This window comes from Uranotaenia lowii, chromosome 1 (genome assembly GCF_029784155.1).
Source record: "Uranotaenia lowii strain MFRU-FL chromosome 1, ASM2978415v1, whole genome shotgun sequence".
In the NCBI taxonomy this organism is placed as follows: domain Eukaryota; kingdom Metazoa; phylum Arthropoda; class Insecta; order Diptera; family Culicidae; genus Uranotaenia; species Uranotaenia lowii.
The window spans coordinates 155,094,576-155,376,661 of record NC_073691.1 but is presented as its reverse complement, the minus strand read 5'-3'; the positions used below and the strand labels follow the sequence as shown (position 1 = coordinate 155,376,661).

The 282,086-nt window shown below is 38.5% G+C and overlaps 7 protein-coding genes and 2 long non-coding RNA genes across 12 annotated transcripts; 5 read left to right on the top strand and 4 right to left on the bottom strand.

Moving 5' to 3' along the window:
* The first annotated feature begins 6,074 nt into the window (after positions 1-6,074).
* LOC129739168 (facilitated trehalose transporter Tret1-2 homolog) lies at positions 6,075-7,960 on the top strand. The gene is made up of 7 exons (XM_055730581.1): positions 6,075-6,212; positions 6,278-6,510; positions 6,579-6,902; positions 6,969-7,125; positions 7,192-7,607; positions 7,664-7,729; positions 7,796-7,960. The coding sequence occupies exons 1-7, from the start codon at positions 6,164-6,166 to the stop codon at positions 7,943-7,945; spliced, it is 1,395 nt and encodes a 464-aa protein (XP_055586556.1). The 5' UTR covers positions 6,075-6,163; the 3' UTR covers positions 7,946-7,960.
* Positions 7,961-13,663: 5,703 nt separating this feature from the next.
* LOC129739872 (uncharacterized) lies at positions 13,664-14,648 on the top strand. Its single transcript, XM_055731416.1, has 3 exons — positions 13,664-14,128; positions 14,192-14,472; positions 14,530-14,648. The coding sequence occupies exons 1-3, from the start codon at positions 13,802-13,804 to the stop codon at positions 14,618-14,620; spliced, it is 699 nt and encodes a 232-aa protein (XP_055587391.1). The 5' UTR covers positions 13,664-13,801; the 3' UTR covers positions 14,621-14,648.
* A 16,947-nt stretch (positions 14,649-31,595) lies between these two features.
* LOC129738859 (uncharacterized) lies at positions 31,596-33,002 on the bottom strand. Its single transcript, XM_055730175.1, has 2 exons — positions 32,639-33,002; positions 31,596-32,580 (listed from the first exon to the last, which is right to left on the bottom strand). Exons 1-2 carry the CDS (start codon positions 32,984-32,986, stop codon positions 32,212-32,214), a joined length of 717 nt encoding a protein of 238 aa, XP_055586150.1. The 5' UTR covers positions 32,987-33,002; the 3' UTR covers positions 31,596-32,211.
* Positions 33,003-44,071: 11,069 nt separating this feature from the next.
* On the top strand, positions 44,072-45,188 carry LOC129738858 (uncharacterized). Its single transcript, XM_055730173.1, has 3 exons — positions 44,072-44,636; positions 44,699-44,976; positions 45,053-45,188. The coding sequence occupies exons 1-3, from the start codon at positions 44,280-44,282 to the stop codon at positions 45,141-45,143; spliced, it is 726 nt and encodes a 241-aa protein (XP_055586148.1). The 5' UTR covers positions 44,072-44,279; the 3' UTR covers positions 45,144-45,188.
* Positions 45,189-55,853: 10,665 nt separating this feature from the next.
* On the bottom strand, positions 55,854-57,825 carry LOC129743792 (uncharacterized). The gene is made up of 4 exons (XR_008736681.1): positions 57,558-57,825; positions 57,421-57,489; positions 57,058-57,361; positions 55,854-55,980 (listed from the first exon to the last, which is right to left on the bottom strand). It is a non-coding gene; the product is annotated as an uncharacterized LOC129743792 (long non-coding RNA).
* Positions 57,826-83,203: 25,378 nt separating this feature from the next.
* Positions 83,204-258,867, top strand: LOC129740620 (leucine zipper putative tumor suppressor 1). 4 transcript variants are annotated; one of them, XM_055732335.1, is made up of 10 exons: positions 83,204-83,773; positions 99,115-99,491; positions 174,238-174,289; positions 228,951-229,004; positions 252,844-253,439; positions 253,499-253,947; positions 254,013-254,166; positions 256,845-257,246; positions 257,314-257,406; positions 257,475-258,867. In XM_055732335.1, the coding sequence occupies exons 5-10, from the start codon at positions 252,855-252,857 to the stop codon at positions 258,405-258,407; spliced, it is 2,616 nt and encodes an 871-aa protein (XP_055588310.1). In that variant the 5' UTR covers positions 83,204-83,773; positions 99,115-99,491; positions 174,238-174,289; positions 228,951-229,004; positions 252,844-252,854; the 3' UTR covers positions 258,408-258,867. The 4 variants fall into 4 exon arrangements, with proteins under 4 accessions (XP_055588310.1, XP_055588307.1, XP_055588308.1 ...); XM_055732332.1 differs by having other exon boundaries at positions 254,013-254,187; XM_055732333.1 differs by lacking the exon at positions 83,204-83,773 and adding an exon at positions 84,029-84,403 and having other exon boundaries at positions 254,013-254,187.
* Positions 245,180-246,171, top strand: LOC129740621 (cathepsin B-like). Its single transcript, XM_055732336.1, has one exon. The coding sequence runs from the start codon at positions 245,187-245,189 to the stop codon at positions 246,024-246,026; it is 840 nt and encodes a 279-aa protein (XP_055588311.1). The 5' UTR covers positions 245,180-245,186; the 3' UTR covers positions 246,027-246,171.
* Positions 258,868-264,762: 5,895 nt separating the features above from the next.
* On the bottom strand, positions 264,763-266,187 carry LOC129738051 (uncharacterized). The gene has a single exon (XM_055729229.1). The coding sequence runs from the start codon at positions 266,185-266,187 to the stop codon at positions 264,763-264,765; it is 1,425 nt and encodes a 474-aa protein (XP_055585204.1).
* A 3,798-nt stretch (positions 266,188-269,985) lies between these two features.
* LOC129740227 (uncharacterized) lies at positions 269,986-276,746 on the bottom strand. The gene is made up of 4 exons (XR_008736157.1): positions 276,527-276,746; positions 275,807-276,229; positions 272,655-272,779; positions 269,986-270,401 (listed from the first exon to the last, which is right to left on the bottom strand). It is a non-coding gene; the product is annotated as an uncharacterized LOC129740227 (long non-coding RNA).
* Between the last annotated feature and the right edge of the window lie 5,340 nt (positions 276,747-282,086).

Here is a 282,086-nt window from a genome sequence, read left to right as displayed (position 1 = left end):
TTTAGAAGCATCCTCTATACGTTAGAATAGAGGAATATCAATTTTAGTGAAAAAACAACGCGTTATCGTAGATAGAACCTAGCTCACGTAATATTTTGTCTCCTTTGTTTATACACCCTTTGCTATTTTCTCATTTCTAGCATTAGTTTTAAGCTTGCGTTCATTTGTAACTATGTTTTTATGTTGAATAAAGTGTCAAATCTTTACCAACACATAAAAAGCATCTATCACCATATATGGCGTATCAAATAAAACGCGTTTGAAAAAAATACAACCTATTTTAAATCCCTAATTAAAAATCACTTCAAATTTTTGGTTTTTATGAAAGACAAACGATTTTTAAGAAGCATCCCATGTTAGAATAGAGGAATATTAATTTTCATGAGAAAAACAACGCGCTATCGTAGATAGAACCTAGCTCACGTAATATTTTGTCTAACCTGTTTATACACCCTTTGCTATTTTCTTATTTTTAGCTTTAGTTTTAAGCTCGCATACATTTGCAATTATGTTTTTATGTTGAATAAAGAGTCGAATTGTTTATTTTGAGTTTGTTTGCGGAGTAGTAGCGAAAAATTGTTCCGGAGTAAAGGGTGTATATCCATGTGATGGCAGTTCCGGTTTAAGAATGTTTATAGATCCTTTACTCAAATTGAGTTTTCAATGTAACGGAATATTATTTTCTCAAAAGGGTTTTACCGTTAAGTAGAGCAACTGTTGGCCTATCATGAGGTACTGAAAATTGTTTTTGTTTACTTTTGGAGATAGGATCCTTTTCACGTGTTGGTACAGATATACTTGAAATTTTTTAGAGATTTTTTTTTATTAAGTCTACATTTAGGCGTTTAAAGAACCATTTATCGAATTTAGATTTTAAATTACTCATTCAACTATTCTTTGAAAATATTTTTAAATTTTTTATTTTTAAACTGTGACCCAAATTTTATGCTTTTTCTACGACAGTCTAGAAATCAAGCTGTGATATGATATGAAGAGTCTTCCTCGTCTTTCTTAGTAATGATGCCTCTTTCTTAAAACGAATTTTGTTAATGACGGATCATCTACCTGAATAAAATCGTTCACTTTTGTTCGCTTTGTTTAAGCATAATATTATTATTGCATGGCGTTGAGTTAAAATTGAATTTTAAATTATTAGAAATTTTAACCTTTTAAACCATTGTTAATATAATATGCTGATATGCTGATGGCTTTCAGTTCGGTCTGGTCGAATCCCGACCATATGTTATGCGCCTTCTACTTCAGGGATGGAATCATAGAGAGTGCTCTTAGCCAGCGAAATATTTCACCAAGTTCGAAATATTTCCCGCGATTGCTCCTGCAAAGCCCGTGCTACCAGATTTTAATTCTGAATCAAAAGAAGCAAATTTCCTGAACGGTAGAAGAAATGATGAAATATCAGATTTATTGTTTGGGATGCTGACTGACAGAAGCTGAATTGTATCGTTGAAATGCAATCAATCAAACTTATCTTAGCCTTTAGGCCGAGAAGCCATATTTTCAAACGCATTTAAGTTCTTTTGCTCAATCCTTTTTTGCTGATTGCTAGATATGCGCCTGGAAAATATGCAATAGTTAGTTTTTCATGTACAGAAGAACCGATTTTGCATGTCATCAGGGCGCATATCTCGGGTTATATGCATGCATAGCGTTTTTTTTTGCTGAAAACCAGCCAAATTTTGCTGGTTTTTGTGCCGCTGACTTCCCAGCAAAATTACCAGCTATAAAAATTGGTTTAAAAATCAGCAAACATAAATGCTGGTTTCCAGCAGTTCAAATTGCTGGAAATCAGCTATCCAGATTGCTGGAAACCAGCTATTTCGTTCGGCTGTTATTTGGTATTAAATTTATAATCCAATTCAAAATTAAATGTTACATAAATACTAGCTGTGCATATAATAAGCAATCAAAAAAATAATTATTTTCTCCCATTTTTCCATAGGGGATTTGTTTATTTGAACACGTTTTTTTTTTCAATATTCCAACACCGCAGCTGGCAGCTTTGTACCAAATTTTTGATCATACGCCACCTGAAAAAAGAGTTTTTTATTAGTATCTTTTATGGAAAATCTACTTGTCAAAAAAAATCACCCTTTACTTGATGTCTGGTTGCTAGAATATAGAGGAAAATTAAAATAATAGTATGAATCTAATCAAAATTCGTAAAATAGAGTCTCACCTTGCTTCAGCTTACGAAAGTAAACAGACTCTGATTTGACAACGCGATTGCTGATTTTCCAGCAAATTAGATCAATGGGCGATGGAATCGAAAAGTTATTCTTTCTCTCCTAAAGAAAAACCCGTAAGATCTGTCAAAAGTTGGGTGAAATTTTAGTTGCATCCCACTTGCACTAGTGCAAAACCATCACCCAAATTCGGCAGCGCTTCCATCGCCTATTGCTGGAAAGCTGGAAAGCGCAGCAATTTGAAAACCGATTGCTGATTTTTCAGCAAAAATGACAAGAACACAACCGAATGCTGAAAAATCCAGCAATTTGATGGTTTCCATCAAAAATTTTGATTGCTGAACGTTTCCAGCAACTTTTTTGCTGGAAATGGAGGCAAAAGTTTACTGTGTAGGGCAGCGAAGTTTTATTACCTGCACTGAACAAAATCGGGCTATAAGGTTTATCGAGAATTCTAGTGATTTCGCACTAAAGGAAAATCCAATACTTTTTATCATTAGACGTATGATTTAATTTAAAGGAAAATCCAATGAATATTATAGAGAGCAAAATTAATAAATTTTATTGTTTAACCTTGTGTAATGAATCGTTCTATCATTGTAATAAAATATGCCTGGTATTTCAAATTATTTTATTCTAATATTTCATCATTAATAAATTCACAAATTTTTCTCGATGTTTGACATTTATTGCAGCAAATCTAACTTAAAAAAATACTTCCAAAAATGGATAATTAAATCTGCACTGCACTTTAACACTTTTTGTTGTAGAAATCCATAATGGGATGTAGTTCCTTTGCGTGATGCATGTTCATCTGGCGCAAAATCCTTATTCATTCCGGGGTGCTGATGACAAACAAACTTGTCAAAAACTTTCCTGTTCTAGATTTATGACTCCGTTATATCCACTCCACTCGGCATATTCGGATCATTAAACGCATTGATTTTTAAACACGGTACATACAATTTTACGTTCTTCCAGCGAGGTTATGTTTTCTGAAAAAAAAATCCGCATATAGAATTTCAAAAGAAATCTTTCAAAAATATGAATTACCTATGCATGTTAAAGACAGAACTGGGCTCGTACTCGCTGAAATCCGAAGCTGTTTTTCTGCGCTGCTGTCCGGCATTCCAAGACCAACAATGATTTACCTGTTGGGATAAATTCCAAAATATTAACAACTAAGCCGTTCAGCCATTAAATATTTTCGTCGTTCCACTCACCTCCATAAATTTTTGGCTAATGTCGCGGCGATGAGGTTCAGCTGGTTAAATCCTTTGACGAAACATTACTGGTACCGAAGTACTCATAAAATCGTGCTTCTCAGTTTATGTTTCCCGAACAATAATGAAACCTGTTTCTTTTTAACCAACGATTCAGGCACGCTGATATGTATATTAACTTCAAAATGATTAAATGTATAGGAATTTTCTATAAATTTTTCTAGGTATAACGAGTTACTGAAATTCATTGGATTTTTCTATATTTTGTATTGGATTTATTGTTAGCTTCTATCACACACTGAACGTTAAAATTCATTGAATTGACCCTATAAACCTTATAGCCCGATTTTGTTCAGTGTGGATTTTGGGGGCTGACCAAGAAGATCTTCGGGTTCACAGCACGGATTCTTCAAAGTGTAGCCGATTCGTTGTTTACAGTCGAATGGGTTCTACAGGGGTGGGATCCGTATCAACCTCCAGGAACGTTCAATCACTGACCACACTGACATGACACTTAGAACAAAAATTCAACCATTTTCTGTCTAATTTTTTCTAATTATCCAGAAAACGAAATCGAGTGTCCAGTCAGTATGGTCAGTGGTTCAATGGTGGTTGATACTGTCCGGTAGCTCTACCACGTGGGTTGGTTTCGAGTGGTGTGTGTAGGGTTGAAGCTTTCTACAAGGGAAGTCGTGTTGGCAGACTTTTTTCGAGTGTGGCCGGGTTCCAAAACCCGACAAAGCGCCTGGAAGCAGCGGAGCGCTTTCTGGAGAAGTTGGGGATGCTTCAAAGTCATCAGGCCAGATCTACACATTACGGCAAATCCTCCAAAAACGCCGTGAACACCAAGTTCCTACGCACCATCTATTCATCGACTTCAAAGCCGCATACGACATGATCCACCGTAACGAGCTATGGAAAATCATGGACGAGAACGGCTTTTCCGGGAAGCTGACCAGACTGATCAAGGCGACGATGGATGGAAGTGCTGTGTGCGGATTTCGGGTGAATTGGCGATTCCATTCGAATCGCGCAGGGGGCTTCGACAAGGCGATGGTCTATCCTGCATGATGTTCAAAGTGGCGCTAGAAAGTGTCATTCGACGAGTGGTGGGTAAAATGCGGGGCAAGATTTTCAACAGATCCAGTCAACTTATCTGCTTTGCCGACGATATTGATTTAGTCGGCAGGTCAACTGCGGCGGTGGAGGAGATCTGTCGCAAACTGAAACACGAATCAAGAAGGATTGGGTTGATGACTAATACGTCCAATACGAAGTACATGCTGGCCTGCGGATTCGGGACCGACCGAGCTCGCTTGTCCAGTAATAACAAGGTCACGATCGACGGTGTCGAGCTGGTGATAGTCGAAGACTTTCTATATCGTGGCTTTCTGATGACCGCAGACAATGAAACCATCCGTGAGATCCAGCGACGAATGATCAGCGGAAGTCGTGCCTACTCCACAGACAACTACGGTGAGAAGACTTATCCCTCGTACGAAGTGTAACCATTACATGTCATAAGACCAGTTGTTCTCTTCGGGCTCGAGACATGGATATTGTTCAGGGAGGACCTACGTACACTCGGAGTATTCGAGCAATGAGTGTTAAGAACCATCTTTGGCGGCATACAGGAGAACGGAGTTTGAAGTCGAACCGCGACTCTACGGAAAATCCAGTATCCAGTATCCAGAAGGTGGTGAGGGCTGGCCGGATATGTTGGGCAGGACATGTTGCGAGAATGCCGGACGACTGTCCTCCAAAACAGGTGCTCGCTACGAATCCGGTAGGAACGAGAGGAGGCTGGGTCCAACGAGCGAGGTGGTTAGATCTAGTGGAGCGTGATCTGACGAATGTGAGAAGTCCGAGAAATTGGAGAACGGTTACCATGGATCGAGTGCATTTTAGGAATTACGTTCATCCAGTTATGTCGTGCGAGGGAATACTATGAAAATAAAAATAAATAAATAAATAAGCTGCTTGAATAATGTGAGTGAGTCAAAACTCGGAGTGAGTGAACTCCAAGTGACAGAAGAAGGATTTCTAATTTGTTCTTCCCTAATTAGCATCAATTGACTCATCAGGTTGAAAAATTCATTATTGCATCTGAATCCTTTCGAGTCGTTGACGACTACCAATTCGTATATGATAAGACTACCATTCTACGCTACGTGCATCCTATCGCCATAATATCTCGGACAATGCGAATTTATTTTATGCCTTGCATTATCATGTATGCAAATCAAAAAGCAAACATCGGCCATACGTTTGAAAACTCTCTCCAGGTAAACATCGTCACGTTGTTACCAAACTTAGCATCCCGTATTTGTGGCTAGCAGAATGATAACAACTGCACTGTTGAGCTCCACTAACTTGTTATTAAAGTAAGTTAATGGAAAATCAAAGTTAAAATAAACATTGGTGAAGAAACAAATGCAGGGAAGTAGATAGGTAGAAATTTACAATAAATGAAACAATTCTTCGCCAGACAAATTTTCCAAATAAACGGAAGCCTACTGTGGTGCCTTTTAACGTGCGATCTATTAGCTCGGTGAATGCCCCCACAAATCAATCGAGATTAACTGATGAATCCGGATTGTGGCTGGATTGCTGCATTTCCTACATGCCAAATGCAAACAAGTTGAACCAAAGCTTGGCGTACGGTTCGATGTCTCCTAGTTTTCCGTTGTCCATCTCGTTGTGCGGTCATTTCGTTCGTCTGAGCTCGACAAAACCATGAAGGGTGTTGGAAGCGTACGGAATCAGTACCTGGCCACGTTCTGCGGTTGTTGATGAAATATTCTAGTTCTAGGTGAAATTGAGTCGAAAATGATCTTGTGTCGCTTACAGTGAACCTTCTGACGGTCAGCTATGGATTCGCCTGTTCCTGGACATCGCCTTCGTTTCCGATACTGATGTCTGAAGATACTCCGCTGGCCAGTGGACCGATCACGTCGGAGGATGGTTCTTGGATTGCTGCTCAGTTATGTGTAGGAGGCTTGATTGGGAATCTACTTGCCGGCTGGACGGCGGAAAGGTTCGGACGAAAACTTACAGCTTGTATGGCTGCAGTGCCTCAGATTGTATGGACATTGTGCGAATTTTTGGCGCTTCAGCCGTCGATACAGCTTAGTGGTCCCTTTTTTTGTAGATGATGTGGCTGATGGTAATTCTGGCGGACAACGTTTACTACCTGATGGCAGTTCGCTTCTTCGGGGGATTCTCCGGTGGAATGTGCTTCATGGTTGTGCCGACATTCATTGCGGAGATTTCCGAAGACCGTATCAGAGGCCTGCTAGGTTCGACGCTCGTGTTATCAAGCAACTTGGGTATTCTGATCATGTACATCGTAGGCGCCGTGTTTGACTATGGGACTGTGCCCTATGTGCTGCTTCCTGTGCCGTTGATCTTTCTGGTGTGTTTCTGGTGCATGCCTGAGTCACCATTCTACCTTATGAAGAAAAATGATTACGTTGTAAGAACTTTCATCCTGAATTCGTACCTGAACTTCTCATTTCTAATGAAAACCAAAACTCTACAGAGCTCCGAGCGTTCACTTCGATTCTACCGCGGCTTCAACAAAGGATCATCACAACAGCTATCGGAAGAGTTCCACATCGAGCTCGTAAAGCTAAAAGACACCTTCAACGACGACAAACGTCAATCCGAGAGTGACAAAATAACCTGGTCCGATCTTAGTAAGTCCTCTAGAAACCCTCGGAAACATACAAACGTTTGCATTTATCCGACCTTTACTTTTTCAGCTACTCGGCATGCTCGGAAGGCCTTCCTTATCGGAATCTGTTTGATGGCGCTGAACCAGTACTGCGGCTGCTTTGTCATGCTCAACTACACGGCTACCATATTTGAAGAGTCCGGATCGAGTATGGCTCCCAATACGGCTGCCATGATCATCGGTACCATCCAGATGTTCGGCTCGTATCTTTCGACAATGCTAGTGGAAAGAGCTGGACGGAAACTGTTACTTATAATTTCGTCCATAGGGATCGCTGTCGGAATGAGCATTTTCTCAGCCTACTCTTACGTGCAGCTACTGGGCTACGATGTCTCGCTGTTTGATTGGTTGCCTTTGGTGTGTTTTTCGTGGGTCATTTTCATCGGATCCTTCGGAGTGTTGACAGTACCGTTTGTGGTGCTTGCCGAATTGGTACCTCAAAAGGTAAGTGAGAAGTTTTGAACACAAAACAATTTTTAATGTAACAATTTTGCCTACAGATAAAGTCATTTGCGTTGTCTTTCTGTATGAACTCCTTGTGGGTGTTTGCATTTCTCGCTATGAAGGTAAGTTGACGTTACATTGTTCAATTAAAATAGACCTATAATACACGTTACAACTTCTATTCGCAGTACTTCTCACCGCTGTCCGAAGCGCTAGGCATGCACGGGATTCTGCTGCTGTTCGCAATCTTTTCACTAGCGGGAGCGATTTTTGTTGCTATCATGGTACCGGAAACGAAAGGAAAAAGCTTCGAAACAATCGCTAGGCTTATGAACTAAACTTTTAAAGAATATCAAAATCTAAGTTTTTTTTTATTTATTTTTTAAGAATGCGTTTTCTGCTTGTCCGTGAATCCAGGACCTAGTTTTCTTCCGACTTCTGATGTCCTCCTGCTTGACGTTCTGTGATGTGGGAATGGGAGTAGTGAAGCTTTCGACCAGGCGTTTCGCAAACTCCTACCGTCCTTGTTCTCTAACAGCCTTTCCCAATAAACATTTTGGCTGCTTAAGAACGGCAATTCGCTGAACAAAAGCTGAGCTAAAGCGTAATTGCTGCTTCAGCTTAATGGTTGAATAAAGACAAACTATAACCATGTTTCAGCGTTTAAAGAAGTCACAGTGCAGCCAATAGGAGGAGTTGAAGAGTTGCTTCCATAACACTATTTCAGCCTTTGTTCAACCATTCGCTACCATTGGAATTTGACAGACTGTGAACTGTGGTAAAATAGCCCTGCATGATGGCGGCTTGATTGGAATGAGAGGGGAATTTTTCTTTTCTTTATGCAATGAGATTTTTTTATGATTTCTCATTTAGCTTAATTTTGAAATAAAGAATAAATTTTCTCAAAATTTTATTTTTGGTGCCCAAAACTGAAAAAAAAGATCATTTCTCTCACACTTATTTTAAAAAAATATTCGGTTGAGAGGCATGTTGGTCGCTTAAGAACGACAAATTTTCATCGCGCCGCAGATTTCATGATTGGTTCTGCGTACTGCGGCATGCGACCAACAAGCCGGAGGTTTAAAAGTCGGGGCAGTTGAAACGAAAAAAAAAACAACACAGAGGGGAAAAAGTGGGTGCGAAACATCTGACAGACAGACATTTAACTTTTTTTTTTATTTTTTATTTTTTTTTTTGATGATCCGTCAATTCACGTTTAATGACGTTTGCTGAATAACTTCTCCAGATCAAGATGATTAAAGGCTGAAGACACGTGAATTAGTGAATTTTTGATACCTTCTTTCAGCCAGATTGCTGATTAAAAATTGAACCACGATATTTTTTCAGCGTTTATTCAGCAAAAAGTGTTTGTTGGGTTTCTACTTTTCAACCATGATCTTCGCCGGAAGGTCACTATTGGTCGTTCGCTCGACATTCCCAGCAGAGTGGCCAAAAAATACATATGTATGCTATTTCATGTAGCTTTCAGATGAAGAAATTTTTAAGTGTTCCATTTGCCCTGGTATAGTGTTCGTGGTTCAGATTTCAGATTTCAGATTCAGATTACAGATTCAGATTTCAGATTCAGATTTCAGATTCAGATTTCAGATTCAGATTTCAGATTCAGATTTCAGATTCAGATTTCAGATTCAGATTTCAGATTCAGATTTCAGATTCAGATTTCAGATTCAGATTTCAGATTTCAGATTCAGATTTCAGATTCAGATTTCAGATTCAGATTTCAGATTCAGATTTCAGATTCAGATTTCAGATTCAGATTTCAGATTCAGATTCAGATTTCAGATTCAGATTTCAGATTCAGATTTAGATTTCAGATTCAGATTTCAGATTCAGATTTCAGATTCAGATTTCAGATTCAGATTTCAGATTCAGATTTCAGATTCAGATTTCAGATTCAGATTTCAGATTCAGATTTCAGATTCAGATTTCAGATTCAGATTTCAGATTCAGATTTCAGATTCAGATTTCAGATTCAGATTTCAGATTCAGATTTCAGATTTAGATTTCAGATTCAGATTTCAGATTCAGATTTCAGATTCAGATTTCAGATTCAGATTTCAGATTCAGATTTCAGATTCAGATTTCAGATTTCAGATTCAGATTTCAGATTCAGATTTCAGATTCAGATTTCAGATTCAGATTTCAGATTCAGATTTAGATTTCAGATTCAGATTTCAGATTCAGATTTCAGATTCAGATTTCAGATTCAGATTTCAGATTCAGATTTCAGATTCAGATTTCAGATTTCAGATTTCAGATTCAGATTTCAGATTCAGATTTCAGATTTCAGATTCAGATTTCAGATTCAGATTTCAGATTCAGATTTCAGATTCAGATTTCAGATTCAGATTTCAGATTCAGATTTCAGATTCAGATTTCAGATTCAGATTTCAGATTCAGATTTCAGATTCAGATTTCAGATTCAGATTTCAGATTCAGATTTCAGATTCAGATTTGAGATTCAGATTTCAGATTTCAGATTTCAGATTCAGATTTCAGATTCAGATTTCAGATTCAGATTTCAGATTCAGATTTCAGATTCAGATTTCAGATTCAGATTTCAGATTCAGATTTCAGATTCAGATTTCAGATTCAGATTTCAGATTCAGATTTCAGATTCAGATTTCAGATTCAGATTTCAGATTCAGATTTCAGATTTCAGATTCAGATTTCAGATTCAGATTTCAGATTCAGATTCAGATTTCAGATTCAGATTTCAGATTCAGATTTCAGATTCAGATTTCAGATTCAGATTTCAGATTCAGATTTCAGATTCAGATTTCAGATTCAGATTTCAGATTCAGATTTCAGATTCAGATTTCAGATTCAGATTTCAGATTCAGATTTCAGATTCAGATTTCAGATTTCAGATTCAGATTTCAGATTCAGATTTCAGATTCAGATTTCAGATTCAGATTTCAGATTTCAGATTCAGATTTCAGATTCATATTTCAGATTCAGATTTCAGATTCAGATTTCAGATTCAGATTTCAGATTCAGATTTCAGATTCAGATTTCAGATTCAGATTTCAGATTCAGATTTCAGATTCAGATTTCAGATTTCAGATTCAGTTTCGGATTCAGATTTCAGATTCAGATTTCAGATTCAGATTTCAGATTTCAGATTCAGATTTCAGATTTCAGATTCAGATTTCAGATTCAGATTTCAGATTTAGATTTCAGATTTAGATTTCAGATTCAGATTTCAGATTCAGATTTCAGATTCAGATTTCAGATTCAGATTTCAGATTCAGATTTCAGATTCAGATTTCAGATTTCAGATTCCGCAATTTAGTTGTCCGCAATTTAGTATTTTCAACAATGATTTAGTATAACCTGTTAAAAATCTGGGCTACAATACAACTGCTTAGTATATTTCGAGGCTGGGTCTTTCGGCCGAAAGTCATGAAGCCGAAAACCATTCGGCCGATGGACGTTAGGCCGAATGGGTTATCTGGCAGAATAGGCCACTAGGCCGAATGGGTTATTCGGCAGCCGGTTAACCAGCCGAAGGCTGTTAGGCCGAAAGGACGCAAGGCCGAAATGATGTTCGGACCAATGGTCACTAGGCCGAATGGTCATTGGGCCGAAAAGACATAGGGCCGAATGGTTATTAGGCCGAATGGTCATTAGGCCGAATGATCGCAAAGCCGAATGGTCGAATCCGGCCTTGCATTTATTCGGCCTGATGACTATTCGGCCCAATGACCATTCGACCATACGAACATTCGGCCTATCGTCCATTCGGCCTAACAACCATTCGCTCCAAAATGCAAACAAGCGTTAATATCTCTTATCGGCCTGGCAAACATTCGGCCTTACGACCATCCGGCCTAGTGACCATTCGCCCTTACTACCTTTCGGCTTAGCATCCATTCGGCCTTGCGACCATTCGGCCTTACGACCATTCGGCCTTACGATCATTTGGCCTTACGATCATTTGGCCTTACGACTATTCGGCCAAATGACCATTCGGCCTAGTGACCATTCGGCCTTATGGCCATTCGGCCTTATGGCCATTCGGCCTTATGGCCATTCGGCCTTATGGCCATTCGGCCTAGCGACCATTCGGCCTATCGTCCATTCGGTCTGATGACCATTCCGCCTTATAATATTCGGACAAATAACCTTCGGCCTAATGTCCCATTCAGCCTACTATTGCCCTATTCGGCCGAACATCCTTCGGCCTTTTAACCCATTCGGCCTAACATCTTTCGGCCTATCGGGCTTCGGCCGAATTTTCGGGCCCCGTATTTTTCTATGCGAACTTTGACAGCTCATAGTATTATCCGCTTTTTTTAATTACCATGCGTATGATTCTTTGACATTGCTCGATTCGTGGTCTTAAAATAAATATGATCATAGTTATTTTGACACATCGTCACATCGACATTTTTTCATTCTCCCTTTACAAATAGCATCCATACAGTTATTTTAGCATTGAACATTCATTATAATCAAAAAAATTGACCATTTATTTTCAAATTTAGTAATTTTACAATGCTCTTCTCATTTCAGTGTCTTTTATTGTTTTTCCGCCAGGTCTGTTGATTGAAATCGAACGCGAATAAAGAAATTGTTTTGTTTTTTTTTTTTTTTAAATTATTAGTGTTTCGATCTACGATCGGTTGGTGGTGGTAGTTTTGACATCTTAGATATGCCTCTGGCTCTCAACCTTCTCATCATCAGCGATAGCAATCGCTTGTACAACTGACCCTCTAAGTAGCTAGGCTTGGGAGATGTTAATGGTGCCCCAGTCTCTAGAGAATCCTGAAAATGGGCCCTTCGCGATTACACAGATAGATTAAAGTTTGCTTAAATTAATTTAAAGCCTTTAAAATAAACATTTTAAAATTTGATTGGGCATTGTCTGAGTAAGTGACTAGTATTATTTGGTATTGTTTGTGAAACGAGTCGGAAGAGTTGGGCTAAAGCAACGCGCGCTTAGGATCATTCCCGGGCGGCGCGAATCACTGCCATCATCTCTCCACCAAAGCCGCACAATGATGCGTTGCTGTAAACAAGATTCGAAGGAGTTGGGCTCAAAAAATGCAGCGTCTAGGATTATTTCCGGCGGCGCGATTCATCATTATTTTCGAACACAAGGGCAAAATTGAGATTGTTAGCTGTTATCGTATTACTGTTGATTTCCTGAGAGCCGAGCGGAGTGGCGCTCCCATTTCGTGTACCTGGGTTATAGGTTCCCGGTTACGCGATCACCCACGAAATTGTTAATCGGCTGTAGGAACCGAAAAGAGAAGCCGGCCTGATGACTTCCCACGAATCAGATTGCTTGTGGCGTTAGATGGCGTAGTAGGATTCGGAACAACACTTTGTAGGCGGCATTGAGGACAGTGATCGCTCGTTAGTTTTCACAGTCCGATTTGTCGCCCTTTTTGTAGATCAGGCATATTACCCCTTGCTTCTGTTCTGTGTCCCAGATCCGGACCATCAACTGGTGTAGCCAATCGGCCAACTTGTCTGGACCCATGAGTTCAGCTGCGATGCGGCGATCTTTCCTAGCCGATTTGTTGCTAGTGAATCGCTTCCTTAACTTCACTCATCGTTGGAAGTGGCTTCTCTACATCGTTGGCTACGCCGGTAATGTATCTTCCCCGACCATCTTGGGGGATGCATGTGTGCCGTTCAGGTGTTCATCGAAGTGCTGATTCCATCTTTTGATTACCTCATGATTGACCGACAGATGCCTCCGTCATCGTCACTCCCGCAATCAATCAATAGAAAATGATTCGGTAATAGTTGAATGCAAACTTTGAAAAAGGATTATTTTTTGAAGGCTAACAAATAGAATAGCCATTGCAATGCATCGGTTCTCCTTGCATGAATGCATAACTGTTGTTTTTGTTTTGTTTCTGCATTTTTTAAATGTACAGCTCTCAAATCACCCGTTATCAACAGAAATTTGAAGGATGAACCGAAGCCGGTGTAAACATCTTCGATAACCCACTTCTCTGGTTATTATGCTGACTGAGTTCAACTATGTATTTAGTCTCACTTTCTGTTCAACATTACACACAGGGTGCTTCCATTCCGCTTATCAACGCAGCGCTTTTCGAGCCTCTTGGAGCAGCTTATCGCTTTCAAAAGTTCACAGACACTCCCCTGGAACGGACGTGGGATTATTCAATCTCGGAAACAGTTGAGGAACCAACATGCCTTGGACACGTCCCCTTAGTGTTCCCATTCCGATGGTTTGGCATCGATTCCAAGGGCCGGATCCGAACCGACAGCTGGTGGAATATCGGATTGAAGATGTGACCCCTGATCGGTACGAGGAGATAATTCAGCTGCTTCGAGATCACTTCATGTCCAGGCAGATCGTTGCGGATCAAAGTGAACTGCGGAAGCAGGAAAGCTACTGGAGGCAGTGTTTGGAGCAAAAACTGTCCGTGGTTTGCTATCAGCAAGGCCTGGATCGGATTGTTGGTATAAACCTGTTGCTAGTGAAGCAATCCAACGAGCCCTGTTTCTTTGAAAGTGTGAGTTGAATGAACTTTTAAGATCCAAGGAGCAACTTTAATTGCGAAGATTATCATTCTCAGCCAACAACGGGACGTCCGGTCAAAAAAACGCCTTATTCCGAGGGATGCCTTGTTGATCGTTACGATGTGTTTACGAACTACCGCACCAACCGTTATTTGACGGCCGCGGAAGTGTTTGTCGATCGGGATTATCGTGGATTGGAGGTTGCCATAGAAATGCTGAACTCTTGGGTGCCGATCTGTCGGAGATTTGGAATTCGTGTGATATCGACAGATTTTAAGAGCCAGTCTGCGCAAGAAACCGCTCGCAAGGTTGGCTTCCGGACGGATTGTGAAATTACGTACGTATCGTTGTTGTTTTTTTTTTGGGATACAAATATTGAATCATATTTTTACAGATATGAGGAATGTGAAAAGATTGGTATCACACTTCCGGATTCTAATGCTTCCAATGGATGTCTCAAACTCATGAGTATGACTGTGAATTGATGTTGTTAATAAATTATAAGTATTGCATTGTAATATAGAAATTGCTATTCTGTACACCTTTATTGTAACAATGGTCAATGATAACATATAGTCCACTCAGGTCACTTTCGATTTTTTGTGTGTTTTTTTTTAGTATAGCAGGGAAAAACCCTCGAGAGTTGGTCACCATTGAAGACCATCCTCCCAAAGGCATAGAACTTCCTCACATTTTATTAAATTTTTTAAATTTTATGTTCCGAATTACTTTTTCCGTATAAGGACTACAGATACAGATTGCGGAATCCGATTCCAAATCGGAAGTTGAACCCGCGAGTACAGAAGTTATGCTCATAAAGTAGAAAAAGTGTCGTTTAGAAACTTTTTTCGAATTTTATGAACCATGTAGTTTAAAAAGTTTGCTTCCCGGTCTGAACAAATAACAGAATTTTTGCAGATTTTCAAAACGAGTTTTAGGTACCCAGGTTTTTGATTTAAAATTTTGTAAGGAAAAACGCTTAAAACACTTACTGGAAAATTCTCTGTCTACAACTTTGCCGAAACGACACAGCGGTACACAGCAATTATTTTTTCTGAAAACCAGCAAAATTTCCCACCGACTTTCCAGTAAAATTTCCAGGCATTTGAATGGCTGAAAACGATCAGCAAACTCAATTGCTGGAAATCCAGCGAGCTCGTTTGCTTTAAACCAGTTATCACAATTGCTGGAAATCAGTATTTTTTTTTTTTCAAAAAACAACCGGAAATTTTGGATACTAAATAAGAGTTTAAATTTAAATATCAATATCAAACCCTCCTGGCAGTCATATTTATAATATGAAATTGGTTTGTTCATTTTTCTTGAGATTCATTTATTTAATTTTTTAAAACCGAATAAAATGATATCTGCCAGTGTTTTGGCCACTTTTGACTGAGTTTTGGTCACCATGCTCCATCTGAAATAAAAATAACCTTATTAGTTTGTAGATTTAATTTATCGGCCTAGCGGTGAAAAGTGATGTCCTTTTTAGTAGGGACATCTAAAGAATATGAAATTTTATTTTTTTATAAACAGACCCCGTTCGTTTTTGGCAACATTCGATTTTGGCAACATCCGATTTTGGCACATGTGCCAAAATCGAACGGTTTTTAGAAACAACATTACCTTTTAGTTTTCGTTATAAAAGGACCAAGTTAATTTAGACAAACACCATAAATACGTTTTTATGTTCTGATATGGTGATAAAATGCAACAATAAAACAAAAATTTTCAAAAAAATTATAAAGTACTCAAAAATGACAAAAAGATGAAAAATTCAAAAAGTTTAAAAACAAATTCAAGCAAAAGACTGAAAATGATAAAAAAAACAACTGAAAAATGATGAAGAATGACAAAAACAGCAAATATGACAAATGAAAACAAACATTCTAAACAAAATAAGAAAAGTGCAAAATGCATCAAAAACATGATGGAAAAAATTAGAAATGACTTCAAATGGTCGGAAATTGACTGAAAATATCGTTGTTGATAATAATAATAGCTATTTTGTAAAAATAACTGAAAAAAAAGTTGAGAAAAAAATTCGTCCGATTTTGGCAACATTCGATTTTGGCAACACGAAATGTACGGGCGTGTTGCCAAAATCGAACGGAATCTGTATTGCGTATTCAGAGAAAAAATGGATTTTTGCAACGGTAGTTAGACCCGAAATTTGACAACCGTAATTTGACAGCTCTTCTGATAGGTGGCATTTTCGTCAGTGTAGCCGAGAAACACTAAAGCAAATCATCATGTCATATGTATTTCGTTTTTTTTAAGATGCACTAAATTATTATTTGAATGAATAAATCGACTTTTCGGCGAGTTTTGTAAATTATTAGATATCGATAAGAGTCGGTTACTTTAAAACATCTATGACTTATTTGAAACATTCTTTGTACTGTATATTATGTTTTTTTTTTAATCATAGGTTTGTTAATTAAGGCTCTGTATATTATGTGATAACGTTGAAAGTTTGTGTTAACTCAATTCATTCAAATTTAGGATTTCAAGCAGTGTTCCGAAAATCACTCTTTTTCAATGAATGTTTCTGATAGCACTTCGCAACTGAACGTACAGCGATCGGGTTTTGTTATTGATTGCTACTGGACTTATCCGATCATCGTTCGTTCTATTCATCGCTAAAATACAGATCACCTCGCACGCACTGAGCAAAATCGGGCTATAAACAGTATTGGGAATTTTAGTATTTTTGCACTACTAGAAAATCCAATACTTTTTATAGATGAGCGCAAAATTTTGCGCATATAGTTTAGCGTTCCGATAAATTTTATAGGAATTTCCAGTGAAAGTAATTTAATCGTAATTTGATAAAAATGATTATTCTAGACAATGAAATGAATGTATTTAATTCTACTTTCGATTTGTAAATGGATTTGTTATGAAAAATAAAACATCTTGGCTTGAAGCATTATAATATTTTATTTATAACTCCTATCCACTTCCACCGTGGGAGAAGAAAAAAAGACAACTTACAGCAGGTGGGGTGATGCGATGCGAGAAACGTTTCCGGCGGATATCTGCTTTTGGATTTGGTGGTGCTGCTGTTGCCGCTGGTGGTGGCGATGGTGATACGATCAGAGACGGCTTAGTGCACTTCCGCCGTCGGTGAAAAAAATGGCTCCTGGTAGCTGCTTCTGTGGTGTTGATCTCTTCCTCCAGCCTTCGGAATGTTGTGATTGGTTATGTTTTCGCAATCATGATTGAGGAACTGGACGAGTGATGTTTTTTCCGCCAAGTATCGCTCCTGCTGTTCATGATGTGAATGCATGGTCGTTTCTGCCCAGTTTTCACCTCGTTCGGCGCTGGAACTGTTCCGGCGTTTGTCCGGCCGGATGGTAGAGTTTTTTTCGCATCTAATGCTAGCTGTATGGGGGGTAGAAAAAATTAAAATTATCGCTAAATAAAACAGTTTTTCCACTTACCTTCATCGCTAGCGATGTTTTCGCCCTCGGTGCGTACAGTTTTCAGTACTTTTTTGGCCATTTTACAGGTTTTCTTACCAAACCAAATCTTACAAATCAGTCGATGCGAAATGTTAGTAAATTTATCAGATATGCAAAATATAAATTCTATATAAATATAAACATTTGAAAATTAATGGATTTTCTAATACATTTGATTAAGATTATTAGACTCATAGTATTCATTAGATTTTCCTATACTTTTTAGTATGTTTTTCATCGATAAAATAGACTTGCAGAATTTATTGATTTTTCCAATAACTTGTACAGGATAAATCATTACTTTGTATATGAGCGATTAACTTTAAAAATTATTGGAATGACCTAGTAGATTTTATTTCCAGATTTGGTTCAGTGCGATGTTTGCTGTCAAAACAGTGCAGCACTATCATCAAATTGGAATCTCACCATTGAGCGATGCATACGGCGAATCATGTTCGTCTAGGATCAGGAGTGAATGGTTCAGGCAGTGAGTGAGTGATACATTCAACCGATCATTAGCAAATATTATTTGATTTTAAACATAGCCAATTAATAAATTTATTTGATTTTACAGCGTGTTTTTACACCAGTGAGAAAAAAATCCAATTGTAGTTGTGTTTGTGAGGGAAAGATGGTCACTTCCGCTGTGTTTTCAATTTCAAATAAGCTAGGCGGATACTGAGTGAGTGACATTCAGAATGGATCAGTTGGCATCTCACTCATCTTCGATATGCGATGTTTGCAAACCCGATGATTCTGAATGATGGGACTCGGTTGGCATTGCTGAGTAGAGCGCTGATCGAGATTGCATACCAGTCGGGCGAAGCAGTTGCGAGAGGCGTTATCCCATCATACAATCAGAATGTATCCAACAGGAAACGCATCCTGAGTGTTTATTTTGTTTGATTTTCGGAACATTGATTTCAAGTTTAGTTTCTATTGAATATTTCTATCGCGCCAGCACTAAATTTAACTTCAGAAGTCGCACTTCCAACTTCCGATAAAGAAAAATTATGTTTGTACTAGATTGTCGGAAGTTCCCAAACGACACAATATTTGTTTGATTGGGTCGGCGATTTGCAACAAAACTGTTTGACACGTTTTTGGTACTTAATACTTGAATATTTAAATAATTATTTTCACGGTTTCAGGATTTTTTTCATTAAACAATTTTTTAATCTTCTAATAAACATGTAAAATTAAATCGTTATTAAAATAACGATTGAAAAATCTTAAGAAATATTATCTCTTTCATTGAAAATTGGATTTCGTGGAATGTTTTACCGTCTCAGTTATCCGTACAAAGGTTGACATTCTTAATTAGCTCTGCATTCTTTCTTCTTCTTTCTTCTGATTGAAGTTTAAATCAAGTTTACTAAATTTCTTTAGGTAAACAATGCTCCAATCAGAACGTTACCATGTGCAGTAATCATTTTAAATGGTTTAAAACAGTGGTTTTCAAACTTTTTTCCTTCACAGCCCCCTTTTGAAAAATTTTCGAGCTCAACGCCCCCCTGGGCAAATTTTAGAAAATCTTGAAAACAAAACAATCTTGATCGTTGAAAAACCATTAGCTTTTGACTATATGTTGTTGTAAAACTTAATTCAAAATTCATTCAAATTTATTTGAGGGATAACATATGCGTTGTTTTATGATGTATGATGTATGATGTAATCTTCCATCCTATGTAGCGTGGCACAGCCCGTTTGCAGCGAACTATCACACATCAAAACTTGATCCGAATTTCCTAATTATGAGCTCTAAACAGCCTTTGAGTGGACTATTTCAAGGGAGTGAAGGTACAAATAGAGTAACCTGTACGATTCGTTGGGGAAGAGGATAATTCGTCTCCACCGAAAGAACAATTTATTACTAATAAATAAGAAGATCAGCCATTGTGATGTGGAATGTTCCATAGGAGGTGTTTAGACGAACCCGCCTTATCTTGACGACATGTTAAGAAGGTAACTGCCCAGTGCACTCTACCTTCCATGTCGCTTCGATATGGTGTCCGGATGGCCCTCCCTCACCCTCAAAACAGAGTTCATATATAGGAAAATACAAAAATAATATTATTTATTATAATGTAATAGGGTGATTTGCCAATCGTTGCACAGCTAAGCACATGATTTTGGTTTTTATGCTGTATTTCAGTCATTTCAACCAAATTCACTCGATTTTTTTTTGTCGAAGCACTCATACAGGATTGGTCAACATGATCCAAAGGTTCAAGTGTTCGAAAATAGTGACATTAAAATTTAAAAAATCATTTAAAACAGCTTATCAGTGCCCAATAGTTGCACAGGCAAATTTTATGTCGTGCATAATGTTGTACGGTTTTTTCCAATGGTTGCACATTTTAAAAGTCTTCTTAAGGCCCAGCCACCATGCGGTCGAAAAAGCTGATATTTGTTACGGAAGCTTAGTATGAGAACTTCTAGTTCAAATGCAATCTAATTTGGTGAAAAATTAGGATCCAAAATAAAGAAAAACACAAAGCCGCCGGGTTTGAGTGTCTAGAATAGCATTTATCACACGTGAAGTTTTCTCAGAAACTCAAATCTACCCTTTAATTTAACCGAAGCCATTTGAGTAAAGTGTTATTTGACCTTATTTGCCCAGTGCTGAGCTTATTTCTTTATATGTCCTACCAACATAAAATTGTATGTCATTAAAATTCCATAGAAAGAACTAAAAGGTATTTAATGCTTAATTTTTAAGTGCCTATTTACAGGTGAAAAGATAAAAGAACGTAATCTGTTTTGCCCCTCTTTACCCCTATGAAGAAGATGTGATTTTATAAAACATTGCTCTAGGACTGACTTGGAAGTCGATCGATTTTTAAATAATGAATATCAATTTAAAACTTAAAAATGGGCACAACCACGCCCAAAGCTTCAGATTGTTTGACTGATTTATGCTCATGATAAACAATTTTTTATAAGAATTTATCTTTTCAAAATGTTAATTAATTCAAATATCTTTTTCATGTAAGTGGGTGTATTTGTAATTAATGTAACCTCAGTAGCATTTCATCAATCTTCAGCAGACAATCACAACAATCACAGAAATGTTTCTCAAGAGTTTTCCGGCTGAAAAATTTTTTTGGATCAAATTATTTTTCACAAAGCTATGACTGTTTATTTCTCTGGATGATCAGGACCAAATAAAGCTTCACTTAGATGTCTTCAATGAAGGCAATTCGAAGGCAGATTCGAATTTCTAAGAAAATTGCACATCAGATAATTAATATTACGGGTCTTCCAACCTTTCACTTGGATTTTTTGGGATTAAGGATCATATTTTTCCTACTATACAATATTTTGACAATATTATTAACATTATAAAGGGGTTCGCTGTTGACATGGAATACAATTCTTAAAGATTTGTCGTCTCGCAATTTGAGAAACAGGTTTTTCCAGAAAATTTTTTATATTCTTTGCATAAAATGTTGAGTAAATGATCGCGATAAAAGATTTCAAAATAAATCTGATAAAAAAGTAGTCTCTCAAAGCCAATGCAGTTGATGTGACTTTGACACTTTTCAGACAATGCAAGTTGCCTTACTTTCATTTATACATATGTTTTTTCAACGAGTTTAATAATTTTAAAACTTCAAGTTTTAGATTTAACGGTAGAAAAAATAAACTTATGGAAATTTCAAATGTTTTTGAATTATTGAATTAATTATTAAAAATCAACACTGAGTGCGAAAAATATGAAAATTCTGAATGGAAAATAATAAACTGGAGTACAGAAATTACTAAAACTACTAGTTAAACGTAATTATCTACTTATTCAGAAAAAAACATTTCATATCAATAGACAATTCGAGTTGTTTTAGTTGCATGTAGTCAATGAACGTGTTCAATTTTGTATGACAATTTGTATGGAAGAAGAAATTTTCGCATATCCAAAAAATTCAAATAAGTTTTAAATTAAGTTTGTTTTTAATGATTGGTTTTGCCCATTCTTAAGCTTAATTTTTTGCAAACATGAGAGAAAGCAAAGAATTTCATGAAAAAAATTATAATAATTTCAAAATAAAAAATCGGAATCAATTGAAAAGTATTGTAAAATTGCAAGATTTGCTTCCTGGAGCCTTCAATAATTTCATGACAAGTTTTTGCGAAAGTTTTAAATCAACATCATCCTACGGTTAACCAGCTTTCAAATTAGCTGCCAAAATAATAAAATTAAAAAATATTTACCTTTTTTGAATTTTTTGTATGACAACGTATATCATTTCTGAGAAACAAATTAGGTTTAGTTTTTGTTCACATGAAATGTATTGTAAGAACCAAGAAATATTTAAAAAATCCAAAATTATGTTTTTTGAACTTTCAGTACATCTCTGATGGTTTTTGAATGGAAATTTGGATTTTCCGTACGAGCCTCCTTTCTAATTCCAAACACGTTGTTATAATTCACGGCTTAATCAATCGCTTCCAAAATTTTTATTGCTATTTTTGGCTGTTAAAACAACTAAATAGAGTTTTTGGAGGCAAACGAATTTATAAATTTGAAATTTCCAAACAAATTTTGCAGAGGAATTATGTACAACAATGGGGCAGGAGGAGATTGAGTGGACCAATTGTTGCACGACCCGACATTTTTTCAGGTTAATTATGGATCATAATTTTTTTTTAAAATCATGGTGTTAAAATTTTCCAACAAACGTTTCGTATAGAAAACTGATACTAAAATTGTTTTTCTCTAACGTAAAACCTTATTTGCCGTAGAAGGAATGTTAAGGTTTTTGTTAACAATCAGCACAAAAACCGCGCGAAAAAAACAAGAAAAATTAAAACTGTCATAAGATACACATTTAACAGCAGAAAATATCTCAAAAGCCTCATTTCATCAGAAAACATTCCGAATTAAATGATTCAGTATTATTTTTGAGGAAAAGTTGAAAAACAGCTGAAATATTGACAATTTAAGTCATGCTGTGCAACGATGGGTTAGGGGACAACGATTGGCAAATCACCCTATAATATATTTATTATAAAAAAAACACCTACTTCAAAAATTGGGTCATTACTTTAAAATAAGGATAACCTGAAGGCGATTCCAATACCTGAAATTAGAAGATACGTTAAAGTTTCATATATTTAAAAGAAAAGTGAATTTCTTGATTGATGCCTTTAGTTTATGATGAGTATTTGTAATTGGTAATCTATTTTTTTGTTCGCCAACTTTTCATCAGATAGCCACCCCTCTGTTTTAGCATACCACTGTCATTATGTTCCTCAGATGATTAGAAATGTGCACACATATGGAATCATAGAGGATATATCACTATACTATAAACTATCTACCTTTTAAAACTACGTGTGCGTGAAAAATCAAAGTTCTCTCTCTCTCTCTCTCTCTCTCCTCGGCATAAAATTTCCCACACTGAGGAAACAAATTGTCAAAAAGAATTTCATTTGATTTCTTCAATGATCTCACAAATTAGCATTTCCATCAGTAAACTCGTCCCACTCATGCATCTAAAAATATTCCCATTCAATCTGTCGTCAGTTCCTGTAAATTAATTATTTAATTCGAGCGCAACGAATAGTAAACACAATAAAAAAGCAACCACCTACAAGCAAAGATCATCTGTCAATCTAACATTCTTAAGTGATTATCAATTGATAAACATAAAGGGCTGGGAACAATTGATTATGCTGGGCATTTGTGTTAATTCTAAATTCCAGTTTCCATTGACACAAAGCTCAACAATTCTGAAACATCCTATACATCGATCTCGAGTTTTAAAGGGAAATTTTACTCTTTATATAACCAAGTTTGCAAAATTGACCAACAATGGCCCTAGCTTAATCCCAATCGTAAAATTTATCTAAATTCTAAATCTAAAATTTATGATCAACACAATGTTCCAAATGTTTAAAAAAAAGCTCAACTACCCTAATTAATTGTAAACCAGGATCTCACACGTCGTAAACCACAAAAGCAAAACTTTTCTTTGGTTAATGCAAATCTTCCACTTCCTCATAAATGAATAAACCGAGAGATCCTGAAAAAAGTTTATACTCACACATCACTATTCTCTCAAAATATCTATCTTTCGAGAAAACATTCAACCGGGGGGGCCTAACGAATATAAACACTTACGATTTTACACTTTTATTCAAGAAAATACTCGATAAGAAACATTTGAAAGCCTTAAAAATATTTATCATTACAACTTAATTTTAATTTTTATAACTACATTTTATAATTTGCATGAAAAAAAAAGTACAATGTAAATGTTTCCAGATGTTTGTGTTTTTAGTTTCCACTTACCTGTACTCCCCCCTGAAATGTGAATCGAAATTAGTAAATAAAACATCAAAAATAAATACACTGTAGGTGTACGATTGTCGCACATATCTGCTTTCGTCGACATCTGAACACGATATTACTTTTGGGAACCCTATTATGGATATCCAAAAAGGGAACTTCGATTCCACCCACACTTTTACTAGGGAATGAATGAACTCCGAATAACAAAATATCACTAATACAGGGGTGATCCCTCAGCCTCTCTTACTTCTCACTTTCGTAAACCGACGCACACATTTAACGAAAAGCTACATCGGAGGCGCAGATTTGGTATTCGAATGAAATACCTCTCGGAAATGCAATATCAGACTGCCTGGACCGCCTCTTCGAAAAAAAAAAAGCTATGCCAGAACTAGACGCCATATTTTCACAATCATAAATTTTCACTTTTCACTATCCAGTCCCTCTTGTCATCCCGCATTAAATGTTTGTTTAATAATAATGATAATAATTTCGATACTCGTAAACCGTTCGGACGCGCTCAAAAATACATTTCTATTGAAACCGCAAAAAAACGCCATCGGAGCGAACAAAATCAACGACTGCCCCGCACGAGCACACGACGACCAATGGATAACATATGCGTTGTTTTATGCACTTATACCCTTTGGCTCCAAGGGCCTCATATTACTTGCAACTTCCAGTAAACAGTTAATTCTATGTAAAGTTTCCTCGACAAAATTCTATAGTCAACATTGATTTGCATTATTATTATAAGGTACTAATAATAACTAATTACTGTCAAGCTGGCAAAACAACGTAAAAAAAGTATTATTTCTAAATATCTGAATTTCAATCCTGTTCAAAGTTAAGCATTCACGGGTCTTCAAGTTTAAATAAGATTTTAGTTACTGAATTCCAGCAATGTAAGTGATAACCGAACAGATTAAAACATTTAATTTAAATTCAAAAGATTATCCATGGCAAATGGCACAATAGATTTTTTTAAATCGATTGAAATAAGAACTTAAAATAAAAATTTTCTTTCCTGAACCAATTTTTTTCATTTTTTCTTTCTAAAAATTCTATTACTAAATCATAAATAACGCCTTTTTACACAGATCTTTTCGAAGGTTAAGCAGATTTTTTTAAAATAATAAATTTTAAAGATTATGAAGCATTCTAAAATCAATTAAAAATCAAGCCATTAATCCTTCTAAGCATAACCCAAAATAATCTTACAAAACCAGATCATCATGTGGAGCGTATACAAAATCTGTGACAATTAAAAAAAATGTAGAAACATTTTAAGAAAAAAAATATTGAGATAACGGAACAAAAAATTGCTTGCAGCTTCGAGAAATTATAGATATTTAAGTCTTGAACTTGATGTTTAGTTATGTAACGTGATTCGTTGTTTTGCATCGAATTAACTCGTTGTTATTTCAAATCAACATTGTTTCGTGATTTGTGAAAATGGTAATTACGACCTTACCGCCCCCTGGAGCCCTTACAACGCCCCCGAAATTCAAAATTGAGGTCACCGCCCCCCTAGAAGCTCTCAACGCCCCCAAGGGGGCGGTAGGGACCACTTTGAAAACCACTGCACTGGTTTAAAATGTTGCTGAAATATCATGATTGATTCTGAAACATGATGTTTGTCTTGGTAAAACACGCATGAAAGTGTTCTGAAGATTTATTTCAGTTTCAAAGTTCAGTTTCCATGTTTGACGTTTGACGACCTAAACAACAGAGTTACATGACTCGCTACACGAAACTGATCATCTAAAGTTAAAATTTGAACGATTACAAATCTTTTCAACAATTGCTGGCTTTTTGCCGAACAGTAAAAAAACGATACAGAAAACGATACAGCAAATTTCAGTCTTCCTCCCCCAGGTTTGCGGTAGTGCTTCTTCTTCTTCAGGAACAAGGTGTGTATATATTCAGGAGGTGTTACCGAATATCGAATTCCCGATTCAGCCATTTTGGCTATGTAGGCTATGCAACTATGCGGAACTCATGAAGTTTGTTTACCAACAAACCAACGAAAAGCTGAGCAAAAAATAAACAAACTCATTGAGAGCCCCGCTCACTCCTCGCCTACTTACTGTGAAAGTCGGAGAACCTAGTGTATCAGCAGGACCTTGTTCAGGAAGAGTTGAGAAAATCCATAAGAAGTCTGAACGAGCAATATATATAGGTGGATAGAAGGTTAGATGAAATGAGGCCCTTAGAGCCAAAGGGGTATAAGTGCATAAAACCTGATTTCGAGAAAAAAGAACTTGAACTTCGTTGTGTTCCAGTAAATTCCATAGATATTTTTTATGATTTTTTTTTCATGTGAATGATTTTTCTAAATAAAAACAAAGCATTTTACAACATTTTCCCAAAAAACAACGTTTATTTGACGTTTATTGAGGCGATCCATATTTTTTAACTTTGGTACTTACACCCCTTTGGCTCCAAACACATGCACTTATACCCCTTTGCCACCAAATAAATTCACTTATACCCCTTTGCCACCAACAAATTTTCACATCCAGGATTTTTGATCTTATTGATATGGGTAATAAACCATAAATATTCATTGCTACAAGAGTCAATTAGTTTTCGCATAAATATATTTTTTGTTGTTTTGATGAGAAATATACTCTGGTACAGTAGGTTAAGAGATTTTTTGGCTGAAGATCGATCTGGTCTTGGCAACTTCTACTAAATCTCTCCAAACAACGTTTTTTCATCAAGATTAATTTATAATAGAGATGTACCGAATAGTGGTATTCGGCGAACGGCCGAATACCGAATATTTACCTTTTCAACTATTCGGCCAAACGAATATTCGGCCGAATATTCGGTCGAATGCTCTATTGAGTTTTCAATGAAATAACCTTTGCGTTTATTCTAATGATTTCTATTTCTTCCATATTAATTCCCCTCATGTTTTTTAGCCGATTATTGTCAACCAGATGATATTATCGGATGATGTACAAGATATTTTTGAGTAGGGGTCTTTCTGAAATTAAAATGTCACCAATAACTGAAAAGACATCAGATGACTAGTCGCTTCTAAGGCGTTTATCATCAAAGAGCTTTCGTTCCTGCGAAATCTGGAAAAAAAGATGTCAAAACAAGCCAAGCTATTTGAAATTGTTTCTATGATATTGAATTAGATGAAGGTCGAATTTTAGCAAGATATCTTTAAAATAGTTGTTGAAAAGATAGATGATCTTTAATCTTAAGCATACAATACTTTCAATCACACGTATCCAGACGGTCAGGCATTCAAAACGATTTTCAAAAAAAAAAAAATAAAAAAGGGCAAAATTTATGTATGCATATTTTGAAATTTTTGAAAAATTGAACACAAAATATAAAAATTTTTGAAGAGGAATTTGAGTTTTTTTATTTGGTTTAGCAAATAATCTGAATAAACCCGAGCAAAACTCGGGATTTATTGAACAATATCCGGATATCCCGGCCAGATTTGACTTATCTGGATTCTTTACTAGATTTATGGGCAAGCCTGAATATATCCAGAAAATCTGGAATAAAGTATAATCAAAGTATAAATCGATACCGTTCAGCATTCTCCTGTACGATCTGCAATGAAAGATACGCGCATACACCTCAGATGTTTTGCTGAAACCATAATTTTTTAATGATTGTGTAGCTTTTACAACATTACTTTTGGATATTTTATAAATTATCCAAAATTATTTGAAAAATTTTCAAGTCTGTAGTAGATATTCGGCCTATTCGGCCTATTCGGCCGAATACTTAGCTCAACTATTCGGTGAGCCGAATATTCGGCTTAACGGTTTTTCGGCGATATTCGGCGCCAATATTCGGCCGACCGAATATTCGGTACATCTCTAATTTATAATGATTCGTGAAAGGTATTTTCCACTAAATTCCAATCACCACGTGTTTTGTACGTCTTTGCCTAATCAATTGGGTATTGGAATGGGACTTGCGGTCACTCTGAGTTGGTTTTTTACAGTAAATTAACGAGAGGCGCTTCAATACTAACCCAATTATCTCGTACAAATACATTTTTTTTGTACTTTATAAGCCTTTAATCCGTGACACACTTCATATATCCAGAAATCAGGAATTTGTGATCCGCTAATTTGTTATTGAAATAGAAAAAATAATTAAATATATAAATTTTTTTTCTACTAGAATTATCACTAAATGCAATCAGATGAATTATAGTTGATGGTAAATTTTTAAACATCATCAGCTATTCAAAAGAAAAGTGAATTACATTAATTTTAAATTTTTTTGGTCCCGATGAAAAAACATTACTTTCATGAAATCAAGTTAGGGTTGGTGGCAAAGGGGTATAAGTACTACAGTTTAATGGACTTTGGAGGCAAAGGGGTATAAGTGCAGCACTTATACCCCTTTGGCTCCAAACAAAAAGGAAATTTCAGTAAGCACGATTTTTTCAACAAGATCTAAACATAACAAAAAAGTGAAATAAAATTATGATTAAAATAGCATATGATGATTGACAGTCAAGGATTCGTTCTAGATGGTTATCTCGATTTTTTCCATTTTGTCACTTATACCCCTTTGGCTCCAAGGGCCTCAAATGAAAGATGTTGAAAATGAGCGGGTAGGGTTTATTTAGAAGCATATCATCACATACGAAAATTTCATTTTTTGTTCCTCATGTTGTGTTAGTTATTTTAATTTTATGAAGGATTCATCACCGTAATCTACAAATATATATTACGGTGATTAATCCTTCATATTAATCCTTGGTATGCTTCTAAATAAATTCTACCCGCTCATTTACAACATCTTTCATTTCATCGAACCTGCTATCCACCTATATATATATATATATATATATATATATATATATATATATATATATATATATATATATATATATATATATATATATATATATATATATATATATATATATATATATATATATATATATATATATATATATATATATATATATATATATATATATATATATATATATATATATATATATATATATATATATATATATATATATATATATATATATATATATATATATATATATATATATATATATATATATATATATATATATATATATATATAAATTTCATAATCTTTAGATGTCCCTACTAAAAAGGACATCACTTTTCACCGCTAGGCCGATAAATAAAATCTACAAATATAAATTACGGTGATTAACTCTTCATAAAATTTTCAGTTTCTTCATGAAGTTCTATATCTCTTCATAAAATTTTCAGTTTCTTCATGAAGTTCTATATCTCTTCAAAAAATTTACCTTTGGTTTAAATTAGGGTTACCATATCCTTCAACTTCAAAAAGAATACATTGAAATAATATTCCAAAATATTTAGAAGAAACCAAGAATAGAGACTATTAGTTGTTAGATGTGTGACTTACCTGGCAAATATGATTTTTAAAAACATACTATATCTAATTGGAAATTATCGTTTTCAGATTTGTTTATTTTCTTGCAGATTTTAAGATTTGAATTTTGTCAATTTTGTTGGATTATTCGCAAGCAGGGATGAGAATGTCATCCAAAAGACAGTCGGGATCGTGACAGTCGCATAACATTTTCCAATGACATTCGAAAATGTCGCAATGACATTGACGGTCATCCAAAAAAAAAGTTAAACGACAGGAAAAAATGTCATTCAGTTTTGCAATGACAGTCGATCAGAAAAATGTCATCGAATTATTCATCGATATTTTTCGATTATGATTTTTCGGAATTCGGAACCGGCCAAATTGGCCGTGGCCAGGACCAGATGGCCCCGAACCTTTTCCGATCAATTCCCATCATGTACAGGCCAAGAGCTTTCTAATGATGTGTCGCAAGTTAAAATCTGATCATTTTGATTTTCCGGATTTCGGAACCGGCCAGATTGGCCAGCCCACATGGCAAAGTCAGCAAGGAACCGTTTTGACTGTCGTGACATTCATTTAATGACATTTCATCAAGATTCCTATGAATGTCACGATTATATTCTGTGACATTCAAAATGTTAAATGTCGCCATAACATTTGCCAATATGAATGTCATCGAAGCAACGACCGACTGTCATCAGCTTAGCGTAACATTTTTTTTCCATGACTATCACAATCTCGATGCAAGTTGTGACATTCATCCCAAATGTTATTTGACATTTTCTTGAGGGAATTTCTTAGCGATGACATTCACAAAATCCAAAAAGGACATGACTGCGACAGTCGTTTTCGTACTGATGAATGTCGCTCTAGGCTTCAGAAAAATGTCAAATGACATTCGGACAGTTATCACCCCTGTTCGCAAGGATAAAGATTAGAACATCGCAAACATGAGAAAATGTTGCATTTCTAGAAGAGTTTTTTTTATATAGAAGCGTATCATTATTCTCGATTCGTTCACTTTCGATTTGTGTATGTGTCTTTTAAGCAAAATTCTGTTGTGCTCATTGCCAAATGTTTGAACTCTAATTGCATATTCAAAGGCGCTGATTGCCTGCATAGTTTATTTCGACGCCTGGAAGAAGCCTTTCTTAAAAGCGGTTTTAAAACTTCCGAAGTTGTTGTATTTTTCTTATAAAAAAGTACTGCTAGTGAAATATTAAACTTGTTTTGAACGAAAAAAAAAAATAGATTTTAATCGATTGGTGAAGCATTCCATTTCAATTCATGGTATCCTTAACCTACGGCCCCTCCCGGCCAATGGCATGATGGTTGCACTTTGTGATTGGTTCGAGATTATCAATATTGCACAATGAACCAAATGAAAGATTGCTGGGAACAAGCAAAACAATCTCACTGTGCAGTTTTGAGAATCTCAATCTTTAGCATGAACCAATAACGACGCCGGCCAAGTCCGTGCAGTCGATAGAGGAAGGGGAGTGCAGCACATGTGATGATTTGTTTTGCGGAAACCGGCTGTTCGCCATCCCTCCACAAATCTCACGCTGATTGTTTGAGTGTAAGGGAAATGTAGCATGGAAATAATTTTGGTAAATGATGTGGCCACTTGTAGCCTATTCTCCTGATCTCCTGATTTTCTTAGTTTACCAATTGAAACTTCTGGTTAGGAAGTATCTGATTGTGAACTAAACTGAATGCTTCAACGGACCGTAAAACTTGTAAACTCAAATCCCTATTCCGATAAAAAGCTTCTCTCAGAATTTATTCCTCTTTAAGCTGTATGTAAATAAGAAATTTGAAAGACATCATCAAATGTCTATAATCGATAATAAGAATTTTTTTTGGTTATTTATCATTTGATCAACAGTTTTATGAAAAATGGTACATTATTTTAAAATCTGATAATCGTACATGGTTAAAGTAATGGAATATTCGAACCTGAAATTTGGAAAAGATTCCCTAATCACAAAATTTGAAGTTTTTGTCCTTTCTCACTTTTCTCCAATTTTCATTTTTATTGACTTTCTAAACTCAAACGATGTTTAAAACTCACATTAAGATAAATCAGTTTTTTCAATTTTTCTAACACCTAATTTTGATCAGGTTGAAATTTTGATATTTTTTAAAGCGTATTTAAGTTTTCCTGGTACAACATATGATTTTTAATATGATTGCTATTCCATAAATCAATTTCCTTATGTTCTGGATAGTTAAACTTATAAAAATAAAAAAAATTTCAATTGAAAATTAGCTGTTATTTACGTTAAAAAATGGAAATCTAATAGAAATTGGCAAGAAAGTGAAGTATTAAAGAAACTAAAAAAAGCCATGTCAAAAATGACAAAAAATAAGGATGATGTTATTAAACTTGCGCCGTAAAGTTAGCATAGAATTTCTACAGTTCTCTGTACACTATTGAAACTGGTCAATGAAGGATCATTTTCGTTAATTTCAACATGTGACATTATCTACCCATGCAACATAATCCGACCGTGTGACATAATCTGACCAGTGACTATGCATCACAATCGGACAATGCAACAAAACTCATTCGAGCTCACGTTTCTCGAGTGAAGCACCTGCAGTAGTGAAGCCAACTGGGTTACACTTGGCGAATCACGTCATTTGGCGCCTATTTTTAACATCTTGAATCTTTTGCCTTAGATTGCTCTGGTTCTGGAAAGAGTTTGAGTTCGTTAATAACTGTATTTTTCTCTTTTTAACAAACGATTGAGATCCGCTGAACTAGTTACTCTGTTCTTTCTTTAAATGACCATTTTTTTTTTACTTCTTAAATCAAAAGATGTCTCTTTTGGATTTCCAATGCATGACTTATTCACGTGTTCTGACATCTATTATAATATCTTTAAAGTGCCAATAAATTTGTGAAGTTTATGGGAATCTCGGAACGATCTTAATCGATGCTCAAACTCATATAACTGCACCGTTCCTGTTCGATTCCCGGAAACACAAACCGCTTGTCAATTTCAGCAAGGGCTCCATATTCTACAGAGAAGTCTTCGACGAAGCCTGCCTTTCGAGCCGCATGCTGAGAAGCTGGTCCGGTAAAGCAGGTCGACGTCAGCCGGAGGCCTACAGCTCGACAAAGTGGAACCCGTGCCCTGAGTATCTCGGTTGCAATTCCTCGACCTCGGTATTCCGGCTCTACGGAAAGTCCCATCGCGCTAAGGTATTCGTTGACTCCGTATTTGTCGAAAACGTTCGCCGATTTACAGACGTACCCGATGACGTCGAAGATCGTTTGAAATATGGCACTGGGGAACTGAAAACTGTCGTCGGATTCATTCGATGACTTGCTAGTCGAATTAAGAGTAACTTACTTTCTCATCAGCGGCATCGGCTTTGCCGGAAACTGCCAGGATATTAAGACCGACAATTTTGCTGGAACCTTCTTCGAAGCACACTAGGGACAACCTTTGGCTAACCATCTCGCGCCACAGGCTGATGACCGTGTCCATCGCCAGTTTGTCCTGTCCCAAGCCCAATGTGCGATTCATAAGTTCATCCCGGGAAAATGGACCGGTCATATGTTGGACGGCCGCCTCGAAAAGATCCTCCGGTAGATCTTGAACAACGTACCATGCCTGTCGATCGCTAGTTCCGGATTTGGCCTGAAATCGGTGCCAAACGGAAGGGAATGGAATATCAGACGAACGCCTCCAAACCATGATGTAATGAGGGCAAAATCTAAATCAAAACTACCGAATTGATGTCCAGGTTGGTTTCCTGATAGGGAGGCGCGATGTTTTCGATTCAAATCATTTGCCTCACCTCTGGGCTTGAAATCTTATCGCTGTTCAAATCATACCGACTAAAACTTTTTTTCTATGGTTCAAACATTTGCTTCGAGCAGTTTCCAACGGCTTTTCGAGCAACTTTTGAGAAATCTTTCTTTTTGAAAAAAACCAGCTCCTAGTCTGGCCTAGGCAATGGGGGGGAAGGTTTTTAATTCAAACAACAGGTGAATAAGAAACCGTTATCAATGTTTTCAAAAAATGCTGATAAGTGTGAATGGCCCTTGATTAGATTGGTTGGAAGTGAAACTATCAGCTGATCCAGCAGTACCTGATAACATTATTTTTACCTATCGATATTGAAATGCCATACTTTCAGCGAAAAGCTGTTGAAAGCAGCTGACATGCTTGGCGGTTCTCAGCTGACATGTAGATGAATTTTGGATCCATTCGTTCCGCCTTTAACTAATTACTAGTAGAGTGTCCATTTCCCGGCTATTTTTACGTTCCGTTACGTTTTATTCGGGAAATCAGATCATCCTATTCCCGGGAAAAATTGAAATAGAAGATTATAACCCCTTTCTACAGCATATGTACAAAATCATAGATACCTCTATGGTATTCTGTCCTTACTTTCCTAGCCTTATTCTTTATTGTAAAACTTATAAGACTATTTAAATATCTCAAAAATTCAATAAGCAATTATATAACCAAAAATAAGAACATATTTATAAAATTGTTACTATTTTTTAAACTTTAATTTTTTTTAATCATTTAAAGTTATTTCCACCAACAAACAAACTGTTTTACTTCTTTCATTATTCATGCAGCAGACGATTAGACCTTTAATGCATGACTTTTTTAAAATGAGAATTGCAGTTATTGATTAAGTGGAATAATAACATTTTAATTCGAACAACAAAACTCAACTGATTTAATGTCGTTATTTTGAGTATTATAAAAGTTATGGCCCATCGAAGTTGAAAAATAATTTTTGCAATTCTTAGTTCATTTCAATGCGATTTTGCTAATTTCTCCAAAACCTTGTTAATTTTGTGTAGGAAGGTGTTTGTGATTGATTGAGATTAAAAAATTTGTGAGAATTTGCAAATATGAAGAAATATCAGCGATTTTCTAAAAACTACTTTTTACAAAAAAATAAATAAATTGGATTTTAGCAATTTTTCCGCATACTTTGTTTGATATCTCACACATACATTGAAATATCGTAATAAAAATACCATGAGCTAATTTTATTCAATCTCTAGAGTATTTTTTGCGAATACATCACACAAAAATATCCACGCGTTTTTGAGATATTTGGATTATTATCAGTATTGTTTTAAAACAACGCTATGCATTAAAGGGTTAAAACAATAATGATTTAATATAAATCACTTTATTCTAAAAATTTACATGAAGTTAATCATAATAATTGCATGAAATCTATTTCTTAACAAAATTATGGTAGTTTTAAGTTAAACTTATATAATTCAGCCAATCTAATAAACCCACTATTGATGTACGAAATAAATAAATGTAATCTAAAAAAAAATTAATGCGTTTGTAATATTTAACATTGATTTTGATTAATTTAAAATCTATATATATAAAAATGAATGTTTGTCTGTCTGTCTGTTCCCTATAGACTCGGAAACTACTGAACCGATCATCGTCACAACTGGCATCTGAGGGTTTTTGAGGCCGGGGATGGTTTCTGTAATAGTCAAAACTCCATCCGACTTAAGGAAGGAAAGGCTTCCATACAAAGTTTGTAGTTTTTCGAAACAAATTAAAGTCATGACATCCATTTTCTTGAGATTTTTTTTTCATTTGGGCTGTTTGTTTTTCGTCTCTATCGTCGAGGCGTCGCGAGCCAACGTCGCAAAAGGAAAGTAACCCAGGCATAGCATACTGATCAGTAGGAATATTTTGGCGCGTATTTCTCAACCAAGCTTATTTTCTTTGAGGGGTTTGTTTTTCGTCTCCATGGGCGAGCAAACGTCGTCGCAAGAGGATAGTAACCAAAGCACACTGTTCATTGATAGCTGGAAATGTTAACAATAAGGCGCCTGTTTCTCAAACACGTGGGGCGATATGCAACCTAGATGTGTTTTTTTCTTGCTTATTTGATTTGTACACATCACGTGGTAATAAATGACGTCTAGATGTGACACGGATTGGTATTTTATCAATCGAATAAAACCAATTGAAAGATTTGCAAAAATACTTCCATATTTAGTTCGTGTTAATGTAGGTAGCATTCGACTTTTCATTCAAGGAACATAAGAACATGTTCAAACGTTCAACTTTTTCTGTTAAAAAAAAAAATTAAAAATTATGTTTTCTTCTAGAAATTGTTACTTCGGCCCAAATACACAACTGAAACGAATTTAGAAATGAAAATGGGAACTTTTTATCTAATATATAAAGATAAGTTGGGCTATATATGTTTGTATATATATATGCACCTTATACAAATCCACACCGCTTAACCGATCAGCTTGAAATTTGGTACAGTGGTGTAAACGGACATGAGAAAGGTCGAGGTAATAGTTTTGAGCCCCTCCCACCTAAGAAAAGGGACCCTCCCATACAACTTAAGTTTTTATTCCCACGAACCAAAAGTCATGGCACCCATTTGTCAACCGATTTTCGTTTGCATTGGCGGGATTGTTTTCACCATCACCATGGGCCAGGCATTAGAAACGACCATCAAAAGTTCACGTGTACTGGAAAGCAAATCAAAGCTTGCTGAGCATAAAAAATTTGGAAGGAGAAATTTTGGCGGGTGTTTTTTCCTTCTACTGTTCAAAGCACGTGCTACCGGTGCGAGGCATTTGATTGCAATAATGAGCCTTCATTTAGGATAGAAAAAACTACTCGCCTGTTGGAAATATACATAGAAGAACAGTGGTTTAGAATCTACTAGAATATGCAGTGTGTAAAGGATGGATACATTAGTTCATGTTCATTATGAATTGACTTCTTCAGTTGAGTAACTATTTGGACTGAAAACTAATTTTCCAGCTTTTAGGAACCATCCATTTTCATACATTCGGAACTCCTCATAGGGAAACAATTAATAAAACTGAGGGTTGTAAGTTCAAGGCTGGTTTCTCAACACTTTGATTGCCGTTTATGAATTTAAAATACAATAGGAACTAGACAATTAAACGTCCATTTTATGAAAAAAAAATTAAAACCAAATCCAACGCACGAGACTTTTAGTAATTTTTTTCTGAAGTTTTTAGTTTTGTAGAATTCAATTTCGTTTGTAATTTTTTTAATTTTAAGCTATTCAATATTGACCATCGATGTGTTCAATTCTACCATCCAATTATAAGAAAACTCTAAAAGCAAATTGAAAAAATGCAGAAGAAGTCTTTCATAAGGTTTCAGCGGATATCTATTTAGAAATTTCTAAGTACAAAATAAAACTTAAATGGGTGTTCCATTCTACGGAGGGATCTTGAAAAGAGGTCGTTAACATTTGTTTACAAGCTTAATCCATGGGATTTTAACTAGATAACCCATGGAAAAGATAAAAAAAATGTTATTATTTGATTAGAAAAATCGCAATTCAATTCAAGCTTACTTAAAAATGGGGGGGTGTAAAATAAGGTTGCCAGAATTGCGGTATCGGGACCGGACAAATCCAGCCTAATTTATCGTAAAACCTGGCCAAATCCAGCATTTGATTTCAAAATGTTCAAAATATCCGGGAAATCTTGGTCAAAACCGGGAAACCGGGCCAGACCGGACTTATCTCAAATTTTGATTCAAATGTTCTAGCAAATGCGGATAAATCCGGGCAACCTGGCAAACCTTAGATTGAAATGTTTTTCGTGATAGAATGGATAAGCATTCATGGGAAATTATTTCAAATTTCTATTAGCAAACCTTAAAACTATTAGTTATTCAATAATATGAAAATGATAAACATTGCTAATAATCCCAATTAAAACTTTAAGAAGACTAACAAAACTTACAAAGCTCACATGGCCAAACATGGTCCAATTTGTTATGATGATGAACGAAAGCTTTCAAAATTTCAAAAAGTCAAACGGCTCATTTCGATTCAGATTTTTTGTGAACCCGAGCAAGGCCGGGTAAAATCAGCTAGTATAAAATAAATAAAAATGTGATTAAAAAGCTATTTTAATCATACACACACAGCCTTCGGATGGGCGTGTTTTTGGCAAGGCGTTGTGCTGTGGTATTCGGGTTATTTTCGAGTTGAGAACTATAGGGGAGAATTGTGGAACATCAAATTCGCGACACACCAGTTGAACGGGAGACAATCAACCTGCCTCGCTGAATATCGTTAACTAACTGCCGTGGCTCACGACACGACAAGACAAGCTAAGCTGTCGTGACTTGTGTGTATGCGTGTAGTGATGTCGACGAAGAGAATACCGACGGGAAAAGGCCTAGCGACCGAGAGAGAGAGTGTCGCTCGCAATTATCGGCTACACAAGAATGAGGATACTTTGATCCCTGGGGATACTTGGTTCCTTAGCTATATCTCGAAACTGGAATGTCTTACAAAGATCAAATGTTCTAGAAAAATGTGCCAAAGTGAGCAAAATGACAATGCTTGTTGTTTAAAAAATTTTAACAAAATAATTGTTTGAGTAATTGAACTTTGTTTGAAAAATTTCACAAAATGTAACTTGAAGATATTTTTCCATCACTTTAAAATGTTCCTTACATGGGAAAATTATGAAAAAAATGTTTGTTCCAATGTATCAATCGTTCGAGCGTAAAATGAACTTCTTAATGCCATATTTTCAAAGTAATAGAAAACTCTCAACTTTTTTCAGAAAAAGTTTTCTAAAATGTTGATTATGGGTACAATTGATCCCCTAGAGTTGGGTACAATTGATCCCCCTTCCAAATGGCATATTCTTCTTCTGAATTGATCGTTATGATTGCTGATTACGAGATTACTAATATTTATCCAAAATCTAATATTTAACAAACAATTGTCTGAAGTAAAGAGCAAAAATAATTAATTTTCTCTTAATTATAAAAAATAGCGCCTTTAAGTATGCAATGTTATAAGCGTTGAGACAAAGTTATAGAATTTTCTTCTTATGTCTGCTATAAATTGTGAAATGAGAACAAACAGGATCAAAATAGTCAATTAACATTCTATCTTGAGGTTTTGTTTGATTTTTAATACAAGGATTAGGGTTTCCTGAATAAAAGATCAAGTCTCCTTCAATAGGGGATCAAGTCTCCCCTAACTTCAGAAAAATCGCAATTTTTTTACTCCCCAATGCTTCTAGTTCATCAACGGGTGCAAGTATCGTTCTAATTTTTGGAGCATAGAAACTTGAAGTTACAAGCTGTCAGAAAATGTCAAAGACGGCGAGTCGCTAAATTTTTCCAGAAAGATATGGTGAAAATAAGAAAAGGGGATCAAGTATCCCCACTCTCCCCTACATCAAACACTGTTTCCTTCCACGTGCCGATCTTAATTTAAAAAAAAAATTAATGAATGATTGGTCAAATACCAACAAATACAAGCGATATTTCATTCAAACTTACGGATCAAATCCGATACATGAGTATTAGAGTACCCCAAATGACCCGACTTTTGAAAAAGTTATGCGCTACAGGCTAAAATTGATCCTTGGCCTTGTACAAGATCTCATACCAAATTTTGGCGTGATCGAATCACGGGAATGAACAAAATTGACATGCCACTGAATTTTTCAACAATTGTGATAAATCAAATGAATTCGGAAAATTCCAATACTCAAACTAAATATGTCAATGTCCAAATGGGTCATTAGGAAAAATTGGTGAATGAACATTTCTCTAAAGAAATAACAAGTATCAAAAGGGGGATCCTGGTGGTGCAACCGTATTCTTGAGTAAGTTCATGCGTTTGATTTTAAATCATTGTCAAACAAGAACATGATAAATTTTGAGATTCATGTTTGTTGCAAAAACAAATCCTATTCTCGCAAATTTATAATTTTATTTAGCTTAACAACTCATTTGGTTTGATGTTCAAGTTTTTTTTATCTACCAAATATAAAAACAGAATATAAATTCCAGATCTTGAATAACAAATTTAAAGCGTTTCAACAAGTAAGATTAAATCATCTTTGAAATGATAATTGAAACTCCAGTTACAGATCTCATTTTAAAGTGATTGCCTACAAAAAATTAAAATTAAAAATTAAAAAAAAATCATTTATTTTCATAAGATGTTGCAAAGCACACCGCGTCAGTTAGCTTCACCTATAAATCTCCTCCTAAGGTTTAGCTGAGCATTAGTAGGATAAAAGAGTATACCGTCAAAGGGGGCATCATGCAACAGCGGGGTTCGATGCAACATTTATAGAACACTACATTGAATCAATTTTTAATGTAATGTATTGTAATAAAGTTATCTTTTAATGATATCAAAATGATGATGACATAATTTCTCACATCTTAAGCTAGTTGTCTTAAGTTTTTTATTTTTATGTAAAATTTGAAAAATCGAGCAATAAATGTACAAATTTTAACATTTTTTGATGCCGAAAAAAACTTTACCCAGTATGACGGATTGGCTTGATAAAATTACCTACAAACTTTTTACAGGTTTCCTCATATTATACCAACATTGTTTGTGTAAAAATATTTTTCGAACAATCACCCAATTTTCTTAAATGAATATTTTTAATATTCAGTTAGGTGTCTGGGGTTAAATGCAACAAAATGCAAATCAAAGAAATACCTTGTAAATTTCGTTTCCAAGTGTTGGAATATGAATGTTTTGAATCACGCGTTTGTAAATATTTAAATTTCATTCATCCAAACATTTATTTTTATGATTTCAGCTTTTAGAATTTTTCGTAGTAATATTTAACCCCTAAATGTATGCAGCATCCTTAATTTCAGAAAAAATGTGAAAATTTGTTTTTACAGACCCAAAAACTACTGCAATTGGTGTTGTCATGCGTAATGGTCTTTAAGACATCGCAAATATATTAAAAATTTTGAATTTTCGTACGTGTTCATAAGATTTTTCATTAAAAACAAAGTTTGTTGCAAGTTACCCCATTTTCTAAGAAGGGTGAAAATCGCATGTTTTTAGAAAATTAAAAATAACTGAAGAAACCAATAATTTTTTTAACTACGCCAATTTGATGTCCCAGCATCCTTAAAACTTTTGATGCATAAAGGATACGATTAACTGTGAACATAAGTTTTTTAGAAGCTATTGAAGTTGAAAATTGTTGCATGTTGCCCCAGTTGACGGTATGGAATTATTTCTTCTGCATCAATCACTTGAATCCTGAACCTTTACCAGAAATCACAGAAGCGTAAGAGAGATTATCGGTATTACAGCAGTCAAAAGTATCCGCTGAACAAATCCTTACATTCATCTTTGCTGAGATGCAGATTAAGTTTCGGTCCTAAAGTATACAATTTCTTTTTCATTTTTTTTAACATTGGCACAAAAACATTGTTTTCCTGTGAAATTAATTTTTTTTTCAAGTATTATATATGATATACCGACAATTGTTTATTTGAGAATTCATAAATCTTTTTAAATTTTATATTTAAAACACCTCGTAGATATTATAAGGAGTTTCCTTAGGAAATGTCTAGGAGCATAGGAGGTGTAGGTCAACCAAAGATCGCACCATTTTCCAATAATGGCTCCTGATCCAAACCTCTGCCATACTAAAACAACCCTTCCTGAGATACCTGAATATAGATTCGCAGACGTATAGACGGTTTCTATAGCTGGTGATACTGACTTATCATTGTACAATGTTTCAGAGTTTTTCAAAACCAGCTTTTGAAGAAAACTGGAATAACAGATTTATGGTTGATCCTAAAAAGTATCTTACTAACAATTCTTCCTTCATCCCTCTTTGACTACTAGGACGTGGCCGGCGCCGTTGTTGATCATTTTTTAAAGGGAGAGCATGAGTTTTGTGCATTCAGAATGAGTTGCTAATCCCAAGCTGCATTCTTTTGGCCTTTGTACAAAATTGATGGCCTCGAGCAATCACGGAGTAGCAACCATTGGCGATGTGGAACTCGTTCTATTTAGCCACGCCAGCGATCATAAAATTCGAAATGCATTGAATGATTTGATACAATATATTATTATATTTTTATTGAAACCATGAGAAAATGGTGGTAGTTTCGAAGACTAATTAGAGCATTTCGGGCTTAATGATTTAAGGTGAATATGAATAGTCAAACAAGCTAAGCTAAGCTAATTTTGGTTCCCGTCGGCTGATTTCTTTCAAAAACGGGTTTTCTTAAAGCCTGAATTATGAAAAATATTTCATCCTAAGACTGAATTTCGATAAGAGTTCAGATAAAAAAGTTATTAGGCTTCAAAAATGAGTTAACTTTTTTAACGGTGGTATTCAGCACTGTTAATGAGGCGTCAATATGTTCGACCGCCTCGACTCATTAACAGTGACGAATACCATCCTTAAAAAAGTTAGCCAATTTTAGAAGCCTAATAACTTTCTTACCTTAACTCTTATTGAAATGCAGTTTTCAAATGAAATATTTTTCATAATTTAAACTTTAAGAAAAACCCTTTTTGAAAGAAATCGGCTGACGGGAACCAAAGTTATTTCTGTAAAATCTGGGCAAAATTTGTGTCTGACCAATATCTGGACGAAGGGTCAAAAGTCTTGGTTTTACAGACAAATCTGGGCACCTGGCAACTCAGGTCGCAGTCATGTCCTTTTTGGATTTTGTGAATGTCATCGGTAAGAAATTCCCTCGAGAAAATGTCAAATAACATTTGGGATGAATGCCACAGCTTGCCTCGAGAGTCATGGAAAAAAAAAATGTTACGCTAAGCTGATGACAGTCGGTCGTGTCGAGTCCGGAGGATTCATTTCGGAAATGCATTCCTCGGTCACTTTTGTTCGAACTTTTCGTCAACGCAATACTCTATCAACTGAATTCTATCATCGATTTCGTTCGGGCGCAAGAATATTTTTCCGCTACGATTGCACACACACAGTACACGTTATGTTATGTTTCGTTTGTTCGATTTCATTTATATAAACGCTCTCGTCTCTCACGTCGCATTTGAGCGATTTTTTTTTCATTGAGATAATGTTAGTGGGGACACTGGTCCAGTATCAGAAAGCTCTACTGTCTAGATTAGCTTCTGATTTCACAGACAACATACGTCTGCGCTGTGAATTATATGAATTATTATTAATCACATAAGTATGATTGTTCCCGAATAAAGGTACAACAATACCAAATTTTGCGGCTCATTTTTTATATAAAGATAGCATAGTTCAGCCAAATTTTGGTTTCACTGAAAGTATTTTGATAACTCCTGTAGCTATCCGTTTCAAAAAGAATTTTGAAAGCACAACGATACCAAATTTTGGCATTACATCATACCTAAAAGTAGTATCGTTATGCCCTCTAAACTCGTTTTACAACGTTGGCTAAACTAGGTATCATTAAGGTTTCAGTGAAACCTCCAGTTGGCATAATCGAGGTATCTATATATGAAAAGTGAGACCCAAATTTTGGCATTGTACCACCTTTATTCGGGCGAAATGATACCAAATTTTGCTTTCAAGGCATGATAGCAAAATTAGGTATAATTTTGCCATAAAAGTCTGCACGGGAATTCTTCAAACCCTTTTTTCAATTCAGTTTTGTTTTGTTGATGTCCATGTTTAAACAATCTTTAAAAAAATATCGGCCAAACCATATATCAAGATAAAACATTAATTTTCCTAACTGACTATGACCTATTTTCCAAATTCAGGTGGTGTAATTTTTCGAAAATTTAGCTCGATTTATTATTTTCGCGAATTCCCGGGATTTTTCAATCGTTTCCGGGATTCGAGAATTCCCGAAATTGTTTGATTCCCTGGAATGAAAAAACTATGAATACTGTTTGTTAAACGGGTCTGAAAATTTAACAACGGTTTTAACAACTTAATTTCGACAATTTAGTGAAAATCGAATAACTTTTTTTTGTTTTATCATGAACACTTGCTGAATTTCACTTTTTTTATCGATTGAATTAAAGATCAACAAATCAGAACTGAAGAAAAAAAATTCTTTGGTTTGTTAGCATTCTCCTTTTCATTTCGAAAATCTACAGCGAAATGTTTGACGCCTTTTAACCCAAATTCTTTTTTTTTGTCTTTTTTAGAAAAATACATTTGAAAGATTCTCATGGATTGCCATAAAAAATTACAAAATAAACTTACAAAACCAGATCAATATACAGATCGTATACGATATCTATCACAATTTAATAAAAAGTCTTTTTAACAGAGATAAAAACTTGCTTAACAACTCTATGAATTTACAGATATTTGTCCTTGACAAGGCTACCATTTGGTTTTCAAAGTTTTTCAAAGTCGTTTCATTGCTGGGCATTGGACGTACTTGTTGTCATTTCAATTCTAAGTTGTTTCTTAATTTGTGAAATTGTGAATTTTAAAATGACACCACCGCCCCCCTGTGCCCTTCCAACGCCCCCCAAATTTCAAAGTTGAGCTCACCGCCCCTCTAAAAGCTCTCAACGCCCCTAAGGGGGCGGTAGGGATCACTTTGAAAACCACTGATTTAAATGAACAACAATAAGTAGGTAGGTAGATAATTAAAAATCCAGGAAAACAATGACGAACATTCAATAAAATTTGATTTGAAAGTATACAAAGAAGTTTCAAATGATTCATATCCTTATGTTTCAAAATATTCGAATTTTTTGATCGAGAAAAAAGATTTTATACAGATAATTTTAAGTCACCGCCTGTTTAAGAAAGAAGGGAGAGGTTTTCAAACAAAAATTAATTAAAAACGAACGGCTACAGCATGACGTGAGCGCATGCGCAATTCCATGCGTTGACACATTCAGTGTGGTAGCCCTAATAGATCGTAACACAAATCATGCGTGTACAATGTATCGTTTAACGATTAGCGTTATCGTCGAACAATGACAAGAAAATAACCTTTGTGGTTAAGCATGAATTGTCGTGCTTAGTTAATGCGGGAGAGATTACCTTTTTAAAAATAGACTTACTTCATCAACCGTCCGGCTTCCTCAGCATGCGGACTCAGTAGCGTGAACTGCAACAAACAAACAGTGTTCATTTGATGAATCGAGGCGTATGTGTTGTGTAAATGTTGATAAGCTAAGCGGAACAACTTAAAGTGTTTGACTGGAACGGATTATTCATACCGTTTGCTTGAGGCGTGCCAAATGCCTGCGGAAAATTGGATCCGACCGGAACAGCCTGCGATTCCTACCGTTTGGCATCGGTTTCAGGCGAAAGATTTGAGCGGCGGCGATCAGCTGGTTACGTATCGGGTAGAAGATTTGACCGAGGACCGGTACGAGGATGCCATTCAACATTACTTGAACCATTTCATCAAAGATGAGCCTCTCTGTCGGCAGCGTAAAATGGCTCAAGATACGGTATCTTACGGTGAGATACAAGGCTTTTGGAGATGGTGCTTCTCCCGGCGGATGACCATTGTTTGTTACCGGGAAGGATCCAACGAAATTGTCGGAGCAAACCTGCTGGATGTTGTAACCCCGGTCAAAAGTCCAACTGAGGTAAGTTTGTTCACGTCTACAGTTGTTAGTCTTATCAATCTTTAAATGCATTCATGATTCAGCTCAAAAGTCAACACATACGGGACATCGTTGGCCTGATGGATTACGTTGGGGAGCAGTGTAACGTTTTCGAAAAGTACGGCGTAGATCGATACATGACCGCGTATGGATTGGCCATCGATAGCCGATATCGGGGGCGAGGAATCGCTACCGAAATGCTGAAGGCCCGGGTCCCCATGTGCAAAGCGTTAGGAATTTCACTGACTTCGACCAACTTTACCGCGATTGGATCACAACTAGCGGCTGCCAAAGCTGGCTTCCAATTGGACTATGAAAAGACGTATGAACCTATCAATCAAGTATTGATGTATGGTGTTCTTAACCATTTAATCCCATTTCAAATTTCTCAATTGCAGATATGACGATTTTGCAAAACTAGGACCTTCGTATGATTTTCGAGGTATCGAATCGAAAAGTCTGCAGCTGATGAGCTTAAAAATTGTGTAGATTAGTTATAATAAAAAGTACTAGTCATTCTTCCGATGGAGTGGTATAACGAATACTTTCATCATCTTATAAAGAGTTAACAAACATGACAATTATCCGAAACTTGTATCCGACATAACTCTAGTTGATTCTATCAATACACAAATCTTATTGAAACATAAATTTCATGGAATATCGAAATAAAATTAAGATAAGTTGGTCTTATTCCACTGATAAGCTGATATAACTCCGCCTGCGTAGGAGAAAATTTTTGATCACCCAGAGCTCCTGGCGCCAACTAGCTCATCATTCCCGAAGTTTCGTTTCCCGATCATGCAATGATACCAATAACTAAATTTCGATTTTTTCGTAAATGAATTAATTTTCAATTGATTGATTTCAATTAATTTAATTGAGGAGTTTGAAATTTTAGCACTGACCATACTGACTGGACACTCGATTTCGTTTCCTGGATAATTTTTACAACAATGTCGATTCCAGAGTGCGCATCAATCGATTTGAAATAATGCTATTCCAGTTAGGAAATGCCATCCAACTTTAAAAAAAAACAGGCAATTTCTACGATAAAATCGGGCTAAACAGGTACATTTTTCCTTCAGGGCATTTTTTGTCAAATTTTTTAGGTTCGCAACCTGCGGTATTGCGAACCTGCAAAATCTGACAACAAAAAATTAGACAGAAAATGGTTGAATTTTTGTTCTAAGTGTCATGTCATTGTGATCAGTGATTTTAGTTTCCATCTAGTACCTACATTTAAAACATCGGGACCTCTTTCGCTCGAAAGAAAACAAAACACAAATTGAACACCATAGCAACTTATACTTTTGCACACACAAAAATTGAAGCAGGCTGAAAATGCTTGGTAGAAAATGAAATTTCTACATATTTTTCTAAGTGTCATTAGAACACGTGGAGTTATTTTTGAATGCTAGCGCCATCACAACCAGTGGTTTATTAATCACTTACTAAGCAGTTAAGATACGAACCTTAGGTTTATGGAAAAATGGTTCAGAGTTCTATCAGTTTATCAGTGCTTATTCTACGAGACACGTGACCTCCCAATTAATGCGGATCATTGTTGAACGAGAAATTTCGCGCGTAGGGTTGCGTTAGGAGTCAAAAATTGAGGTCTAAAATATCAACGTGCATAAGCCAAATCAGCTGATTGCACCGGTTGCCCACATACAAATGCAATCATGAGTATACTATACAAAAAAACAAATGAGTGAACATTTTAACGACTTTTCGCTCGCATGTATTGGTGATCCAAGCAGGCCAGACAAAAAATATTTTCGCAACGGCCATTTTGACTCCAGCCTTCTTTACGAGAGCCATGAATTGCAAAATGGCAAGTTTTAATTATTAACGCGCAATAATGGGGTAAATTCTTATTGAATTTTTCAATTTATTTGCAGCTCAACATTTTCGGGAGGAGTACCTGCTGCTGGAAATCACCCGCCAGAGCCCATTGGTCAAAACATCAAACTGGGAAAGGACTATCGTTTGCAGCCAGCCAGTAAGTTTTTAAGATAAGATTATTTCTTGTTTGATATTCATACTAGCGAATTAATTTTTCAGATGTTCTCCGGCCCACCTTACGTACTTCGCCGTACTCGGAAACTCCATTCATCAAGTGCCGGTTCTCAAACGAATGTTAGCTCCACTTCATCGTTGCCATAAAGTGCCAAAATTTGATTTGTGAAATGTGCCTTCCCTTAAAGGCTGTAATAATGAATAAAGAGATATTTTGAAAAATAAAATGTTTTTTCGACAATTTATTTCAATTTGAAAAACTTCCTGAAATGACTCACCCATACATGCGCACATTTCCAGTATGCACGCACACATGAACACGAACCGAACACACCAATACCATCAAACCATGCCATATGTCAGCGAGAGCTGTCATTCTGAACCGGGAATGTCATTTCTACTGTATCGGTTGGGCCATTTTCCACTAGAAAACAATGGGACGGCTAGTAGGCGGCTAGTAGGATTCCTACTAATCTTTCTAGTGGTCCTACTACTCTTTTCCGTCAAAGGGCTGACACGCCGAAGTTGTGCTCTTATTACTGACTTCTGTCAGCACTCCATTATTTTTTTTCTCGAGATTGTCATCCCGTAGGATGTTTCATCCCTGCGTGTCAGCTCTTCAGACTAGAAAATGTCAGGCTAGATTCAGATAAGCTTCGATTAGTGTTCGGAACTTCTTTGAACGGACAATTGCCGTGCCTGAAGCGTTCGCAGAAGTTAGCAATACGAATTGAAAATTGCGAGTCACATCACATTTTTATTTAAATTCCACGCATGCATTTTCAGTTCTGTACATCGGTATATCTTCTGAGTTAAAATGGAAAACATTTTCAAGTTTTAAGAATGAATATCAAAATCTTCATTCTGAAAACTGTTGGAAAATATTTGTTATGTTTTGGCCTGGGGGAAGAAGACTGAATAAAAAAAGAGAAAAAAAAACTTTCAAACGTCAAATTTCTCTCATCAATCTACCGACCAGTGCGAAGGTTCAAAATTTTACTTTCTTATCTCAAGATTTTCAATAAAACTTTTTTGATGCTGAAAAGCACTTGTTTTGCATTGAACAATTAATTATTTAGGTTTTGTTTCACTCTGGCAAATTCTTGCATGTTCAGGCGTATTAAGTCGCTCATATTTCGTTGAATTTTTGAAGCTGATAAAAAAAATTGTTTGATCAATGGTTGTTCTTAAAAAAAACCTTAAAAAACAGATTTAGATTTTGGGTAGTTCCCATAGACCGAACAACATTTTAATATAGTTCAAAGTTTATACATATTTACGACTGAGTAGACAGTTAGTATTGGATAATCTAGCTGGTGTATTCGACTTCGATGTTTTCTTTTGAATCTGCAGCAATTAACTCAGAAGACATAAATGTAGCACCTAAACAACTGAGTTACATGAATCGCTACACAAAACTGATCATCTAAAGTTAAAATTTGAACGATTACAAATCTTTTCAACAATTGCTGTTTTTTGCCGAACAGTAAAAAAACGATACAGAAAACGATACAACGAATTCCAGTCTTCCTCCTCTAGGTTTTGGCGAGCAGAAAACAAAGTAAACATCTTTTAAAACGATAAGTAAAATTATCCATTATCATTTTTCTTTCTGTCTTCTAAATGGCGTTTATACGAATCGGTAATGATTTATTCGGACATGCCCGGGTTTTCAATGTAAAGGTGACATATCAATCTCAATTGCTTGAAACCAGCTTTTTATAATTATTGCTGGAAATCAGCTTTTTTTTTAAAAAACAACTGGAAATTTTTGGTTTCTAAATTAGATTTGAATTTTCAATATAATACCCTCATAGTGGTCATATTTATACACAGAAATAGGTTTGTTCATTTTTCTTGAACGACATTTATTTAAATTTTAATTACAAAATCAAATAATACCTGTTGGCCGGTTTTCGCCAAGCCTTGGACATCATCTGAAATAAAAATAATAATTATAAATTTCTCTAACGAAATATGTATATACTTGATCGTTAAAAAAAATTGCCTTTGGTCGAAATGGTACATTGCTGGAATAGGGAAGAAAATAAAATTCGGTAACCGTTGCTGAAACGAAAAACAAGCTGACACTTTCCGCGCGCAACTGGAAATAACCAGCAAAAACAAAAACAAATTCGAGTTTGATAGACCGATTGCTGGTTTTTCAGCAACGCAGTTCAAGTGCTGGAAAAATCAGCAAGGCGAAGAATGTTGAAAATAATCGTTAAAATAATTAAAAATATGGAAGTTTGGTTTGTTATTTCCAACGGGCTGAAAGAGAAGAAAATTTCCGAACTGACATTTCAGTACCGCACTGACGTTTTGGTTCCAAAATTCCATTGAAATCAAAGGAGAACTGACGTTCTGGTTCCGAAAAGCCAGTACGGTCGGTTTGTATGTGATTTGACAGTTGCTTCAGTCCTTTGGTTATTTCTACATTTGACAACAATCGAAATTTATCCCCCTAGTTTCACAACATTGCAATGAGCGTTTAGAACTTTACCGACATACGATGTTTCGTACTATCTCGCTTTCGTGTGCACTCTGTAGCCGTCGGGATCCCAATCCTTTTTGTCTGCTTCGCTCGATCAGCCTGATCACTCTGGTGTTGCCCTCAAAGACTGCCATTGGACTCACCAAAAATCTGATCGCCGAATCCGCTACGAATGCCATCGTTGCTGCTGCTGCTATCGGCTCAAGAGCATTTCTAATGCCCCAGTCGATCTCGATGTTCGCATAGATGGTAGCCCAAAGCTTGCAGTGCACCCCTTGAAGTACGACTATTTTGTTGCTGGAACTTTGGGTGCGGCCAATACCCCAGTTGATTGCGATCCGAGGCGATCCTTATTGCCAAATGCCATGGGCCAAGCACCACACTTTATTCTTTTCTTTGGCGGAAACTGAAGTGACGCCACTTTTTGCACGCTTAACGTAGTTTCCCCCTAAATGGGTTTTTACCTTGCACATATCTCCATTGAGTTTCAAATTTGGTTTAAAACCAACACGCTCGTATTGTTTTATGGAACGGGTGGGTAATTGAATAAAACTTGTTGCCTAAATTGCTCTATAATATCTTGCTCAAACTAATCGAAATTCAAATGTAACTGTAGGAGAAAGAGCTAAAATAGAGGAGAAGAAAACTGAATTATAACTATTTGATTTTACCACTTACCTTGTTCTCAATATAATCCATATTTATAGACGTGTTGAATCATTCTTTTCCAATCAAAGTAATCGGAAGAAAGTTCATAGAGAAGAACCTAAAAAAAAAACAAAAAAAAGTTAAGAAATTCAAACTACTTACCTCCTTGCCAATCGTAAACTTGTTTTGCTTGTTGTTGTTGGAATCACGGCCAAATGGATATCTGTCAAATGGTATCAACGCACTTTATAATGACGAAATAGACCGGCAATTATGTACCTAAACAAAAATCATTAAAATCTCAATCAACTGTGGTAAAGAAATGCCACTGAAAAAAAATTATCCTTCAAGTTTGTGTGACGATTAGTTTAGTTTGCTTGTATTAGTGCGGTCGAAAAATATTCCATATCTGAACACACCAATACTTGCACAAAGAATCGAAGTAGTATGAAGACAAAAAAAATAGCTTCAATCTTACAACGACTTTTGGTGCGGACGGACGTTTCTAGCGAGTCGGGATTACAGTAATTTAAACGGTTGTTTTGAAGATTGACCAATTTCGGAAAATCATGGACTACGACAATGGCGCAACGGCTCCCAAAGGGGATAGGTAAGTATATAAGTGAAAGGGATAGATCGAGGTAGATCTAATAATTGTGAATCAAATAAAATACATCGGGGAAAATAAAAGCAAGATGGCAATGGCTTGGTAGAGAATAAATCGTTATTTTTCATTTTAACCACTAACAATAATCTTAAAGTGAGCTCCACACGGAAAGAAATGGAGTGAGCTTATATCTGAATAGTAATTCAGTTAAAGAGAAGCTAAATCGAGAAGTTGTTCTTGTTTGGACCGGTCGATCTCTAAACAAAATGGTGGATCATCACATTTCAAATCTATTAAATAATTGGTGCGGAAGGTCACAAAATGATTTAAAAATGGCGGAAGGCCACCAAATAGTTTTTAAAAATGTGCGGAAGGTCACAGATTGAATTTAAAGAAAAAATGTGCGGAAGGTCACAAAATGAGTTTAAAAAAAAAAAAAAAATGCGGAAGGTCACAAAATGCGTTTTGCAAAAAAAAAAATGTGCGGAAGGTCACAAAATGAGATAAAAATGAGTTGAATATATTTTGCGGACGGTCACGATACAAAATGGTGGATGACCATATTCCAAATCAATAACATAATGTCTGCGGAAGGAAAAAAAAAAGAAAAGAAAAGACTTACGGGTCACAAAATGAGTTAAGAAAAATGTGCGGAAGGTCACAAAATGAGTTTTAAAGTGTGCTTGAGGTCACAATACATGAAAAATATTGAACAATAAAAAAAAATAAATAAATAAATGAATATTGGAAAAAATTGCTGGACACGTTAAAAAAAAAAACTAACTCAAAAAAAATGGATAGTCTATTACAAAAAAAAAATCTTTTTTCGTAGTAACAAATTTAAGCTATAAGTGCTGCACAAAAAAAAATTTTTTTTTGTTCGTTTATTTGTAGCCAAAAGGGAAAACCAAAGAAATCGAAAGGAACAAAGAAAAATCTGGCTAAGGAACTGAAAGCCGAAAAGGCTAAAACGATGGAACTGATGGAAAGACTTCAAAAGCTCGAGGAAGAAAATAAATCACTGCAAAGTCTTCATAAAAACCGCCAGCCGCCAGTAGTGTAGAGTTTGATAAGGAGCCAGGAGCATCAAGCACGAAGCATACAGATAATCCTACGGGCGAAGTAGTACATCTTTCTACAGCTATGGTCCCAGAGGAAACAAGGTTCGCGTCGCTTGTGAAGGTACCCGGAGCAATAAATACACAGAGCGTTGATCGACCAATTACATCTACAACTCAGGAGGAAACAAGGTTTGCATCTTCGATAAATCAATTGGCACTTTCAACAATAGCTATACCAGAGTGCAAATCTCTATCCGAGGGCGACGAAATTGATAGGCCAACGTTTGAAATGTGGCTAGAAATGCTTAAAAATTGTATGTAATTGGCGGGTATATCTGATGAGTTGACTCAATTCACTGTTTTCAAAGTGAAAGCGGGACCTCGTCTGTTACAAATTTATAATAACACGCGATCAGATGGTAATGCACCGGATATGTCGCTCCAGCCTTTTTCTAACGCTGTGCATAGATTAAAATGTTATTTCGGATCAGTTTCGGACGTCATGTTGCAGCGGCGTAAATTAGCCGGCATGATACAAAAAGTTGAAGAGTCAGACTTAGCTTTTGTGAACAGAGTAGCGACAACGGCTAGATTATGCGATTTCGAAGGAAATAAGGAGTTTGAAGAGATTATTAGAGCTGTAGCGGAACATGCGACCTACAAGTAGGTGAGGATTAATCTTTACATTACTTTAATAAGATACATTTTTTTAAAATAAATTATGGCTATTCATGAAACAGGTCAGGGTTGCAGCCCTAAAAATTCAGAATAGAGGAGGTACCTATGCAGAGTTTATTGACAAAGTTCGTGAAATAGAGTCTATAAGACTCAATGAAGAGATTTTCGCGGCGTCTCACAGAAATACTGAGCCCGCTGTGGTTGCTCCTGTACGGGCAGGAACATCGGCGGAAACACGTAGAAGCTTTGAACAACCTCGTACCAGCTACCCTAAACCATTTTATGGCGGAGTCAAGCAAAATAGAGGACGATACAATCCTAGAAATAATTTTCAACCTCATGGTTACGAACGTCAACAACCAGCAGCTTTCTATAACAACAGACGATACCAACCATACGATGGTCAACGATGGAAAATGAGTAAACCTGAAATCCGTTCTAAATTTGACCCAAGTAACGACCCTCGTGAAAACTGGAGATGCCGCGGTTGCAATAGCCCGTACCACGATATTAAAAATTGCACGAATTCTAACTTGGATTGTTGGAATTGCGGAGCACATGGCCACATCCAAAGAGCTTGCCCGTTTCCAACGCATAACAAAAACAGAACTCATCAAGTCACTCAAAATCCAGAAACATCATCCAATGAGGTGGCTTTACTGGAGGGAGAACCATGCATCGCGAAATCAGACCCACAAGTGAGTGAAGAAAATGATTCTCTTAATGCTAAATAGTATGACACATTGAAATATTTTTTGGTTGTTTTAATTTGAATTTTATTTTATTTTTAAAACGTATTTGAATTATTTCTTACTATTACGTAATGTTGAGGTTCTAAATATCAAAAGGAAACTGATAAATAAAGAAATATACTTTAGAGAGAAACAGAATGTGTCTTACTACATAACTGAAATGGAATTATCAAAATATTAATGTATATTTATGTCTACAGATATCAGAATACCAAAATTATCAATTTGCCTCAATGGATCCATTGGGTTTTGCTACAATAGGTATCATAGCGGACGAAGGCATAATATTGGCTAAGGTAGCTGGTCTAGACTGCAACTTTTTAGTCGACTCTGGTGCACAAGTCAACACTTTTACTGCGGATTTGTTTAGAATTCTGAGCACCGATGAGAAATACCGGCATGAAGTAGTTAATTATAAAAAAGGAACCGATCGCCCTTTGACTGCTTATGCAACCAAGGATTGCATACAGGTAATTGCAACATTTGAAGCCCCACTCTTTATAACTAATGACCGGCCAATACTCCTGGAAAAGTTTTACGTGGTAAATGAAGCAAGATCCTTGCTTGGAAGGACCACCGCTTTAAGGCACAGCGTTCTTATGCTGGGGTTGAAAGTTCCACTCCCGACAAATGTGATCGATCGTGAGAATCATCAGATCGGTTGTCACGTGGCCTCGATTGAGAAAACAGAACCGTTTCCAAAGTTTAATATTCCACCAGTTAAGATCAGTTATGATACGGCAAAAGCTCCCTGTCGTAATATTTTTACAAACATCCCTCATGCACTGATGCCCTTGGTAGAAGAGCGCTTGAAGCACTTAGTGGCCACGGACATCATCGAACCAGTTTGCGAAGGCATGGATACACAATTCTGCTCGTCTATGCTTGTGATCCCAAAGGGCACGGATGACATTCGACTTGTAATCGACCTACGGGGCCCAAATCGTTACATCCACAGAACTCCATTTTCGATGCCAACCATGGAATCTATTCTAGCGGATTTAAGTGGTTCAATTTGGTTTTCAACGGTTGACCTCTCAAACGCTTACTTCCATGTTGAACTGGATGTCACATGTCGTCACTTAACGAATTTCTTCACGGAATTCGGAATGTTCCGTTACGTCCGACTTCCCTTTGGTCTGTGCAACGCACCAGATCTGTTTCAGGAGATCTTGCAAAGGCAGATCCTGGGTGATTGTGAGGGCTGCAGGAATTATCTGGACGATTTAATAATCTACGGAAAAGCTAAAGAAGAACATGACAAAAGATTAAGAGTCGTTTTAGCAAGATTACAGCAACACAATGTAAAGCTCAACAATTCCAAATGTGTATTTGGGAGTCGCTCAGTAATGTTCTTGGGATTTAAACTGACGTCTAATGGTTGGGAAGTATCAGAGGAGAAGATGAGTGCGATTCAGAACTTCAGGCGACCTAGTAACTGCAGCGAGGTAAAGAGCTTTTTAGGTCTCATCACGTTTATGGACAAGTTTATACAAGGCAGAGCTGATTTGACTAGATATCTAAGAGCCTTATCTAATGCAGAGACCTTTCAATGGACTGACAATGAAGAACGCGAATTCAACAATTTGCGTAATAAGGCTTTGAAAGCAATTAAAACTCTCGGATACTACAATTCCACAGATAGGACGGAACTATATGTTGATGCTAGTCCTTTCGGTCTCGGAGCAGTCCTTGTACAGTTCGACCAAAAGGGATCTCCGAGGGTCATCGCATGTGCATCTAAAACGCTTACGACTGCAGAACACAACTATCCGCAAATTCAAAGAGAGGCTCTAGCCATAGTCTGGGGAGTAGAGCGATTCCGGTTCTATCTCCTCGGGCGGTCTTTCGTTATCCGGTCAGATGCGGAAGCTAATGAGTACATATTCAATACAAACCACAGACTCGGCAAACGAGCCGTAACTCGCGCTGAAACATGGGCACTACGCCTTCAGCCATTTGATTTCGTAGTTAAAAGAGTACCCGGCAAGGAAAATATTGCGGATGCTCTTTCACGGCTAATCAAAGAATCGCAAAATGCAATTCCCTTTGATGATAACGACGATGCTCATCTGATTTTCTCCCTTGATGCCGCAATAATGCAGATTACCTGCACACTATTAATTTTTTGGTGTAAATTTATGTCAAATTGGATGCACAAAATTGAAGCATCACTTTTGACCTAAAATTACATCATGAAAAACAGAAACGCTTGAAGCCATAAATTCTTTGACATAAATTAAATGTCATATTTGATATAATATTATATCAACGATGATGTAAATTTCTGTCTAAGGGGACGCACAAAAGGAAAGCATCTTTTTTGACATAAATTTAGATTTTCTCGGAAATAACGTAGCGTTCTGTTAAATTTTGATGACAGAAGCTTTCGGAACCATAAATTTTTAGAGAAAAACATTTGCATGGACATAAATTTTGGTTATGTTTCAGTTTGCAAAAATACTAGTTATTAAACGTTATTAATGTTTAAAATTATTGAAATGAAATGACATAAAGCTTTAATGCGATTTCAATAATGTGAAGATAATATTTAATAAAAAGTATTTTTACAAAATTCTTACTAAATATTTATGACCATGAAAATATATTTCTCTAAAAATTTGTGCTACCGGAAGCTTAATGCATGAAGTAAGTAAGTAAATTTACCTAAAACATTAGCCTTATGATTTTTTACGAAGTTTATTTACATTAATGTAACATTAGATGTACGAAATTAAAACATCGCATGGGGCATGAAATACATTGAGTTTATCATAAAATTTAATTTACTTGTCATTTGATAGTTTTAGCTATATATTTGCAAAGACGTAAATATTGAGAGATATATATATATTGAACCATTGTGATATTTCATAAGAGAAGATTAATTTCTATGTATATGTATAACACAGACCGAATTTTCGTTTATTGATTGTTTATTTGGAAGAAAATAATAACTTACAATCTTTTAAAAATATTTTACATTATAAATCACACTTCGTCAGGATAATAAAGTGCACTAGCGATGAATATGCCCCTATAGTGAATTCATGTCGTAATTGAACTGTTGGAGAAAAAAATCAACAAACACGGAAATTAAAAAAATACATTTAAAAAAATTGAAATTGTTTTGACTAACAATATTAATACTTATAATGTTTCACAAGTGTATTTTTTATTTTAATTCCTGTACCAAATTTTAATTCTTTATTGCATTCCGTGAATTGAAAATGAGGTAGCTAGTTTTGCCAATTAAAATTTTCAATTTCACTTTCAGTTTAAAAAAAAAATAAGTATAAGAATTAGAAACAGTATTCTATTTGAGTGATTGAGAGTAAAAATCAAAATAATCATCAAAATTCAGTATAGTCATGATCGCAATCAGATTTTTAAAGAAGGATTCAAATGAACAACATCAAAAAACTTGAAGCAACATATGTTGAGGTTACCATTAAAAAATACAGAATGAGATCAAATAAAAAAGAAGATGAAGTTCAATCACAATATTCGTAAAAAATTCAAAGATTACAATTGGTTTTTTTTATATGATCTTATTCTTAGTCATGAATATCTACATGCTCTACACGTGAAAAATATTCATACTACGTACGGTGTTAATAAAATCACCTTCACTTATACAACTACTGAAATTCATATATGACATGTATCGTGCATTGAAACGCCTGAAGGTATACGACTCCTATGAAATCTATAAATGCTTTTATCTGTGCTAATTTTCCAAGCAGTTTCACCAGGCTAGGCGTTAGTTAAACCTCGATAAGCGCTTATATTTAAACATTGTTCGGACAACACAGATAATGGAAAGGAAAAGTCTCGTTTGTTTGACATATAAAACTGCTGCTAACTGCTCGGAAAATTAGCTCAGATAAAAGCATTTATAGAATTCATAAGAGTCGTCAATGCAGGCGTTTCCATGCACGATACATGCCATTGCCTAAATGAATTTCAGTAGTTGCATAAGTGAAGATGATATTATTAACATCGTAAGTAGTATGAAGTTCTTTGTGGTATGAATATGTTTCAGGTGTAGAGATTTAAAAATACCAATTGCATGTGAACCACCAATATTCCTTTCATCGTAAGTGTGTGTTCCAAAATAAATTTACTTAGTTTGTATTACCTTTTTATCCCGCCACCTGATCAGTCTGGTAAACCAACGAGTTTTCATCTGAAGCCGACGAATCCACAAGTGATAGTAACGTCACGGAAATGGTTTGCTCATGTTGTATCATGAGTCGCTAACCCATGCTTTGCCACCGGTGCCGTTCTGCGACAATCGGCTAGGGAGGGAGGGGGGATCTGAAGAGTATCTGAAGCACTTTCCGCATCGAGCGAGATACTTCGGCCAAGTACGTTGTCATCCGTTCGACTAGATCCCGATAGAGCCCGGTCAGTTGATGCCAAACGCTCGTGCCCACTGGAATCTGAAATAAGGAATTGAACAGATAAACTGTTCTAATTTATGAAATTTAAAAAGAGTTACCTTTGGCTGGAGAAATTTTTTTCATCGATATCACAGCTTCCAATACAAAAAAACTTTGACAACCGATACCTGTAATAAGATAAGATTGATTAAAACAAAAATTGACAAGACATATTTTGAATAGTTACGTTACAAACCTTGGTAGATAAATATTTATGCAGTTGCTCATCATCATTGAACTTCTCTTAAACTCCCTCGAAGCGATGCAGCGGAATCTTGGTAGCCAGCTGTTCCGCGATGCCTTTAAGAAATCCATCGATCCCGGTCTTTGCAACAATCCCACTTCCGTTGTTCAGATTATTGCTTACCTTAGTTGCTGGCACCGGTGCTACCGATCAATCCGGTTCCCACAAAGCGTTTCAAATCAGCTAGAAAATAAAGCAGATTCCGCGGAATAATGGATGTTTTTGTTGACATGCAAAATTTTACTTTTGACAATTTTCACTTTTCACACTTATTCCGTTTAGTTACAGCGGTTGCCACTGCACTGCAAAACAAACACCGTTCAATTTTAGAGCAATCGAGCAGCCAGTCATGGTGATTGAACCCAATATGGAACAAATTATAAACTTGCGAATTTGATTACCGCCATCTTTGTCAATTTGGTCCGATTGACAAAACGCATCGAACGGATTAAATTTTATTCGATGTAAAATTATTTGCATTCTAGATTAGGTAAGCTCAAAAATAGGTCTTCTAATCCATAAAGATCGTATAAATTTATGAATTGGTGATTTGTGTTTGTGTGTGTGTTGTTTATATTCGAATTGATGTAAAATTATAGCTTTTCATGATTAGGATAAAAAAAATAGGTGATCAAGCGTTTCTGGCACGTTTAATTTTATAAAATTTTTGGTGTGTGGGAAGATATAGAAAAGTGTTCGGAAATGGATCAGGAAATTCAGATGGTTCACGAAGCGTTGATTTCAAATTATTGGCCAAAAGAGCTCAGAAAGTTTGAAGCTCAGCGGAAAACCATTTATTCGCTAGGATCCTCGCTTTTCAAAGGGGACAGAGTTATTTTACCGCAAAATCTTCGGCTACAAGCTTTAAAATATGCACATGAGGGTCACGTGGGCGAAACCGCCATGAAAAAAATAATGCGGGAATATTTTTGGTGGCCGGGGATGTCCCTGGACACAGTGCGTTTTGTAAAGGACTGTGAAACTTGTGCTCTATTGTCAAAAAAGAACCCACCATTGCCATTATCACCGAGAGAGATGCCAGAAGGTCCTTGGGAAATCGTGCAAATTGATTTCCTGGCAGTTCCCAAGTGTGGTTCTGGGGAGTTCCTCGTTGCTGTTGATACGCACTCACGATTTTTGTCTGTTGTTGAGATGAAAAACACCGATGCAGGGAGCACCAATGCAGCTCTCTGCGAGATATTCAAGCTCTGGGGATGCCCTCTAGTATTGCAGAGTGATAACGGTCCACCTTTTCAGGGGTCTGGCTTTGTAAACTTTTGGGAGGCCAGGGGTGTAAAAGTGCGTAAATCTATACCACTAAATCCGCAAACGAATGGTCTAGTGGAAAGACAGAACCAAGGTCTGATAAAAGCCTTAGCTGCAGCACAATTAGAAGGCTCGAACTGGAGGAAAGCCCTCCAAGAGTATGTACATAGGCACAATACACTAGTACCCCACTCACGTCTCGGTGTAACCCCATTTGAACTGATGGTGGGGTGGAAATTCCGCGGAACGTTTCCCAGCCTATGGAATCATAACGGTTCTAAATGAATTGATGTTGAAGACATTCGCGAACGCGACGCGGAAACCAAACTTACTGATAAAAAGTATGCAGATTCTTCTCGCGGTGCATCAGATTCTGATATAAAAATTGGTGACACGGTACTAATGGCTCAACCTCGTAAATTGAAAACTGATCCAACATTCTCCAAAGAAAGATTTAAGGTTGTAGCTCGACAAGGGGCAAAAATCGTAATCGCGAGTCGGGGCGGTATCCAGTACTGCCGAAAGGTGGATGATGTAAAAAAAGCACCAATAAACGACTCTCGTGAATTGACCGATGAATTGACAAACGAAATCGCAGATAATCCGGATCCAGGTTTCACAGAGCTACCATTTCTTGACAATCCCAATCTCGGGACGTCAGCTTCTTTGCCGGGAGAAATGCATCACGATTTGGAGACAAATACAAGAAAAGTTGTTACACGGCGTCAACAAGGATGCACAGTTCAGCGGCCGTCTAGATTCAACGATGATTTCATCTACTTAATTTACAACTAGTGTAGAGGCAAGAGCGAATGTAGGAGAAAGAGCTAAAATAGAGGAGAAGAAAACTGAATTATAACTATTTGATTTTACCACTTACCTTGTTCTCAATATAATCCATATTTCTAGACGTGTTGAATCATTCTTTTCCAATCAAAGTAATCGGAAGAAAGTCCATAGAGAAGAACCTAAAAGAAAAACAAAAAAAAGTTAAGAAATTCAAACTACCCAATAAACATTTTGGTTGCTTAAGAAAGGCAATTCGCTGAACAAAAGCTGAGCTAAAGCGTAATTGCTGCTTCAGCTTAATGGTTGAATAAAGACAAACTATAACCATGTTTCAGCGTTTAAAGAAGTCTCAGTGCAGCCAATGAAAGGAGTTGAAGAGTTGCTTCCATAACACTATTTCAGCCTTTGTTCAACCATTCGCTACCATTGGAATTTGACAGACTGTGAACTGTGGTAAAATTGCCTTGCATGATGGCGGCTTGATTGGAATAAGAGGGGAGTTTTTGTTTTCTTTATGCAATGAGATTTTTTTTATAATTTCTCATTTAGCTTAATTTTGAAATAAAGAATAAATTTTCTCACAAATTTTATTTTTGGTGCCCAAAACTGAAAAAAAGATCATTTCTCTCACACTTATTTTTAAAAAAATATTCGGTTGAGAGGCATGTTGGTCGCTTAAGATCGACAAATTTTCATCGCGCCGCAGACTTCATGATTGGTTCTGCGTACTGCGGCATGCGACTAACAAGCCGGAGGTTTAAAAGTCGGGGCAGTTGAAACGAAAAAAAAACAACACAGAGGGGAAAAAGTGAGTGCTAAACATCTGACAGACAGACAGACATTTGACTTTTTTTTTATTTTTATTTTTTTGAAGATCCGTCAATTGACGTTTAATGACGTTTGCTGAATAACTTCTCCAGATCAAGATGATTAAAGGCTGAAGACACGTGAATTAGTGAATTTTTGAGACCTTCTTTCAGCCAGATTGCTGATTAAAAATTGAACCACGATATTTGTTCACCGTTTATTCAGCAAAAAGTGTTTGTTGGGTACTTACCTCTTGCCAATCGTAAACTTGTTTTGCTTGTTGTTGTTGGAATCACGGCCAAATGGATATCTGTCAAATGGTATCAACGCACTTTATAATGACGAAATAGACCGGCAATTATGTACCTAAACAAAAATCATTAAAATCAAAGGACTGAAGCAACTGTCAAATCACATACAAACGGACCGTACCGACTTTTTGGAACCAGAACGTCAGTTCCCCTTTGCTTTCAATGGCATTTTGGAACCAAAACGTCAGTGCGGTACTGAAATGTCAGTTCGGCAATTTCCTTCTCTTTCAGCCCCTTGATTAAAATCTCAATCAACTGTGGTAAAGAAATGCCACTGAAAAAAAATTATCCTTCAAGTTTGTGTGACGATTAGTTTAGTTTGCTTGTATTAGTGCGGTCGAAAAATATTCCATATCTGAACACACCAATACTTGCACAAAGAATCGAAGTAGTATGAAGACAAAAAAAATAGCTTCAATCTTACAACGACTTTTGGTGCGGACGGACGTTTCTAGCGAGTCGGGATTACAGTAATTTAAACGGTTGTTTTGAAGATTGACCAATTTCGGAAAATCATGGACTACGACAGTAACAATGAAATTTTTTTTGCTGGAAATCGAGGCAAAAATTCACTGTGTACACAGTAAATTTATTTTTGCTGGTTTTTGTCCCACTGACTTTCCAGCAAAAACTTGCTATGCTGGTTTTCAGCAATACAAATTGCTGGAAACCAGCTATTTCTTTCAAAACAACCGGCTGTATTTAGTACCGAATTTATATTTTAATTCAAAATTAAATATTGAATACTGACTGTACATATAATGAGCAATGAAAAACTATTATTTTCTTTCATTTTTAAATTATATTTGTATTTATTTCCAACAGCTTTTTTTTTAATTTTCCAACACCGGCTCTGGAGTGGCAGCTTTGTGCCAAAGTGTTGATCATTCGCCACCAGAGAAAAGAGTTCTGATCAGTATCTTTTATGAAATCTGTCCAATAAAAACTCACCCTTGACCTATGTCTGGTTGCTAGGAGGAAAATAAAAATAATGTGACAACTCGATTGCTGATTTTCCAGCAAACAAGATCATTTGCTGGAAAGAACAGCAATTTGAAAACCGATTGCTGATTTTTCGGCAAGTATGACAAGAACACAACCGATTACTGAAAAATCCAGCAATAAGAAAATCGATTGCTGGTTTCCCGCAAAAAATTGGATTGCTGAACGTTTCCAGCAATTTTTTTTGCTGGAAATCGAGGCAAAAGTTTACTGTGTAGTTTTCTAAAACTTAAAGCAGTATGCCTGATGGGGGTCAATTGTTGCGTTCAGGGATGAAAATTTTTCTAACTGTCTAGACACTGAATCCAGTTTCCGCAAACAGAGCGAAACAAGATCATCCCAAACATGATCTACGATCGGTTGGTTCTGTCTAGTGATTGATGAGAAGAGGAAAATACCTTTATCCAGCCCGAATCAAAAGTCATCGATTTTTTTTCTCCGAAAAACACATTCTCTTTCAGCAAATCGACCGGCGTGCGGTCTCAACTACACGATTAACTTTATCCTCTTCATTGGAGACCCAAAATTGAACTCTATCATGGGATTGTCGCCATCATACAACGCAGACTGCGACATACTAAAAACAACCCTGTCACCGGACCCCTCGAGATGATTGATGATTACCCGCTGCGTGTGCTCATGTGACCAAGTCGATTCCTATTTTTTTCTTAAATTATTATAGAAGACTCAAAAAAAAAATCAAATCTTTACATTGCTCCTATTGGGACTGTATAGAATCCAACATCGACTTCGACACGATCTAATGTTCCTCGAGTGTACCTTTATGAAAAGATTCACTTTCAAGTCATTAGGTTCACTTTTGCTCAACTTCGACCAACTCCGCCTTTTTCGCGGGATCTGCCAGATTGTGTGCAATTAACTATCGATTCGATCTCAGACCATGTTTTCGCCTTTCGATGTTGAAATAAATGGATTAGAAAAATTGAAAGACAATAAAGTTACGTCTAAGCTGAGGGATACTTTACTCTTGTGCGTTGCTCATTAACCTTATTGTTCGGGTCAGTAGATGCTGCTCTGACAAATAAAATATTTCGCGAAGGAGGACTTTTTGAATGTAACAAGTCGCTCGTTAATATCTATGGACAATCGGAGCTGATACAGAATCTCGTCTATTTATTGTCGTTATAAATTGTTCTTTGTTCGTCAACCGATTCCCGACCGACGAACGGTTTCAGATTCTTCCCTTCGAATATATGATTGAGCAATGATCCCCTCAACGATTGCTCAAATGATCACGACACACCGACACCGGTACGGAACAAAACAATATATGTAGGTCCTGCTGGGAACGCTAACCTCAAAAAGGTGATTCATTTGTTTCCGCTCCGTCAACCAGAACCTAAGTGGGCGGTGTATGGCTTCAAGAATCAAGTGTACAGAAGCACGCAAAAAAAATACTTCGAACCCACTTGTTTGTTATGACCCTAAGAAGTTGGTTCGCAACGATCTGTGAAAAGAGAGAAAGGGATCAGATCGGTCAACCAGAAAGTTCCTCTTTTTTCCATTCCAACAAGTGCATCATTCTTTTTCCGGTATCGTAGATCAGTAGAGAAGAATCAACTTGAATGAAAACTGAAACCTAAGGGCTGTCCCAACGGTAGATGCAAAACACGGTTTTCGACCACGCTAAAACAGTCCGGCTGGCACCGGCGCGGTGGCGTAAATCGCTGTTTTAGCACAGTTATCGATTTCAAAATTCCCAACAGTTATACGCCTTTGTTCCAAATTCATGCAAATTTGGAACAGGATTTCAAAATATACGACAGACCGATTTAGTTCACGGTGAGAAAATTTTAGCCAACAATGATTTCTTTCACACATGTTTGGGTAACATTGGGTGTGATAATAGTTTCTTTTTGAGATATTATTTAAATGTTTTTTTCGCTTCAACCAGCCTACACGTAACATAAATTGAGAATAGATGTTAATAAAAACCATATCAAGTATAAATAATAGATGTCACATTATTCTAGATTTATTATAATTAAATAAAAAGCTTTTCATTTGGGCTCGACGAGTTAGTGAATCCAGTCAGCGTTCTAAAATTTGAAAAAAAAAAATAAACGAAAAGAAAATTTTAATACTTTTTCGATGAGATACCTACTTATGTAGAAAAATGGACTTCTCATTATGCCTCGGGTGCTCGTTATGCCCTCATCTCCCCTAAATTAAATATTTAATTGTTTATGTCAAGCTTCCGAGATTCGCTCAGGATAGCTGATCTCTGAACGCTGTTTCCAAAGCTCTCTCAGGTAGTGAGAAGAACCGCCTTCAATTACTTTGTGAGCAGAGAACATGTTGCACGACACTTATTCCTGTATTATCGGAGAGCATACGTTGCTTGTCTTGTTCGCGGCGGAGTGGAATTCTATATCGTCAGCACCCATTGGAGGTTCGCTAACAAGATAATTCCCCGTTCCTTGTATAGCTGCAGAACAATTCGACAGGAGGAAAATTTTAGTTTGTCGCACTCGCTTGCGATAGGTTCGTAGCCGTTGGGATGAATAAACCCATTGGGCTTAAAATCCCGGAAAAAAAGAAAAAAAAAAAAAAAAAAGGTTCGTAGCATTTATCAGCAGTGGCAAACTCGGCTCTGAGTTGGATCACATGGATCGCTCGTACGTTTATCGCATACGTCGGGTGGTGGCAGAATAATGTATAACATAAACTAAAATCAAAATATCTCGAAAACGCGTGGATATTTTTGAGTCATGTTTTGACAAAAAATATTCTAAGAATTAAAAGGAACTTACTTATGACATTTTCGTTACTATTTGTTCCGCAAAGTGTGAGAAACTGGTGAGGATATTGAAAAAAATGCTTAATTAGTTATCATAATTTCTAAGAAAAAAAAGTAATTTTCCATCGAAAGGTTTGAGGATTCAAACAACTTTTAAATCTTAATCGATCACAAACATTATCCTACACTTAATGAACATTTTATATTAATTTTTATTAGTTTCGTTATTCACAATTCATTCTCAGTTTGATGCATTGTTAATAATGGTAAGTTATCTGAGAAGGAGTTAATTTGAGTTGCGGGCTTGCGAGAAACTCGAAGCATTCTTCAGTTTTTTTTTTCAGTTTTTCAGAGTGACATTCAAACATTTTCAATACTTTTGATAAAGTGTACAAAAAATACTGCAGACCCCATTCGTTTTTGGAAACATTCGATTTTGGCACATGTTCCAAAATTGAACGGTTTTTAGAAGCGACATTACCAATTAGTTTCCTCTATAACAGAACCAATATAATTTAGACAAACACCGAAAATACGTTTTTACGTTCAGAAATGGTGACATAATACAATAACAAAATAAAAAAAAAATTTAAAATTTTTTTTAAGTACTCAAACATTGCAAAAAGATGATAAATTCAAAAAAAAATCAAAAATAAATACAAGCACTAGACTAAAAATGACTAAATCTACTTAAAAATGATGAAAAATGACGAAAACAGCAAAAATGACAAAAAAAACAATGATTATCAACAAAACAATTAGTGCAAAATGTATCGAAAACATAAGAAATAAAAATATAAAAATTCTTAAAATGGTCGGAAATCGACTTAAAATAACGTGATTGATAATAAAAATTATAAATTTGTTAAAATAAAAGAAAAAAACCTCAGAAAAAAACCTTTAGATTTTTGCAACACAAAATGTGTGTGCATGTTGCCAAAAACGAACGGGATCTGCACTTCCAAATTTAGATTCCAGATCAGATTTCCAATACCAGCATAGATTTTTTTGATGCGATTATAGTCGTTTTACCATCTTTATGGCATTCGCGACTTTACTGCACAGAATAGAAATTTCTTTCAGTGCCCTCAATCGTCAATTTAATAGTATTTTAATTTAAATGTTTTTTTATTCAATCTGAATTATTTATTTTTTTTTAATTTTCAATCCAACTTGCGAATCTAAATTAAAATATGAATTCCAAAGGATGAATCTTACATAATCACTAAATAATTATCCACCTTTCCCTGAAGTTTCAACTCATATGCATAAAATATGAGTTGAAGAAAAAATTCATGGAAATTTTTTTGAATGAAATACAAAACCAAATTTGGATAACGATTTCAAAACACCATTTCATTTCTATTTTCTATTGACGATGTGAATCGAATACCAAGAATCCTAAACTAGATACGGAATTTGAAATATGAAAACAGAAATACAATTTCCATTTTGATAATAGGGATCCTCTGGAATAAGTTTAATCTGATTTCAAATTCAATATTCAGATATGAATTTCTATCATTTTTAAAATTTGTAGCAGGATTAGGAAGCCCACCCCATTCTGAGGATTCGGATTAGATTTCGGGGTTTTTTCATCAGCTTTGACTCAGGATTGTCACTCTTGTATAACCTCATTCAATTATCAAAATTCAATTAATAATTAAACTTGTTTTGTTTAGAGTAAAGCATCCGCTCACTTTTCCTAGACCCTTATGGGAGGGGGGGGGGGGTATATAGCCAACCCCCCCCCCTTCCCCCCATTCCACGGCAATGCCCAAAATGACAAATTCCCTAAATCAAACCCCAGAATTAACTATTCATCAGAACATTTTTTCCAGAAGGCATCATTTATCATTTTATTTAAAAAAATACATTGCATAACCAAATATCTGGGGTGAGTTTTAATTTTCAAATTTAACATCAAAGCAAAATTTATTTCTATTCAACCATGAAAAGTGCAGAAAAGTATTTATTTGGATGGGAAATGTATATTTTTGAGTCAAATCAATTCGACTGGAACGATACCACCAGGAGCAAGCTAATGTTTTCCATTAAGTAAAAACAAGTAATTCAAAAATTATCTAGGTGGATATTAAAAATTCAAGAACAATTTCGAATTCCAAATAAGTCAAAATACGTGTAGGCATACGATTTGTATAGGGGAAAAGTTCATATAACGCCCCATGTGGCTAATACGCGCCACTCTTGTTTTGAAGAATCTGAAACATTTTAAGCCTGAAAAATATTACCAATTTATTTTAAATGCTGTGATTCGTCATGGCACGTATGAATTATTCCTTAAAATGCCCCTGTGTCGTGATAATTTCACAATTTAGGTTTTTCTTCATTTCGATCTAAATTTTAAAAGACTTTCAATAAGGTGTCACCAAGCAGAGAAAAACGAATTAGACAATATTTTCTGACACATCGATAGAAGAGAATCTAAATTATGGTTTTATGCTAAAAAATCATACTGAACTCGCTAAGGTATGCTTTTCATGGGTATGTTCTATCATGCGCCCATGCGCTCTTTATAACGCGCCAATCGTAGTAGGCTGAAAATAGCATTAATTTTTCAAAAAGGCCAATTTTTATTGAAAATGAACAAAAAGTCTAAAACCATATTTTGAGCGTTAATTCAGCCCAAAAACTCTATTTTTAATTTTTCGTTAAATTTCTATTAGTCCATTTTGATTTTCTTTTCAGTCAAAGTGTCTGTAAGTATTGGTGTGTTTTCGGTCTTCGGCTGCTCTCGGGTGTGTTCGGCTGCTAGGCGCGTATTGAATACACAGCGGCGCGTATTCGCAACACAGTTTTGTTCTGTGGCTTGAATATGGGTTAAAAAATCATGTTTTTGAAGAAACTATAGCAATTTAAGGAATGAAAAATCATAGGAATTTGTAGAAAACACTTTTCTTCAAAGATTACACCCATTTTTAACACAATTTGTACATGGAATACATAGAAAATCAGCGAATCGCTTAGGTGGCGCATAATAGGGCATGTTTCCCTACGCCGATTCTCCTGTTAGGAAAGGGGCCGTTCACTAATTACGTAAGCATGATTTTGGAAATTTTCAACCCTCCCTCCCCCCCTGGTAAGAAAAAGTAAGATTTTTCAAAACCCCCCCTCCCCCCATGTAAGATCTTACGTTTTTTATTGTTTGAAAAATTGACACGTTTTTTTTTTTTAAAAAAGAATGAAAATATTAAAAATGTGACATCCACGCTTCTAGGCATAGCACTTTTTAAGTAAAACTTAATAACTGCATTTGAAAAGCACAATTTATACAAAACAACAGATGAAATTTCATAAACGATTTTGAAAACCATCATTTTAGATATAGTATGTTCGGGGTAACAATAAACTTTAATAAATTTCCACAATCGAATAAACAATATAAAATCTAAATTACGATTAAAAAAGAGACCTAAAGATCAGGTTAGCACAAGGTACCATAAAAATTGTAATGTTTTCGACCTGAAAATCAGAAAAATCTATAAAAAAAATCATTCTAAACTACAAAAATAGTTGCAAAAATGTTTAAAGACAATTACGCTGTCAACTAAACTTAAAGCTCAGACTCATTTCAGTGGTGAGCGATAAAGTTTAAGGATTTTTTTTGGTTAATCGTTTGTAAAATTTAGAGTTAGTAGTGACTATTACTGAAAAAACTGCCTAGAAATTAATTATCTTAAACGCCTTATATTGACTTTTGGAGATTTTTTGTTGATGAAGTCGTTTTCGAAATACGATGGATTCAAATAGTGGTGTCACAACGCGCCACTTTCCTTTTTGTTTCTATAAATTTCTCAATTGAAAAGATTGTTATGATGATACGCAAAAAGTGACGATCTGTTTTATTAATGCGATTTAGTGTTTTGGTGGCATAAGGGTTTGACTTGGATCTCTATAAGTTTTATACATTAAAAGACATTAAAAGATAAATAACATAACGTCACAAATAACCAATAAATAGGCAGTGAGAAAAAAACTGAGTAATACGGTTTTGAATGGCTGTGACGAATTATCAATGTAACATTTCTTACGTAAGATTTTTGGAAACCCCCCCTACCCCCCTCGTAAGAGATCGTAAGAAAATGTGAAACCCCCCCCACCCCCCCTATGTGCTTACGTAATTAGTGAACGGCCCCAAAACTGCTCCATCCTTCTGCTGAACGCTACAACCAAACCAGCTCGGAAACAAACGAAGGATAATACATCGCTCAGAGTTGTCTCTTGAGTCGCTCTTCGCAGATAGCATTCATAGGTGATAAGCGACAACTTGTATTTTCAATGTCGCTTATCATCGTTGAGTTGATTCATCATAGATAGGTGATCTGTTGCATTCGTCTGCCCGTAGGATACAATGAAATGAACTATTCCCCATTCTCTGGCCCTGTGATATCTGTTAATTGAATAAAAATACGTGTGCTGTCGTTCGTGTGTCACTTAAGACTAATCTATTTGCTACTTTCTTTACAGTGCTGCGTGCGGTGACCGACCGAACATAGTACAGTCCGAAAGTGCGGAGTCAGCGTCTTGCGCTGAGCCCTCACATTGGACTTTGTTCGATATACAGTTTGTTTATGCTTTGCATGCATAAACGAACTGTAATATTGATAAATACAATGTTGCGGGTCCACCACACGCCCTTCCTTAATAAATTTAAAAATTAGTTTATAGATTTAATTTTTAAATTATACGTATGATTCGTATTTAATAAAATGTAAAATAGTGTTGTTATGTTATGTTTATGATGTTTATAATGTTAAGTCCTTATTCTATCCACCACACGCTCTGGTTTTATTCCCTAAATATCTTTATCCTAGATTTATGAACTATTTCTTCCTTATTTTTGATTATTATTTTCAAATTTGAATTTAAATCTTCAACTACTTGGTATGGTCCTACATATATATTTTCCATCTTGGACCCAGTTTCATTTTTTAATAACACTAAGTCTCCTTTGTTAAAATTCATTTGTTTCGCCAAGTTGTTGAATTTTTCAACTCGTTTTATTTTTTCTTGTATTATTCTGTCCCTGATTGCTTGTTGCGAAGATTTCAATTTAATTTTTAAAATTTTTGAATAATCCTCAATGTCATATATTGGGTCAACTGTCTCGGCGTCAGATAGGTTTGATGGCAAATTACAGATTTTACCGAAAACTAGCTCAAATGGTGTTTTGTTTGTCGTTGTGTGGACTGTAGTATTGAACGCAAACTGGTAGTATTTTAACCAACTGTCCCAATACAAGGGTGATTTCTCACTATATATACGTAAGAAATTTCCCAAGTTTTTATGAGAATTTTCTAGTCCACCGATTGTTTCGTGGTGATATGCTGTTGAATTCAGTTTTTCTATTTCGAGTAATTTGCATATATCCGAAAATAGATTCGACATGAATTCTTTGCCTCTATCTGTTACGATTCTTTTTGGAATCCCATAGTTTAAAACAATGGTTTCTACAAAAGCTTTCGCTACCGTTTCTGTCTCTTTGTTTTTAATGGCTGTTGCCGTAATAAACTTTGTCAGGTCGCATTGCGTTGTTAATATATATCGGTTACCTTCTGCACTAGGCAGTAAAGGACCAACAAGATCTAAGTAAATTATTTCAAACGCAGTTTCAGCTGTTGTTGTGATTATCATTGGTGTTTTGGGTTTATTTATGATTCTGTTTTTCTGGCATAACTGGCACGAATCAATGAAAACTTTGATATCTTTTTTCATATTCTTCCAATAGAATCTTTGCTGGATAGTGTGCAGAGTTCTATTGATGCCTGCATGGCCTGCCGTTGGTAGTACATGATAATCGTTCATTATTATCTTTTTCTGTATGTCTTCTTTTATCACTTTTATGTGCTCCCCTATAATAATTATATCCGGTATATCCTTCATTTTTATTTCATGGATATTTTCCATAAGATGTTGAGCGCTCTTTTTTCTTTTTAATAGTATGCATACGTTCATTTTTAAATTTTTTATATAATCCGCTACCTTTTTCATTACTCCCCGTAGGTGAGTTAACGTTTGAGTTTGCGGTATTCTTATTTTTTGTGGGGTTATTTCAATTTCTTTTATATTTGGACATACTTCCATTTCCATATATTCCACATTTGACTCTTGAGGCTGATCAGTTCCTTCCGTGTCAGTGGTTTCTTTGATTTGTTTTGATTTTGACCGTGTTATCATTGTCATTGTTGTTTCTGTCATAGTTTTTAGATCGGAAATCGAAATGCGTGATAACGCGTCCGCTATCACATTATTTCTTCCGGGAATATAATTAATTTGAAAATCGTACTCCTCAAGTGCCAACCGGAATTTGGTTAGTCTACTTGAAGGATCCGTTAAAGAAAACAGGTAAACTAACGGCCTGTGATCAGTATGAACAATAAACTTTCTTCCGTAAAGGTACGGTCGGAAATGTCTAATTGCCCACACCAAAGCCAACAGTTCCTTCTCTATAGTTGGATATCTAGTCTCAGCCTGGTTTAAGGATTTACTAGCATATGCAACCGGTCTGCCATTTCCATTGGAAAGAACTGCACCAATTGCATACCCAGATGCATCCGTATGTAACGTAAAGGTATTATTTTTACCAAAATCAGGAAAATCAAGTACAGGTGGATTTATAAATTTTTCTCTTAAAGTATTGAAGGCTTCATTGCATTCAATGCTCCAATTGAATTGTGTATTCTTCCTTGTTAGAAGATTTAGTGGTGCGCATATTGCTGCAAAATTTCTAACATGTTTGCGATAATAATTCGCAAACGCTACGAAACGCTTCACCTCGTCCGCATTTTTCGGAATAGGCCATTTTTTCACTGCTTCTATTTTAGCAGGATCGGGCTTTATTCCTTCAGCGGATATAAAGTGTCCTAAGTAGATTAACTCTGTTTTAAAGAAATTACATTTCTTAGGATTCAATTTTAGATTGACTTTTCGAAGTTTTTCAAAAACTGCGATGAGGTTCCTATTGTGTTCCTCAATTGACTTACCAAAGACAATAATGTCATCTAAATAGACAAGACATTTTGTCATATCTAACCCTGACATCGCTATCGTCATAAGACGGGAAAATGATGAGGGGCTTATTTTGAGACCCATCGGCAGTCTCGTCATTTGATACTGTCCGGATGGTGTCGAAAAAGCTGTCACTGGTCTATCTTCTGGACGTAGGGTGCATTGATAGTATCCTTGTGACAAGTCTAAATGCGAAAAATAACGAGCACCTGAAAGTGTATCGATTATGTCTTCAATATTAGGCAAAGGGAATTTATCATCCTCAATTACCGTATTTAGCTTCCTGTAATCTATAACAAGTCTCCACTTTTTCTTGTCATTTGAAGATTTTTTGGGCACTAGCAATATTGGACTATTCCATGCGGAAGTGGCTTTTTCAATAATTTGGTTCTTTACCATCTTTTGAATTTGCTTTTCTACTTCCGACTTTTGCATTTGCGGCAATTTATAGGGTTTACTATAAATTGGCTGGGCTTCTTTATTTATTTTAACCACTGGACTGTAGATATCTGTTACAGTCAGATTGTCGTTTTCAAGACAAAATATATCAGCATATTTTGTGCAAATTTGTTCCATATGCTGTTTCTCTGTTTTTGGCAAAAGACTCAAATCCAATTCTTTGAAAAGCTGTTGGATTCTGTCTGACTTATCATTCTTATAATCCATCGCTAGTATCAAATACTCAGGGCTGTCCCAACGGTAGGTGCAAAACACGGTTTTCGACCACGCTAAAACATTTCGGCTGGCACCGGTGTCGTAAATTGCTGTTTTAGCACAGTTATCGATTTCAAAATTCCCAACAGTTATACGCCTTTGTTCCAAATTCAAGCAAATTTGGAACAGGATTTCAAAATATACGACAGACCGATTTAGACGTTTGGAGCTCACGGTGAGAAAATTTTAGCCAATGAAGATTATTTTCACACATGTTTGGGTAGCATTGGGTGTAATAATTGTTTCTTTTTGAGAAGTTATTTGAATGTTTTTTCTCGCCAAAATCGGTCAATACGTAACACAAATTGAGAAAACATGTTAACAAAAACCATGTATCATGTATAAATAATTTATGTCAAACTATTCTTGACTTCATATTTCAATAAATAGCTTTTAGCCTCAACGAATTAGTGAGCCCAGTCAGCGTTTCTCGAGTTCAAACATTATATGAACTTTCATTTTCAATAACAGAAACATTCTAATGAAATTAATGCAAAACAACAATAAACTTTAAAAAAAATTAAAAAATTTGAATATCCGTGTAATGACCGGTTTTTGTCAAAAGTTGTTAACAATATTTATAATCCATAATATTTCACCATTTTAATATAAAAACCATGAAATATGATATATTGTTCGATAACATTGACTAAACTGACATGATTCTTAGAAAAAATTCCTTTCAATTTCTGGCTAAAAAGCCGTCTGCTACATTACAAACTACTGATAATTATGAAAATTCTACTTAAGAATACATAAAAGGAGCATGTTTGTCAATCTGTTTAGTTTGCCCAAACAAAAGCACAAATATGTTTAATGAATTTTTACCTATAAAAAAGAACTGGTAAACTAAATTAATATTTGGAATCAACACCCCAAAATGAGTCAATTTTTAAAAGAAAAAGGTTTTTTTTTGTTTCAATTAAGCTTTTTTTCTCGCTGCGTATAGGCATTTTGGCTTTTTAAGCTTCGTTCAATCATAGATAAAAATCGGTTTCAACTGGTTTCTGCCAACTGGTAGTTGTTCAATGAGCCAAAGTTTTGGTCGAAACTAGTCAGGTCGTTGTCAATGAAGCAAGCTGAAACTAGTCAAAATAGTCAAAATAGACAAAGCTCGACATGGGGGTTCGTTACGGCCTGGAAGAAATCGGTCGAAGTCAATTGGAAAAAGAAAGGTATTCAATCGTCAATCCATTTCTACTTGTTCCAAACAAACTTTATTAAAAAGACTTTAAGTTAATGAAACCCTGATACAATTAAGACGGTGTGAAACTCAAAACTTAGCAATTTTTCAATTAAAATGAGTTTTTTCTTTTCAATTATTGAGTGTCTGCAATAAAAGTGTACCTGTTTTAAATTTGCTATCACACCGGTGGGGAGCGCGTGTTTTAGCCGATTCCAAAATTTAAAATTTTGCTAAAACTGGTATACCTAAAACCAATATTTAGACCTGAACCGTTGCAGGTGCTCTCACTGGCTGGCTTGATTGTTGGTTTCAGATTTGAAATTCGAACTGGTTTGTTTTTAACATTGACCATTCGGATGGGTATTTTTCCGTTTGACGGTTGTACAATAGTATTTGCAACAAATACTTGTGGTTGTATTTCCTCATTCAATACAACACACGTTTCAAAAAAATTAGTTTCGATGTATCTAACAATTTCCGTTCTAGCCGGTATTGTAAAATACTCGTGATTTGGGTTTTTGAGTTCCATCTTCATTCTTGCGAAATCAATGTTTGCTCCGAACTCCTTAAGGAAATTTGTACCAATTAAACCATTAACTGTATCCGGTAAACTCTCTATTATATTAAACTTAATGGGATATTCTACAGAATTGTATCCTACAAAAGTTTCAACGTATCCCAGCGTGCTGGTAACTCCGTTTACACCACTTATTTCCAATGTTTGTGAATTATTTATATTGAAAATTTCAGGGAGACATCTTTTGTCCAAAATACAACAAGATGCTCCACTGTCAATTATTAGTTCTACTTCCTTACCAAATAATAAAAATTTTATTCTGAGAGCCTTTTTCGCATTAAAATTAGCGAAAAAGATCAATTAGATTGGCTTCTTCCCTTTCTCGTTCTTGTCTTTGGGGTTGTGGTTGTTGTTGTTGAATTTGTTGTTGTTGTCCTTCGGCAATGTTTGCCATGTGTGGACCGTTTCGACCTCTTCGATTATTCCCTCTTTGGTTTTGGTTGCTATGGTTATTACCATAGTTGTTATTGTTGTAACCACGGTTGTAGTTGGTATAATGGTTACCTCTTCCACGGTATCCATTATTCCCTCTGTAGGAACCATGTCCTCTAGGGTGGCCTCTGCCTCTCCATTGATTTTGTCCATTGCCTCTATATGACGGTTTTCCGGTTGTGCACCAGAGTGCCATTAGAGTGTCAACACAGTTTTCCTGATGGGGTGTTGCTTGACACTCCAGAGCATCTGAAACCGCTTTGTTTAAAGTTGTCGGGTTTCGTGCTCTTAATAAAAATTTTACTGATGGATCTTTAAGCCCATCAACAAATGCGCGCACAGCAACCGTTTCTACCAGGTTGCTGGCGGCTGACTCGCTGGCAAACGTTCCTTGCGAAACGTAAGCAGCGGCCAATTTGGACGATAATTTTGTGATTTCGTCTCCGAAATCAGTTAGTGTCTTGTTGCTTTGGCGTTTGGAAAGCATCTCACTTTCCACCGCCTTCGGAGTGAGCTTGACTCCGAATTTTTGTTTCAATGCCTCAATGGCGGCATCGACGGTTGCAACACTGTCGAATGCCCCACGGGCAGTTCCGGTCAATGTAATTTTCAGAAATTTTATCAGCTCTGCGGGAGGTACTCCTTCCGCATAGTCTTTTAAAAGTTCTATACTTTCGATGTAGCTCTGCAGGTTAACTGCGGAACCATCGAAAGGTTTTACTACCTTTAAAGCTATGTTTAAGTCTAGCTTAGCCATTTTGGATGGTATACCACTTAAAACATTTTTTTTCCGAAGTTCCATGAAATAGTACTTATACTTGTTCCTGAACAATGTTTTAATAACGTGCATATATATACATCAATGTTTATATAACCTATCTATAGCTTTACCGTTTGTCATAGCAGATGTTCAATTGAAGTTCAGACACAATTAATTTGAGTCAAGTAATCCTTTTGATAAGCTAAAATATCCATTAAACCTCAATAACGACAAAAAAAAAATTGAGTTCGCTCTAGTTTCGGTGAAGTTTCTTTTCCCTTAATAGTGCACATCAGTTTCTTGAGACTATTTTTAAAGTTAAATATTTGTTAGAAATTGTTAAATTTACTCACATTACTCATTATTCCGTTTCTTTTCCTGGTTTGTAGCGGTTCCTAAAAATTTTTGAACTCTAGGTTACTAACTTGTTTTGTATAACTATTTATTTTAGATACTTAGCTTATATGTTTCATAGATGTAGGTAATGGTTTCCCAACGTTCCATGTGAGGATCATTTCCAGTTCATCTTTCAGGTTGGTCAGGACGTTCCTCTGCTTCCTAGCGTGGTGGTTCTCTACAGATGCTCCTGTGGCCATATCGAAAATGTTATTCACCAGCCTGATGTACGCATTTACTTCCTGTTGAGTGAACGGATCTTCCTTCAGCCGTAGCATTAGTTGTTCCCTTATCGCTTCCAGTTGTTGCTTGCATATTTTAATCAGAATTTCGTTCTGTTCGTAGTTTGTTGTTGTACTCATTGTTCATTGATTGTCTTTTGTTTCTGACTCACTAGATTAGCACACTTCTTTTCCCCGTTAACATTTTTTTTTTTTTTTTTTTTTTTTACTTTTTAAGGTGTTGCCGATAAGTTGTTCATTTGGATCGCACGAGTGGCTACTCGTTCCGTTTGTTGGCGGTGTAGTTTTATTATCACCTTAACTGAAATATATCCGATAGCGGCTGCCGCAATCGCACACAGTGCCACTGTTTGGGCTACTTGATTTTGCTCGCACGCACTGTTCGTCACCGGCGCGACGATTTCGTCCGCGCTGAACCATCCCATTGTAAAGTGCTAGTTAAGTTTTTTTTTTTTACTTTTTAAGGGAATATTCTTGACACTTGCACTTTTAACTAGTTTTACTTTTCCGAACGTCGCGTGTCACCAAGTAATAAAAACCGGGCAGGATCGCCATGAACTATTCCCCATTCTCTGGCCCTGTGATATCTGTTAATTGAATAAAAATACGTGTGCTGTCGTTCGTGTGTCACTTAAGACTAATCTATTTGCTACTTTCTTTACAGTGCTGCGTGCGGTGACCGACCGAACATAGTACAGTCCGAAAGTGCGGAGTCAGCGTCTTGCGCTGAGCCCTCACATTGGACTTTGTTCGATATACAGTTTGTTTATGCTTTGCATGCATAAACGAACTGTAATATTGATAAATACAATGTTGCGGGTCCACCACAGAAACAAGATTCTTTGCAGGAACTCTCTCTAGGCTGACAAAATGTCACGCGGGATTGTAGCAGAGAGAAAATACAACATGTTTGTTTCGGCGGAGAATTCTCTCGCTTGACGATAAGGAGAAATGATCCAAATTCGGAACCTTGGTTTATGTTTATTGTTTGTTCTATAATTTTTGTTTTATTCGAGATATTGAGAGATTTTTAGTTTCGTATAGATTGCTCGGAGTTTTCGTCAATAGCAGCATATTTTTCTGTATCCATACATAAATTTACAAAGTGAAACAAGTTTCTGTCGAACAAAAATGTCGACAAATCAAAGGAAAATTTCCTTTGACTTTGGGATTAACATTTCTCATTTCCTTTATCAATGTCAGCAATAACTTGAAAAAAAATGCTTTTTCATTTCATTTTAACAAAATTTTATTCCATTGATTCAAAGCAATTTGATTGAATAAATTGAAGAATTGTTTCAATTGACCTTTTTTCCTCGTTGTGTAGTCATTTTTGCTTTTAAATTAATGTAATCCTGGTAGAATAGTTGAAATCATTGTTCTGTCAAAAAGAATATTCGTAGAATTAATTTTAAGACAATTAACCGTGAAACTAAAAACTTATGCAATTTTTCCAATAAAATGCGTTTTTTCTTCTCAATTATTGAGTGTCTGCAATGAAAGTGTTTCCGTTTTAAATTTGCTACTACACCGGTGGGGAGTGGGTGTTTTAGCCGATTCTAAAATTTCAAATTGTGCTTAAACTGGTATACTTAAAACCAATATTTACGCCTGAACCGTTGCAGGTGCCCTAAGGGTTTGAACAAAAAGATTTTTGATTCGATTTATGTTTCAGAATTTTATGTGCATTCAAGCATTAGAAAATATATTTTTTTTACCAATTATCGAAATCATGGTTTAAGACAACTGCAATTTACACAATAACTAGCTGACCCGGTGTGCTTTGCTACACCTTCTAAAAATCAATAAATTGCGTGAACATAATTTAATTATAAATTAATTTTCGATATTGTAAAATGAGAGCTTTCACTTCAAATAATTATTGGAATAAATTGGATTCTCTGAAATGTTTTTTTTAAAACTGGATCCAAAATTTATTTTAAATAATGGTTTAAAATTTGATGTTAAGAACTCGTTTTTATTTTCGTTTCCCCCATGCCGGACTGCTGTATATAGGAGGAAGGGTTCACGAACGGCTTTAACAAAAAAAATTATAACCAAATAACATTAAATTTCACATATGGCTCCAATTGCTTGATCAGTTTTCGTGGTATACTTATTTTTCTTCTTTCCGTTTCTGCTCTGGTCTTGAATCATAAAAAACCTCTCATTTGAAATATGGTTTCTTTAGCTTGAAAAGTTTTAAAAACTATGCAATAAAGCCTCCCCTTTTCCGGCTCAGTACTGTATGGAATCTCTCCTTTAAAGACAGTAGAAACAATCTTCGTAATCTAATACTTTTTCTTTCAAATTTGGTTCCATTTTTTGGATAAGTTCCCAAGTTATACAAAAAACTGTGCGGAACTCCTTTTATCCTCTCTTATCCCCCCCCCCCCCTCTTATTGGAAGGTGGAAAGGAGTTTTTAATAACCATAGAATCATTTCCCGTACCATAATTCTCTCCCCTGTAAAATTTTATTAAATATATTTGATGAGCTCTTGATTTTATTAAAACTCACGTATGGCATCTAGCTTCTCTTCCCTATCCCATGAAGGGAACCAAATCTTCTTAGAAATATTTCTTGTGTTGAAATACTTTTCCCAATTTGTTACCACATTTGATTAGCACTCGAGTTATAAAAAAAATGTATGGGAGCTCCCCTTCCCCATTCCTACCGAATCAGTGAAAGCAGTAAGAAGCCTTTAACAATCATAGAAGAAAAATCTACTCAAATACCCTCTGCTAAATTATTTAAAAAATAAATTCTCAAGTGATCCAAAAATATTGTATGACAACATCCCTCCTCCTTCCCCTCTTCCCGTTGGAGGGAGGGAAAGGTCTCGAAACATTAAAAAAAAAACATTTCTAGTACTCTAATACACTTCCATGATAAATTTGGTTTTTTTTATTCGATTAGTTCTCGAGTAGAGCAATAAAGGGAGACCCCTCTTTCCTTCTTATCCTCCCAGTGAAAGGGCAGATGAGTCTCAAACATCGTAGAAACTTGACTCGTAAACTTATATCTTCCTATGTGAAATTTGAATTCATTTACGGGAGTAGATAGACCAACCAATATTTTTCGAACAATCACTAATTTTTTTTAAATAAATATTTTTACAATTCAGCTACCTGTCTGGGGTAAAATTCAACAAAATGCAAATTATACTAACACCTTGTAAATCTCGTTTCCATATGCTGAAATATGACTGTTTTGCATCACGCGATTGTCAATATTGAAATTTCTTTCATTAAAACATTTATTTTCATGATTTCCACTACTATAATTTTTTGTAGTACAGACCCCTTTCAATTTTGGCAACATTCCAGAACATTTTGTGTTGCCAAAATCAAACGGGTTTTTTCCTAAATTTTTATTTCTTAATTTCACAAAATAACTATTTTCATCATCATAAACGTTATTTTTAGTCAATTTCCGATCATTTTTAAGTCATTTTTTTTAATTTTTTTTCTCATGTTTTACATGCATTTTGCACTGTTCTTGTTTTGTTTAAAATCTTTATTTTTTTGTCATATTTGCTGTTTTGGCTATTCTTCATCATTTTTCAGTTGTTTTTTGTCATTATTAGTCTTTTATTTGTATTTGTCTTTTAAGGAAGGAATAGGGTCTAACGGGTAAAAAAACACCATTTTCACGAATTTTTTTAGAGCTATCGTTCAAACAAATGTATTCAAATTTTTTACATTATACAAAGCATTGTTAAAAGAACATTTAGTATTTTTTTCGTAGAAATATATTGAAAAATGAGCCGGTGATGGATGCCTTTTAGAAAACAGGATTTGCGGTGGACACTGTATCTCAGCACAGAATCATCTGAAGTCAAAAAATCAGAGCAAAATATTTTTAATAGATGTTTTTCTGAACCCCAACGACATTTTTAACTTAAAAAAAAATTATGAAATTTTTGTGGCTGTTTGAAGTAAAAACTACGATTTTTTACGAAAAAATCCGCCTTTTTTTGTACGGATAAAAATCTCCCCTAATTAAAAAAAACAGAAAATCGTTGGGGTTTGGTATTTTAGATGTAGAAAATATGTTCCAAATTTGTAATGAATCGGTGGAGTAGTTTTCAAATGACGATGTCCACTGACTTTTAAAATGTGCTTTCGAGAAAAACGCGTTTGAAGTTTCTGCTCTGCTCTGCTGCAGTATTAGATAAGAGGAGAAAAAGGCCTATAATTTCTACAGTTTAGCTTCGATTGACTTGAAAATTTGACGCAACATTCTTGAAATGTTTTACAATAAGAAAATAAAAAAAAAATAAAAAAAAATTTGAAAGTGTTAGACCCTACTCCCCCTTTAATATCTTAATTTTTCATCTTTTTGTAATTTCGGAGCACTTTAATTTTAAATTTTTTTTGTAGGTTTTTCGGTTGTCTTGGTAAAATTTTTTTACGTTCTTAAATGGTGATATTTTAGAACGTAAAAACGTATTTATGATGTTTTTCCAAATTACATTGGTTCTTTTATAGAGAAAACTAAAAGGTAAATTCGCTTCAAAAAACGTTCGATTTTGGCAAAATCGAATATTGCCAAAAACGAACGAGGTCTGCATTGTTTTACCCCTCAATGTATGCAGCATCCTTATTTACTGAAACAAATCTGAAACAATTACAGTAGGGGAGAGTGGGGATACTTGATCCCCTTTTCTTATTTGCACCATATCTTTTTCGAAAAATTTAGCAACTCGCCGTCCTTGACATTTTCCGACAGCTTGTAACTTCAAGTTCCTATGCTCCAAAAATTAGAATGATACTTGAACCCGTTGATGAACTAGAAGCATTTTCGTGGGAGTAAAAAAATTGCGATTTTTCTGAAGTTAGGGGGGACTTGATCCCCTATTTAAGGAGACTTGATATTTTATTCAGGAAGCTCTAATCCTTGTATAAAAATCAAACAAAACCCCAAGATAGAATGTTAATTGACTATTTTGGTCATGTTTGTTCTCATTTCACAACTTATAGCAGACATAAGAAGAAAATTCTATAACTTTGTCTCAACGCTAATACCATTGCATACTTAAAGGCGCTATTTTTTATAATTAAGAGAAAATTAATTATTTTTGCTCTTTTCTTCAGACAATTGTTAGATAAATATTAGTATTTGGATAAATATAAGTAATTTCGTGATCAGCAATCATAACGCTCAATTTAGAAGAAGAATATGCCGTTTTTAAGGGGGATCATTTGTACCCAACTCTAGGGGATCAATTATACCCATAATCAACATTTTAGAAAACTTTTTCTGAAAAAAGTTGAGAGTTTTCGATTGCTTTGTAAATATGGCATTATAAAGTTCATTTTACGCTCGAACGATTGATACATTGGAACAAATATTTTTTTCATAATTTTCCCATGTAACGAACATTTTAAAGTGATGAAAAAAGATCTTCACGTTACATTTTGTGAAATTTTTCAAACAAAGTTCAATTACTCAAACAATTATTTTGTTAAAATTTTTTAAACTACAAGTATTGTTATTTTGCTCATTTTGGCACATTTTTCTAGAACATTTGATATTTGTAAGACATTCCAGTTTCGAGATATAGCTAAGGAATCAAGTATCCCCAGGGATCAAGTATCCTCATTCTCCCCTACAGTTATAATTTAGTACTCCTAGTTTTCGATTTTAAGTTTCTTCACTCTGAATTATATCAGAATTATAACAGACTTTAATGGGATTGAGCTCAGTTTTAACAATAATTCAGTCAGTCAGTCAGTCAGTCAGTCAGTCAGTCAGTCAGTCAGTCAGTCAGTCAGTCAGTCAGTCAGTCAGTCAGTCAGTCAGTCAGTCAGTCAGTCAGTCAGTCAGTCAGTCAGTCAGTCAGTCAGTCAGTCAGTCAGTCAGTCAGTCAGTCAGTCAGTCAGTCAGTCAGTCAGTCAGTCAGTCAGTCAGTCAGTCAGTCAGTCAGTCAGTCAGTCAGTCAGTCAGTCAGTCAGTCAGTCAGTCAGTCAGTCAGTCAGTCAGTCAGTCAGTCAGTCAGTCAGTCAGTCAGTCAGTCAGTCAGTCAGTCAGTCAGTCAGTCAGTCAGTCAGTCAGTCAGTCAGTCAGTCAGTCAGTCAGTCAGTCAGTCAGTCAGTCAGTCAGTCAGTCAGTCAGTCAGTCAGTCAGTCAGTCAGTCAGTCAGTCAGTCAGTCAGTCAGTCAGTCAGTCAGTCAGTCAGTCAGTCAGTCAGTCAGTCAGTCAGTCAGTCAGTCAGTCAGTCAGTCAGTCAGTCAGTCAGTCAGTCAGTCAGTCAGTCAGTCAGTCAGTCAGTCAGTCAGTCAGTCAGTCAGTCAGTCAGTCAGTCAGTCAGTCAGTCAGTCAGTCAGTCAGTCAGTCAGTCAGTCAGTCAGTCAGTCAGTCAGTCAGTCAGTCAGTCAGTCAGTCAGTCAGTCAGTCAGTCAGTCAGTCAGTCAGTCAGTCAGTCAGTCAGTAAGTAAGTAAGTTATTAAATTAGTAAGTGAGCAAGTAAGTAAGCAAGTAAATAAGTGAGTAAGTAAGTAAGTAAATAAGTAAGTAAGTAAGTAAGTAAGTAAGTAAGTAAGTAAGTAAGTAAGTAAGTAAGTAAGTAAGTAAGTAAGTAAGTAAGTAAGTAAGTAAGTAAGTAAGTAAGTAAGTAAGTAAGTAAGTAAGTAAGTAAGTAAGTAAGTAAGTAAGTAAGTAAGTAAGTAAGTAAGTAAGTAAGTAAGTAAGTAAGTAAGTAAGTAAGTAAGTAAGTAAGTAAGTAAGTAAGTAAGTAAGTAAGTAAGTAAGTAAGTAAGTAAGTAAGTAAGTAAGTAAGTAAGTAAGTAAGTAAGTAAGTAAGTAAGTAAGTAAGTAAGTAAGTAAGTAAGTAAGTAAGTAAGTAAGTAAGTAAGTAAGTAAGTAAGTAAGTAAGTAAGTAAGTAAGTAAGTAAGTAAGTAAGTAAGTAAGTAAGTAAGTAAGTAAGTAAGTAAGTAAGTAAGTAAGTAAGTAAGTAAGTAAGTAAGTAAGTAAGTAAGTAAGTAAGTAAGTAAGTAAGTAAGTAAGTTAGAAAATATAGATATTCACTAAAGGAAGTTAAGTAACTAAATGTATTTTAACCAAAATAGACCCAGCCAAATAAAAATAAACTTCCGAACAAAAAGCTCTCTCGAGCTCTGCTCAGGTTTCTCACATGATCGGAGAAAAGAGAGTGAGAATGTTCAAAACAAAAACAAGTCCGCGAATCAAGGCGGGCGAACGGTGGCAGTTGAAGCGTTTGTCCAGACAAACGCTTGCGCAAGTCAAAGCCAACGGAATCGATTGGTAAACCGCGCGCGCACGCTCAGATCGACGAACGGCTGAGTTCAGTCTTGCCGCAGTTCTTGCCGTCTATGGGCGTTCGTGTCTCTTTGGGGTCTCCTAAAGTGGTAACATTCGTGGAGTATAATTTCGGGTGCTAGGACATCTCGACGTGCTTGTGTGAGTGGTGTACATGGCAAACGGGACAAGTTGTCGCGTCGCGAAATTGACCTTTTCCCAATCCCTATGAACGATCATCAATCTCGCGCGGGAATTCAATGCTGGGTCCTAGCTACTGGTACTAGCGGTGGTGTTTTGTGAGAAGAAACAAAAATTTGTTCCTATTTTAGTCGTGGTTCCACATTGGGATTCGGAAAGACTCGCCGCCGTGTCGTCGCGAGTTGGGTCGTGGAGGGCAAATTCATGCATACCGCGGGTATGGAGAATGTGATCGATCAAGTGGAACCGAAAACTTCGCGCAGCAACTCGGCGTGGCTGGTGCGGTGACTCGCCAACTAATCTGTAGAACAGCTGAGAAGGCAGCCAGTGAAGAGATCTCAACCCGAATATCCGGTGTTTCGCGGGTAGTCTTGGCTTGCTTCGATTTGGCCAACTTCTGTGGAAAAAGGTGGTGTTTCCGAAAACGATTTGGTAGGTTTTTTCGGTGAGAAATCTTCCTCTTTAAACCGTGAAGTTCGATTACAGTTGAGTTGCCGGATGATACGGTTTAGAAGTTTCGATATCGAGAGGTTGACGTGCTGGGGCCCCGAACGGGGACATCTTCATCCATCCGTGGCAATGTGCAAGTGAACGTTGATGGGGTATATCTCTCCCTAGCTGGTGGGTTTACCATTGGACGCGTAACTTGGCTTTTTGAATTTTGTTTCATACCTCGAAGAAGCAATCGCACCACCGCCGTTGATGGAGGACGATGAAAGAGCAAAAAAAAAGCTAAATTCGTACATTCGTTCAACTGACCGTGGAAATGCGATGAAGAACTGGCATGTTTGTGATTGGGTGAACCTGAAGGTGTCCAAATGTGAAGCTATTTGAATCTCGAGTAAAGTGATGGTATCTTGAAAACGTATCTAAGTACCCGAAAACCCCCCGAGAGTGCTTGATGGTGTTCGTAACCTTAACGTTGAGATTCTTTTATTGAACTGAATGTTTTGCATCACATGATAGATGGGAGAGTTCGTCGTCTGTCAGCCTTTGAGGGCATCGAAGTTTCTTTTCCTCAAACGGGTACACGATTAGCCCTGATTATGATTGATGTTTTTGGTAATGTTTTTAAAATATTTTTTTCTCTATTGTTACATTTCAATTCTCTTGAAGAGGTAAAGAATCAATTCTGGCTCTCGATTACTATTGGCAACTGAGAGCAAGTTCACTCGTGTTGGGAAAGAGTGGTAGAAATTTCGACACTTGTAGTTCATTTTGAAAATTTTACCATGCCAAAATGTTTTCAAGATCTTTGGGCGTTGTATTTTTTTACAGCACTGTTTCTATTTCAGCCGTATGTGATAGAAACATTGCTATTTTTGCATCACAGTATGCGTAAATAGAACACGTGTTGTAAAAAAATTGATGGCCGCAGACCTTTAAAATGTTTTTGCATGGTAAAGTTATCAAAATGTGCCACAAGCAAGGCCGTGCGAATTGCGAAAATTACTCTTCAATCACTTAAGGCTAGAGACTAATTCTTAATTGTAAATTTAGATTTGAAATTCAATCAACCTTTTGCATATAAACTCTAAACTTGACATACAAAAACCCTACCTCGCCTTTAGAATAGCTTTTTATTCAGAAGTGTAACCAAGCAAATTCATAAATAAACCATTTTAATTTCAAAATTAATTCATCGTATACTAATTTTATACATCAATATCTAAAATCTAGTATCCTTTAGATTATTTCAGTCTCAACTTTCTTCTTGTTCTTCTAAATGCTAAATGCACAAAAGTAATATCCTTCGAGGTGCGAAGAATTTAAAAGCTAATTTTGACTGATTTGGGAGCCCTGGATCTAAAAATACAATTTTTCTTTCAGCTTTTGTTTTTTGAATGACTTTTGCAAATATTTCATAATCATATAAAAAAATTCTGCATTTTTTTTACAAAACTTCATAAAAATACAACATTTAAAAATTAGGGTATAAATCAATTATCAACTTTCCTCTAGACTTCAAGTTATTTTGAGTTCTACAAAAAAAGTTATAGAGGTATTCAATTTGTGTACTTTTTCCTATTTTTAATGAAGTTTCAAACCAAATTGAATTTCAGATATTTTTAAAGTAAAAATCCAATCATTTTGCAAATTTGAACAATTTTTTTAAATAAATTTCTTTTTTATACTTTATTCAGTAATGTAAGAAATACTTACAATAATATCGTTCCAAAATTTTAAAAACTGTAGAAGTTTTTAACTTACTTACTTAATGATCCCGCGCCGATCCTCCGGGGCAAAGACTTCAACTGTTGATGATCGCAGCCTGTAGAATTGAACTTTTTTAATTCATGCATCATCATCTTTGAAATATTATTCCTTAATTGAATTAAATGGATATATTAAACAAATTCAGAATCAGTTTTTTTTTCTGTAACCGTAAATTTGTTACTTCATCAGTTATCAATGATTGATTTCACTTTAAACTGCTACATTTTAAAGCTTATAAACTCCATATCATCAAAACGCAAGGTCATAAACAAAATTTGACAAAAGATTCGAGTTCAGAACGCATAAATCTACCAAATCAATTATTCAATCATAGGCACTAAAATGCTGTTCCTTTAAATTATCAATTTAATTTCTTTTTTCTATTTTTTTTAATAATGAGACGAGTTTATTGAAAAAAAAACCTTCTAAAATATTAAAAAACTTATCTTTTTCATCGATATATTTCGTTTTAATTTTCAAATAAATTTACCGAATTTCAAAGTAAAACTATTTAAATTATTTGAAATACTTGTCTTTGTTTTTCAATTCTGAATTTTTGTGTTTTGAAAACATAATCTTCTGCCTTTGAAACTCAATTTTTCATAATAAAAACAAAGTTTCCACCTTCTGTCTTTTTCAGGATCTAATATTCCAATAGATTGCGACAAAGTATTCAGATCTTGAAATTTTAAACTTTCAAATTTTCGATTGAAAAATTTATAAACGTTTCTCTAATTTTCAGCTTAACTTGTTAGACTACTCATATCCACCTTAAAATGCTTCAATAAGTCTTCAACAATACCACCATTTTCTCATGGTTTTAATAAAAATATAAAACTATATTGTGTCAAATCATTCAATGCATTTCGAATTTCATGATCGCTGGCGTGGCTAAGTAGAACGAGTTCCACATCGCCAATGGTTGCTACTCCGTGATTGATCGAGGCCATCAATTTTGTACAAGGGCCAAAAGAAGGGCCGCTTGGGATAAGCAACTCATTCTCAATGTGCAAAACTCATGCTCTCCCTTTCAAAAATGATCAATAACGGCGCCGGTCACGTCCTTGTAGTCAAAGGGGAATGAAGGCAGGATTGTTAGTAAGATACATTTTATTCCAATTCTCTTCAAAAGCTTGTTTGAAAAACTCTGAAACAATGATAAGTCAGTATCACCAGCTATAGAAACCGTCTAAACATCTGCGACTCTATATTCAAGTATCTCAGGAAGGGTTGTGTTTGTAAGGGAGAGGTTTGGATCAGGAGCCATTTTTGGAAAATGGTGCGATCTTCGTATTACCTACACCTCCTATGCTCCTAGACATTTCCTGAGGAAACTCCTATTCACATCTACGAGGCGTTATTAGTTTTAAAATTTTGAATGAACCCTGAACACTCAAATAATTTGAAAATAATCTCTAACACATCACTGATTTTCAATACGACTCTTGGACCAAAAATGAGTTTGTATTAGTTGGCGAAAGGTAAACATCCATTTTGGTATGGTGCGATATTTGGTAAGTGATCTTCATTGAAAAGTGTATTCTAAATTTCTAGCTTTTTTCCCTTTCTGTTATCCCTGAGCAATTCTCTAATTTATAGAACGGCTTTTGAGATTTTATTTAACTCACCAACTATTTCAATATCCTAAATCTTCACGAACAGTTTTGTATTCAAGAATTATATAACACTTTTATATGATAAACATGATTTAAAGCTTTTATATAAACTTAAAAAAATTTGAAAATTCTGAATATTTTCTTTTGTGTTAAGGATAGAACCGTTCTATAAATTGTTGAATTTGTTTCTAATCTTTGCCTCACAGCAATCAAATTCTATTATTATGCATGCAGAAAAAATCCAAAATATGAGCGCTAATAATCATAGCAGCTTAGCCTACTAGCGACACGTCGCATACGTCGCGACGTTGAAAATAATAACGACGCATCGCAAGTTTCCTAGGATACCTGGAGCATGCGATTGATGGCCTAAGGAAAATGTACAGTTAATAACATAAACAATGTTTGAGTACTCCATCGAAATCGCCTACTGGACTGAAAAAAGAAAAACAAACCTGCGAATGACAGAATTTTCGCTAGTAAAAAAGCGTCGCTAGTCCTACTGTCGCTATTCGGTTTGGTGCTATACACATAATATTATTCCAGAAAAACAATCATCAAAAATGAAATCACAGTAAACGTTGAAATACCGTACTTGAGAGGAGGATTATTATTATTAACATTGTAAATATTTCAATAAATCGTTTTCAATTTGGAACTAATTCTCGTGTAAATTTTTTTTCGATTGCTTAGTAGCTCGATAGTTCTACTTTTGCATGTTTGATTGATTTATTTATTGATTGACTAAATGAACCATCGAAACATCGCAAACTTTGCTAAATGTTTGCTGAAAAATATTTTTTTATTATTTTGATAAAGTTATATCGAATACTAAATACTGAAATTAAAATTGTACACCAAATCTTGCAAATTAATGAAAAATTTTCGCTATTTAAATTCCAATCAAAATAAATTTTAAAAAATATTTTGATGCAGCTTGAATGAACTAACGACAGAACATTAATGAAACAAATAATGTCACATTTTCTGCAAAGCAAAAATGACACTTTGCATATAAATAACCTGTTGTTGTAACTGAATTAAAAAAAACCTTCTGCAAAATGCATTTCGCGGAATCGATGAATTTTGATACGCATGATGAGTTCAAAATAATCCATTGCGTTCGTTAACTTACATAATCCAAATACTAGGTTAAATAAAAAAAAGTCTTTTTGATACGAAATATTCTGTTAAGTATTATTGAATTATGTTGTCTAAATATACTTTTTCTAACTAAAATTTCTATCAGAATAATATGAGGTACTTGAACTGATCACATATGTTAATTGACTGGAATAGTTGGTCTGTTTTGTAAAAAATAAATCGATAAATAAAAAAATCGATAATAGCAACTCTAAGTCAAGATAAAAGTTAGTTTATAAAAATAAGAAAACCCCCAAAGGAACGGACTCACCAACGAATTATCAAACGTCGATCTCAGCCGATGTACAAGGCATCTGGGGAACTCCATCGCTGTCCTGTGATAGGCAACCAGGAATCGATGCTTCTACAACTTTTGGGGAAGGTTAACGAAGGTATCCTGTTCAAACTGCAGTTACTTAATCACTTCCTGTGAAACAATTTTTTAGCACTAACTACACAAAATTGATAAAATAATTTACATTTTGAAACATTTTACATTCTACAGTTTTCCGCTGTCAGAAAAAACGTGTTAGCTCTGATCGCTCACAGCCTACCAAGTCCTATAAACGTTTCTTTAATTTTCATTATATTAAGTCATATATTTTAATTGATAATGATTTTTAATTTATCTTATCTATAATTCATAGTAGCAACTTTAAATTTAAATTTTAATGCACATTGTTAACTAAATTTGTATTATCTTTGTGCTTTCAATATTTACAATTAAACTTGTAATTCATCACACTACAGCGCTTTTTTGACAATTAATCCTCTCATTGAAAATGAAGAAAAGAAATTTAAAATAAGACGAATAATAAATAACAACCATTACCATTTTTCTAACAATTTTTAATCATGGATAATTTTTAACGTGATCTGACATTTATTTGAGAATTCAGATTTTTTTCTAAATCTGACGATTTATTATATGTAATCTATTTCTGTGCATTAATTCTTATGTCCGAAATATATTCAAAATTTTGATTTGCGCTCTTTTTCTGGTGCTTCGGAAATATGGATTTCAAATTTGAAAACAAAACTGCTTAGAATTTATTTTTAAGCAAATTTCTAGCTCAGAACTAGAAACATAATTTTGAATAATTTATCAATGGCCTACCGTAAATAGAATTGATTTTTAACATTCATTCTGATTCATTTTAAAAATGGTGTTTAAATTTTTTCGGTAAATTGCATTATTTTCTGAGTTTGTTTTTATTTTTGGCTAAATTTGAATTAGAATTTTTTTTAACATACTTTACGCTTGGGAGAGAAATACGAATTTTAGATAAGTATATGAAAAATGGCAAAACACATCAAATTAAAAATGTGTTTTCTCGAAATTAGCTTCTTTTTTTAATAAATTAATTTATCTTTCGAAGGCTCGATTGTTGTGGCTGTGATATTTTACGTCTTTCATAAACTTTTATGCACTTATACCCCTTTGGCTACAAGGACCTCATGTATTATTTAAGTCAAAACGATATAAATAGTCGATTACTTGAAAACAGTTTTAGAAAACGAATTTGGAATTTAAAGTTAAGAAAAAAGATTCAGATTTTAGACTCAGATTTCAGATTCAGATTTCAGATTCAGATTTCAGATTCAGATTTCAGATTCAGATTTCAGATTCAGATTTCAGATTCAGATTTCAGATTCAGATTTCAGATTCAGATTTCAGATACAGATTTCAGATTCAGATTTCAGATTCAGATTTCAGATTCAGATTTCAGATTCAGATTTCAGATTCAGATTTCAGATTCAGATTTCAGATTCAGATTTCAGATTCAGATTTCAGATTCAGATTTCAGATTCAGATTTCAGATTCAGATTTCAGATTCAGATTTCAGATTCAGATTTCAGATTCAGATTTCAGATTCAGATTTCAGATTCAGATTTCAGATTTCAGATTCAGATTTCAGATTCAGATTTCAGATTCAGATTTCAGATTCAGATTTCAGATTCAGATTTCAGATTCAGATTTCAGATTCAGATTTCAGATTCAGATTTCAGATTCAGATTTCAGATTCAGATTTCAGATTCAGATTTCAGATTCAGATTTCAGATTCAGATTTCAGATTCAGATTTCAGATTCAGATTTCAGATTCAGATTTCAGATTCAGATTTCAGATTCAGATTTCAGATTCAGATTTCAGATTCAGATTTCAGATTCAGATTTCAGATTCAGATTTCAGATTCAGATTTCAGATTCAGATTTCAGATTCAGATTTCAGATTCAGATTTCAGATTCAGATTTCAGATTCAGGTTTCAGATTTCAGATTCAGATTTCAGACCCAAATTCCAGATTCAGATTTCAGATTCAGATTTCAGATTCAGATTTCAGATTCAGATTTCAGATTCAGATTTCAGATTCAGATTTCAGATTTCAGATTCAGATTTCAGATTCAGATTTCAGATTCAGATTTCAGATTCAGATTTCAGATTCAGATTTCAGATTCAGATTTCAGATTCAGATTTCAGATTCAGATTTCAGATTCAGATTTCAGATTCAGATTTCAGATTCAGATTTCAGATTCAGATTTCAGATTCAGATTTCAGATTCAGATTTCAGATTCAGATTTCAGATTCAGATTTCAGATTCAGATTTCAGATTCAGATTTCAGATTCAGATTTCAGATTCAGATTTCAGATTCAGATTTCAGATTCAGATTTCAGATTCAGATTTCAGATTCAGATTTCAGATTCAGATTTCAGATTCAGATTTCAGATTCAGATTTCAGATTCAGATTTCAGATTCAGATTTCAGATTCAGATTTCAGATTCAGATTTCAGATTTCAGATTTCAGATTCAGATTTCAGATTCAGATTTCAGATTCAGATTTCAGATTCAGATTTCAGATTCAGATTTCAGATTCAGATTTCAGATTCAGATTTCAGATTCAGATTTCAGATTCAGATTTCAGATTCAGATTTCAGATTCAGATTTCAGATTCAGATTTCAGATTCAGATTTCAGATTCAGATTTCAGATTCAGATTTCAGATTCAGATTTCAGATTCAGATTTCAGATTCAGATTTCAGATTCAGATTTCAGATTTCAGATTCAGATTTCAGATTCAGATTTCAGATTCAGATTTCAGATTCAGATTTCAGATTCAGATTTCAGATTCAGATTTCAGATTCAGATTTCAGATTCAGATTTCAGATTCAGATTTCAGATTCAGATTTCAGATTCAGATTTCAGATTCAGATTTCAGATTCAGATTTCAGATTCAGATTTCAGATTCAGATTTCAGATTCAGATTTCAGATTCAGGTTTCAGATTTCAGATTCAGATTTCAGACCCAAATTCCAGATTCAGATTTCAGATTCAGATTTCAGATTCAGATTTCAGATTCAGATTTCAGATTCAGATTTCAGATTCAGATTTCAGATTCAGATTTCAGATTTCAGATTCAGATTTCAGATTCAGATTTCAGATTCAGATTTCAGATTCAGATTTCAGATTCAGATTTCAGATTCAGATTTCAGATTCAGATTTCAGATTCAGATTTCAGATTCAGATTTCAGATTCAGATTTCAGATTCAGATTTCAGATTCAGATTTCAGATTCAGATTTCAGATTCAGGTTTCAGATTTCAGATTCAGATTTCAGACCCAAATTCCAGATTCAGATTTCAGATTCAGATTTCAGATTCAGATTTCAGATTCAGATTTCAGATTCAGATTTCAGATTCAGATTTCAGATTCAGATTTCAGATTCAGATTTCAGATTTCAGATTCAGATTTCAGATTCAGATTTCAGATTCAGATTTCAGATTCAGATTTCAGATTCAGATTTCAGATTTCAGATTCAGATTTCAGATTCAGATTTCAGATTCAGATTTCAGATTCAGATTTCAGATTCAGATTTCAGATTCAGATTTCAGATTCAGATTTCAGATTCAGATTTCAGATTCAGATTTCAGATTCAGATTTCAGATTCAGATTTCAGATTCAGATTTCAGATTCAGATTTCAGATTCAGATTTCAGATTCAGATTTCAGATTCAGATTTCAGATTCAGATTTCAGATTCAGATTTCAGATTCAGATTTCAGATTCAGATTTCAGATTCAGATTTCAGATTTCAGATTTCAGATTCAGATTTCAGATTCAGATTTCAGATTCAGATTTCAGATTCAGATTTCAGATTCAGATTTCAGATTCAGATTTCAGATTCAGATTTCAGATTCAGATTTCAGATTCAGATTTCAGATTCAGATTTCAGATTCAGATTTCAGATTCAGATTTCAGATTCAGATTTCAGATTCAGATTTCAGATTCAGATTTCAGATTCAGATTTCAGATTTCAGATTCAGATTTCAGATTCAGATTTCAGATTCAGATTTCAGATTCAGATTTCAGATTCAGATTTCAGATTCAGATTTCGGATTCAGATTTCAGATTCAGATTTCAGATTCAGATTTCAGATTCAGATTTCAGATTCAGATTTCAGATTCAGATTTCAGATTCAATAATGATGACGGAATTCCACGTAGTTTTTGAGTCTATAGAGAACAGACCGTTAGTAAAATGTTAATAAACAAAAATTAATCCGTCATACGTGCTTAAAAAAGGGAAAAATATATTGAAATGTATGAAGCTCAAATCAAGTGTGTGTTTTGTTTTCCCGATTCCAACATAAACGTAGCAAAATCGGTACAATTGGCCTACGGCACAGTTTTTCACATCCGTGTCCGACTTTACCTGGGAGCCGGTACATCACATTCAGCAGCATACCGGTAGAGCGAAAAGCAACCAAAAAAAGCGCAAAACCGGGGAAAGTTAAATCGAGGAATTGTTGAGAGTTTTTTTTGACGGGGCACATATTACATTGGCAACAACAAGGACCCAATCAACCGCCGCCGCACCGCCGGAATGAACCATTTCGCGTGCTAAAGCGCGAAAGTGGTTCGCCGCCGCTAAATTTTAAACCTTTTTTTCGACGATGTTTAGGGCAAGTAGGAGTATGGACGATATCGCGCCAAAAGTATGGAACCTGTTGGCTCTGTTGACTGAGCGAACCGAGAACCGGACCATATGCGGACATAATCCGGCCGACCGCACGCAGAGATGTCGTTGCCTGGGGTAGGTTCCTTTAATTATACCCAGCAGTAATTATTCGGATATAGAAAGGATCGTTATGCAATTCAAGCCGAAATACAAAGCCAATTTCATTCCTTTTCCACTTGAAGTGCTCGCCAAGTGCTATAATCCCAGAGTTGAAGTCTACTTAACGATCCCAGAGGCCGACGACTAAACATGACACATTGGAAGACTTCCAAACTCCCCGTTTCCAACTTTCCTAGCGAAGCGATACAGCGATAAAGGTAAAGCCAAATTGGTCACGGGAATGGGAAAAGACCTCGCGGCCTTTCTCCTTCGCTCTTCGTTAGCTTCAAGTTATCAAAGAAAACGCAATTCCCATTCACAAAAACCACCTTTATGTTGATTGTCGTGAGACAAACCCGTTTCTTGTCGCCGTTCCATCCTATCCGGGCGAAGGAGAAAAGTGTCATCTGAATAGGAGAAAAACATGCTTAGGCTTTACGATTCCTACAGATGGCAAACAGGCATCAGTATCGGCATCTCCGGGGGTCAGGTGATATACCCACTTCGACCGCGAGAGGGTCTGGAGGAAGCGGATCAGCGATGACATAGTTGTGAAACTTCATCGCGACGGGCAGTGTTCCACCTCTCGCGCCAATTCCTCTGATTGAAGGCGGGACACTAAAATTATTTGGTTTAAGGTTTAAGGTTTAAGAATAAGGTTTAAGAATTAAGGTTTAAGAATACCAGGGTCCAAGGGAGGGACTGTGATAGCTTTTGTATTGATCATTCATGACAACAATTAATATCCCTAATACCAAAAATCTTCACTATACAAGCTTATTGGAATCAATTGAAAAATTGTAGATATCGCGAACTGAAAATTATTCACTTTGGGGGGCAAACTAGGCATCCTCCTAGGCATCCTGAAAATATCATAAGATGCTCGAACAACAAAATCACACACTCATACATCCCCTTATTTTTTCAATTTTCCTAAAACAAGTTAGGTACCTTTCTATCCCAAAACTGGATCCAATCAATAATAAAAAATAATATTAAAAATAAGCGTAGGGGAGAGTGGGGATACTTGATCCCTTTTTCTTATTTTCATCATATCTTTTTGGAAAAATTTAGCAACTCGCACTGTTTTACATTTTCTGACAGCGTGTAACTTCAAGTTTCTACGCTCCTAAAATTAGAACGATACTTGAACCCGTAGATGAACTAGAAGCATTTTCGTGGGAGTAAAAAATTGCGATATTTTTGAAGTTAGGAGAGACTTGATCCTTTATTCAGGAAGCCCTTATCCATGGAAAAAAAATCAAACAAAACCCCAAGATAGAATGTGTTACGTAGTGGATATTGTACCCCTTTTAACTCAATAGTCGCGAGTATTACTACCAGCACTTTTGCGCCATCTGCGATTGCAGATGTGCTAGCAGCCAAGATACTTTGCCCGGACTCTTACCCCAGGGGGGGACAATTTGTTTTCGCGCTCTAATGAGGGAAGAAGCAAACTGGCAATATCGTTGGGAATATAGGTCGGCTCTTTGAAAATCAATGCAAGCGCATTTCAATCCCAAAGATCTCAAGAGAATCAATAAAGTACAACGACTTACCAACGAATTGCCATCTACGTCTTCCGGGTGTCCAAACATAGGCCGTCGGATTGCCTCTTCAGTCGGACTGGGGGTTAGTTTTGAGCCACCACACTTCCGACGACTTCCGATACTTTTACGAAGGCTAACGATCTTCGACTCGCAATGTACTACGGCGACAATTCGAACCACTGCGATTTTCTACTTCGGTTACAACTCCAACTAACTACGACTCTTTAACAACATCCGTCTCAAAACAAGGTTCCAGGAATAGAGAGCTGGCTCATGTCTTGCCAGCTTTCAGGAAAACTTTTCCCACCGCCCTTCTTCTGAGGTTTTCCTCAAACCCAATGCCCAGACAATGCAAAAAAGACGCGCGAGTAGTTTAAGCATTTTTTTGGTGGTCGTAGTCGACCATCCCTTAGTTAGCCATTGCGCTTTAAGGACGCCCTCTCGATCTTAGGTCAAGAAGCGTCGCTTACACTGAGTAAATCTAGATCTTCAAAGAGTTTCACTAAAATTACTAACGATATTGCCAATAAGCTTCGGGAGCATTTGTTGCCACGCAACAAATGTTAATTGACTATTTTGGTCATGTTTGTTCTAATTTCAAAATCTATAATTGTCAGAAAAATAAATCTATAGCTTATTCTCAACCCTTATGACATTGCATATTTACGTGCGCAATTTTTTATAAACAAGAGAAAATCATCTATTTTAGCCCTTTTCTTCAGATAATTGATGGATGAATATTAGCTATTGGATAAATATTAGTAATCTCGTAATCAGCAATGACCACGATCCATTGAGAAGAAGAATATACCCGGATCATTTGTACCCATATATTAGGGATCAATTGTACCCAAAATCAACATTTTAAAAAACTTTTTCTGAAAAAGTTGAGAGTTTTCCATTGCTTTGAAAATATTGTATTTTGAAGTTCATTTTACACTCGAAAGATTGATGTATTGGAATAAATATTTTTGTTATAATATTTCCATGTTAGGAACAATTTAAAATGATGAAAAAAGATCTTCAAGTCACATTTTGTGAAATTTTTCAAACAAAGTTCAATAACCCAAAAACTTATTTTGTTAAAATTTTTTGAGCTTCAACCATTGCTGTTTTGTTCCATTTGGCACATTTTTCTAGAACATTTGATCTTTGTACGACATTCCAGTTTGGAGATATAGCTAAGGAATCAAGTATCCCCAGGGATCAAGTATCCTCATTCTCCCCTATATGTATGTACTGTGTTAAAAAATCGTGCAACACAATATCATGTTAATATTCGAGAGCCGCCTAATAACCGTGCTTTTTGAAAAAACCGAGATAAAAATTGCGTTACGCGAACTTGAGAGGTTGGCCATGAGACGTGAGATGCTAAAAGTGAGACGTGAGACTTGAAGATAAGATAGGAGACATGATAAAGGCCTCAGACATGTGAGATGAGACGTGTTCCGTGAGAAGAGGAACGTTAGACGTGAGACGTATCGACGTGAGCAGAGAGACGAAACATGTGAAACATGAGACCAGAAAGTGAGACGTAACAAGTAGGACGTGTCTTGTGAGATACGAAAAATGTGAGGTAAACACTTCAAAATGTGAGACCTGAAACAGAAGATGAGTGACATAACATGTAAACCGTAAGAGAATGAGAACTGAAAAGAGAGAAATGAGACATGAGAAGTTAGACACGAGAATTGAGACATAAAACATGAGAAGTCACTTCCTACCTCTCACGTTTGATGTTTCCGTCCTACGACTCAAGTTTCACTTCTCATTTCTCGTGTCTTACTTCTCACGTTTTGGGTCTCAGGTCTCATATCTCAGGTATCAGGTTTCGGGTGTAAGGGTTGTGTCTCAAGTCTTATATCTCAGGAATCAGGAATCAAGTCTCACCTCTCAAGCCTCAGAATTTATATGTATGTACTACTACCAACACCGAATATTTCAAAGTATTTTGCATTGAAAAGCTATGCAAAACACCAACAAAATCTTTTTCTTTTGAAATTGTTTTGAAAGTTATTTTTATTGAGGAATTTTTAAACTTATTTAAGCGAGCTCGTTCGTTTGAGAAGCCAAAGTATCCGGGGGTTTTTTCGTGGATTTTAGGAATTAAGGGCAGATAAGGGCATAATGGCCACCTTAAGAAGGATGCTAATTTAACTACACAGATAAAAAATGTAACCTTACAATACAAGTGATTTTACATTTCTGCATCGTCGCTTGACAATTTTTGAAAAAGAGTATAGCAGCTCAACCATTTCTATGAAAATTACATGTCAAAGCACGCTTATTCCAGCGCCGGTGTCAGTTTGTCAGTTTTGTTTTGTTTTCATTCCTGTTCGTTTCCAGTCCCGTGCTGCGATGGCAAAAGATGTTAGTTTTTTTTTCAATCAAACCGTGGTTGCTGATTAAAGGTAAATCAATTTTAAAAATAACTGTAATTGACTTGATAATTTCACACTAATTGCTGTTCTTTACAGGAAATATTGATGCTGAATCCCCAAATCCCAAAGCCCCAACCGTGCGACAATTTTCTGCTGTCTTATCGAACCAGCCGACGAGCCGCCGTCGTCGGCGGAATCGGCAACGAAGATCAGTGCAAGTGTTGTTAATCAATCAGCAAGTGTGATTTAAACGTGAAATAAATTTTTTCTGCATAAAAACGGTGATTTTTTTGATTTTGCGAAACCACTACCTGTCCAATAAGATTCGTGAGATGTGCTAAATAATGTAAATGTACAGTAAACAACAGCATTGAATGCTATCGGGAATTTACATGAAACGTGCAGTATTATCACTTGTAAATAGCCGATTCCTTTCTACCCATGCAGTTGCATGTAAATCTACGTGGATTTTTCTAAGTGTGTATATAAAACAGCTGGAATATGTGAGCTACTTCACTGTTTCTTGTTCAGACTCTAAAATATTCTATTTCCTAACGGGCTAAATCTTGAAAAAGTAGATTGCATTTTATAACATTTTGCCGAAAACTGAAAATCAGTCACTATAGGGGCATAATGAGAACCCCCACTGGGTCAGTATAAGCACCATCACGGTGTCTCTGGGAGAAAACTTTATTTTTCGAAAATTTGCATCGCTAATTTTTGCACCATTCCCCTTTTATTTGAGCCTAAATTTGAAATAATCCACCGGGGGGTCGAGAACATTTTTTTTGAAGAGATTTTTTAACCGTTTTAATAGTTTTTTTCAAAGACAAAATCATACTTATCCCTGTGAAAACGGTCGTTTTACCTTTAGCGTAAATTCAACATTATGGCCTCCAAAAACACTTATTTATGCAATCGAGCATAAACAAAAGGTTGAATTTTTTTAAAATTTTATATATGACACTTTAATCATGTATTTGATACCCGTGTCTAAGGTTTTACAATCAATCAAAAGTGAAAAGTATGAAAACCTTCAGAAATCATCAAAAAGGATGAAAGATTTTCAACAAAGATGTTTGATTTTGAAATCCATGTGAGTTATTTGAAATTTGGGCTTAAATGTAAGACGTTAATCTAATTTGTTTCCTAGTACTAAATATTTGTTCATAAAGTATTCAAACTAACTTAGCTCAAAATATAAAAATGTTCTAGACCCCCCGGTGAATTATTTCAAATTTGGGCTCAAATGAAAGGGGAATGTCCCAGCTTTCGAATGGTGCAATGAATTAAAGGCTAAATTGTCAGATGTAAACTAGTCAAGCTGTGGCTCTTTAATTCAGTTGACTTCATCGAGTTGAATTCGTTGCTATATTCTACGGCAGATAATGCTCATCGTGTCCCGATCTATTATGCTCTATATGCCACAACAACTCTCTCGCCAATGCGCAGTGTTTCATTTCGAGAAAGGTGCGGCTTATCACTTGCTCAAGAAGGATACACTTTTATTTTCGTTTTTGCAATCTTTTGGATGAAAGTGAATTATTTCCGAATCCATTAATGCAAAAACAAGCTCGAAACAGGTTTCACGCCAGCTTTACTTTCGGATTTCGCGAACAGTAGGTATTCTTACGAGCAAATTTTGATCGTTTACTTTTCACGTCTCAATCGATGACCTCTACATGTTGTGTTGTGATACGCTTAACAAGTTTCAGTATCAAATCTGATTTCGCTTCTCTTCTCTTCTTTCCTACAGGAATACTGATCCGTGGGAATATTTATGATCGGCGAAGTTTCGTGTGATCCCGGTGCAGTTTGAAATGTGAGTTTCAGTGTCGTCCAAATAGTGAGGAAAGAATAAGTGTAAGAGAGAAAAAAATTGTACTCGAAACGATCGAGGCTCAGATTTCCAAGTTCACTAGTGAGTTCCGTATCGAAATGCAGCGTTTGGCGTTTGAACCACCCATAGTGAGGGAAGAGAAATACCTGTAGTGTAGCAGATATCAAGTTTGACATTGATACAAGTGGCACACACGGGAAGATAAAAACAAAAAGAAAAACTACCGAGATCAGGTGACAAGAGGTGGAATCCCTTATGGCGAATTGAGCTGGCGTTTTTTTCTGCGAGATATGGTGAGTAGCATTTGTCTTTTTTTTTTTCTCTTGTGTTCGGGGTGATGCAGCACGTGCAGGCTCCCAGGTTTGTTTGGATTCAGAAACGGCCTCGAATAAAACAAAACTAAGCAGATTTCTTTTTCGCGGACGTCGTCGGTACTAATGGTTCGATTAGCTGACACTCTCGGCAAAAAAACTACGAAAACCGTGAAGAAAAACAGGTATTAAGATATTGTCTAAATCGAACGGCAGCCCGGCACTCTTCTCTCACAAACGAAAGATTCATTCGGGACCCGGTGTCGGAACCCGAGTGTCAGACGGCGCGACATCAATGCCGACGAGAATAAATCAGAGGCTCAGCCTCAGCCTTATTTGGCCCCACCGCAACAACTTAAGATCGGCCTATCGGCTTAACTGACACTTGGCGTCTTTCGCCGGGAGTCATCGTCGTGAGAGGATCGCACCGTTGTGGCCGGCATTTTTGATAGCTGTACGATTTTTTTTTTCTGTACGCTGACCGCAAAGATAGCTGAAACTCATTTTGAGGGCTGTATTCATCGAAAGATCGAAAGAATCACCGCCATGCGCCGAACAGGTATCAATCAAATGACATGTTGTCAATCTTTGATGTGATCGTTTTAACGAGCGATTGATCACAGTTCCATCACGTTGACGTTCGAGTCGATTTCGGTAGTCAAAACAGAGAAAACCAGCGGTTTCAAAAGTTATCATTTTGGCAATATAAAGCAAATATCTCAGCAATTATGAGTTTCTGAGGAGAAGCCGGAGAAAGGGATAGAGGGGCAAGAAGGCTTAACGGCCGGGCATGGAACGCCATTGACCTTCAACAAAATGGCCATTTTAAGTTGCATTTCTGATCGCCTACTACGGCCAGAGGACTGAAACAGCTGTCAAATCGCTAACAAACGCACCGAACCAAATTTTTGGAACCAGAACGTCAGTGTGGTTCCCGAAATTAAACACTTCAACCCAAAACAGACTCTGGTGTCATACTGCAGACTTTGGATAAATTTTAACAAGAATTATGCTGAAAACATTGCATGCAAGCTTTGCCAATTTGTTCCAATTTATTGAAAATTTGGATTTTTTTTCATCCCCTGGTTCTGTTTCAACTTCAATAGCAAAAGAAGGATGGAAATTTGTTCCGGCCTAATTCAAATACAATAAATTGACAAAAATCGTAATTCGAGTTATTGTACATCTAACACTTGGAAAAACCTGAATACGGAAGCATGTATGACCCGTGTCGGTACGGGAAGTCTCGATAGCACATTCCAATATTGGCCATGCTTAACTCATCAACAATAATTGCAGCACTTCCAAGGGGTTCGTTACCACTGGCTTGGGACAGGTTTGGCGCATCTTACTCCCTTCCAACTGTTCGAAACAAATAAAGAATTCCAAATTTGCCGAAATACTCCGTCTGGCTTGATTCCACAATCCATTGTATATCATTTTTCCTTCGATGCCATGTCCAATCTCTTATGTATTAAATAATTTATATCATTGATCATTATTATAACTTACCACCCCATCAACAAAAATTACCAAGGATACTTATTTTTGTGAACAACTTTGGTAATCTTCCAAGTCACAGTGAGCCGTGACATGGACGACATTTAGGAAAACGCATGCACAGAAAAGGAAAACAACTTTTTCAAGCCATCAACAGTTTAAGTTTTACGCAAGTGACTATTTAAAACAGCAAATATCCACACATGCTGTTTTTATTTGAACCTTAGATTTCCCCTTTAGCCTTTATTATCGAGTACGGCCTTCTTCAGGATTAACTTGCACTTGTTTCTGTTCCACAGGATATGCTTTTATTTCACAATTTCGTTTCATTAAACCAAAACGATTCACTAACGTTTAGTATAAAATTGTTTAAGGTCACTTAAGAATTAGAATTCTTTTTGACAAACTATTGGCGGCTATTTAAAAGAAAACTGCGTCAGATTTGGGGATAATTCACTAGCAGAAGCCAAGTGGCCCATTCGATTGCGTACCCACTCTAGGGGAATAATTTGATGCACGTATAATAATATCACAATTAACAAAAAAAAAGTGTAACCTTCAAACTTAATCAAACTTAAATATTTACGGAGCTAGAAAAAAACATGTGCAGACTGTTCCACCAACCGATAAATATCAAAGTTTAAAAAGACAGAAAGATACTTAGCTCTTGATAAAAAAAGATTTTCCGCAAATTCTTGTGCATCTTATAAATGTCGGAAACTCTGGCGGTATCCATCGGAAGTGCGATAGCATTCTCTTCGGCTTCCTCTTAACATCCTTACATATCCGGATCGTTTTCAAAACTGATGGAAGGCAGGCTACCCCTAATGTGTACTGAACTTTTTTTTTTATTCCATATTAGCAAGCGTATGCAAATGAAGGCTGTACTGAACTTAACAGGATCATGTATTTTGCATATTGTACCTATTACAAAACATTAAATTAATTTAACAAATTTTGGCAGGTGAAATTTTTTTTCACTACTAGCTAAACCAAGGCCTGCTTCGAACTCCCGCTTACTGAAACATTCATTTTTTTTTTGTAAAAACCAAAAGAATCACGCAAAATCAGGCTTATTTCCAAAATAATAGAGAAAATACGAGGTTATCAGAATGGCCTAAAAAAATTAGGCAAACCCTGAAATATCAAGCACATTGGCATCTCTAATTCCACTACACTCATAGATGAACCTTCTCTCAGTTTAAGTTTTGCGAATTCTCCTCTCAAGGAATAGAGTATTTCCTGAGACAGATAGTGCACACTAAGATTGCAATTATTCAGCTCGGGATCATCATCCTCCGAATCACGGGAAAACAGCTCAAAATGACACTCGAATTATCAAAAATTAGAGGTTTTCCTGAGGCTCGTGGAGATTGCTGAACGATTCTCGTAGCACTTCATTTCTCCTGAAATTCGAAGGATATTTTTTCGAATATTCAGGAGCTCGATAAAATTAGGGGTAGCGATTCCCTGAAATACGTATTGTGCGTTTAGATAAAAATTTCATAAACATCTTTGGTGAACTGGCATCATGGCTGACTTCCGACCAAAACATATTGAGTCGTTTTATTTAAGCGTGCGCCAAATTCACATAAAATCAATGTTGCCACAAATTCATTTGAATGGTTTGTGTATCTCATTCTTGCCCGGAAGAGTATATTTCCCGCGAACACAAACGATTGCCGGCGAAAACAGTAACAGCAACAACAACAAAAAACATTTCCACCCCGGCAGAGGGTGGTTTGTACAAAATATTTCGATCCCGACCGATTTTACTCAAACCGTTCGGGCGATCATACAAGTAGTGCCATACACGATGCAAATCGTGTTCACAGCGACACAATTTCATCGCATTTGCACCAATGTTGTGTAGTCTTTTTTTTTTTTAGTTGGTAACCACAGGTGGTAAATCCCGGTTTACGGATTGTATTCCAAGGCACGGCGAGCCACCGCGTCCCCCCAGTTTGCTACTCTGGGTCCATGGGTACAATGGGCAGACTCATGATATACTCCGTGTATACCCCCTACTCCCTAAACTCCACCTGGGGCCGCAGACCTGGTTCCCACCTCGAACTGTTTAGTACACTATGCTTCAATAGTGGGAGGTCTATTCGCGCTAATGCGCTCAAAGGCAATACTCATTAACGAGACCACTTTCAGCAAAACCTCTCATCCTTACGACTCGACGCCTGAACTCTCCTCTAACGACTTGAGAACCGACATCTCCTCGCAATGACTCGAGATTCCCACACAAACCTCTCCTCTACGCGACTTGAGGCCTGATCTCTCCTCTAACGACTTGAGATCCGACCCCTCCTCGCATCGACTCGAGGTTTACCTCTTCTCTGCACGATTCAAGGCCCGATCTCTCCTCTAACGACTTGAAATCTGACCTCTCCTCGTAATGACTCGAGGTGACCACTTGTACCCCTCCTCTTGTTGGTAAGGGGCCTGATCCCTCCTCTTACGACTCGGGACCCGACCTCCTATCATAAAGACTCGGGGTTAACCACACAAACCTCTCCGCCTGAAGGTTTGAGGCCTGACCTCTCCTCTAACGACTCGAAGCCCGACCTCTTATCTTCAGGGTTCGAAGTTTGCCACCTTGCCCGTCGTGTGCCAGATCGAGAGCAGCTTATCCTGGACTCGCGCCTGTCGCGGCACACGCGCGGGACTTAACGCAGCGACTCGGATGATTCCCGACGAAGACGTCATCCTACACCGACTCGAATGGCTCGCCCGGCGTCGAGAGCCACTCTACCCGTGGGTATTCCCCGAACGTGGAATAACCCTTTCCCAACGATTTCCACTGCGAAGAAGGTCGAGTCTTATCCCCGCAGCTTCTGTCGTTGAGAACCGCTCTACTCGGATACTCCCCGAAGGTGGAGCATCCTACACACGAACGCGGCGCACCCACGGCATCCGCTACGCAGAAGGTATTGTCTTATCTTTGTAACTTCAAACCGTGGGGTCGGACGCACTCTACTCGACTGCCCCCCGTCGATGGGGTCAGTCTACTCCGACCGTTGTCCGGTCTTCTTTATCCCCCCTTGGTTGGCAACCCTAGGATTTATGGCCCGCGGATTTTCCTGCCCGTTGTGTGCCAAATCGAGAGCAGCTTATCCTAGACTCGCGCCTGTCACGGCACACATTCGGGACTTGGAACGCTACGACTCGGATGTTTCCCGACGGTGACGACATCCTACACCGACTCGAGAGGCTCGCCCGGCGTCGAGAGCCTCTCTACCCGTGGGTATCCCCCGACAGTGGTTAACCCTCTTCCCTCGAGATCCGCTACGAGGAAGGTAAAGTCTTATCCCCGCAGTGTCCCTCTTAGGAAGCGGCACTACTCGGATACCCCCCGACACTGGGGTATCCTACACACGTTCGCGGCGCACCCCTGACCTCCGCTACGCAGAAGATGATGCCTTATCTTTGTAGCTTCGATCAGGGAATCGGACGCACACTACTCAGATGCTCCCCGCCGATGGAGTCATCCTACACCGTTCGCGGACTGCCGTTGGTTCCAGCTCCTCTGCAGTGCAGTCATGATCCGGGTGAACCCATCGCTGACCGCATGCCAAGTGTTGGAATCCGCACACATCCTCTGTACGACGTTATCTGCTGTCGTGTCAGGCCCACAGGCGGCAAGTATGGAAGTACGTACCGCCGCAAACCTCGGGCAGACAAACACCACATGTTCGGGTGTTTCCTCTACGTCACCACAATCTGGGCAATATGGCGAAGCCACATGTCCAAACCGGTAGTGGTACTTCATGAAGCATCCATGACCAGTCAGGAATTGCGTCATATAGAAGTCCACTTCACCGTGCCTTCTTCCGATCCAGCTCCCGATGTGCGGGATCAGACGATGGGTCCACCTTCCTCTCGTTGAGCTGTCCCACAGCTGCTGCCAGTTGGACATCGAGTCCTCATTGGCGAGATCTCGAACGTTGGGCGTGTCTCTGTTGTCGTAGCAATAGACATCCTCCTCTAGCAAAACCGAGATGGGCATAACACCCGCTACTACACAGGCGGCTTCGGACGACGTGGTCCGATATCCGCTGATAACCCGCAGGTTCATCAGCCGCTGAACGCTGCTCAGTCGCTGCAGGTTACAGCTTCCTCCCAGGGCCTGCCTCCAGGCCGCTGCTCCGTACCGCAAGATCGAAGTGGTCACACTTGCAATGATCCGCCTTTTGCTGCTTTGGATAGCCGAGGAGTTCGGCATCATTCGTGTGAGTGCGGCCGTGGCCATTGCCGCTCTCTTGCATACGTGTTCGACATGGCTCGTGAAGCTGAGCCTGTCGTCAATCATCACCCCTAGGTACTTAATTGCGCGTTTAGACACGATGTTGCACGGTCCAACGGCAATGGTACCTGTTTGGGGTGATTTCAGGTTGGTGATAAGCACCATCTCGGTTTTGTGGTGGGCTAGACGCAGGCACTTGGAGTGCATCCAGCGTTCCACTTCCTGGATAGCTACCGTGGCCAGTAGCTCAACCTCCGCTGTTGAGGAGCCCCTCGCCAAGAGGACTACATCATCTGCAAATCCTACGAGTTCGGCTCCCGATGGGAGGCTCGTTCGTAGGAGTTCGTCGTAAGTGATGTTCCACAGAACTGGGCCGAGTATTGACCCCTGTGGAACACCCGCCGAAACCTCTTGTGTTCGCAAACCCTCGCCGGTCATATACTGCAGTTGGCGATTGTGGAAGTAACTTTCCACAAGCCTATACAGATATGCCGGGATCCTCATTTGGATGAGCGACGACGCAATCGCTGTCCAACTGACACTGTTGAAGGCGTTCTTCACATCCAGAGTGACAACCGCGCAAAAGCGGAGCCCTCTCCTCTTGGTCAGCCTGGCTCTGTCCGCTACCTCGATGACCGAGCGGATGGCATCTACGGTGCTGCGACCTCGACGGAAACCAAACTGTTTCCCCGAGAGTCCGCCCTCACTTTCCGTGTATCTCTGAAGTCGGTTCTGAATCACCTTCTCCAGGACCTTACCCGCTGTATCCAGTAGACAGATCGGCCGATATGCCGATGGGTCTCCTGGGCGCTTACCCGGCTTTGGCAGAAGAACAAGTTTCTGCCGTTTCCACGTGTCAGGAAACACCCGTTCCGTCACGTATCGTTGCAACGATGTTCGGAACATATCGGGGAATTCCCTGATCGCGGCCTTCACCGCGACGTTCGGAATGCCGTCCGGTCCGGGGGCCTTCCTCGGTTGGAGAGACTTGGCGATCTCGCGAAGTTCTTCCACCGTTATCCTCTCTTCGCCGCTGGTGTCCCAGTCATACGGGACTGTTGGCCAGCGGGTAACATCGTGCTGTGGGAACAGCTCATTGATGATGACTCTCAGTTTATCGGGGCACGTTTCAGGTGGTGCACCCCCACTTTTAGTTCTGCCCATGACTATCCGATAGGCATCACCCCATGGACAGTCGTTGGCGTCACGGCATAACTGTTTGAAACGTGCCCTCTTGCTTGCGTTGATGGCCCTGCGGAGGGCCGATCTCGCGCTTGTGAAGAGTGGCCTACGCTCCGTTCGCTCTTCTTGGGTCCTTGCGTTCTGCATCCTGCGCCTTGCCCTATGGCAGTCGGCACGCAGACCCGCAATTTCCTCCGTCCACCAGTAGACGGGTGGCCTAGTGCTTTTATGCTTGGCCCTTCTCGGCGTCGCAGCATCGCAAGCGCGAGCTAGAACCCTCGTCAGTTCTTCCGCGGACAGGTTGTCCAGGTTCCTCTCCCAGTGCAACGCTTCGACAAAGACGTTCTGGTCGAACTGCGTTGTCTTCCAGAGGCGTTCTCCTGTACGAGACTCGCGTCTACCTGTCCGCGTACTTGAGCCTAGCCGATAGCGAATCGCGAAGTGATCGCTATTCGTGTAGGCCTCGCTCACCATCCAATCGCTTGCCAACCCCGGGCTACCGAAGGTGACATCTATGGTTGACTCGCTCCCGTTCCAACCTTGGTAGGTACTGGTATTCCCTACGTTGGCCAGATCCACATTAAGCCTCGCCAGGGCTTCTAAAAGAATTTGACCTCTGGGGTTAGTGAGGCGGCTACCCCATTCATCGGCCCACGCGTTAAAGTCGCCAGCAATAACGATGGGGCTTTTCCCCATTAGCACATCCACCATCTTGTCAACCATAGTGCCAAACCTCTCCAAGGACCATCTTGGGGGAGCATAGCAGCTACAGAAGTAGATCCCGTTAACTTTGGCCACCACCATGCCTTCGTTTTCCGTCGCCACAACTTCTTGTATGGGGAAACTACCTGTAACCCATATCGCGGCCAGTTTGGCATCATCAGTCGCCCAATTAATGCCATTCGCAGCTCTGCGATATGGGTCTGCCACTAGCGCGATGTCCAACTTTTCCTCAACTGTCATCTGCCGCAACAGCTGGTGTGCTGTGTAGCAGTGGTTGAGGTTAAGTTGGACGACCTCTATGCTCTTGGCGCCCGGGGTGGTACCGCCTGCGCCTTTGTGTAGGCGGGGCACCTAGGGTTGCCAACAGCGTGGTCTCCAGCGCAGACAGGGCATTTGGCAGGCTTTTTGCAGTTAGTCGACTTGTGGCCGGTTTCACTGCAGCGCCAGCACATGCCACTTCTGTCTGGCCCAGTGCAGTCGAACGACTTGTGACCGTTCAACAGGCACTTGAAGCACCGGTCCGGTTGCTGGGGGATGGATATCTGACAGATAGACCATCCCACCTTTAGCCGCCCACACCTAAGTGCGGCGTTTGCTGCTGCAACCGGAAGTTTGACCAGCCCAATCTGCATACCAGATTTGGGAGGGCCATTCCGCAGACGAACCGTCATCTGGTCAGAGCAGATTTTGCACTGCTCGACCAGTGCCACCCGCAGTTCGTCTTCCGTCGTGACTTCATCCAGGTTTTTTACCCGGATGGTCACTTCCTTACAGAGGGCACGCACCTCAGCCTTGTCACCAAGGGCTTCGGCGGCCTTAGCCGTAAGGGTCCCGCTGGAGTTTCCAGCACCACGCTTCAGTTCGAGGATCATCTCGCCGGTGCGTGTCCGACGGATCCTCCGAACTTTCTCGCCTAAATCGGCGAGATCTTCGTTCGTACGCATCTGTCGCAAGACATCTGCGTACGTGCCCTCAGGTGCTTTGACGACAATCGCCTCGCCCCTCTCCCTGACGCGACGTTTGCGTCGTTGGGGTTGGGGTTTGGCTTTTCCCGTCTCTGTACCTTTGGGCCTTCCCCTTTTGCGCGATACCGTCCGCCATCCGGTATTTGCGCTCGTCGGCTCATCTGCCTTTTCGGCAGGGCCTTCCGCCCGCTTGGAAGCGCTGGCCGCAGGATCCTGCCGGACAGACGGATCCTCCGCTCTTTTCTTAGGGTCACCGGGTCTGAGTTCCCCGGGAGACCCTCTCTTACGTTTGCTGTTGCCAGCAAACGCAAGGCTGCCCTCTGTTTGGGCAAAGGCATTGACCTTCTTTGGGCGGATGGTGTCCGCCCTCAGAGGGGTCTCTGCCGGCCCTCGCTCTTTTGGTCTGGCGGCCTCGGGCTCCGCAAGCCGTTCCACCACAGCTTTGTTGGCTGCGATGAAGAGCTGCATCACCCTGGCTAGCTTCTCGCGTATTTCCTTGTGGATGTTGGACTTCCCCTTCACACATTCCACAAGGTCAGCGATGCCAGCCATGGCCGTGACCAACTCTACTGGAGCTCCCGGATCTTGGAGTTCCGGGGAGCTCAGTAGGTCTTCCAGCGCTTCCTGTACTTGTTCGTACGGGTCCGCTCGCTCATCGCACGGTGTTTCCACCGACGTTGCCGTCGGGTCCACCGGTTTGGCAGATTGCCTAACCGGTGAACGCCTAAGGCTACTCCCTCCGAACGGATTCGGGCTTTCGCCTTTATCCGTTCCGTCCTTTTTTGTTTCTTTCTGATTTTTTGGCATATTTGATCCCACGAGTAATCAGGTAACAGACGGTCCACTGCGCCAGTGACCTGCTTAGCGCAGCAAGGACTGGGATACTGTGGGGTGTGTCCCGGTGCCCCACAGGCAACCGTTAGAGACTGGCGTGACTTAACGACCCGCCAGCCTTCCAGGTACATCGGCACGGTTAGCTTCACACCTTCACCAATGGAGTCGGTTTCCGATAGAAATTCCATTGTCGTAATCCAAATTCGTTAGCGAGGGTCTTCATAAGGGGGGGGGGGGGATGTAGTTCTCTCGGCCGTACATCTGCATAAAGTAGACACGTTTCCACTCTGCACCACGGGGAGGTGGAACTACTTCGCAGAGTAGTGTTGTGTAGTCTGTGGCCCGCTTAAAGTATGTATGTAGAGATACTCTGGTGGATACAAATTTATATGTGGCAACGTTGCATAGAATACACTGTTATTTTTTAAACACAACTGACAATAAGTTCGGAAGTAAGTTCGGGATCGGAAGTCCGGACTTCCGAAGTAAAATTTAGTGCTGGCGCTATAATAACACGTAAAAATTTCACTGTCATGTGTTTGTTTTGGAGCATTGATGCGCAAAAACGATTGTTCTGCTAAAAGTCGTGAGGCAACATTCATTGGCAAAGTTTCGTCATTTTCGGCGCGAAACTGGCAGTACAGTGTGAGGCCCTAAATTTCATTTTCAGAACCGCTGCTGGTTGCTTCAATGAACTTCAAAACGCCTGATTGATAAGATCCAGTATCGGTGATATCAGAAACATGAATATGTTTTATGTTTTTTTAAATATCGGAAATTTTTCAGCAATAATTAAAAAAAAATTAAATTATAAAAGAAAATATTTATTCACCGTACACTTAACTATAAATCCAGTTGAAGGATCGATATGTCCATTGTTTTTGATGGCTGATCGGCAGCGTTTTCATTTCCACGGAATCAACTTCTCTAGCCTGTGCAACTGTTTCGGCATTATCTGGTTTTTGTTCCAGTTTGTAGCATATTTCGCCTGGAAACCAAAAGAAAAAATTGGTCATACATTAATTTTAGTCAACTATACATTATTTAAATGTTTACCTGCTCTAGCAACATACATATTCATGTTTCTGATATCACGGATACTGGATCTTATTAATCAGACGTCTTGAAGTTCATTGAAGCAACCAGCAGCGCGGCGGTTCTGAAAATGAAACTTAGGGCCTCACACTGTACTGCCAGTTTCGCGCCGAATGCTCCAAAACGAACACATGACAGGGAAATTTTTCACATGTAACGTATTACAGGGAATCGCTGCACCAAATTTGATCGAACTCCTGAATATTCGAAAAAGAATTCCTTCAAATTTCAGGAGAATTGAGGTGCTACAATCGTTCAGCAATATCCCCGTGCCTCAGGAAAACCTCTTGTTTTTGACAATTCAAGTGTCATTTTGAGCTGTTTTCCCGTAATTCAGAAGATCATGATCCCGAGCGGAATAATTGCAATCTTAGTGTGTACACACTTAATCTGTGGTCGGAACGATATTGTCCTGTATCTTCAACAGCTGAAATTACAGGACAAATCTCGGGACAGAAAAAGTGCTCAGGAAAACAACTGTCAAATGCGGTGCGAAACAGTTCCATCCTGTAATTTGCAGTTTGGAGTTTTGAAGTGTTACTGTAGGTTCGGAATGGCTTCCATGCGAGATTTACCTGGAATTTCGATATTTTTTTGTTGAGCCGGAAATAAAACAATCATTTTTTCAAATATTATTATATTTTTATTTCACTTTACTTAAAATTGCACTTAATTCGTTCATCACTGCTTATCCTGGTTATATCCAAGGGGCTGAAAGAGAAGGAAATTGCCGAACTTACATTTCAGTACCGCACTGACGTTTTGGTTCCAAAATGCCATTGAAATCAAAGGGGAACTGACGTTCTGGTTCCAAAAAGTCGGTATGGTCCGTTTGTATGTGCTTTGACAGTTGCTTCAGTCCTTTGGTTATATCTGGTAATTTTGCACATAATTTGACCTGAAACAAAAAAAAAACGGGCACATATCAGTTCTTCCGTCAGTAATAAATCGATTCTAAACATATACCTGCTCTAAAACCATTCCATGCTGCTGTTTCCAGTGGTTCTATCAACATTTCCGTCAGGCCCCAAAGTGTGGCATATTTTTTTTAGCTTCAGCAGCCAGCATTTGATTCAGTAAACGATCCTACTTAGCGCTGATTGGATTCTTCCGGTTTTTTGGCCACTTGACTGCTGCTGTGTCAAGTGGGATTTGGAATCGTATCGGGACTAAATACCTTTTGTTTATCTGATCACAAGTTCTGGGCATGTGATATCACACTATCACATGCCCAGGGCTTAGGACCATTGCTAAGCCATTCCGGAAAACCGCTCTTCTCCCATGAAACGTCATAAACATTGCATGATTAATCTTATGCACCTGAGAAACTGCCCGGCCACCAAACTGGCTCCGAAACGACCCATTCCCCGGTTTCTTTCCATATGTCTACATAAGTGGTATACTATATCTAATCTCCATTACAGGCCTTTAACCAGCTGGCCAATGGGTAATGTAGTCAATAATGCACGGTCGATCGTCGAGCGTGATTCGGGTATCAAGGGGAAAACCGTGAAACGACGCTTAAACGGAACATGCTCGATTCGGGCCAGGCAGTGACTTTGAAAGGCTTTCGCTGCATCTTGGCCGACCGCCTAGCCAACTTGCAATTCATTTTTCAATGTCGGCGCCAGCTTTGAGATTTCCCGCTTATTTTACCATATTCTGCAATTTCCCCTTGTTTCTTGACCCTGCGCCGCATTCGATGGGTGCAATGAAGTGTGCCCCGATCTTTAGCGATCAAATCAAAGATGGTAGGGAGCGACTCTTCCATAAATGGCCAATGCCTGGCGGTGGATTCAGTCAAAGCCGTTAAAATGTGGTGACCTCCATCGGGGAAAGTTGTTACCGATGGAGGAACATTAACGTTTTGCGCGGAACAGCAATAGTTGGGCGGCTATCCCCAAACTACACCTGTCTGTGATGTAGGTAAAATTCAGCCCACCGGCATCTATTTATTCCTATTTTTCCCATTTGCTCTGAACTTCTCGTTCCCTCAGGGCACCTTGAATTGAACCTTGCGCCAGAAGTGGTGTCGTCGCGTTTTCAATAAAACGTAAGTGACCGAAATGCCAGGAGCAAAAGCGTTGCCGGCATCATCTTCTCCACCGCCGCCCGCCATTTTCCAAACGTCCCGAGAAGGACCTATCGGTAGTCTGACAGCTGTCAGCGCAACGGCGATGCTCTCCCAAGCAGCTAAGTAGGCATATTCTGCAACAAAGTTACCAGCACACTAGTACGGGAGATGGTTGTCATTATTTCCGATTTTGTGAAACCACAAACGTGATTGAGTGAGAAAAAAAAGATCAACCAAACCAGCACCGGTCCCTTCTTGATTAGCTTTCCCACGAGGCGGCGACCGACACGGGCAGATTGACGTTTTTGTCGGGTCATTACCTGCATAGCTATTTTCACAGCCTCAGCAACGGCTGAGTTTGCTGAATCATCATAAAAGTTCTACCGGCAGTTGGCGAAGATCGGAGAAAACAAACCGTGACTTCGAATTCCAGATTGCTGAAGGATGTTAAAACAAACAGGTGCTGTGCGTGCGACGTTTCGGCTCTCGTTTAGCCATTGTCAAGGAATTTTGTTGGTGTGTTTTTATCGCTTAAGGTTTTGCTTATCTCATGAAGCCTATTTCTATGTGACCTTGTTACAAATTTATATATCTAGTAATTGTCAAAATGTGCACTATTAAATTTCCCAAACTAAGGAGTGTTCATTTCATAAAACGGACACTTTGTTTTGAAGATATCTTATTCATTTATTGACCAAATTACATAGAGTTTTCTGTAAAACATTGCAAAACTAATCCAGAACATGAAGAAAGTGAGAAATTTAACCAGAAATTTACAACGACAAAATTTGTGCACTTTTCCTCAACTCCTCTCATTAGCCTCTTTACAGTTTCCGGCTTGAATTTTCGGCTGACTTTTATCCACATTTTCTTGAACTCGTCGATGGACTGTGCTTCTCTACCATCCTCCCGAAGATTGCGCTTGATGATTTCCCAGTAACGCTCTACCGGGCGCAGCTCAGGACAATTTGGCGGATTGTCCTCTTTCTCAACAAAACATATGAAACGTAGGAAGCAAGGTCACGCCAGAACAATGGTGGGCTTGTATGATAACGATTAAGAGGAACAAGGCGTTTTTCGATGCATTCCTTACGATAATTTTCACCATTGATGGTACCTGTTGTGAAATATGGCAAACTTCTTTCTCCGCAAGAGCAGCAAACAAGCACTTTTTTGCCAAACTTTTCGATGCCAATGGATCGTTTATCATGAGGTACCTCCTTATCAACAATTGCGTTGAAAAATTGCGGCCCAGGAAGAGCGGCTGTGTCCAGTTTGCAATAAGTTTCATCGTCCATCAAAATGCAACGGTTACTTTGCTTCTTCAAAATCGTATCCAGACTCCGACATCGCTGCTTCGCTCGTTCGTGCTGTTCCGCGCTCCGTTTAGGATGGCTCTGCTTCCTGTAGGTCTTAATGTGGTTCCTTCGTTTTATGTTTTGGACGGTTCCAATGGAAATTTTCAGTTTCCTGGCAATTCTCGAACAGAGTTGTGTTCATGTGACAACAAAAGCTTAACACATTTCTTCTTGATTTGTGGATTCACTGTGCTTCTTCTGGTTTCGGATCTTGGCAAATCTTCAAGAATATGGTGCTCTTCAAACTTCCTGATGATTTGATAAACTACCGCAGACTTCGATCGTTTCACAAGCTTTGCAATATTTCTACACAATAGTCCATCTGAGCAGTACTTTTGAATTATAAAAACACGGGTTTCTTTATCAATTCGTCCCATTTTACGAAATCCAGTCGCTTTCTCACAAAATAATATGTCAGTGCTTTATCAACAAACTTTTATACACGATGAAAGCAGTTTCATCAAATTTGGGTTAAACGTCAACTTTTTATCGTAACATCTAGGTGTCCGTTTTATAAAATGAACACTTCTTAAGTTGTTTTGCTGCGAAATAGGATGAAAGTTGCTTCCGAAGAAATGCACTCATACCATGTGAGTCACACTTCAAAATCGAAACTATCAGTTTTTATGCAAAACGATGCATAACGCAATGTGATTTAAGCTTAAAATTAGAATCCGATCTGAAAAAAAAAACTAAAATATATTAAAATGAGATATTTTGATATTCTAGTATGATAAGTTTTATCTTGGCCAGGAAATAACACAATCAGGCAGCATTTATTTATTTATTTACATAGTATTCCGTCTCACGACATAACTTGACGAACATAATTCCTAAAATTCACTCGGTCCATGGCAACCGTTCTCCAATTTCTCGGGCACCCCACGTTCGCCAGATCACGCTCCACTTGGTCTAAACACCTCGCTCGTTGCGCCCCCGCTCGTCTTGTTCCTACCGGATTCGTAGCGAACACCTGTTTTGCAGGACAGTCATCCGGCATTCTCGCAACATGTCCCGCCCAGCGTATCCGGCCAGCTTTCACCACCTTCTGGATACTGGGTTCGCCGTAGAGTCGCGCGAGCTCGTGGTTCATCCTTCGCCTCCACACTCCGTTCTCCTGTACGCCGCCAAAGATTCTTAACACTCGTCGCACGAATACTCCGAGTGTACGCAGGTCCTCCTCGAGGCTAAGGGCTAAGTCTTCTCGACCGCAGTTGCTTGTGGAGTCCAAAGTAGGCACGACTTCCGCTGATAATTCGCCTCCGGATCTCACGGCTGGTGTCATTGTCTGCGGTCACCAGTGAGGAAGCATACAAATCACAAAAAAGAGACAAAAGCTTGCATACACGCTTTCGTGCAATGTTCGTCTTGCTGACAAACATTTTCATGCAATGAATGATGCATTGCTGCCGCCTACCTTGTACAAAAATTTGTATGCCACGATTCAAACTTGTACAAATCTAGAAAAGATTGGGTAAAAACATGAGATTCGAGCCTCGATCTTCTGGGTGAGAGGCGCGCTCGAGACCAGAGAACCATATCAAAGTTATATCTGAAGCTTTGAGTAATAATAATTTCGATATGCTCTCCTGTTCGGGTACAAAAAAAAATGAACACAAACACATACAGGATCTCAATGAAACTTGATGTTCCCTCGAAGAGATTACTTTTTTTTAACTCTAAGCGTACAACTTTCGAAGATATGATGGCTAGCATCTTACAAGTGCTAAAACCACCAACCCACAGAAAGTGTACTATGTATGCCGTGACCGGGAATTGATCTCATACCGGCTGGCATAGAAGATTTGAAAGCTATCTTCTATACCACGGACTGCCTCACAAAGAAAGATTTTGATTTGGAAATAAGTATGCTGGTGGTTACCGAAATGTTGTTAAATTTATCAGGACCGTATAAGAAACTGTCTAAAAGAAGTTCCTGTGTTTTATTTGTATATTTTTTAGATCAAAACGAATGATTTTTTCCATAATTTATTTAGCTGAAGCGTCTCTGAAGAACACGGAAAAAATATATAGATACAAGCTGACCCAGTGTGCTGTATGCTTGTTTTCAAAAGCTTCCTAACTACTCTAAACCCTACTATGTAGGATATGGTATCGCTACTGTTTGTCTAATAAGTCCCATATTTGGGTTCTCTTTTTATTGTATAAAATCTACCGCCTCTGGTCCGTCTTGTTGACATGTGGTCTTCAGTTATATTTGGATGTCTTTGAAGAATAAGAATATAATTATTCGAAAAACAGTTCATCTTTAAATGTACCAAAGTTTCCAAAAGTTTTTCAACACTTCCATCAAGGGATGCTGTCATTCGAGACCTCCTTTAAGAGTGGCTCGTGATCGCTCATCAACCCAAAACCCAAGACTCCTGTCTGTCACAACACAGAATTGTGTAGCACTTAATTGCATGTCAAAAACTACAATCGCCTGGCTGCCAGCAGCCTTGACTGGCTAAACCATATGCAACGGAACTGCGCCGCCGCGCCGCCATTATTGTTTACGTTTTGACTTTCGATGAGGGTGCCCTCTACGCGTGCCCAGCAGGACAATAACAAACCGAGGCCACACAGATGAATGAACGAATCTCCTTCGAAGCTCGGCGTCGGACGTCGCACCTTTTAAGGTAATTCCTGATGACCAACTTTTGCCAAGAAGTTAAATTCGCTTTTTCTGGCGAGATTTTCAGGGATGCAGCCAGCCGGTGTGCCAATCCCCACCTACAGAAATGTGACTCCTTATGGGAGGATTTCATAAATCGCAACGCTTTCGACCATCGTGAGGATTCGATTCGTTCAATTGATGATAATGATGGTTTCGTCACTTTCTGTGGCGTTAATGGACAAATTAATTATTCAAGTGTTCATGAAAATCACTATCGATCACTTTTGACCGGGCGCCTCACAAAATGTCAAGAGCACACGCATCAATAGCTTCCTTAAACTAGGGGCAATTTATCGATTGGTCTCCGAAGATCACCGTCCGCGAAACAGCTTTCGATTCGTTATGGCATAGTCGCCAAGTTTGTTGTTTTAATTTTATTGCGTCTTACAATCCGTCACGCTGCTTGGTCTTTGTTGTAGTTTTATAGCAGACTAAGACAATTGATCGAATGGTAAGAAATGTCAAACTGAGTTTTTTTTTTTATAAATTGCTCTTCAAAATTTCGTGTACTAGTTTTTTTTAACTTATAAGGCCGGAACAAATTTCAAATCCTTCTTTTGTCACTCGGAGTTGGAACATCGCGACAATAAAAAATAATGCGAAAAACAAATAAATTGGAATAAATTGCACGGAAGCTTGTATGTAAAAAAAGTTGCATACTATATCGTTGCACAAAACTTGTAAATCAAGTAATTTTTTACCGAATAATTCAATCAAATCAAGAAAACAAAAGGTGAAATAACATCCATCTTCTTAAATTTGTTTTTTGGTCTTTTAATCTTTCAGATTTTGTAATTTTTAATCGAAATTTACATAAATTACTTCAAACTTTATTTATTTCCCCCTTAAGGTTTTTTGAAATTTCGAAGAGGGGGGGGGGGGGGGGGGTGACAAAAGAAGAAATTGATATTTGTTCCAGCCTAATTTGCTCTTCAAAACTTCCTGTAGTAGATATCGATAAGCGTTAAAATGTGTTTTAAAATTTGAAACTGATTTCTAGCAGAGATCTATAGCATTCTTGCAGAATCTTATAAATCTTGAATAGTCGCTTGAGATAAACCGTGGAACCACTGATGATACTGACATGACACTTAGAACAAAAATTCAACCATTTTCTGGGTAATTTTTTTGTCAAATTTTTTAGCCTGATTTTATCGTGGGAATTGCCTATTTTTTTAAAGTTGGGTGGCATTTTCTAACTGGGCTAGCATTTCTTCATATCGATCGATGCGCACTCTGGAATCGATAATGCCTACTTTTAAAAAAATTATCCAACAAAAGTTTTGGCTTCCCTAAAATTTTGGCGACGTCAGACTAGCGCCAATTTAGGGTTAACGTGTTGGGCTTCAACCTTTACTTTCAACACTTCTCACGCACGCAGTGTAAACAATATAAAAACAATCACGGTGTAAGTGAAGTGACGTTTGATTTTTCAATGTTTATGCGCGATGATGTGTTCTTACTCAAAGCACTGATCACACTGACATGACACTTAGAACAAAAATTCAACCATTTTCTGTCTAATTTATTTTGTCTAATTTTATAGGTTCGCAATCCGGCGGCAGGTGGCGAACCTGAAAAATGTGACAAAAAATGCCCTGTAGGAAAAATGTACCTGTTTAGTCCGATTTTATCGTAGAAATTGCATTTTTTTTAAAGTTGGGTGGCATTTCCTAACTGGGATAGCATTTCTTCAAATCGATCGATGCGCACTCTGGAATCGACATTGTGTACTGTTGGAAAAATTATCCAGAAAACGAAATCGAGTGTCCAGTCAGTATGATCAGTGCTCAAAGCTTGTAAACAAAGCTGCAAAGCTTAGATCTCATCTCGCAAAGCGGCAGCACCATAAATATTGTTCGGCGTCGCCAACGATTCGCTCGAGAGACAACAGCCCGACGATCTTGATACTTAGAGATCTTTGGTTAAATTAAGCTTCAATAGGCAACGTCATTCTTCTAAGAGTATTCCTTTCTATGATTCGAACCCCAAATAACCCCTTCCATAAAGAACATTGGGTACCACATTTCGTGTAAAGCTTTGGGCTCCCTCATTGATCATCGGTTTTGTTTTTCCTCCAGATCCCTATCGATTGGAATCGCGTTTCGAAACAGCCAACTGTCACGAATTGTCATAATTTACCGTTATGTGCCTGTGTTGTTTGTTGTTGTGGCAAAGTACAAACGTGCACAAATCCGATCATCTTCTCGTCGTCCCTTCCTTGGTCCCATCCCATTTCAAACAATGACTTGAACTTTTGCTAGTCTCGTCTTTGGGTTCCTTTCATTTTTAGTTGTTGTTAATAATAACACGATTGTGACCGCTCGCTTTCTTACCTACACTGACTGACTGGTGCTTTACCATCTCTCAGCTGTTTGTGCCGAAGAGAAAAGTCGTGATTATCCGAGATCAATAAATCTAATCAGTAAATTGAGGCGTTCGAAGCCCATTAGAGATACCCATTTCTTCGCGGGACCGCGATGTGTGCCACATTCGCCAGATTGCCCCGGAAACGGATCCGATTCGGGTGGGGGGCCCATTCACTGTTCGGTTTTGGAAACAGGTCGGCCGGCAGCTTTCTGGTGTTAAGCCTACAGCAAGATGGACGAGCGGATGGTCGAAGGTGAGAACACACTTTGACCACCCGATAATCATCTGCAGACTTTTGTATACATCTTCGAGCCTTTCAGTTCGATTTTGTTCAATGATGATTTTCGTTTTCGTTTGACGGCTGCTTCGCTTCATGGGCACCGAGGTGAAAGTTTGTTTTCAACCTTTTTGCGGTCACGTTGATTCCGGATCATTTTTCTGGAAAATTTTTGATCAATCATGGCGTATGGAAGTTCAAATTTTAGTTTGAAATAATATTATGAACAACTATTTTTCAGATACTGCTACTTATAAAGACTATCAAGATTCATCGCATTAATGATAGTTACAAAACGTTTGATTACCCAGGTGGTACCTAAATCTTTTTACGGATTGCATTCCAAGGTCTATGGGTGCAATTAGACGACTCATGATACTATGTATCCCACCATCATCAAGTCCATCTGGGCTTTAGGTCAAAATTCCCATCCGGACTCACCCGCCGACAAAGTGAAGTCACTTTACCCGAGAATATTCCGGGACCTGAATACTCTTCTCCCTTCTAGTTCGACTGCAGAGAAGGTATACTCAGTTTTATCCCCGCAGCCTCAACAGTTCGTCGTAATCGAAAATCCATAGTACCGGGCCAAGTACCGATCCTTTTGGAAACCCTGCAGAGACATCCACTGTTTTAACTTCATCGCTGGTCATATAACGCATATATTGTCACTGAAGATGTTACTTTAAAAGACATCCTTATTAAAAGACATCATCCGGTATAATTAGCCTGTTACCGAGAAATCAAATAAGCCGTGCGAAACTCATATCGCTTGAGAAGATCACGCGCAAATATCTCCTCTTGACGATCTCTACATTACTCAAGGCCTCCTTTGGTGACTCGAGATCTGAACTTTCCTCAAGATTAACACACATATCCCTCCTACTAATGACTCGAGGCTCGACCTCTCATCACAAAGACTCGAGGCTCGTCACTTCTGCCCGTCATGTGTCGGTCGAGGGGAGCTTATCCTGAACTCACGGAGATCAAATTCCACATCAGCAGTTGGGAGCAGGGTCTGGAATCAAGGTCTACGATCAGATACAGATCAGAATCCAGAGTCAATCAGGGTGAATCAGAATGTGGGATCAGAAACCAGGATCAGGATTAACATCAGAACTCAGGATTCGGTGTCAAAATCCATATCAGAGGACAGAATCAATGATCAGGATTCAGGAATCAAGATCAGAAATCGAGATCGTGATACGGAATCAGCACCGTTGATAATGATTCAGGCTCCATTGCCAAAATTTAAGATTCCAATTTATATAGGTATTTAAAAATGGATTTCTATCTATCTGTCTGTCTGTTCCCTGTAGACTACTGAACCGATTTGCTCGAAACTTGGCAGGTGGGGTATTGCAGGCCAAAGAAGGTTCTTTTATGGTTTGAGACCCCTCTCTCTCACAGGAAGGGGAGAAGGGGCCTCCCAAACAAACGGAAAACGTTTGCATAACTCGAGAACCGATCTAGCAAACCCGATCAGGAGAGCATATCAAAATAATAACTCAAACGTATCTCACCAAGATATTTACATCTGATTCAGTTATAATTAAATACCCCAAATTTTCGATTTTAAGTTTCTCCAATCTGAATTATATCTTATTCTGATTGACAGACTTGAATGGGGTTGAGCTCATTTTCAATGACCAAGATTTTTTTCGGATTGTCCTAAAATAAAATGATTATATCTTATTTTGATATACGTACAACTTTTTATGGAACACGGACATCGAAGTCAACGGCCCAAACCTTACATTAACGAGTTTCGCTCAACAGATTCGTAGTAGTATTATGGGAGTCTCTGGGCCCTCCACCGCAGTCGAGCTTGTACCCGATCTTTTTATGAATCACGCATCTGGTTCCAGCCATCAAAGTCGCCCCGCTCCTGCGTGTGGACCTGGTCTAGGGATCTCCCAAGCTCCTTTATCAGGTGGGTTTGATGGCTGTAGAGCGACGTTCTGCCCTGATGATTTCTCTTCTCGCAGCCCTCGCGTGGAACAATTTGAGTCCATCGCTTGCATCCGAGAATCCAGCGCCGAAAGAGACACCTATACCAGAACCTCGACGCAGCCTGACGGGCGTACTACCATTGTCGGACTCACATCAACTTCTCCTCCAGAACACACAGAACGCACCGTGCATCTGACTTCCACCCTTTCCCGGCGTCAATTCACAATATACTACCACAACGTCCGAGGTATGAGAACGAAAACGATCGACTTCTATCTCAGCGCGGCTGCCTGCGATTACGACATTATCGTTTTAACGGAAACTTGGCTACACCCTGACGTTCTTAATTCCGAGCTAACTTCGCACTATTCAGTATTTCGATGTGACCGTAACGTTCAAACTAGTTCCTTTCTTCGGGGTGGTGGTGTGCTAATTGCTGTAAAGTCGTCTTTGCATTGTTCATCGGTCACGCCGAGTGATTCCAGCCCCTTGGAACAAGTGGCTGTCACTTTGAAACTCCCGGAGCTGCACGCTTCGGCTGTTCAGGAGATTTGCAATTTTTCTTCTGAAAACGACACAATCGTTGTTCTGGGGGACTATAATCTACCGGAACTTGTTTGGGTTTATGACGAGGAACTAAACTGTTATATACCCACCAATGCATCGACTGAAGCAGAGTCAACATTCACCGAAACGATGTTGGTTACTGGACTTAGACAAGTTAATTCTCTACGGAACGCAAATGACCGTATCTTGATCTCGCTTTCGTTAGTGACACTTGTGACATTGAAGTGATTGAACCCCCTTCAAGTCTTTTGAGACCAGATGCACACTACAAGCCTTTCGTGCTCTGCGTTACCATTAATAATAACTGTGACGCACACTCTCCAACAAACTACGGTGAATTAGAGCTCGACTTTGCAAGGTGTGACTATACTGTGTTGAATTAAAGTCTGTCTTCGATCACCTGGCTTGAGTTACTCGGTGACAAATCAATGGATGACGCAACGGTGCTGTTTTACGGAAAGCTTTTTGATGTCATGAATAGGATCATCCCACGTAAGCGGAGACGTCTCAACACAACCAAACTTCCGTGGTGGTCTTCTGAACTTCGTCATCTTCGAAATATTGTACGCAAGGCTCGAAAGCGTTTTCTACGTTCCAAGTCCCAACAGGATAAAGAAAGTCTAAGACAACTCGAAACTCGATACAACGAGTGCCAAGCCGCATCATTTCGTAGCTACATCGACCGAATGGAATTAAACTTGAAGGCAACCCATCTAGTTTCTGGACGTTTGTGAAGAACCGCAAGTCAAGCAACTGTATACCTGAGCCAATGAAGTACCACGAACTGTCCGCAGATTCAATTGAGGAAGAGATTCTTAAGATCTACAGAATAATCTCATCGGTTCTAGATTGCCACGCTCTTCAATCTGACATCGACGAGCTTCTCCTGTGGTGCTTGGAAAATGGGATGCAGTTGAACATAAAAAATGCAAGTCCATAACTTTTAGTCGCCGTCAGTCCAATGTCTGCTTCGAGTACAGTATCAATGGTACCAGCATCGATCAAGTCAGCTCCATGAACGATCTGGGCGTCATCGTAGATAAAAAACTAACGTTCAGCGACCATATCAGTGCCATCACAGCGAAGGCTTTCTCTGTTCTTGGATTCGTGAGGCGCAATTCACAATCTTTTCAGGATGTATACACTCTTAAAGCTGTGTACTGTTCCTTGGTGAGAAGTGTATTGGAGTACGCCGCTTGCGTGTGGGATCTTGGAGTCTTCGAATCGAAAGTGTGCAGCGATCATTCATTCGTTACGCTCTCAGGTCACTTCCGTGGAACGACCTCATCAATCTTCCGTACGTGTAAAACTAAACGGCTTTTTGTGTTTGATCTGGTTACCGGCAACGTGGATTGTGCAGCTCTACTTAATGAAGTATGCTTTCTTGCACCATCCAGACATCTACGAGGAAGACAACTTTTAGCGCTAGGCATGCACCGCATTACTTACGGGCAGAATAATCCTCTGACCAGCTGTTTTCAGTGTTTTAATGATGTGAACAATTTGTTTGATTTTACTGTGTCCAAAACGATGTTTAAACATAGGATTAAGAACCTTAGATATTAAGATCAGTCTGTAGGATATTTGAATCCAAGACGGTGTGTGAAATAAATAAATAAATAAAATTAAATCAATATTTTGGGAAACCAAAAATGGGGCATGGTTTTAGCAAATGATATGGTTTATTGACCTTCCAATAGAAAATTTTCTCGAAGCACTCATATCTTCTCCTTCCAGAAGGGAGAAATGAAGATGAGAGGGTGGAATGGAGCAAAATTTGGCATTGAAGTGGAGCCAAATTTGGCATGTGACGTTATTAAGATAGATACACGGTTTTTATGAAAGTTCGCGAGCCCTCGCGAGGGAGAAAGTGGAGAATCCATACGAATAAAACACACAATTTGGCATAATTAAAGAACTCATGAAAAACACAGTTAAAATTTTCAGATCTTTAAAAAAAAATTTAAAGATCATGTCTGATCAAGTTGAATTAGCGCAACAAGTTTTGATTTTGTATTCAAATTTGTATGGGAAAACAAAATTTTTCGTTCAAAAGTCTCCAGAGAGGTTCTGAAAGTTCCAAAAAATATAACATTATATGAAAAATATTCTTTGATTCTTGCAGTATATTTCATGTGAACAAAGCACAAACCTAACTTGTACCCCAGAAAAGATATTCGATGCTATATTAAAATTTTATTTTCAATTTTTTTTTTTTAAATTTTAACGTTTTTTTCTGCTTATTTGAAAGCTGTTAAACCGAAGGATGAGAATAAAAAATCTTTAAAAAAAATCTTTGCATAGCTAGGGAACTTATTGATTTATATAACCTTTGCAAAAACATTTAAAGAAATTATTAAAAGCTCTGGCAAGCAAAGTCTGCCATTTTTAAATACTTTTCAACGGGTTCTAATTTATTTTATTTTGAAATGATTATAACTTTTTTCAAGAAATGTTTAGCTGCTTATCATGTCAGCAAAAAATGAAGCTTAAAAATACTCAAAACCTAAAATCAAAGATCGACTTCATTTTAAGTTAATTTGAATTTTCTGGGAAAAAACTCATTCTAAAGACGAGGTGGGGTTTTTGTATGTCAAATTTAGAGGTTCAATACAAAATGTTAATTGAATTGCAAATCGAAATTTACAATTAAATATAAGTTTCAACTCGTGAACGTCATACAGTATCGTAAAAAGAAATGTCTCAAGCCTAGAGTGGTTTTAGAGTAAATTCCGCCGGAAGGGAGTCAAACTTCTAACATCCGATACTATGGCGTAAATTTTACTTTAAAAACAATTCATTGGGAGAAGGGGGGGGGGAGATGTTAAACCTGTAAACCCCCATTCCTCGTTCGCACGGCTTTGGATTTGCAATAAGTTATGGAATGAGAAAAGGGACAAGGTTACATAATAGGATCCAAAATCTAATGCTGATATTTTATTAAATTTCTACTTAGCTACACAAGTAGGCAAGTTGAAGAAGTGTGAATCAACACAGCAATTTACCATACCAGCAATATAGCCAGAATATATGAGATAAATACCTACAGGAAAAACATGGACAAAAAACGAAAGCAACTCTATGTTAACTTTGCGGTCGTATGATACTTGCTGTTTCAGGGGAACCTGATTCCGCAGAAGCCAAAATCTTGTGACGAAAAATGTGCGAAAAGCGCTGCTCCTGCTTTGCCCCCGGAAAGGCAAAAATCGCGGAATCTAAAATAAAAACATCCAACTCCAACTAAGACGCGATACAGTTTGATCGACTTAACGCAATAAGACGGATGGTCTTAAAAGCCTTGTGGTCCTTCGAGTCGACCCAGACACCCAGCTGGACAGACACTTTTACCACTCAACAGATTACAATAATTTATTTGTTAAACTCCCAAAATGACGTTTATACTTTCGTCATTTCTTTTGGGTCTTTTCAATGGTGGACGATGAAAATGATGCTGTGCGGATGAGACATGAAAAACAAGTACGGTTTCAGGCGCAGAAACACAGATCCGGCTGGAGAATTCTGAGGAGACAGGGTGAGTTAAAACCCGACGACCGACCTAGGGAATTTTCGGTAGGATTATGCTTTCGTATGGATAATAAGCGACTTACCGCGAGCGAGACGCGGAACCCAACCATTACCGCCATAAAAGCAAATGGTTAAATTAATGCTTCGAATGCGAACTTTACGGCTGCTGGCCGGATTGGTTGGAAGAATCCACGGCACCTAGAAGGTTGCCAACATCAAAGGGTAGCCTCCGAGTGGCCGAAAAGTGCCTAAGTGCCATCCACCAACCCCCTGAGGGCTGCCAGCTGCTAACATTAAATGCAGGTTAAAGTTAACATTTTAACACCTCCAACAGCAAGACGATCAACACTTTTCACCGATACGCGCCCGACCGAGTCCATTTGGCCAAATGGAGAGTGAAAAAAAATTCAAACTCTTCGACGTAAGGTCTTCTTTTTCTGAGTGTGTGATGCTCTGATCTGGTACGGGATGGTTGCAATAAAATTTTATTATTTTGATGAATATTAAGTGTACATAAACAACTTTCGTTTGACCATCACATCAGTGTCCAGTTCGAGAGTGTCGGACGATTCTGGCTAAACTTTCCCATCTTGAGTTGAGAGCGCCCCACACATTTCCATGGGAACCGGTTTGCTGCAGGCCAAATCAGACCAGCTGCGTGAATAAACAAATAAATAAAGTTTGTTGTGCATCAAAACTAAACAAAAAAAATTTTTTTCGTGACGATTAATCCAGACCTGTGTCCAAAATCTCACTTGAAAGCGTTAGCTACTCTCAAAAATAAACCAATTACTATTATGTTTTTGCTTGTTTACACAGGGCACTTTGAAAAAGCTAGTCCACACAAGGAGACAGTTGGTCTCGAGACGTTAGACACTGAGACCGTCTCATGTTTCCAACAACAACAACAATCAACAAAATTCGTCTCACGACAACCAAAATCGCAGTTTAAGTTGCTTAGTGTGGACTAGGCTTAAGTCTGGTATTTAGATTTTGGTTGCTGAGAGTTTGGTTTTGTTTACATCTAGAGTCAGGTGATGAGATGCGTGCCTCAAGTCCCCCGACAAGTATGAGAGACCTACTGCTCCTCTCAGCAATCAAGATGTAAACATAAACATATCCCAGCAACAAAAATCGCAGTTCAAGTTACCTAGTGTGGAGGTGGACCAGGCTTTGCATTCTTGTGTTGCAGTGTTTGTTTATGGATCAAACTTTAGGGCATATAGTTTTGGTCACTTGGCGTGTTTGGTTTGAAATCAGTTTATCGGGGATCGAATCCCGCCACCTCCAACTAGGTTAGGGAAATTTTGTAAGTCCACGATACGTAAATAAACGGAAACCCGAAGCAGGAAGGATTGAGTTGGTGATTAATACATCCAAGACGAAGCATATGCTGGCCTGCTGATCCGAAACCGACCGAACCCGCTTGTCCAATAATAACAAGGTCACGATCGACGGCGACGAGCTGGAGATAGTCAAAGACTTTGTCTACCTCGGCTCACTGGTGACCGCAAACAATGACACGGAAAGTCAGCGTAAGTCGTGCCTACTATGGACTCCACAAGCAACTGCGGTCGAGAAGATTTAGCCCCCGCACAAAGTGTAACCTGTATATGACGCTCATTAGACCGGTTGTCCCCTACGGGCACGTGACGTGGATATTGCTCGAGGAGTACCTGCGCACACTCGGAGTATTCGAGCGACGAGTGTTAAGAACCATCCTTGGAGGTGTAGAAGAACGAAGGTGGCGAAGGCTGGATGGTTAAACTGGGCAGGACATGTTGCGAGAATGCTGGACGACTGTCCTGCAAAACAGGTGATCGCTACGATTCCTGTAGGAACGAGACAAGTAGGGGCCGATCGAGGTGGTTAGATCAAGTGGAGCGTGATCTGGTGAATGTGGTGTATGTTCGAGAAATTGGAGAACGGTTACCATGGATCGAGTGAATTTTAGGAATAATGTTTAGGAATAATAGTGTCGTGAGAAGGGACACTACGGAAGAAACGCACGAAGAAACAAAAATATAATTGTAAACTCTACGGAGTACTTACAAAAGAATTCAAAATATCTTCAAATGGGGGTTAACCTCCCCCCCCCCCCCCCCCCCCATGAGGGTCCATCAAAAGCAAGCGAGGTGTTCTACTCTTTACTCAATATTTGATTTTTTTCTTTTAATTTTGATGATGGAGTAGGGTTATTCGATAGTAATAATCTTGATTCAAAACTGATGTCAAAACCTCGAAAACTAATAACAGCTTCAGAATTCAGTTCAGTTCAGTTTTTCAAAATTTTCTCACCTATTGATAGTAATTCATTTCTGAATACTAAATTTTAAATAAGATTCAACTCATTTCAGAGATTCTGGTTCCTTATAATCAAAATCGAAATTGTATTTGTGTTTTCATATTTCGGATTATGTATCCGGTTCTGGATTAAAAATTGAAATTAAAAGCTGTGTTTGCAAAAAAATTGACTCATAATTTTCGAAACTCATACGCATTATATAGTAGTTATTTTTCCGAATATGATAAAAAAAAACTTTGAAATCATATGCAAAGTTAAGAAATAACAAACTTTCAAAATGGCTATATAGATTCACCATTCGATTTTTTTATTTTTATTTAGATTTGCAAGTCGGATTAGAAATACATAATTGGAATGAAGAATAATCAATAAAACCCAAAACATCCGAACTATAATTATGGATTCATGATTGAGGGCCATGAAATTTATTTCAATACTTGGGTCTTGGACCATATTTCTAAATTGAGAAACCGTTTTTATGTACATTTAAGAAAACGTATTGAAATTCCGAAACAGATTAAAAATTAAAATTTTTAATTCTGGTTCTAAATTCAGATTCAGATTTAGCTCGTAGATGAGTTCCACAATCAAAATAAAATTATCAAGATGACTATTTCGGTCAAGAATTTGAATTGCAAGTGACCGCAGGCTTATAATTCTGAATGTTGTTCGATTTCAAAATTTAATCAAAGTCAGTTCGCTGGTACAATCAACCGAAAATGACAAAAGTTAAGTGGAATTTGAGTTCATTTTACAAGTTTTCACTTGGAAAAACTTATTCAAATAAACTACAAATAAATTCAAAAAAATATATTTTCAATAGAAATTAATTGATGATGACACATGTATCTTCTCTTAAAGAAATTGCAGGAAATTCGGTATGGCTTGGCTTATTCTTCCACATTATTAATATTGCAGTTTTTTAGAGAACCAAATTTTAGACTAAAATTTTCAACTAGAATAGTTTGCATAAATCCTATTTGAACTGCAAAATTTGATTCTTTGAGTTTTAATGTGGAAAATTGGATTTCTTCTTTGAGTTGTTTTCGAAATTGAGGGCTTTCTTGAAAAAACTTATTGTTAGTTCAAATCAAATAAGCTAAATTAAGCTGGCCAGATATTTAGTTCATACATTGCACAATGGGGAAAAAAGTGTACAAACCGCGAAGAAATTCAATATCTTTCGTCCTACATGACCCAAATCTATGAAATTATACTTTCCTTTTGTGAAAATTTCCGGAGAATCGATTGCACATAATTTCAAACGCCGCACAAGCTTGTGAACGGAGATATAGTGCCTTTTTAACCCCTAATTCCCCTATATTTTGTAAACATTCCAGAAAAACACTGTTTCAAACCAGAGAATTTTGAACGAAAACAGATCTATCGTGTGTAATTTTTTCTGAGGAACCGAATGAAGACTGTTTTGGTCACCGGAATTATGGCTGTTTTTACCCTCAATTCCCCTATATTTATCAATTATTTCTGAAAAAAGCTTGTTCGGACTTGAAAATTTTGAACCAAATGGGTTGTATCTTGTGTGGTTTTTTCCAAGCAATCGAATAAAGGCTATTTAAGCCCCCGCACAATTCGAAAAATGAAGTTATGGCTATTTTACCTTCAATTCCCCTCAATTTTTCAAATTGTTAAGAAAATGCATGTTCGGACTTGAAAATTTTGAACTTTTTGAAACGTATCTTGTGTTATTTTTTCCAAGGAATCCAATGAAGGCTGTTTGAGCCACCGCACGCTTCAAAAAATGGAGTTATGGCTGTTTTTACCCTCATTTCTCCTACATTTTTCAACGATTTCAGAAAAAAGCTTGTTCTGAATTGAAAATTTTGAACCAAATGGGTTGTATTCTATGTGATTTTTTTCAAGGAATTCAACGAAGCCTATTTGAGCCACCGCACGGATTGAAAACAGAAGTTATTGCTGTTTTACCCTCAATTTCCCTACATTTTACAAATTGTTAAGAAAAAGCATATTCGGACTTAAAAATTTTGAACCAAATGGAACGTATCAAGTGTGATTTTTTTTCGAGGAATAGAATAAAGTCTATTTAACACACCGCACGCATCCGAAACAGGAGTTAGGGCTGTTTTACCCTCAATTCCCTTTCATTTTTCAAAAAGTTCAGAAAAAATGTAGGGAAATTGAGGGTAAAAACAGCCATAACTCCATATTTCAAAGCGTGCGGTGGTTCAAACAGCCTTCATTGGATTTCTCGGAAAAAATTGCATAAGAAAAGTCACTTTTGGTTCAAAATTTTCAAGTCCGATCATGGTTTTTCTGAACTTTTTGAAAAATGAAAGGGAATTGAGGGTAAAACAGCCCTAACTCCTGTTTCCGATGCGTGCGGTGTGTCAAATAGACTTCATTCTATTCCTCAAAAAAAATCACACCTGATACGTTCCATTTGGTTCAAAATTTTCAAGTCCAGATATGCTTTTTCTCAACAATTTGAAAAATGTTGGGAAATTGAGGGTAAAACAGCAATAACTTCTGTTTCCAATCCGTGCGGTGGCTCAAATAGGCTTCGTTGAATTCCTTGAAAAAAATCACATAGAATACAACCCATTTGGTTCAAAATTTTCAATTCAGAACAAGCTTTTTTCTGAAATCGTTGAAAAATGTAGGGGAAATGAGGGTAAAAACAGCCATAACTCCACTTTCTGAAGCGTGCGGTGGCTCGAACAGCCTTCATTGGATTTCTCGGAAAAAATTACACAAGATACGTCCCAAAAGATTCAAAATTTTCAAGTCCGATCATGCGTTTTCATAACAATTTGAAAAATGTAGGGGAATTGAAGGTAAAACTGCTATAACTCCATTTTCCAAAGCATGCGGGGGCTCAAACAGCCTTCATTCGATTCCTCGAAAAAAACTCCACAAAATACAATCCATGTGGTTCAAAATCATCAAGACCCAACATGCTTTTTCTGAGCTATTTGAAAAATGTTGGGCAATTGAGGGTAAAACAGCCATAACTCCTGTTCCCAATCCGTGCGGTGGCTCAAATAGGCTTCGTTGGATTCCTCGGAAAAAATCACATAGGATACAATCCATTTGGTTCAAAGTTTTTAAGTCCGAACATACTTTTTTCTGAAATTATTGAAAAATGTAGGGGAATTGAGGGTAAAAACAGCCATAAGTCAATTTTCTGAAGCGTGAGGTGGCCAAAACAGCCTTCATTCGATTCCTCAGAAAAAATTACACACGATACACACGATTTCGTTCAAAATTCTTTGGTTCGAAACAGTGCTTTTCTGGAATGTTTACAAAATATAGGGGAATTAGGGGTTAAAAAGGCACTATATCTCCGTTCACAAGCTTGTGCGGCGTTTGAAACTATGTGCAATCGATTCTCCGGAAACCAAACCCCACCCCCCCCCCCCCCTCCCCCGATGAGTCAGTTCTTCCTACGGCCCTGGCAAAATAGTTACTTTTAAATCAAATTAGGGAAAAATAAGTGACCATATCAATTCAATAATTACATTTAGAAAGACTTCAAAAATAACAACCAGAAGATTGAATGATCAATTTGTGAGTTTTGATTATTCAAAAATAGTCTTTTAAAGGATTCATAAGCTCCTGGCAGACGAAAAAATATTGTTTTTCGCATGACACATGGCATCTGTCTGTCTGTCTTAATTTTAGTCATAATTTGATTTTTCAGGTCCTGAAGTTTTAATTATTTTTGGTTTAAGTTTAAAATTTATCCATATTTTTGGCAAATTTTAAAGTAACGTTTTCATGAGTAAATCTTATCATTTAAGTTAGAACGGGATTTTTTTTTAATATCTGAAAAACATGATGACATGACATTTTTTCTATTTTTTTATATTCTGGAAACGAGCTCTCTAATCGTTTTTGTGCCGATTTTAAATTCTTGAAATGAAATTATCTGCTGAACAACTGTGTCGAAATACTTTTGCAATTTTAATCGAAATTAATCGCTTTGAGCTGAAATACTGAATGCGGCGAAGAGGACGCCAATTTGTTCCTCCGCTCGAGTTCGCTTTGATCGCGTTCGCCAATTCACTTTCACTGTGTCATCGGCCTAAGAAGCCGAAGATAAATCGTTTTTGTGAATAGTGCCTTTGGAAAGCGGAAAGTTTTCTCCATAATATGGCAAATATTCAGTTTTTTTCTATAAACAATTAAAATATAAGAAGTGCCCGCAGAAAAGACCGTTTGGATATTTTGTAACAGGAACCTGTTCTCAAATCCTACACAGTAAACGAAAATTACCGAGTTTGGTAGTTTTTTTTACCGAAATCCTCACATGTGTAAATCGTTAAACTGTTCGGTAATTTTTTCGATAAAAAATAAACGAACATCGGTAAATCGATTCTTCATTTACCGATGTTCGTTTATTTTTTATCGGAAAAATTACCGAACAGTTTTAAGCCTAGTCCACACTAGGCAACTTGGACTGCGATTTCGGTTGCTGAGACTTGTTTTTGTTTACATTTGCATCTCGTCTCGTCTCAAGTCTCCCGACAAGTATGGGAGACCTTCAGCAACCAAGATGTAAACATAAATAAGTCTCAGCAACCGAAATCGCAGTCCAAGTAGCCTAGTGTGGACTAGGCTTAACGATTTACACATGTTAGGATTTCGGTAAAAAAAAATTACCGAACTCGGTAATTTTCGTTTACTGTGTAATTGACTCTTTTTTTATCTGGGATTTGAAAAAAAAGAAAGGAATCACTCAGGAGAACAGGTTCCTGTTACAAAATATCCAAACTGCCTTTCCTGCGTGCAAGTGACTCAGCACTGGTAAATGGAATAAAAAATGGTTTGTTTCTGTTGATCCGGCAAAATTAAAAAAATCAAGTTTTGATGAAACAAAATCGAGCATCAAAGCTACAACAGGTTTATCAATACCTACGGTTTATCCTAAGTCGGGATCACAACAGCTGATCAAATCGCTGCAGCAGCATGCGGGTAGGTACCACCAAATTAATCAAACCACCAAAACACATCAGTCGATCAGCTGCGTCTGCGAAGCCTTGCTGTGCCGAGAGCTGAATGGATCCAGTTTTGTTCTTCGGCAGCTTTCCTGGCGACCGCAACATAAAAACGTGAAGAAAAAGTTGAAGAGCAACCCCCGAAGGGGGCAACGCGCGGCACCACACCAGAAACACATTGATCATTCGAGCTTGGCGGCTTCATCGTCGCCGTGTTGTTGCAGCAGATTCCTGGAATTCAATTCTCGGGGGGTCCCTCGTCTAGTTGCGAATCGCGGACAGCACTCTTGAATTTCAACGAGTCTTGTTACACACATGGGTCCCTCGTTGGAGCATGGCGACGCGGCGCTGTGGCAACTTTGATGCAACAACAAAAACAACTTCGAACTCCAAATCCGTGCCATGTGCAGAAGAAAGGGTAACCAAAACATGAGGAAGGGCGAAGGGTAGGGCTCGAGGGGTTCCACGTTAAAGAAGGTGGTAGATCTAGCCTAGTCATGGCAAACTGTGAGAAAATTTTTCTGCGTACCTACAACTTTTGCAGCAATGGGCTCGGTGAGGCGAGATTGTGTCAGAAAGGTGGCGCTGCTTTTGCCATTACCGTACGGCAGGAACAAACACAAGATCCTATTCATATATGGGTTTTGAAGAATGGGTTCGGCGTACCCTGATCGTGGAGGGCCAGCCTAGCGTACGCTACGAGCAGCATGCAGGTGTTCCATTTGGCAACACTGTTTTTGCTGTCTCGCTTACATTGTTGCGCAAACTTCTATGTAAGCAGCTTAACAACGTTCTACGGGACGGATACCCAGTGACGAATGAGCTGGCTCATCAACATGTGAAGTAATAAGATTCAGGGATTGGACCATAACATTTTGCAAAACAATTACGCATGTAGGTCAGTTTTGGGTGTAGCTCTACGTTAGTGACGATGATGTATACGAGTTTTTCGCACGTTACGCTTGCTAAATGTATAATTCGTACCTCTTTCTTGCTCTGTCTCCCTGACTCATATTTGCGGCTTCAACCCAAGGATTATGACGCAGCAGGCCTGTGCAAACGGGATCGCTGGATTGTCCATTGATTGATGTGCCGCCGCAAAACATATTCAAATATTTATTTCCTCTCTTCCGAGCAGCAGTTCCGATTTGTTTTTTTTCCCGCGATCGGGCAACAACTTGTGTATGGGCGCGAACGAACAAGGTGGTCTGCAAAATACCGGAATAACTCCGGCGGGATGAAACCGAAATTAAGGCGAGAAGATGGAAAGAGTGTGGAAACCCGGATTTGCCTTGTATGGGCATCCTGTGTGAAGAACGACCGCTGCTTCGTTGCCACCTAACAGCCATCGAGTTTTTTTTTTTGTTCATTTTTTTCTGTTGAGTACTCGAGGCAATGATTTACTGATAGTGAGGCACGATAGCAGCTCGATGTATCAAATATTCCTTTCAAGCGCAGAAGAAAGTTATTCGAGAAAGACATGCTCCGTCATGCTTTGAATTACCGGAGTTATCAATCACTTTGTAAAGTAGAAATTGTTTAGGTGTTTTTCGAGCATACAGATATGATCAAATGAAATTTCTCAAACAAAACAAAACAAAACTTAAAATATCGAAAAGATAGCTCGACTAGCTCAAACCTGTGTATAGAAATGAGGTGAAACCATCATCTTCTCGATTAACCTTTTGAGTCCTTATAGTCATTCACGATACTTGTAGTGACCCCTTTGGAACTTCCTGCAGGTAGAATGGAATTTTAATCCTCTTAAGTGTTTTATAAGTGTTATAAACAACTTGACGTTATTATTTTTTTTTGTTACATAAATAGGATGCTCTGTTCTTCCGTGTATTTCCAAGTGAGTAATTTTTAGCGAAAATTCGTTTCGAGCTGTTCTTAGTAAACATAAAATTGCATTAGAAATGATAGCTCCAATGCGTTAACAATGTTCATGTGAATCGCAATTCTTACCAAATAAGTAATCGATCGTAAAAATCTTTATCTTAAAGCCGGTATAAGTCAGATATGACTAAGGTTACCAGATTGCTCGGTTTTATCCGGGTTTACCCAGTTATTTAATATAAAATTTGAGAAAAATCCGGTCCGGCCAGGTTGCCCGGATTTTATTGGAAAAGCCCGGATTTTGTCCGGGTTTATTCTCATTCTCAAATCCAAATAAAAATCAAATTTTGTTGTAAAATTTTTTTTTATTCATGCGCCCAAGACGAAATTTTCGAGCCAGTTTCATGAAAATAATCATGAACGTTTTTTTTTGAAAGCCCGAAATACGATATTGAATCTGCTGATAAACTTTTATGGAAAACATGTTTTTTTCAAGTCTTTTTTTGTTAATTTTTGACGAGTAACTCCTAGGTTTTGACCATATTTGCCCGGTTATTGCCCGGATTTTGGTCGACAGTTTTGAAATCAAATGCCTGGATTTAGCCAGGTTTCTTGGATAAAATAGCCCTGATTGTCCATACGGATACGACAAAATTCTGGCAACCTTAGATATGACACAAAAAGTCCGCAATTTTTGCAAATTTGTTCTCCCGCGCGGGATTCAAGTGAGAAAACAACCTTGTTGTTCTTTCTTCTATAAGCAGTGCAACCAGTTTTATAAAAATCAGATGGTTTATTTGGAAAAAATGTCCGATGAGAGAAGCAGAAAACATTGTCGCTGGAAACGGTTTGCATGCATTAAGAGCAAAACTTGCGCTCTCTCGTATACTTTCATGATGTAGGAATAAGGTGTTGAATATCGTCGAATTTGTATAATGCTTATCGTTGTTTGGCAATGTCGGTGGTAGGATACATCTGCCCAAAATGCTCTTGCATGGTAGAACGTCAACGATTATATTTTGATATATTTTGAAGATTTGCGAAGCTTTTAGTAAATTTTTCTTACACAAATGTGTTCTTAAATTCAATAGCTTGTAATTTAAATAAAAAAAAAATGCCAGATATCCATTAAATGGAAATAACAATAAAATTAAATTTTAGGGTTGCAATTCATCATATTAGTTGTAAAAAGTGATCAAATGAAATAGGCATTTACGTCAAGGTAATTGCTTAAATTATCCTCACCATTGATTTGATTGGTTCTAAAAAGAATATATTCAAAGTATCAATTGATGCAAAACTACTGTAAATTGTTGTTTCATGTTAAACAGAAAATTTTTAAAACTTTAAATATCCGATCAAAATTGTCTCAACTATTTTCAGACAAATCGCCAAAGATGTAATCAAAACCACGTGTTCTACTCAAGATTTTGGATGGATAACAGTTTTCGATGAATACAGACCGATTATCAAAATGATATATCGATCTTCTTCTTTGCTTAGTCCTTAATTTTCAAAAGAATGCATACTAATTGAAACTATCGACCGGGTTTGAGTTAAAAACGTGCCCTGAAAATCGAATCGCCTCACTTAATTTGTCGCCAACAGCAGCAGAAAAAATTCGTTGAAACCGGCACAGAGGAAAATAAAGTCAAAAACTTAAAAACCGCTTGATTTCATGTGTAAATAAATTTGGACAAAAATACTTGTTTCACTTTCTTCCGAATTTATTTACAAAATAAATTTATTTCAACTGTGAACATTTTGTTATTTTCGAGTCGTTTCGATTCAATATTTTGGAGCATCTCTTGGCTACACTAGGGCATTTTGCATCCAATGATTTCAAAGGTTGCTTTGAGAAGCGTTTGTAAAAAATCGAAAAAAATCTTAGTTTTTACAATAAGAAGTAGTTTTTGACAGAATATGAGTACCAGAAAAATTTCAATCAATCCGAAAAAATTAAAAAAAAACAAATCTTACAGTAAAATTACTTTATTGGTTTAAAACAATAATCAAGAGGCTTAGAAAAGTGCACATTTAATCTTTCTCCTGTGGTCGGGACGATTATGTCCTATATTTTCAACAGCTGAAATTAATGGACTTGGTAGGCTGTGGCCGTCGATGACGGTTGTGTTTTTTTCGGCTGGAAAATGTTCAAGAATCTTGAACCTTAAATTCAAAAGTTTAAATTTGTGCCTAAAAGTTATGAAATGTGAAGATGACAGGGAATTAAAAACCCGATGATTCCATCACGAACAACAAGCTGCTGGGGATAAGAAGTGTGTGAAGTAACTGCCGGCTGACGATGGATTTTGGTGAGATTGTTTTAATTTTAAACTTTTCAATCCTATTTGCCAAGTAGGATTTCCTGTATTGGACCCATCAACATCCCTTTTGGAACAGCTTTCTGGGTCGTATGAGTTCTCTGCACCTAAAAAGTTTGTTTTGCTGTTTCAGATCTTCCCTACCATGATTACATCTTGTCGCGGTGTGCAACTGATTTGTAAAAGTAACACTTGAAATAAAAACTGAATCCAGGTACTTATTTCGGCATCTTGTGTTGGATATGATTATCAGTTGTACTTCTTCTATCAGCCAATGCAAGATGTGTGTAGTCACCCTATGATATGCTATACTATGCTATGCCAGAGTCATGCCTTCGCATGCCGTCTTTTTCAAAAAAAATATTATTGGGTCATGCTTTCATGCTGTCTTTTACAAAAATAACAAAATATAACAGGGTCATGCTTTTCCATGCCGTCTTTTATTTACAAAAAATATCACAGGGTCATGCCTTTCCCATGCCGTCTTTTATAAATATTATTTTAGGGATATGACTTTCCATGCCATCTTTTACCAAAATTATTATTGGGTCTTGCCTTAATGCCATCATCTTTTACAGAAATTACAAAATATTACAGGGTCATGCCCTCTTTTATAAAAAAATATTTCAGAGTCATGCCTTCGCATGCCTTCGTATGCCGTCTTTCGCTAAATTCAAGTGAAGACCTCCACCATACCTTCTTATTTTGAGGTCACGCCTTTTCATGCCATGTTTTGATTATTTTCCCTCGAGAGGTCTCCCCATGCCTTTTATAATTTTCACTGAAGGGGCATGCCTTTTCTGCCTTTTTTTTATTATTTATTTTCACGATAGGGTCTTGCCTTTGCTATGCGATATCTCTTAATATAGATAGAATCAAGAATATTTATTATTTGTAATTAACTTTAATGCAGCCTGTCGGATACAACCGGTCTCCGCAAAACAAATCATCACATTTGCTGCACTTCCACTTATCGACTACACAGACTTGGCCGGCGTCGTTATTGGTTCATATTAAAGTCTGAAATTCTAAAAGCATGTACCGCGAGAATTTGTTGCTTGATCCCAGCAACCTTTCATTTTGGTTTATTGTGCAATGTTGATTATTTCACACCAATCACTGAGTGTAAACATTATGCCATTGGCCAGGAAGGGCCGTAGGTGGACCGTAATTGATAACAAACTCAAGCTCAAGCTCAAGAATGTGAGTTAACATGTTGCAATGTATTTGGTTAACATACTCGGTCATTTCCCTTAGCAGGTGCATTATTTTTTATGTTTATGTTTACATAGTTTACATGTTTACATAGTTTACATTTTACATTTTTATTTTTACATAGCAGGTACATGTTCCCCTGAAATACCATAGGTGATTATTGAACCAACTAATTTCATAAAGTGTACAAGGTACAAATGGCTTGAAAAAGTTCAGTTGAATTTTTCTTTCCAAGAAATTGTTTCACTTCGGGTCAGCCTAAATTTCTCTTCAAATCCACATTTCCTCTTGATCGTCAAAATAGCTCATAATGGTAGCCCCCGATTAGAAACACTTCTTCATCATCACAAGGAAGGAAATCGAGGCACGATCCTCAATCCAACTCATTTCCAGCTTATTTGCACACTTTTCGAATGAACAACGATCGACCGAATTTGGGAGGCGAAATAAAGAACAGTTCCCGCCAACCGGTTATAAACATTGGCGCATTTTTATCGCCGATCCACGCACAATACAGTTTCTCCGCCCAGTTTTCCCAATCTGATTTCGGCACTTTCGAATTCCGGTGCTTTCGGAGTGCGGGTGCTAGTGAGGTTGTCAACCTGCTGAATCGAAAACATCAAACGAATCCGTTGCCGATAGCCGCCGCGCGCGGTCGATCGAATCGATCGCAGCCCAGGCCAGCTGTTAGTGTTTACATTTTTGCCGGACCCACGCCACACCAACCCAATATCAAACAAATCGATCGGCGTTGGTTGTCAATTTGGGCGAAAAACATCATCCGGCATAAGATGATATCATCGGGCTTTGCCGCCTTCGTTGGAGATTGAATTTGAGGTGCCGAAATGGATCATCTCCAAGGCTGGACGTTAGATTAATTGTATAGCATCTGACCAAAGCTTAGACGCCCGTTCCGTCATTATTAGAGCATCTGTATCCGTGGTCCAAACAGCCGGTTTAGACCCAAATTCCGACCCAAGCAACCGCATTGGTGATCCATTATACCAGTTTCAACTCAACTTTTTTTAGAGCTGGTATAAGGATTGATCCAAAACTGATGAGATTTGGATCCAATTTAACGCAGTTCTAAACCGTTTGACAGTTAATGGAACACGAGTGCAGTTGCCAGTATTTTCATTGGATTGGATCTAATGTTGTTGGTTCAATTCTTGTATGAATTTCGGCCTAAACCAATAATTTAGACCAGTGCTACAAGTGCTACGGTGCAATTAGGACCCATTTTTTTTGTAGTTCTCAACAGTTTGGCAGCTGTTAGGTTAAGCTTGTGTTTTAGAGCACCTGTATCCGTGGTCCAAACAGCCTGTTTAGACCCAAATTTCGACCCTACGAACCGCATCCGTGTTCCATTATACCAGTTTCATCTCAAAATTGTGTAGAACTAGTATAAGGATTGTTCCAAAATTGATGAGATTTGGATCCAATTTGGCGCAGTTCTAAACCGTTTGACAGTTAATGGAACACGAGTGGGATTGCCAGATTTATCACTGGGTTGGATCATATTTCGTTGGTTCAATTCTTGTATAAATTATACACAAGAATAGACCACGGATACAGGTGCTCAGGACCAAGGACGGGATTATGTCATAGTCATGCGCCAAAAATTGCGACTAGTGACCCATTTTTTTCCTCACATGTCGTTAGTTTAGGATTTTTTCGAAATGAAAGCATGCTATGAATGATTGTTTTGGTAAAGAAAGATTTTTCCATTATGTCATTGATCATTGAGATCTCCAATATTTCGGTCATGACATGATGTTTAAAACTGGTCATGAGATAGATCACAAGTGCAATTTTTGATAGCTGCGTTTGCCAAGCTAATTTTCAATATGCTGTAGTACGACAAACGCTAACTAGCAATAGTATTAAAAAAAAAAATTAAAATAGAGATAAGTGTTTGCTGCGCCTTTTTTTTAAATTCCATTTGGTTCCCAAATTTCATTCATTGCTCACTCTTCTCATACGTGACATTTATTTACCTCGCGTGAATATGAATGGTATTTTCATTCACATGATAGGAATATTTCTGACATGACATGATCCATGACTGATCATATTTTCTTGGGTATAGTGATCCAAAATAAATTTCGCCGTCCATATGAATGAATGAAAAATTTCAAGCCTGCTCAGGACCCCCAATTCTTGTATGAATTTAATGGTGCTTAATCGCTTGGCGCACGGCACCCTCCCAAATAAACGCACTTCAATCAAGCAACTTTGTATGAATTACAGCCAGGAATAACTCAGATTTACAGTTGTCATTAAGAGCAAGTTCACTGGTGTTGGCAAAAAGTGGTAGAAATTTTGACACTTATGACAGATTTTGAAAATTTTGCCATGCCAAAACATTTTCAAGATCTGTGGCCTTCATGTTTTTTTTTACTACACGTGTTGTATTTTCGCATGCTGTGATGCAAAAATAGCAGTATTTCCATCTGAACGGCTGAAATAGAAACAGTGCTGTAAAAAAATACAACGCCTAAAGATCTTGAAAACATTTTGCATGGTAAAATTTTCAAAATGTCAAAATTTCTACCACTTTTTCCCAACACCAATGAACTTGCTCTAAGGCAACTGTAGCCCTGATCTAAATTGTCGGATTAGGATTGAAACTTTGAATCAACTCCGATATGGTCTAATTTTTGTTTTATACCAGTTTCAAATCGTTTATAAAACTGGTCTAGTATTGTTCCAAAAAAATCAAAACACCAATGTCCAGTGATTGGTTAGAATTTTGATTCACACCACAGCTACCCTGATATTTAAAATATTTTCGCGCGACACTGACATCAGCTGAGCGAGAAACCAGACATAAATTTTTACATGCACATTTTACTGACGCTAATTTGCTTACGTTTATCTGTATCCACACCGATACTGGCGGGAAAATAAAATATTTGATGTTCCGTTTTCGTTTTACAAGTTGAAAGTGTTCTGTTCCCTTCCGAATGAGATGTTTGTCTTCTTTTCCGATATGAGTCGCTTTCAATTACATTTTCCGCTTATTTTCGGGTCTTAAATTGTTGACGTTTGTCATTTTTTGCATTCCTATTAGCTATCATAACATAAAATTATAATTCACTATACCATTTAAAATATCAATCTAATTCCTTTTTTTCTCATTTATAGGTGAGTGGACGAGTACTGGCTGAAGTGGGCTCATGAGTTTCAAATTTGAATCTCGAATTGCCATGACTTTCAGATGAGTTTCATTTCAAATGTGCAAAACACAAAACGATAAAAGATGACGATGGACTTGCTGCAAATTAGAACTGACAGCCTTTGGTATGTAGCAGAGTTTTTTTTTTAATACAGAAAATGACTTTCAGTTAACCTCGGATGGCTAATGCAATCCCTATCAGATCAGGAGAGAAAAACAACATTCTATTAAGATTAGTTGTTTTGATACACCTACAATTCTCAATTCGCAATTCAAATGAAACTTCATTTGAAATTGTACTTGATAGAACATTTTCACTCGTAGATTGATGTTCATTAGTATGCTTATGCTGGTTTTCTCATTATTTACGCTTCTGAAATGAATGAAACCGAGAAACCTTGTAAACTAAAATGTTTCCTCTCTCCGCAAAAAACATGTAGGGTTAGTTGCCCTACTTTGGACGGTGGTTTTTGAATAATCATGTTTTTCTCACAAATGGACGGGAGTTTTTTAAATATCTTTCAGGAAACTTATTTAAAGTTCATTATCTTATCTGCAAGTTTCGGCATTACTGAAAGATTTTCAAAGATATGGATGAACGCAATTTCCAAATTTGAACTTACTGTTCCTATTTTGAACCTAATACTTAAAAATCCTTTAAAAGTATTATTTTTCGAATATAAATAAACAAATTCAATTAAAATGTAATCTTCATATATATAAAAAGCAATTATCTGTATGTTTGTTTGTTTGTCCTCTATAGACTCAGCCGTCTTAAGAGCTAGAGATCTGAAATTTGGCATGGATGCTCATTAGGACCAGGAATGATGAAAAATGTTTTTAGATTTTTGGATGACCCCTTCTGAAGGGGGTCGTCCATACAAGACAAATATTGTTTTCACGTTATTGACGTTATTTTCCGTCGGATTGTGATGAAAATTTGCACATCAGTGTTTTGAGAGACGAACGATCGATTACAGTTATAAAATTTAGGGTCAGGGGTTGGCCAAAGGGGTCGTCCATATTCACTGATTAATGTTTTTGCGATATTGGCGTTATTATACATCGGATTGTGATGAAAATTTGCACATGAGTGTTTTGAGAGACGAGCAATCGATTACAGTTATCAAATTTAGGGTCAGGAGTCGGCCAAAGCGGTCGTCCATATTCACTGATTAATGTTTTTGCGATATTGGTGTTATTATACACTGGATTGTGATGAAAATTTGCACATGAGTGTTTTAAAAGACGAGCAATCGATTTCAAGTTTGGAATTGCGGATCAGAAGTCGGCTGAAGGAGTCGTCCATACCCAACTTTAATGTTTTTGCGATTTTGACGTTATTCTACATTGGATTGAGATGAAAATTTCCGCATAGGAGTTTTGAGGGACGTTGTTTTGCCTTCAGGTTTCAAATCTTGACTCAGGGGTCGGCAAAAGGGGTTATTATCTGTTCACTGTTTTTACGATATTCTCTTGATTGAGCATAGAATTGTAATGAAAATTGGCACATGGGAGTTTAACAGAAAAGATAATTGATTTCAGGTGTTCAAGTTTTGAATCGTGGTCAAAAAATAGGCCGTCCATGTTAATTGCTCCCTGTTTTCGCGATATTGTCGTGATCATGCATCGGATTGAGATGAAAATGTTCAGATGAGGGTTATAAACTATGAGCAATTGATTCCAGGTAGCATGTTCCGTGTCAAGGGTCGGCGAAAGGGGCGTCTATATTCACTGATCACTGTTTTCAAGTTCCTGACGTAATTTTACATATAATTTGAAAAGAAAAAATAGCACAAGGGAGTTTTGAGGAACGTCAAATTGGTTTCAATTATCGAATTTTTGAATTTCAAGTAATAGTAATAGTAGCGACTTTAAACACTGTTGAATTTTTTCCCCAAAATTGTCGAAAGAATGTTTCGAATTCATTTTCTAAACTCATTTTGACGTACCAATGATTTAAAGCGAAACGAAGTTCGTACGGGTTCAGCTAGTATTATCATAAAAAACTATAACAGCTCACGGAGATATTGCAGTTAGAAGAATCTCTTAAATGCCCCTTTCGCAGGGTTCATGTTTGAGTCCACTTTTGTACAACTTTTACGTAAGTGACATCGACAGTTGTCTCTCTGAAGGCTGCACTCTAAGACAACTTGCAGATGACGGCGTGGTGTCTGTCAAAGGATCTTCTGAGTCTCATCTGCACAGACCTTTACAAGATACTTTAGACAGGTTGTCTTCCTGGGCTTTGGGGCTTGGGATTGAGTTTTACCCTCAGAAAACGGAGATGGTTGTTTTCTCTAAGAAACATAGACCTGCTCAACTTAAGCTTCAACTCCTGGGCAGAACGATCACTCAATCGAGGTGTTTTAAGTATCTTGGGGTTTGGTTTGATTCCAAGTGTACCTGGAAAGCTCATTTTGAGTATCTGAAAGGAAAATGCCAACAAAGAATCAATTTTCTCCGATCAATCACTGGCACCTGGTGGGGAGCCCACCCAGAAGATCTTTTAAAATAGTATCGAACAACCATTCTCTCAGTGATGGAATATGGTAGCTTCTGTTTCCAGTCAGCTGCCAAATCTCACCTCATCAAACTCGAGCGTATCCAATACCACTTGTCGTACTCGAAATATAATCCGTGTATTTTCACAATACCGGAATAAACATTTACCTGATGCACACAATTTTTTTTCACTACATTCACAACACAAGAACCATTCTTCCCAAAACTCGTTTACCGTTTACCTTTTTTTCTCTTTTCTTTTGTTTCGTTCTCCTCGCAATGCACGCTAAACATGGTTTAGTTTCTTTTCTTTAAATATCATTCATACATGATGTTCCTATACAGATATTACGCCTGTTCAATATCCATATTTTTTTTTTGTTAGCAAGAAAGCTAAAATTAAAAACAAATATTATTTTTACTTAATTTTATTCTATTCTCGTTTGTTCATTCCCTATATTCACCACATTTATTATTTTTTCATTTGTTCATTTCCTATATTCACCACACCGCTGTCTCCGCGTCGCTCTGGGCTGTATGCCCTCAACGCATAACATGAGTCTAGAAGTTTTTGGCGAGAATACTTCCTCTTAAAGATCGATTCAATTTACCATCACTCCGGTTCCTCATCAGGTGTGAGGTCATGAACCCATTGGTGATTGTGAATTTCGAAAGGTTACTTGAGCAAAATCTTCAAACTAGATTTATGTCTATATACCATGTCCTCATGTCAATGCAGATCAGGCCCGTGCGAAGGACCCGTCCATGGGGGGGGGGGTTTTCGAAATTCAATTTTAGCTAGAAATAATAGCAATAACAAAAATGCACAATAAAAAGGGAAATTGATTTCTAAACCATTTTTTACTCATGACATCACAAGAATTCGAAAAAAAACGAATTCTACTAATACTTTTCAAAATATATCAGAATCAAAATTTTAAGTCAATGTTGGTTCCAGAAAGTTATTAATAAATTGTACAAAATGATGATTCTTATTCTGAACAAGAAATTTTTAGTCATAATTTTTGTAACACTAGAGCAAGAATGCGAATAAATGTTGAGAATATAACCAGAACTTTAAACTCTGGACATGGTAATCAGTGCACGAAAATAGAATATCTATATATATAAAAATGAATTTCTGTCTGTCTGTCTGTCTGTCTGTCTTTCTGTCTGTCTGTCTGTCTGTCTGTTCCCTATAGACTCGGAAACTACTGAACCGATTTGCGTGAAACTTAGCAGGTGGGGGAAGGTATTGGAGGTAGGGGAAGGTTCCTATTATGGTTTGAGACCCCTCCCTCTCTCATGAAGGGGGGGAGGGGCCTTCCAAACAAAAGACAATTTTTTGCATAACTCGAGAACCCATCAAGCAAATGGTATCAAATTTGGCATGGGGTGGTATTTGGGAACGAGGAATATTAATATGAATATAAGATACCCCTCCCTCCTCTCAGTGGGGTTATAGGAAGGGGGGAGGGGGGCTACCTTACAATTTTTCATATAACTCGAAATCTAATCAAGAAATTGGAACCAAATTTTGCACGGGAAGGTATTTGGATACGAAAAATATTTCAATGATTATTTGAGACCCCTCCCTCTTTCCAGTATAAAGGGGGAGGGTCCTCTTTCATATTTTTTTACATAACTCAAAAACTATTAAAGCAAATGGAACCAAATTTAGCATGGGAGGGTAGTTGGATACGAAAAATATTTCTATGATTATTTGAGACCCCTCTCTCTTTCCAGTAGGGATATATAAAGGGGGGAGGGGCCTTTTTTATAATTTTTTACATAACTCCAAAACTTAGCAAATGGAACCAAATTTAGCATGGGTGGGTATTTGAGAACGTGACATGTTCTAATGATTGTTTGAGACCCCTTCCTTCTTCCAGCGGGGAGAAAGGAAAGAAGGAGGGGAGTTTCATACAATTTTTACTGCATAACTCAAGAACTACAATAGCTAATGGAACCAAATTTAGCATGGAACGATATTTGGGTACGAGAAATGCTTCTATGAATATTTGGAATCACTCACTCCTTCAAAGAGGTGGATGAAAAGGGGGAGGAGAGGTCTCTCTTACAGTTTTCAGTATAACTGGAGAGTTGATCGAGCAAATTGAACCATATTTGGCATGTGAGGGTTTTTGGATACTAGAAATGTTTCTATTATAAATTTAAGCCCCAACTTTTTTATTCAGCGAAAAGATATAAAGGGGGAAAGGAGGGCTTCCATACATTTTTTTTGCATAACTCGAGAATTAATTGAGCAAATGAAACTGAATTTGGCATCAAAAAGTATTTGAGTACGAAAAATACTTTTTCTTTGTGAAGCAATTCCTTTCTTGCAGTAGGATGATAGAATTGGGAATATAGGAATGGAAGAGAAGGCTTACATTTAACTTCTTTTTTTTTATAAAATCCGAGAAATGGACAAAACTTAACATGGAAAATCATTTTGCTATGATTCTTTGAATATCTGACGCACCATCCTCCTTTCAGTGAGTAGGTACATAGGAGGAGGGAGATGAGCCCAATACACTTTTGTTAGCATAAGTTCTCAATTTATGCAAACAAAACCAACAAATGGCAATTAATATGGCATGGAAAGGTACTTGGTTACGAGATATGTTTCTACGAATGTTATAGACCCTTACACTTTACAGTGTAGAGAGGGAAGAAAGAAGGGGGCTCCTTTTAAATTATGTTGTAAAGCTTAAAAACTTATCAACCAATGAAGTTTTAATTGATATAAGAGGTTATGATTATTAAAACGACCTCCATTCAGCAGGGGGTGAAGGGAAGGAGAGGGGAGGCTCTCTTATCAGTTTTTAGCATAAATCCAGAAAATATCAAGCAAAAACAACGTACGATTAATTTGAGACCCTCCGGACAGATCAAAATTATCAGATCTTTTACACAAATTTATAGAGCAAGATTCAAAATATTAGTGTGGTCAGTGATATTAGTTTAAGTTATCTTTGTGTTGCAATTCGAAACTCCAGCTGCAGCTCTCATTTTATAGCGGTTGCTTATGAATTATGTTATAATGCCAATAAAACAATAAAAATTTGAATAATTTTTGAAAATATCATTTAATTTTGGAAGGTGTAGCAAAGCACACCGGGTCAGCTAGTATAAAAATATATATTCAGATTTGGAAGAAATTAAACTCGAATTAAAAACTAAATTCCATATAAGGTCAGAAATTAATCATGATTGATTGGAAATTATTTGAATTATGAAATTATAAAAATGGTTAGTTATTTATCATTTTTAATTACATTCTGTTTCTTAATTTTCAATTGAAGAGTTGATTAAAACTTTCTCCGTATAACTTGAATTTGAAATAATATTCGAACACGATTTGAAATGTGAATTTTCGATCAGGGAAAAAATCCATTTTGAGCGAATTTATTCAAAACAGATAGATGATGATTGAATTTAATTTCATAAAAAGAATAATGATTTGATTTCACTTCAAGAGTGTCAGGGATCATAGTCAGCAATAAAATTCTTTATTATCATCATGTTCAATTTGTCATAACTGACAAAGTACAGATTTAGATTTGTGTGAGTTCTTGAAACTGATACTGATTCTTGAAATACAAAACTGATTAAAATGTTTTCTTGTAAATATTGAAAGCACAGTGCAAATTCCAATTAAGCTAACATTTTACATTAAAAATAAGCTTAAAACTTGTTCATTTCGAATTTGTCATAGATTAGTTAAAAAGTTTTGATCTATTAAAAAATAAGGATTATAAATAATAAAAAATTGAGAAAAGTTTAAAAACTTCCCAGCTCGGCTAAAGTTAATAATTTTTGCTATGAATAGTTTGGTGTTTCAACTGAAATATTGAGTCCTGGAAAGGTCAAAAGTAAGAAATTAAGGTTTTCTTATTAAAAATATAGATTGATAAGATTCCAAGATAAATAGCGCCGATGTGGTCTAGTGGATAGGCTGGCGCGAGTCTGGTATTGGTATGCCAGGCGTACTGGGTTCGATTCCCGGTATCGGCAAGAAAAACTTCTGGGTTCGATTCCCATAAGTTTCCGACAGGTAAGATGTGTTTCATTCTATAACTGACTAAATAATAGGAATTCTTTTTAACGAATAGTCACCGTTGATTATTATTTTTATGATGGTTTAATGGCATTGCGGTGAATTTTTTACTTCGAAAATTCTTGATAGAAGAATTACAGATTAAAATTAAATGACGGATAGACAAAGCAGATGCTTAATAGAAGAAAATTGAAAGATGTTGAAAATGAAAGATGTTGAAAATTGCGCCTCTCGCTATTACTTCTCTCAGCCATTCAACTGATGCGGGACAAAGGGTCTAGAACGCACCTTTGAAGCTTTCCATAAAAATATGCTCTTGGCTCATTTTCAACATCTTTCAATTTTCTTCTATTAAGCATCTGCTTTGTCTATCCGTCATTTAATTTCAATCTGTAATTCTTCTATCAAGAATTTTCGAAGTAAAAAATTCACCGCAATGCCATTAAACCATCATAAAAAAAAAATAGGAATGTTCAATCAGTTGCCAGCTGGTCAGGTATATACACGGATGCCGGAATACCTGTAAGTAAAATAGCCCACCTGATTGATTCATTCTTCCAAAATACACCTACATCAACACAATACATTCACTCCATAACAGTTCATACGAAGCCATGGGGTCCGGGTATGATGGCGCGCTGCATTGGAGATTTGTGGAACATAATAATCTAAAGAATGCATGTGAGCACATACTTTGGCAGAAACTGCGGTGAATCCGTGCACCCATGGTGGATAACCAACATTCATACATACATACAGATTGATAAGATTGCAAGATTATGTTTTCAGAACACAAAAACTCAGAGTAGAAAAACAAAGGCAAACTTATGAAAAATATTCAATTTTTTTAAAAAAATTATACAGTTAAATTTGGAAAATTTACATGAAAATAAATATATAGTGTTTATTTAAACTATCGTCCTCAACGGTAAAAGTTATGTTCATTTAGTAAGAGCATTTCAAGATTATGAATATTTGTTCCATGAGGACTAACTCATTTTTAATATCAATTCGATTCTTCTAACTTTCTATTCTTTTTTTATAATTAACAGTGATTAAACTTTTAAGAAATTGAGACCTATTATAAAAATGGAAACGATATGGTTTAACATTTTCGAAATATTTTCTTTTTTCTTTAAAAACGAACCTTTTTATGGAATTTAATTTATTACTCAAGAGACAACATTTTGATGCCTATGGTAGATTTTTTTTTCAGATTTTGTCCACCACCTCTCTTATTGGTGATATGAAGATTATAAGTTTTAAAATGAATCAGTTTTGAGTGAAAATAAATTAGCTTTGTTTTGTTTGTTGTTGAATTAAGAAGACTTCAAACTCTGATTACCTTGTAAATCTTCATGAAAAAAACAGATTTTTAATTTATTTATTATGTTTTATTCAATTAAGGAATGTAATTTTGATGATAATAATGACGCAAAGCTACTTAAAAATTTGAACTCTACGGATTTTGATAATTTGGAGGTAATTTTCCACATTATTGAAGAAAATAAAAAAAGGTTTTATTTCCTTTAACATATTGGTTGAAGTTAGAAAACAAATTCTTTTGGTTTTAAACATATCTAAATATCTAAATCTATTGTTAAAAATCTATTATTTAATGGAATTGGGATATGAAAACAAATATAAAACTTTATAATTAGTTCTAATAAATTCTTTATTTATCACCTCATAAAAACGGGGGATTTTGTCGTCTCATGTTATTCATCAAAAACCTTTTGAATGTGGAGTTGATCATTGAGAAGATAAAGAAGCACAAAATAAAATTGAGGCTAAAATTGGTTTCTTTAAAAATATTTCATATCAGCATAAAATTATAAAAGATTTTTTTAATATGAAAGTGATAAGTAATAAAGTTATGGATGAACTTTTTTAGAAACACTTCACTAAAAAACAATTTTAAAAATGATGTAGTGTTATTTTTTGTCAAGATTTGAGTTTCAATACAAAAGGTTTATTAAATTGTATATAGAAATTGACAATTAAAAATTATTTTTAATTCTGGAACGTTGTAAAGTGTCGTAGAATAAACCCCTAAACCCCTACTACTACCCCCCTACTACTTTAGAATAACGGAATGAATTAGGAAATCACAGTTTTGGGTCAACTCATAAACTTTGCATGTTATTTGGTCAATTTGGATTTGGTGGCCCACGATTCCCCACCATTTTTCAAAATCCAAAAAATATTGCTTTTTTTTCAAACAGTCAGAGTTTGGGGAAAATAACTTAATAAAAATTTAAAAAAAAATACCTTATGATACCTTGAAAATGTAGAAAACCATACCATTTTTTATTTCCATTTTATCTTTTATAATAAAGAAGTTATGGAACAACGAAAAAAGTGGCCCACGATTCCCCACTCTCCCATACTTACTTTTTCAATATCAAAAATTTATCATTAAATAACTTTAAAAATAGCACTATAACTTTACATATACAAAGAATAAAAGTTGTTCTTTCAAGTTCAACCACCCTTTTGCTTCTAAATACTTTTTGTTATCATCAGGGGAGCTGTTTGTTTGCGAGCCTTGGAAAAAATAGATATTTAAATGACATTTTTACTAACAGAAAACAATTTCAAATACAATCCAAATTTTGTCTATTTGATACTCAATTAATAGGCTTTCAAACGTAGAAAACAATTTTCAAAAATTCAAACTATAGACTAAGTTATTGATGATAATGTGGAAAAATTTATTGATGGTCATTGATTGATGGTTTATTGATGATCAAAGTTACCCCGTTTTACGGTACCGAGTTTTCAAAGTCTGAAAAAAGACATCGTGAAATTGGATAGATAGTGTTAAAAGAATTGTTAATTTATCATATTGATCACATAATACGAGTTCGGTTTTTTTTTTCGGTATTGAAATTCAAATAGTCTACAAGCCGCTAACTTCAATTTACGCGTCTGCCCATAAGGGTGCCACGCTTACGAAACGGCTAACTTAATTAACCAATGTTTGTTGAAGTTCACCATCAAAGGCGTTTAGGTCGATCTTTTACCCGATCCAGTTAATGATCTTCATGTAGCGCTCATTTCCCGTTCATGTTGTACTGTCTGGATCATCCCGTGTTGTAGCAGGTAGGTCCCGAATAAAAAAAAACGAGGCAGATGTCAACGACCGGAAGTTTATGAACGTTGTTGTACAATTATTCCGCGTTTAATCGGCCCATTCTGACTCCAGAATGGCCGCTCAAATGACACCACAGCTGCTGATCCAGCTACCAAAACAGTAGTGGGTCCACAAATAGCGGGAAACAGAAATCGTGAGGTCGTACCGCGTGAACTTCACCTTACACCGACTCTCTTTGCCCCCGGTGAGAGAATGTGTGGTTTGCACTAGCTGAAGTTGGAAGCTACAGTTTTCCATTTGTAATTGCAAGATCAGTTTTTTTTCGACTTTAACCACACCAAACGGTATTTTCCACGCTACGCTCATTGATTTCGGCGAGCGTTCTCTCGTCGATCTGGGAAAGGTTGGGAACGTTCCTTCCAGCTTGCTGCGGCTCCTCCTCTTAGCTCAATTTACGACCAATTGAATTAGTTGGCGAACAAAAAAGTTGGAAACCTAACAACATCTGCTTCCAAGCACCCGTTGAATAGAACGTTTGCGGGAATCTTTGTCGGAGTTCAACGGTTCTAGTCGAAAACATGGTAATAGCAAACTGCAACAAAAACGACGCCTTCGGGATCGCGAATAACGGTGAAGAAAAAACAAACGAATCACTTTGAGGTTTTTTATGCGTACAAGACTAGGAGAAAGAGGCTCGTTGTGAGCTTAAAACATCTGATTTTTTCTGATCAAAAAACAGTAACCTCTAGCGATTTCTAAATCATGGGAATCAAATCGGGCGTTTGGTTTCGATTCATCCCTGACCTTTACATACGACATAGCACCAGACTTACTGATATTCATCGTACGATGCTCATCACCATACGCCCATATACGACTGGTGCAGAAGCTTTCTTCAGCTTTTAATGACTGAAGACTATCCCAGAAAAAAAAATCAACGCGTCTTCGCGAAGAAAGATGTTGCCCGAAGTCAGAAAACAACTTTAGGTACCCACAGAAAGGAGAAAAAAAATCAAACCCGTTTTTCTCCAAATTGAGTGTCGTATATCTGCTTATGTTTATGCTTATGCGAGTATGGATGCATAAATGCATAGCAGCTCGCAGCAGCAGCAGTACGAACGCAATCTCGGAAGAAATGGTCCATGGGCGGTTTTTTTCCTCTCTTGTCTGTATTTTGCATTTGGCCACCTCTCGATCCAGGAGTCCGGTCCGGTCATTGTCCTTTTGCTGAAACTTGAAGTTCACTCACTACCGCGCACCGGTGATGACAGTAGGTTGACGTTTTACTTTGGCCCGAACTGCTCGAGATCTGGTGCGTTGATCACCAGGACTTGAATTTCATTTTTTTTTTCAATATAAACACTTATCGGTTACTTATTTCCACTATTCCATTTTTTAAGTTTGAATAAAATTAACTCTAATTGTTATGAACTTTTCAAGATAATTTTATTTTGAGTGTGTAAAATTTATTTCTGGATTATTGCTGCGAAAAGGCGCCCGAAAGTTTAGTGTATGCCAATGATAGGATCCAAAATAGTTTAACCTATTAACGCTAAACGTATCGGAGGGAGTCAAACTACTTTTTTTAAAAAAAACTTCAAATGACTATAACTCTTCTAGTAATTGTTTTATTCGCAAATTTTTCTTCATAACTATTTTGATTTTCAAAATGCACGTGTTTTTCCATTTAAATAATTGTAAAAAGTTTGTAGATTTCGAAAAACGTATGTGGTATACCTATTTGTACAAATGACCCCTTACACTTTTTTTTTTCTCTAAATCTCTCTTGTTTCCCAATAGATTTTGACAAACTTTATATTTTTGGAAAGCTTGTAAAGTGACTCAAATTGATTCTCAGACAATATTCAGCTACAGTCATTCATTTTAAAGTTATTCGAAGCCTAAGAAAAAAATCCGAATAAATATGCTTCGGGAAAAAAGCTGTAAGTCAGTTATTTAGTGGTCAGTTTTTCTTAGTGCCTGAGAAAGCTGAAAAAAGGCAGCAGCCTTAAAAATCTGCGCTTCCTCAGCTAATTTATTTTGTTAACCGGAAAGCCAAACCAAAAAAAACAATCCGTCTTTTTCTATCGGAAGGCCAAATCGAAGCAAACTTCAGCAGAAGCAGCCTTAAAAATCTGCGCTTTCTAAGCCAATTCCGTCTTTTCCACCGGAAGGCAAAATCATAACAAACAACAAACAACAAACTGCATCAACAACCTTAAAAATCTGCCCTTCCTAAGCCAATTCCGTCTCTATCTACCGGATGACCAAATCAAAACAAACAATCAGCAGCAGCAGCCTTAAAATTCCAATTCCGTCTTTTTCCACCGAAAGGCCAAATCAAGCCAAACAATCACCAGAAACTGCCTTAAAAATCTGCACTTCCTAAGCCAATTCCGTCTTTTACCACCAAATCAAAGCTATCAATAAGCCGAATTAGTCCCGAAAATCTGCGCTTCTAAAACCAATTCCACCTTTTTCCACCGGAAGGCTAAATCAAAGCAAACAATAAGCAGCAACAGTCTTTAAAATCTATTTCCAAAGCCATTTCTTATTTTTTCACCGGGAAGTAAAATCATAACAAACAATCATAAACAGCAGCCTTAAAAATCTGCAGTTCCTAAGCCAATTCCGTATTTTTCCACCGGAAGGCCAAATTAACAGACACAATCAGCAGAAGAAGCCTTAAAAACTTACGTTTCCTAAGCCAATTCCGCCTTTTTTCCATCGGAAAGCCATATCAAATCAAACAATCAGCAGTGACAGTCTTCAAAATCTGCCTCCAGAGCCATTCTGTGTTTTTCACCGGAAAGAAAAATCATAACTAACAATCAGAATGCCAGCCTTGAAAATCTGCACTTCCTAAGCCAATTCCACCGGATGACCAATTAAAAACAAATAATCACAACAGCCTTAAAAATCTGCGCTTTCTAAGCCAATGACCAAATCAAAGCAATCAATCAGCCGAAACAGTCCTTAAAATCTGCGCTTCTAAAGCCATTTCATCTTTATCCACCGAAAGGCCAAGTCGAAGCAAACAATCAGCAGCATCAGCCTAAAAATCTGCGCTTCCTTAGCCAATTCCGTTTTTTTTCACCGGAAAGCCAAATCAAAACAAACAATAAGCAGAAGCAGCCTTAAAAATCTTCCTAAGCCAATTTCATCTCTTTCCACCGGAAAGCCAAACCATGACTTATAATCAGCAAAAGCAGCCTCAAACACCTCCGCTTCCTTAGCCAATTCCGTTTTTTACCGAACAGCCAAACCATAACAAACAATCAGCAGCAGAAGCCTCAAAAATCTGCGCTTCTAAAGCCATTTCGTCTTTTTGCACCGGATGGCCAATCAAGACACACAATAAGAAGAAGCAGCCTTGAAAATCAGCGCTTTCTATGCCAATGCTGTCTTTTCCACCGGAAGGCAAAATCATAACAAACAACTAACAACAAACTGCATCAACAACCTTAAAATCTGCGCTTCCTGAACCAATTCCGTCTTTATCTACCGGATGACCAAATCAAAACAAACAATCAGATGCAGTTTGAAAAATCTGCACTTTCTAAGCCAATCCGTCTTTTTTTACTGAAAGGCCAAATAAAATTAAAAAAATCAGCAGCAGCAGCTTTAAAAATCTGCACTTGCTTAGCCAATTCCGTCTTTTTCCACCGGAAAGCCATTCCGTCTTTTCCCACCGGAGTGTCAAATCTTAACAAACAACCAGAAGCAGCAGCCTTAAATATCTGCCCTTCCTAAGCCAATTCCGTCTTTTTCCACCGGATGACCAAAAAATAATCAGCAGCAGCCTTAAAAATCTGCGCTTTCTTATCCAACCCGTCTTTTTTTCTTGGGGCCGAATCGAAAACAATTTCGTTTGTAGCAGCAACCTTACAAAACTGCGCTTCCTGTGCCAATCCGTCTTTCTATTCGAGGCTGAATCAGAAACAAATGTTTCGTAGCAGCCATGTCCTCCTTCTATCAACCACGCCATTATTGGCGTGATTTAACGATTCTTATGAATCTCAATTCAGAGATTCACTCAGACACGTCTGTCACTCACAAGAATAAATCAATGACTGACTTTGTTTTGTTTGTTGCCAAAATAACAAACGTTGCCAAAGATATTTATTTAATTTTATTTATCGTCAGTGTTGCCGAAAACAACGATTATTTTGTTTCATTTTTTATTAATTTTTTTTTCTGCATATCTTTTATCTCGTATTTACATTATTATGAAGATGTTTATTGGTAATTTTTTTTTCAGAGGCTTCCAAAAATATTATTCAATCTAGATCCTCTAAGGAATTGAGTATATTATGAAGAGACTCCTTAAAAGCCTGAAAGCATCTTTTAGAATAAGAACTGTAGTCTCCAAAATGGATTTTTCTGTTGTTCGCTAGCTTCGAAATATGGCAGCTTTGGTGAAAACCTTGGTCACCCATGGAATAGTTCATTGAATAGGCCATTGAAAAATCTAGTTTAGAATATTTTGTAAAACTTGAGAGAATCAGCACAGGTATCATTGAAATCACTTCTAGTTCTGACCGGGAACAGACAGACTGGTTTTCGGTCTAAATTGAGAAAACAAAAAATCAAGATTTCGTCTGGATATTTAGGGTTCGTTTCTTAACGATATTATTGTTGCCTTAACAGAACCATCGATGGAATTGGAGGAATGACTACCGGTGCAATTCAAAGTGGAAAATAAGATTGAAATTTGATCTTTTATTTCAAAACTATTTTACAAATTCTTACCGAACATTTTTCGTGGTATTTTTTGCATATATATCCGGTTGGCTCCTAGGGCCTCAGATTATTTTAACTTTAAAGCCTGAAGGCATCTTTTAGAATAAGAACTGTAGTCTCCAAAATGGATTTTTTAAGTTTTTCCCTGCAGGTTTAGAAACTCATATTTTCGTCATCGAACTAATTCGACTATTTGTGTAAATTTTATAGAAAAAATCGGAATTGACAAAATAACACCATAAGCGTTAGATCCAATCCTGCCCGGGGTCTCTGACCTCCCGTGGATTTTCTTTCCGTTCAAATCGCTATCATTATCAACCGTCAACTCAAACGCAAGACGATTCAAGTCAATTTATGCAAACGCGCGCTGAGCCAACATTTTCATAATATGCACCTTCAACGGATAATGGTCCTAAACTTTAAATAAATATTTACATATACACACACACATACTCGAATGTATTTATATGGCTGTATGACGGCATCAGTGGGGGAGCACAGGGAGCTGGAAATTAGCTTTTTTTAATGGTCATTTTCTTCCATCGATCCGGGTTACCGAGGGGTTTGGCTGGCGTTGAATGGCCCCGGAGAAAACTTTCCTTCCGAATTTCATGTGGGTATACCCGGCTGCCAAACACATTATGCGAATTTACAAATGAGATGCCATAATTAAGCTATAAATTGCGAAGATTAACGCAGGCAAATAAACGTCCGGCCGGAATGGGGATGATGGCCAATCCCGAGGCATCATCGTCGTCGGCCCAGAACGTCCAGCCAGGCTCATATATTGAGGCATTTATAGGGGAATAAAATTCGGGTTAATTCATAAAAAGCGTTAATTAATGTTATATTTGGCTGAAGTTACGCGTACTGATATTTACTCAGAACAGGATATTTACTTAAAGAAACATCTGAACCACATCTTTCAAAAAGTATCCTCCTTTATGAAAATATTTCTAGTAAAAATATCGCTGTTTCTATGACGATTAACAAAGCGTTCATAAAATTTGAATGATGACCCCTAGTCAAGCTTCGGGCAGAGCGTACTTTACGTCACTTATCGTATCTTCACTCTGCAAAAACTTATGGCGCTTTTGGGTGAAAAGACCGTTTGACCGTTATAGCCGTTTCAAAGTTCCTTTTTAACGACGACGACGACTCAGAAAACAACAACTAATGCCATCGTTTTCGCAGAGATAAACATTCCGAGATAAAGTTCTCGTGCTGTAACGAGGAACTTGCCGGGCCCTCGTGCTCTTTTTCTTGCCAAGACAAGCGCGCGTTTGTTATTTTCAGCGTGAAACTTTCGCAGGAAGGTTCCCAAATTAATTTACCTAGTAGGGATTTACCTAAATGAATTTACCTACAGCGGCAAATAGGACTATGAAAGTGTTTAAATTTGTGGACCAAATTTTATTGTTGGATTTATAACATTTGCATTACGCTTCCTAGTGTTGGACACAAGCGGCAAGCAAAATACAATGTTTTTCATGGGTTTTTTTTTCAATCAAACTATGATAAGCCCCAGTATAGGATATTTGTATATCGAAATATGGCAGCTTTGGTGAAAACCTTGGTCACCCATGAAATAGTTCATTGAATAGGCCAATGAAAAATCTAATTTAGAACATTTTGTAAAACTTGAGAGAATCAGCACAGATATCATTGAAGTCACTTCTAGTTCTGACCGGGAACAGACAGACTGGCTTTCGGTCTAAATTGAGAAAACAAAAAAACACGATTTCGTCTGGATATTTAGGGTTCGTTTCTTAACGAAATTATTGTTGACTTAACAGAACCATCGATGGAATTGGAGGAATGACTACCGGTGCAATTCAAAGAGGAAAATAAAATTGAAATTTGTTCATTCATTTCAAAACTATTTTACAAATTCTTACCGAACATTTTTCGTGGTATTTTTTGCATATATATCCGTTTGTCTTCTAGGGCCTCAGATTATTTTAACTTTTTGAAAATCAATCAAAGGGTCCGCCAGAATACAAGCACAAACTTTACAAAGGTTTTTTTTATACGGTGATTTTTTCTGACAATAAATTACATTTTATTTTTTATTTACATAGTATTCCGTCTCACGACATAACTTGACGAACATAATTCCTAAAATTCACTCGGTTCATAGCAACCGTTCTCCAATTTCTCGGGCACCCCACGTTCGCCAGATCACGCTCCACTTGGTCTAACCACCTCGCTCGTTGCGCCCCCGCTCGTCTTGTTCCTACCGGATTCGTAGCGAACACCTGTTTTGCAGGACAGTCGTCCGGCATTCTCGCAACATGTCCAGCCCAGCGTATCCGGCCAGCTTTCACCACCTTCTGGATACTGGGTTCGCCGTAGAGTCGCGCGAGCTCGTGGTTCATCCTTCGCCTCCACACTCCGTTCTCCTGTACGCCGCCAAAGATGGTTCTTAACACTCGTCGCTCGAATACTCCGAGTGTACGCAGGTCCTCCTCGAGCAATATCCATGTCTCGTGCCCGTAGAGAACAACCGGTCTAATAAGCGTCATATACAGGTTACACTTCGTACGAGGGCAAAGTCTTCTCGACCGCAGTTGCTTGTGGAGTCCATAGTAGGCACGACTTCCGCTGATAATTCGCCTCCGGATCTCACGGCTGGTGTCATTGTCTGCGGTCACCAGTGAGCCGAGATAGACAAAGTCTTCGACTATCTCCAGCTCGTCGCCGTCGATCATGACCTTGTTATTACTGGACAAGCGGGTTCGGTCGGTCTCGGATCCGCAGGCCAGCATGTACTTCGTCTTGGACGTATTAATCATCAACCCAATCCTTCCTGCTTCGCGTTTCAGTTTGCGGTAGATCTCCTCCACCGCCGCAGATGATCTGCCGACTATATCAATGTCATCGGCAAAGCAGATAAGTTGACTGGATCTGTTGAAAATCGTGCCCCGCATTTCGCCCACCGCTCGTCGAATAACACCTTCTAGCGCCACGTTGAACATCATGCAGGATAGACCATCACCTTGTCGAAGCCCCCTGCGCGATTCGAATGAACTCGACAATTCACCCGAAATCCGCACACAGCACTGCGTTCCATCCATCGTCGCCTTGATCAGTCTGATTAGCTTCCCGGAAAAGCCGTTCTCGTCCATGATTTTCCATAGCTCATTACGGTCGATCGTGTCGTATGCGGCTTTGAAGTCGATGAATAGATGATGCGTAGGGACTTGGTGTTCACGGCATTTTTGGAGGATTTGCCGTAATGTGAATATCTGGTCCGTCGTAGACCGTCCCTCCATGAAGCCGGCCTGATGACTTCCCACGAATCTGTTTGCTTGTGGCGTGAGGCGGCGGAGTAGGATTCGGGACAACACTTTGTAGGCGGCATTGAGGACAGTGATCGCTCGGTAGTTCTCACAGTCCAATTTGTCGCCCTTCTTGTAGATGGGGCATATTACCCCCTCCTTCCACTCCTCCGGTAGCTGTTCTATGTCCCAGATCCGGACTATCAACCGGTGTAGGCAGTCGGCCAACCTGTCCGGGCCCATTTTGATGAGTTCAGCTGCGATGCCATCCTTCCCAGCCGACTTGTTTCTATTCAGCTGGCGAATGGCTTCCTTAACTTCACTCATCGTTGGGAGTGGCTCCTCTTCGTCGTTGGCTACGCCGGCGATGTACCTTCCCCCACCGTCTTGATCTCCTGCATGTGCGCCGTTCAGGTGTTCATCGAAGTGCTGCTTCCACCTTTTGATCACCTCACGATTGTCCGTCAGGATACCCCCGTCCTTATCCCGGCACATTTCGGCTTGCGGCACGAAGCCTTTGCGGGATGCGTTGAGTTTCTGATAGAACTTTCGTGTTTCTTGGGAACGATGCAGCTGCTCCAGCTCCTCGAGCTCCTCCTCCTCCAGGCGGCGCTTTTTCTCCTGGAAAAGTCGGACTCGCTGCCTCTTCCGCTGTCGGTGATTTTCCACATTTCGACGGGTGCCTCTTTGCACTACTGCCGCCCGCGCGGCATTCTCTTCGTCCATCACCCTCCTACACTCCTCGTCGAACCAGTCGTTCCGTCGAGATCGCTCCACATAACCGATGACGTTCTCCGCAGCACTGTTGATGGCTGTTTTGATGGTATCCCAACAGTCCTCGAGAGGGGCTTCGTCAAGCTCGCCCTCTGCCGGCAGCGCTGCTTCGACCGATTGCGCGTAGTCTGCCGCGACCTCAGGTTGCTTCAGTCGCGCGATGTTTAACCGAGGCGGGCGCCGGTTTCGCTTGTTGTTCACTACGGAGAGTTTTGGGCGCATCTTCACCATCACCAGATAATGGTCCGACTCGATGTTGGCGCCCCGACAGGATCTGACGTCGATGATGTCCGAAAAGTGCCGGCTGTCGATCAAAACGTGGTCGATCTGTGATTGAGTTTGGTACGGTGATCTCCAGGTGTACTTGTGTGGGAGGCGGTGCTGAAAAAAGGTACTACGTACGGCCATTCGTTTGGAGGCGGCGAAATCAATGAGTCTGAGGCCGTTTTCGTTGGTCAGCTGGTGCGCGCTGAACCTTCCAATTGTCGGTTTAAATTCCTCCTCCTGGCCGAGCTGAGCATTGAAATCCCCGATGACGATCTTGATATCATGTTTTGGGCAACGGTCGTATTCACGCTCCAGCTGCGCGTAGAATTCGTCTTTGTCGTCACCGGTACTTCCGAGGTGAGGGCTGTGCACGTTGATGATGCTGATGTTGAAGAACCGGCCCTTGATTCTCAACCGGCACATTCGTGAGTTGATCGGCCACCACCCGATCACGCGCTTTTGCATCTTTCCCATCACTATAAAAGCTGTTCCAAGCTCGTGTGTGTTGCCGCAGCTCTGGTAGATGGCACGACCATCTGGATACGTTCGTACCGTGGAGCCCTTCCAGCATACCTCCTGCAGCGCTACGATGTCGAATTTGCGGCTCTTCAATTCGTTGGAGAGCACGTGGGTACTGCCCACAAAATTTAGAGATCGGCAGTTCCATGTTCCAAGTTTCCAATCGCTAGTCCCTTTTCGTCGCGTGGGTCTTTGCCGATTTTCATCCGAAATTTGTTGTTCGTTATTCGTTGCTTATGTTTTTTAGTAGTCACAGGCTCGCAAGGCCCGCAGCTAACCCCACTATCTCGCAGGAGGACCGTCGTGATGTTGCTGTTTTGGGTCCCGAACACCACCAGGACGTTGTTGCACTCCGCACGCCGCCCCTAACATGGAGAACAGACGCGTACGAAGCCCCCTAACTCATTCTGCATGCGACCAAAGCATCCACCGGGGTTGGGTACCCGATCTCCGCTAAGGTTGCTCGCACCCCAGCTAGTACCACGGGGAGGTAGAGAATCGGAGTTGCAGACAAGAGGTGATATGACCACTACCCGAAGGTTGGGTGTATGGGGTCTCGAGTTGCACATTGTCTACTTCACTAGCCAGGGGGCTACATATCTATGGTTTATTTCTTGACATCACTTATAAAAATTATTTTTTCAAAAAGTTATTTCCAAAATTATTCTTTCAGGAAATGTCCATCACTAGGTTTAAATTCAAAATTTAACTCTTTCCTTTTTTAAATCAAAACTCATGCCTTTTCTTGTATTGGAAAAACAAGCAGCATACATACGTTCTAAAGGAAAATGTAAAAAGGTAATCTTCTTTCTGTTGCCAAGACAATAATAAAAATAACAAAAATACTGCGCTTCCCATTTTCTTTCCCTAGTTTTGCTCGCTCTCACATTCTTCGCCCCTTATCAGCGTACTATCATCGCGAGGTCCCTCGTTAAGCGAAGCATCGGCGCATCATCGCATCATGTTCCGTTTATGCTACACCGGCTTGATGCTCTTCGAAAACATTGTAACTTGTTCAAATGGTTTGCTGTTGTTGTTTTCGTTTCGTTAACTGCTGCTTTTTATACATTATCATTTCTTAAATGCTCTCCTACAAGAAGCACTTGTTATTTGGAAATCTGTTTAACCCTTCACAGGCTGTTGAGAACCGAACTTATTTTTTAAAATTCATAAGGTGCCTAAAATTTGTCAAATTTTGTCTTTCCTTAATCGAATCCTTTTTTTAAATTTGGATATCCATATCCTATTTCCTCTAGTCTTCACAAGACTATCACTTCAAAGGTTAACGCCCAATCGCTCTCCCGTAAAGCGATCAAGTCACGCAAGTTAGGTTGCTCTTCGAGGCGTATCGCGTGGAAGCAGCAAAATCTTTTGCGCGAATCGCGAACACAAAAGACAATGGGCAAATATTTCTTGCCTTAACATACGCCTTCATCCAGACTCCGAACATGTGGGCGCTCTAGAGAAAGAAAAAAAAACAAAACATTATGTAATGCTTAATTGAAACTATAATCGGTTTTTGAGCTGGGCTTTCAACGGATAGGTACTGCTGGCTATATGACTTTGACACATTCCTTTCCTATCCGGGAATATCGTAAACAAGGGGCCGCCGAAAGAAGCACTTGTACCGGTGCGGTGGCACCTTCCTGTTTTCACTCCTTTTAAGGATTCGATCCGCGGCACAATGGAGCCGCGGTGAGTAAAAATAGGGAAGAATTGATTCTGGTTTTGAATTTGCGATCTGCGACTGAATTCAATACAGATACATCTAAAAATGTAACTGATTTCTTTTTTCGAAATGCTGAATCTGATTCCTGGATTTTGCATTCTGAATCCTGCAACCAGAATTCCGATATTGTCATTCTAGCTAGAGTTCGATGGGAACCGAACCGAACCGGAACCGGAACCGAAAACCGGGAAAAGACCATATGTATAGTTTTTTGGGGTTTTTTGACTAAAAAAATGCGAATCACAATTTATGAAAGAAAAACCTGCAAAAAAGTCGTCACCCTCAAGGTGTGTGTATACAGGAGGTGTAATGATATGTCAAATTCCCGATTCAGCCATTTTGGTTTTGCTGCTGCGAACTTCGTGGAGCTTTATTTTTGGATACAAAGTCCTCAGTTCAAACAAATTTACCGATGATTACAAACAAACTCATAGAACCTTACTGCGCTCTCCTCGCCTACTTACTTAGTTACAAAGTCAGAGAACCTTGTGTTCTAATAACCTTGGTCACGCTGGAAAGCAGGAATGTGTCATATGCAGACGTGCGTTAGCTCGCTTCGGAAAAAATCGTTCTGCTGGTTTCTTCCGAGTTTATCGCGTTATGTGCAGATTGTAGTCTTTGTTCCAATCATGACGTCAATGCGCACAAAACGAAAAGAATAATTCTGCATTGATGATTTCAAAGCATCGCACTAATAAAATCTTACAACGAAACAACAGAACGAAGCTTACCGAGCAAGAAATGTGCACGCAGGGTTGCCAAATTTTTTTTTACAAGAATCAGGGACTGGTGAAATAAAAATCAGTATACGTCAAAGTAACGGAAAGTGATGACCTGGGGGAGGAAGACTGAATGAAAAAAAAAAAAATTTCAAACGTCAAATTTCCTTCATCAATCTACCGACCAGTGCGAAGGTTCAAATTTTTACTTTCTTATTTAGCGGTTTTCAATCAAACTTTTTGATGCTGAAAAGCACTTATTTAGCAAAAAACAATGATTTAACTAGGTTTTGTTTTGCTCTGGCAAATTCATGCATGATCAGTCGCTCAAATTTCGTTGAAGTTTTTGAAGCTGATAAATAAAAATTGTTTAATTAATGGTTGTTCTAAAATAGCTTAAATAACAGGTTTAGATTTTGAGTAGATCCCATGGACCGAACAACATTTTCAAATAATTCAAAGTTTATATTTACGACAGAGTAGACAGACTAGTATTGGATAATCTAGCTGGTGTATTCAATTTCGATGTTTACTTTTGAATCTGCAGCAATTAACTCAGAAGACTTGAATCTAGTCTCTAAACAACAGAGTTACATGACTCGCTACACGAAACTGATCATCTAAAGTTAAAATTTGATCGATTACAAATCTTTTCAACAATTGCTGGCTTTTTGCCGAAATGTGAAAAAACGATACAGAAAACGATACAGCGAATTTCAGTCTTCCTCCCCCAGGTGATGACCTTTTTTTGGTCGTCGATCCACGTTTTCACTTCAGCAATGTATCTAATGCGGTCCCTTCTACCCATTTTGCATTTCATTTACAAAAATCAGGCATATTTTCAAAAATCAGGGAAATTCAATGGCTTATCAGGTTGTCAGTCTGAGCCTTAAAAATCAGGCAAATCCTGAAAAATTAGGCACATTGGCTTCTCTGGCCATGCGGCATTATCCGATTGATTTGTTCGGCTGCCGAATGAACACGAGTTTTAGTTTTGAATAAGCAGAACCAGGGTTGCCAATGTGCCTGATTTTTTCAGGATTTGCCAGATTTTTGGAGGCCTAACCTGATAACTTGTTAAGCCGTTTTCCATGATTTTTAGAAATAAGCCTGATTTGAATATAATGAAAAATTGGTAGTATGGAACTCCTTTAAAGACATTGGTGGAGGTCAAAATGTGGATTGACGACCCAAAAAAATGTCCTCACTTTGACCGAAATTCTGTTAAACCATGTATCGTGATTTTTTTTTCTCATCTTCCTAAATTGTTGAAAAATAATGTTGGCAACCCTGAGCAGAACTGAACGTTATGTTTTTGTTTCCTTCAATTTCAGTAAACTCGACCGAGCTTATCCGAAGCTCACTTATTGAATTAATAAGAAATAGAATCGATCTGCAAATATGGAAAGTGCGAGTTTGTACACTCAAAAGAAAATGACAGTGAAATTACTGAATCCGTTGTTTAAATCTAGGTCAGACAAATAGAAATTTTGCTGCAGCATTTTTTACTTTTCGACTGAAAAAGGAGCACTTTTTGAAACGATTTGTAATCGTGTATGATAAAAATTCATGCCGGAACCAAACAAAATCAACAAAGCTGTTTTTTTCATAGATGAGGCGTGCTCAGTTTGTTGAAACTCGTAAACTTATCCAATGCAAAACTCTCTAAACGACTTAAAAAAAGTTTTAAGAATGATCATTCTAATAAAACAAAATGTGATGCCTGCTCACTGGTCGGTGATTTGATCAGATCAATTTGACATTTGAACGCTTTTTTTTTTGTTTTTTCTTCTGTTTTCCACCCCTGGGTTTAAATAAACAACAGGCAACCATATTTTTTAAGTAAATAATGCTTTGTTCTTAAAAATACTTCGCGCGTAGTTATTTTACTTTGTTTTGATTTTGGCTTCGCTTAGTAAATTCGACTGCGTTTTAGTAAAATGGTCAATGTCATGATGCAATGGTTTCTTCGTGCTTGGTAAAATTGATATGATTCATGATAAAACTACTTTGTTTTACGATAGAGGAGCTTGATTCAAAAAGTAAAATTACTATGCGTTATGACATTACTAAAGTGCAGCATAAAATATTTTGCACCATAGTAATTTGTAGGTTTTTTTTTGAAAATTTATTGGGTTTGTTCAACGTAAGTTGGTAATTTTATTATATGTAATTTTGTAACAGCAGTCTGCATGGTCCTCTAAATTCCAGTAAACCTACAATACAAACAACAGAACTCATTATAATAACATCAATCAGTATAAACAATAAGAAAATTTTCCGAGTTCAGTTAGATCAGCTTCTCCGAGATCATAGTTGGGAAAAATATCACAATCCTTAAAATCGTTAAAATTTATAACACGCACCAATGTTTTCGAGTCAAAAATATTTTGTTCTTCAAAGTACCATGCGTGTAGTATTTTTTTTATATAATTTATTTCAACAATGTGGAAATTGCTATGCGGGCGCTAAAGGGCGAACACGAAATTATTGCAACACCGAAAATGTCATGCCAATATTCTTATAATGTTTAGAATCAAATCAAAATTTTAAGGTAGTTTTATACATATATTTACTTAAAAAATCAAAAGAAAAGTTAATCGATGGAGCCTTGAGTGTAAAATTTAACGCATTTTCGCTTGATGCCCTCCATCAAAGTCTATACAGTGTCATCTGGTACCAGTATCTCAGTTTTGACGTCTGGGACTGTCTTTTTGCTCTTCTGAAGTTCCCGCTTCATTATTGCCCAGTACGGCTCCACCGAGCGCAACTCCAGACAGTTTGGCGGGTCCTTTGGAACAAAATGGATAGAATTGACCTCATACCACTTCAGGACACTTTTAGAATAGTGGCATGATGCCAAATGTGGCCAAGGAGCTAAGTTGGCCTTGCTTGAGTACGGTCGTTTTTTTTTTCCACGGTCGCGTTATGCTTCGATAATGGGTGATGGTTTAAAATTGAAGAAAATTATCGAAATATTAGCCACTGATAACCGGAAGTGATGTGCATGTGAATGATAAACCATTAACCGTTTAATGAGGGGTGTTGTCCTCGGGAAATTAAGGCGATTTGAAGACGAGTTTTTGTGCTGTGGAAGGCTTGATTTATTTTGGAGATTCACTGAAGAAAATATGAATAATTTTTGAAAGAACAGCAATTTTTATTTTTTTAAACGGTGAAATTCCTTGTCCTGCTGGTTATAAATATTATTTGTGTGAAAAAATGTCGATAGAAGAAAGAAAGTACCACAAAAAAGAAAGAAAACGTGAAGAAGGAAGTCCTACAAATCAATGTGACGGGGGGAATACAGTGCTTTTGTGACAAATTTTTGAGGGAAAAGTTAAGCTGTCAATTTTACTGAGTTTTCATGATTAGGTTACGCAGTTAGAAAAGCCGTGGCTGAAAATTATGCTTTGGCAATAGCGAAAAAATAGTGAGGTTTTCAGACACATGTTTTCAGACACATGTTTTCAGTTGCTTGCGACCTTGGTTGGGGGCTACTTTTTATTTGGTTGAGTCATCGAAGCTTATTTAGTTTAACGTGCCAGAGACAGGAGTTGTTCGCGAGGTGCTGTGGAGAAGAAGGGATGTGTGGTTCCTTGAAAAACGGACGAAGACTTTTTTTCACTATCGGTCAAATAGGCAAGGAAGAGTTTCATGGTTGCTGCGATCTTTTGGACAATTCAAAAAGGAGAACGTACTGCAGTGCTGCTGCCCTCTTAAGGAAATGGAGATGTTAAATTTTCTTTTATTTGCAGACAATTATCTCCAGCGGGGTAATCAAAGCTAAGTATAATTTCAACGCGGTTCTTTATTTTTCATTTGTATAATTGTTTTTAGTTAATTACTTTCCCTTTAAAAAGAATTGCTGTTCGAAATATCCATTTCAATAGTGAAAATTATCATCGGTTATAGCTTCGCATCTTATTGTAAGTCATTAAAACCATTCGAGTTTTTAACAGAACTCGAAAGGTTTTGTTTATCTTCTAATGTTTTCCTCTGTTCTTTTTTATTTACAAGAGCGAGTAAAGGCGCTATATCCTTGGTCAATGACCAGAAATGAGAGTGCACAAAAATCCAAAATTGTAAAAATTAAAATTTGAAAATTGTATTTAAAGTTAGAAATTTCAGAATATTAATGCTTATGATGTCAGACAGGCTTGCAATTTCTCTAGCGAGAATCACCGTTGTGCTCGGTTTTCGATTCTCGGTAGAGATTCCCTGAAACGCACCGCAGAGATTTTTAGCCGAACCTCTGTAGAGAATCTGTAAATCAACACGACAGAGCTAACACACACTAAAGTGGAAAAATGTTTTCACCACGGAGAGCGACAGCGACGGCAGCTGGCTTGGCTTGTTGCGTTTACCAACACATACGAAGCTGAACCACTCGCCCGAAACATTCATCGTTTGTTGATGCTATTATTATGCACACCGTCGTGTTTGTTTTTGTCTTTGCTTTTTGGTGGCTTCAACTAGTCGGTTCTGTGTTTTCACCGGGGTTCTCTACAGTGACAAATCGTCGCACGCCGGAGCTATTGAAATTAGGTGTGTGTGGCTTTCGAAACCGGGGTGCGAATAATGTGTGGAGAGGATCGAAAAATCTCACCCGGGTGATTTGCAACTATCGCACGGGGGTGTTTTTTTCTCCGTTCTCCGTTTTTTTCGGTAGAGAATGGCATCTCTGATGTCAGATTCCCAAACGTAATTTCATCCTTATGTTTTGTGATTTCTGTGTACAAAATAACTCATTTACAGCCGCTGAAGAATGATCAGAGCCACACTTCTTTTTATCAACAAGGAGCACTATTTAGCGTGCTTCCAACGCTTTTCCCCTCGGAGCGTATGGTACTGGTGGTCCACGCTTCTTCTCTTTTTTTTTGTTCCTGACGTCTCTGCGTTCTCTGCTCCACAGTGGGCCCGGCCGATTTATGTTTTCTATTATTTTAATGTTTTTATGTTAATATAATGGAAAACATGAACAAAGACAAAAAGAATAATAACAACTTTTTATTATTCTCCGGGATCAGGCATAAGTTCTGGCTGTGGATGTACGATTAGTGATTAGTGATTAGTGAGTGGCATGATGCCAAATGTGGCCAAAATAGCGGAGCTTTGTCGTACTGCTGCAAGAACGGCAAAAGACGCTTCTCTAGGCACTCAGATTTGTGAATCTCGTCATTTACTGTGCCCTTTGTACGCAAGAGGACATTTTCTTCTTCTTAAATTTTTCGTCCACATCGAACTTGCTCTTGTCGGTAAAAACTCCAACCCCGGAATTTGCTTAAAACCGGCTTTTATGTACGTTTCGTCGTCCATGACACGGCAGCCATATTTTGTCAGCTTCTTCTCGTAGTGCTTCCGTGTCCGAGTTTGAGCCGGACTTTGTATGTACGTAGTCCAGCTTTCTTTTTTGCATTCTGGACGTAGCTCTGCGCCATGCCGATCTTTCTAGCCAAATCACAGCTTGAGATGTTGAAATTTGCTTTAATCATCCGCTTCACCTTTCTCTCCGTCTTTCACTCCTGGAACCGCTTCAACGCTCTGGAGACGGTTGAACGGTGAATTTTAAACATTTTTCCCAACTGGCGGTGCGATAGGTCAGGAAATTCCAGGTGTTTGGAAACAATTTGTTCTCTCGACTCGCGTTGGTTCACCTTCATTTTCCTTGAATCGAAAAACACGACTTCGAGTTTGACAGCATGTAAACCGGTGGTTTTCAAAGTGGTCCCTACCGCCCCCTTGGGGGCGTTGAGAGCTTCCAAGGGAGCGGTGAGCTCAATTTTAAAATTTGGGGGGCGTTAGAAGGGCTCAGAGGGGCAGTGAGGTCGTAGTTCACATTTTCTCAAATCTCGAAACAACGTAGATTTGAAATATGATCGATTAAGTTCGATGCAAAACAGTGAATTAAGTTACAGATCTAAACATCAGGTTCAATTCTAAAATATAAGAGAATATCAATTTCAAGTGCTTATTCGTTCGTCTTTTTTATAATCCATTCAAAAAATCAGTTGTGCCATTTGCCATGGATAAACTTTTAATGCAATTGGAAATCACTAACGTTGGCGGAATTGGGTTTTTTGAAACTAAGTTGAACTCTAAGACCCATGAATGCTACATAACTTTGAACATGATTCAAATTCAGATATCAAGAAATAAAAATATTTTTTACGTTTCACCGGCTTGACCGTTATTAATTTGTATGCAATAATGCAAAAATAATGGAGAAAAAAGAATTTTGTTTACCAAAATTTAAGATATGTGATTTGATATCAAAACAAACAAATCAATCAGTTAAAGTTTTGAGAAACTTTAAATAGAATTAAGTATTTATTGAAGGATATAAGCAATATGAGGCCCTTAAAGTCAAAAGGGTATGAGTTAAGATTACCAGCTTGCCCGGACATTTCACAGAATAATTGAGGAAGGTTCGGTTCGGCCCTTTTGCCCGTATTTCGTTGGAGGAAGTCCGGATTTTGCCTAGATTTATTCAACTTATTTGTAATGTCTAACATAGATCTCAAATTGTATTATTATGAATTTTCATTTTTACGTCCAATAAGAAGTTTTTTAAGGCAAGTGTTAAACTAATAACCATGACCTGTGTTTTGGAAGCTTGAAATACGGTTTAAAACCTACTAATATAATATATTTCAATTCTATTCTTCTTGATTTTTACTAAATTATTCCGTGATTTTGACAAAATTTGCCTGAATTTTGGGTTGAACATTTTAAAATCAGATGCCCGAATTTGGCGCGTTTTAAGATTAGCTTGCCCGGATTTATCTGGTCCAGATACGTGTGAAGAAAAATCTTACAAATTTAGTATAAGTGTATTAAAGCTAATTTCGATAAAACACGTGTTTTAGTTATTTATAATGTTTGTTCATTTTCCAATTCGAAAATTTGCATTTCTCTTTCGAACGAAATAATATGTGAAAATGTTTTAAAAATCTGAAAAATTACGAAATATAGTTTGAAGTTTGCATAATCGTTTGACATCATTAGATCAAAATTAACCATTTCTACACTTAAAAAACACCCTACCCCTTTGGCTCTGAAGGCCAAATGAATAAATTTTAAGTTAAGTCTCAAAACAACATAAAGGCTAAAGCTAATGGTTTTTCGACGATCCAGATTATCATTTTTTTAAAGATTTTCATAAAAAATTTCCAAGGGGGCGTTGAGCTCGAAAATTTTTCAAAAGGGGGCGGTGAGTGAAAAAAGTTTGAAAACCACTGATGTAAACAATACACATCAATGAAAAAGTGTGCAAAATTTGGTTGATTTACACCCAATGGTAGAAAAGTTATGTCCTGTAGAATGTGTCGCAATGATTTCGTGTTTGACTTTGAACACAGACTTCTAACAATCTAGTACTTCACTTTTCTTTGTCGGCAGTCTTTCAAAAATTGTTGGAAGTGACGTCACTTTTATCATGGTAACCAGAGATGCGTAAACTCGCCTCGGAAAGAATCATTCGGCTGATTTCTTCCGAGTTTAACTTGCTATTTGCAGATTGATTTCATCTTCGTTCCAATCATCACATCAATGTGCACAAAACGAAGAAAACAGTTTTGCATTGATGTTTTCCATGCCTCGCAGGAATAAAATCACAACAACGAAACAACAGAACGAAGCTGACCGTACACGAATGCACACGAGCGATCGTTGCCCGACGGACCGAGTTAACATTCCTCGCACCCTTCTCTCGCTCGTTTCCCGTTCCCTTGTATCTATCACTTTTAGCCACGCCCCTATGCGTTGTCCGATTGATGTGTTCGGCTGCCGAACGAAAACGATTTTTTCAGAACTGTACGTTCGTTTCGCTGATGTTTCCCCCGATTGCTGTTTACTCCTGCCGAGTTTACCGAAGCTTCTTTCCTGATGCTTTCCGAATTGAACTATCGATAGCAGCGTTGCCAACCTTCCAGATTTTTCTGGAATCTTCCAGATTTTTATGTGTCATCCAGAAATACAGACCTCATGTTGTCTGGTCCAGACTTTTCATAGATTATCCAGATTTGTCCAGAAATTTCAATAAGCTCAACGTTTTAATAAAAAAAAACTATTGAAATCCAATAGCTCAACACTGAATTTAGTATGAATCAGAATACAGATGTTATTTTGACAGCTGAATGGGTCTAAGCTTTCGATCACATAGACTCAGACATTGATTATTTTCATAAGAGTATTGATCCCTAGACTACAAAATTTCGATCCGGCGACCAAAAAAAAAAAAGGTCGTCAACGATAAAATTACCCATCCAGACTTTTCCAGAGTTTTTTTTCAAAATCTTCCAGACACTTCTGAAAAACAGTTGGCATCCCTGATCGATAGCATCATTGCAAATTGCAGTTTGAGTTTAACGAAATAAAATCGTTCTGCAAAGAAGGGCAAAGTGCGAGTATGAAGACTCGCGATTTTAACATCTCTGATGGTAACTATGTTTACGAAGAAAAAATTACTACTACCTTTGCAGCGTTTTTTTCTCAACACCCCTCCCTTCGATCACATTGGTTATCGCGACTTGACAACTTCGAACGTCATTTATCGCGTGCAACGGACGAGTTCCGAGGTTCCTCGTTTACTGCCAGTTGAAATCTTTTGTCCCGCGCATTCCTAGATTTCCGGGTGGTTCCGCGGTAAAAAAAAACGACACACTCCTACTTTTCGCGAAGGTTTCCGATGTTCCCGGGGAACCAACGTTTATGCAAATCTAATTGGTTCGCCTGGTAAAACTTCTGGTAGCCACCTATCATTTGGCGGAACTCCCATCTTGGAAAGAAAACGGCGGCGGTGTCATGAAATTTCCTCGCTCGGTTGAATTTCGCGCGCCGTTGCGGGTGGAATTCGAAAAGTCACTGGGAAAAGTCACGACTAACAATCTAATGGTATCGGAACAGCAGCTGAATCCACATCAATGACATAGTTTCCGCGCTCAGCAAATCGTGGCATCCCGCGGGGAGTCCCACAGCCTCCGGAGGAACGATCCCACGATCCGATCCAGCGCAGCGCACGGAATTGCACGTGCTACCTGATGGGGCATACCTGTGCCTGTGGTTTATTACATTTCTTCGAACTGTGGCTTTCCTTCCTTTGAGAGGTTCAAGTGCAGCAAACCGCAAACGCGAAACGAGACGAGATCGCTGCTCTGGTTCTTCGGTTTAAGCAAAAGCAGAATGGAAAGAGGAGAAAAAAAACAGTGAAAGTCGATACGGACCTGCGCGGCAATTCCCGATGTGTTTTATTTGTGTGATTCGCCATTTGACTTGCTGTGGATGAGGCACACCCTCCCGCACATGACAGACACAGGATGCCCGGATACGTAAGAAATGTGTGTTAATTGGTTGAAAATGCTGTCTTGCCCCTCATATCGTTGGATCCGCCCGCGCGTTCCCTCGCCCGACTAGGGGAAGTAGGGGCATAATGGGCATCTAGAGCAAGACATGAATTTAAAAACACTGTTTAATGGGTTAGTGATGAACACTGTATCTTGTTTAGACACTGAAAAATTAAATTTGATTTCTCCGAAAAATCGTTTAAGTCCATACATTTGAAATTCGCGTTTATAGCTGAAAATCAGCCACTGGGGTGAACAGAGCACCCCCTGGGAAAGAATGAGAACCTTTTTCAATAGAAGCTTGCAATACATAGAAGTACAAAAACAAAACACACACAGAACAAAAATAAACAATAAAGCATTTCCCCACTCGTGAAACGAACAGCTGATTTCTCATGTTTACATTTTCTCGGCATATCGTGGTAGGATGAACATAACAACAACATTACGCATGTTCAATGACCAGATAGTAACGAAATAAATTTGGCCATGCAATTATAGTGGTTTTGCAAGCGCACCTTGGTGAGGAGAATATGAATTCTTTATTTAATTAATTGTAAATTCATAACAAGTTAAGACATGAAGGTATGTTAATGATTTTAGTTTTTTAGTTTTTAAAAGAAAGCATTGAACAGTGCTTATGATCAAAGATCAAAATGGCGACCAGTTGGTGTTCACATTTTTCATATCAAAAACCAAAAGTTACCCTACCACAATCTGTCTCTGGAAATACTCTATTGTTCGAAAATTCGATTATTTTTTTATTTGTAGAACCCAGAAAGTTGATAAAATTCCCATCTTTGACAGTTTTGGTATTGCGCATATATAGTTGTATGTAAAATAAGATCAATTTATCGAATTTAAAATAAATTACTTGAAACATTATTTATTCCCCCGTAAGGAGTTGCAAAATCAAAGAAGAAAAGGGCGTGGCAAAAGATGAATTTGATATTTGTTTCGGCCTAAATGTTAGTCAACAGTTAGCGATTAGCGATTTAAGCTTAAAGCGTTAACTTTTTCGGAACATTTAGCTTATTTGATTAGCGATCGCTAACTTTGAATGAGTTAGCGATTTAATTGGCGGCGCTAATTTTTCAGTTAGCGATGCCGAACACTGATAATATTAGAATGTGCGATTGTGGCCACAAAATTTCGAAATCATGAAAAACTTTATACATATGGGTCTAAACAGAGGATAAAATTGGTGCTGGCCGATTTGGTAGCTGATTAGAAATTGAGCGAATCCCACAACAAATATCAGTTTTTTCAGCAGAAGCTTGCAGATAGCGTTGGCTTTACACCACAGTAGTTCTACAGGGAGCTTCGTGATGTTTTCAGACTCAGCAAGTGTGTTACTTGCCATACAAAACCCTCGAGATCATCACCCCTGGATACAACATATCCCACAGGCAGCATCCGACAATTTCATCTTTCGTTGGATTCCCGGACACTCCGGAATCCATGGAAATACTGAAGCAAATTAGCAGCCATAGGAGGCAGCGATGAGCAATATGCGTTAGAATTCCGAAGACAGATCTCTCTTACTGGGCTAAGTCCAACGTGAGGCAAACAGTGGAACACATACTCATGTCCTGAACTCCAAGGACCCAGAGAGTCCATAAGGAATATCCTTTCAAATGACGAAGTAGAAGAGGAAAAACTACTTTGTTTCCTAAAAGAATCCTATTTGTTTGATGACATGTAAACTATAATAAACTTCTTCCAGAGACGAACCAAACTTTGTTTTCAATCACGGTACCGTGGTAATTAAAGGGAATTTTTCGATTTCTTTGATTCAGTAGAATTATTCAACCCAGTAGACTCAGAACCCATATTACAGTTTTAAAAAAATGTTTTTAAAAGAGTAATTGTATTGTGTTCAGTTTATTTATTTTATATCGCCTCTGCTAGGTACTGACATTCATTGAACATACATCGAAAAACGATCCGGATCGAAATTTTACCACCGTTTGTGTCTCTTTTTTCTCAAATTTCTTCTCAATTTTGCGGTTTCTTCTCTCTTATTTGCATTTAACGTTTGCTTAGTGTGCCTTAAGTGGGCCATAGACTACAACCACATTTATGCAAATGCGATGAAATTCGATGAAATTCTGTCGCTGTGAATAGATTTGCATCGTGTATGGCACTGTTTGAATGATCGTGCAAACGGTTTGAGTAAAATCGGTAGGGATCGAATTTTTTTGTACAAACCACCCTCTGTGGCATGGTGTATGGTGCTTTATTGGAGAATTTGTAAGTAACGTTTACATGAGTAAATTAATTCAATTTTTAATACTTTTTTCGTTATATTTTTGTAAAGATTTTTATCGCGCTGGATGTGGACCACACGCTAACTTTGATTAAGATAAAGGCAAATTTTAAGTGTATTTTAAACACAGTTTAATATTTTATAATTTTGGAGAAAGTTATCATTAGTTCAATTAGTAATTTGAACATCGATGAGTAGCCATACTTAAATATTGTTCTCTCTATTTCAGATTCTACTGTCACTAAACGCATGTGAACGACATGAAGCCAACAAACTTCCAGGTAACAAAAATAAATCAACAAATTCTCTTTACCAAATCTCAAACTATTTTGAAACCAATATAACCCCGAAGAGATTGCATCCAAATAAGGTTTACACATTGAACAAAACTTTTCAATCATCCATACATAAGCTCCACCATAAGATACCTAAGTGATTATTCAATTTCAATCAATTTAAAACATATTGAATAAGAAACAAAAACCGACCCGTTAATTTGTTTACCAGTTGTTAACGAGCAGCCAAAATTCATCAACCCGATCGTTAACCTCAGCGCCAACCAATCAGTTGAAATAATTTTCCGGATATTTTTGCAGCATCCTCAAGCAGCTTTTGCTTTTTCTCTTCTTCGAAACCACCCGGTTTCCTCTTCACGCACTGCGCGTCCGTTTCTGAGCTGTCTGTAACTCATTACAAAATCACGAGCCCCCTGTTTAATTGTTACGAGAGACCGAGCTCGGCCATCACTCGAAAACCCAACGACTGTTGAAGGCCTTGCTTACGAAAAAAAATGCAATAAAAGGTTACTGGCCTTTTGATACTATTTAGTCGGTTCAATGGTGTTTTTCTCTTTCAGCACCAAATTTGATCTCGTCGCGTCTAATCAACTGCGTGAGCTGTTCGGTCGCTGAGCTCTACAACAATAGTCCAATTTTTCAGTGTTTGTTGCACTATTTTGGAATTTTTCTAACACTATTCGATTTTTGGAAAATTATCTTGAAATTCTTCAGGTTTCTCTGCTTTCTATTCATTTTGAAGGTTTTCTAATGGATTTCAAGCATTCAACTATACAAAAAATAGTTTCTACTACAAAATCTAAGTGGTTTCATGCATTCAACTATCTATATAATAAACTAGCTGACCCGGCAAACTTTGTTAAGCCTGTAATTTTTGAGTATTTTTTTATATTTTAGCACTGTTCCTTAGTCAGCCTTCCTGTTAAGTGTATAAAAGCTGGTAGATACTGTTGTATCAGAAAAAAAAATCCAGAATTATGGTTCGTTATTCGAATTTCATTATTTTAAGTTCATTCAAAAAACCGCAAATGGAATGAAAAATACCATAGATAAATTTATATTCAAAACCGGCAGTTCGTGACACAGAAACGCTCATACGATTTGCTGTAATAAGTTCGCTAACTTTTGTTTAGCGAACTTATTTTCTTGTTGAGGTAGCGTATAATAAAGTTTTGCTAATGATCAGTTCCGGTAACTTAAGAACGCTTAATCTATCCAGTTTCAATTTAGTTTAGTCATCATTCCTATTCAAAAACTCCTATCTGATAAAGTATTTTAAAAATGTTGAAGATTGATTTCAACAGAAAATGGATATTTTTTGCTGAAGTCGTCATGAATAGAGTAGTATTTTCGATTTGTGTTAACCTCTGTATTTAAATACATTACAGTTTTCTTTAAACATGGTCGTTAGAATAGGAAAATTAAAAATAAACTCGGAACATTTAAAGAATAATGAATTTAAAATAATTTTTTTTTTTAAATTATGTCAAATGTCTTTTTTTCGGACTTTGCTCTAAATACACTAATTGAATCTTATTGTGAATTTACAGAGCTGAGTTTGACAAATATTTAACAATTCAGAAAAAGTTACTATTCATTTCATTTCATCGTCGACAGAAGAAGAAGAAATCATCGGACAGAGTTTCTGAATTGCGCAAGAAAAAAACCAATAAAAGGATTATAAAACATACCCGTATCAATATTGTTACCGCCCAGTGGAATAATACGGCTCAGCTGGGGTCCTGGAACAGTGGAGTACAGAATTGGAATGTCTGGTAAACTCAAATAAACCACAAAAAAGGTATTTATGCACTAGTTAAGAATTGCAAACCACGCACAAAAAAATTACACCGCTGGTAGTTCGTCCATTGTTTCTGTCTCTCATCGATATTTTGTCAACAAGTGAGACGTGAGATAGGAATTCGACGCGCCTTCACAACCGTCGCGACGCCAGAGATCACTTTAAAATTTATGCTACCAGTGTTGCCAGATACTTTTTCAAGTTTAAAAAAAATTTAATCATTATGAATTCAAATGAAGATGATGATGTCAATGCAATTATATGTTTCATTTGTGATACAACAGAAAAAGATCCTCAACGCGTTATTGAATGTGAAACATGCAATAGATCCGTTCATTTCCGTTGCAAGCAAATACGTGGTAACGCAATTGCGCGAGCTAGGAAAAAACCTTACTTTTGCTCTACAGAATGTTTTGAAAAGCAATCAATTCCGAAAACTCAACAGCAAGGAAACTTTAGTGGAGTCATCGAGGAACTTCGGGCTTTAGGACAATCAGTAAGGGAGTCACGAAAGGAATCAGCAAATGTTCGCATCGCTCTAGAACAGTCTAAGAAACAAATAGAAGAACTACTAGAAACAAACAGGCATATAGAGACATCGCAAGAATTTTTGGCTGAAAAATTCGACCAAATAAGCAAAGGCTTTGAAGATTTAAAATTGGAAATAGTTGCACTAAGGTCTGAAAACCAGGAGCTGCGTATGGAAATCGTCACCTGCAAAGAACAAAATAGTGCTCTTTCGGAACGAGTTGATGTACTTGAGATAGAACTGGATAAGATAAATCGTAAGGAACTCTCTAGGAACGCAATTATACTGGGTCTTCCAACAACCGAAAAAGGTCGTGCCCTCATCCAACAAATAGGAGTAGCTGTAGGCTGCAATCTAGAGGAAAACGAAATTATAAGTGCTAGACGTTTGGTTGGAAACAATTCTTCAAATAAAATACCCCCCATATTAGTTGTCTTTGACTCTGAAGACACAAAAAACCAGCTTTTCGACAAAAAACGCGCTCATGGTGTTCTCAAAACATCTTCGGTAGGAACCATGTTCAACCAATCTTCCCAAACAGTAACTGTGCGTGATGAAATGACAGCTTTTGGTAAGGAACTACTTAGAGAAACCAGGAAATTGCAAGATGAAATGGGGATTAAATATGTATGGCCGGGACGTGATGGGAAAATTCTTATTAGAAGATCAGATGGAGCCAGAGTCGAAAAAGTAAGCTCCAAACAAGAATTGTTAAAAATATTGGAATGCAAAAAGCGTGCGCTAAATCATTCGAACACTTCGTTTACAATGTCGTCACCGAAGCGTCATCATGTACAGAACTAACTTCGTAAAACTGCGACAAAACAACTATCTTTATAAACATGAATTTCACATCCACAAATCATTTTTATTATACAATCGATGAATTAAATAAAAATAAAAGTTCTAATGAATCTGATCGTTTTTCCTTAAAAATCCTTCAACTAAATGCAAGAGGTATCAACAACCCTGATAAATTTGATGATATTAAATTAAAATTGAATCAAGTTTCCACGGATATCCACGTAATTGTTATAGGAGAAACTTGGTTAAAGAAAGAACGTATCCAACAAGCTTGTTTACCAGGTTTCAAAGCATACTTTTCATGCCGAGAAGATAGTGCGGGAGGAGGAATAGCTATCTATGTGAAGGATGAAATTAACTGTGATGAAATTGAAAACCAGAATATTGATGGAATGCATCATATTCATGTTCGCCTACAAGTAAGTGAAGGCAAAGTCAATATCCATGGTATATATAGACCACCTTCTGGCAATATGCCACGTTTCTTGGAAAAATTAGAAACAATACTATCTACAAACAATCCAAGTGCATCATGCCTATAATTATAGGAGATATAAATATACCGACAAATAGAACACAAAACCCAGACACAGTCGAATACCTGGAATTATTAAACTGTTTTAATTTTAAAGTAACAAATACCCACGTAACAAGACCTGCTAGTAACAATATTCTAGACCATGTAGTGTGCTCCGAAAACATCCAATCTAGCATCGTGAACGAAACTGTTTGCTCAGACATCAGCGATCACTCCCTCATATTTTCTACCATTTCTTTAAAGAAAAAGGTTGTTATACGCAAGCTTGAAAAAGTAATTACAAATAACGCATTGCTTAATCACCTATTTGCTGAAAAATTTACTAATCTTCGAGCTGATTCTGCAGAAGAGTTACTCTTGAAAACAATCAGCATTTATCGTGAACTTAAGACTAAATGTTCAAAAACCATCACGATGAATGCCCGAATAAAAGGAGTATGCCCATGGATGACGGTTGATGTTTGGCAATGGATGAAAATAAAAGATAACCTTTTTGCAAAACACAAAAGAAACCCTTTCGATGTAAGCACACGCAATTTATTACAACATGCGTCAAAAAAACTAAACTTGTGCAAGCAAAACGCGAAAAAGTTGTACTACAGCAATCTATTCAACAGCTCCGACAGCAAAAATATTTGGAGATGTTTAAATAATTTATCTGGTAAAGGATTGAAAGAGCATGATTCAATAAAACTTCTAATCAACGGAGATCTAACAAGTCACGAAAACACTGTTGCTAACACTTTCAATACATTCTTCAGTAACATAGGTCCCCAGCTAGCCTCCACTTTAACGAGCCAGCGAAATACTAACCGATTTGGAACATTGTCACAACTGCGCAACTCAATATTTTTGGAACCGGCTACCCAACAAGAAGTCATCACGAAGATACGAGATCTGGATCCAAATAAAAGTGCTGGACCAGATGGAATACCCGTTTATTTTATTAAAAATCATTTTCGATTCTTCTCTACGTTAATACGAGATATTTTTAATGAGAGCCTCTCTACTGGGAAATATCCGGAATGCTTAAAGGTTGCTAAAATCATTCCGATACATAAATCAGGATCAAAATTCGACGTTAATAACTACCGGCCCATCTCCATTCTACCTGCCCTAAGTAAACTGCTAGAAAAATTGCTGGTCACGAGAATAACAAGGTTTTTTCGAAGCCAAGGAGTTCTATATGACTGCCAATATGGTTTTCGGGAAGGATCCAGCACAACTACAGCAGTTTGCGAGCTTTTCATCGACGTTTACAAATCCATGGACAAGAAGGACCCCGTGGGACCTCTTTTTCTCGACCTAAAAAAAGCGTTCGACACCATCGATCACGAAATATTGTTGGAAAAACTAAATTTCTATGGTATAAGAGGGATACCGTTAGAAATTATTAAAAGCTTCCTGACCAATAGAATCCAGTACGTTGCAATAAACGGAGTTCGCAGCTGTCATCAATCGCTGAGAGTCGGAATACCCCAAGGCAGTAACCTCGGTCCTCTACTTTTCCTTGTCTACATCAATGACCTACCTAACCTCAACCTGATCGGGAAGCCACGTCTATTTGCTGACGATACTTCTCTGTTCTACACTGGGAAAACCGCCCACTCAATTGTCGAGAGCATGCGTGAGGACTTGAAGGTTTTACGACAATACTTTGATGAAAACCTATTAGGGTAAGTGAGCCTTAACTTGGCATGCTCCTTATCTTGGCATGCCAAAATGCATTTTGGTAATTTGTATGTCAAACATATGCCTAAAAATATAAAATAAATCAAACATAAAAGAAAATCGCATTTGTCTACATTCTGCATAGCATTTGTCCGCAATTGAATCCAAATAACTGCGTAATAATTTTTTTTTCACATGACAAACTGGAAGTAAAATTACGATTTTCGGAAAAAATCTGAAATGAACCTACCTTGCTAGTGCATCTGCCACCTTCGGATCGTTTTAAAAAATACACTTCCCTATGAAAAAATCACTAAAAAATACCGTTGGTTACAGCAAAACGTGGCAAAAAATATAAAATTATAACCTACTCCAAACAACGTACATATTTGATCTAAAATTGAAGAAATTATAAACATTTTTTTCGCCTAATCTTGGCATGAAATTCCACTAATTGAGGTTTGTATGTATGTGTGAGAACGAAATCAGCAGGCAGACGGTAGCCGGCAGCCGGCAGCTGAATCGTCGGCCGTTAGTGCACAGTGGTCTGGAAATTTAAAACCGGTCGAAAGTAAAAAGAATGATTGAATTGAAATAACTTAAAAATACCATAAATGTATTTTGGACTACAATCAATTTATTTATCTCACAAGCGTATTTGGCATCTTAGTTGGAATTATAATACTAAAAGTTTAGCTGCATTTTTTTTTTGGTAAATTGCTAGAACTTTTCCTCTCAACTTCTGAGCACGAAATCAACAGGATTCGGATCCGAATCGATATCTTGGATCTCAACGTTGAAGTAACTTTATCCAGACCCAAAAAAGAAATCTACAAATGGAAATAAGGTCCAACGTATTTTGATTTCATTTTATTTGTGCTGGAGATGAACATTTGCTGTTTATGTGTCGCTTTGAAAGGAATGGTTACAAAGTTCAAATTATGACATTCTAAATATTATGTTTATTTAAAAAAAATGTAGTTGCATTACAATGTTGAAAAATTATGTTATTAGGAGCTAAATTTTATTGTTTTCAATTTCATGTGAAATCAAAAATAATATTTTGACCAAGTTTGTTTTATATTATGGATCACTGTGCATCAGCAGAGGTGACGACGTTTGTTTTCCGTAGGAAAGGAATATGCGAAGGAAGCGCTGCCGAGTTTGGATGATGATTTCGCATGAGTGCGAGTGGGATGCAGCTTGAATTTCACCCAGCTTGTAAATTTGTTGTTCGCTTTCATTGGCTATAGTCCCCAAACGAACGAGTGAGATGCAATCTATTTCTATAAGGCTGGCTGGAGTGAGCGATAGTTTGTCTTGTTTTGCTATCCGGGTGTACGCAAACGATTGTTATAAAATTCCTAAGGACGACATTTTAAATATGTAGGTATGATTCAAAGAATCGTTCGCTTACTTGAGTTTTAGCTTTAGCTTGCTTCTTGCCTAGGTCATAATGGTTTTTAAAATGTCTCTCCTCCTTTTATGGGAGTGGAATAAAAAAAATATGAACATTCACTATCGTATGTTAACTTCAATGGAAACAGATCTATCATGATTTCATTTTAAAAAATTGAACAAACGATTTGTTTGCTCGGTTAATAAACATATTTATGTTAATCAATTCAATATTTTGGAACCTATTTGTTCTAGATTGTCATTCTGATAATAGAAATTTTAAACACACCAAAAACTGAAACAAACAAATGAAACTTTTTTACGTATGATTATAATTCTGCACGCAAATATCAATTCTAAAAAATGATTGACATTTCGTACTTTCGACTTTTTGAAAACAACACAGAACATTGTTGTGCTTCCTTCCAGGATATTATCAACGAATTCGTGGGAGCTGTTTTTGTATTAGTGAGGCAAATTTCTTCTAGAGGCGGCCAATTTAAAGAACTCATAAAGGGCCACAATTCGGAACGGGGGCCATAATAAGGAGCATTTTAATCAATAGTTTGATCAGGTTTATATCAAATTATCCACCGCTTTAAAGCAAGGACATATTTTTACTACATTTCAGGCTAGTAAGCAATCATATTTGTCGAAGGACTTTTAAAGGTACATATTACAGGAAGACTACAATCATGGGAAATATAGTCAACCATGCCTTAGGGGCCAAGTTCGGGTACATTTACCCTATCACTGAATATAGCGAAGTCCAAATATATGATTATATCAACATCCAGTAGGACACAGCAGTTGCATGAGGACTTGACTATTGAATCAATACCAATTGATAAAGTGGAAAACTACACATATCTCGGACTGAACATCGATAGCAAACTTAAATGGATCCACCATATCGCCAAGCTGCACAAAGAAGTCAGTGCTACGTGCGGCTTATTATGGAAAATTAAAAAGTTCGTACCAAGAAAGCAGCTGTCTTGGATGTACCAAGCATTTGTGCAGTCTAAACTGCAATATCAAGTCTTCATTTGGGGTGCGTCAGCAGATATACACCTGAAAAAACTACAAGCTGCTCAAAATCGTTGCTTAAAAGCTATATTTAATAGGCCCAGAACGTACTCTTCACGACTCCTGTACTCAGAAGCTCCGCACTCGACGCTACCAATAAAAGCTCTACGGGAATTGCAGGCGATCCTGATCATCCATTCACACCTACACGATCAGCAAGCTCATCACAATGTTGTATATGAACAACCAAGCCATTCATACACCCTCCGTAACCAAGCTAGCCTCTCAATTAGTAGACCAAGCTTTGAAATGTCACGGAAAGCTTTTCCTTATTACGGCAAACTACTATATAACAACCTTCCTAGTGTTCTAAGAAATGAAACGAACACAAACAGGTTCAAATCAATGCTGAAGCAGCACATCAGAACTAAACTAGAAAGTTACTTCTACCCATAATAGTTCATATGTTGAAAGAAACCCGATGATCCGTAATCCTTGAGACACCGCCAATACGCTTCCTTCAAAGAGATTTATCTCGCTGGAAGCAATGTGGAAATTATACTTCCCATCATTTTCTTTTGAAGAATCTTGAACGACACTGGGAAAGTTGCATTCAAACGATTTACACTCTCGTTTTAATTCTTTTCTTTTCCGCCAACTGCCACCACCCTCCGCCGCCCACCGCCAACTCACCGCCAATCACCACCACCCACGACCACCCACCGCCACCCACCACAACTCAACGCCACACACCGCCATCAATCGCCGCCACCACTAACTGCCTCGACCACCACCGAAATACCAATACCGAGTGTTCTAAATACGCAAAAGAAAATCAACTAAATGTCAAGTGTTCCTTTCCCAAGTGTTTGTTGAGAAAAAAATTACGGGATCGATGTATATTATTGTAAAACATGAATGAAAAAAAAAACAGAAATAAAAAATGATGAGGAGGTTTTGCGCCCACTGGAGAAGGACTTCGGAAAGAAAGTACACTCCCGCGGGCTTTTCCCTGCTCTTAAAAAAAAAAAAAAAAAAATTTACAGCAACACTTTTCTAATCAATATAATGTTTGAAAATGTCTTCGAAATTTGTGTCATCATTCTCTTGTTTTCAATTTTCAATTAGGGATGGAAAATTGCACTAAGAATTAAAGAATTTAGAAAAAAAAGAATTTAAACTTTCTTGTATTGAGATTATTTTTCTCTAAACCAGCAAACCCTGAATGAAAGCAAATCTATTTTGAGTATTTGGAATGAAAATTCATAATATTCACAAATTACTAAAATTTATAGTTTATGATCGTAAGATAAGAAACTGTAATCAAGACAGTTAAATTTAATTCTGAATTTTATTTTTAATTTGAATCAATATTCTAAATTTGGCTTTATGAATCTGGATTTTCAGTTATATTAAAACGTTAATTCAAAAGCTGGATTTTCGTTGATCTTGATTTTATTTTTTTTGGTCGAATTTAAGTGTTTATATTCTTTAATTTACTTATGCTTGACAGAGTGTTTTTTTAGATCTTATATCTGGTACGAAACTTTTTTTGTATTTTTGTGTATTGGTTCAGATTTTTCTCTATACTTAAATGTTCAAAATTTTAGGTGGCATGCTTTTTACTTAAAATTTAATTTTTATATTCTTTCAAAAGTCAAGACTTTTGAAACAGAGAGTTGGATCTAATAAAGTCCAATATAGCTAAAATTTTCAAAAGTCCGATTAACCACTGAGCATGAAAGGTAGTGTGGATTTTCCAATGTTCCCTGATCCTCCAATCCGTTTTTATGATAATGATTCAATTTACATGGAATCACAACATTAATAACCTTCAATTCTCAAACTAACTGGATAAAATCATCAAAAAATAAATTATGGTGATCTTTTACCAGTTATATGACTTTCTATTGGTGTTACCAAAACTCATAAAAAATTATTTGATAATGAAATGTTTCAATTCAATCTCATTAAGTTGTTTTGATTCTATTGAAAACTTACAGCCATATTGCTCGAGTTGCTAAAAGAATATGACATTTCAAAAAAAAAAAAAATAACGGTGAACGAACAAACATCTAGAAAAAAAACTTAGAATTGCCTTGACTCTGATGCAAAAAATTACAAATTTTGTCAATATTCTTCGTACAGGCTTTGCTATGCTTCGTTGTTGCGGAACCCCATAGGGAAAATCACATCCAAGTCTCCATTTTACTGGTGGGGATTTTTTTTTATTATCTGACAATTTGCGCCGGGGGTCTTCAGATTTTCCTCAAAATTGAATATTTGGTTCATTTTTGCGAATTAAAAACACATGTATTTTTTCAGATTTCTAACATTTTTATTTTTTGAGTTAGCTTCGGTTAGATTTTTTTGTAAATAAAAAATAACCATTTTTCAAAGCTACATAACTCTGTTGTTTCTCAACGGAAATTATAAAATAGCACATCAAAATGCATTGAAATTTTATCAGCTTTCCAAATAGAATAGTTGAAAAAAATTAAATAATGACCTTCAACATGAAAAGTTGTAAATAAACTTTAAATGGCGTCTAAAAGTACCGTCTGCACCACCGAATATTTTGCAAAAAATACCATTGTATAGCTCGATTCATGATGCAACTTTCATCTGAAGACACCAAATTGGGCCATTAACACCTTGAAGAGTTATGAAAGAAATAATGACAATAAACCCCTTTTTTGCATCTAAAACAAACAATGGTGGAACAACTGCACTCACATATGGAGATAGCAAGCACTTCTAACAACATGGAAACAAAAGAACTTACCAAAGCAGGTAAAAAAACACTACTTTTTCGTGCTTTGTAGAGTGTTTGCAGCAAAACTGATTTCAAATTTTAACCATAATTCTGAGTATCGTATTGTTTAAGTGATATAACTAATAATGGGAATGTTGCTTTTACAACCTGGTCATATACTATATAACTTATTAATTTTTCGATCAAAGATCATTGTGAAGCATAATCAATGCCAATAGTAGAAGGTTCAGTCCCTGTGTTTGGGATCACAAAATGTGATTAAAAAAATGAAATATGGACCTTTCTTTATTTTTTATATCGGGAGCTAAGCACTGGACACCAAAATCCTTTCCCATTGATCAAAAAAGTATGAGAAAGTGGCACAAAGGTTGTAGAAATAATCAAAGAGCTCAGTAAGGCCAGCCCAGGCTGTAAAATGATGAAAATTCGCCCAGTTTTGAGGTTTAGCGTACTAGAACGAACATAATTCGTCGTCAGTGTTTTGCTACCTCGATCGCTCACACACGAATCTTCAGTGTTCCACCGTCCATTTTAAATCAAATCTGGGGATTTACGGATGCAAAACTTAGCGCATAAACTTCTAAAAATGACAGTAAAACGTGCATAACTTGTTGTGACCTGGTGCAAAACTGGGTGTAAACGAATACGTTATTAGATTTTTGGATATAACATGAAGTCAGTTAAGCTGCAACAATCTACCGTCCCTTCTTTCATAACAGTCCCATATAAAAAAATAAGCAAGCGGACAATCAGCTTTTTCTGTTTTGGAATATATTTTCAAATTGTGACCACCACTTTCAGCATAAACGAAAATCGTTTCTAGGTTGTCATAATAAATCGTTAGGCCTAAAATTTTCGAAATTGGGTTATTGGTAAGGTCGAGAGCACCATTTTTATTCATTATGGGGCTGTTTATCGACCATATTTGAAACCTTTTTCGAATCTACCAGCATAACAGTCTCATACAAAATATATTTTTCTCACCAAGCTACTTTCTAAGACTTAAATTTGATCATTTTTGAACTTCTAAATGCAATTGTCAGAAAAAGAAACATACTTTTGAAAAAAATATCATGAATTTCACATTGTAAGTTCTTTTTACGATTTTTGATTATATCCGATAGTTTTTCGCTCAGGCAGTCATTCCTAAGAAAGTCAGACCTGCCTTCGAAAACTAGTGTGCATCATTCGACATCAAGTGAGTTAAAAAAATGTTTAAATGATTCAAAGCAATAAACCAAAGACTATTTCGCCGAAAGAAACATTGAAAAGTTAAAGTAACCAAATCCATGGTATTGCACATATGGGACTGTTATTCAAGTATATTTCATATACGACAGCCACGAATTGATTTTTTTTTCGAAATTTCTAGAACAAAACCTCTTTTTAGTCTTTTATGTTGAAGCCTTATGTTGACCTAAAATGACGAAAATTCATATGGGACTGTTATGCGAGTAAGAGCAGTCTGAAAAGGACGAAAAAATAGTGTTTTTTACCAGCTTTGATGAGTTCTTTTGTTTCCATGTTGTTAGAAGTGCTTGCTATCTCCATATGTGAGTGCAGTTGTTCGACCATTGTTTGTTTTCGATGCAAAAAAAGAGATTTATTGTCATTATTTCTTTCATAACTCTTCAAGGTGTTAATGGCCCAATTTGGTGTCTTCAGATGAAAGTTGCATCATGAATCGAGCTATACAATGGTATTTTTTGCAAAATATTCGGTGGTGCAGACGGTACTTTTAGACGCCATTTAAAGTTTATTTACAACTTTTCATGTTGAAGGTCATTATTTAATTTTTTTCAACTATTCTATTTGGAAAGCTGATAAAATTTCAATGCATTTTGATGTGCTATTTTATAATTTCCGTTGAGAAACAACAGAGTTATGTAGCTTTGAAAAATGGTTATTTTTTATTTACAAAAAAATCTAAGCGAAGCTAACTCAAAAAATAAAAATGTTAGAAATCGGAAAAAACACATGTGTTTTTAATTCGCAAAAATGAACCAAATTTTCAATTTTGAGGAAAATCTGAAGACCCCTGGCGCAAACCCGTCAGATAATTAAAAAAAATCCCCTGGTGCCACGTGAAAAGTACACTTGCAACGAAAATGGGCGCCAAAACTGCCTATAGAGAGATGGATGCACATCAGTAAGCCTTGATTGTTTTTCGCGCCTTCCTACTCTGGGTGATTTGAATGAAAAAAAAAATGGAATTTGGGTGCCATGACTTTTATTTGATACGAATAAAAACTAAAAATTAATTTTCAAATTCCACAAAAATATTTTCGAAATTATCTCTCCGTTGTGTTATTCTTCGCGTGAAGACGAACACAACAAAAAAAATCGCATGCAAATCGGATGATCCAGTGAAGAGTTTTGCGTGTTCGCACATTTCTGTATGGTCTGTCTCTCTCCCTGTTTTATATATATAGATCCATCTATGGTATGATTGATATTGTATATTCAACCATAAATATATTAAATTCAGTTATAACAGACATGAAGAATTGTGTTATGAAGATAGTGAAAATATCAAGAAATAAGCAGTTCGTTATAGCGAAACAATTGAAAGCATTGTTTTGGTTTCGGATTGGGGTGGAAATCCCGCCGGATCTACGCCGTGTATCAGTTTGATTGGACGACAATGAGCCGTTCCGGTCCAGGGCAAGTCTGCCAAAAAAGGGAACACCAATTTTCGGTTGAGGTTATGTATATGTTCCGATGATAATCAGTTTTCGGGCACTGTAGCCTTCTCAAAAGCAAGCACCTTGGGACATTACCCCGTTCAACAATTGGCGCACGGCCTAGCTCTAGGGCTCGCAAATCGCTTTCTTACATCTATAATAGGTATCTGTTTTTGTTGGCGCTGAACTGTAGATCAAACTTTCTACGAGCTCCCTTTGCACTCGAGCTTACTCTTCGGTATCCGCGTGCAAGACGACAAAATCCGACAGATGCGTCATTATGGCCAGTCATCATTTCTCTCGTTATTTTGTTTTGCTGGTTGATGGTTAAAGTTGCAAAATGAACCTAGCGAACGTATTAGATGGCTATTTTTTGTTCCTTTGTGCGTCGAACATTTGAACGTTCGAGATTACCGGCGGCGATCTTTGGCAGCTTTCGAGCCTGTTGTTGTTATTGTGCGGATGCTGAAAGATCAAGTGAGCTTTTTTCGATCAACCAAAAAAGTTATAATGAGATGAAGATTGTTGACCGCTGGCAGCAGTCTGAGGAAAATTAATTATCCGCTCTAGTTGTGCACCATTGTGCTCAAAAAGGAAAAGGCAATTTAGTTCCGGAGCTTTCTCTCTTCTTGGCTTTGTCTCGTTGCGTTAGATGAACTTTAAACATTTTGTTTTCAACTTCAGTGTCAACGTTGTTTCAAAGGTTAAAGGATAGCTTTGAAGATACTTTTCTAAAATTAAGTCATCCTTTGTACAAACTAGGTACTACTCAATGATGTTCACATTGACTAAGGTGGGCAGGATTGCCAACATGTTTTTTTTTAAATCAGGGAACTGGTGAAATAAAAATCAGGCTACGTTAAAGTAACGGAAATTTCGCTCAAAGTGATGACCTTTTTTTGTTGGTCATCGCTCCACATTTTCACTCTAATATGTGTTGTGAGCCTACTTGGTTGGATAATTGTACTGAATCGAAGCAATAAAAAAATTCTCTTTAATTCCCTTTTTATAAATAGGAATCAAAGGGGATCTTTGATTGCTTTGATTCAGCCACATTTGCACTTTTTCACTTCAGCAATCGTACCTAATCCAGTTCCTTATCACCCATTTTTCATCACATTCGCAAAAATCAGGCATATTTTCAAAAATCAGGAAAATGCAATGGCTTATGAGGTTGTCAGGCTGAGTCTCGAAAAATCAGGCAAATCCTGAAAAATCAGGCACATTGGCATCTCTGAAGGTGAGACAAAAGATCGCACACAATAGAGTATTTCCTGAGACAGATTGTGGTAGGGTAGCTTTTTGTTTTTTGTTTTGAAAAATGTAAACACCAACTGGTCGCCATTTTGATCTTTGATGATAAGCACTGTTCAATGCATTCTTCTAAAAACTTCTTTAATCAAAATCATTAACATATCTTCATGTCCTAACTTGTTATGAATTTACAATTAATTAAATAAAGAATTTATATTCTCCACACCAAGGTGCGCTTGCAAAACGACTACAATTGAATTGACAATTGCATTTTGTTACTATCGGGTTATTGAACATGCGTAATGTTGTTGTTGTAGGAAATAAGATGAGGATAAAATAATTAAAAGAGTTTAATAAATAATATGAATAAAAAGAAAATAATAATAATCATTGGCACCCCTATTCGATATGGAGAAGATAAATTGAGCAATTGACAGACAGGACAGGAGACGTCGTTAATAGGCGTCGTTAACGGAGAGATATTGATGCTTAGAGGGGTATGCGAGAAAGAGAAACAAACGCGCATGGAAGGAAGAATCAAGTCAGTTTTAGAATGAATTTCCCGAGAAAAGGTTCGCTTTGTGACTGCCAGCAACTTGAACGGAATGGAAAAATATTCGGTCGGTTTCGACAGTTGTTATGTTTACCCTACCACGATATGCCGAGAAAATATAAACATGAGAAATCAGCTGTTCGTTTGACAAGCGGGGAAATGCCTTATTGCACATCGGAGATGAAAAATAAACATAAACAAAGCCTGCGTCGCGAGGCATCATTGTCAGAGAGCTTTATTTATCGTAAGAGCAAGTTCACTGGTGTTAGGAAAAAGTGGTAGAAATTTTGACATTTTGAAAATTTTACCATGCAAAAATGTTTTCAAGATCTGTGGTGATCAGGATGTAGAAAGTCATAACAAGGTGATAGTCAGTACACAATATCGAATACTATTGGTTCTCTGAATGTGATAAGCTGAAGTCAGATGTCTGCACCTCATGACGTTTTCGATGATTCACAGACATTGGGCTTCAGCATACCTTGGTTTAATCCTATACACAACATCAAGGCGACGCAGTGCACTTGCTCTTATACAGCGCACTCTTTTTGGTTTGATTTCTAACCACCAAGGCATAGCCGATTAGGAAGCTATTGAGCTAGAACCCCATCACAACAATCTCCGGATAGTTCCTCCGTTTACTCTTGCTGTAGGAGAGATAGTAGCTGAGCAGAGCTCGAGAGACCTTTTAAGCCTAGCCACCACCAACATATACGAGTTTAGATGAGGACTATACCACGCCTTGGGAATGAGTTACTTGTCCGTGTCATACGGGCGCAAGACCTTCCATCAGGGCCGTAGGAAGAACGGACTCATGGGGGGGGTTTTGGTGACCTATTTTTTCATATGACATTTTTGCTCAAACAATGCATGAATAAAAAATAGTTTGTCATGTTAAATAGAAACTCTTGAAAATACATCCTAAACTCTTTCAAATAATGATTAGGATTTGTATAAAGAATCCTTTAGTAACAAAGTAGGAAACCTACTTTCATCGATGGAATTTCAAAATTTGCATAAAAATCTGGTGAACTTAGCTTAAGATTGCCAAAAGATCTTCCGCCGGGCAAATTCGGGTTATTTTATTTAAAACCTGGCGAAACTCGGGCATTCTGTTTTCAAATTTTCAAACCAAAACTCGGACAATATCTGGAAAAAATTGACTAAAATCCACGAACATTTCAATAAAAATGAAGAAAAAAAAAATTGAAATACACATATATAATCAGATTTTGAATCGTATTTCAGGCTCCCATAAAATCGTTGATATTTATTTGAATAAATCTAGCTTGAAAAATTTCGTTTTTGGGCGCCAAAATTTAAAATTATAATGATGCAATTTGAATTGTTTGATTTTCCAAAAAAATAAATGTGAGTGAATCTTTTTTTTTTTCAACTAAATTTTCAACTAAATTTAGGCAACCGGGCAGGGTCAAACAACATTCTGGCAAGTCCGAGTAAAACCCGATAATCTGGCCAGCTTAATTTTGCTTATTTGATTTGAACTTACAATTTTTTTTTTAAATAAAAGGCTTCAATTTTGAAAAAAATACTCTAAAAATTAATTCAATTTTGAAAAGTAAAAGTAAAAGATAAAAAATTTGCGTTCATGAAAATACTGAAATATTGATAACGTTGAACAATAAACCAAACCACATGGAATTTGCAATTTTTTTTTAAGAAGATACATCTTTCTTTATCATGAATTACTTATCTACAAAAATCAATTCCCGCGAACGGGTTTTTTTTAAATAAGTATTTCATGAGACAAAACTTTCAAAATGAACTAAAACTCTACTTAATTTTTATCATATTGAGCTGAATCTGAATGTTAATATTGAACCTATACTCAAAATATTAATTTTCAATCTTTTACGGGATTTCAATATGTTTTCTGAAATGAAAATGAAAACGGTTTCTGAATTTAATCATATGAGCCAAGAATCATACCAGTTTCAAAGCCCTCAATCATGAATCCATAATTATAATTCGGATGTTTCGGATTTCAATGATTATTCTTTATTTAAATTATGTTATTCTGATTCGACTTGCAAATCTAAATTTTAAATAATGGACCTATATCGCCATTTTGAAGCTTTGTGTTGTTTGAATTTAGCATAAATAAAGTACATGAACTTTGAATCTGAATTTGAAACAAAAACTCAGAAGGTTTCTAAGTTTTTGTTTTCATGTTCAGAAAAAATATTAACTGAATGTAAAAAAAAAATGCATAAGAGTTCCGCAAATCATGAATCAAATTTTAAAGGGAATGTAAAACCAAATTTCAACGACGATTTCAAACACAGCTTTCCATTTAAACTTTTGATGATGATTCGAATTGAAAATCGAGAATCCTTAACTGGATACATTTTCCGAAATATGAAAACACAAATACAACATCGATTTTGATTATATGAAACCAGAATTTCTGAAATGAATCAAATCTTATTTAAAATTGAGTATTCAGAATAGAATAAATATCAATAAGTGAGAAAATTTTGAAAAACTGTAGCAAAATTCTGAACCTGGGATCAGTTTTTGAGATTTTGACATCAGTTCTGAGTCAAGCTCGTTACTATCGAATAACCTTACCCCATCATCAAAATTTGATTAGGAATAACAAATTTTGAGTGTAGAGAAGAATACCTCGCTTGCTTTTGATGGACTCTCATGGGGGGGGTTTAACCCCCAAAACCCCCCCCGTTCCTACGGCCATGCCTTCCATTAGCTTGCTTAGTTTGGTTGTCTATCTTTTGCTCTCCGTTTGACCATTGTCTTGATCCGAGATTTTTTCGTCTATAGTACGCTACGAATGTTCATCGCGACATATCTTGAGTACAGTAATCTCAGCGTTCAAATTTAGAAATTGTCAATGCCTTGACATGAACCTGGCACAGACAAAGATGGCATGTTTTGCCGATTCCTCTGTACCCAAAGATTCCAATCAACATGGCGAGTTGGTAGAAGTTGACCTTTCCAAACTTCCGATTTACTCAGTCTGAAAGCCGCGGAATTAGCCTATGCGACCATCTTGCGTTGTTCGATGCGTCCAATTGCTCTACCACTGCTCTTAGAGCTTTACGCACTCCTCTAACAGCTCTCGCTTCGTAACATTCCTTATCCTCTGCCATAGTGATTTCGATAAAAGTCACGCCGATTACAAAACCTTCATCTGCTGATATGGTCCTGTATGCATAAGAAACACGCGTAGCCCTAAAGGAAAAACCTTTAGGGCGGAGCTCCTGGCCGCTCTACCGTATCGAAGTTTTCAGGCCAATAAGTCGATGGCTTGCGATGCACTCTCACAACAGTAGGTATTTGACAAGCGCACCAAAACCTAAGGGGTTGACGATCATGGACTCCGGACTTATACCTGTTGACTGTTGGAAAGCTTCTTCTACAATCGCCAGCTACAGAAACTGACCAACGAGGAAATGAAAATACTGAAAATCAGGAATACTAAAGATAAGCGACGACTTTTTCTGCCGAAGAAGGGCAGCTATGCGCCACATTTACGATTGAGACAATAGGGAAATAGACATCGAATTCTAATGCTAATCTTCGACGAGTACGCCTACTGGAGAGCGGCAATGGCTACGGTCGCCCTCAAACGGATCATGTCGGACACCTCGGCGATCCGATACACCATAAGGAAAGTATTGTCGAACGTTTCCTAATTATTCTTACGATATGGTGGAGCGGCTCTGGACAAGCAGTGTAACCTGCGTGCGTAGACTGAGCAGTGGTGCGGTGGTGAGCCGGCACCGGAATGCTGGAATAAGGCACGTGAAGAAGCTTTGGTAATCCTTCTGCTGGCGGAAACTATTCGGCCGAAGAATGTGGGCGTTTGCAGACAGACGGCGAAACGGAGTTTGCCGGAAACGGTTAGAGGAAAAGAGGGTCTCCAGGGGAGACGAGACCTGGAACCCCGATTAAAAGAGCCCGGCATCCTAGGTTTCGGCAAGATTCGGGCGAAAACGAGACCATGAAAGCCAAACCCAGGATCGATCCTGGTATCCCGGTAACATCGTTTACGACGAACTGCGTCTCCCCAAGGGAATGAGACTTGTGGGATTCGCCGGAGGTTCTCTGGAATCGGAATCGTCGACCGAGGAGGTTCAACTACTTGCCACAGTAGCGATCAAGAAGGCGGAAAGTTGGATGCGCTCCAAGAGCTCGCGTCTGACTCACTACGAGACCGAGATGGTGCTGATCACAAACCTGATTTCAGCACAAACGGGGACGATTGTAGCTGGACCGTGCGCAATCGAATCCAAGCGTTCAATGAAGTAAATACTTGAGGGTGCTGATCGACAATCGGCTGAGTTTCACGGCCCACGTCGACTACGCCAACAAAGGAGCGGCAATGGCTACCTGCGACCCGCTGCAGCAGAAAGAGGGTCCTGGCGAGCGTGACCTCGTGCATTTTGTGGTACGGAGCGACTGCCTGGAAGGCAGCCTTGAGCACATACTGATGCTGCTGATATTGTGGCGGGGTCATGCCCATCACGGTCTTGTTAGAGGAAGATATCTTCTGCTACCAGCACAGGCACATGCCCGATGTGCGGGAACATGCCAACTTGCAGCAGCAATAGGACAACTCGGAACGCGGCAGGTGGACTCATCGCTTGATCCCAAAAGTCGGATTTTGGGTGGATCGGAAACATGGAGAGGTGGATTTCTGCATGACGCAGTTCTTGACTGGTTACGGAAGCTTCATGCAATACAACCATCGGTTTGGACATGTGGCCTCGCCATTCTGCCCAACCTGCGGTGACACAGTTGAGACGCCAGAGCACGTAGTGTTCAACTGTCCGAGGTTCGAAGGGGTACCCACTAACATACATGCCGCCTGTGGATCCGACACGACATCCGACAACATCGTTATGGATGAGTGAGAATGCCAATACTTGACGCGTGGTCAGCGATGGGTTCACCCGAATCATGACTGCCCTGCAGAAGAGTTTGAACCACCACCAGTCCGCGACCGGTGTAAGATGACACTTTCGTTGGGAAGCATTTGAGTTGAGTGCCTCTGAACCTAGCAGTAAAGCATACAAGGATGAGACTTTACCATCTGCGTATGATGAGCTGGAGTATCCGAGTAGAACGACGGAAGCTGCGGAGATAAGACTTGACCTTCTTCGAACTCGGAATACTCTCGGATAAAGTGACTTCACGTCGCCGGCGGTTGAGTCACTCGAGTCGGTGTAGGATGACGTCTTCGCAGAGTAGTTTCGTAAAACCCCGGACGTGTGCTGTGACAGGCTCGTGTCCAGGATAAGCTGCTCTCGATCGGCACATGGATGGGCAAAATGGAGAGGGTCTCGAGCCAAACCAAGCGGAGTCAAGATCTCGAGTTGTTAGGGGAGGGTCATTGGTCTCTAGCAGTGCGAGCCTCGAGTTACGAGTAAAGGCCGGACCTCAAGTCGTCAGAGGAGAGGTCCTTAACCTTGAATCGTAGCAAGAGGCAAGGTACATATGCTGGAGCTTTGACTTGAAACCGAGTAAGCCGATGAGCGCAGAAGGGCGGACCCATCACGGGTACAGCCTTCTTTGCTGGATGGGAATTATGGCCAGAGGCCCCAGGTGGACTTTATGGCGTAGGGGTACATGGTATCGAGAGTCGTCCAATGGCACCCATGGACCTAGAGTAGCATACTGGGGGACGCGGTGGCTCGCCGTGCCTTGGAATGCAACCCGTAACTATCCGCAAAGCCTAATGACCAAGAGACGGGCCGTCAGCGGATATTGGACCATATCTTCAGAAGCTTTGAATGGGCAGAGTAAAAAGTGCGCAACGTCTTATTCCAAACATCGGGAATTGTCGTTTCGATCACCTTTTGTTTTCAGCTATTTATATGAACAAATCCGGCTTTGATGAAGAAACGGCACAGTTCTACCAAATTCGTAATATTTTTTTTAAGTGACAATTTTACGTAATTTTGTGTGATCGCCTGAAAATTCCTCCCAAACAATTGCCAACACTGGTCGATCGCTAAGCTCAGCACCGCGGGGCTGACGTAAGCTCTCCGATGCTGTGATTCCTGCTTAACTGAATACTTATGAATAGGTACTTCGGGTGATCACTATTTGTTCACCTCGATCGACCGATCGAATTCACGCTTAGTGCTATTTCCTGATGCTCATGAATCGAAATGAAATTGATTTCTGTTCGCAACACAATACAACATCACTCCATCAATTTCGAGCTGGCCAACCGGCCGATGCAAAACCGACACGCGGTGGTAATTGATAAAAAGCTACTACTTATGATTGATCCAATAATTGAATGCCTTGGCCGGCAGTTTCTCCCTCGATTGCTCTACCAGGTGACCGTCTCAGGGATTACTGTGAGAAGAGCGCATTACATAAATTGTCTTCCTTCAATATCTTTAATGAAATTTATTACCTCGGCCACAACACGAATGGCTAATGGAATTGATCTTGAAGTTTGAAAAATGGTAAGCTCCGAAGAGTTTTACGTAAAAGGAGATCGAACCGAATGGCGGTGGCGGCGATCTTGAGCCGGTTCGGTAGTCGTGTAAATTGATGTATGCCGTTTTTTGGAATTTGGCGCTAAACTCAATTAAAGAATTTTTATTGATTTTTTTTTGTTTAGGGTAATTTATTTATTCATAGACTCTGATAAATACTAACTGCTTGTGAAGTTTTCTGGTCTGGTCTTCTTGGTCAAAGGTCGAGGCGCTAAACTTGAGTGGGTACATAATATCAACTATCAACGAACTTAAGCTCTGCGCTACAAAAGACCATAATTATTCAACAGATGACATCGGCTTAGTGCGCCCACCTTCAGCTTTGACAGGCGCCTCTCAAGCTTCGCGAAAAAAAACCATTCAAGAGGGAAGATGAAAATCGTGCCAAGGTAATAATAGTTCTCGCAAAGATCTTCTCTAGCAGGAAAAAGGGCTCATTTTAAAGTTTTTTTCTCCTTCACTCTATTATGGTGGGCGCTTTGAAAAATAAACCTTGCAATGAACTATCTCTAAAATTTAATCTGCTTCGTGAGCGCCTTTTTTCTAAGTATACCTAGTGCCATATAGGCATAGTTCCTTTATTTTTTGTTCCATTGCATACAATTGGAGGAATTTAACGAAACGAAAGTGCCCTGTTCATCGTTACTAACAAACCTGTACGATGGGCCACTCGGAATTTCTCCACCCTTTTTAGCTCCGGTATTCCGGAGGACAAAAAAAAAGATGGAATGAGCGAAGCTAAACTCGTGATGAACTTTCTTTCCAACCGGGCGCTGGAAGTTTCGACGGATGGTTCTCTTGAGTTGATTGCGAAAAAAAACGATTACGGGTTTGATGCGCCTTCTACCGTACAGTTGTTCACACCAGATTGAGACAGTACTTATTCTAAGGTTTATTTTAAAATGAACTTCAAATTAACCCATCATTAATTTAAAGAGAGTAACGATCGGAACTTGGTCTACATCGATCTTAATAACATATTTAAAATCATGTTGTCAAGTTGAGTTCATGCCCGGACAGAGAGATATATGCTAAACATTTTCTTTTCAATACAATGTACACTGTCGAGCCTTCCGTTATCTGTGTTTACATTTTTAAAAACAAAAACAAAAAGTTACTCTACTACAATCTTTCTCATGCAGGAAATACTCTATAGTGTCATATTGACTCTCTAGGGCGGATTAAGTTTAAAATGTACATTATTCTGTTCAATAAACATTTAATTTTCAATGAAAATTAGAAAATCGAAAAAAAATGAGGAAATTGAAAAATTGAACTTTAAATCATTGAATTAAAAAAAAAACAAACAAAACAAAACACCGAAACGTGGTTGGGCTATTGGCTTGTTTTTTTCGAATCAGTGGGTGTTTCGAAAGATTGCAACGCTTTATCAGATTAATTAGGAAAATTGGTTATTTTTTCTTTATGTCGGCCTTCCATTTTCTATATAACTGTCGTGTTCAACAGTTTCCATTTAAAATGGAAAACTGATGAACTTTTCAATACTAAGTTGTTGAAACTTACCGATTAACCGATTTCTGCTACGGGCAGAACCGAAACATTGTTTGTTTTGGTTCCTCTGGCTTGTTGTTCAATTCGTAATCGAAAACAATAGATCAATGATTGCTGATGACAGGTGATGATTATAAACGCGGTACAAATGTTTACATCATCACACGGTTAGGCGAGACTACTCGAATTGGGTTTGTGGTAACACAACAGATTTGCCAGATATTCTGGGTAAGAATATCAAAGTACTCATTGAGAAATGAATAGTTGGCAGCGGCATGTCCCTGGCTAGCCAGGAAGTGCCGCCAGCGGTCGAGCCCCGGAAGATTACTCTTGATGCCGTTAAGAGCCACGCTGTGGTTAGCATGCGTGAGCTCACATCCGACGCCCGGAAGAGCCCCTGGATCCGCAAACGGACAGCGCGAAGGTTCGAAGGTCCACCTGGAGGAACATTTTGGAGGAGTTAGTTGGAGCTGCTAGCCGAGAGGGTTACTCTCGTGCTCTGGTTGTGCGCTGCTGTTAGCATGCTCAGGCACAGCTGGAGACAATTTCTTGATTCCTCGAGGAGGTGGTTTGGGCTACGGTTAGTTGCCAGCGACTTCAACCACCCCATGCTGCTGGATCTTAAGGTTTCTCAGAGTCATCGGAGTTCTGCGTTGATGGCTAAAAGAGGTTGTTCTTCTGGGGTTACCAGAAAACACCCCGCTAGAAGTTCCCACCGCTCGCAAGCTGAGGTTATCAGCCACCAGAATCAACGTAAAGTTCGATTTGGCATCGATTCTGGTGCCACTCAACACATGGTGCGAGATCAGAGCCTGTTGGTTGATGTCAAGACTCTGGCAGAGCCATTTGTCATCAACACAGCTAAGACTGGTGAGTGTTTGAGAACCAAGCGAACTGGAACAATGCATCTGAGCAGTGTAATTGGAACGTCCATTGTTCCAATTATACTGTACAATGTACTTGTGATTCCAGAGCTCGACGAAAACCTTCTTGCGGTCAGAAAGTGCACCGAGAACGGGAAAAGGGTTACTTTTCTCGGAAAGCATTTCCAGTTTGAGTATTCAGGGGAGGTTTTTGCCCAAGGAAAACTCCTGAACGACTTATGATGGATTTGTTTTGGAGCCCTAAAATCAGGCGGAAAGCCTTGCTTGGAAGTCAGCCGGCAGTTAAACAATGGCATATGCGACTTGGACATCTTGGCGTTGGAGCGTTGCAGCGAATGGTCCGTGACAATATGGTAGAGGGTATCTGCCATATTCCAGCCAAGGTGGAGAAACAAGCTGTCTGCGAAAGCTGTATGACAAGCGGCCAACAGTTTTCAAACCGTCGAGCTGCCTAGGTCGGGTAGACCATTAGAGCTTGTGCACTCGAACGTGTGTGGGTATATGGAGGTGCCGACGTTTGAAGGATTCCGTTATTTCGTCACGTTCATTGACGACTACACCCACTTCATGACCGTCTATCTGCTCAAGCACAAGAGCGAGGTGTTCGAGCGCTTCAAGCAGTACGAGGCTATGGCAACTGCACACTTCGGTCAGAAGCTGTGCAAGCTGCGATGCGACAAAGGGCGTGAATACGTTAGTAACGAGTTTCTAAGACATTGTTCTGAGAAAGGAGTTCAGATGATATTCACGGTCCCGTCAGCGAGCGAGCGAATTGTACACTGATGGAGAAGGCCAGAGCGATGATTCATGGTAGCGGATTGTCAAAAACGATGTGGGGCGAAGCTGTTTTGTGCGCTGTGTACCTCACAAGCAGATCGAGAACAAGAGGTCTTGTGGTCAACAAGACTCCTTTCGAGATGTGGTACGGTCGGAGGCCAAAGCTGAGTAACTTGCGCATTTTCGGTTGTCCAGCGTACGCACAGATTCCCAAGAAAAAGCGGCAGAAGCTTGACCCGAAATCGAAACGTCTGGTATTCGAGGGTTACGCGAATAACGGATATCGGCTTTGGAATGGTTCGAGCCGATCCATCAAGATTCACCGGAACGTGGTCTTCGATGAAATCAGCGTTTTTGTGGTTAACAGTGTGGTTGTTTACGATCAAGGCGAGAGCGTCTACGAGAGCAGCGCGGAATTCCCGGACGATGACGATGATGACCAAGATTCCGTCACCCATGAACCGGCCCTGAGACGAAGTCAGCGAACAAGAGGGACTACACAGCGCTACGTGGCTTACGTAGCTGCTGTTGTTGATGAGGAGCTACCTCAGAACATCACGGAGCTGAAGCGCCGGGACGACTGGGATTTTTGGAAGGTTGCCATCGACGAGGAGATGACAGCCTTGAAGGAGAACAAGACTCGGGAAGCGGTTAGCTTGCCCCCGGGTCACAGGAAACCCATCCTGTCCACGTGGGTGTTCACCGTGAAGGACGATGGTCGCTACAAGAGTCGATTGGTCGCAAAAGGATGTTCCCAAAGACCAGAATTAGGCTACTGGGAAACCTATGCACCGGTAGCCAAGATGGAGAGCGTTCGGACCGTCTTGGCGTTGGCGAACGAAAACGACATGGTCGTTCATCAAATGGACGTCAAATCTGCATTCCTGAATGGAAAATTAGAAGAGGTTATCTTCATGCAGTTGCCAAACGATGATGTCGGCAAATCGATGGTCGTTCGATTACAGCAGCGGGCGGGGAACCGGGGTAAATTACCCCAAATGGGGTAAAAGTGAAATTCTTGGGGGTAAAATTGAATATTTTGTGAGTGAAAAGTGTATATCTTCATTTTGCAATTTTATGAATTTATTGGTTTTATTTCGAAAGTAATGAAATAAGCGGCATATGCAGAAGTGAATATTTCCCCTGAGGCAATCAAATAACAGTCTTTGAGAGCTCGCTTAGTGTTTACGGATACGTTTTTTTTTTGTTGCTCTTCGTCATGGGGTAATATCAACTTAAATAAAAATGTTTTGGGGTAATGATTCAAAAAGTTCCCCGACCCCTGGATTACAGAAAAGCCTCGGAACCAGCGATTCGACGACGAGATTAGAAAGCTTGGTATTCCGCAGAAACGCGTAATCGGAACCACTCATCGGGTATGCTGATGCAGATTTTGCCAACGATTCCGATGATCGAAGATCTGCATCAGGCTACGCTTACATGATCTTCGGGAATCTTATTTCGTGGTCAACGAAACGTCAGCAGACGGTCAGCCTGCCATCGACCGAAGCTGAGAGAGGAGCCCTTTGTCATGCGGTTAAGGAAGGTTTGTGGTTAATAAAATTCCTTTGTGAATTGCGTGTGGTTAGCACTCCTTTCAAGTTAATGGAGGACAACATCCCTTGCATCCAGTATCTGGAAGAGGCGCGGACTCATCAGCGGATGAAGCATCTGGACGTGAAGTATGCATTCATCAGGGAGATCATAAAAAGCGGTCAGCTTTCATTGAGACACATCTTTACTTACGAGATTAATTATCTGCGGAAGTCGAGCCTACTATGGACTCCACAAGCCAGCGCGGTCGAGAAGACTTAGCCATCGCACGAAGTGTAAACTGTATATGACGCTCATTAGACCGGTTGTTCTCTACGGGCACGAGACATGGATATTGCTCGAGGAGGACCTGCGTACACTCGGAGTATTCGAGCGACGAGTGTTAAGAACCGTCTTTGGCGGCGTACAGGAGAACGGAGTGTGGAGGCGAAGGATGAACCATGAGCTCGCGCAACTCTACGGCGAACCCAGTATCCAGAAGGTGGTGAAGGATGGCCGGATACGCTGGGCGGGACAGATGTTCGCTACGGATCCGGTAGGAACAAGTCGAGCGGGGGCGCAACAAGCGAGGTGGTTAGACCAAGTGGAGCGTGATCTGGCGAACGTGGGGTGCTCGAGAAATTGGAGAACGGTTGCCATGGACCGAGTGAATTTTAGGAATTATGTTCGTCAAGTTATGTCGTGAGACGGAATACTATGTAAATAAATAAATAACTCTACTGACGATCAGTCAGCTGATGCGTTCACGAAGGCGTTACCGGAAGACGAGGCACGTGAAGCTGTTCAGCATTCTCAATTTACGAATTGAGGGGAGGCGTTGAAACTTTCGGTTTCCTTCCGGCGACCTAAATAGCAGCAACCGATTTCTGCTGCGGGAACCAAAACATTGTTTGTTTTGGTTCCTCTTGCTTGTTGTTCAATTCGCAATCGAAAACATTAGATCAATGATTGCTGATGACATGTGATGATGATAAACGCGGTACAAATGTTTATATCATCACACGGTTAGGCGAGACTACTCATTGAGAAATGAGTACTTTCCCGGTTAGGGAATATAAGAAGTGGAAAGTGAAAATTAGCTATCGCTAATTAATACAGTTGTATTCCACTGACCTCACAGACGAAACATGTATAAAGATAACTCTATTCCACCACTGAAACCTGCGTTTTCAGCATAAGTAAACACTTATGAGATTACAACTTCGCCACTAGTTTTGCTTTTCAAAAAAAGATAATATTAGAAAGGCCACTAGAAAGGCAAAGAACTACACAGCAAAAAAAAATGTAACGACGGCCGATGTAATTTATGTGACCGACAGGATTTTAGCTAAAAAATTACATCAAAATGATGTACACAACGCGAACAAGTCATGTAGTGTAATATCTCAACCTTCTATGTAATACTGCATCGAGTAGTCAATGTTATTTTCAATTGACGTTTGAAATTTTATCAATATCAAAAACTGAGAAACGGATTGCGGGGCTCAGGAGGATTTGTTCTGCTGGTAAGTACTATCAAATTTCATTAAAATTCTTAGCAAAACCACATCTCCGAACTGATTTTCATATTTTTATTGTTTTTAGGCTATTTGCTCTAACCACCAATCCCAAACAGATTCAAGGCTTTTAAACATCCGGATATGAAGATAAGTATTTTGTGATGTTCATCCTCTCAGTAATTTTTCAATCAATTCCTAACAGAGACTATCAGTTTTAGCTTGCAAACACGAGAGCTTGGTCATCCAAAGGACGCGGATTGGAATTTTCTGATGAGTGAAACGCTGACCAAGAACACAATTGAATGTCGTCTATTCATTGTTCCATCATCGTGCAAGAGGCCGAAACTCAAGTTATGTTTTGAAAAAGAAATGAATGTCAGAAGTTTTCAGAACTGAGGAAGTTGCAAAGCAGACGAAAAGAATTCGTGTTCTGGACGTGTCCTCCCTTTCAAAAGGTTAATCGATCGCTCAAAAAAAAACATTTTTCCAGACAGCCCAAGAAGAACACTCCTATTTTTAGATTTAGATAATGTTGTCCAGATAATGTAGGTAATAGTTTTAATTATATTGTTAGGTTCGAGGCTTCTCAAGAGACAAATAATGTATACAAAAATTAAACTTTAACACCAAGCTCATCTGATTAATGACAAATGTTCAATTAATAAAATTATTGATGAGTGTAAGTACCTTATTCTGATTCACTTTTTCAATCCCTGAACTCCTAGAAACAAACCAAAGTCTGAACTGTGAGACTAATATTTGAATATTGACAAATTATCCTGAATCAATAAAAAATTATCCAAAAAAAGTTATGCTAAATCTAAACGACTCGTATCGAAAGCCTTCTAGTTTTTGTATACTCGAATCCGTCTACTACGTTACAATCATTTCGTGTAATTTTGTACATCCTATGTGTGCAAAAGCTTGAACATCAAAATGATGTAATATTAGGTACCATTTGCGACTCAAGTTATGTGCACGTTTTCGATGTAATATCACAATACTTTTTTTGCTGTGTACTTTAAAATACAAGAGATTTACAACTTTGAAGGCGGACATTTTCTTATTAAAAACTATCACTAAAAAAATTAAGATCAATTTTTCAACATCCTCAACAACAATCCTTAACAGCACTCGCTTATGAACTATCGACAGCCAAACAGCGGCTATTCAGCATGTTGCTTGTATTTGACTTGTACTATTCAGGAGGTGATGATCATGAACATCAAAGCCCCGGGGAGAACAACAAAACGGGCAAAGGTCAAGACTGCATGATCACCTGGGCTGCTCCAGCACTCGGATTTCTGGGTCAACAAGATCATCGATTGAAATCGGAGATGCTGGCATAAGCGGAACTTTCACCTTCGCCTAATGGATACCGCACGCTCGGACCCTGCTCCATTAATATTTATTACATGGTGCCTCTCACATTTGGTGAATTCGAGCGTGGGCCAAGCCCTGTACCAGGTGAGGAGTGCAAACTTCATCGGCTGACACCTCTCAAGTTCTTCGCGGTAATGACACGATCGACTAGCCGGTCATTAATGGAGCTGACTGACTGAGTGAGTGCGGACATGTGCGAATAAATCACGGATCGTTCCCTGAAACATCTGCTAGAATGGGCCAGAGAGTTGAAACATCGATCAAACCCCTTTGCAAATGTCAATCGAACATGTGTCAGTCCAGAACGCATTCCCGAGAATCGCACCTTGGTGAGAGAGCACGCCTGCTGCCTGCCGGTCAACTTCGATTCCGGCTTGATTAATGGCATAGTTAAGGTGCTGCAGTTGTTTGTCATTCATTACGGAAAGTTGATGGGGCTGAGAAAACCGCATAATGGTCTACTGGGATTGGAGATCAGGTATACCTGTGTAGTTTTCTTCGGTCACGATTTGTTTGCGGTTATCCCTGGCCGAAGTGCTGCTGGAATATCACAACGGTCGGAGCGCCTCCGGGTAGATCATAATAGACGCGAGGTGGATTCCTTACTAAAATCCGGCGAGTTCCCACCAAATATAAGCCCATAAAAACAACCATCAACCATCTCCGGTAATTACAGACATAGGCTGCCTGCCTGGCCGGGGCATATCGAGCAGGAGAAATGGGAATTCGACAAACTCACAATTATCGCGACCTCGCAAAAATATGTACATGTTGTATTTGCAATCCGGGTACCGTGTTACCGGACTGCTGCTGGAACCAACGATTATTTTAGTTTCAGACCAGGAGGGAGTTCGTCCGAATGAAAAAAAAAATTGCCCTTCGGTCACTGGTGCCCATTTCTTCTGAGGAGAAAAAAGCCAAACCTCGCGAAATCTCGGAGAGATGCAAATTACCAGGTCCCTCGAACAACAGCACGACCGACCAACTGACCGACGAACCGGGGAGAAAGCAGCCTGGATTGAACTTGACACACGTTTCTAGGGTAGGCTTACCAGAATAAAAAACTGTACAGAAAAGGAGAATATCTAGTTCAGTTTTTGGAGATAAAGAAGATAGAAAGGGAAATATGAAAATAAAAAGAATTATAGACGAAGATCGATAGCCTTTAGGAAAAGGTATATTTCGAACATATAGTCCAAGTCCATCACAGCTAACACATCCTTTACTGGAACGTTCGGTGGTTTGAAGTTCGCTATGGCGACAAGGTGATCCTCACACGACCAAACAATATGCTCGATGTCATGGTAACCAGGCCGCAACCGCATAAATTGCTGCCAGCAATGTTCATACGATAGAGTACCGCATTCAAGGAGTAATTATTGGACATGAAAAGGGAAAACACCGGGGTAACTTTGATCAACATGAAATTTTCCCACATAATCATCAAAAACTAATTCTAAAGGTAAAATATCTCAAAACTTTTTTTCTATGTTTATAAACCATTAAGTTGAGTTTCAAATTGGGAAAAACTTGGTTTGTTTTTGAAAATTAGAAATGAAAGTAAAAATGTAATTTTAAAATCTTGAAAAATCTATTTTTCCGAAGACTCGCTAACAAACTCCCTTCCTGATGAAATCAAGGCGTTTAGAAGCAAACAAGTTGATTTATGTAAGAATTCAACTTTTTTCCTAGCAATGTATAGTTTTGCTGTAGTTTTTGTTGTAAAGACTGAAGTAGGCGTTGACGGAATCGGACGTATAATTTTTTCCTGCCCGTGTGTTAAAATCGTGGAAGGAAACTAATATTTTTATTTCATGTTTTCAATAATTGGAGGAATAGTTACACAGGATAGTTCCCACTTATTGCAATCACTTGATTCTTACGTGAAATTCACAAAGTTGATTGCTATCAAAACAAAAGAACATTGATTTACGTGAAAGTCAAGTGGTCTGCCAAATATAGACGAATCTAGTGTATTCTGTGTGATGTTCCCATAACTCTGAATGGCTCATTCACGTAAAATCTATATGAAGGAACACAGTTCTCAATATGGCATGGATCTAAGTAGTATCAGCTGAATAATAAAAGGTTTTTGGTGATCTAACAGCTGTTTTTTTCGTAAGTAGCAAATATGTTGTTGTGTGATTGTTATTTCAATCTTCTGCCATTTCAACAGATTGAAGAATTCAAGCTGCTTGCTGGACGATCAAGCAACTGCAACGGAGGCGCACCGGATACAATATTCTTGACGGCATCGTAAGCCGTAAGTTAAAGGGCAGTGAAGAATTATTTTTTTTTTTGAAAATAGGTGTTATGTTGTGCTATGCTAAGCTATTTTTTTATGTTTGTCAGACATCATTCATCTACAACACTTCACTTTCCGTTATTCAATGTCCGAGAAAGCTGAAGTAAAAAGCTTAACGTTGCACATTAGGATATTTTTTTTTAAATTTCTTTGAGATCATGTCCACAAAACTGTCGAAAGTGGTGTAAAAACCGTACTTATCATCAATGAACTGTCAAAATTGATTAAGTCACACCAGATAAATTTTGAAATGCGATTTGAATGTTGACGTGATTTGGTAGACTTTGCATTTTAGTCAAATTTCAAACTTTTTGTCGATTTGAAATTTCTCAGATTTTCTTGCACTTAAATTCTACTTTGCACTGGGTTTTGAATATATTAACACTAGATTTCCGCAATATATTTATATTTACCAGAAAGCCAATTTCATACCAATTCTAGTGGTGTTATTACATAAGCGCTGCGATACTTTACAAAAATATGATCTTCAGCTTTCTTGGATAGTAAATGAAATTTTTTTTTAGCATTTCGTAGCTGATCTGCAGTCTTATTTACGAAGCATCTTTTTTCAGGATTTTTTTCAAGGAGTTCGAACAAAGGAAAATTGAAGTGTTGTAGGTGAATAATGTCTGACAAACATATTTGATTTAAGTTACAAGGTTTCCAAAAATATAAATGGAAAAATCGGATGAAAAACAAGAGAGATATAGCGATTTTAAGCAAGGAGTTTCAAATTGACTCTCAAGGTCTGATTAGGGAGCTTTTTTTCTGGGTCAAGGTGCGTCCATAAAAAAGTAATGATGCAAAATTAAAAATTTCAAGAATTCATTGAGGGTTCTTGAAGAAATTGTGAAATAGTGTCATATTGACACCCAAGAGCGGATTAGAGTTAATGAAGCTATTTTCGTGACGCAAGATCCGTTCGCAAAAGTGATTTTTATGTACGTTGTAAGGGACTGAAGTCACAAAAAGGGCACAAAAGTACTCTAAACGGGATTAACTAAGTCACAAAAAGTGCAATGTGGTGCTTTTACGGAGAAGAACGTATAGTTTTCTCAACAATATCTAGCCTATATTTAACTATATTTCTGATTGCTTCTCCACCAACTATAAATCAGAAGATTTGTACTATATATAATGGATTATCTGATTGATATTTTGCGTTCAACAAAACATATGATAGATTCAACAATAGTTGTATAATTGATTTTATAAAAGACATACACCGTCTTAGCCGATTTATGCTTTACAGACTGAATAAATGACGTGGACATCTTAAAACTAACATTTAACACCCAGTACCGAGATGGGAATCGAACCCATGCCATCAGAGGAGCAGCGATTACCGTCTTAGCACGCTAAACACTCGACCACCGAGACGCATTCAACTATAAATATAATAGATTAAACTTTAATCGCATGATTGATTTTATTCATTCAACAATAAGATGAGTAGATTCAACTATTATGGTATAGTTGATTTCATGAGATCAACTGTATGTATTGTTGGTATAATGAGTATATTTATTATTTTTCGTCGAGTTTGGAATCCCGCGCTCAACATATTTACTTTAGATCAATTATGGAGCTGAGTAAGCTTTTTGGTATCTGTATTATGGGACTTTTGATTGCTTGGGGCAGGACCCTCATTTATTACCTCATTCAATCCATTCCAATTCTCTCTTAATCTGAAAACTGATTGTATTTGTTCCTAATAAACAGTAACCATGTCACTTTCTCAAAACATGGTCAGATGTTTGTCATGCTGAGACAGAAAATAATACAACGAAGGGAGTTTGAATGCGAGTATCACTACGTTGCCATCCTGTACTGTGATTTGACACTTTGCACCACCTTCTGAGAATCACTTCTGCTAGCGAGTGACGCCTTCTTATCGGCAAATTTTAACTCAACCTACCCTCTTAGTACGCTGTCACTGAGCGAATTCGATGCTGGTGCCGCCGTGGCGACGAAGAAAGCATCGATCGATTAAGATTTCTTCCTTTGATCACGTGTTGTGAAAGCATGTGTAGCGAACGAACAGCGAGTGATAACTTAATCGGAAAGCTTTTTTCGTGGCTCTCACCAATGGACGCGCCTGGAACCTAGCCCAAATGTTAACTATGCCAAACGGAACATCTCAACGCGTTCCTGGAATAAGCTCGTTAGTTGGCCCTCCCTCCTCGCTGATAAGACGGGCAAAAAGCGAAGGGAAACTTGCTTTGAGACCCTCTCGGCCAAAAGCCACTAATAGGCGTAAAAGCCCATAAATCTGACAGTGAAAAACTGCGGTGTCCCGACGAATCTCAAAACCCCTTGCGGCGGCGTCCCTCACCATGTCAGGCCTCGCTCAGCGTTCTGCTAATTTGAATGTTGTTGTTGTTTAGCCCGTGCGATCTCTCGCGCCTGTCTCTACATTAGCCAATCGCGCACAGGTGAGGGCGCGCATAAAATAGTCATAAATTTCCGATCGATTTTGGCTGGGCGGCGTCGTTGTAGAACCATTAGAAAAACATAACGCTGTTGCTGCTTATCTGCCGCTCTCCGGGTTTGATGAAGAGATGAGCGCGACCACACCGCGAGTTCAAGTCATGGCTTTCGCCGCCAAGATTTCACCCAACACGCTCTGCTTGACTAATGCTCTAAGAAGGGATCTCTTTTCCCAATATGTTAATTAGCGGTCGGGGTGACGAGTAAATTAGAACAAGACAGCAGCAACGGCCACCCAGTTGGTTTGGAACCCTCCGGGATCATTCCGAACTCGGTATCAGCTTCGTAAAAGAAAAAGTTGTAATTGGAAACAAAATGATAAGTTCATCAAACAAAGCGAAGTATTCCATAAATAATTCCTCACTTAGTGCAAAAAATAGCTCGAAGCCTTTGCTAATTAACAGACGAAGAAGATCTCAGTTTTCAAACACAAAAAAAAGTGAATCAAGCTTACTTCGTATAAGCCACCCCAGACGCCGGGATCCCATTCATCACTCGGTTGACAAGTTTTTCGTTGAATTAGCTGAAACTGAAAAAAAACCGATTGAATTCGATCGGGTTTCGATTGGGTCCAACACCATGGGAAGCATTCCGAGAAAATGTCCGGTTGTGCGATGCTTTTCGTGGGAATAGATAGCTACCTACCTACTACATCGTCGGATGTAGATAGAGTGCCATGGCAAGGGATTGCCATCTATTTTGGGCACCGCTAAAAATAAAAACCGCTACGGTTGCTTCACGGATTTGGTTCATGCATTAAACAACAACTTCTAGCGAAAGCAGCACGTGTGCCAAGCTGAAATTCGAATTAAAAAAAAAGAACACAAACACATACAGGATCTCAATGAAACTTGATGTTTCCTCGAAGAGAATCCTTTTTTTCTTAACTATAAGTGTACCTACATCTTTCGAGGATATGATGGCTAGCATCTTACAAATGCTAAAACCACCAAACAGCAGAAAGTGTACTATGTATGCCGTGACCGGGATTCGATCTCCTACCCACTGACTTAGAAAACTTGAAGGCTATCCTCTACGCCACGGGCTGTTTTTTTTATTTATTTATTTTTTAAATAACGTACATTATTTCAATTATTTAAAATGAAATACCGAGCACTTTAATTTAAACTTAATTATTTTGTGTTAATTTTTAACAGGATTGATGATAGACGGACAAAACTTCGAGACAAGACGTCTTCAGTGAGTGGGGTGTACCAACTTTGTCAGAAAAAAGCGAGAGTAGATGTGAGATATGGGAGAACTTTTGACAGTTGACCAATTTTATTTTTAACCCGTATCATTCGCTGCTACGCGTTTAACAGAGACGCAAATTCCGTTTTCGAAAAACATAACACATTCCCGCGTTTGACCAAGTAATTTGAAGCCCATAGAACTTTAATCTTAACCACAGTGCCATTCTTAGAGCAACTCTAAGACAAAACCTGACGATGAAGTCCTGACAGAGTACAACGACTATATTTTGATGAATGATTTTTTTATTTTTTTTTACTGTTCATCATCAACAGATCACCGGGTGGTTAAAAGGTCTCTAATAAATTATAATAATAATAAAATATACCGATCACATATTGATTCAAATGATAGGTTAAAAATTAAAGACAAACTACAATAACAGGGAATTTGACCTATACTATACTTAAAGCACTAAGAATTCTTTTTCGGAACAATTCCCTCGAAACGTCAAAATCAAAATGATCGGAGAAGCGGTTAAACGTTCTTATTGCACCAATTAGCGCTGTATTAGCTCCGTAGTTGTTCTGTCGGAGAGTAGCAAAGAGCTAAAGATCACGATTCCTTAAGCCTCGAGATCGTACGCTGAGTTGGAGTGCTTCTAACAGTGCGGAGCAGTCGGTTCTCGGCGAAAGCAGATCGGCGACAATAGAGGCCCGTGTTGCAGTTTTCGTAACTGGGAAATCGGGACGGATCTTGCCAGTTCAGTTTCCGGAGAGCGTAACGCAAAAAAACGCCTCTGGATGGCTGCGGTACGTTCCGAGCCATTTTGGTAGTAAGGGCACCAAACAGCCGAGGTATTTCGAGGAACATTCGGACCAAGCTGCAGTTAAGATTCTTGAGACAATAAATATCCTTATAGTATTTTTTCATGCGGAATAAAAGACCCAGTCATCTGGAAGCTTTATCAACGATGTAGTTTGCTGAATCTCGAAATCCAGCTGTTTGTCCAGGATCACACCGAGGTCTTTCACATACTCCACTCGTGCAACTGCCTCATGTCCAAGAAAATAATCAGCCGATAGCGGGAGCCGCTTGCGTGAAAACGAAATTACCGTGCATTTGTTGCGATTCAAGGGAAGGCAATTGACATCACACCAGGCGGCGAAGATGTTTAACTTGCTCTGCAAGACGTTGACATCTTCGGGGCTGTTGATGGGATGAAACGACTTCAAGTCGGCGGCATACGCCAGTTTTGGTCCATCGAGAAGCAGCAGTACGTCGTTGAAGTAGATCAAGAATATTATGGGTCCTAAGTGGCTCCCTTGAGGTACTCCAGAAAAGGCAGGGAATTGATTGGAAAATGATTCAACTGTTCGTACAATAAGTTTCCGGCCTCCGGTAGCTATGGAACCATTCCATTAAAGAGCCGCAAATACCGATACGATCTAGTTTGGCTATAACTATTTTGTGGTATACCTTGTCTAAAGCCGCGGACAGGTCGGTGTAGATTACATCGGTATGAGATCCTCTTGCAAAGCTGTCTTGAACGGAAGATGTGAACGTCAACAGGTGTGTTGTCGTACAGCGCTTAGGCATGAATCCATGTTGTTCGTTAGAGAAATAAAATTTGCAATACGAGAAAAAAGAATCTAATACAACCAGCTCAAACAGTTTAGCAATTGCACATAGGGCAAAAATACCGCGATAATTGTTAACATTCTTCCTGTCACTTATTTTGTAGACCGAAAACATGTAAGTCTCTTTCCAAACGGAAGGGAACGTAGATTCCGTGAGCGATGCTTGGAAGATTCGTTTGAAATGAGTCAACATCGTTTTAGGAAAGTCGTTGGAATGCCATCCGTACCTGCAGAAAGACTGGATTTCAGCTTAGCAGTCGCCTTCAAGATGGTATCGTCATCGATTACGATGTGATGAAAGTTAATACTCTGACGTGGGAAGTTACTAGCTGCAATAGGATATTGAACCAGAATTCGAAGTACTACGGAATTTATCAGCGAAGAGCTCACAAATATCACCTTACAAATATCAGCTTTGTTCTTGAGTGCTTTCATTTGTCGCAACCCTTTCGTGACCCAGGGAGCACGTAGGTCAGTGTTTTGGTACTTTTTGGTACGTGACGAACGCTGATGTAGTTGATGATATGCGAGAACTTCATAGCAGCGGCGTTTGGATCGGAGGATTCTAGTTCAGAATCCCAGTCGATGACGTCAAGCGTTTGTGAAATAGCGACAAAATCGGCCTTCATGAAATCGAGATAAAAGAATGCCGGCTTCTTGATAAGAGTCACAACTTCAGAAATTTCAAGCGAAAACAACGATACCGGGTGATGAGGAACAAGCTTAACCGAAGGCACAGGAGCTAGTTCAATCGTAGCCAATTGGGATCCATCGTGACCAAGCAGAGATCGAGCAAGCGACTATTCTGATTCATGACGCTGTTAATTTGGCGGAGAGTTGCTGTGCTGAGTGAGTCGAGAATCAATCTGGAGGGCGTAGTAAATGAAGATCTCGCTGGATCAGCAAACATAAAACAGCACTGGGAGAAACATCATTTTAGTCCGGGCAGGTTGAAGTCGCCAATAATGAGAAAGTCGTCCTCAGAAACAGTAGGGAAATACAATCTGTACACCCCTCATTTTGTTGGTTATATACAGATATTCATACCCACAAACAAATTTATACAGATTTTTTTTAAATACAGTCGAATCTGGATGAGCTTGAACTAGATATAAGTGAGAGGAATCAGCAAAACATCATTAAGTGGGAACGCAAAACTTCTATAACCGAGAATCCTTTTCCTGGCTTGACTAACCTAATTAGAGAAAATCCCATTTATGTACTGAAGTTTTGGTACCAAAATGACATTGTGTTACCAAAAAGAAAGAAATCAATTAAAATACTTTGAAAAAGTAAAAAAAAACACACATCTAAAAATAAAGTTTAGTTTTCCATACAGAAAAAAAACAGATTTTTTAGTAAGCTGATTTTAGAAATCCATGTGGCAATCCTGTTTCGACATTAGGTCTTCAGGTTTCTAGAGGATCTACGAATCAGAATTTTGTATAGCGTCGTGAAAATCCAAACTACACGAACCGTCGAGTAACCGTCAAAGTAGAAAAAAAATGTTCGGAGAACGTATTTCGACAACTAGGAAGCCGGGATCTGGGGAAGGTTGAAATCCGGAAGCCGCAGTGACGAACAGAAGAGTGGCTATCACTTTCAAACGAAACTCCAATCTCTCCGTTCGAGATGCCGCAGTTGGCAATTGGGAAATTGGGAAATTGGGAATATCATCAACAACCCTGCATGAAGCTTAAAAATGATCCGGACTGTCGACTTATAGGAAGGTAGTGACTGCTAATCGCAATGGAAAGCAAAACCTTACGGCAAAAACAAGATCTCGGAAGCTGTATACGACATTGTTGACAAAGTTTGACTGCATGATAATGGACGACGAAACCCACGCCAAGGCAGACTTCAGACAGCATCCGGGACAATAGTTTTATACAGTAACCGGATGGGGAAAGGTTGCAGACATTTTCAAGCATAATAATCTATGAAAGTCTTCAAAGAAATATCTCGTTTGGGAAGCTATCTGATCCTGTGGCTTGAAAAGCGACATTTTTTTGCAGCCGGGGCCGTCGACTAGGCAATTTACGTGAAAGGGTGTCTTCAAAAGCGTTTGCTGAAGAAACATGACGTGCTGTTTTGGGCGGATTTGGCATCTTGCCAAAATGAAAAAGGCCATGGAGTGGTATGCCACTAACAACATTCAAGTTGTACTCAAAGATAAGAACCCTCCCAACAAACTAGACCTTCGCGAAAAATAGTGGGTTATAGTTAAGCAAAACCGTAAGAAGACCCAAAAAAGTGTGAGCAGCGAGAAGCGGTTCAAAGCAAAATTGCGTTCTGCGCCGAAGAAAGTGGATAAAAGGTGACTGTGAAAAATCTGATGACAGGCTTCGAACGAAAGTCTCACCAATTTTGACTAGGTCAACCGGAATCTTTACTGAGTTTTTTCCGTCTGTTATACGTATTGAACTTCAAAAAGAAAGATACCTACTTTGATTTTCTTGACAAACAAATAATCGATTTACACGCAATTTAGTTGGCCACTTTTTGATCCGACCACTCTTTATTTCTTCTCTGGAAAAAGGAAGGGTACCAAACATTCATAGAAATATTCCTTGTAGCAAAATCCCCTCCTATGCCGAAGTTGGTACCATTTGCATGAAAGGTTCTCAAGTAATTCAAACATTTCCTTTTTGCATCCAGTAAGTGGGAGAGGTCTCAAACTGTAAAAGGAGCCTTCCCCGGTCTCAAAAGCCATGTTTCAAGAAAATCAGTTCAGTAGTTTCCGAGTCTATAGGAAACAGAAAAACAGATAGACAGAAATCCATTTTTAATATGCCCACCTATAGATTTTCGTCTTAAAGAAAACGAAAATCATAGGCGGCCATTTTCTTCTTAATAGAACAAACCCCAATATTGTGAATGTTGAAAGAAAAAAAGTTTCTCCAGTTTAAAATGAAATCAGCATTACCCAAAGTTAAAAACTAGTTCCATATGGAACCTGAAAGTTCCCTCATAGTTCATTGGAAACTACACTGAAGTTCAAAGTCACAAAAGCCGATGGCATAACTTCATTTACTTTAAAAATTCATTTGGAGGTCAAATGCGAACTGAAAAACTTTGTTAAATATTTGGGCTGCGATGGCTTCCCAATCATTTTCGCATGCCGATAAGGACAATCTTATTGATCTAGAAGATAAATGGTTCATTATAAATATTATTGTTATAGTTCAATCCAATTTATGGCGGGTGCCTATGTACAGCTTCTGAACGTGAACTTCAGCATCAATAAAGGAAGTAGATACTTAACTGTCCAAGTTCTAGGATACCGGTCACATTAAGGGGTTAGCCATTGAACGGATCCGTGTGGCAGCGGATAAAAAAAACAGGTTGACGCGATCGAGCATTTTATCTTAACGTTGCAAGGTCGCTTGAGGAGCGCGGGGAACAAACCGATAGGCCACACCCGAAAATCTAAAGCAATTCCTCCTCAGCAGCAAATGTGAATGGCAAAAGCACCGGAGCTAATTAGTTAGTGTGGTGCTCCGCCAATCGTTTTTTTGTACTGTTCTGTGGATAAGCAGGGCACTCCCTCCTGGGTGACCTTTCGGGGGAGCAAGATCAACGGAACGGATCCAGAGACACTGAGCGGGTCCGTTTGGATTGGCGTTAGACGGTTTTGTTCCGTTTCATTGAGGCCAACGTCTGTCTACCAGATGTCTGCGAACGATCGTGACGCTCTGCTGCTGTATTAGAGTGTCTCTTGGACGGGTTTGAACTTTCATTCGGTGCAATTGATTGATGATTAAGCGGTTACTCAAACGATTTGTTTCCGCGCGGTTGTATACAAAAAATGACTCTCCCATTGATCGTGCTTGATCAGTCATCTTCATCTCAGCCCTTCTCCCTCGACGACTGGTTTGTGGAACAAACAGCGATGAACGATTAGCGATCATGTTTTAAATGCCGAAAGAGTTGTCGCAGCAGGCGCTGAGATCAGAGAGAAAAGGGTGAGCAGGAAGTGTGGAGTTCGAATGCATAATTAATCATGATCGCTAATCGTAGTAATCTTCGACAGATCTTCGACAAAGTAATCAAGCGAAATAACCGCAGGATACAAATACATCATTCTAATGGGTCCTTGGTCTCAATTCTTTGTGCCTGTATTGGACCTGGACGAATCTTTCGAACCTCTGTGATTGTTTTGTTTTGATTCCTTCAAATTACACCGTTCTTACCGGTAAATTCAACCTGGTCGAATCACTGTCCAATTTTGTGATTCTTTTTTATGTTCTGGAGGGAGAAACGCCACCGGTCCATGCAAAAAGTATAGTCGAAATAACATAAAAAATCTTTGACCTCAGCGGCAATCATCCAATTTCCTTTCGACCTAAATTTCGACCGCTCGCGCTCCGTCTCGGTCTCGGTAGCAGCGAGCTTCCATCCGATCGTTCGTTGCCGTCGTGATCGCGCGAGCTTTTTTTTATTCCTTAAACATCGAGCTATTTCACAGCACATGTGCCTTGCAAATGTAATTACCGTAAGCTCTGTGCCTCTCGTTCGTCTATTCTCCAACAAACGTTTCCAATACTTGGCTGACTCGGGCACTTTGGGCTCAAGTAAACTCAAAGGTGGACAACGGTTTTAAATTTTGTAGGTACTAAAGTTGGAGTGTTTCCAAAATAGTTAGTTTGGATGCAAAGCAAGGAAATTATTATGTTTACAATACTGGTGTGACCTCCTTTCCAAAAAAAAACAACTCTATTACCAAGTCTTAATCAAAAGAAACAAGAGGTCACTCGAGATCACCGATGATTTGACATTCGGGTTTGTGCGGTGTTGCGTTTGTCCCTAATTTATAAGAGGTATCTGCTCCGTGTTACAAAACGGATCAGAAGGTTCAAGGCGTAATTGAAAGTGAACGTAATGAATTCTCACGATGAAGATACCCCGCCGACTCCCGGTTTACGCCTTTGGCCAACACGGTTGTCAACTCAGTTTGAGATGATAGGTGTTGATCGAGGCCGATCGCCATTAATCAATCGACAGAGTAAATAACATACGGCGGGGTAACGCTTAATTATAGAATGGAGTCCAGTGGATGCGTGATCTTGAACAAGGTTTGAACACGTGCTGATGGTGCCACTTCTATCGATACTTACCAATAGAGACCATCTCTACTAGATGTCGTTTGAAGCGCATCCGGCCACTCGCAGTCTACCTCGATGAGTTGAGTGGCTGAGGCAAGAGCCTTGTTTTTTCATAGGCATTTTCAATGCGATTCTATTACAACACCGACTCTTGCCTCCACACAGGGTACTATCATTTTCAATTCGAATTAATTAGATGATTACACGGCTTGGTGCATGAATAGCATCCCGTTAGGCTGTATCAGCTCAGGTGCAAGTTTATTGAAAGCAAGTTTTCATAGCGAGTAAGTACCTAAGAAAATCGAAAGTGGATACTCTGCTTTTCTCGATCGGCTTTGGTTAGCCAACCATTCGAAGCATACAAGCTGTAAGAAACTTTGGATGAAAATGAAAGTGTGTGGAAAAGTAAATCTAGAGTTTGTTTTGATTAGATCGTATCAGCCACCTGATGTGTTTCGAGAAAACCGTTGTTAAAGTTTTCGAACACATTTTTAATTCTATTATTTTTAACATCTGCAAAGATGGTATGAAAAATGTTGTTTAAGATGCGGAAAATGAGCAAATAATGATGAATATGCTTATGTATCCGGAATGGTCATTAGTTTGAATTATTTCACTAAAGATGTTCTTACGACTATACTCATTTCAATCATGGTGCTAACGTCGTTTCGCAACCTCATCAATTTTATGATTAAATTTTTATTGTGGTTACCTGTAACTTCGTTACACCCTCCAAAATCGCTTGTAGTACTGTCTGTAAATGAAACAGGAAGCAGAAATGGTATGTGGAGGTACCCGTTTAGTGCCTGGAATCAGTGCTCCGGGGGACTGTTCATCAGGAATGTTTTAAGTAGACTAGACATTACACTAGACATTTGACTCCGAAGACCATCCAAGGGGTGCATTATTTGAAGCTTTTAGTTATTTTGGCTGTCTCTGTAGTAAATAAATATGAAGTTAATATGTTTCTCAATTTTAGGAAAAGTTTATCGAACTTACCTAGACACAACTTCAAGACATCTCTTCTATTGAGATAGCTGAAACCACTCCCACTATCGATTTCTTTTGAATTTCTGAATGTTAAACACTTTGAACCAAGCATTGTTTAGGAAAATGCATAAGGTCACAAAAACCATCACGCCAAAGTTTTATTCTGCGACCTTTGTTTTGCACGCTAATCCATGTGCAGTGCAAAACGTCGCAAAAACCAAATTCACTCGAAATTGAGAAAGTCATCATACGTCCTAAATTCAAATCATTTTGTAAAATTTATTCATTGATCAAATGAAACCAATGTTTTACCTACAATAGAATACATGTTTATGAATCGTTTGCAGCCAAAAACTCAATTTTGATTATATTGGTTCATACGACGTAATCAAAACAAACTCTAGAAATATTTTATTATTCGCTTATTTTGAAATACTCGGAGCCCGGCTCCACTTACTCAGACATCGCCTTTTGTATGACACAGCCGACGCTTGATCTAAAACGACTCAGTTTTCCCGAGTGACGACTACTCAGACGACACGAAAGTTGGCACTCAGCGAATTCGATTGTATGGAGGCGACAACTGAGTAAAGTTCATCAGTTTGCTCAAGTCATCCGACTCTGTTTATGTTCGCCAACAGAAAATTAGAAAAACTATATGGCAATTTACCCTTTTTATAAGTAACTAGCAGACCCGGTAAACTTCGTTCTACCATGTTAAACTTGGCGTCCTTTTTTCATTTTTTTCTTCGCTGTTTGACTTTAAAAAAGCATCAAATCTTGATTGTTAATCGTCTCGCTTTCGTGAACATGTCCTAGTTTTTTTTACATATCCTTCTTTTCCGTTTACTCGAATTGTCCCGCTTAATTCTATCGGAATCAAACCTAAGAGTTTTAACTCAATTCTACGGGTCTTTACATAAATTATCAAAACATTACCTTCAGTCAATCATACGTGCATCTTACATGAATACTTTTCATTTACTTTTCTTTGATTCGTATGCTTTGAATATGGTATCAGGTATCAGCTTTCCGTTGCAAATTTGATTTTTTCAGCACTCAACGTAACCATCAAACTTGGCAAGACTCATGCTAAAAAAATTCACTTTTTGTAACTTGCTCCATTAATAACTATATGTTGATAATATCTATGTTTCATTTATTGAATACCATTTAGTTGATTTACTCCGCTTTGCTCGAGTTCACCTTAAGGTTGAAATCGAAATCAAAAGTTTCTCAATAATTGAAATGTATTGCATATGATACTTTATGGAAAAAGAATTTTGAATATCGGGACCATTTTTGGAGTATTTGCCTAATATTCTACCTATCGCAGCACTTTCAGCTCCCGAGTAACTTTGGATGGTATATTTTTTAATACTGCAGAAATAAAAAAAACATTAGAGATGATTCTTTACTTCATTTTCAAGCAGCAGTGGAAATTAATATCCATATGTTCATCAAAACTATATCCAAAAAAAAATTCGCCGTTTATAATTTGTTCAAGCAAAAAAAATTCTTTAAACATTTACTCAATCAATCAAGAAAACGATCAGTTTTGAATGGGGGAAAAATGTGTTTAGATTTTTTACTTTAACCGAATTACAGCATTTTTATTTGGATTTTTATCCCAATGGACATATCTGCCAATTTAAACCATTTTTTTTAAAGATTCTTACTGAAGCATTGGGGTGTTCTGATTTTAAAATTTCCTGAACAGTGTTGGAGGTGATCTGCTATTTTATTTAAGATTATGTGATATTTTCAAGATTCAATAAAATTTGATTGAAATGCAGGTTTTTAAAAATTAAAAAGACCAAAAAGAGGTAACCTGTTAAGGCTACGATGGTTTCATGAGTTCACTCGTTTTCTCTGGAAGTTTTCATGTAAATATACCTCGAAATCTTTGAAAACATTAAAGTGTCTTTCGGCTATCATCACAGTTCAACTTTCATATTCCTTCAAAAAGAAATATCTTAGTATACACTGTAAAATTTTGCCTCGATTTCCAGCAAAAAAAATTGCTGGAAACGTTCAGCAATCCAAATTTTTGCTGGAAACCAGCAATCGGTTTTCGAATTGCTGGATTTTTCAGCATTCGGTTATGTGCTGGTCATTTTTGCTGAAAAATCAGCTATCGGTTTTCAAATTGCTGGACTTTCCAGCAATTGATCCAGTTTGCTGGAAAATCAGCAATCGAGTTGTCAATTTGGAGCTTGTTTTTGTTTCGTACGCTGAAGTAAGGTGAGATTCTATTTTACGAATTAAGGTTAAACTAATACTTAATTATTTTATTTTCCTCTATATTCGAGCAACCAGGCCTCAAGTCAAGGGTAAGTTTTTATTGTACAGGTAGCACAGAGATGCAGGTAGATATTACATAGAAGATACTAATCAAAACTATTTTTACAGGTGGCGGATGATCAACATTTTGGCACAAAGCGGCCACGCCAGAAAGTGCCGGTGTTAGAAAGTTGTGAAATAAAGTTTTTTTTGGAAAATAAATTAATCCCTTATTGAAAATGGGAGAAAATAATTGTTTTTATTGCTTATTATATGCACAGCCAATATTAAACTTTAATTTTGAATTGAAATATAAATTTCATACTAAATACTGCCGGTTGTGTTGAAAGAAATAGCTGGTTTCCAGCAATCTGGATTGCTGATTTTCCAGCAATTTGAATTGCTGGAAACCAGCATTAACGTTTGCTGTTTTTTTCCAGCAATTGAAATTGCTGGAAATTTTGCTGGAAAGTCAGCGGGACAAAAACCAGCAAAATTTTGCTGGTTTCCAGCAAAAAAAAATTTGCTGTGTAGGTACATTTGTCCCATTTATTGATGCAAGTGGAAACACTTTATTCTTTTTCAGATGCGTCAGTGTAAAGACTTCAAAATGAATTGAATACTTGTTCCTGTTTGTCTTTTTTATCGACTTTCATTGATATATCTGCAGTTTTTCTCCAGAATGAAATAATGCTTGGTACTTCAATTTCACTGAATACTGTTTTACTTTATGACCTTCATTTACAAAGACATTTAAAAATTTTGAATATCCGCTTCAGATTCAACACTCGGGATACCCTTTCGGACCTTTTTGGAAAAAAAATTCTTAAAAGGTATATGTTTAATGGCTTAAAGGCGCATTGCCACTTGCTTCACCGTGTGAAATGACAGGAGTTAATGTTATTTTCGGCACTTTCAGGTCATAATAAAAACTTATCAAAAAAATTCTGCTTCTGCTATAAAAAAATAATGTTTCTGGAATATCTATCACAAAAAAGCGGATCTAAAGTCTCGTCTTTGTAGCCAAAATATAGTAAACAAAAACACACGTTTATGATAAGTACGTACTTGAATTCTGTGTAAACAAACAAAGAACCTGTTAACAGTTTTTCGGTGAATGATTTGACAAAAAAGTTGAGTTTTTTTAGTCCGATTTTTTATTTGGGCTCAACCATTTATAGATGAAGAAATAATGTATACATAATAATGTTTACATATTTTATGGTTTTGATTTGATCGGCAAAATATCAATCTGGACGTCATGCAAAACCATGTGCTGTACAAATGATGTAGGAATCGAGTAGATAAAAACACATCTAGGCTTCATATCGCCACCACATGCATTGAAATTATGCTGGGTTTAGAAATGCGCGCCCAAATATTTCAAATAATCAGTATGCTATGCCTTCGTTACTATCCTTTCTCGACGTTTGCTGGCGACGCCTCAACCATGGAGATGAAAAACAAACCGCCCGCCCGGCGCCCAATGGAAAGAAAATCTTGAAAATAATTGAAGGCCATGACTTTAATTTGATTCAAAAAACTACAAATTTAATTATAACGGACAATTGATGCCACTTTTTGTTAATTTTATTCAATATAAACCGATTCGCATGCCCACAGAATATTCTAAAAATAATTTCACTTGTATCGTTTGGGTAATTTCGGAGGAGTAGTACTACAAACACCGTTACAAGAGAATTTTATATAATAGATTTAAGAATAACCAAGTATATTTCATCCAGTTACAGGGAATATTGATGAAAATCAACTAGAAAACCTTCCGGCTGTCCCATCCAGGTGCATTGGAAATCATCCGTGGGAACGTTTCAAAAAGATGGGCGGAAGAGTCTAGGAATGGATGGAAGTTTTAACCTGCTGGTGGCTGCGAGGTCCTGGTTCACAGTTCAATCCGTTATGGCAAACTTCGTATAGGCGTATGTTAAGAAATTCCGACTATGATCAAAATGTGTAAGGATTCAAATACACAACATTGTTTTTTTTATAAATTAAAGTTTATGAACAATATTTTGACTTGTTAATCATTCAAATAATTCAAATACATCATTTCTCTTGATAATCTTACTTGTTTTAATGATTCTACCACGAAAAACAGGTGAAAAACCACTTCAAAATCATTCGCGCATTCTGAGTAACCGCGACTCAGTTGTCGCGAAAAGGGCATTTAGTCAGTTCTGAGTAAAGGTCGTTTAGTCAAATCTGAGTAGGTGCGGTTTTGGCGACAACTGAGTAACCGTAAATCTGAACTGAGTAGCTGAAAGTTAGCGAGTACATTTTTTTTTTCTATTCCTAAAGTCTGTTTCACATAGAATCTGGTCGGATAAAATAGATCATTTCTCCGCAAAGAAATAACGTACAACAAAAGTAAAAATGTCATTTTATAGGGTTTTTATTGCACTTTAAGGAAAAAAAATACATTAAAAATCATTTGTCAGCTTTTCGGATGAATTTTCGAACTTATCTTGTGATACCACCCATCATTTTCTGCACAGTACTGCTGGTAACCTCATTCGCCATCTTGTTCCACCACTTTTCCATTTGAGCGGGTTTTTTCATGGTTCAGCCACATTTCTTCAGTTTGCCCTTAACTGTTGCCCAATATTTCTCGATGGGACGAGAATCCGGAAAGTTTGGCGGATTGATACTTTTTTCAACAAAATCGATCTTGTTCTCCTTATACCACTTAACGACATCCCGGCTGTAGTGGCAGTTTGCCAGGTCCAGCCAGAACTTCACCGGACCTTTGTGGGACCGAATGAATGGCAAAACCCTCTTCTGGAGACATTCTTCTTTGTAAACATCTCCATTCATTGTTTCCCCAGTGATGAAAATCCCTTGCCAAATCATCAACTAACGAGCAAATTTATCTGCGAAAACAAACTTGAATCTACTCGCAACATTCCCTTTACGCTTCGCAAGGTAAAATTTGTTACCGGGTAGGGTAAATGTACCCGAACTTGGCCCCTAAGGCATGGTTGACTATATTTCCCATGATTGTAGTCTCCCTGTTATATGTACCTTCAAAAGTCCTTCGACAAATATGATTGCTTACTAGCCTGAAATGTAGTAAAAATATGTCCTTGCTTTAAAGCGGTGGATAATTTGAGATAAACCTGATCAAACTATTGATTGAAATGCTCCTTATTGTGGCCCCCGTTCCGAATTGTGGCCCTTTATGAGTTCCTTAAATTGGCCGCCTCTAGAAGAAATTTGCCTCACTAATACAACAACAGCCCCCACGAATTCGTTGATAATATCCTGGAAGGAAGCACAACAATGTTCTGTGTTGTTTTCAAAAAGTCGAAAGTACGAAATGTCAACCAATTTTTAGAATTGATATTTCCGTGCAGAATTATAAACTAACGTAAAAAGTTTCACTTGTTCGTTTCAGTTGTTGGTGTGTTTAAAATTTCTTTTATCAGAATGACAATCTAGAACAAATAGGTTCCAAAATATTGCATTGGTTAACATAAATATGTTTATTAACCGTGCAAACAAATCGTTTGTTCAATTTTTTAAAATATAATCATGATAGATCTTTTTCCATTGAAGTTAACATACGATAGTGAATGTTCATATTCTTTTTATTCCACTCCCATAAAAGGAGGAAAGACATTTTAAAAACCATTATGACCGACGAAAGAAGCAAGCTAAAGCTAAAACTCAAGTAAGCGAACGATTCTTTGAATCATACCTACATATTTAAAATGTCGCCCTTAGGAATTTTCTAGCAATCGTTTGCGTACACCCGGATAGCAAAACAAGACAAACTATCGCTCACTCCAGCCAGCCTGATTGAAATAGATTGCATCTCACTCGTTTGTTTGGGGACTATAGCCAATGGAAGCGAACAACAAATTTACAAGCTGGGTGAAATTCAAGCTGCATCTCACTCGCACTCATGCAAAATCATCATCCAAACTCAGCAGCGCTTCCTTCGCATATTCCTTTCCTACGGAAAACAAATGCGTCACCTCTGCTGATGCACAGTGATCCATAATATAAAACAAACTTGGTCAAAATATAATTTTTGATTTCACATGAAATTGAAAACAATAAAATTTAGCTCTAAATAACATAATTTTTCAACATTGTAATACCATTACTTTTTTCAATAAACATAATATTTAGAATGTCATAATTTGAACTTTGTAACCATTCCTTTCAAAGCGACACATATACAGCAAATGTTCATCTCCAGCACAAATAAAATGAAATAAAAATACGTTGAACCTTATTTCCAATTGTAATTTTTTTTTTGGTATGGATAAAGTTACTTCAACGTTGAGATCCAAGATATCGTTTCGGATCCGAATCCTGTTGATTTCGTGCTCAGAAGTTGAGAGGAAAAGTTCTAGAAATTTACCAAAAAAAAGGCAGCTAAACTTTTAGTATTATAATTCCAACTAAGATGCCAAATACGCTTGAGAGATAAATAAATTGATTATAGTCCGAAATACATTAATGGTATTTTTAAGTTATTTCAATCATTCTTTTTACTTTCGACCGGTTTTAAATTTCCAGACCACTGTGCACTAACGGCCGACGATTCGGCTGCCGGCTGCCGGCTACCGTCTGCTTTCTGATTTCGTTCTCACACATACATACAAAGTTCAATTAGTGGAATTTCATGCCAAGATTAGGCGAAAAAAATGTTTATATTTTCTTCAATTTTAGATCAAATATTTACGTTGTTTGGAGTAGGCTAAAATTTTATATTTTTTGCCACGTTTTGCTGTAACCAACGGTATTTTTCAGTGATTTTTTCATAGGGAAGTGTGTTTTTAAAATCGATCCGAAAGTGGCAGATGCACTAGCAAGGTAGGTTCATTTCAGATTTTTTCCGAAAATCGTTATTTTACTTCAAGTTCGTCATGTGAAAAAAAATTATTACGCAGTTATTTATATTCAATTGCTGACAAATGCTATGCAGAATGTAGACAAATGCGATTTTCTTTTATGTTTGATTTATTTTATATTTTTAGGCATATGTTTGACATATAAATTACCAAAATGCATTTTGGCATGCCAAGATAAGGAGCATGCCAAGTTAAGGCTCACATACCCTATTTGTTTAAAATCCATTTTGACGTAAGTTTCGTCGTCCATCAAAATGCATCCGTTGTACTTGGTCAACACTTTCTCGTACAAATTCCTTGCCCTGGTTTAGGCAACCAGGTTTTGTTTCAGCGTCCTGTTGGGGTGTTTGCTTGTATGATACGACCGCAAGCCTTCTCGCAAACAAATTCGTCGAGCTGTACTGTGGTTCGTCTTGAACTTTTTCGCCAAATCACGTAAGGAGATTCCAGGATTATTGTGAACTGATCGAATTACCTTTGCTCGCAGCTTCCGGTCATACGTTCCACTTTTACGCCTGGTTTATTTTGCTCGATCCACCGTAAGGGTCTCTCGGTAACGTTGCAGCACCGAATTTAAAGTCGATTTAGGATATTTCAGGAATTTTGCGATCTTTACCCCAGACCACGTCGGTTTCTCTACGGTTTCTCTCGCCTTTCGCGTTCCATCGTCGATAACTTTTGACTGACTGCTTCAATCTTGATGAAATTTTCACCACTAAGTAAACAAACCATCCGGATCAAAACATGTCAATAGATTCGCGATGTGACAACTAGGGGCGCTGCAGTAAATGAAAAGATGCGACCAGATTCTATGTGAAACAGACTTTACTAAACCAAAATTAACTGATTCACTATTCTTTCAGTAGAAGTCATGAACCATTTTTGATGGTTTATAACAGTTTGAACTATTTGATGATGATAATTCATACTTGAAGGCCCAACCACAGAGAACAGAGTTCGAGCTGGAGCTCAACACGTGTGTTTGAATACCAACCTAAGTTTCAAACCAAATGCGTAAGTGGACTAACATACATAAGATGTCGCTACCGGTACACCTATTTTTGTTTTCATTTTTTCGACACGCTTAGAAATTAATACTCATCGCTTATCTCAAAGAAGGCCAGTGCAATGTATGACAGTAACACAAATTTCGGTGTAATAAATTTTAAAACATCATGATTTAAAAAAAAATGCAAATCATATTTCAATAACAATTGAACGCTGTCAGATGCCCCATATTGTTCAAACAATTTTGGCGCTGAATTGAAAGTTGAATTCCAAGTGTTAAAGTATGTGTTGGGATTTTACTATCAGTAACCAGTTTTCTAGAACAGAAAATGTGAACATAAATGTTATAATTGTAAACTATGACTCGATATTCTGGTTGATGTTACCTGAGATCGATATATGAGGACTTGTAACTCAGGGTTAGTAATCAGTAGAAATGATTTAAGTTATTTATAAACATGAGTTACAAGATACCATCAACCGGAATACCGACCCATAATTAACAATTATTACATTTATGTTCACATTCTCTGTTATAGAAAACTATTTAATGACAGACATACTTTAAAACTTGGAATTCAACTTTCAATTCAGCGCCAATATTGATTGAACAATATGGGGCATATGCTGGGACATATGACAGCGATTAAAGTATAATTGAAATATGATTTGCATTTTTTTTTTTAAATCAAGATGTTCTTAAAATTTATCACACAAAAAGTTGTGTTACTCTCATACATTGCAATGGTCCATTTGAGATAAGCTATGCGTATTAATTTCTAAGCGTGTCGAAAAAATGGAAAAATATGTGTACTGGTAGCGACATCTTATGGATGTTAGTCCACTTACGGATTTGGTTTGAAACTTAGGTGGATATTCTCACACACGATTTCAACAAATTTTTGTTCGGGGCCCGATGTCTGTTCTCTGTGGCCCAACGTCTGTTTAAGTTCTACGAAGGTTCAAGCACTGACCATACTGACTGGACACTCGATTTCGTTTTCTGGATGATTTTTTCAACAGTATGCAATGTCGATTCCAGAGTGCGCATCGATCGATTTGAAGAAATGCTATCCCAGTTAGGAAATGCCACCCAACTTTAAAAAAACAGGCAATTTCTACGATAAAATCGGGCTAAACAAGTACATTTTTCCTACAGGGCATTTTATGTCTCATTTTTCAGGTTCGCCCCCTGCCGTCGGTATTGCGGACCTACAAAATCTGACTAAATAAATTAGACAGAAAATGGTTGAATTTCTGTTCTAAGTGTCATGTCAGTGTGATCATTGCTTGCATGTGCTTACATGGTCAAACAAGCGCCAAATTACAAAGCTTCCAAAATTTCGAAAAGTCAAACGACACATTATGATCTATATTTTATGTGAACCCGAGCAAGGCGCGTAAAATCAGCTAGTTTGTAATAAATAAGACCAATCTAGGTTATCAAATGAATTTTACCATTGATTAAAACCAGACATTGATTTTTTATTTTGATCATGTGGATTTTCTTTTGGGACTTAATCTATATGCCAGTCGTGTGGAGGAGTAGGCGTGGATTCGGTTCGATCGCACGTGTTTTTTTCTGTACTGATTACATGTTTCGTAAAAATCATGTTTTTCAAGTGAAAATGAAAATTATTTAACGAAAAACAGTGTTTCGAATAATCGGGAAAAGATAGTTCTAGTTGCGCCAGTCAATACTACCGAGAAAAGATGAACTTTGGTGTTAAGTTACGTTGTTAACTCTTCAGGAATCGGAGTTCCGGAAATTTTTTCTTTCATTTGCATGTTTAATGCAAAAATAATTGCGAACGGTTCCGGAAATGAAAGTAATTTCAAATGCATGGATACTGTGAAAACATATAATAGCGAAAGGGATAATTCCGGAAACGGGGGGGTTTCTTAAAGAATGTTTTTTCCACCCGTAAAAATTTCAAATTTAAGCGTAAAAAGTAAAAAATTGGAAAATGGAAAATTGTGAGGAAATAAAATCACACAGATGATTCCTTCAGATGTTTCTCAAGCTCTAAACCAGGATACATTTCATTGTTTCCGGAATGCTGTGGACAACTATGCTAGGTGAAACAAAATTCCGAATGTCCTAAAAATCACCTGTCCTGAAAACTCGAGTCCCTGTAGAATGGCTAAAGCTAAGTATCTTTGTAGTTTTAAATTATTTCAACGGGGCTTGTGATATAGCTTAGTTGGCAAGTCAGTTGCTTCCTGAGCCGATGTCCGTGAATTCGAGCCCAAGAGTAAACATCGATCACAGTTGTACCGGATAAGTTTTTCAATGACTGTCCACCAACTGCATCGTTGATATAAGTCGCGAATGACATAAAGATGTTAAAACGACTATTATAGTCGATTTATAATAACCGAAACACAAAAAAAAATATTTAAACTATTAAGACAGTGAAAGGTATTAATTTCGAAACGGAAAATCATTTGTGGAATGTCGAATGTATTTCACAGAAATATTTACATAATTCTGATTTTAAAAAATCACAAATTTAGGGTAGTCAACAACATATTGTTGAATGATTCTGTGTTGAAATTTTCTTATTATATGTTCATTGTATGTTGGTATTGTTCCAATCACAACACTGTTCAAATACTTCTTCAGACAAGTTTTTGCTCTTTTTTTGTTTTCAATTAAATCTCAATCATACATTAACCTATTTAAGTCAAATGATACAGTGAAAGGAATACCAAGTTATTTAAATATTATAGTCTATTTAATCTATGCATGTTTTGTTTACTGACAGTTTGTAAAGAAACCAAGTCTCGAAATATATTGCGAATTTTCGTTTCATTTTTGGTTTCCAGAATCTTCCAGAAGCAAATCACTTAAAGAAATTGAAGATGAATGATGTAATAAGGTCTTTCGAAACCTGATCGCACAAAAAAGTCCAAATCATTATGAGGCAAAGATTTGAATTGCACTGATGCGTTTCCCAAAAATGATCTTATTCAGTTTTCAAAACCTACATAACAAGTTAAAAACTTAAAAGAACAAAGAGGGGATCCATTAACAAAATTTTAATATTTTGAATATCTCCTTATAAATATTCTATGAAGTTTGATAAAAGTATGTTTTTAAAGGGTCGTTTTTGAAAACACATTAGTGTATCAGGAATCACTAATATTGTCAAGAAAATTTCGAGTGAGAGCGTCAGATTGACTGTAAGAAAAAAGTGTCGGTGGAAAGATTTTTTGTAATCATTTTGTATTGGATTCAAGTGAAGGTTTGTCTTACTGAGCTGTCTATGAGAACTAAACGATTTGACATCAGCAACGATTGGTATTCATGGGTATTCATGGAATTCGTTAAGAAAATCTTTGTTTAAATGACAATAAGCATGATATGAATTTTGAAACGACTTATAATGCCATTCTCTTGAAATAAAATAACTTATCATTTAGCATTTTACAGCTGCAAACTTCCCTTTTGAGGAAATTGGCATATACCACCGGTATGATTTTGCATTTCTTTATCCTACACCGATCTGATTTGAACCTAAAGCCTTATTTTTTACAAATGTTGGTAAACATATTGAATTTTCCTTTTTTTGCTACATGTTTTATAGAGTTTTTTTCTTCTTTTTTCACAGATGCCTTGATATAATCAGTTCATAGAACTAGGGTACCAAAGCCAGCACCCAGAGGTGAGTAATCAACAATTATCGGCACTAAACGTTCACCTGAAATCCAAGTTCGATACATAGACACCTTAAACTTAGACTTCAAGTGGTCCACCGCAATGGCACCACTTTGCAGCTGGCTGACTCAACTCACAACCATGCCATGCTGAGGTAGACCAAGCTCTTGACTTAATTCGCTCTCATGGTTTATTTATGTCACCCAGTGGTTTTCCACAATTACACAGTCAGGCTCTGGTCCCCACGGGCATTGATCTACTGCTACCCAGGGCACCCCGTGTAATTGTCCGTCACACACGTGTTCGTTCGTTCACAAAACTTGGGACCACTTTGCTTGGGACCGGCTGGATTTTTCTTCTGCGTGTCGTTCCGATTGCCGGTTCAATTCCCAACCAAGCAAACCAAACAAACAGCCACGCCAGTTCAAGGCCAGCCAACCGAAGTGCATTGAGCATGTAACAATTATTATTTACAGCAACTGTCAACTGAATGAAATTTCACTTTCAGTTCCAACGGACTTGCAGCTCAGGCTCGCAGGAGACTTACAATCAAAGTTTGGAAATTATTGAAGGTTTTCTACCTTGAACGACTTTTCGCTCACTACCTACAAGATGCCTCCAAATATTGCCAGCTTCGGGAGTGAAATGTGTTATTTTTTTCTTCTTCTATGGCGATCGTGAAAAATCTTTTCAACAAGTGATCGTAAGCGAGAGAGCTAAGAAAGTAGTCTTATAAAAAAATCGATCAGGTAGCATTTTTAATATTTTTGTTCCAATTTATCTATGGTATAAAAGCCACTAAGCCGAATATTCAGCTCGCCGAATAGTTGAGCTTATAGTGTTTTCGTTTATTGGCAGTGGCAACCTAGTTACCCACGAGTTTTGCCCTAACTACTGTTATTATGTTCGTTTATTAATTCAGAAGTCCACTAGTTTTGCCCGAGATTTGAACCTCAAGCAGGCGGTTGCACCCCGTAAAAGTTGTCAGTGTTGGGGGTAAGCATAAGGATGAGTATAGCAACCATATATTTGCATCGTCCCGGGTAACGATTCTGTTTGTTTATTCAGAAAAAGTTTTGCCCCGCGCTTGTGGAGAAAAACGAAAACGGCATTAGTTTTCGGCCGAATAGGTCGAATAGGTGAATATTTGTTTTTAAAACATTATAGCATAACATAGCATGGGGTGACTAGACACATCTTGCATCGGTTTATACACATAGTGCAACTAATAATCAAAACAAGCAGAAGTTATCAAAATGAGAATCTGATTTCAATGCTCATTTCAAATGTTGATTTTGAAGATTAGACGATATCCACGAACCTGACTACAATTGCACCAGAGAAACACTATTCACACCACTTGTTGCACTAGCAATCAACCTACAAACTCCGTTCCTAACACTTTCGGTGATCACTGTTTCAGTAAACATCCGGTCACTCGTACGATGGAACACAATTTCGAAAAATTAATCTAACATTTTCTATCAAAAACAAACAATTAAGAAAAAAATTTCAAACACCCGAAAAAAAACACGTGCGTTGCCATCCAGACAACGCCTACTCCTAGTTTTCCACGGGTCAAAAATGTGCTGATGTAGGCATTATGTGGAATTTTTTTTTTCTTCCGGCGAGACATGCTTAGTGAGCTACTACTAGATTTAGAAAAAAAAAACGCTCCTGACGAAGGCAGCTAAACAATCACAAAAAGTTATGAGAGAAAAACATCCACGTTGTATGCAGTAAGGTTAATTTCATCAATCAAGTCTTCCATGAGGAACCGTTTCATTTTTGCAAAATTCCCACCGCTATAATCAACGTATTGGTTCTGCCCTCCAAACACTATAATTAAATTAAAGGATTTGGGCTCGCAAAAGAACGTAACTCTCCGGGAAGTTTTAATATGCATAATTTTGCCTTCCTCACAAAGCAACGAACCATCAGAACAGTCAAAAAGAAGTCAAAGCATCGCATCCGTTGCACCTCAAGATTGTGCACTCCGAAAAAAAAAATAAAAATGCCGCAGGCTACTTAGCTTCTTACCTGCGAGAACTGCCGAACGACACGTTTATTTTGCCTCGCACAGGGTTCAGCTCTTAAGAAGTCATGAGTCGATGAATGGATGAACTTTACCTTTTCCATTCACAAACAATAAACTTAAATCTCGTAAAAATAGGCAGCAGACCGAAAAGCTTAAGGTGACTTACCTATCTGCAATAAAATCAAATTCGACTAGTGGCTAATCTCTCGAAATCTCCACTGACGCTTGGAAATAATCGCTTTTCGAAAGGGATCAGCCATCTTGACTGGTTTGCTGTTATAGGGCTTATTAGTTTCAAAATTTTAACCTCCTAAAATATTCGGTGAATGTGTCTGGCCTTTGTCGAACAATCTGAGAACGAAACGCGTGTTGTTTTTGTTTTCGTGACTCGAAAATGATGAAAAACGGAGAACATCACGATTAAATTTTAAATGCAAGTTGTAAACAAATGTTTATGTACCTACCGTTCAAATTATTTTCAAAAAATAGCAAAAGCTATCGAAAAGCGAACTCAATCATCGAGTGGCCGCTAGGCAGTAGAACAAATAGCGTCTGAGGCATTCGTTTTTTCCCTCAGAAGGAGTTCGACTTTAGGGTAGCTCTTTTTAGTTGAAATATAATAATGGATAACTTGAAATACGGAAAAATTAAAATAAAACAACAATCAACACAAAAAAAAACATTGAATAGTAATTGTGGAAAAATCAATTCACCAAAGTTATTTGAACTTCAAGAAATAAATAAGAAAATGGAAAGTGATGTTATGGTGAAGGCGAAGCAAGGCAATTTACAACTGTTTAGTACGTCCCAACTCCCAATGCGTTACGACCTACAAGGGACCGAGGTCTTACTCTACTGAAACCAGGTAGGTTTGATATTGAACACCTTTTTATTTTTTTTTTTTTTTGTTTCGATTATAGTCGGTTTACCATCTTTATGGCATTCGCGACTTTATCAACGACTTTATCAACCATTGGGATCTGTACTTTACATAAAGCTGCGCGTTGACGTCCTCTGCTCTCCGTAATGAAATGACCAATCGACATCTGGTGATCTGAACATCTGGTGATCTGAATTCAAGAAAGTGCTCTGTGTAACAACACTCAGCGTAGTTAAAAATATTCAGTACCTAGTGAAAAAGGGTTTTATAGATTTCTTGGTTATCTTCAACCCATATCCCGTAGAGTCCGCGAATTAACGCTATCCACTGGAACATCCATCCTGAATTCCAAGAAACCTCGAGTTTACCCATACTAACCCAAGCAACCAAAGGTCCCATAAAACAGGTACGAAATGGCTTACTCAGCCCCATCATTGAACTGAAGTACGTCCTTTGCAGCTGAAAATTTAAGTTCTTATTGATACTTTCAAGTTCCAAAACAAGTCTAAATGACCTGCTATACAGCTTCCATCGGCCTTTAATTCAGCTTCCAAAAAAAGTTGTAAAATGAGCTAAAAATTCTCTCTCTATCTCCAATTTCACCCTAGACGCAAGTTTATATAACATTTTCTTGATTATTAACTATGTTCAGAACAAGATGCCTGGCGTTGGATTCCAAACTAGACAAATTGCGGTTTGTCCATATTTGTTCAATTTGTTGCTCGGTTGCTTCTTTCTTTCACTTCCTACATATATCGCATCACTCAAGTATTCAAATGACTTAGTGGAAAAAACTTGCCCGGTTTCGGGATCAAACCTCGACCTTCGTGGTGACAATCAAACACGAGGCCACGCCTAGATGTTTTTCTAGTTGAAACTAAAATTCAAAGTGGTGATATGATTTTGTAGCATACCTGCAGGTGCACCCGCCCAATCAGAAAGCCAGCAAGCCAGGAGAAAAGCACACCAATGCACTTTTTGTGACTAGGTAAATCCCGTTTAGAGTACTTTTGTGCCCTCTTTGTGACTGAAGTCTCTTACACCGTACATATAAATCACTTTTGCAACTTTCAATTTTTTTTTAATTGAGCAGGGAAAAGCCCCCGGGAGTTGGTCTCTCTTGCAGCACTATTCTCCCGCAGACATAAAACCTCCTCACATTTATTGATCATGTTGTTGATCATTGTTCATTATCTTTTCAAAACTAACATTATTTACAATCTTTAGAATTCACACTTTGTTTTCAACACTATTTCATTAAATTAGCGGTTCTGCAGTTGCGGCATGTGGTGGGCGGTCTAGTAGTGGGCAGTTTTGTGGTGTGGTGAGTGGCGGTGGCTAGCAGAGAGGGAATATAAAGAAAAGGTGTATTGTGGCGATTAGAGGCAGGATTGATAATTTTGGATGAGGAAATTGATTTTTCTAAGGCCCCCAGTGAGATTACTCTCTGTTAAGGGGGTCTTAACGAACTAGTTAGCTGCTCAAAGGGTGATACGGTCAAAATTTGGTCAATATCAACTTGACGTATTTCTTTCAATTTTGCATTTAAAAAACCTGAACACCCTTCATTTTGAAGGTGGGTGTGTGTAGAATGTTGCTCCTATTTTGATTTTGGAATTCACTCTTCAGTTGTCAAAATGCCGTCCAAGGAAGAAGAGCAGCGTATCAAAATTTTGCTCGCGCATCGCGAAAATCCGAGCTACTAGCCCGCAAAGCTGGCAAAATCGCTAAAAGTTGCCAAATCAACCGTTACAAATGTAATTAAAGTGTTTGGGGAACGTTTGTCGACAGCCAGGAAGTCTAGATCGGGGGAAAATCGAAAACCGGAAGCCGCTGAGACGACAAAGAGAGTTGCCGGTAGTTTCGAGCGAAACCCTAACCTCTCTCTCCGAGATGCCGCAAATAAGCTGGGTGTATCGTCTACAACCGTGCATCGAGGCAAAAAACGAGCTTCATAGCTTCTGGGACTGTCAACCAAGAAATTTACGTGAAAGAGTGTTTGAATAAACGCCTGCTGCCTTTCCTGAAGAAACACGGTTGTTCCGTACTGTTTTGGCCGGATTTGGCATCTTGCCACTACGGTAAAAAGGCCATGGAGTGGTACGCCGCCAACAACGTGCAGATGGTTCCCAAGGACAAGAACCCTCCCAACACGCCAGCGCTCCCCCCAATTGAGAAATACTGGGCTATTGTCAAGCGGAATCTAAAGAAGACCAAAAACACTGCTAAGGACGAGCAGCAGTTCAAGGCAAACTGGCTTTCTCCGGCGAAGAAGGTGGACAAGGTGGCTGTACAAAATCTGATGGCAGGGGTTAAGCGTAAGGCCCGGCAATTCGGATTTGGAAAAGCGGAAGCCTAACTGAATATTTTCCTGAATGTTATACTAATTAAACTTGAAAAAGAAATTTAATTTGATTTTTACCAGCCAAACGAAATCAAACCGAATCTCTCAAACAGCCACCGCAGAAAAAAACAAGCCACCACTCAACCCTCATCCGAATTCGAAGACTGCCCAGATACAGGATCTGAAACCGAAGTCCCAATGACGCAGTGCACCCAGGACCTGTTTTCACAAAACTAAACAGCTCAACAAAATTCTTCAACGACAAAATTCTTCAACGACTAGCACATCAACAACTGACCCGAAAAATCATCCTGCTTCAACTCCAATCCGTCACATGAATCACAACAATAGAAATCGTACACAAGCGAGAGAGGAAACCTTAGTATTGCAGTGGAATGTTTGCGGGGCCCACCCACGCAGAGCCGAGCTCCAGCACCTCATCAGCCGATATGATCCAGTTGTAGTTGCCCTCCAAGAGCTCCGTACATCAAATTTACTAGGGTATGTAAATAACTTTACCTGGTTCTCGTCTCCAAGCATATATCCCCACACATCAAGCGCCGGTATCGGGATCCGAAATGGGGTCCCTTTCTCAAAAATTAGCCTCAACACAAATCTCCCTGCGTGCGCCGTCACCATCGAATTACCCATCAAAGTCACGATTTTATCCGTCTACATCCCGAATAGCGAAACGCTCACCTCATTTAACACTGAATTCGAAAACATAATCCAGTCTCTCTCCCACCCCCTCCTGATCGTTGGCGATTTTAACGCTCATAGTACCACCTGGGGTGGAAAGCGTACTGACCGTCGCGGATGCCTTGTCGAAGAACTCTGCGCAAATAATGCGCTCATTATATTAAACTCTCTAGATCACACCTACTTCCATCTCCCCAACGGCACAACCAGTGCAATCGATCTTTCCTTGGCTTCATTATCCATTTGCAATCGACTCACGTGGCAGGTTGAAAATGATCTGTGCGGAAGTGACCATTTTCCGATTAGGACAACTTTGAATACACCCCCAAAAGCGCGAAATAACCGCCCCCGATGGCTCGAAAGTCAGGCTGACTGGCAAAACTTTGAGGAAACCCTATTAGAAACAGTCGAACCCAACGCCAATCCCACTTTGACCGAAATAACTGAGGCAATTGTTAAAGCAGCGGAAGCAAGCATACCACGAACCAGCGGGTATTGCCACCGTAGAGCCGTCCCGTGGTGGAACGAACAAGTGAAAGAATTGATCCAAGACCGTAGAAAAAAGTTAAGATACCTTCGAAACCTTGCACCGGGCGATCTGGGCTTGGCCGATGCTCTCAAATAGTTTCAAGATGCTCGAAACGCCTCACGCCGCGGTATAGCTGAAGCGAAAAAAGCCAGTTGGGAAAACTTTGTTGCGTCCTTTTCATCGGAAACATCGACATCGGTCATGTGGCAAAATTTCAATCGCTTCTCTGGTAAACTTAAACCACCAAGAACGGTACTCAAAACCCCACTGGTATAATTGATGACAGCCAACTTATCGCAAACTTCCTTGGCGACCACTTTCAAGCCATGTCTGATCAACCACCACTTCCATTCCCCCCTACACCAAAAATCAAACGTCAAAATCGAAACAACGTATCGGAACTAGAAAAGAAATTTTCGATCCAAGAATTTTTTGTCGCAACAAAGTCTAAAAAAAGTCGTTCCGTTGGACCAGACAACATCAGCAACGAAATGCTACGCCGCCTCCCAATCTCCACAAAAACACAACTACTGGATTGCTTAAATGAATTGTGGGAAAAAGGAATATTTCCCTCTCCCTGGAAGCTATCATCGTACCTATTGCGAAAGCTGTCAAAGACCCAAAGAGAGCAGGAAACCAAAGGCCAATATCGCTAACAAGTTGTCTCGGAAAAACCATGCAACGCATGGTGAACCGTAGGCTCGTCCAATGGATAGAGGATCGTAAACTATGGAGCCCACAGCAATATGCTTTCAGAAAGGGAAGAGGAGTGGAACAATATCTCACGGAATTGGAGGCAGCGTTGGATGCTCCTTTCGAAAAAAAGCAACACACTGAATTAGCCTTACTCGATCTAAGCAAAGCTTACGACACTGCACAAAAGGCACCGATTCTTGCAACCCTCGCTAAGTGGGGTATCAGTGGAAAACCGTATTTATTTTTGCAAGACTTCCTCACTGATAGAAAGTTTAAAGTCTCAGTCGGAGGAGCTCTCTCAGAGCTAAAGTCCCAGAAAAACGGAGTCCCTCAAGGTTCAGTCCTCGCCGTAACACTCTTCCTTGTCGCAATGGAGCCACTGTTTGAGAGAGTTCCCCGTGGAATCCAAACCTTCGTCTATGCCGATGACATAGTTCTCGTTGCATCAGGTACGCAGCTTAAAAGTCTTAGGAAAAACTGCAAAATGCCGTCACCAAAACTGTAGAATGGGCTAATGAAATCAAATTCACAATTTCGTCCGAGAAGTCAAATGTTCTCCATATCTGTAGAAGAAGGAAACACAAAGCAGTCCCCGAAATTATGGTCCTCGGAAAAAGCATCCCCGAAGTGAAAAAAGCACGCTTTTTTGGAGTGACATTCACCAAAACCCTTAACTTCTCGTCTCAGATCTTCGAAACTAAAACAGCACTGCAATCCCGTTTAAATTTGATACGCGCAATAGGTAGCCGGCCGTATGGAGGTCAGAGAAACAGCATTTTAAATCTTTTTAGAAGCATCGGTGAGTCAAAAATATTTTATGCTCTAAATACGATAGGGAGAAAAGGCACACATTCGTTAAAAGCGCTCATGCCTACCTACAATTCCGGAATACGTCCAGTTCTGTCAATGCATGCTGAAAGTGGTACCTTGCCGTGGAACTTTCGACTTACTGAACGACTTGCTATTAATACGATTAATACGCATGCTTGGAAAACCTCATGGTACAATCACTCCCGCCACGGAAAGGTCAATGGAGGCATTTGAAACACTCACTGGAAAAACTATCCCCACCATTGCTCACTCTATAGCAGTAAGCAGCCGATCTTGGAACGTTGAAAATCCAATCGTAGATTGGTCTATAAAAAAAACAATTTAAAGTGGGTGAAAGTAATCAGAAAGCCATCCAATTGTTCAAACACCACCAAGAACAACGCTATACAAACTTCCTGGAGATATTCACTGACGGATCAGTAGCAAACAACCAGGTTGGCTTTGGTATTTTGGGTGGAAACAGAGAGCTTCACTACCAACTCCCGGATCAATGTACGATATTCTCCGCTGAAGCTATGGCCATACTTCACGCCCTGCGAAATATAGCGCAAAAATCGAGATACCGATCAGTGATTTTCTCGGATTCAGCCAGCGTTTTGTCAGCAGTAGATTCTGGGATATCCTTGCACCCATGGATACAAGCGATAGAAGAAGAACAGAAGAAACTTAAAGCCGTGCTATGTTGGATTCCTGGCCATGTTGGTATCGAAGGTAACAAAAAGGCAGATGAGTTGGCAGCCAAAGGTAGGAGTGGACCAGAGTTTCCATTGGAATTCCAGCTAGTGACATCATCACCTGGGTCAGATCAGAGGTTAGAGCGAAATGGGAGGAAGAATGGGATGGAAATCGGCATCTGTTTTTAAGGAAAATCGAAAGAAACACCTCACGCTGGAACGATAGAGGAGCAACCCCAGGAAAACCCCTGGAGCAACGCGCCCTTACAAGGCTAAGAATTGGACACACCATGTTGACACATCGAGAATTTTTTACAAAAGGCATCAAAACATGTCTTTCTTGCAACGTGCCACTGACGGTGGCCCACGTCATCGGAGATTGTAGACTGTACGAGAAGGAAAGGAGGACCTGTGGGATAGGCCACGACATCGCAGCAGCGTTAAACACGGCGAACGAAGAAAACCTGATCAAATTTCTCAAAAGTTCAAATTTACTAAACAAATTGTAAAACTAAGAATGTAAATTAAAATGTTTCTTTTTATAAGAGGAAGAATGACCATGTTGGTTAAAATCCTCTCTAAATAAACAAAATAGAAATAGAAAATTAGATTTTTTAAATAAATGATTTCACCGATTTACACGCGTTTTCCCTTGACCAAATTTTGACCGTATCACCCTTTAGTTCACGATTCAGTTGTTTCTTTCTCACATCATGCTAAGTAGTTTGCTAGGTTGGTTTTGAGGTATGTTTTAACTGAACTTTTGAAGCTGGCTCTGTTGGTTGTGATTTTCAGATATCCGGGGAGAGCATCAGGTTTCCTCTCGACCTCGTAGGAAATCTGTGATTCTGCTGCTGAATTTGTTGATTGTGGTGGAAGACTGGATTGTGTAGCTGGTGGTGTACTTGAGTAACGCTTTGGAGTTCCCTTAGTGCAGCTATTGGTAATACAGATAGTGGAGCTTCGTGGAAAAGATTGTAGGTGGAGAAAAGCCTGGGCCGTTTATAAACAGCTTTAAGGCATCGGTTCTGCATTGTTTGGAGCGATTTAATATCCTTCTTCCTAGCTGCGCCCCAGATCGAGACCATGTACTGCAGCTTGGATTGCACAAATGCACGATATAGGCACGCTAGTTGTTTGGTCGGTACAAACCTCGAAAGCTTCCACATTATACTGTGAATAGCACTTAGATCTTTTCTAAGATAATCTATGTGTGCGTCCCATCTTAGACGTTCATAGAAGTTCAGACCCAGGTAACTAAAAGTTTTGACCTGCTATATGATAGTCGTGTCAACTAGTAGCTGCCCATAGTTGCTAGGAAGCCGATGATTTGCTCTAAAGATTACATACTTGGTCTTATCCAGGTTCAGTGAAAGTAGGTTTTTGTCAAAATATGATTTCAGTTCTATCAAATCATTTGACATCTGGGAAATAATAGTCCCGACGTCATTATGTTCGTATGACAACGATGTATCGTCCGCAAACAGCCTGGGTTTATCTTGTAATTGTAGCTTGTGCAAATCATTCACATATAAGACGAAGAGGAGAGGCCCTAGGTTGCTACCCTGAGGTACTCCAACAGGCAGGTCTCCAAGGTCACTAGAAACCTGATTTATCTGGACGTACTGCTTTCTGTTGGCTAGGTAGCTGGCAAGTAGAAGGTTCGCATTACCCCTGATTCCATGGGCATCCAATTTTTAGAGAAGTATCGTGTGGTCAATCGTGTCGAAAGCTTTGTTTAGGTCTAAGAATAACACTCCCATAAACTTTCGATTATCAAGAGCATTGTGTAATAGGCATCAACCAGTTCAGTTGCTGCTGTTTGAGTACTGGGTCCTTCACTCATATCAATCACTTTTGTTACTTTCAAGTTTATTAATGGGTACATATAGTTCACTCAAAGGAATTGGGCAGTTATTTCTTTTTGTTAGCCAATATGTTACTTTCAAAGCCCTCTTTTAAGTGAATCTGCTCCAACACGCTACAGTGCTGTGTATTACATGTTGTTCTACGGCATGTTGTCGAACCGTGAACACGACATTTAGTTTTACAACAGAACTTCACACTGACTCACAAAGCGAAGGCAACCCAACATCCGATTGCAGAGAATTTTAAGGGTTTTTTCGCGATGGTAGAGGCTGTTTTATTTTGACTATTGACTTTGTTGTCGAAGTATGTTGAAGGTAGGAGTCTGCTCTAAAAAACATTACGGATTGGAAGTTTCAAAGCACCATTCCTCGATCTTTCCAGAAAACTAAAAATGGACAAAAGTTTGAATATAGCATTAGAGGGAATCGATTTGAGGTCATTTTTGAGTTTCTCAAATCCTAGGGTCTAGAAAGCTTCAAAACTCTCCCATGATTTTTTGCAGATTTTTTGAGTAACGTTTACCTTGAATATTATGTACTGAAAATCAACATCATTTTTGTTTCTTCTGTGAAACCGAGATTGCTTATGGTTTTTGTGCCAATTTATCGATTCTTTACAGGATTTTCCGCTGAACAGCTTTGTCAAAAACCACCACTGCACGTATCCTATTAGGCAAAAAAGTAATTAGCTGTACAGGTTTGTCTTTTGGAATTGAAAAACAATAAATTCAGTTTACATCACTGCGAGTACCTAAAAAGTAGTCGTAAAATACCTCGCTAGGCACCCAGCAGTGATGTCAATTGAATTTATTGATTTTCAATGCCAAACGACATGCTCCCATTCAAAACCTACTAACTTTTTTGTCTAATAAGATACGAAGCTACGGTCTTGGACAAAGTTGTTCAGCGGAAAATTTACTTGAGAAAATTTATAAATTGATGTAGAACCCATTAGTGATGTTGATTTTTCAGTACAAAATATTCAATGTTCCCATACAAACCTAAAAATTCAAATTTACTCATGTAAACGTTACTTAAAACTTCTGCAAACAACCATGAATGAGTTTTGAACAAAAACGAACGAGAAATTTTAAAATGACCCCAAATAGATTCAGTCTATTTAATATAGCATTGCACTTACCAGACCACTTTCTCGATTTTGGCACACAAAGTTTTAAACTAAGAAAAAAAGTCAATGACCAATTGAATCTTTTCAATGTTTAATGGCCCAACCCTAAAACTACACACACACGAGAGGTAGCAAACTTGACCATTGATGCAGGTATTTTATTTTGTTTTCGTTGTATTCATTGTTGACGACGATGGAGCCATTCATCCATATGTTCGAATGCGAAACCGGCGAACCGTCTATAGGGATTCCATTATGACTTGTGTAAGATTGGCCGGCCAGAGCAGGGACCAAAGACCAACCTAATATTAATTTTGTCTGCCCGTGTTGAGAATACTCTATGTATCCACTCTCTGCGTGTGGTGTTTGCATGTGATCGAGCCACGTCGTTGCAGCATACAACACAAAACGGATCCGTCGTGGGAGCGTGAGAACTAAACCCCAACTAAGTCGAGGAGGCCCCTGAATCAGGGATGGGGTCCAGCCAGACTCACTAGTGCTGCTGCTGCTGTTGCTACTTTTGCCCCTGTCAGACAAACAGACAGATAGACAACAACTTCAGCCGGGCTACAACAATATATTTATTATGGACTTGAATCCGTTAACGGTGAAGTTATCCCGCCATTCGAGACTTCGCCGTACCTTTGCTCAAACTTGAATGATGGTTGTAATGTTATTTTTTTTTTATTTTGCCTGAATTGAGGAGCAGTTCCTCACCTTACGATCGCCGGGATTGCGAAATGCAAATGTGACGGGGAAATTATACCTACCTACTCGTTTAATGGCTTCAGAAGGGTGGTGATTTCATAACAAAATGACGTTTTCTTCGTTTGATTGGGGCAGTAGGCCTAGGCTCAACTCTGGCTGGCGTTTTATGGCAGCAATCTTCGGAGAATCGATTGGTTGATTATTGCAATTATTAGGCCTTAGCAGGGGTGTTTTATCGAATACATTGAGGTAGTCCCAAGCTTTTATAATTGTTTAGCAATGAATGTAATTTCAAATTCAATTCAACTTTTGAAACAGTCCATGATTACCACAAAACCGTTTTTAACTATTCTCCATAGGTGTCTCAATGCAGAAATGGGATTGTACCTATTCTATAATTTATACGAGTCTGGATTTGAAATAACTCGACTTAAATCGAGTTCGATAATTCGGCTTATGATTCATACGTATGCATTGATGTGTGATCACCTGGATTTATCTGGTTCAATCATTTAATAGATATAAATGCACTTTAGCAATGAAAATTATTTACAAAGGAGAACGGGCAATTTTGTTTTCGGATGTACAAGCATGATCAATATACGACAAGAAAAAGTTACTATCCGGTCAAGAAAACTATCGTAAGAAAAAAAAGTTATGGATTGAAAAATTTGTTTGCAACATATAAGCCTATTTTTTTATGAACTTTAGGTTACCCACCGATGGAATTGGGCTGAGTAGGCGTTGCTTGAATAAGAAGTAGCAGATTTTTCGCTCCTGCCAAATTTGATACTGAAAAAGTGTAAAATGGGTGAAATAGTGGATAAAGTTCAGATCTACATAGCATCAGCTGCATACGTCCAATCCATGCAAAATTTCAATCTTCCCGGAATTCTATCGTATGTTCCATGAGGCAGAGATCAGACCTCCGGATGTACCGAAATTAACCATTGCCGAATCTCTAGAAAAGCATAAAAGCTAAGTATTCTCTCCATTATTTCAGTAGGTATAGAAGTTTTTTGGTTTTTTTTCACGCTCAAAAACAAATTTCACCGTGAAAATGGCGAAACCGTGAATTTGGTGAAACTTGAAGTTAAAGTGGCAAAATGTATTTTTATTATCTTGAATGATTAATTTGATTGTCTAAAGTAGTGGAAGCGCTTTGTATCAATCAATTTTGAACATAAGATGTAATTATCTACACAGCAAATTTTTTTTTTGTCCCGCTGACTTTCCAGCAAAAACAGCAAAAAAACAGCAAACGTTGATGCTGGTTCAGATTGCTGGAAACCAGCTATTTCTTTCAAAACAACCGGCTGTATTAAGTACCAAATTTATATTTCAATTTATTGAATATTGAATATATTGAATACTGGCTTTGCATATAATGAGCATTAAAAAGAATAAGAGGGAAATAAAAATAATTATATTAATCCAACCAAAACTCGTAAAATAAAGTCTCACCTTGCTTCAGCGTACGAAAACAAACAGACTTCAATGTGACAACTCGATTGCTGATTTTCCAGCAAACTAGATCATTTGCTGGAAAGTCCAGCAATTTGAAAACCGATTACTGATTTTTCAGCAAGAATGACAGGAACACAACCGATTGCTGAAAAATCCAGCAATTAGAAAACCGATTGCTGGTTTCCAGCAAAAATTTGGATTGCTGAACGTTTCCAGCAATTTTTTTTGCTGGAAATCGAGGCAAAAATTTACAGTGTAAGTTCGCTAAACACAAAGGATCGATTTCAGTTCAAATTATTGTTTAAAAGCATGTAATATTTCGTAGGCGTTGTCTGGATTGCAACGCTTATGTTTTTCGGATCCGCTTATGTTTTTTGGATCCGTGGGGGGATTGGACAGGTTATCAAATGATCGGAAAACTGATATACAATAAACGCCCCAAGATTTGTTTTTAGAAGAGCGCGCACGCAAAATAATTTTCACTTAAAAAGTAAGTGACATCTGTAGTGAATTTTCGCCATTGGGCTTGGGCCTGCAAAGAAGAATAAAGCCTGCTCTTTACTCTTACACAGATTTCCATAAGAATGACAGCTAATCGGAGTGAAATTGGAGTGAAGGCTATTTCTCTCTCTGTTCAACACACGAAAAATCATATACCAGGACTGCGAGCGCGCCCATCGCCCATACGTAATTTCATTTGAATTTTAAGTGATGGGTCATGTGAATTCACTTAAGTGACTGGTCAAGTGAATTACACTATGACGTTCGAGTGAAATTTATCTGAATTTCAAAGTAAGTTTCTAGTTAATTATCTCTCGCGTTTTTAAATAAAAGTACATTTATAGAACACCACTTCGATTTCAAATACCTACTTACATTACGCTTTCGCCATAAATTTATTGATTGGAAAATTCCATCGTAATCTCAAGGCAGATCGGTTACTGCGGATAGTGCGACTTCTGAATCTTCCCTGCTACAAACCAGAAAATCAGTCCAGTTCAACCCACAAGCTGAAACATGATAACACCTTTAAATAACTTTTTCTTACATCACGTTCAACACAAACAACCGCCAAAATCGCCTAGTGAAGAATTGGGAAAATCCAAATCCAGCATAAGCTTTAAACGCTGCTCTTTAGAATTTGCCATTTTGAACTCTGAAAATAAACACAATTACAACCCGACATTCACTTGAAATTCAAGTGATGGGGTAGTGAATATTTTTTCTCACTTCAAATTCAAGTGACGACTGAAGTGAATGTGGAATAATTCACTTGAAGTTTAAGTGACTGCCAAGTGAAATGTATATGTCGCACTTGAATGGAAGAGAATCACTGGATCCTTGTTTTTCAGTGAAAAATCATGTGTATTTTAAGAATTTGAGTTCAGTGCATGCATTCTTCTTTGTGTGATCCAAGATATTAACCGAACAGTAGCGCAACAAAGTGCTCCATACAAGAGTTTAGAGAATTTGGGAAGCTTTTAGGAACATGCACATGATTAAAATGGAATTAGCTCCTAATGTTATTTTTTAATAATTATTGGGCAAAATTTTGTCATGAAAAAGTACTTGCAAGACACGCCGACAGAAATACATTCGATTTAAAATTTTTTCGAAAAAATGTGGAAACAGCTCTCACATAAGAGCAGAAGTGCATTTTTCAAAAATGAAATACCACTCTTAATAAATCTATAAAAAGTCTTAATCATTTTAAATCTTCTTCCAGTACAAAAAACAACTCAAAAACTCCATTGATTCCAGAAAAAACCATCAAATTTGTTACTTTGGTTAACAGAAAACAGGATAAAATTCCAGTTTTTTCAACGAGGTTTTTTTCCTTTTCTATTTTCGATAAAAGACTGGAAAAGGGGATCGTCCATCTGAACTACTTAGTGTTTAAGGACGTTTATAAGAACGGTTATGCTCAGGCATCAGTTTTGGATTCAAAATAGAACTCTCACATTGAGCTCACTAGAAATTAAAAACCATTAAAAAGTCGACCACACCTTTTTACTCTTTCCATGAGTCCACTCGAACGGGTTTTTACTTTTGACTACAAATGGAGGGCGTACCTAAAACCAAACTCCAAACTAACTAACTTTTGGAATTACCTGTCAAAACCGCCCACAAAGTTTGGTTCCTTGCCAATTGCCCATTACGCTTAATGACGTAGACTAACCCTACCTGTGCTTTTCCATTGATAGAAAAACGGCACCCATTCAGAGTTGGAATTTCCCAGGTATCAATCGGATAAAATACTACCGTTGATGCTTTAAAAAGAAATGAATGGAAACGAACCCTATCAGTTGTAATCTTTTATTCCAAGATGAAGCTTCTCAAGTTTGTGGGATTGATCGTGGCTACCCTACTAGCCTCAACGGTCGAAGCTGCTCCGTCTTTTTCCTGGTACCGTCCAACGAGCTATGCTGGTTCCATTCCGGAGGAATTCGATGCCCGTGTCCAGTGGCCTCAGTGCCCTTCGATAGGAACGGTTCAGAATGAGGGTTGCTGTCCCTGGAGCTTCGTCATCGCACCGACGGCCGTTATGAGTGATCGTGCTTGTATCCTCTCGAATGGGACCCGATCCCGAATGTACAGTACTGTGGATGTCGCAGGATGTTGTGGTTCTTGTGCCGACTTTGGAGACGACCCATCTCCAGATGGGTGTCCTAGCGGAGGTGATCCCAAGGCGGTTTGGGAGTACTGGATCGACGTGGGAATCGTGAGTGATCGATGCTTTGCTGCTCAGAGATTGGAGAAGTGTGAGATACCTCGCTGCTACCAACATTGTAACAACGCGTACGGACGATCTGCCTACAAGGATAAAGTTCGGGGAGAGTCCAGCTATGGCGTTCACTCAGAGGTCAAAGACATTCAGGTGGAGATGTTGACTTACGGGCCGGTTCAGACTACCATTCGGATGTACGAGGACTTCAAGCTGTACCAGTCCGGGGTTTACCGCTTTGAAGGCGTTGATGATGGTGCAGCAAACTTCCTGGGGGATCAACATGTTCGCATCATCGGGTGGGGACGTGAGGAGGATATCGACTACTGGCTTTGTGTCAACAGTTTTGGCCCCGGTTGGGGAATTGGTGGGACGTTCAAGATACTGAGGGGTAGCGATCATCTGGGAGTGGAAAGAAATGTTCGCGCCGGCATTCCGTGATAACAAGTTCTGGGTGACCGAGTTTTATATCATAAAAAATAATACAATTTAAGGAGCGCTCTAACAAAACATAAACTATTGCTTAAAAAAAATGTACGCCAAATGAACTGGCATCGAATGAATCATATGAAAAATAAATCTTTCCTCATAGCCTCAACTTACGCTTTTTGTTCTTCAGATCACACATTCTGCATACATTTGCTACATTCGAAAGCAAAATAGCAACAAACAATCAAAAACGAAATTTCGTGCACAATCAACTATGGCGAAGAATATCGTTTAAGGATCAAGCGTTGAATGGCCCAGCCAGAGTTCTCACAAGCCTAATGTGTACGTATGTACATATGTTAATGTTCGCCAACGTGATGGCACTATTCGTCACGGCGAACCGAGCGGTCGTGAGCCTCCTTACGGCACCGGAGTGCAGGAAGAAAGCACGCGAAGATAACGTGGTGACCTCTCTGCGGGCGGAGACGATCCGCCCGCAGAAGGTCAGTGTCTTCGTACAGACAGAAGGTGAAGCTGAGTTTGCTGGAAACGGCAAGAGGAAAAGGGGATCTCCAGGGGAGACGAGACCTGGAGCCCCGAAGAAACGGCAAGATCCGTGAGAAAAAGAAGAAAAGGAGGGATCGACGAGATGATTCTTGAGCTCCGACGTGGTTCAACTGTCAAAAGCGCGGAGTATAGCGCGCTCACGCAGGAAATAGTTGGTTAGACGGCGGAAATCCGGGCCGTGAGCACCATGGTTTCCGTCAGGATTAAACATCTAGACGAGATAGCCACGGATGTAGAGGTCAAGGATGTGCTGAAGGATGTGTAAGATTTCAACGAACCAGATTTCGATTAGGCAGAAGGTCCTCCCGAATTCGGAACACAGGACAGGTGGCGGTCACGAAAAAGTTCCGGTTGTGGCAAACGTAGCACTTAAGTGTTTTTTTTTTTTTGGTTACCCAGGTGGTAAATTCGAAGAAGGAATTTTACAAATTGGTCCCAATGCACGAGTGCCGTGCCTACATGGAAAAAATGGGTCTACTCGTCATATACTCATCCGTATAAACATATGCCCTAAACTCCACCTGGGGCCTCAGACTATTTCCCAAGCCGGTACCTGCCCTAAGGCAATACTTCGGCAGGGGGTGTCTTATTCACGCATATGCGCTACACTCGCCAAGAAGTTCATATTTAAATTAAATATCAACCTGACCTCCCAAGATCATCTTCACGTTGTGGTCCCACCGGCTACGCTGATTGTTTTGCGTAGTTCATTTCATTGCTTCGGACTCTTTAAGCTTAGTAAAGTTAACCTAAGTTATCCTACGTGAATCGCAATTTGCGCCAGTCTCCAACTCCTTTGCAAAGCAGTCATTATCCGGGCGAGCCCATCACTGACTGCCTGCCATGTGTTGATGTCATCACATCACACATCTTCTGCAACATGTTGTCCGCTGTCGTTTCTTGTCTACAGGCGGCGAATATGTTGGCACGTTCTTCTTCAAATCTTGGACAATAGAATACCACGTGTTCGGGTGTCTCGTCCACGTCACCGCATGTTAGGCAGACCGGCGAGGCCGCATGTCCGAACCTGTGGTGATACTTCATGAAGCATCCATGACCAGTCAGGAATTGCGTCATGTAGAAATTCACTTCGCCATGCTTTCTCTCCATCCACTCCTTGATGTTTGGGATCAAACGATGGGTCCACCTTCCTCTTTCTGAGCTGTCCCAAAGCTGCGTGCCTCTATTTTCGTAGCAATAGGAGTCCTCCACCAACAAAACCGAGATGGGCATGACTCCCGCTACAACGCATGCAGCCTCCGACGAAACGGTGCGGTATGCACTGATGTCCCGCAAATTCATTCCGCTCTGCACACTGTTCAGCTTCTGCTGGTTACACTGGATGTTAAGACCAGATTTCCATGCCGCCCCTCCATACCGAAGGATTGACGAAACTACACTCGAAATTATCCTTCGCTGACTACTTCGGATCCCCGAGTTGTTCGCCATTATCCTCGTGAGTGCGGCCGTTGCTGTTGCCGCCTTCTTGCACACATACTCAACGTGGTTTTTAAAGCTGAGCCGGTCGTCAATCATCACACCCAAATATTTAAGCTCACGCTTTGATTCAATAGTGCATGATCCAACTGTAATCCTGCCTGTTTGCGGTGAAATCAGGTTTGATATCGGACCATCTCGGTTTGGTGGTGAGCCAACTGCAAACTTTTGGAGTGCATGCAGCATATTGCCCGATCCGATATGTATCCTGGATACTGCTGGCAAGGTGCTATAGCTAGAGCAGGATACAGCTCTACACTGAGGGCGTGAACGGCCTATCCGATAAACAGCACGGTGGATGTCATTCGACAGTTTTTTTTATTGAAATCTGGCTGCACTGCTTGCCTGTATTTATTTTGCTATCACCGCTACGCTTATCTCGAATAATTTACCCGGAAATCCACACCGCTTCAACCTGCATTACCCGGATCTGGTCATATTTGTTCCAAGATCACCACAGCACATCGAGTTAACCGCCCGCCCGGTCCAAGAGCTGTTACCTGCACGTTAAAACCTCTCTGCAAAACAGATTAGCAAAATTTGTCCTCAATCGCTGTAACCGGAACAGAAACCGTGAATACATTTGTGGATTTCTGCTGCCTTATCACTGTTCATCCGAAACATCCACGATCAAAACAAAGCTGCCATCTCTCTCGCACTTACAAAGAGGCCTTCATCATCATCGCATTGTTTACATCTACATCGTCGAAGGAAGGTAAAACAAGAACAAATAGATAACCCCTCTATTACTCGCTGTCGATATCCCACACTCCTTGGTTCTCTCAAGCGATACTAGTGCCACCTGTTGACCAACACTCCAGACTCTACATTCCTCGAGTAAAATTTTAAAATGCCTTATGTGTGCGAAAAATGTGCTGAAACCTTTGAGGACGATTTCGTTTCGTGCGAGGGTTTCTGCTCTATGACAGTTTGCATGAGGTGTTCTGGTTTATCGTCAAATCTCATTGAGGAAAAAGCTAAAAACTTCCATTTGAGCCGGATTTGTACGGGTTGCAAAAACATTCTATCGAATGCCCGTTTTAAGAACGCAATGGTTTCGATTTCTTCGGTCAATGACGATTTTATCGACTCATTTAAAACGTCGTTGAAAAATGAAATTCATGAGAGCATCCTACAGCTTATTCGTAGAGAAATGCGCTCTGGATTCAAAGATCTTCCGACATCGACAGATACTCCACGCTCCAACCAACTCACTGTACCTGTTCCTAGTACTAAGCGACGACGATTTGAAGAAAACCGCAACTCCACACCGCAACTTGCTGGAATTCATCCGAGCGTATCTGATGAAAGGGTACTTGAAATGGTTCACAGTCATCTCGGCGACCACAATGTTAAAATAAGGAAACTCGTTCCCAGGGGAAGAGATATCAATACACTATCTTTTGTGTCTTTTAAAGTCGATATGCACGCTGATCTGAGAGGTAAAGCTTTAACCACTGAGACGTGGCCTGTTGGAATCCGCTTTAGGGAATTCACCGGAAATGGATCTAGTGAGGTTTTTTGGGCACCGAAACAGCAGTCGCTTCCTCTGAATACCACTGTGCAAACAACTCCATACATAACTCCGAATCAATAACTGCGGCTCTCACGGAGGTTCCGAGCAATGATCCCGTCAATTTTAGTTCAAACGTCCCTTCACCGAATGAAACTGCTTTGTACTACCAAAACGCAGGTGGTATCCGCACTAAAAAGACGGCTTTCAACAGCGCGCTTTCTGCTAGCGATTATGATTGTGTCCTCATCAGAGAAACATGGTTGAATGATAAATTTCATGACAGCGAACTATCATCTAATTACAACATCTATCGGCTGCGATCGTAGTTCTGAGACTAGTTCGGCTCAACGAGGAGGTGGTGTCTTAATTGGCGTGAAGAAGGAACTGAATGCGATTCCGATAACTTTAAATAACTGCGAAAACACAGTTATTTAAAGTTATTTAAATCTTGAACAAACAGTTGTGAAAATAAAAACCGTCCAGTGCTCTCTGTTCCTTTGCTGTATTTATCTTCGGCCTAACAGCTGCCTAAGGAACTATGAATCGCACTTCGCTGCAGTTCAACAAATTATGAAGTTGATCACCATACGGGACTCTGTCATCGTTGTTGGGGATTACAACCTTCCACACCTACAATGGTTCTTTGACCAAGACGTTAACAGTTACTTGCCGACAAACGCCTCATCTGAAGCTGAGATTTTAATGACTGAAATGCTTCTTTCGGCCGGTTTATATCAACAATGCTATATACCTAACGATAATATGCGCATTTCGGATCTGGTTTTCTCGAATATTCCTGATAATCTGGTGATGTTCGAATCTCCCATCGCGATCACTCCTACTGACCGTCATCATAAACCGTTCATCTTATGCATCGAAACTTACCTGGATCTAACGCCGGACGAATACATAGGTGATCTCGATTTCGACTTCAGTAAATGTAATTTTGATCAAGTTGCAGCCGCTTTAGACTCAACAAGCTGGGAACCGATCGGTGATGCGGACGACGTTAACACTGCCGTTAATGCGTTTCATGAAAATGTTTATTCCATTTTAAAACGAATCGTGCCCCTGAAGCGTCCACAGAGATACCAGCCATTCAAACATGAGTGGTGGAACTCTGAGCTTAGACGACTGCGTAATCAGCTACGAAAAGCCCGCAAGCATTACATCAAAAACCGAACCGAAAACCAGAGACATCGTTTGAGAAGCTTAGAACGAGATTTTAAAGCTATGAATGAGCAGCTCTACCGACAGCATATCTTGCGTCTGCAAGAGAACCTGAAAAATGACCCCTCATCATTTTGGAAACACTTTAAAAACAAAAAACGAAGCGCAAAGATTCCTGTCGATGTTAGTTTTAATGACGTTACTTCCGTAACTTGACGGAATCTACGAACATGTTCGCCGATTTTTTTCAAAGTGTCTTCAGTTCCTCCGACATTGTAGCAGACAGCAACTACCTCGCATCCATACAATCTCACAACGTGAACTTACCTTTACCTTGCCTCACTGAACAGGAAGTATACGAACAATTGTTCGCAGTCGATCCATCTAAAGGTCCTTGAAAATGTGACGTCTATTCTCGACTTAGGTGTAAAAATTGATAACAAGCTTACATTTTCCGAGCATATTGCACTTACTGCAGCTAAAGGATTCGCTACTCTCGGCTTTCTGCGTCGAAACACTTACGAATACGATGATATTTAAGCTCTGAAAGCTGTCTATTGCTCTTCAGTACGTAGCATCTTAGAGTACGCTGCCCAGGTGTGGGCTCCCTCTCAGAGCACACAATGCTACCGCCTCGAACGTGTTCTGCGAAGTTTCGTTAGGTACGCTTTACGACGCCTCGCTTGGAATGAACCACTTCAGCTTCCTACTTATGAGCAAAGATGTGCATTGATAAACTTAACCACACTCAAAAAACGCCGCACCGAACTTCAGCAAACCTTCATCTGCGATGTATTTACCTACCGCGTTGACTCAGCGTACATTCTACAACGGGTCAACATGTATGCATCCACTAGGACAGTTCGGCAACGTGAATTTCTCTGGATACCTTACCACCGTACTACTTATGGAAGAAATCATCCGATAGATAAATGTTGTGACCGTTTCAATTTAGTGTACCATCTGTTCGATTTTAACATGAGTAAGCGTAGTTTTAAATTAGCTGTGAGCAGATTCCCTTAGTTTTAAAGATACTATTCTGTACGGTTATTTTCAACCAAAGACAAATCAATAAATAAAAAATAGACAAGTTATTGAAGGGGCAGGCGAAGCTAGGCTGAAGAAAGATGAGGAGACCAGTTTTGCGCAGTGCCCAAGTAACCATAAGTACTGAAGCTTTGCATTTTTATAGTTTTATACCAGCATTCAAGTGCTCAGTTACATTATATAAGCACATCAAGTGCAATTTTGCATAACGCCAGCCCTTCGAGTGCTATGCTGCATCATATTAGTACAATACCACTCTTTTAAAATGCAACTAGCATTTTATAAGCGAATATAAACAAATAACAAATTTAGTATCATAATAAATATTTTCCGCTTAGTTGCGCCTCGTTTGAACGTTTTTAGCATTTTCTTAGCATTTTACCCGCCAACGCTGTATACAGTGAGCGAAATAAGAATAGTACCACTATGTGTTTTGTTTGTTAAAATATGAATGATTGAAAATTACCAAAATTTTCTTCTACAATTTGTTTTGAATTGTTTAACGGATAATTCAAGCATAAGTTTATTTTTTTTGGACGTATCAATTGGCGTTGAGGACCAAAAATATAAAAAAGGTGTGAAATAAGAATAGTACCACTTGTGTTTTTCAACAAAAACAAGATTAGACTGTGTAAAAGTGAATAATAATGCTTCTACGAATTATTTGAATAGATAACTGCATTTTAATGATTTTCAGGAATTTCAAAGATTTTCAAAGGTTTTAAGAGATGCTCCTTTAGCGTTTAGGAATCTGATATTTGAGCTACAATACTTTATCAAACTGCTGGATTTCTTCATTATCATCATGTATGTCATGTAATGACGAAAAATAGATTTGAGGCTGAATTTGAATAAAAAAAAACCGGCTACAGGCATAAATATGTCTTAATCATGCGGGATTTTCGAAACAATTGTCCAGCATTGACATTTAGCTTCAGTACAGCACGACCTTTTCTAACTGCACGAATCCCAACGTCTTTGTAGCTATCCTTCATCTAAACAAAAAATTTCAACATTCTTCCCAATCCACAGCTCTAAATGCAATGGAATCATCCGGTCACGGTGCAGCACCGTTATCGCTGGTCATGACGCCCACACCATCGGCCGCAACGCCCCTTACCACCCACACTCCGAACCCATCGATGTATAAAAGCCCTATCCGTCCAAAGGGTCACTACCGGTCATCGTCCCTAGAAAACAACCCATTCGCGCCGCTCGGGTCCGGCGGAAAAACATCCCTCAGTTTGGCACAACCAAACTTTACCGGCACATTAAAGTCCCGACGGGAGCAGAAACGGATATCGGACTTCTTGAGCAAACAGGCTGCAGGCGGTGGATCGTCCGTCGGAGGATCGTGCCTGGGTCTGACTAACCATCAACAGCAGCAGCGGGATCCAAACGAGAGCAGTATACGTAAGGCACACTTCGAGAATATTCGGGAGATCTTCGAAAAGAACAATAGCAAAAATGCTCTCAACCACAAGGCTGCTTCCACCGGAAGGATCAACGGAAGTCTTCCGGTAACCCCGGGAGCATCGACGATCCACGATCCGGGATCACAATCGGTGACGTTGTCTGCCGATGATAAGCCGCCTAAGATTCAGTCTTGTAGCGGTATTCTAGAAAAGGTTTGTAAAGAGTTTGGCGAGTTCGGCGAGAATTTTTTCAAGCTGTTTTTTTCTTTTAGGGCAAACAAGTAATACGACCGATAGCGTTCAAACCAGTTCCTTACAAATGTAACACACCAAATTTCGTCACCAATGGCTCCATGTCCAGCAGTGCCATTATGGGCAATGGAAGCGGACGTCTTACTGACTTAGGGGACCGTTTCGGGTCGACACCATCGTTGGGTCCCCCGATGAGCATTCAGTACAAATTCGGCAGCACGACAGATCTTCATCATCATCATCATCACCATAACATGCAGCATTCTTTACATGGAAGCGGCACTCACGGGACGTCCGGAACAGGTCCCAGTAGCATGAACGCAACTCCTACCGGATCTTACTCGATGCACCATTACGGTTCGCTACATAAAAAAAGCTCGGGAATGACGTTCAAGACCTACGATAGTCTAGAGTCGATTCTCAAGCTACCGGACAGTATGATCGCTAGCTACCCCAATCCCAGTACAAGGTAAGCTCATCCGTAACACAACTCTAGCGCAAACTCAGTCGTCAACTGTTCAACTTTTGTTTCAGTCAATCCTCGGGCCTGTACGCTCCTGCCCATGATCTCCTGGACACGCTTGCCCCGTCACCGTCCGATTCGGGCATATCCGAACTAGAAGCCGCACTACGCGATCGAGACTCGGAACTGGCCTTTCTGCGACAAACCATGGAACACAATGAGCAAGTAATATTCAAAGTACATCAGGTTGGTAACGCCTTATGAGCGGCTGGACTAATCTGTCGTGTGTTCCTGTTTTTCTCCCAAACAACTATCACTGAATTACTCGAGATAGTCCTCTTTAAATTAGGAAGTGTATTCGAAAAAAATGCAACACTATGTTTTGTGAATAACTTGCATGGACAGAAAATGATGAAATTTTCAGCGAATCTTCCTGGTAACGTTATGTTTACATGAGCAAATTTTTGTGATGTTCTTTCACAAGTGGTGTGTGGTTTTTTAGATAGCATCCAATGAAGAAGTCTTTAGAAGTCATCTATAATACATACATAATTCATAGAACCACCCTTTTTTTTTAAATCAAGGCTATTCTTGATTGCATTCTCTGTTTCCTGAAGCTTGGTCTTCAAAATAACTCAAAATTGTTGATTTTGTCGAAGTAATGACGAATTTTGCCGATTGTCCTCGTTCGGCACGAAAACAACATATTTGATTTTTTATCACTCCATCAGTGTCTGTTTAATGGCACGATTCCAGATCCAACTAAAACCGAGTATAAAAGTTTTGGGACCTATTGAAGTGCTTAGCAGGTAACACAGTCGCACTTGAAGGTAGTTTTCTTTGGATATTTGTCCATTCATCGTCTGAATCGTTGAGAAACACTGATTTTTAATTCATATAGATCGTTAGACTCCTTTAGTACTAGACATGAAATTTTTCAAATATTTCTCTTTGTTCATCTCCAGAAAATACAGGCGAGACTTGTCAACGAAAAGGGTCTGGCTTAAAACTTGCCAGGTGACCGCTAAAGAGTTCGTTTCGCTGTTTATTACGCAGTACAACTAGCAGTACAACAGTTTTGCGCTCGACATGACCACCGAAATGAATTCAGGCCTTATTTTAAGTCAACTAGACGAACCATTCAGAAAAATTTATCTTTCTTAGCACTTCCTCTGTTGATATTTTCGGATTGAGCTTGAAAAAACGTCTCATATTTCTTAACTTCATGGAATCAATCATCTTCACTTTTATTCAAATTTTAGCTCACAATTGATTCATCTAGGACTTCTTCAATAATGGTATGTGTGAATTTCGGTCGAATAGTTGATTTCCAACTGTTTTCGGGTCTCCCACTGGGACTTTCCTGAATTGGTCTCGATCCTGCCCAAAAATGTTGTCAATGAACTTCAGTATTAGGCGATATCTCAAAAACCACTTGACTGATTGTAACCTAACTTTGAACACGTACACAATACATTACTAGGTAGCTTCACTGAAAATTTCATTAATTTCCATCCATGCATTCAAAAGTTGTGAAACAGGTTGAGCACCACTGTCTTTCAGTGAGTGTTGCACGGCTAACTTTTACCCAAAACACAAACACGCAAAACCCAAAACATGTAGCTATAACAATAATTTACTTCCACAAGACATTTTAAAAACCTAAGCTAGCTTAACACTATCTACTCACGGGCTCTTTTCCTATCATAGCTCACAAACTTTACATCCCAAACGCACAACAGTCATATCACAGCTATCGGACGGCACAGGTTTATCACAGCTGAATATCACGCGAATATCTGGCAACACTGTCTGGTTGCTCTGCTCCACGGGTACGCACCGCTGCCCGGAGCACCTCCGCAGACTGTTTCCGGCTGGATCCAAATCGTTAGAATCTCACGGCGTCGGGAATTCCGTTCTCAAAAAACGAGACTCAAAAAAGCCAGAAGTGGCACAAAAACCGTGTCCCGAAAAAGAGAATTCAGCTGTCCAGAAACGACCCTGTCGATTATCAATCACCTATTAGCATTGGTTTCTCCCACACAATCTACTAACAACTCACCCGATTGGGGTCGTCTTTCCTGCGCAATTTTTCGTTCCGACCGTCTATCGAATGAACTTCTCGGAGGTTGGTGGCCTTCGCACTGGGCTCTACAAAGTTGTATGCATGACGGAACTGGTTGGCATAGGGATCTTTTACCCTTTTGTTGTGTTTGCTGTTGCTGAGTTTTTCTTTCCGCCTTCTATTTCTCGCTTTTGGCGCTGCGGTGATCTATGATGAAAGCAACTTGCTTGGAATGACCATTCGGGGGAATATTTCTAATTTTACCTTCGGTTTTACTCTGCTTGCTCCTTGACCCACACTATCTGTTTTGTAAATACCAATGTATATTGCTGTTCCTCAAAAGAATTTCAGCCTGGTGTCACCTTTAAGCGATGCCGCTACAAGCGCTCGTTCTCCGATGGCTCCGGTTCCACGATGCAGACGAATGACGGGATGCTTTTGCCGACGAAATTATCGCGAAATGCAATGGTGAACATGCAGAACCGATGAAACGTTTTCGACCAAGCCTTTTTTCTGTTCGTTTCTCCTTGTTTACGTTTTTGTCCCACGTGCGCGTTTGACGTATACACTCTAAACTCTAAACACTCATTCTTTGGTTTTTGTTAACTCTAATGGTAGGACACACTCAGAACTCAATAGCTACATGAACTTAACAAAACGAAGTGTTGCCATTTTTTTTTCGAATACACTCCTTACAAACCATTCTCTCTGTCAGCCTCTCATTTTCTTTACCTATCCTTTCGTACCTTTTCTCTGTTTCATTTCACACAATTAATACAACAGTTTTGAGTATTTAGACAGATATTACACACATTTTTTTCTCTTCACTTCCTTCAAGGACAAAGAAAAACACTGGGAACAGGAACTCAATCGCTTGAAGGCGATCCACGAAAGCCGACTGAGAGCTGGGGCCCAGAAGGTCCATAAGCTGGAACAGCTGCTTATGATGCAAACCTTCCAACTGCGACAAGACAAGAAGCGACTCCAGGAAGACATCAATAGGATACACACCGAATGTTCCCTGGCCAAGGAACAGGCCGAACAACAGAAGGCAGAACTGTGTCGGCTGAAGCTGACCGAGAAGGATCTACGAGAGCAGAACGGTGATCTGCTGGATGAGATTCAAATGTTGAGGCGGGTCATCAGCGATCTAAAGGAGCGCCTGGAGGAAAGCGAGTGGAGCCTTTGCCAACGGAATGGAGAAGTAGCTCTCATGAAGACACAGCTCAAAGATGCCCAGGTATTTGCGTTATTGAATATCTTGCAAGGTTTACCCAATAACCGTAACCCTTAACAAATCTTTACAGTCTGAAGTCACCTCGAAGGATCAAGAAATTGTCCAATTGCGGTCAGACATCAAGTCGCAAAGTATCGATGATATTAGCATTAAAAAATCTGAGGTAAGTAAGACGAGTCACTTGAACTTATCATCCAAAATTATCACTTCTCACTCTCTCTTTTGGTTCAGATAAAAAAAGAGCTAGACATCGATCTGGAGCTGTCGCAGCTTAACCGAATGATCATCTTTAAAGACCAAATCATTGTTGTGATGAACAACGAAGTTCAGAAGCTGCGTAAAGAGCTTTCTGATCTGTCGATCATGCGTGGCTATGAAGGCGCACCTACCGGCCGGTATTCTCGCTACAAGAAGAAACTCGACTACATTGCTCAACAATTCGAGGAAGCAAATAAGAACGATAACATGTCTGGAAATCAGGGGCTTATCACCGGAGGTGATAAGAACAACAATCTTTCATCGGAAAAGCACTCGGATGAAAATCCCGAAGATGAAGATTGCAAACAGGATGTCTCAGTGATCAGCAACGAAATAATTAAGAACTACTACAATCACACGCTGGACCTGAACAAGAAGCTATTTCTCAATACCCAGATCTGCAACTACTCGGACGAAGACAAATCCAGCATCATAGAAACATACAACGCCAAGAACATCACGCTGGAATTGGATAGCTTGGTGACCAGCAAAAAACCCAAGACTGTTTCATCTAGCGATGAAGACAATGGCAAAGATCAAACGGACAGCTATCAGCAGATTTCGTCCGACGATGACTACAAATCGATGACCCCGACGCACGAACCGGAGGATGATGAAGAAGATGGTAAGGAGAGAAAATCAACAGTGAGCGACAAACAGGATGCATCGCCCAACAAAGCTGCCACCGTCCGCAAGGATTCTGAGGCTGTGCAGCACTTGGATCAGCTTCGACGGCAGTTGCTCGATTGTCGAATCGAGTTCGAACAAGAGCGGCTCAAGTGGGCCGACGAGAAGGAAAAGGTGTTGGTCTACCAAAGGCAGCTGCAGCAGAATTACGTTGAAATGTGCAAGCGCACGGCCGCCCTCGAGGAGAAACTGAAGACAATCGAGAAACAACCAAATTAATAGGCTGAGGCTCTTTTGTGTTGCCAACGTCAAAAAGGAACCAGAATAGCAAGGAAATCGTTTGAACTCAAGAATAGCACTTTCTATGTATAATGGAACTGAATTAAAAGCTTACATATACAACTAAATACATGTTTTGATAGTGAAATTCAAAAGCTTTCAACTGTGTGTTAACTATTTTTCGATTAGTATTGTTACATAATTTATAGACGTGTTTATCCTTCCTCTCGATGAACTGCTACTTCCCCAAGTGTACGATAAGATTTCAAAACTATTCATGCTTCTACTTATGGAGTATATTTACTAGGAATTATATATATTCACTATCTGTACATTGTTGCTCTCTAAACCTTATTGATTTTTTCTAGTTTTAAGCTGGATTAGGCGGTTTGAATTCTGCCGAACCAAACAACCCTTATAAACGAAATAGAAAAATAAAGGTTTCCTTATAAAGTTTAAATATCGAGAGAATTATTGCAGGTTAGATCCGAAAGGTCCTAGTTTATGATATTTTTTTCAGTTCCTGTGACATTTTTCATGATTTAGGTAGAAGAGCGTAACAAATCGCAATTACGGGTTGCAATTCTTCTGATCTCATTCGAAAGATCGTGAGCAAAACCTTCTTTGTATGTTTTGACAAAAAGTATATATTGAGTTTATATTACCAAATCTTAGCTTAAAATTGGGACATTTTCCAAAAGCTGCACTAAAAATTCAAACCCGATCATCTCAGGGTGGGGTGGACCAAATTTCTAGCCGGTCGAGTAAGACGCTACGTAAGGCTTGCGAATTGTGACAACCACCCACCGCCATTTGTCGCCGTCCAACGTAGTTCGAGACGCGGGCTTTATAGAATACGGATTACGAGACGAAAGGTTTCTTGGTTTTGTTGGGTGATATCACCATCATTCGATTGGGTGACGCAGGACGGCAAAAGAAGTTATTGTTGGAGAGTGAAACTTTTATTTTCCATTATTTTACAAATTGCAGAAGACATTGCTGCTTTATTTATTTTAACAATCTATTGATTGAATTCTTTGTGATTTTTTTTCTTTTATTTTGACCTTTGTTAATTCGAAACAAAAAGCAATGGCCATGTTTGGTACCATCGACCCGTACGTTCCGGGCACTTCTTTTCCCAACTATATTGAACGTTTGGAATATTTTTTCTCGTGCAATAATGTTGCGGAGAATAAGAAAAAGATCTTTTTTTGAGTTTTTGCGGAATGATCGTATTTGACGAAATAAAATTGCTTTTTCCCGCGGTGGATTTGAAAACGTTAGAATATGAAGAAATTGCTAAGAAATTGAAGGAACGCTACGACAAAAAGGACGCAGAGTTACATGCGTAGGTTGTCGATTCATTAATCGAAAGCAGGGTCCAAATGAATCGAATGAAAATTTCATTTTAGCGGTTAAACTATTGGCCGAGGCCTGTGAGTTTGATGGCTATAGGGACAGAGCCATCCGTAATAAGCTTGTGATGGGGGTTCAAGATAAGGACTTAAGGAAAAGGCTTTTAAATGAAGAAAACTTGACGCTTAAGACAACTGAAAGGATGCTGAAAAACTCTGAGCGTTCTTTCGACAATGAAAGGTTTATGGAGGTCGAAAATATCAATTCGGTTAAATACAGACTAGGTGAGAGATACGACAGGTCCCTGAGAGAAGATCGAGATAAAGTGCGAGGTCCAGAAGCCGGGACAATGATCGGTTTAGCAGAAATTATGGTGCATACAAGAGCAGGTCTCCTTCGGCAAGTCGTTCAAAAGCTAGAGGGCGATATGCGAATTTCAAATGCAACTATTGTGGCGAAACAGGACACGTGTGGAAGTATTGCTTTGAAAGAAAAAGGAATCAAAAGAGTATGGTAAACTTTGTTGACGAGAAGACTAGAGATTCACCGAAGGAAAACGTGCATGACTATTTCAAACGACTGAGGGTTGACTATAGCAGCAGCGATGAATCAGGTGATTATCCCTGCTTAATGATAAAATCTATTACTGATGTTAGTGAACCTTGTCTTCTACATATTCAAATTTTTGATAAATTTATTAGGATGGAAATCGATAGTGGTTCGGCGGTTTCGGTAATAAGTAGAAAGGATTTCCTTAGAAAATTTAGAAAGCTACCTGTAAAAAATAGTGACAAAAAACTGATGGTTATCAATGGTTCAACTTTCAAAATGTTTGCAAAGGTTTTAGTAGACGTGTTTTTTAATAAAATATCAGCACGTTTAACTTTGGTGATTTTGGATGGAGAACATGAGTTTGTTCCGCTTATTGGTAGAAATTGGCTCGATATTCTTTGCGATGGATGGAGAAAAATAATTTTGAATGTTGGGACAATTAATAAGATTGAAATAGGAAGTCTAGAGGAGAGGTTTATAAGAGAAGTAAAAAATAAAAGATAATGGTATCAGGTTGGTTATAGACTCTTCTAGTGCCAGTATTTTTCAGCAGATTATGGAAACCGTACTGCAAGGAATTGATTATGTTTTTGTGTATCTGGACGATGTATTGATTGCGGCAAGAGACTTTGAGGATTGTCAAAGGAAACTTGTAATGGTTATTGAAAGACTTTCTAGAGCAAACATAAAAATTAATTTTAAAAAATGTAAATTTTTTGTATCGGAGCTTCCTTATTTGGGTCATATAATAAGTGATCAGGGTTTAAAGCCAAACCCGGAGAAGATTGCTACTATCCAGCAAGCTAAAGTACCAGAAAATGTAACAGAACTTAAAGCTTTTCTGGGTCTTATTAACTATTATGGAAAATTTGTGTCTAATTTAGCAATTCAGCTAAGTCCATTGTACGATTTGAAAAAGGATGCTTGGTACGTTTGGAATTCAACCTGTGATAAAGCTTTTAATGACTGCAAAGCTCAATTACTTAACGCGGATTTTTTGGTTTTTTATTATCCCCATTTACCAATTGTAGTTTCGGCTGATGCCTGCTCTTATGGGCTTGGAGGAGTAATATCTCATGTGATAAATGGAGTTGAAAAACCAATCTGGTTTACCTCATTTTCGCTAAATACAGCCGATTTTACACCTTGAAGCTATGGCTATTGTTTCGACAGTCAAGAAGTTTCATAAGTTTTATTATTTACACGGATCACAAGCCTCTACTAGGTATCTTAGGAAAAACTGGTGGACATACTATTTTCGTAACAAGGATTCAGCGGTTCATAATGGAGTTGTCTATTTATGAATTTGAAATCTTATACAAACCTTCGGAGAGAATGGGAAATGCGGATTTCTGTTCGAGATTCCCATTAAATATTGAGGTTTCAAGAAAAGTGGACTGTAATTTCGTTAAAAGTTTGAATTTTACGAATGATTTTCCTGTGAACTTTTCATTAGTGGCGGCTGAAACTAAAAATGATAAATTTCTACAAAGTATTATGTTTGTTTGAAAAACGGTTGGCCAAATAGGATGACTAAAGAATTGAAGGATGTATACTCTCAGCATTATGATTTAGAGGTACTAGATGGCGTATTGCTTTTCCAGGAAAGAGTTTTCATTCCTGTATCTTTGCATAAAAAAATGCTGAAACTTTTGCATTCCAATCACGTCGGGATCGTCAAAATGAAACAGTTGGCTAGAAAAAGTGTTTACTGGGTCGGAATAAATAAGGATTTGGAAGCTTATACTAAAACTTGTGAAGTTTGCGCAAAAATGGCTGTAGTTCCGAGGAAAAATGAAACATACACCCATAGAAGAGGTTGCAAAAATCCAATGCCTATTTAGCACATCTCTGTGCCGATAATGCGCTGAAATGTGCACTGTGCCGAAGATGATATGTTTGAAAAACCGTAACTGGCATAAGGACTCGGCTCCCAACTAAAATGATGCATGACCACTACATTCAAGCAAAACAAGAAAAACATTTTATGGGATTTCCTTCCTATTGGATAATTCATCCCAGAAACAAGAAAATAAAAATATAAACCACGCCCGTAGGGAGATTCGAACTCAATTTACTAACTAAATGGTCTTGCCAGACCGACATCTTAACCAGTGTACTATTTGAGCTTCATGCAGGAAGAGGGATATTTGTCATAGGCATTCTGCCACCGATCAATCACAAAAGAAACGCACGACAGTGGCTTCCCGGCGTTAGGCCTCCTTTCAAGGTATTCATTTGTCTTGCGATGGAAACGGGAAAGGGAACGGGAGTGGAGGAAACGGGAAACCCATTGAATGAGAACTGTGCTTTGCTTACTGCCTGCTATTACATACACACGCTACATATACACAGCTGCTAAAGCCGGGCGCTTGGCCGATGCTTGTTTGCCGGTGAATTGAAGGAATATATTCTTGTTGCTTTTGCTACATACACACGCACAGCTTAGCCGTGGTTGTTTGCCGGCGAATTGAATTGAAGGAATGTTTTTTTTGTTGTTGCTTTTACTGCATACACACGCACAGCTCGGCCGTGGTTGTTTGCCGGTGGATTGAAGGGATTGAATTAGAAGGATGTTTTTCTTGTTGCTTTTGCTACATTCACACGCACAGTGCTCGGTTCGCTGGCTGCCTGGTGTTGGCCGGTATTTATTTCCATCCTTCTTCGTCTTGTGATGCGATAGGGAGGGACGTGAAAGCGTTTTTTTTTTTGTTTCTTTCAGACATACGCAATTCGGTTAACTTGGGAGATTAATGCCGGTGGGATCAAATCGAATCAGCACCGATCGCGTTATCTTCTTGTACCAATGATGCTATGTAATTGACTACACGCCATTGGCACAGAGGCTGAATTTTGGGTGTACAGTTGGATACCCACTACTAGACCATTTAGTCGAATCCATACAGATTTTTTTTATTTTGAAAGGCATAACTTTCTTATAATAATTGATAGTTATTCCAAGTGGCTTGAGGTTTATATTAAGGTTGCCAGAATTTTTTCCACTCCCATCCGGGCCTAGCAATTCCGGGCGTTTTTTCAAAAAAACCTGGCAAAATCCGGGCATGGATTTCAATTTTTCAAATCCAAAAACCGGGCAAAATTTAGATGTTATTGTATATAAAAGCAAAGAAAAAATGCAAAAAAATGAAATTAATATTTCATTAATGTAATTGCAAACTTCCAAAAACTTTTTGGAACACTTAAATATTTAAAGGTTTATAAAAGTAAATCAGTTAAGTTGTTTGAAACAACCGTTGAAAATTTCCATACCGTTAATCGATTTTGCTGAAACTTACTCAAAAACCTTGATTTTTTTTTTTTGCTTCTATGTGAGAAATGTGAAAAAAATTCGGGCAATATCCGGACTTTTTTCACGATATCCGGGCAACCGGGCCGGACCGGACTTTTTCGAAATTTCGCATCAAATATCCGGGCAAACCCGGATAAAACCGGGCAATCTGGCAAGAATAATTTATATGATGAATTTCGGTATAGACTCAAATAAGGTTTTGAAAAAGTTCACTGATTTTTTTTTTTTGCGAGATTCGGTTTACCGGATGTCATTGTGTCTGATAATGGTCCACTTTACAATTCTCAACACTTCATATCGTTCATGGAAAAGCAGGGAATCAAGATATACAAAAGCCCACCGTATCACCCACAGAGTAATGGTCAGGCGGAGAGACTAGTGAGAGTAGCGAAAGAAATACTTAAAAAGTTTTTGTTGGACCCTGATATGAGAAACATGGATATGCAAGATAGGTTGGATTATTTTTTATTCAGTTACAGGAACAGTTGCTTATCAGAAGGGGAAGATTTCCCATCAGAGAGAATTTTTAAATATAAACCAAAAACCTTATTGGATCTAGCTAATCCTAAGAAAAATTATTAGTAGTACTGGCATAGTACTGGCAAAATAGTTAGACAGCAATCAAATGAAACTGAACGTAATTTTGGCTTAACAGCATACGAAAAAGACAAATTGGATCCTTTTTCTGTTTTGAAAAGAGGAGACAAGGTTTTCTATCGGAATCCTAATAAAAGAAACACAGAAAGATGGTGTGATGTTCCCGTTCTGGACCGTTCGTCGGTCCTCTTCAGACAGACTCTCTGCTCTTTTTTTTTTTTTTTTTTTTTTTTTTTTTTTTTTTTTTTTTTTTTTTTTTTTTCCGGGATTTTCATCCCTTAGGATGATTCATCCCTTAGGATGATTCATCCCTTTTCCTTCCGTGGCTTGTAATTGTATTTTTTTTCTTTTGTTTTTGCATTTCTTTTTGTTTTTTTTTTTTTGTATATATTTTTTTGTATTTTTTGTATTTTTTTGTATTTTTTTTTTTGGTTTTTTATTGTATTTTTTTTTTGGATTTTTTTTTTTTTTTTTTAATTTAGGAAAGGAGATTGATAAGAAATAGAGAGATAGGAAAGAGGATAGGACAGAATATAGATTTCAAATTTCAGCAAATAGGTTGCTCTTTCGGAGAAAACTTATGACTTTTTCCTCTTCGTCTGGGTCATTTGAAAGAATTTCGCGAAGGCTGTTGGAGAGATCACTGTCGGTTCGAGCTTGTTGGTAGATTTGGCACTGCACTAATATGTGCTTAACGGTTATCTGTACATTACAGGCATGACATACTGGAGGGTCCTCTTTCTCCATCAGGTGACCATGGGTCAACCTTGTATGCCCGATGCGCAACCGTGTCAGAGCACGCCGTTCGAGGAAAGACTTTCGATCGGTCCAAGTTGAGGTGCAGTTCTTTACCTCTCTCAACTTGTTATCTCGGCACCTGTTCCATTCATTGCTCCAGGTTACAGAAAGGAATTCTTTGAGCCAATGAGAGACATCTGCAGAAGGGATTGGTATGTTGGGTGGTTCTTGTTCACTACCTTCGCAAGCAAGACGGTCAGCGGCTTCGTTGCCCTGGATGCCGGCGTGGCCGGGTATCCAGCATAAAGTAATGTTTTTCTGGAGAGCCAGAGCGGATAGGTCGCTTATCCATGGGTGTTTTATATTTCCGGCCAGAACAGCCTTCAAAGCACTAGCCGAATCGGAAAAAATGACAGATCTTGAATGGGGGCAAAGGTCATGTGCAGCTCTCAAAATGGCAAAGGCCTCTGAGCTGAATACAGAGCACTTAGGTGGTAGGGCAAGAGTTACGCTAGCATTGTTACTGAAGACACCACAACCTACACGACCATCAGTGGTTTTTGAGCCGTCGGTGTAAAATTTAGGAAGATGTTTATATTTTCTCTCTACCAGATGATGGAAATATGACAGGGCGACTGCGGAGCTACCTCCTGCGCGTATTTTGGAAAGAAGGCTTAAGTCAACCTGTGGAATCGGGGAGTTAAACTTGCGGGATCTGGGTTCAGGGCGGGGTGCTATGTCAGGGAGAGATCCTTGGTATTTCTGTAAGAGGTTACTAGCTCGCCTGATCAGAGGGACATCAGGGTCCCGACCGTAGGACAACCAACGGATAGCTTTGGTAGTTAGGTTTTTGCAGAGGATATATTCGAAGGGAATCTGTCCACTTTCGGCCATGAGGGACAGAATAGGACTACTTTTGAAAGCACCACTTATAATACGGACGGCTTGGTTAAATACTGGTTCTAGACTTTCCTTAATATGATCACCTCCAACACTGAACATGCCGAAACCGTGAAGCATTGTTGGCAAAAGCCATCCGTGGAGAAATCGAAACAGCGACGCGCGAGATCCAGCGCCACTGGCACTACACACCTTTCTGAGAATGTTAAGTTTGGGAAAGGAAGCTTGACGGACTCTGTTACAGTGACGTGCAAATCTAAGACGATCGTCCACCCAGACGCCCAAGATGCGGGCTCCGTGGACAAGGGGAATGGTTTTGCTGTCCATCACGAGGGGAGGGTGTCTGTTCAGTCTTCTCTTGTGGCTAAAGTGCATTAGGTTAGACTTGTCGGGGGCAAAGTTAAAACCCATAGTAGGGGCCCAGTTAGCTATTTTATCAACATCAGTTTGAAGACGTTTTCTTGTTAGCAGAGAAAAGGGAGAGATAGAAAAGAGGGTGATGTCGTCGGCATAAATAAGAATTTGGATGTTTTCTGGGACAATTTTAAACAGCGATTGCATTGCAATTAGGAACAGTGTTGGGGCAATGACTGACCCCTGTGGCACGCCGTTTTCGATGACTCTGGACGAGGATAGTTTGCCATCAATGAAGACTCTGGCTTTTCGTTCTGATAAGAAGCTTTGTATGAAGAGTCCCATTCTACCAAGGATTCCCCATTCTTTAATAGTAGATAGTATTTTGTGTCTATAGACCCTATCGAAGGCCTTGGAAATATCTAAGGATAGGCACTCAACGTGGTGGCGTCTTTCTCGGGCATCGTCAAGGGTTTTTTCAAACATAGTAAGGTGGTCATCAGTTGAGCATCCGGGACGAAAACCATATTGTCGGGTGTCCAGAAGGTTTCTAGATTCAATAACGGACACAAGACGTCGTTTTACCATTCGTTCGAGAATTTTCCCCGAACAGCTCAAAAGGGTTATGGGGCGGAAACTGTTAATAAGGTGTAGATCTTGCTGCGGCTTGGGGATGGGAATGATTAATCCTTCTTTCCATTGTACTGGAATTTCTCCGATATCCCAGATTTTGTTCAGTATTCGAAGAAGATATGCTTTACCAACGGGTGGAAGGTTTTTTAATAGGGGATACCCAATTTCGTCCTGTCCAGCCGATCGCCCCTTCACCTTTTGGAGGGCTATATCAAGTTCATGTGAGGTAAAATCGGAATTGTATTCAAGGATTAAGTCGGTTTTAAAATCAATGGGGGAGTTGCTGTTGTTGGAAGGGTCAGGAGATGAGATGGATGAGAAGTGTTGGCAAAAGGATTCGGCTAAAAGAGATGGATCGTTTGAGTACTGTTGGTTAATCAGAAGCTGGAAACGACTTGTGCGATTGGAGCCACTCAGGCGTTTAATCTTTTCCCACAATTTGGCAGAAGGTGTGTCAGGATTGATCCCCTCGACGAATTCTTTCCAACTGTTACTTTTAGCGGTTTTGATAGCTGCCCGGGCAGCTGAGCGTGCGGTCTTGTATTCATTAAGAGCTGTTTCTTTGTTGGGATGGTCAGCTGAGAGGCGTCTCAGCGCGCGGAGTTTTTTCCGGCGGAGTTTTATGGCGTCCCGGACTTCAGGGCCCCACCATGGGACAGATCGTTTGCCAGGTACGCCAGTAGTTCGTGGGATATGTAAAGCAGCAATATCAAAAAGAAGTTGGGAAAAAGATTCAGGGGTGTGATGGGGATCTGTGTCAAGGGCTCGTTCTATATCAATTTGATATCCGACCCAATCGGCGTCTTCATACTTCCAACGCGGTCTTGTGGCTACTTTTGGAGCAGAGTGTTCGAGGGAAATTATTATTGGATAGTGATCGCTCCCATGGGTGTCGTCCAGGACTCTCCAACTGAATTTTGAGGCGATGTGCCAGGATACTAGGCTCAGATCTAAGGAAGAGGTGTTTCCGGTGGAGGGGTCAACTCTAGTAGGCAGGAGGTTATTTAATAATGTGATGTTTTTGGAACAACAGAAATTTTCAGTAAAAGAACCCTTTCTGTCGGTTCTATGACAGCCCCAACTGGTGGAGTGTGCATTAAAGTCCCCTAAGATGAGCACTGGTTGAGGTAGCTGTTCTAATAGTTCTTCCAGTTCTTTGGAGTAGTCATTAAAGGATTTTTCGGGTGAGATGTAGATCGATAGCACTGTTATTTCGAAGGGGGATTTTAGACGGATGCAAACTGCATTTAAAGGGGAATCAATGGGAATATTGGAAAAGGGGTAGCCTGTTTTAACACCGATACCAGATCCTTGACCAGGGTTGGTAGTCAAATATAGTTTGTAACCAGCATAACCTGTACTGCCTAGTTCAGTAGGGATCGTTGATAAAAGCGCGTACCATGCAAGGAAGCGCCTTAGTGAGCAACGAAGGAGGACCACCTGACATTCCCTAGCGCACCACCAACCAGCGCGATTAGGTCAACGGGAGCGTATTTGGCGGATAGATGGTGCTGTACGCCTTGGTAGCACCATTACCAAAAATGACAAGAGGGCATGATGGGAGGAATCCATGGATGCACCACAAAGCCTATGACCTGGATCGGGGTCAAAGACCGCATGCAAGATCCGCTTCATTTGGATGGAAGATCTCGACGAAGCCACACAATCCTGTGAACGCCATCAACCAGCTGCGAAGAGCGTTCGAACATCCAGGTAGCAATCCGATTCAACCCCGAAAAGGCAAGAATATAACGCTGGTGCAATCCTTTCTCCCATCATGTTCCTACAGGACCCCGATTTTTGGCTTAGAAAACCATCCGCCTTGCCAGTGTCCGTCAACTAGCACTGGCCGTGCTAAGGTTGATTCCGTCGCGCCGCCGTGGAAGCATTTGTCTGCCCGGGTTGGCCGTTCTAGGGCTTGAACCGGTTTGGCCGCATCATCAGCATCCGCCAACTTTGCTGGACGTCATTAGGTCCGTGCTGTGCCTGGCCTAGTCTTCGACCGCCCGTCCCTTAACCGCGGGAATCGACCATTTGCACCTGAATTCCCCCCTCGTGGTGTTCGAAATTAGAACAGTGCGACCAGGCAGCCCTCAACAATCGCCGGCCTAGACGTCATAGGTGGACAAGCAGCGCCGCAGAGACCGTTGATATTAGCTGGGACCGATATTCAAGAGTCCTACCGGCACCCGTCGTCTTGGACAAGCTATTCCGGGGCCCATATGCCACAGCTGTTCCCGCTCGCCGCCTGTAAGACGCAATCACAAGGTAGGACAACCCAATATACCCTAGGGGATGTGCTAGTGGCCAGATTTGTAACCCAAGATAGGGAAATAAAGGTGGGATTTCTTTAACGCGCATTTAAGGTGTTTCCTTGTTCCGAATAAATTATCGAGTGTGCCGACCCTGAGGCTTAGAGGGGGATTTTTGCTCGGCTGAGCAGTCTGGGAAACCGTTGGTTACACTCTGGCGCCCAACTCAAAATATACTTGTATATTTTCGGTAGTGCAAGGGAACACTCTTTGAGCGCAATTTTTACTGCTTTGGAAGTCTCTGGGAAAACGCCCGAGACCTTGGCAGACCGGTTGGCATTAGCACAAAAAAAAGCCAACGAGAGCGAGTGGAGAAGTTACCACCCACACAAAAGTTTGAACAGATTTATAGGGGTCTTGGTTGTTCACAAAGGTTGAAACCAGCCATTTCGTGAGTTTCAACAAAAATTTAAAAAATCAACTTACACTTACATGTAATTTGATGGTATAATATCACTCTTCAATCTGATTGTCTTTGGCCATATAATTAAGTTTGTATCGTTCAGTATTCGTTTTTTAAATCAGTATAATGATCCAATAATAATTTAAATCTGTGATATAAATGTTTGATTTTCCAATCCAATTTGAGTAAAAAAAACGCTTTGAATTCCAATAGCTCGAAAAATCATACAAAAATAGAAAATAATTATTCCTTTTTAATTCAAATATTGTTTTGTTATTGTTGGCTTAAAGTTTCCTAAATTTTTAAGAGGAACGGATTGTGCGGGAAATAAAAACACCAAAATCAAAAACGATTTATTAGCATTACATAAAATAAACTGCAACTAACTTATCTAAATTAATCATACTTTGTTTGTGCATTATATTCTAAATTAGTTTTATTATTAGTGGTTGTATTTCCGTTACGCATTTCGTTATTTATTTCAATTTAGAATAAGTTTCAAACATTGTGTATTAATTTGTGATTTGATTTTAATTTATTTATTTGAATCGTGAGGTTAAAATAGTTGGTAATTAATTTTATTTAGGTAATTTATTTATTTATTTTGCAGTATTAGGTTGCTTGGTTTTCTCTGTATATTTCTGTATTTTAAATACATATTTAATTAATTTAAATTTTACCTTAATTTTATCAACATGGATATGTCCCATCTTTATGTGTTGTACTATGGAATGAACTGTGCGCACTTAACAATTGATGAACTGGAATACGAGCTGGCCATTCGTAGCATCGATAGCTTGGAAAAGAGACAGCTTAATGAACGTGCCCTCCGTGTACATCTGAAAAGAGAAAAAGAAGATCCAAGTATTAGAAAAAAAATAGTCCCTACAGGAACATCTATTGATGATGAGTTAGAAGTGTGTGGTGATAAGGTAGCACAAATTAAACTTCACCTGGAAAAGCGAGGAAGGAAAAGTGCACCAAGTCAACTATTCAAAACCAGATTGATTCACATAGTTTTCCGTTTGGAACGGCTCAGAACCGGAACAATCGGCGAAAAAGATGTGAACAATTTGGCTGATATAGCATCAGAATGTTTAAAGTTACTTGGTGTTTTCTTTTCACTATCCTCGCCTCTCCCAGAAGTAAGGCAAGCCGAATTGGATCTAATAAATGCAAGTCTTGGTCAATTGCGATCAAATGACGAAGTTGTGAATCCTTTAAATGATTTGAATAATGAAAATGAAAATAACGTTCATGAGGATATAGATGATGAGGAAGTTGCACACGTTCAGAGAACTGAAAATAGAAACCGCGTCATTTCAAATGTTGTGCCAGATAGGAATGTTGAACGGCTTGCCGAAGAAAATAAAAAACTGATGCAAACAGTAAACCAGCTGCTTCAGCGCATACAAGTGTTGGAAGCAAATCAGCAGAATGAATCACATTACAAGACAGTTCAAAATACGTACAATTTAGAGGAACCTCTGGCTTCAGCAACAGAAAAAGTCCAGCACAAACCAGAAGATTTTCTGGATTGGTTGAAGCAAAGGAACAGTTCGGTTCAAAATTCGTTCAGCTCCATAAGGGATGACCCGAGAAAAGAGCCGACAAAAATGCCAGAAGGAAATGTCGAAGGAAGCATAGCTCCTGAGAGGTCCATGGAAAGGGGAATGCGGCTTCCAATCCACAAGTGGAAGATTAGCTATGATGGGATGGATAATGGCCGTAGGTTGAATGAGTTTCTGAGCGAGGTCGAATTCATGGCCCGTTCAGAAAACTGTTCCAGGGAAGAACTTTTCCACAATGCCCATTACCTATTCACTCATAAGGCTAGGTCGTGGCTTATGGACGCAAATAGTGTGGGAGAGCTAAGATCGTGGGAGAATTTAGTGAAAGCTTTAAAATCTGAATTTGTCCCATATGACGCAGATTATGTCTATGAAAGACAGGCCACCAGCAGGAAACAAGGTGCGAAAGAAAAATTCCACGACTACTACTTAGACATGGTCAGAATTTTTCGGGGAATGAATGAGCCGTGGGATGAGCGCCGAAAATTCAATTGTCTTTTCCGAAACGCTCGGGAAGATGTGCGAACGGCAATGCTCTCCGCTAAAGTGGAGGACATTCCCACGATGAAAGAGTTTGGGAAAAAGTACGATGCTATTAACTGGCAAACGTACAAAAATCGCGACGTTAGAAGAGATTACAGGAATGCAAATATAGAGGAAATAGAATACGAAAATTATTATCAGTACGGAGAAATCAGCGAGAATTATGAAGATAGAAAAAACATAGAATTTAAAAATCAAGTATCAAATCAAAATCAGAATAGAAATAGAGGGAATAATAGAAACTTCAGGCCAGAACAAAAGAATTACAATGAAAATAAAAAGGATTTTTGGAAAGATAAAGGAGCGAACAGAAATATCTACAAGCCAAGGGATGAAGAAAACCGGAATTCAAACCGCTACGATTCGCAAAATAACTACGAGCCCGTAGCCGGCCCAAGCAGAAACAATGCCTTAGAACGTGTAGTTAATGCGTATATTCCGCTGAAGCGAAATGTATGTTTCAACTGCCACGTTGTAGGGCATTCTTTCGAGACCTGTCGGGAGCAGCTCATACTGTTTTGCAAAACGTGCGGTTTCCCAGGTTTCTCTTCTCCCGAATGTCCCTATTGCCAGGTAAAAAACGGGAAGAAGACTGCTCATTGAGGCGAGCCAGTCTTACCCGAAACTCCACAAGACCTCAAGAAGCCGATGTACCAGAGATTCTTCATAATCTCGGCTATTCACGAGTGAGTGGAGGCGTAGCTGAAGGTGAAGAAATTGCTACGGTGCTCATCACATTAAGCGATGACCCCAGACCATTCGCAAAAGTCGATTTTATGGGAATTTCGGTAATCGGACTTCTAGATAGTGGCGCTGCCAAAACCATATTAGGTGTTGGAGGTTTAAAAATAATATCCATGCTAAAGTTAAAATTAGAACCGTCTAAGTTGAATTTAAAAACCGCTTCGGGAGAAAATTTGAAGATTGCAGGTGAATGTATAGTTCCAATCACATTTAATGGTAAAACAAAACTCTTACCTATAGTGATTGCTCCAGATCTCAACAGGAAATGCATCCTGGGAATTGATTTTTGGCGGAAATTCAACATCAAGCCGACCATTGACAGTCCGGTAGAGGCCGTGGATGATCGAATTCAGGAAACCCTAAAAATAGAAGATGAATTCAGTAAAGAACAGAAAATTGAGCTAGAAAAAGTCAAGAACATGTTTCTGGTAGCAGGGGATGGCCCTTTAGGTAAAACACATTTGTTGGAGCATAAAATTGAGATCAAGGATGAATTTTCAAAAGCAGTTCCTATCCGGAAAAACCCATATCCTTGGAGCCCAACAATTCAGGCAAAAATTTACCGTGCGGTGGACAAAATGCTAGAGGAAGGAGTGATTGAAAAATCGACTTCAGACTGGGCTCTACCCGTAGTTCCAGTTAAAAAGAGGAACACAGAAGAGGTCAGGCTATGCCTCGACGCTCGACTATTGAATGAGCGCACTGTACGTGACGCCTACCCTCTCCCGCATCAGAATCGCATTTTGAGCCACCTAGGCCAATTCAAATACCTTTCAACTATCGATTTGACCCAAGCCTTCTTGCAGGTCCCCCTGGAACACAGTAGTCGAAAATACACCGCGTTTTCGATTCCAGGTAAAGGCTTGTTCCAGTTTTCGTCGCTTCCATTCGGCCTAGTCAATAGCCCCAGTACACTCAGTAAAGTGATGGATATGGTTCTCGGATACGGTGCCCTTGAACCCTTTATTTTTGTATACTTAGACGATATTGTGGTGGCGAGCAACACATTCGAAGAACATATCCAGCGCCTTACTGAGCTGGCACAAAGGTTGAGATCCGCCAACCTAAGCATAAATCTGGGGAAATCGAATTTCTGCTGCAGTGAACTGCCCTATTTGGGCTATATTCTTTCCCGCGAAGGATTGCGACCTAACCCGGATCGCGTTCAAGCGATCCTGGGGTATGAGGTCCCGAAGTCGGTGAGGTCACTGCGTCGATTCCTCGGTATGGTGAACTATTACCGAAGGTTCATCGACAAATTCAGCCAGCTAACGGGACCTCTGACGGATTTGCTAAAAGGTAAACCGAAGAGAGTCCAGTGGAACGATGCAGCAGAGAATTCATTTCAGGCCATCAAGGAGATGCTCATCACAGCTCCTGTGATGGCCAACCCAGATTTTGCTCTCCCTTTTAGTGTCCAGACTGACGCAAGCGACGTCGCTGTAGCTGGAATCCTAACACAAGTTCAGAATGGTGAGGAGCGGGTAATAGCCTACCATTCTGAAAAGTTGAAAGGCGCAGAACTAAATTATCACGCAGCGGAGAAGGAAGGCCTCGCCGCCCTCCGCTGCATAGAGAAATTTCGTGGCTACATAGAAGGAAGGCGATTTACCCTGGTGACTGATTCATCCGCACTTACTTTCATCTTGAAAGCCAAGTGGAAGTCGTCGTCAAGGCTCAGTAGGTGGAGCATCACATTGCAGCAATACGACATGGAGATCAAGCACCGGAAGGGCAAAAAAAATGTCGTTCCGGACGCTTTATCCAGGTCTGTAGAAGCTGTTGATGTGGAGGAAGACAAATGGTATGCAAATCTGTACAAAGTCGTTGAGTCGGATCCGGAAAAGTACATGGACTTTAGAATCCACTCTGCAAAATTGTACAAATTTGTCTCCGCTCGATCGGATGTTCTCGACTACCGATTTGAGTGGAAGGAGTGTGTACCAAAGTCTTCTCGCTCACGTATCATTCGAGAGGAGCATGACGACAACTTCCACATTGGTTATGAAAAGTGCTTAGAAAAGATAAAGCAAAAATTTTACTGGCCAAAAATGCATGCGGATGTCAAACGGTATATAAGTAACTGTATTATGTGTAAAGAAATTAAACATTCGACAGCGGCAACGGCTCCTGAGATGGGAAAGCAGCGCGTGGCCACCCAGCCCTTCCAGATTATCTGCATGGACTACATTCAGTCACTTCCCCGAAGCAAGCATGGAAATGCACATTTATTAGTAGTCATGGACTTATTTTCTAAATATTCCATGCTTGTACCGGTGAAGAAGATTTCTAGTTCTAGTCTATGCAGTATTCTGGAAGAGCAGTGGTTTCGCAAATTTGCTGTTCCCCAGTATGTAATTTCAGACAACGCTTCTACTTTTCTCTCCAAGGAGTTTCAAGAGCTCCTCAGAAAATATGAGGTGCAACACTGGGCTAACGCGCGGCATAGGAGCCAAGCTAATCCGGCCGAGCGTTTGAATCGCACCATAAATGCTATGATTCGGTCTTATGTTAGGTTGGACCAAAGGCTGTGGGACACAAGGATTTCCGAAGTAGAATTTGTGCTGAATAATACAGTACACAGTGCCACAAAATTTACTCCACATCGAACAATCTTTGGTCTTGAAATAACTACGCGGGGCTCGGATTACCGCTTAGATCTGGGTAAGGAAATAGATGAAACAGAGCGCTTGAATAAGTTGAAAGCCATATGCAGTCGCACCTACGGAATTGTAACAGAAAACCTCAAAAAAACTTATGAATGTACAAAAAGACAATATAATCTGCGACACAAACGCTATTCACCTACATTTACAGTCGGACAACGGGTATTCAAACGAGCGTTCCGGCAGTCAGCGGCCACCCAAAATTATAATGCCAAGCTCGGCCCGCAGTACGTACCATGCGTCATAACTTCGAAGCACGGAACTAGCTCATACGGGGTTTCCGATCTAATGGGAAAACCCTTGGGCATTTTTTCTGCTGCCGATTTAAAACCGTAAACATCAACGTTTTCAAAAAAAAAACGGAAAAACGCACTTAAATGCTGGGACGAGCAGGAAAAGATTACAATGTAAACAGTCGATTCAAAACCCTGCTTACGAGTTCGCGTTTCGGTTTAAAAGAACCCCAATTACATACAATTTGTAATTAAATTATGTTTTAAATAATCTATTTGGTTGAACACATTTTCAAATAATTTACAAAATGTTCTCATAATACATCACATAGTAAGTGATATTGCTCGGTTCTAATTGGGAACTAGTTAAATTCTTGTGGTACGTTAAGCAGAATGAGCATAAACCGTCTAACTGTTTTGGTTTTACGTAAAGGTTCAATTGCCGCTAATAATGTTCGAAACAATGCCATAGTAAAAAAGGGTTTACCTGTAAGTGAGCTGCTTCTTAGCAGCATCGGTTTCCTTTGAATTTAGGCGGCGATATTGGCAACACTTCCACGCCCATTGGATCCATGCTTTACATTTATGCGTCCTCACAAATATGTGGCAGCTGCGTTTCGCGTATCTGCATAGCAAACAACATTCGAAGGCCCGGACGGCATCTTCGCCGTATAGGGTTGGCTAAGCCTCAATACTAGAGCGGGGTGCCGGGTCAGGTAAATATTTCTCAGCGTCAGATCTCATCCCTATATCAGCAGCAGACTTCATAGAATTTCTGTCAGATAGCCGGATCCAATTTGGGTGTTACCCATTCAATTGTCCTTGATTTTGCAGGCGGTAAAAATAGCTGAATCATTATCCTACAGGCGTTTTTTGATTCACTCTCCCTCATGACTAAAAGTAAGGATACCTAAAAAAAACAAAAAACAATAATATCATAAACATTTGGAACTATCTGAAGAGCTGCTGAACGGTCCTCAGGGAACAATTGGGAAAAAAAAGGTGCGATTCATTCTTGTGTTAATTTATGCTCAATGGATGCCACAACAGTTGTAGATAATGCATCGCTGCTTACCCACACTTGAAAGTGTTGCTACATGGGTTTGAAAATATGAACGTGACCTTGAATTCAATGGACGCGTCTTTCAAAGAAACCTCAAGCCAGAAAAAAAACTCACGCCACTTTCTCCTTTACACGAATACTTACCATTTTAACTTTTCCTCTGAACGTATAAAAGCTGCGGCTCGGAGTTTGATCGGCGCAACCAGTAGTGAGAAAGAAATCTGGCCAATTTCCTTACTTGAACCCCATCCGGAATGTTCCTCCATGTGCGCACAGATTCTAAAAAAAAATCCGCGTTACAGCTTCGCCGTGATATAAATCCGCAAAGAAAGATTGACGATCCAATTTTCGTCCACTAGTTTGCTCTCTTTACTCGCCACTGACAGATCCAAGCAACCTGTCAAATAATTCCCAATCTAGTTCCCAGAAAAGAAACATTTCACATCAGTAATGAAATATTTCAAAGCGTACTACAATAATAATTTGAATTCACAGTTTACTAGTGTGGCTTAGTTTTAATATTTTTTATTAATTTATTTATTTTAATTTGTTGTTTTGCTTGCGTTAGGTTTAGGGCTTTATATCACTGTTTAATTTATTATGTGCATGAGTATTGTTAAATAAAATGAATGTTGTAGATTTAGATTGGGTAAGAGTGATATTATAAACGTATTTTTGATGAGTCCACGAACTTTGGTCAGTAAGTAGTTGAAATGGGTCGCTGGAGACCGGAGTCGAAGACGTTGATGGTCAGTAACAGGCCGAGGCCTTTAAACAGCGTGGAGTTGACTTAGTCAATGATGATGCCTTATGACCCCGACCCACGTATACACTAAAGAATTGGTTCTCTTCTTGCGTCAACATCTCGGGACTTTTTATAAAACTAGGATAACTTTGAGAACAACTTATCGTTAAAAAAAAACTTGTGCGGTGTCAATTTCGGTCTGTCAAGTGTCTGGTTCAGAGGTACACTTTAGATCGGCGTCTCAGAAAAGTGGTAATATGAAAAAATATTAGCGTGCTAATATTTTTTCAACCCGAGCCGGAGGAGAGTGTAACCAGCATAACCTGTACTGCCTAGTTCAGTAGGGATCGTTGATAAAAGCGCGTACCATGCAAGGAAGCGCCTTAGTGAGCAACGAAGGAGGACCACCTGACATTCCCTAGCGCACCACCAACCAGCGCGATTAGGTCAACGGGAGCGTATTTGGCGGATAGATGGTGCTGTACGCCTTGGTAGCACCATTACCAAAAATGACAAGAGGGCATGATGGGAGGAATCCATGGATGCACCACAAAGCCTATGACCTGGATCGGGGTCAAAGACCGCATGCAAGATCCGCTTCATTTGGATGGAAGATCTCGACGAAGCCACACAATCCTGTGAACGCCATCAACCAGCTGCGAAGAGCGTTCGAACATCCAGGTAGCAATCCGATTCAACCCCGAAAAGGCAAGAATATAACGCTGGTGCAATCCTTTCTCCCATCATGTTCCTACAGGACCCCGATTTTTGGCTTAGAAAACCATCCGCCTTGCCAGTGTCCGTCAACTAGCACTGGCCGTGCTAAGGTTGATTCCGTCGCGCCGCCGTGGAAGCATTTGTCTGCCCGGGTTGGCCGTTCTAGGGCTTGAACCGGTTTGGCCGCATCATCAGCATCCGCCAACTTTGCTGGACGTCATTAGGTCCGTGCTGTGCCTGGCCTAGTCTTCGACCGCCCGTCCCTTAACCGCGGGAATCGACCATTTGCACCTGAATTCCCCCCTCGTGGTGTTCGAAATTAGAACAGTGCGACCAGGCAGCCCTCAACAATCGCCGGCCTAGACGTCATAGGTGGACAAGCAGCGCCGCAGAGACCGTTGATATTAGCTGGGACCGATATTCAAGAGTCCTACCGGCACCCGTCGTCTTGGACAAGCTATTCCGGGGCCCATATGCCACAGCTGTTCCCGCTCGCCGCCTGTAAGACGCAATCACAAGGTAGGACAACCCAATATACCCTAGGGGATGTGCTAGTGGCCAGATTTGTAACCCAAGATAGGGAAATAAAGGTGGGATTTCTTTAACGCGCATTTAAGGTGTTTCCTTGTTCCGAATAAATTATCGAGTGTGCCGACCCTGAGGCTTAGAGGGGGATTTTTGCTCGGCTGAGCAGTCTGGGAAACCGTTGGTTACAAGTTTATATCCTTTGATGAAAGTTTCGGAGATCTGATTTGGATGAGCAAGGGTTTCTTGAAAGGCAAGGATAATAGGTGAAAATTCATTAATCAGTAATGGAATTTCAAGAGCTCGTGCTCTTAGACCTCGTAGGTTCCACTGTAGAGCGAAAGGGGTTTTACGTATTGGAGTGGGAGTTCTGGGGGAAGAGGAATCTGGGACATTGAGGGAGCTTGTTGTTTGGGAATTAAAGTTCAAAGATAGGGCTTCGTGAGAGGGAACGTTATTCTGGAGGGATGTATCTGGAGGATTGATATTTGATGTGTCAGCCATGGTGATAGAATAAGGGGTTTAAACTTACCAAATTTTAGAAGGAAGCCTAGGAGGGTTCTTTACCATGGGGTCGTTCAGTTATGTTAGACTTACTGGTTGGTAGAGCTCGTTTCTTCTTCGGTGTAATGGGTTTTTTCTGGGAATCATCAGATGATTTCTGGGAATCATCAGATGATTTTTGGGAGCCTCGGTTCCGTTTGGTTGTGGATCTGGTTGTAGATGAGGTGTTTTCGCTGGTTTCGGTCACCATGGTGGTGACAGAACTGTCAGAGGATTTGTTGTCGGTTTCGGAGTCAAAATCGGTCATAGGTTGGAGTTCGTTTAGGCGAGCAGTGAGAACGGCAATTTGTTGTTCCAACTGAAGAATGCGGGCATCCTTTTCATCTGCTGTGGCTTTTGGTTTGGTTATTACTAACCGCTGTTGGATTTTACTGGGGACTTTTTGGGCAGAGAGACATCGAGAACGGAATTCCTTAACCGCAGCTGCCTGAGAAATTCCCAGGTCAACCCGGATTCGGACAATTTCTTGCTCTTCTTGTTGTACAGGGCAAGAGCGATCTCTTACGGAATGCGAACCATCGCAATTAACACAGTGGGGAGATTTCGGACAGTCAGTATGAGAGGGAGAATCACCGCAAACAAGGCATATTTCAGGATGTTTGCAACGAAGTTTGGTGTGACCAAATTTGCCGCACTTGAGACACATAAGTGGTCGAGGGTAATATGCCCGAGTTGGAACCCTAACGTACCCAAAATAAACGTGTGTTGGAGGAATTGTTCCTCTAAATGTAAGAACCATAGAATTTGTTGGTTCCTCCTTGCCGTCAACTTTTTTCACAAAACGGTACACTTTTATTACATGTTGGTCAAGTAGATTATCGAGGATTTCCTTATCCGAAAGTCCAAAAACTTCCCGGCACGAAACTACGCGTTGGCAAGTGTTCAATGTAGGATGGGAGCTAACGGTGACGGGGGTTCCGTCAATAAGCTCCGTCATACGTTCCAATTTGCTGAACTGGTCTGGGCTACGCACTTTTAGTAGATAACAGTTACCACTATCGATAGGATTCGCACCTTCGATTTTACCCACCACACGATCGATAGATTTAGCAATTATAAATGGATTAGCTGGAAGCTTCACTTTATCGGCTGGTTTCATCAATAGAAATTGCAAATCTCCATGCATTCCATTTGGATCCATCCATGACGGGAGAGTTCTTCGAAAAGCTTGTCCGGCATCGGTTTGCCCACCCCAAGGTGGGTTTCGAGCCGCCATAACGGCGGGAAATTCAAAAAGAGTTCAATCAGAAGTCAATTTCACAATACACAATGTCACTGAAAAAATGCAGCAAAGTTCTGCGCGACGCGTGGAAAATTTTCAAGTGTTTGGAATGTCGGAAGGATGTCCGTGTTCTAGAAAGACTAGCTAACTATCGTACACCACTTCACGGAGCGAGGAAGAAAATCAACCGTTCGAGAGCGCGGTTTAAGCGAGACTGTGACTGCACTCTCTGCTCTCTACTATACCAGCTTTTTATAGTCGTTTATACTCGGGCAGTTTATCTCGTGCGTCAGGATATCACATCCTCCGCTTGCACAAAAAGCTGTCTAATTGCATTCAGGCATTTTTTAAATACATATCTAGCAAATGTCAAAATATTTCTCTTCAATCAGTTGTTTCCGTCTCCGCTCAATGTATTCATGTATTTCATTGTCTTCTATTATATCAAGTTTTCTCTATTCAGAATTATTCATCACATATGCAATTATCAGTCTTTCTCAAGAGTCGTTGTTATTGTATTTTCTTCCTCAATTTTTCTTTTTTTTTCATTTGTAGTTTAATGATTATCTTTTTCAGCCATTACTATAGTTATATTACTCCTTCCTTATATACACCCATAGAAGAGGTTGCAAAAATCCAATGCCTATTTAGCAAATCTCTGTGCCGATAATGCGCTGAAATGTGCACTGTGCCGAAGACGGTATGTTTGAAAAACCGTAACTGGCATAAGGACTCGGCTCCCAACCAGCGTTGCCACATTTAAATCTGTATTTTCGAGGCAAAAAATCTTTTTAATCTGTATAAAATCTCAAAAATCTGTATTAAAATCTGTATTCAAAATTTTGATTCCGGATACTAACATTGCACTACGGCGACCTTTTTTATAATGCGTGGCGCGCTAATCTAGTTGCCCTCTTTATTATTGCGAACTGCGACATTTGTTCGATCTTTCAAATCAGTTTTAATCCTGTGATTTTGCTACATGCAATCCGCTTTTTGGTTTGTTTGTACAAATAATTGCGACTTCAAAACATTGCACGAAATTATATTTCCAGTACAACGAACAAAATACATATCCACTACCGCTACATGTAAAAAATAAGGTCACACCAACTTTAAAGTGGATATGTTTTGTAAAATGCAACGATCTTTGTCCAACCGGAGTTTAACAATCAGATGGGGAGCCGTTCAGATACCACGTGGACAGAAAAATGAGATTTTTGACCCCCTCCTCCCCCTCCGTGGACAAGCGTGGACATTTGGCAAACCCCTACCCACCTCCCCGGATGTCCACGTGGACAAATTTGAAAAAGTTTTTATTTTAAATACCTATAATTTGACAGTTAGAAAACATCTCTTTTTGCCTTTTTGTTATAGAAATGGCTGATTTTGTAAAACCGAATAAGAATTTCCTGATATGAAAAAAATTAAAAATTTTAATTTCTTTATTATCATATTTATCACTTTCAATTAGCTACTTATTGTTTAAACTTAAACTGGAAAGGTATGCCATTTAAGATTTTGATTTAAACATCTTAATATTCATGCTCCTTTAGAAAATATTTTGAAAGTAAGTATGTCCACGTGGACATGACCCAAATCCCTGCCCCCCTCTCCGTGGACAAGCGTGGACCTTTCCATACCCAACGTTGGATCATCAAAGTTTGTTCTCGATTAACTCAAAGCATAATCAAAATATCATAGTAATTTTTTCATTTGCTGAAAATCTGTATAAAATCTGTATAAATTTCCAATTATCTGTAATCTGTATATACAGATTCTTGGTTTGAAAATTTCAAAAAAATCTGTATGTTCACTGAAAAATCTGTATATGTGGTAACGCTGCTCCCAACCAAAATGATGACCACTACATTCAAGCGAAACAAGAAAAACATTTTATGGGATTTCCTTCCTATTGGATAATTCATCCC

What these genes read in the sequence shown, in the direction of transcription:
- LOC129739168 (XM_055730581.1), top strand. Translation starts at nt 6,164, where the DNA reads ATGAAGGGTGTTGGAAGCGTACGGAATCAGTACCTGGCCACGTTCTGC. An exon ending in TGAAGAAAAATGATTACGTT is followed by an intron (nt 6,903 to 6,968) that starts GTAAGAACTTTC and finishes AAAACTCTACAG; the next exon opens with AGCTCCGAGCGTTCACTTCG. An exon ending in TTGCATTTCTCGCTATGAAG is followed by an intron (nt 7,730 to 7,795) that starts GTAAGTTGACGT and finishes TTCTATTCGCAG; the next exon opens with TACTTCTCACCGCTGTCCGA.
- LOC129739872 (XM_055731416.1), top strand. Translation starts at nt 13,802, where the DNA reads ATGCCTTGGACACGTCCCCTTAGTGTTCCCATTCCGATGGTTTGGCAT. An exon ending in AGCCCTGTTTCTTTGAAAGT is followed by an intron (nt 14,129 to 14,191) that starts GTGAGTTGAATG and finishes TATCATTCTCAG; the next exon opens with CCAACAACGGGACGTCCGGT. An exon ending in CGGACGGATTGTGAAATTAC is followed by an intron (nt 14,473 to 14,529) that starts GTACGTATCGTT and finishes ATATTTTTACAG; the next exon opens with ATATGAGGAATGTGAAAAGA.
- LOC129738859 (XM_055730175.1), bottom strand. Translation starts at nt 32,986, where the DNA reads ATGGTTTGGAGGCGTTCGTCTGATATTCCATTCCCTTCCGTTTGGCAC. An exon ending in CCGATGCCGCTGATGAGAAA is followed by an intron (nt 32,581 to 32,638) that starts GTAAGTTACTCT and finishes GACAGTTTTCAG; the next exon opens with TTCCCCAGTGCCATATTTCA.
- LOC129738858 (XM_055730173.1), top strand. Translation starts at nt 44,280, where the DNA reads ATGCCTGCGGAAAATTGGATCCGACCGGAACAGCCTGCGATTCCTACC. An exon ending in CGGTCAAAAGTCCAACTGAG is followed by an intron (nt 44,637 to 44,698) that starts GTAAGTTTGTTC and finishes TTCATGATTCAG; the next exon opens with CTCAAAAGTCAACACATACG. An exon ending in CAATTGGACTATGAAAAGAC is followed by an intron (nt 44,977 to 45,052) that starts GTATGAACCTAT and finishes TCTCAATTGCAG; the next exon opens with ATATGACGATTTTGCAAAAC.
- LOC129740621 (XM_055732336.1), top strand. Translation starts at nt 245,187, where the DNA reads ATGAAGCTTCTCAAGTTTGTGGGATTGATCGTGGCTACCCTACTAGCC.
- LOC129740620 (XM_055732332.1), top strand. Translation starts at nt 252,855, where the DNA reads ATGGAATCATCCGGTCACGGTGCAGCACCGTTATCGCTGGTCATGACG. An exon ending in CACAGCTCAAAGATGCCCAG is followed by an intron (nt 257,247 to 257,313) that starts GTATTTGCGTTA and finishes AAATCTTTACAG; the next exon opens with TCTGAAGTCACCTCGAAGGA. An exon ending in TTAGCATTAAAAAATCTGAG is followed by an intron (nt 257,407 to 257,474) that starts GTAAGTAAGACG and finishes CTTTTGGTTCAG; the next exon opens with ATAAAAAAAGAGCTAGACAT.
- LOC129738051 (XM_055729229.1), bottom strand. Translation starts at nt 266,187, where the DNA reads ATGGACAGCAAAACCATTCCCCTTGTCCACGGAGCCCGCATCTTGGGC.